This window comes from Phallusia mammillata, chromosome 7 (assembly GCF_965637545.1).
Source record: "Phallusia mammillata chromosome 7, kaPhaMamm4.hap1.1, whole genome shotgun sequence".
NCBI classification, from domain to species: domain Eukaryota; kingdom Metazoa; phylum Chordata; class Ascidiacea; order Phlebobranchia; family Ascidiidae; genus Phallusia; species Phallusia mammillata.
Window position 1 is genome coordinate 19,408,208 of NC_137258.1, and position 216,146 is coordinate 19,624,353.

The following is a 216,146-nucleotide window of genomic DNA, read 5'->3' on the forward strand; positions in this document are numbered from 1 at the left end:
CTGAGACAGCTTTCGCAGATTAGTCTCAATATTCTAAAATTCAATTGGGTAGAGTTTAAGAATACGGTTTTTATACGTACTAAAATTAGTGCTATAATTGCAAGATGACAATCAATTTACGTGGGTAGGTATATTGTATCTGCTTAAAAAACAACAACCTATAGACTCAAATGAGAGAATAACTTTAGTTGGTTCAATAAATAAACAAGCTCACCATGGCTACAATCTTGTAGCGAAGAAGCGAACCAGGGTATAAATCCGAAGTGAAATAGGCCTTGCTGAAGATGGAATAAATCAGTACAGTGGTGTTGTAAAGCACTGACCCATTTACACCGTTTATGACAAGAAACTGAAAGAAAATAAAGACACGAATTCAGTCCAATTCTGACACCCACAAAAAAAACACCGGGTGTGACAATTTTTTTTTACCTGGGTTTCGTCCAAGTATGATGCACCAATTAGCAAATAGTGTGTGTAATCCGTCGCCTCGAATTTATGAGGCCAGCCTCTGATAACGTTTATGGTTTTGTTGTATCTGACGCAGTTGAAAGGGCTACCTGTGGGGCAAACAAAACTAATTACACTGCATACATAAACACGGTTCAGTTAGTGATAAAAACAGTGACATATATATGTATACATATATTTTGCCAAAAATTGTCATTGTCCTTATTCATATCGAAAAAAAGCGGTCGTCAATTAGCACTCCATTAACTACAAATATGTATTACAAATCAATGTACAAAGTGCCAAAGCCGACACGGAAATTTTTTTATCCAATGATGCAGATATCCGACATCTTAAATGACAAAATGCGAAAATGCTGTACAACTTTTGCAAAAAAACTCCCCAGCAAAGGTTAAATAATATCATCGTTGATCCTTTCAACAGTTACATGTTCGTTTAAATGTAATTTATTGCTGATACGTGTCTGACCCAATGTATTGGTTAAAATGAAAACCGGATTTTACTTACCTTTAGTGACGGTTTCAGTTGACTGACCAAGTCCACCTTGCACAATCATCAACGATAAACCCAAAAAGCAAACCAGTGACATTACGTTATATTGCATTATAAATAATCTGAAATACAAAAGGTTCTCGTTTTAGCACTTGTTGTTGCCACCTAAAGTGAGAAATGAAGCGAGATGAGCGCGACACCATCAGATAAGGGTCTATTTCTTACCCTTGTGGTTAGAAATTATCTGTTTCTTTTACTGGTAATGTCAAAGATAACATAACGTTTTAACCTCTTTTCAAGATTCTGAGAAAACTCAAAAACTGACTTAGCTAAATATTTAAAATTTTTGATAATACTTATTGTTTTGAATTTTGAAATATTGACCACCAAACAATGTAATAAACCTATTTTTTCGCATGTCTGTGCCGTTTGACATGACTGAGATTGTCATAGGAACTATACGTATATATGCGAGTCAAGGTCAAAGCATATCATACGTGATTACACAACTGGTGCGCATGGCCTTTCTCAAACCACAAAATTCCATGGGAAGTCATATCAGATGCTCTTACATACTGAGACTACAAGTACAAGCTTCAACATGTCTACATACGAAACGGATTGAAATTGAAATTCACGAAGGTCTTCCAGAGGCAGAAACAGCGCGCAACTGCCCGAAATTTCGCCAGGACTATTTTCGCTGGCGGCATTTCTCAGTACATCACCTTGACCGCGTTTTATAAGTACCAAGGTCATATCAGAAGAACGTTGTCGAAAGAGGAAAATAAATTCTAACATACCGGATACATGCTCTTTTACATTTTGTCTTGATACCGTATATGTATAGTTACCACTATCACGAAGCATTGTTTAAAACGTGACGTTGCGTTAGCACGAATTTGACAAATATTTACGAAATCACACTCTGAATGGGCAAGAATATAACATTCGTGTTGTTTACTGGCAAGCGAACGGTCACGCCTCACTGACTTTTCTAAACCACGCATCCTGTGACGTAAAAGTGACGTCTAAACCGGGCGAACTTTCAACAAAGCAACTAAGGAGAAAGTCACTAATGGTCTGCGGCTGGATTCGACAAACACGGTCTGCAGGAGTAATCACATTTATACATAGCTTTTCGCTTAGCTCATTTGAACCTACTGTAACAATTTGTCTTCGAATAAGATTTTTTCTCAACAATCATTTGTTTGCTCTGAAATAGATTGTTTTCGTGTTTTGTCAACTTTCATACCCTTTGTATACTTTTCCTTTACTTATAGTTTGATTTTATAAATCAATCATTCTGATGCTGCGATTTATTGAGTAAGTAGAGTCTAAATACAACTCTTTAACCCAGTCCCTGTCTCAATTGTACAAGGTTTAAACCTAAATTTTTGGTCTAAACATAAACAAATTCAAAGGTGTTTGTCAAAACATTGTTCGTAACCCTTGGTGCTTTGTTACATGTAGACATCTTTGAGTAGAACACCTAAAAAGACAAAATATACAACCTTTATCGAACTATTTTGACTTTACCAATTCGTAACTTTCAGCAAATTTAACCAATTCGCTAAAATCTGGCCTCACACTTTACCAATAAGGTAATCATAGCACGCTGAGTCTCAAAATTTCTGATTTTTTTCTCCCTTCTGTCATATGCTATGGCCCAACATGCATACCCACATGTACAAGCAAATCTTTAATTGACTGTTGGCGAAACGCTTAGCATCACAAAAGCTCCAGTATGGCCCCAGGCAGAAGAATACATCAGACACTTCACCTGTTTAAAGCATGTGACTAACACAGCCATGATATGGCACACTTTAAATCGCCACACAAAACACGCCACCATTTTATCCACTACAGCCGTGACCGATTTCACAGAATTATAGCGATTACGGGTTATTTTGGTTCAACTCAAAAGCAACGCTTCAAGATGCTTGGCGACGGTTTAACCGCCCCGTAAAAATGGAATCATGAGGGTTGAAAAGGCTAAATCGGGTTTTAACGAGTCCATTGTCAATATTTTGTACCTTTAACTTCCACATTCCTGACCATTTGTTGACTTAGTGTTGAGGTTGGCTGCTATAAATCCTCAAACTGGTCAATATTTATTAACCTATACCTGCGGAAACGGTCTTGCGCAAAAAATCATTTAGGACCCATTATTGATTTCAAATTACAGTATAAAGTGATGAGAAAGGCCAAAAAATGAAGAAAAGATTCATTACACATGTTGCTGAAATACAATCAAAACAACATTCCCTGCAAATAAGCGGTTCTATTCGAATAAGAGAACTATGCCGAACAAGCGAAAAAGATGTTGTATTAGTCAGTCTCCCTAACGTTTGTTTTACCAAAGGTTTTAACGACCAAGATTCAATGGTTTACGAAAGACAAAACACATACGGATTCGTTAATGTGACCGCGGCCTTAAACATAAAAAGAATATATTTTCTACAAAAAAGACCATAAAAACAGCAGCGGCTTATGGTTAAACACGACAAGATACTGAACTTGGTTCATTGCTGACCTACCTTTTTAACATGCACCATTAGTGATTTGCATTGTATAAATTAAGTTGCCCTGCATGCAATTTTACCTTTAAAATGTGCTTATATGCAATGTGGGGTTTCAAGCGGTTTCTTAGCGGCAAATGAAGGCAACGCACAATAACATAATGTAGCGTTTATGCTAATACTTGCTGACGCAGCCTAACAATAACCATAAACACCTGAGTAATGCAGCAAATTATGGTAATTTTGGTTATCTGTTCCTTAAATCAACTAGGAATGAAGTTTGGTCTTTTTGGCAAAGCCCTAATTTCCAACGTCACACTTTACAAATGATCGTTAAATGCTCTCTCAGATTTAAATTTCGATATTATTTAATGTAAATGTCCAGTCTTTCTTACAAAACCAAATGGAACTAAAATTAGGTATTCGACAAGACGATAATATGGCAGTTCACGACAATAAGTTAAAAATCTGCTGTTTCTTTAGAAAGGTTGGGTTCTTTCTACGTTTTGTCGTTCAAATCAGAGTTAATTATGCATTTCAAAGTTGTCTGAAACGCACAAATCAAATTAATAGGATTATAGCCTGCCCTGACCGGTTTAAAATTTTGCCTGCCACATCTGCACTGTCTTTAGAAGATCTAATCGGCTTTATGTAACGCTTTGAGGAAAAATAAATTGACGGAATTACCCATTTCGTTCTGAAAAAAAAATCGCTTAACCGAATCACTTTTAAATCTTTCGTCAAATTGAAATCTGCCGGCTGTTTTGGCTCTCGCGGCAACAGTGTGGGCCCACCACCGCCTGTCACCAGCGCTAGCACAAAAGAAAACATACTGTAAACAAAAGTGATGTACACTTTAAAAATAGTTCTTCACAAACAGAAAATTATTGTGAAAGTACTTTCCGTCGGACTTATTTTTACCAATTTAGTTTAGATGTTAAAAACTGTTTTACCTGTTTTAATTTAGTTTGTATTAAATCTAGAAAGCAATTTTGTAAAAACTGTGTGTTGTTATATCCCCGAAGAAAACAAACATTAAAAAAGCAAAGACCTATTCATAAAGATTTTTTCCAAAAAAATCCCCATTTAAGTACTACAGTTTAATCTCACGTTAACGAACTCAGACTTTTATGAATGATTCAAGCAGCAGTATACGTCAAACACTATTACACGGAGCATGACTTAGCACATTTGGCACCCAAAATCAATTATGTTGCGTTAAGTCGTTAGGCAGTGTGTTTTCCCAAAACGTATAAAACTAAACAAAATTGTCTTTTTGCTGATTGGCACCGAATGCAAAATTGCTTCCGATTGACTGGGTGTGATCATTTACGGACTCCTTGCGGGATGTGAAAATAACTTATGAGGTAACGGAAAAGTTACAACAACCCCTAATATGATTATTATCTCTCTGTTGTGTTTAGGGATAAATTCCATGTATAGAAAAAACGCTAATTAACATATATTGTTATTTAATATGTCTTACAGTTTTGTGCAAAAGCTCATCACACGACATAGGCTATGGTTTCAAAATTACTTTTTGGCTAACATAAAAGTCCACCAAATTTTGCAAGAAGTCCTAAACTTTAAAAAGGTTCCTTTGTGGTTGATGTGTAGGCATGGCGTCAATCAGTTTTGGTGAGACTTGACTTTTCAGCCTGTTACACGCAACAAACTGGAGTGCCTGTAAGTGGCAACACTATAGCCAGTTATACGGCTAACGTCTTGCCACCAGCTACACTGATAGACCTTTTCGAAAAAATGTGCAATATCTGCAGCGTCTTTGTTGTTCGAAATACTATGCAAAGAAGCTAAACTTATAAAATTATCATTCCTTTTAAACAGCTAAAACACAGCAATAGTAGATTTTCTGCAAGTCCGACATTGATCTTGAATTATAATTGACCTGACTTGCCAAGCAAAAAGATACAATACCTACTTGACCCGTTGGTTGAATAAAGGTTCTAAATCGTTCTTTACTTAACGACAGGAAGTTGGATAACCCCATCATGAGGGAAATTCAATGAACACTCTTTCCGCATTGCAAGTAAGCTATGAGCAACATGAACTCATTTGACCGTGGATTATTCCATTCTCACTTTAACCCTAACTTTCGCGTTTGAAACTGTTTCTTCTCGATATCTTATTGCTTCTGTGCCTTTTAGATTTAAGCACCTTCTTCGACTGGCATTCGTTCATTCTATTGTCGTGTAAACGGTTTTAGGAGGTTTCAATGTGGCGAACAAAAATCTGCCGGGGCTCGCATACAAAATTAAATTTATCCGGTGTTCTGCTTATTCAGTCCAATTCATTTTCACATGAGCTATAAAGTACTGTACCTTCTAGTTGTTAAAATGACATCTTTAACCAAGAAAATGTGATATACTGTACATGTAAAGTTTTGAAAAAAAAGCGTCTTTAACTGTTGTGCTTTACTAACAATATAAATATCGATGTTTAAACATTAATATTTTACTCAGTCAAAATTTCGTAATTGGACTCTTAACGAAACTTAAAAGAATGGTAAAATCTGCCTAATTAAAACAACACGACTTCATAGCAGCCCCTACATTAACCCTACATTAACCCGGCACGCTTTTGTGAATGAACGTGTTCAAGACAAAAAGCAAACATTCCGAGCTACGTCATGTTCAGCCCTTGGTAGGTTCACGCTGTGTGATCACGTGACTTTTGGGTTGGCGACAGAGAAACTAGCGTCAGTTCCTTAAACATCAACCATAGAGCTGATCGTACCCGGTTTAGATTGACAACTGCCGGCTTTGTAAACTGATTCTTTCCTGTGTGCTATAAACAGCTTACGTGAACACAGTTACCCTATGGATGTGTGTTGCCCAAACTACAGTCAACATGTCAGCTTTGTTTCTAGTCTAACAAAACGCTTGTAACCGTCTTTCACAGATACAAACAGTAGTATATAGACGTGATGACTCAGCAAACTGGGCAAATTGTGTGAATCGACTTGTATTTTGACAACAAGGGGCACAAAACGCGAGTGAAATGGTGAACAATGCTTATTAGATATTTTTGTGACCTTATTATTGATGCACCCCGAACTAACCCTTCACGTATTGACGTCACTATCTACCAACGTCACCAAACGTCCGACGCGCCCTTACAAGTATTCAATGAGCAGAATACAGGATGTGACGCAAAACTACTGTTTCCTGCCTGAGTGAAATATGTTGCAAGTAAAACTTTTCAACAATCAGCAAAAGTAAACATGACATAGGATCATTTTGCTTGCACGTAAAGCCCGGAACTGGTCGTTTATTAGTTGACAGCTAAAGCCAAAGTCTGTTTGGGCTAAAAATAAAGCCAGCCTGGCAATACACCGAACCATAGGTCACATGATAGTACAGTTTATCGAGCACACGTGATAAACCTTTCCTTCTTAAAATAAACGTAACTTGGTGTACTGATTTAACGATACCAACTTTTTACAAAACAACAATGTAACAACTCAAGGTAATACCAAAATCAATTTGTTTTGACCATAACCAAAAGCTGCAGAACTGTCCTTACTGAAATAGTACAAACTCAATAGTAAACATGGCTATAACAACACGCACAAACTTGTTGAAACATCACACAGATTTGCTAACGAATCTCACTGTCTTGTAAACATCTGATACTGCGATGTGTGCTGACCTCAACAGAACCACTTAATAAGCAAGTTTCGATACTTCTCAGCAAAACACCGTTTCACCGAAATCACTTCAAATTGCCATTACCATTTCACAGAGCTCGTGCATTGGACGCGATTCAAAACTCGTGCACACTTTCGGCCTCAAGCACAGGGATTTCAAATGTTCAATAAATCTGCTCGATGACGTAGGTCAGGCCCTGGGCGTGCGTGACCACCATCAGCTGCTTATAGTGTTTGCTGGAAAGTCCACTCACAACACGATGCGAAGTTTGTCTCGTAGCATCAAATTGCTTGCTTGGCGGCATTAAAAGTAATTGCTATGGGCGTCAATATCAGGCTTGTGATTATGGTTCAAGCCACACTTTTTGCAACGTATTGTCTTGAAGTGTTTGAGTCAAAGCATGATGATGAATCATCAGTTTGTGGTTTTGGATCACGCCCAAAGTGTGCTTCAGTATTTAACTTGACTTTTACGATTTAAAACTTATGGTTTCTATGTTTATATACAGCTTCGGGCCAAAAAAGTTTTTGTTTTTGTCCTTTTGACACTGAACGACAGAAACAGATTTTCAGAGTTTATTGCGCAGTGTTTCCCAAATTTTTGGCCCATGACCCACCTAAGCCCCCCAAACATTCAAATGCATCCCACGTGGAGGTATATAAGTCTTGTAAATTCTTAAAAACTTTCAGCTTATCAAGCTTAAAACTCTACCTAAACGGGATATAAACGAATCAACAAAAAAACATGACACCAATACAAAAGTTAAAGATTTGATCAAGTTCTCAAACAAGACCCCTTAAAAATAATATTGAAACACTGGCGATATAAAGCAAACCGGCTACAAACAGTTTATCTCGCAATGCTTCAAAAGCAAACCTACCCGTTGAACAGAAGTCTCAAGCAATTCAACAAACTTGCAGGCCATGATCGGGTGTATAAAAGAAAAGCTGTCACTTGGATCAAATAGGCCTGGAGTCAGTTGGGTTGAAGATTGTAATGATTAAGCATCGCATTACAATCAAACTTTTGATGTTTCCTGTATGAGCTTATAGACTGCTAAGAACGAATTGTTGATCTCAAAGAAATGCAACTTGCAATGGTTTGTTTGTTTGTAGAATTTGAGCAGCCATGCAGGTCAACAGCAAAGGATTTTATTTATCTGCAAATTATTGCGACATAATTTGACTTAAACTATTTTTCGTGTATCAATTGAAACCTAGATTTCCTCGCGAACGATGTCAAAGCAAATTTATATTGCATTTGAGTTAAGGTTTAATTTCATTTGGCTTGGTGCAAACAAGATACAATTGCATTAAAACAATCACAAACCCGAATAGCTGCACTAGGTTTATTATAACAATTGATTTCCGCCATGCGAAAACAGAACTAATATTAGCTTTTTTTCGATGGTCAAGACCAAGCTAGTGATTTTACCAAGACTGTTTTCTGAAAGTCTTTATATATCATTTATCTTTGCTCAAAATCGGAAACAATACGTTCACTAATGATGCAAATGATTCATCGCATAAATTTAATGATCGTTCCAACATTCCATTTGTTTTGAAACGTGACAAAGGAGGCAACTGCTTTGGTTGCTACCCATACTGGAACGACCGGAACACATTAACGTATTTTTATTGATTTGTATTGATTTTTAACAACCATGTCTGGTGCGTTGGCCGTTTAAGGCCCAAATCGACCAGTAGGTTATGAGCCAATTTCGCAGTTTGATAGCAAACCATTTGTCGCACATAATATGCCCTAATTCCATTTTTACGCATCACTCTAAAACTATATTACTTTTCTTTGCAAACAATCTATAGATTCCACTAGAGCAGGGGTGGGCAACCTTTGTTACTGCAGGGCCAATTATCAATGTCAAAATTGGATCGCGGGCCGCACATGTGCATGACACAAAGTGATTTTGCTTTGTTTCTTACCAAATATGCTCAACTGCAAGTATAATTCGTGTTTGATTCTAGCCACGTTTTGCCAGATCGCAGAAAACTAGCATCAGGCGCATTAATCAGCTCAAAAATATGTAATAATTGGGCTCGTTCGTCAATACCTTTGAAATCCAAGTGTCTCTGCGGGCCGCACAACCTTTAATGAAGGGCCGCCTGCGGTTGCCCACCCCTGCACTAGAGGTTACTTACGTTTTCAAGTCTTCCAAAATCTGTGCAACCCTCAGCACTGTAAGCACATCCGACTCCGTTAGGTGGACCACAGTTCAAAAATGAAAAGTCCTTGACCAGTTTCTCTCCTTAAGTAAGCCCTACGACGTTTATCAAAACAGGACAAATGCCAAAAAAGGCGAAGTTATGCAAAACAGACTTTAAAAACCCGGCATCATTTGTGACGTTGACATACGCCCCCTTTCCTGAATCAGATTTTTCGATTACTTCTAGCTATGACTATAAAATTTTCCACAAATGTTCATAGGAACGGTTCTACTTTGCAACAAGCACAATTTTAGAATCGTTCAGTCTGTTCTTCATAGAATACAGGGTGTATTCAAACAGGCTTCTAGCTGATACTGCATGCAATGGCGATATGCTTGTGGTAAGCACGAAAGAGTGTAATTGTGCCCAAGTGGTCCTGTGATATTCAAGCCCTCGCGTACCAATTTCCTGGCCATAAAGTACCTTCGAATGCTTCGAGCAGCAAAACAATGCCTCGCTGTCCCAGTGGGTTTCGCTTCAGGTCTAAGAGTATGTATTAAGCTCATATTTCTTATTTTCACTATCGCACAAGGTTTTAGGTCGTTGTAGTTTCGGAATGGCTTCACTGTTACATTGCTAATCAATTTTCCGTGGATCATTTAGAACTTTAATTCGAAAGACATTTAGGGCTTTAACTCTTAAGAATTCTTAAGAAATTTAAGACTTTACACGATTAATGTATTGCAAGTAATGTGTAACGTTAATCTTCCGATACACAACGATATTCTCGAACTAAAAGCCGAAGTTAAATTCAAATAAAGGCAATGGAAATGTTTAGCTATTTGATTAGCTATTTGCTTAGTTCATTTACAAATAAATAAATAAATTACTTTTATGAAAAAAGGTGTAAAGTGTATGTATTTTAACGCAATTTAACCTCTTTAGTGCAAATTGTTCCAAAAGTAAACGTAAAAGATTTGCATTTGAATTTTCGATAAAAAAATGTAATGACGTCAGGAACCCTGTTACGTGACCCAGTTTGCGTGACGTAACATCGGTGGTTCCCGCGTGGCTTGACGCTGCAGAATTATTCCCAATGGTTGTCGAAACGGAAATTTCCATTTGCAGGGATTTTTGAATGGCATATATGTTTTTTTTTAATATTAATCAACCGGCTTTGCAGACCAGACGAACAATTAACAAACCATATGCAGTCGTATTGTTTTTCCCGGCAAGAAATAAAAATTCCGCAATTGAATTAGGGACCATCAGTTACCGAACAACTCCTAATTGGTGGAATTCCTTCTGTGAATTAAGGAAACAGCCAGTCATGTATCTTGCATTGTGTATGTAAATTTGCATTTATTCGTGGTGTTTTCCTGTGACATTTCCCAGTCGCACGCAGAGTTGGAAATTTAGCATTTTTTTCTGCAATGAAGTAAGCAAAATTGTTCCACAATGCAAAACTCCAAAAACGAATGTGTACAGTCACGTATGACTCATCATTTTTTCATATCCAAATTTTTATTTCATAAACCCAAAGTGAAAATTTCAGCTCTTTGTTTCTAACAAATAAAACACAAAATTCTTGAAAACAAGGAAAGAGGTACAAAATGGAAATTATTTACGTCATTGAAGAACAACAAAGCATAAACTAAAAATTGTAAGTTGAACTTTTTGCGGCGTAACACAAATATTTGCACTTTCCAGATGTTGCAAACTTTAACACAACCGATTATAGATGGTACAATACAGCAAACACACGCAAGATATTTTACTGCATTGGCAGATCTGAAGCAAAAGTATCGAGCCCAAAGCGAAGCCCGCAGACTAATTGCGTAAGATGATTTTAGTTTTGGCAGTGGCAGAGTTAATATTTTAACTAAGTTACAAAAACAAAACTGCATTGAAGAAACATGAACTGTAATGATAACGAGATGGTTGGTTGTTGTCCGCACAACTGTTTCATTCGTATGCAGAAAGATATTTTGCAGAATTGTTTAAACATGTTCATTATTGTGGTCGACATCAATTTCATATATTACCCTTAAACTGTTGATGATTGTGTCATAGGTCTAACAAAATGTGCGAAGTAAGTTTCCATTTCAGATCTTGGCAATAAAAAAGGCCAGCCGGTTGAAAACCACGTTAAAAACAATGATTTCAAACAAGTAAGTGCAAAAAAGAAACAAAAAACAGTTTATTATTATCTTGGTGAAGAATAAGGCGTTACAAACTAAAGCCGCAGAAACGTGGCCATTAAATTGGTTGCACCATGCAACTGTTAAACATCTACATTAAACACAAGTGTAAAGTTTAACTTTGCTTGGTGCATTACTTGTCTCTTTACACTATCAGCTTATTTACAACGCCAGAAAGGTTTATAAGCCAAGATGAACGTCCATCATAAGCCAAGATGAAAGTCAACAAGAACTAAAATTGCCACTTAAAGTTCGCCAATGCAGTGTAGGCAAGTTGCTTGACTTTACGACAGGTCAATCCACATCTCAATTCATAGGTTTAAGAAATCATTTAAAAACCGACATTTGTATGAATTGGTTTGTTTGGCATTTGGAAGAGTTGTAATGATTTCATACACTTGATGGTTCTGGACCTACAGAAAAAAATAATTAATAAACGATTTTTTTGCAACAGGGTTCACAGAAGAACGGCCTGCTGACGTCTCTAATCCGACCGAAAAAAACTAAACTTTAAAATCGTAAACAACTGGCGATTAAAAAATTAAATATTTATAAAATGTTGTATAACCAGTTAAGATGAACATTACTTTACAACTGGGATCAGCCCTGAAGCGTCCAGAAGACCAACGGTAACGGCACATTCATATATAAATCACAGTACACCAGTGATTTAACGCCGTTAACGTTTAACGCCGTTAGTTGGCCCGGTGCATGTACTGTGTTGTATAACCATCAACTTTTTTTGCCTTTTGTATTTCACACTTTTTTATATCAAGCTGTATTATGAACTTTCGTGAAGACCGAGGTATTGATCGTAACACAGCTGTTCCTAATAAAGTTATATTGCCTCACCATTGCTAATGTCAGTGAAAGCAGTGGTGTTGCTCAGAACGCGATCAACACCGTTCGGATGATTTCCGTTGCCCACTCTGGACTCTCCTCGCCGTAGTTTTGGCATTGCTCGTTGCATTTCGAGCTTAAAACGATCTCCACAGCAACTCTTGCATGGCCACGTGATGGCGTAGTTGATCTGTAAAATATTTAATTCAAACGAGGCCACAACCAAAATATCCAAATATTGGCGTTTAAGGTTTTACAAAAAAGTTCTGTTTACAAAAAACTAATATTTTTGGAATTAAATAGCAAAAACTACAATTTACGCAATTATACAAAATTACTCATGTAAAGAAAAATGATTCATCTCATAATATCCCATCTGCTGGTGCCTAAAAGTTAGACCAATTTCTCACTTTATCCATAAATGATTAGGCAAACGTTCTTGATCTATATTGTTATGTTGTGTGTTGCTTTTCAGCCACATAAAGTTTATTCAGAACAGTGTTTTAAGTAAAACGTCTGGCCAAAAAATTTTGATCATTTTGTGGCCGTCAGTACATATGTTTTAATACACATGTTAACGGCCTCAGCTTGTGCAGCCTTTGGTGTGGGCAATACCAAACAGAATCTTTTTGCCTTGTTTTAAAAACACATTAAACTGATATTTTTTCGACGCACATGGACCTATCTGTAATACTGTTTTACCTTGGTAGCTCTCTTTATCATACGGTAGGTATCGTCAGTGTCAGCATGCTGGTTGATATACTCCTTCATGCCAGGAACCAGCACAAAAACCATCTTTGAACCAGATTCAATCATGGTTATAAAACCCTAAAATAGAACAATGTTAGAAAACGAAGGCCTGCGAAAATTCAGAAACAGTAAAAAAATCCTACTTGTTGTAATTGGAAAACACTCCAGTTGTCTCGGACGTATTCATTGGACAGAATTATGACAACACGGTGACACTTTTTCATCACGTTTATCGCATTGGCAGCACGGACTGAAATATATTTGATTTATTTAATAAAAAAAATGTGCGTAGGATGCCTCAGTTACCAAGAAAAAAATTACTAAGATGAATCCATTTATACAGGGATCAGAAAAAAACAACATTTTAAATTAATGTACAGCCAACAATAGGCTAGAGGTAAATTGGGTATTTTTTATTCCCTTGCACTTACATCCATCACTGCCGTCCCTGTGTTCATCGTAAGTACTGAATCCGAGATTCTGAAGCTGGTCACGCGCTGCCGCACACGTATCACGTGCCTGTTGCTGAGCAAATACGTCAATCTCCTTGGAGAAGTGGTAAGATAGGAAAGCACCGTAATGCTTGTCGTCTGCATCAAAAAAGACTGATTTTACCCCAACAACCTTGCTCTGATGCTTTGAGTTGAGTTGTATTAGATTTATAGGTAGATGAAGTGCACGATGGTGAAGGGCTCGATTGGATCTAGGTTACACATACAGTAGTTTGTACTGCTTAAAATTCCACGCTTAAAACTGGTAAAAATGCACTTTTGCTTTTGCAGTTCCCAAATTTACAGAAAAAAGAACACGGATTCAAAGATCGTATACTTGTTATCACCTAAAAACAAAGGGAGCTGTTGGCAAAATAGTAGGAGCTTACCTATGTCATAGCTTCCAAACAAGATCTTCCAATAGACAGCAACATAAAACCGAAAAATGAGAAGTAGGAGGAGAATGAAGAGGAGGAAAAGAGCGATTCCCACTCCTAATCCGATACCCCATGCCTGCGCTCGGAACCCGTCGCTGGAGGTGTCGAAAACAATTGTGACACTTTCTGTTGAATTAAGGCCCGTAGGATTTCGTACGATTAAGGTGTACGTCCCCAGATCGTCAGGGTAAATATTTCTGCAAAAAACGGGTATTTTAAGGAAATCTACCAACAGTATAAAACAATTTACAAAAACCAACAACATAAACTAATTTTTGTAGAGTAAGTATGTAAAAAAGCTGACGGTTTAAGTTACATAAGTGGCGTTGATACGTAAAGTATAAAACTGCTTCGTTTGGGTCACTGTTTGAGAGATCATTTACCAAACTACGAAAAAAATGGCAAATGGACCTGATATTACAAGTTAAATGTAAATATAAAATATGTAGCAAATACATGTATAGGCAGAATAGGAAAATGTAATTACAAGTTTGAATTTGGACAATAAATGCTGTTTTACCTTTATGTCAGTATGGGGGTTGGTCGTTGGATTACCGTTCCGACAACTGCTTGCGTATGGTTTATTATTTAAAACAACTTAAGTTTTTTTTATATCTCTTCCATTGAAACACGATTGATTAACCACAACTTACACTAGATGAAGTCTAAGCACCAGGTGATTGCCCTGTACAAGAATGTCTTCTGAAACCGGCTGTCCGTAGCAAGTGGTTGCATCCAGGCCTCTTAAAGCTCTGATTAAAAAAAAAACTGTACTCACGGGCGCAAATCCTTGTGGGGTCTGGGTGGACATGCCTCCCACCCCGCGAAACAAAAATGGTTGCTGGCATTAAAAAAAAGATAAAAATGATTTGAAAGGTAACGAATGTGTTGTTGCATCTGCTATGTTGTTGCATTACTTTTTAGGTCTTACTTTAAATAGTATTTTACGCGCTTTGTGAACTTGGTAGTGACAATTTATATCTGGCAGCATACCTGGTACAGGAATGTCTTGAACCGTTTTCCGCATTGCGAAATCCGTTCTTGAAAAGGAAGCATTCAAAGTTTGAGTCCACCTGACAATGGAAGGAAATGATGACCTGTTAGTTGTTAAACTAAAACGGTCTACTAAACCTATAGTCTACTGAACGTACTAATGAGAATAATTCTAAAGTTCCATTATGAAGTAAATGCAAAAAAAGAAACACAATTCTACGACTTAATTTGTGCAATCACGCTAAAATGAAACTAAATAAGGAGTAGAATGGCTCCCTCAAAAGATGTAAAAATAACTGATGGTGGTGTAAGCATGTGCATAAACGTTTAAGAATGAAGCTTATGGCTTGTTACATTTATTTGGGGCATTACATTTCCCCTGGGAGTTACAAACAGATCTGTGTACAGTGTTGTACCATTTGTGATAATCATAGCCGACTTTATTAGATCACCTTTGGGGGCATGTGGGTTACTAGAGCAAATAATGTAAAAGTCACCATCACGTAAACAAATTCAAATACAATCCCAAAGACTAGTTCGTAGCTAAAGTGGGATTTACCAGCAGTTTAACTGTAACAATTATGCAAAATTTAAAAATGAGTGTAGATACATGTCCATATTAAACACTTGCAGTATCTTCATCAACTTAAGTGTGACAAAACGTTTTCATTAAGAATATATTTTCGTTAAGAATACAAGAACAAAACTACATTTTCTGACGTTGGTTACCTTATACCAGCTGGCACGGGTTAGGGTTGATATTGTACCCGCTCCAAAAGTGCTGTTACATTCCAAGGTAACGTTTCCAAACAACTTGTTCACTGTTACAGCAGTTCTTCTGCACTTAATGCTCGGTATATCAGATGCTCTTTTTCCTGCAAGCACCAGAATTTAATTGTATAGGCGTCTCAGGAAAATTTTGGACCTTTGGAAAATAAACTTTTCACCGTTATTCCACATGAAATGTTATATGATAGGCTATATGCATTTTGAATTCGTTGTAACGATTATCTTCATGTACAAAACATGTTTAGTATTCTATGGTACAACATTATCGAAAACCATTTGTTAAAAATGACTTTTAAGCCGGTCACAACAAATTGGTCAGAATATCCGGTCTATGTCTTTTCACCAGCTGCAGCGATGAGACCTTGTAGGTTGAAACAGTGTGGACTGTCTGCAGCTTACTTGCCATTTAATAGGATTTTGACTAAAGTTATATCAGACACATTGCATTGACCTGTTTTGTGTTTTGGTCCTTACCTTGAACGCAAACCTCATGATGTACGATATATTGAGTTCTCCCCTTGTATGTTACAGCACATGTGTATATCCCAGGATGTCGATAAGTCACAGATGAAAAACTGATCTTGAAAAAGGTAAAAATGGTTTTAAAAAGTTTCTTTTCTCAGTGCTGACATTGGATTTCGAAAACTATGGTCATTGCAACTTGCAAACATACTGTTATGTGCTAAACATGTCATTAATGCATGGGGACATTACATGTGCAAACTTTGGAAAATTAAAACACTGGCATTACAAGAGAGGAACTAAATGTCAACAAGGACATTTCACGTTGATTTTGGTTGTTTGTTTAGCAATGTACAAGTTAGCACTTGTTGTTGACAACACAAGTAGGGATTCCCAACATTTTTCTTACAGGTTTAAAAGTCCACATTTATCCCAAAGTTTGTTTAACGCTGGAATCCTACATATCTGTTTTAAGGTTACCCCTATAAACCTATTACTTAAATCACAAAAAGATTTGTTTCTGTCGCTTCATTAGTGAGTTGTACGATCAAACAAAAACAAACTAATGTAAAACCTGATCAAAGTCTGTGCTGCTTTGAGCAGGTCGAATTGTGGTGTCGTTTGGTGTAGTCGAACAGTTGTAAAACCATTGCACTGTGTAGTTGTGCATCTGATTGTTCAAACGAATTTGTACCTCGGAATCACGGGGTGCTGAAAAGGATTTTTTTAAAGACTGTTAAACCAATAGTGGATAAATTTCATGGTTAAAACATAATCAGTCAGATTCAGATTAAGGAATAAGTTACACATTCCGCTTAAATATAATCATCAGTTCCTTATTCAAATATAATTATCTTATAAAAGAATGTATTTTTATGCCAAAGAGCACAACGTTTAATTTTGCCAATCACACAACATGACAAGGCCGCACAATGTTTTTTGACGCAGCATCTCTGGTAGTTCGGGAATCGGACCATAAAATTTTTTTATCGAGTCATGAAACATTCACCAATCGTGCGACATCATGAACATTAATACGGATGTGCTGCTCTCTGCTCGCTACAGGCAGTTGCTAAAGACCTAAACAGTTCTTGACTTGTTTATTCTTTCCGTTTATCCTGTCGGTATTTGCGTTTTTCGCCCGTATGTCGTTATAATGCTGATCAACGAAACGTCGGTAAAACAATACTTTTGCCAGAAGACCATTATTGTGGCATCGAACAGAATAGGTGAGACATGGTTTTATAGCAGGAGTGTGCAGCACTTTTCGTCGATGTGCCATATAACCAGTTTCGGACATCAAGCGAGGGCCATACAATTTTTTTCATGTACACAATAATTTTTTTTTCCAAAGAATCAATACATTTGTTTACATTTTTAGAGTTTCGCCGCAACACTGGCATTCACAACAAAATAATTGTTTGCTAGACAGAGAGGATTATTACGTCACATTCGGTCATAAAGTACTGACAAACTGTTGTATGGCCCACCGGTCGGAAAACACTGATTTAGCTCATACTTGTTACGTATAGTAGAGCAACTTAAGAGATTTACCAAAAACTAGTGAAAACTTATGCTGAATTCCAGAAGAAGTGCATTTTTCCTCTGAATCAGTGTGTTGGTGAGGGCCACACTAAATAGCTTGGTGGGCGAGATTGTGGCCCCCGGGCCGCCTGTTGCACACCCCTGTTTTATAGCCTGCTACTCCCAACATACTGCGGAGCGCCGTAGCCGAAACACTACATGGGTCGAAACAGTGTGTACCGTCTGCAGCTTATCATTTACTGACTTTTAACATTATTTAGTTGATTACTTAATTTTGTTTAGACTTACAGTTGCAAACTCCGATGTACGGTAGATCAGCAAATCTTTTGACACTGGTATGTCTCATCCCTTGTACTGCGTCGTCACAGGTGGGGTATGGGCTGTCGGTGACGTTGAAAGTTAAACGATGTGATCTACAGTCGTTGTGGTCTGGAGTCTTTCATCACAAAAATATTCATTGTGAGTTATATGCACATGAATAAGTACACAGAAAGTAGGATGAAAAATAGTAAACTGACAAATGTAAACACAATTTTTGTCTGCACAGGTTAAAATGATTAAGTACATCAGATAAACCAAAAGATGTGTAGCACATAACGTAAGCAACGGTGCCTGGGACTCGAATTTCGACGGGTACACCACTCAGCCTGTGTAACTCAGTTGGAAGAGCGCGAGTCCAGGAAAGGCTCATGTCGTGGGCTCGAATCCCACATGCTAGATTTTTCTACCCTACGCCATGCTACGCGGGCATGCTTAGAGACCGGCTGATAAGGTATGACGTATTTAATGGGCCTGGCGTACTATGAAGCATACTAAGGTTCTTTTTAGCAAACGTAAGTTTCTTTTAGTTTTTTATTTCTACTTCTTATACAAGTTACCTATACTTCTAACAGTTGCATTTTCAATATGACTGAATAGATTTGGAAAGTGCAAAAATGCCCAACAATTTTGCAATGCAGTTAACCACAAAACTGGGAATATTTTTTATCCTACAAAATTTACAGATCTCATTGAGTAACTTACCACAATATCGACGAAGTAAACATCGTCTGCGAAGAGATCAGGTGTGAATGTATACAGAGGTAAATCATCATAAAGCTCAGTAACGTTTAATAGAACTTGTCCTGTGGCGATTTCCGTCACTAAACACTACAAGTAAAGAGAAAATTGTAAGTAAAATATTTGCCATTCGCGCCGTTTCTCTTTTTTAACTGCTTTTATTAGTTTCAAATGCTTGGTTTTAAACTTCATTCAATGGTAAAAGTGAGGTTAAAACGTTTTGATTTACTAAACTATGTTGACTCTGTTTCTTGTACATGTTTTCCAGACTTTGCATTATGCGATTAAATTTAGAGATGTACCGAATATTCGTTTTGCCGACTTTATTCGACCGAATCGGCCATTTTTACAAATATTTGATTTCGGCCGAATATTTTGTTGCGATTCGGCCGAAACCGAATCTTTTACGAGCACAAATTTAAAGCGTAAAACGTGTCACTTCAGCGTATGAGGTATCACACAATCTTTCAAACTACGCCTGAACTAAAATCGCGTCAAGTATTATATATTTTAATGTATTATTGTTGTCATTAACTCATTACAAGTCACGACAACAAGTCATTAACTCATTGGCAGGCTGGCAAGCATGCCTGAGGAAATGTTTAACTCCAAAGAACTAAAAGTACGACAAAACACAATTATTCTGAACTGTTTGCCTGGTAGAAAAACTTATGTTTTCGTGTCAAACGCGTAGCACACGAGTTCGGGTGACGTCATAAATTTGGGTTGATTCGGTCAAATTTATTCGGCAAAACCGCCGAATGTTCGGTTTCGGCCGAATTAAAATAAAGTCTCTTGTGTCATTTTCGTTCGAATTAATAGTCGTTTTTAACACCTTTTCTGGGCCAGCGGATGACTAGCTGGGTCAACTTTATTTATCAAAAAAAAATATCACGTGTGTAAATTTGACCAGTTTAAAGCACTTTTTTCATGACCAAATAGGTGGAACAAGCCAGCGTCAAAGAGAAAAAAAGACTAGCAAAAACCATATGTTCCTAACGCGTTGTTCTTAGTTCAATAACATCAAGTATGTTCCATCAAAATGTCTTTGTTAAAAGAGCCAAACCACAGCAATTATAAAATGTATCGCTTTTTTATAGATACCTGAACTCGGATTGAACTTATGTCTTCGTAGTCGTGATCATACACGTCATAAGCAACTGAAGCGAAATCGTGACATGTGATCACTCCTGGCCAGCCAGTGTAAGCGAATAATGTCTCATTTGTCAGGGTGCAGTTGAGTCCTGCAACTTCTGCAGATTAAATTAGAAAATTTAGAGGTACCGCCCTTGAGTGGCCGGTTCAAAGTATACCTCCTTTTTGGCAGCTTTTGTAAACAAGAGTTTACAGACATTTTTTCAACCAACGGTTTACGTGCCAAATATCCTAGACTGAAGAGACGATAATTTAAAAAATCAAATAATAACATTCCACTTACCTCTAACATTTTGCGTTGCCACTAAATCGGAACACCCAATCACAATGAAAACGGTTGCAAAAACAGACCTATATCCTATATTCATGTTTAACTCGACAAGTAACTCTAAAATAGGAAAAACGACGTTAATTGCTGCACCCGGTTGTAAGTCGTATCATGTTGCACGGTAGTCAGAAACAGTCGAAATGCGACTACTTATTTAAAGTAGGCAGGAAGACTACTCAATACTTGCAAACAGCTGACAAATGGTGTCAGTAACGGTGAAGACTATACTGCATGCGACCTTAACAGCTGATGTACAAAAAGTTTTTTTGAACTGTATTGCAAGGAATGTTCTAGTTCAGTGGTCGGCAACCGCCGGTCCGCGGCCCGGTACCGGTCCCGGTCCGCGAGGAGTTCGTTACCGGGCCGTATAGTTTTTCAGGTTAAATGCTATAAAACATTTTGCCCATGTATCCCGGGCATGATAAACTAATTTAAGCATTTTTATAGCTATATATTTGTAGTTTTTTGAAGACCGGTCCGCGATAAAATTTTAGTTTCAAAACCGGTCCGCAGTGCCAAAAAGGTTGCCGACTGATCAAATGCTAAACATTTAACGCCACAATTTTAAGTTCAAAACACGGCAAAGCATAACTTACACTGTCAAACTTCAAGGAACAGTCTTGGGAATGTAGTCAAGATTAGAGCAATAATTCTGTTAGAAACAGGTGTATTGTACATTTAAACGATTTCACAACCAAGCAAAATTCTATATTTTATAATCTAAAGCCTCACCTTTAACAACACCTAACAAACCATGCTGACTCTTGCATGTTTACAACGAAGTGGAGCGCACTGGAAAGGTCGGTATGTAAAGCAGATTGGTCCGAGTGTGGACGTACGCGCTCCTCGGGGAAATGAATTAATTCCCCCCGGAGTAATCTTAAGTTGGTACGACGTTATCGATTACTTCACCAGTCGGTGGTGGAAATTCCAGTGACAAACATCACACTCTTCGCATCCCAATTAAATTAAATTTATCCACTTAAAATGAATTGTTATGATGATTCATAACTTTAAAAGGAATTTGGTTTATGCCCTTCGTATGCCCTATAGCGAGAGTGAAACTGCCCAAAGCGCATTGTTCAATTTATTTTTTAACTCGTTCTGTGTAGGTTGCGGGTGTACAGTATACCAACTAAGCAAATCCCGAACATTTTACGTTGCTATTGTTGACGTCACACTTTGCAAGGTAAAACACACAAAAAACAGATTAACTAGAAATTGAGCTTGATCGGCTAGAGCTAGACAATTTTGCGGTAACATAAAGAAAAAAGAGATCTAATATACACTCGCGTTTTTTACCCCATTATCTAAGCATACAATGAAAGTTTTTACCGGCACACTTAAAAAGTCTCACAGGACAGTGACTAACCAAAAAACGTACAAACATACCAAAGTTGTACAACTTGACAATAGCTCCCGCCAAGTACTACCGGACGTTTAACGCGGTTTAACGTTTAACGAGTAACTAATAGCATATACAACTTTGGTTAATTGAGATAAAAATTTAAATGCATTGACTTACTTATTGCTGGGCTTAGACCTTCCGAACTAAATAGACCTTTTCCTCGCAATGGTTTCAAAATAATCCAAATCCTGGTAACTTTAAACTACATTTGCCTTCACCTGCTTTCAGTGGTAACTAATTTTCGATGGTTGCAACCAGGCGACTTGGACTTCCGGTAAAGAACCAAGTGACAAACCCGGGGAGGGGTCGTCGTCTGCCTAAATTGAATATTGATTGTCTTCAGGCAACTGGGAGTTTGTCTGACGCTGACATCAATAATTGAAACTCCATCTTGCACTTGGATCGCATCTCGATACCATGTCACGCCTCTATATTATATCGACTCACGCACGTTCGTGCAGCGTCAAACTGAAAAGAGCGGTCCGCTAAAATTTAAAATGTTTTCAACCTAAAATCCTAAAGTAATGTTTGAAAATAGTTTGAAATGCATTGATTATAATGCTTTACAAACTGGACTAAGGACACCAACCAAAAAGATTTGCGTTTACGGAGCTGACCTTTTCGGCTATCACAGCATTAGAACGACGTTGTTAAGTGACGGCTTCTATCCACAAAACTCTTCCAAGATGTGAATTCTGCAGTTCAACTGTAGGTCTCTGTTCATACCTTTTCTTTTATATTTTGACGTGCAAGTCGGTAATCTTCCTCTCCGTCATTAAAGAAAGGGGTGTAAATATTTCATGACTTGATTAGGAGCGACTCGAAGAAAGACACGACACCCATGGGTTAACACAAGGTCGAATTGTCGCAGCCAAGCAAATAAATGCAAATATTTTTTTGAAATTTAATGTGAAAAACCAGCCACGGGTTATAAAAAAAACCTTGATACTTGGGTCGTCTTAAGCAAATGAAATCGTTTCAAGGCAATACCCAAAGATTCCTAAGCTAAGTTTTTCAAGGTGTCCTAAGTTCATTTCTAAACGCAAAATTAAATAGCTAAATTGAACGTGTTGCATTTAACTACAGATGAAACTACTTTACAGAGCACGTTCTTAAACAAACTTACAAACAAAACAACAGGCAAACAGTCGATTACTCGCGGGTAAAAATGTAACAAGCTCTTTCATTCATTGTTGTTTCTGTTAAATGGAATACAGAGCACGGTATTAATGTCGATACCCTTAACCGACTCTACAGATGCAGACCAACCTTCAACTGAAGTAGGCAACAAAAAGCAGAGCCAGTTAAAGGAAGCTAAAGTCATTTTTTCACTGTTGTCGCCAGCAACTGCTTTTTCAAACGATGCGCGTTAGAGGGGAATATCGTAACTTAATCAATTTTGTTGGAGAGTTTCCTTTAGGACCAAATCCTTTATCCCTTCGTATTAATTCCGGAACCACGTGCCTCCCACACAATAACCTATTAAACTTTCCAGTGCTTTTGTGATTAATCGATGCCGCATAGTTAGTCAGAAAATTGCGTGCAAAAGGCATTGTCCGAAAAAATGCAAAGAATAACAAAGCAGAAGGCAGCCAAACTTGAAACCAGGGCCAAAAGCTAAGCCAAATTGTGGTACCGATCTGTTTGGTGCAAAATAGTATAACTATACCCCGAACCCGAAAGTACAAGCCTAAAACACAAACCCATCTTTTTCAACAAAGCCCGAAATTTGGTAAAATTTATGCCGATCGAGACTGGCCCGAATTATAAGCCATTTTTTTCAAACATAAGACTGAACCTGGACCCACCAACGAGTCCGGTCAAATTACTACTCTGGTTTGCTATTGTGGGCGCTTTAGTTCAAAGGAACTTGATGCAACCTTTCGCATTAGTAAGTCTCGGAAACCCTGTGGCTCATGTGCGTAAGTAACGCCTCGCAACTAACGACACCGAAACACGTACAAGTCTACGCAACTTACTTATGACTAAAGTGAAATACCCGTTTCTGAAGCAATTTAATTTGAAACAGGTAAAAGCGCCCTTGGTCAAATGCCCTAATGAATGTTTGTTGAGTAATTTTCTGATTAAGATAGTTCGAAATGCCCTGAAAGCGTTTTCTTGAATTGTGACATTCTTTCAATTGTGGGTAAACATACACATTTGATGCACCTATTTAAGGAAAGGTGGATCCTATTACTCCACAAACAGGAATGCGTGGGCAGAAGCTATTGTTAGGTCTGCCTAGTTTTCAATTTCGTTTATTTTTACAAAATTAAGCAATGAACACAACCAAGGCTGGGAACACCTAACAAAAAGCAACTGCCCACTCATTTCTGTTTAAACTGGCTGCTGGGAAAGGAGAAGTTTAAAATAAATGTTCAAAAGTTATTCCAAGAACCCGTGTGACCTTTCTCACTCCAAAACATTTTTGACATACAATAGGTTATTCTAAGAATCGTGAAATCGTTCACAAAACCAGAGTTTTGTTTCTAAAAAGGGAAGATACCAAGATCTCATTTCATGTTATGACTATCACTTCAGATGTCGATGGTTGGCAAGTCAAATACTTCTTTTTGGCATGGAAACTCCTTATTTTTAATCAGCCTAACTTATAATTTTCAATCGCTAACTAACAACGAATAACCTAAAAAAGATTATGACCTATTTTGGCACACACGACTGTGTAGGTAACATCACCTTAGTAATTAATAACTCGGTAATTAATCCACACCAATCTTGTTGACAAGTTCCGTACAAGATACGCAACTACGTTCAAACCACCACGTATACCGAGTTATAAATTACAATTACGTCCAAAAGGTTCTCTATGAACCATAAAAGCGGGGTTTAAAAGCGCATTGCGTCAATGAGGCGCCCTTACAACCTTAATAGACATACATTGCCTAAATCACGATTGATGGCTTCTTCAATTTCATCTACATTTGTTCGAGTGGCTAATTGTTTTTAGTGAATCTAAACAACAAATAAACTCACAGTATTATAATCACCGACTGAAGCGTAAAATTTCTAAGACATGACTTCAAAATAGCAGCCCGCGACTTGAAAAACAATTTGTGGCACAATATTACGACATACAAGAACGTCACTATCAATTGACGAGAAGGGAATATAAAAATCTCCTAAAACGTTGGTAAATAATTTCGACAAATGTGCTTGTAACATCATACACTCATGTTAATCACATAACTACTCAGACTGGCTAAAACCACACGCCATACACATAGCCTAATTGCAAATTCAACAAATTCAAATATTGTTTCAAGTGGATTCCAAGAACCTTATAAAATGACATTTCCTATACACGTAAAAACGTTGATCTAAAACCAATTGATACAAATCCTACATCAGTCTTTTTGCTGCATGTCATGTTGCTCTAAGCTCTTCACAAATGGTCTTTGTACCCACCCTCTGTGAAACTCGGTGGGAAAGCTGCTGACGCCCAGCACGCCAAATTAACTTTACTGTATTTTTGGCCCTAATTTTGGTACACAGCCAAAAATTTACATGGAAACTCCACTCCAACGTTGAAACACGTGCTTTTTGAAACCGTAAGCAGTAAACATATATATCAACAGTATATATGGTTGCTCATTGCGGCTTGCCTGAAGGACTAGCTTGCTGTGCGGCCAAGGCGACGTACAACGATGGGCCCTAACTTGTGTCTGAAAAACAATTAACCGTTTTTTCCGTGTAAGCCTTTACTCGTATATGGTAGAGTCCAGGTCGGCATGGTAGAATCGAGGTACGATGGAAAGAACCGTTTTATCCCTTGTGAGATAATTGCTCACCTACGAACAAGATATTTTATTGTTTGCCTAGACACCTCTTTATCTTTAAATGGCATTTTTCACACAACAAATCTTTTTCAGAAAAACGTAACTATGTAACTTTCAACGCAACATAGACATATTGCATTAAAGCAGATCTTTTCTGAAGACGTTCCCATCAACTGCCCGTAGCTGGAAGCTTATGGAATGAAGCACTGTCCTACACAGATTTGCAATAAACTTGCTTAAATCCCCGACACACAAACTAAATTATCTGACAGCTGGCCTTTGAAACGTTAGCTGGCATTTGCCGCACATTAACACCACATTATGAAATGTCACAAAAACTCGTGATAACATGATGAATATGATGAAAAAACTTGAAAGATCTGAATTATTGTAAGCTTTCAGGGCAATCCCCTTCGCGCGACTTAACGAAGGTCACGTGTACCGCTGGGAGAACTATTTTAGTCACGCGCGTATTCCGTGACGACTTTTCAATACGTGACGTACCCGAAATGACCGAAAATAGCACTTTGACACCCACGTAAAAAACGCATGATGAGACATTAGGCACCAGCAACTTGTTTTTTTTAGAAGATTGGAAACCACAAAAGCGTCAGATTGCCTGGTTAATTTTGACATTTTTAACCAGTAAATCCCATCAAAAAAATTTCACGCTAACTGGCAAAGTCATCTGTATGTCACACGCACTTTTGAGTTGAAGGAAGTTAGACATTTATGTACACATCTCTTAAACCAGTGTTTCTTAACCTTTTTAGCGCTCGTACCCTTTAAGCTTTCATGAAATTTTCTCGTACCCCCTGTCTACAATGGCCAACGCATTCTTAACAAATATGCCAAATTATATAATTTCACCCTGCATTTCATACCCACTGCTTTGGTGCTCTGTACCCCCAAGGGATACACATGCCCCTGGTTAAGAACCCCTGTCTTAAACCTATTATGATTATACCTACTGTTTCGAGGAAGTTATACCTTCTTATCAGAACTCACAAGCTATTGTGTTGGTTCCGCTTTATAAATTGCTCACGATTCTCGTTACTAAATTTAAGGACATGGGGACACGTTTTTTCCACAAGGAAGAAGATGTCCACCTACTGAGATTAAATCCTTAGCCAAACCAGTTCCTACTGGTTGAGTTTCATCGACTATAAAGAAAACTACCTGCTATATGTAGCTTCAGAAATAAGCAACCAAACCAAAGTAGAAATGGAAAATAACAAAACAACCGGAGCTAAGCTCCAGATAAAACAACCCCATTAGTGGTTTGAAATGTGTCTGCCGATTTCACATCTTTCCATACCGAGAACGCTGTTGAATAGCAATAGCCATTAGAATGCTAAGGAAACTAAGCGTGTCATTTAATTTGCTTGATAAACGTCAAATCAGCTATTTTGAATGTAAGAATTCTTAAAACAAAGGGCCTAGACCAGGGGTTCTTAAACTTTTTGGGTCGCGCCCCCCTTGAAACTTTTTATTAAATCTCACGCCCCCTCTGAATAAATTCAAGTCAAAAAGGTATCATTTTTGTTTATTATTAACATCGGTTACTTAAAATTATTAATGAGAAGATGAGGTTGTTTTTTTGAAACCAGTTGTTTAATTCTTGGTTTCGTTGAACTCAAAGCACATCGTAGGTCAGCTTCACAGTCAAGTTTGTTTCGAGCCTTTGTCTTCACACTAACAAGTGTAGAAAAACCAGTTTCACACAAATACGTTGCTGAAAACGGAAGGAGGGTGCGCAGAGCTACGTTACCAACATTGTTATAAACGCACGCATATTTTGCCCAAAAATCAGTGAGAGGCATTGCTTCAAAGTCATCCTTTGCTGTGGAATTGTATTTTAAATCCAAAAATTCTTCTTGCAAACTTTCACAAACAAGGTCTTCACTGAGGCGAAAGGGATTTCGAGTCAGTTTCCAATCCGACAATTCCATGATGGTAAGTTCCGGAAAGTACCGTTCAAATTCCTCTTTTAAAATCTGAAGATGCGCTTCAATCTCCTTTTTAAGCTCGCCCTCCAGGGTAACACTATTTTGTTCAAGGGCTGCATATAGGTTTGCGAATGATGCAGCATTTCCCTGCTGAACTCGACAATGCCACAGCCCTAGCTTCGCTATAAAAGCACGTATGGCATCAAAACTTTCTATTCTCGTTGTGTTTTTGCCTTGCAGGGTCCGGTTGAGGACATTAAGCGCTTCAAAAACATCAACCAGATATGCCAATGACAATTGAAACCCCTCTGTAAATAAAACCAAGAGATCCTGTTTCCCCTGATCTTCGAGAAATAGCTTTACTTCTCCTCTCATTTCATACACAGGAGTTAGCATATTCCCTTTCGATAACCAACGAACGGCAGTATGAAACAGCAGAGCCGTTGTGATCGGATTCCAAATCATTGCACAGCTTAGCAAACAATCTCGAGTTTACAGCACTTGCTTTGACGAAGTTAACAATCATTATGACAGTTGCCAACTTGTTGTTTAATGCAGCAGGTAGAGTCTTCGATGCTAAAGCTTCTCGGTGGATCACGCAGTGAGTGCCAACAATGTTTGGGTTGTTTCGCTTCATTCTTGTAATAAACCCATTTCGCGAACCAAGCATTGCAGGCACACCATCAGTGCAAACACCTACCAGTTTGTCCCATTTCAGGGAATTGTGACCAAAGTAAAAGGCAACTTTTTCATACACATCTTCTGCTTTAGCAGTTGTTCCCAGCGGTTTACACAGCAACATTTCCTCCTCAATCGTGGTAGTTCCGACATAGTGAACGTAAACCATTAGCTGAGACAATTGGGCAACATCGGTGGTCTCGTCACATTGAATAGCAAAGTATGGTGACGCGTGAATCTTCTCAAGAACTTGAACTTCAATATCCTCTGCAATTTCATCGATACGAGCTTTAATTGTAGAATCTGATAAAGAAATTTTTGCCAGCTTCTTGCGGTTTGTGTCCCCTAACACAAGACCGGCTGCCTTTAGAATACATGGTTTAATTAAAGTTTCCCCAATATTGTGGGGTTTCTTTGCCAGGGCAATCATGTAAGCAATTTCAAACGACGCTTCTACTACTTCACCAGATGACGATTGGCGAAAGTTCTCCTCTCCTGCAATTCTCATTTTCTCAAAAGAGTCCCTTTTGGCTTGAAAATACGCTAATGGTTTGTCTTTCAGTCCAAAGTGCTTTGTTTCAAGATGGCGTTTCAAACGACTTGGCCGCAGTGCATCATTGCTCAAATTTTCAAAACATATTACACACTGTGGCACAGCTTGACCATTTACTGCAGCTGAGTAAAACCATACTGCAAATACTCCTCCATGTACTTTCTCTTTTTAATGCACATCTTGTCTTTAAGCTTAAACAATTGCCAATGTGACTCAATTAATAACCGAACGACTTGGCATTTTGATGGTTAGCTAACTGACAGATGATCATTTGCTTTTTATTGATGTATTGACTAATGACTAGTATTTATTTTTCAACCAATTAGACAAATAGCGGCGGCAAGGTTAAAACACCGTGTTTGAGGATTGAATGTCGTCGATTAAAGCATTGCAATAAAATAATGTCGCGCCCCCCAGTTTAAGAACCCCTGGCCTAGACCATTTCCGAAATTTACAACACATGTTTATTAAACATTTCGAAGTATTTATATCACACCGCAGTATAAGCATATTAGGTTTCGTGTCCATGTCAAGGATACTGAGAAATTTTACCACAACCATTTAAAACCTGCCACAAACGTCCGCAATTTCCTACGATGCAAAATCACGCATCCCAATAAACACATGACGTAATCCACAATGGCGGCAAGTGCATTAGAAAGCAGCAACGTTGTTTCAAATAAAACTTTTTTAGCATTGACCCGTGATGACGCAAATGATATCGATTTGCTTGGAGTAAAGGTCATCATTGAGACGTGAGTTGATCACGTGATCACGCTTAAAAGCAAATGAGCCATCAATCAGAGAGTTGGGCTGGGTGCAAAAAATCCGCTATAATGGATTCATTTACTTTAAACCATGTTAATTTTTCGTTTGCTGGCGCAGTAATTTCCCAACTTTACCATAACACGTACAAAATGGAAAAGATGAAAAATTTGTTTAGTCCGTTTATCTTACTTTGTCTAACTATAGTGAGCCTATGTGCAACAATAAAAAGTTACATAAAAATAAGACAACTATTTACGTGGCCTGACTCTGTCAAATGATTATGGTACAAGATACAAAAAGACTATATGTCCGTCTGCACAGTATATTTTGCTCTCTGTGAAAACAGAGCACTGCAATTCCACACGTTGGACTACAATACTTCGCATGAACTTTGTCTCATTTTAAGTCTACTTGAATCTCTTTGTCACAAGGGCAAGTAAAAACCGTTAAAAGTCACAGGAGTTCATTTCTAACCACTTGAACTTCAAATGTGTTTGACTTGCACAAAACCTATAACTAACGTCTACTTCAGGGCACCAACAACGAATTTCGAAAGCAAGTTTAAAACGCAGTGGTTACAAGCATAAATACAATGTTGACTTAGGCTCGATTTATTTACTCAAGCGTATCTTACAGCGTTCCTAGAATCGACTAAGAATCAATCCCCTTAGGTAAGGGTAAGAGATATTACGCCAGTGCCATTTAGTGAGACTGCTAATTAAAAAAAACTCCCATTAACCGTGTATTTACCGTTTTTATACCACCTTTCACGTGTGTTGCCGCTTTTGGGTTCGTTTGGCCTCAAAACACAACTGATATTTGACTAAAAAGTCAGTCCGTGCGCAATTTGGACACACTAAAATTAGAAACCTTTCTCAAGCAACTAAAACACACTGATTCCTTCATTATGCAACAAACACACGTCCTTAGCTGGCTATATTAAACTTCCGAGCCTTTAAAAAAACTGCTGTAACACAAAACTCTTTTTCTGAAATTCAAGTCAAGCACAAAAAATCGATTTTTACTCAAACCAAACGCGTTGCATAATTATGTAATAAACATCAACTGACACTGTATGCTCATGGAATGCGTAGTTAAGATTGTCTTGCAGTGTAACTAACGTTAACAGCATCCGGACATAGTACCCGGCTTTTACTTGTAGTATAATGATCTATGACGGGTTGTAAGCTTTAGAAAATGTACAGAAGTGACAGGAGTCACGAATTTAATATCGCCACTTTGGGAAGTCCCTATTACTAAGCATTTAACGAAACCAATCTGCTATATACAGTAAGTGAAATTTGATCCCTGAAAATCATACATACCACAACACATACACACTGCATGTATTCTACCGAAATAGTTAATACGTGTGCAAAAGTTTAACATGACAGAGAAATGTTAATGTGGATATTTTTACATTCGAAAAGCAGGGTTGTACAAGATGCTCAAAACAAAATGTGAAAGTAGCACCTTTCCCAAGGGCTTAAAGGCAAAACATATTTAAATAATATTTGATCACTAATTTGTTTCAGTTTTTACCAGACGCTGTTTTGACTTTAACCGTACCAAGTTTGAACAATAACACGTGAAAGTCATCTTGATAATATATTGTGAACCGATGAGTATTTCAAGTCAATATGTATGATATTGTTGCTTGGTGTCTATATACTGCCAACGAAAACTTGCGGAAGTCGCGTGGTACAGAATGTAGATTTAACCAAGGGGAATTGTCCAGATTTGCTTGGAAATTATACCAACACAGATTTAATGGTTTCGGGGTGTCATAAACCACCATATAAGCTTGTTGGATGTTTAATGCATGCAAATGAGTTAGGAAATGCTTTTGAATAGTCGCATCACTCACAAAAGAAAAAAGGGTTGCCCGACTTCAGAGAACGATTGCTACGATTACTATGAATTCCTGCAATAAATTACAGTTGACAAAAACAAGCAAATGTGCCCACATTTTAAGCTTGCCACAAGTGAGCCACGACTGCGATTTCACAAATAGTCCGCCAATCAAAATAGTTTGGGAAAAACGAAGAAATATTTTCCCAAGGCAGGTTAAGATATTCTAAAGGTTCGTCCTTATCCTTATTTCCCATAAACTTGTTTTGCGTTCATTTTTGCTGCCCCCTATAGGGCTTTATAAAGCGTTGGGTCCGCAGTCCCACAAATAGACGAGCTTCTGTTTTCGCTAAACGAGATTCTCAGGCTGCTGACGTCACAGCGTTAAAAGGAAGTGTTTGCTAATGAAATGACTCGCGTAACCCTTAGTCCTTCTCGCCTAAGCAAACACGCGAGGCACAGATACCGGTTTCTCCATATTGCCGTGCATTGGAAACGTGAGAAATTGAACCAATCACGTTGTCGCCTACCCGAATGTTGGATGTTTACAAAACACGACGTGAATTCCAGGTTTAGACAGGCTCTGACGCGGTTTCAGCCACCGTGACGCACTGAAATAACTCTTCCCGAGCAACAACAAAATGCTTTATCATCAAAGAAGCATGGACAACAAAACAATTGTTGTTGAAACTAAAGTTCCTATTTTAGCACAGTTTATTAGTTTAGCGCTTTTTTTATTTACAACACGCCAATGCTGGTTTCGGGATCAACGAAGAGTTTAATTCTTCAGCAAGATTTTTATACGCCAGGTGTGTTTTTCGTGTTACAATAGTAATACTGAATGCGCGCTTTCTGTTTGTCTGTATCACCAACGCAAAAAATCAGAGATTTAAACAGTTGTGAAATAACGAGTAACAGTAGTGCACCGAGAATGTTCACCTACGGCAATACACGAACATTGCAGGACATCGAATGTTGATACACAAAACATGGTTATAAGAGCTTGTAGCTGTGTACAGTGTTTTTTTAAGGTGTTACCGAAACGGTCCCACAAATTTCTCCAGCGGTCTGCCAGTAGCCTAATAAATAATTCGTTTAAGCAAATATGGCTATTTTTTGGTATTTAAATTAAACACTTGCGGTCTCTTAAAACTACTTAGCGGTCACCCAAACCAAACCTTAAAAAAACCCTGGCTGTGTATACATTTACATAGATATGTTTAAAAATGTGCAAAAGTCATTTTTAAATCGGTTAATAATAACGTTCCAATAACAAACAGGCCTAAACCTTTTGTTGTCACTTGTTGCTTTTTAGACATTTTGGCCAAAATATGGACAATTTTTAAAACCAATTTCAAGCGATGCAGTTTTAACATCACAACCCAGATTTGCATTTGCTATACTGGAATAATTAGCAAACCATTTAATTTGCAGCGCAAACCGTAGGAGAATTGCAGCGAGTAACCAAAACCATCTATTCAACCCAATTCAATTTAAACAGTGGGGCAGTTGTGGCATGGATGAACTTCAATGAACAAGTTCCCAGGCCCACGCAACCTAAATCCACTAAAACCGTGGGCGGACGACTGGGGTAAGAAACTTTAAACGTTATGGACGTTGTAAAAATCCCCAAAGGCATTGTTCGGACAGAGTGCCCACGGGTTGGTTTAGCTAGAAAAGTCCCAAACCTGAAACATCCGTATTTCCCTAAGGCTTTTCAAGTGACACGAATGACTTCGGTAAGGTTTACTTAAGAACTTGTGACGCAGTCCGCACCAAGCCAATCAGGACGGTCGCCGTGGGCGTTCTTAAGGCGTGGCTTTAACCCCAGCCTTGGCACAAACTTCGTCTGTGATAAAAATTCTATTTCAGGTATTTGAGCTCAGACACGAAAAGAGCGATTATTTAGGCGCCACCGCCTTTGGGGAGTAGTTGGTTAACGACTTTTAAATCTTTTCCACTAAAATTTTTGAGTAAGGCATCCACAGCCTACACGGGACATACATTAAATGTAACATGAATGTGCCGACCGACCAACTACGATTAAACAAATATCCAAAGACTGGGCTTTAATTAAAGTTAGACAAATTTTGCTACAAATGCACTAACGACGTTTCGTTGCAATAGCCCGTTTTGCTACATATACGTACGAGCTGTCGAAATAAGTTGCAGTGGTTACCAAACTTCATCGACGAATTCCTCCCTTAACAATTCGAAACATTTTAATTCCTCCCAAGGGACTATATAGTAGATACTAAAACTAAACCATACAAAAATCATTTAAAATTGTTTTTTTTTAGTTCGCAGGTTATATTCGCAGAGCTGATTGTCTAACAAACTACATGTACAAATTGAAGCAAATTCCTCCCCTAAAGTTTTAAATTGATCGGAAACCACTGGGTTATAGTTTAAAGTAAACATGTTTCATTCACTTGACATGCTGTTTATAATCAAACAATGAAAAAATATTAACTTTTCATGCAATTTAACAACAACAAAAAGTTGCTTACTCACAAGCTTTTTTGGAAATACTGCTACAATACTAATTGGTGTGTTATCCTTGACGAAAAGCTTCATTCTAAACATTGTGCTGCTCTAGTTCCAACTATTTCAAGACATCACTAGTTTTGTTTTACAACTTGCCGAAAGCATCAAATCCCTCGCGCCATTTGGACACGTGGTTCCGCATCGCTGCGCACGACTGAGCATTAACAATTGAAACAAGGTCACTTGAGAGAAACATGCCACAATGATTGTTATTACCACCTTAGTGCGAAAATGCGTGACAACTTGCGCCTAACTGTCTTTATTGTACTCTTTTATACAAGTTCAAGTGTTATACTTACGCGAGATATTCGTTTTCTACTTCAGTTTACACTATAACATAAGTTTTCTTCATAAAATACTTTTATTTCTGATGAATGTTTTTTTATATTATTCCGACGCCATACTTACTTACAGGCCGTGGTGGGATTCAGCCGATTTGCACCGGTTCGATAGAACCGTCTCACAAAATTTTATGAGATCAGCGAACCGGTTAGCAATGGAAATATGACATTTTGTAACAGAACCTGCTGAAAAATATGACTTTTGTGATAGAACCGGATGACAAAAAATTTGAATCCCGACACTGCTTACAGGATGACCAACTACATAATATCAAAACATGGATTCTTCACTTCATTTGTTTCTGCACCACCAGCCATGTGGTGCCAATACGCAAGGATTTGGAAGAACAATGGCTTTTGTGGGTATTCTTGCCGATCTCTAAAGACCTTTGTAAAGGCGTTTTACTCACTCTTTGTGGTTAGTTGTGCAAACATTTCGAACAGAATTCCTAAACCGCTGAAGGAAAAAACGTTTTTAATGTTTCAGCCACTAAGTGCAAGTACAGAATTCTAAGGAACTTAAAGTTGTTTGTTGGAAGACAATAGGTTATCAATAACTGTAAGTTTAATTCATTTTGCCTTTAGTGTGTGATATTGTCGTCTGAATAATACAAACATGTACATAAAAATTCGTTATCGTTACGTTTTTTTCGACCTTTAGTATGGAACCAGGTGGAATAACTTGCATTGATGTAACATGCAAGTTATACAACGTAACTGCAAGTGATGTAAACGGAAATACGCTAAACTAGTAAACTGTGGTAAATTAGCAATTTTTTAAGTTTTACCGGGTGTACTCTTGCTAGTGATGAATTTTAAGTTTCAGTTAGTTGCCCTAAGCAATTTGATCGAATGTGTTGTTTAGGCGATGTTTCGGTTCCGGCCCAAACTTTTGGTAGTGAGGTCGGCGTGAGAAATTATGCCAAACAGAATGAAATCCGAAAATACAAGCCTGAAACCAAATCAGATTTATTTCGAAATACAGTCCGAATTAGGTGACAATGCGGTATCAGTGAGGCCTTGTGTGAAGTCAGGTCTTTTTTAAATCGGTTTTATTTAAACTGAATCCCGAAGCCAGACCGAAATGCCCTGTCTGACTTATAAAACTGCAGTGCAGCACTAGTTGTAGCCATTGCCAAAAATACAACACACAGAAAGGTTAGTTGCGTTACGTATTTTCTAGCGCTACATGCGGACTATTTCAAATAAATTACAAACACGTACAGCGCTGTTGCAATTTATTTATAGGGTTGTCAATGTAACACACTACATACGGGGGCAGGAACTTAGCCGAACGATCTGGCGCGCCTGACCCATATACAGACATAAAAAAACCTGATCGGGATTCGTCCCCGGGAGAGTCCTGGGTTCGAACCCCGTGAAAAAAAAAAAAAAAAAAAAAACACACTACATACGGGCAGGAACTTGGCCGAATGGTCTGGCGCGCCTGACCCACATACAGACATAAAAAAAAACTTGATCGGGATTCGTCCCCGGGAGTGTCCTGGGTTCGAACCCCGTGAAAAAAAAACTACATACATTTAGCCAAATGGACTAAACTAAAATAACACCCAAATTACTATCTAAACTCGTACATAGGTGGCACTTGCCCAAACGCTTATTCAGGTAAATAACATTTCAAAATTACGGTTAGTGGTCAAAATATGGTCAAATAATGCGTAACTGTCCAATTTCGTGCTTCATACTTGCCACATTTGGATGTAATATTGCCAACGGAAATACCATTCCATAAATTTTGCACAAATGAAACCGGCTAAGACAACGTCGTTATTTTAAATATATTTCATCACATGATTTTAAACAACGGTTAAAGTCAAAAAATTTTCACCAAAACAAAATTTAAACAAAAAAACATGGAACGAAAACTCTTTTTGCACAAACTTCACCAAATGTTAGATCAAAGAAAATACAATCTTAATTTTACAGCTTTTCATGCAATGAATTTGACGGCGAATCCGTTCTTTAAAAGTTTACCCGAACTTCACAACATTGCTTACAATTAAGGTCTCATAACATTTTAATTATATACTGTGTTACGCAAAATTTGTCCTCGTTGGAAAGATGGAATATACGCAGTCGGGAATTTTGTGTTGATTTATAACACGTACTTCCCTTATTCGGAGACGGCTGATCGAAAAGAAACATGACCACAGCAACCTTCAACGTGTGAAAAGGAAGTCTGAGTGAGACAACGGGGTAAGTTGAAAGGACAACGTTGATGGACATAAAATAGATACCAGGAAGGTCTAATGACAGCTATGCTCTTTCTTAACATTTCACCCTTTGATAATGATGCCATGTTGAGATGCCATGTTGAGATGCCATGTTGAGATGCCATGTTGAGATGCCATGCTAATTTTACTTGCGTGTCTTATTTCGGAATTTTCGAAGTGCCGATTTTCAATTAAATGCAATCGTTACATTGCTCCTTGCCTTTTGGCATAGGAAGTGTAGGAATGTGATCGAAATGCTAATAGATCTAGCAAGGAATTCCTACTCGGGATAAATCCGTGATCTAATTACCACAGCATCAGCGAATATATTGCGGCAATTCTTCATCAGGGGGAAATCAATGTAAGTGCTCTTTTGCTATAGTTAAATGATGGATGTGCAACACTTTGGTTTAGCACAAGCTAAATTACAGGTGTGTTTTGTTATGGGAAACCGCAATCGAATCGATTGGAAGTTTTAACTCTGATCAGGTGTTGGACATGCCTACATTTCTGTGACATTTTGCTGCTCTTAAGTCGCATTAAAGTTTCATGATTTTTGGCTGAGTAGTGGCCCCGCTTAAAGATATGGTCTGCAAAGCGAGAAGCCGGATATACAGTTTTATTCAAACCTATTTGAAAATATATTTTGCAATTGGTATGAATTTCACGAAACCAACAGCCGACCAACAAGCAACCGCATGATATTTATAACGTATATGTTTTCTATTCTTGTGTTTTTCGAGAAAGTTATACGAGCATATTAATTCGCCCCTACTATTATGTTTGCAATGTTGAGACATAAATGCATTGTGCATAGACGCCATGGCCTTTTAGCATGACAACACACACCGCGTATAAGGCTTTATATGTTTTTTTTACCGGGCTATAGGTCACCTCTCAATCATTCAGGAATTATTCCTATAAGCTTTCATGCAAATCATATGGGTATGCTTAAATGTCGTGGGAAACCAGCATCTTAAGATTGCTTTGTCTTGGGCGCAGATACGGTTTTACTGTAGGTCTTCTGCGGTTGGCAGGACGACACAAACGGAAAAAGGCGTTAAAGCATTTAAGCCGCATGCAAGAGCCCACAAGCAGAAGAAGTGGATATCATTGAACCCATGCGTTCGATGTTAAATACAGGTTTGTATTGGGTTTGGTTTAGTCTATTTCGCTTGGTGAAAGAACACACCGCGACACAATTGCACTGAACAATCATCAAGTCGGAAATAGCTGCATAAGTTTGAAACGTTATGGGGGCGCGAAATAGTGGATAGCACAATTGGCGGGCCATGACTAAACGCACTGCTGCTATACCGTATTATGAAGCGTTATGTGACGGAAGCTTATACCAGAGAGTGGAGCTTGGCCCACTGTGGGTATAACACGACTGGGAGGAAGCATTGGTGGACAAAGGGGCCCTAAAATCTAAACACCGGTGTTACGAAAATGGGTAGGGTTCGATTTGGTTGGAGAGAGGTTTTAACCGAGCTTCTGTGTGTTAATATTTCATTGATATTTTATTATTTTATTTTATGCGAAGTGCTTCTGTTGAACACGTTTAATTTGAAAATATAGGAATGCATCCTACATTCATCTGCAAAATTGTAATGCTCATTCTTTCTGTTTGATTTACAGCTTCACTAATTTATTAGTTTAAAGGCCCTGCTGTTGCCCGTTTCGCTCCAATCTATGGAACTGTTAATCATTTTCACTATTTTATTGCTGACTTTTGCTTCTCCAGTTAAAGGCAAGATTTTGAATGACACTGGTAAGTGATAGCTGAATTATATCTTTGTTATCTATTGTCGCACTGTTTTATTTTATACAATTTGGCAAAATGCAACTGTACCAACAACCTGGCGAATGCTAGTAAACGCATTGTTTTTGCCCTCATCAGCAAAAAGACCGAACAGTAATAAAATAAATACAGCGACATTTCACAAAAAGCAGATATGGCTGTTTAGCGCAATAAAAATACCCTGACCTTTTCATAGACTTTTTTGATTTTTCCCTTGTTTCCTAATACTCTTTAACTCGCAGCTATACTTGAGGTGTACTGTTAGGAAATCAGGACGGACCAGAGTTTAACACAGCACTTCCCTGACACATCGCTTGTTTGAACGTTTCATGTTGTTTACTCGGTGGTGGCCTGTAGGCAAAACCCGCGTAATTTTAGTTGAGTAATCGGAAAGCTACGAAAGTATTTCTACCCTCAGATTAGATGGTGACTTTATTGGTGGCCTACTTTGTCATTCATTAAAGTTGTGATTAGTTTATTAAAATGTTCATTTTAAAACATTGTAACAACCTACTTGAAATAATGTTTTGATTTTTTAACATAAAGTTTTGAAATTAACATCTTAATAGTGTAAGTGTAGGCTTAAGTTACGTAAAATTACCTACTTAAAATGGGGCCAAACGCTTTTTTTTACAAAAACAAAAACTTGGCGGAAAGATAGGATTTTAATAACGTAAAATTGGTATACAAATGTGGCCGAGTATATTTACCGTTTGTACTTTTTGCTGGTGTGTTTGGGTCTACGGGTTTCAAAGGGGTAATTGAAGGAGACCATAAACTATAGAAGATTAAGAACCATTGATCTAACCTACGTTGTGTTATCTTTGCAGAATGGAACCAGAATACAAACTGCAGCAGTGAGAACCAAACCCTAGTGGTTTACGAAGGTTGGCCGCAAATCATTGAATGTCCTGTCGAAAAGGAATACTATGACGAATATGACGCCACATATTACTATGAAGACTACGGTGGAAAATGGGTAAAGCTATACAAAACTATGTAGTTTATGAGTTGAATACACATTTGACTTTACTTGGTAAAAGTTCCTTGATATACGTCTAGCGGAAAAATTATAGCACCAAGCAGTTTTCATAAAACATCAGTACGAAAGGCAAAATTTAAGTTGTGTAGCTTTTCCAAGACCTGCACAAAGTTCTTAATTTGTTAACAGACTTTATTTTATCTAGTCTAAACAAAACTGTATGTAATACTTTGTACTCTGTCCCATTATTTAAGTTGTAACAAATATTTTTAGCGGATTTAGTCGTAACATGTCTGAAGAATATTTATATCAATCATCTATACAAGTCTCTGACGATTTCTCTACCTTTTTCACATCACTGCTCATTTGTACGTTATTTTTCCCAATAGGAACTTTCTCCCTCAAATCTAAACCAATATGTTGTATAATTAAGTATGTACTGTTTATCAAATTCAGCTCTATGTGTTTTTCAGGTGACTTGTGAAATTTCTTTTTCAAGCAACGGTTCTGTGGTCGGAAGCCACAGGTTCAATTCCAGTCTTGAGAAACCATTTTACAAAACTTCCGATCTCCACGCTAATTCATCAACGAGTTATACCGCCCACACGCAGGTATTGCTTGACACCTTAGCTACATTGTATAAATTAAATTGATTTTTTAAAGCAATGCTAGTTTAGTTTTCCCATTTGTTAGCATTGTTTCCCAACCAAAGGTTCTGAAATAAGGCAATACGCCGCAAAAGAGCAAATAGTTTTTATCGAAACAGACTGAACTTAAAATATCCTTTCTAATGGTGGTTTTGCACTGAATCCCATGATATCAAAACGACATTAAAAGTAAAAAGCGTTTACCCAAGCATAAAGCACAGCGTTTCCATATGCTACGCCACGGCGAAACAAGCATGCTTTAATTATTAGAGCAAGCAACATTCCATGTTGTCGTTTAATCTTGTGCATAGGTAATTACGCACAATTAAAAAAGGTTAATGAGGCAAATAGGTTCAACTAAAAACCTCACTGATTTATTGTGTTTGGACAAATGTTTCGTCCACCATGGGACTTTTGGATATTTTGTTGTTGTTTGTAAACTGTTTTTATTTTTAGAGCGACGACGGTTCTTACTGCACTTCCATAGTCGTAACTTTCAAAGTGAAGCCAATGCCCACTGCAAGTTGCACAGAAAGTGCAAAAGGCGGCACAGTTAAAGTTTCCAAATACGCAGGGGAACCTGTCAACTTAGACTGCAAGCGTACGTTTGTATTTTTATCTACTTTTTAGTTGTGAGGTTCGATAACTTTTAATTACATTATTTGACGAAAAAAGTAAAATAATGTAGTTGGACTTGTATGCTTTTAAAGCAAAGGTTTTACTTTAATGCAGCTACGAATGAATTTGAATACAAGCTGCAACCGGGCATGTTGGACAAAGTTTCAGTGGATTGGTTTTACAACTGTGGGCCGCTACCACCAGATGTCGCTGTCAGAAATGCAAAAGATAATGAGGTGCATTTTTTTCTCAAATTGGGACAGGAACTTGGCCTAATGGTCCGGCGCGCCTGACCCATATACAGACATAAAAAACCCTGTTCGGGATTCGTCCCCGGGAGGTTCCTAGGTGCAAACCCCGTGAAAAAAAAAAGTTTTTTTCTCAAATTATATTTCATTTCATCGTTCATATTCGGCTGAAACCTAACTTAAGATTCATGTACGACTGCGCGGTGAGTCTTGTGTGAATTGACGCTGCAGAGATGGTTTAAGTATTGAATGTTTGTTTATTTTACCATTTCCGAATACTTTAAAACCGCTAGCCAACACCAAACAGGCCCAATGCCAGGAAATAGAACTAAACTCGTTTCATATCAATGTAAAAGCATCGAGCCAATAAATGATAAGCTGCAGACAGTGAGACCTTATAGGTGGAAACAGTGTGCACTGTCTGCAGCTTATCGTTTCACATCGTCACAGCATAATGAAATCTAATGCATAAGTAAAACATCTTGTTAGTTTTGACTGGAACTGATCAGCCGAATTCTAATTTTGGAAGAATATGGTAAAACCCTTTTGCTTATTTTAGATGGTATTTAATCGCGCCTCTATTGATTCCGTCACATTCAAACATCCAGGACTCTACTCCTGTGCGGTGACGTACAAAGGAATGCGGTTGTACATAATTCACTATAGCGTCTGTGTTAGAGGTAAGAACTTGTTCATTGGGACAAATGGGGATAGTTAGACGTTTTGGGCATTTTTTATATTTTTAATAATTTTTATCTTTAATAAAAAGTATATGTATCTCTTTTACAGAGCAAAATAAACGCAGCAAACTCAAAATGTATTTTGTAAACGACTTATATAGGCTAAACCGTGTTACAATTTTGACCATATATGCGATCACATATGAAGGAGGTTCTTAACGACCTTTGTCAAAATAAAATTTATAAACTGTAACTAAATTTCTCAATGGTTAGCGAACTTTATAGCTATAGAAGAGTCATTTGTTTAAAGAATATTAGTGACATTGTATACGGTCGAAGCCTCCTGTCACATATGGGGAACTTTGAACATAAAATCGAAATTTTTAGTACTTTAAATATGAAACAATCAATCGTTTGTTTAAATGTTTTATTTAATTGTTTGTAGTCGCACAATTGCCGCAAGTTGGCAACGGCTGCCCTAACTAAAAGCATTCGTTTTTCAATGTATTTGCAGCCGAAAAATATATCCAAATTGTATTTCAGAAAAGTTAACAGCACCGAAACCGGCTATTAAATGTCCACAGCAGACTTATAGGATCAAAAAACTCGGTGAAAAGGTTACGATTAATTGCACTGTTGACCTTGGTTTTGGTGCCAGTAATCAAGAAATCTCATCCCGCTGGGAGAAACTTCAAGTCAAAGATAAGGTAGTTTATAACCGTGTAAATATAGGAATTGATGCTATCTATAAGGGCCGGTTAGGTTCAATTTGACAAATCTCCATTAGATGATTTTACATTTGAATTTCAGCGTTTTTTAAAGAAATAATGTTGACTGAGTAACCGTTAAAGAAGAGATCATTTCAACCAATACTTCAGTCTTATGGCACACTTTTAGATCGCAACCAATAAGCACTGATCCGTCAATATTCTATCTGTTATTGCAGATTTTTTTCATGGAATCCAATCCAATTTTTAAACAATTTTTTTCATCCATTTATAGAGGCTGCGGATCCATATGTGAAATAACTCAAACATTTTAATGATAATCTAGGTGGGAATTTTATAGAATAACAATTCGTGCAGCATAAGAGATAAGAATAGAAAAACATTTCTTTAAGCACCCGGACCTAAGTGAGGACCAAAGTTATAACTGCTTTTTCGCAGGACAACGAAAAAAATAGACCAAGAATCAATTTTGTGTGTGTCACGGATGCAATGGGTAACATTAAGGGGCCGAGTAAACCACGATCGTCCAAGCACAGATGTTGTCGGTAAGAAGTAATGGAGTCGGAAATAAGAAATTTCAATGTAATGTGGACTTTTCTGACATTTAACACAAATAGATAAATGCATAAAACACTAAGCTGTGGAATTTTAAAAGTTATAGATGTCAAAGTGCATGTTGTATGCGCAAATGTGACTCAGATGTTTCCTAGTGATAATTCTTAACGCGTATAACAACCATGAGGCAGCTTGAACTAAATACTTTAGGTTTAAAAAAGTTGGTCTTTCAGTCGGGCCTAAAATTCGAGCTAAAAGCCGCCTCGAACCCGATTCGTCTTTAAAAACCAGTTTACGCCTGAAAGTTTGATTAACTTGGTTAATTGAACGCCTACAAAAAGTACAAGATATAAAAAAGAAGACTTAGTTTTACCATTTTTTTGCAATATTTTACAGAAGTGCTACAGAAATGGATAAGACGTGCTACACCTCTCCGACTAACAACAGTCAGCGGACACCTATGATATTTGAACTACGATTATACCTCGTGTAAGTTAACACTGATACTAATCGGAATTTTTTAGTTTCGATAAGATTCGTCAAAAACAGACACCTTTTCAAAGATTTACGTTAGTGTGCTGTGTAAAAACCGGAAACCAGACAAAATCAAGTGTGTGTCAAAAATGTAGTTACTTTGGCCTATAACAAAAGACAGAAAGAAGGTTTTGTATCATATGTGTCACTAACCAGAGTAACAAACCCCAAACCCGACGTAAATCATTGTTTTAATAGAATCACAATTAAGCCAGAAAATTCAATTACAAACATGAAAATGAACACAAATGAACAAAGTTAGTCGGTTTCATTTAACGAAAGCCCGAATTTGGCCCGAACTAGCCGGACCAGAGTCAAAGCCCAAACAGAAAGCTATACAAGTTCTTAACATTTGATGGTAATTAGTTGTTACCGAAAGCAATAGGTAAACCATATTGTGTGATAAAGTTATCTATCAATCTGTAGTACTAGCACCGTATAGTAAAACTGTATGTTGCATTGTACACATAACTTATAAAGTTTATGGTAGTACATGTTTCGTTATTGATGAAATTACATGTGTTGCGATTCATCGTCTTGAATTCATGACTGCAGCAAATATTAGAGTCAAAACACTAAATCATTCAACCTATTTTAATATTTTACAAATTATATCATAAATTACATTATTCTATTTGAATAAGAAGGAAACTGACGATGCCTTCTAAATAGGCGAAACTTGTTGTTTGTTTTTTTTTTTTGTTTAAAATTTATATTTCGGTTTAAATATCAGATTTCATTGATGCTGATCGTCTGCGACTCTTTTTAATTATTTTGTATTACAACCACTGATTTAATGTTTTTGCAATCTGAAATTTATCTACACTAATATATTTTACTCATTTTTTAAAAATATTATATTTTTGTCTCAGCGACATCCAGAAAGAAGACCTAGGAGTGTACCGGGTTCGCTTTCGTACAAATCCAAAGAATGCTGCTTATTACAATGTCACTATTGAGATGGACGAGACCCCTGAAGTTCAATTTCAAATCTTGACAATCGCTCTTGGAGTGGGAGTGGGACTCCTCTTTCTGCTCATTCTCCTCCTCCTCCTAGTTTTTCGATTTTACGTGGCAGTCTATTGCATGATTTGGTTCGGAAAATACCACGACGGTAAACCGCTTTATCGTTTATGCTTATACGTTCATTTAAATAAATAACAAATTATACACACAATAAATCGGATTGAAGCGCTCCTGTCTAATTTAGTGATATTGCTCTGTTATTTTCAAAATGTTTGTTTTCAAGCCAACTTCGGCCAATTAAATACCGTTAAGTACCCTACAATTGTAGAAAAAACTAAAATAATAATGAAACTATTTGAGATAAATCACAGTACTTATTGAAGGCGTTGTCAAGCATGTTTTCCAAGCATTTCCATAAGCATCGGCTAGAAAAATTTAGCCAGCGGTGGGACTCCAACCCACGACAAGAGCCTATTCGACTTGATTCGATATGATCCCTTTAATAGGCCTGGTGAACGATGATTTATGTTTGAATGTGCCGTGATCGCTGGTCGGCGTGAACGCTTCAGGGCTGATCCCAGTATTGAAAGTTTCTATAACTTGGCTATTTCATACTAAATTTTGTTTTGACTTGTCCAAGTTCTAGCAATAACACAGAGTTTTGTTTCAGATGATAAACAGTATGGAGCATTCATCTCCTATTACTTTTCGACGTCACTGGATGCTTTTGCACAGCAGCAATCACGTGATCTTCGTGCAGCGGTGTGTGACCAGCTGGAATCGCTTCACTTCACAATTTACGATGAACACAAAAATGGTGCCGTCGAATGTAAGTGGCAATAAAAACTATTATCAAATATTTTCATCGGTTTGACTTTCCCATGGATAGCTGTTTTTCAGAAATAAGAACAAATAAATGTTCTTAAATGGGTTCAAATTTGGCATGTATAAATGGAAAATAAAAGTAATATACGTTGAATTAGTGTGTTAAAGAAAACTTTGAAATATGCTTCGTTGCAAACAAAAGAAAAATGTTGACAATCTCCGACATACAACATTAAAATTGATAAAATACGCAAAAAAAATTGATCAAAACTGTTGAGCCCATATGTTCACGTAATGTTTGAGAGTGGTGCTGCATAGTATATCAGTTTGATATTTTTTAACATCACTGTTTGTTGTGTTTTTAAAAATGTTTCTACTGTGTGATATCAAGATGCTGAACCAGCTAAAATACAATTGATTTTGCTGCAAGGTAAAGTAACACGTTTGTAAGGCATTTGGTAATTTCAGTACAACTATGAAATTTTATCCTTGTTTCGAAGGGAAGTTTACCAACCTAGTACATCTTGAATAGCCAATATCAAGCAATACGTTCTTTAACTTTTTTGAGATTAGACCGAGCTGAGAGGATGATTTCTATGATGGAACAGTGTCACCGAGTGGTGGTCCTACTGACCGCGGAATACGTCAAGGATCATTGGAATATATTTCAACTTCAACAAGTATCTATAACGCTTAACTGCTTTACAAGGCATTCGTTAACACACAAAAATGATAAAAGTGCAAAAAAAATATCAGAAAACAAAGCACATTATGCACCACAGTAGAAATGTATGCTTTTTGTCTTTAACATTTTTGCCTTGTTAATTGGTTTTCATTTCAATCAACTTCCAGCAGTTTGATGATGCTTGTAAGTACCGCGCATTAAGTTTTCTTATGTTTAGGGCTTCAAAGGCATGATAGAATCAGGCTCCAAGGTGATTTTTGTACTGGTTCCCGGCATAAAGGAATACATCAAACAACAAGCGGAGTCAGATGATACTTGTCGGATGATACTGAGAGCATTAGAGGTAAGTGTCATGAACGCACACACCTTTAAGCGGTTACCTGTATTGACTGCCACGTTTAAGACGCGGTACACGGTTATATACGAAACGTGACGTCATAACTCAGGGACGACATCTAGCGGTAAATACATACATCACAGTAAGTGCATGAAAAAACGAAAAGATTTTACGATCAATCTGACTTCTATGGAAATAAGGATGCCGTTATAGTGGCGAAATCAATTTTACTAAAAAAATTTTTTTAATAAAGTGAATACTAAAAGCTTTAGTTAAGTATGTTGGACTGGGACGGTTAACAAACTTTTAAGGCAGTTATTTCGGCTTATTGATATAAACCCATCAGACAATCTGTTTTAAATTTAGCTATCCATGGATAAATCCCCATCTATCGGTTCTAATTCTCTTCTTAAATACCAACAAACGTTGGGGGTATTTAATTGTTGTAATATAGTTGGTTACCGGTTTGCACATTTTAAAAGCATTTATTGTCAAAAGGGTCACTATTGAAAATCCTGTATTAAAAAATCCGAAAATTTACAGCTCAATACCGTCATCTCGTGGTCACCACAAAAGACACGAAATCGTCGCTTTGCTCTCGAACTTTGCTATGGAATGCCGAAACTAAAACCACGTATGTCAGAGAAAAAGAGGATTTCCTCGAACGATAACGATTTTTCCATTGCGTGCATTTCTGAAAAGTGTCCAATTGACGTATAAATGACTTCGGGTATTTTATACAACAAAAGGCTTTATAAATTACAACGCCCCTATTGATCTGCTTATTATGGGTCCCCTTCCCTGAAGGGGACACATATTGTTTTTGTCCGTATTTCTTTTTTCTTTTTTTCTTTTTTCTTTTTTTCTTTTTTTCTTTTTTTCTTTTTTTCTTTTTTTCTTTTTTTCTTTTTTTCTTTTTTTATTTTTTCTGTCTAACGCTGGTTTGTTAAACGCATTTGGTCAAGAAAGAGTGCTTCAAATTTATTCAAATTTGGACAGATGTTAGTTATTAATCTAAATTTGATCCTCCTGAAGTTTGACCCCGAATTACCCAGTGGTTCACCCACAGGCCCCCAAAATGCAAATTTTTTAAAACATGGTTTGTTATATGCGTTTGGTCAAGAAAAAGTGCTTCAAATTTGTTTAAATTTTGTCAGATGTTAGTTATTAACCAAAATTTGATCCTCCTGAAGTTTGACCCTGAATGACCCTGCGGTTCACCCACAGGCCCCGAAAACGTAAAATTTTTAACGCTGGTTTGTAACGCTGGTTTGGTAAAGAAAGAGTGCTTCAAATTTATTCAAATTTGGACATATGTTAGTTATTAATCCAAACTTGATCCTCCAGAAGTTTGACCCCGAATTACCCAGCGGTTTACCCACAGGCCCCCGAAACGTAAATGTGTCTAACGCTCGTTTGGTCAAGAAAGACACTGTAGGCAGAAGTCCCAAGAGAGTAACTCACTGGTTTACGATAGCAGGAGGGCTCAGCTTGACGTCGGACAGACGTTTTACGAGACGTCGTTTCGGTCATTAGAAATCAGCTGTTTTGCACAGCAATGCTATTTCGTTTTATTAAGTTGTCACTCACATTTTCAGTTTTGGCGAAGGTTTCACACCTATGACGTGATTTAAACCTAATAAGCGTGCTTCGGTTTCGTATATGTCAAGCAAAACTTGTTAATCAAAATAAAGTTGAAAAATCAAACTTGACATTTTTGCAAGATAAATGTGTTTTTTTAAATGCTCGTTGTCAGGTTGGCCGCCGCATGACCATGGGTTACTTAAGGTCAACTAGTAGGTATTACTAACACAGTTCAGAACTTTCTTTCATCATAATGTAGTGTTTTTTTGCTATCAATTTAGGAATCAACACTCAAGGCATGTATAAATTAGGTTAAACGGTTTTGTTGAACAGTAAGGACGGCGTCTATTGAAAACGGTGTCAATAGGTCAAACAGTCGTTTGGCGTGTGCACCCTGAGAGGTTACTGCAGGTCAATGGTACGACAATATCTGGGTCAAAGCAAGAGATTAAATTAAAGTATTTGTTTCGTTCTTTTTTAATGTTTTTGTAATTATATGACAATAATAGTGCAAAAAGAATACGAAAAATTTTTTTATTGTTGGGTTAATGCTTTCTAAAAATTTGTTTTTAAAAATCTAAAAGTCACCGCAACATTTGTTTACCGTAAATCCGCACAAACACGCGTGTGGGGACCCATTAGTTCTTGTTTACAAAAACAATCATATGTGTGGATCAAATGATGTGTATAGTAAATTGGTAAATATCGTATAGAATATATAAAATGGAAGTATATCAGAAAGCCACCCTTCTAGTTTTAAAAGACTTTGGTCGCAATGTTGTCACATAATTTCGTTCGGATATGACAAATTGCAAAATGTTTATAATTTATAGATCTAGATGAGCTATATAAATTTTGCCAGGAGAGCTCTATAAAATTGAAATTATGCCGTTGATGTGCGTTGCTAAACATTTTTTTTATTATTGTACAGTTTTTCATTGTAAATTGTATTTCACTAGCGCCTGTTTTTGGTTTCATTGAACGCAAATCATTTAAACGCTGTAGCATGTAAAAATATCCATACAACAGAAATTGTTATATGTTCGAAACAAAACGTTAATATACTTCTATTGACACAATTTGTCATTTTTTCTGGTTTTATGCACAGAAAAAATTTTACGATTTATTTTCAGAAGCGAAATGCTTCATTAAACAAAATTCCGTTTATTTTTCCGGCAAAAACGACACCCACAAACGGAGGAGTGCAGATGTAAGTGCAAGGCAGTAAACTTGGCAAAGGAAAAAAACACAATCACAAAATAGCTGAAATAGGAGTTAGTAAGAAATAGCAAAAACTTCAAGCAAAGAACAATAAAGATTGCATCAAACAGTGGGAACTTTAAAGTCTTTTCGGAGTGCTCCACGTGTTAATAAAGTTTGTTTCAAAACCAATCAATTACCCTTGTGTCTGGAATAACAGAGGAATGTACTGTAATATTTTAAACGCGGGAATGTCTTACACCTTAAACATGCGATGAACACAAACCGTGTGGATATGAAGGGGTGTTGGCTGGATTGTAACAATTTACAAAACATATTTTGAGAATTTAACGAGAGAAAAAGCACAAATTAAAATGTACAGCGACACGGTGTGCGTAAATAACTCGCCGGCCCATGTGATCCCGTTCGAATTTCGAAACATACATTTGGAGGGAGCTACGTCATTGTCATACACGTCATACTGGTGACATCACACAATGCTTGGAGGAACATCAGAGAGTGTTGAACTGACCGTGCGCAGTCGATCACGGCATACGTGGTCACTCAGTTCTGCAAAAGATACAATAAAAATGCAAAAATCGCTTTGAATTAAATACTGCTCTATTGGTAACATTAACGCTGCAAATTGTGCTTGGGCTGCAAACATACATGAATTTAATTTTTGTGAAAAATAAATCCCGAATTAGCCCTGGCACCTGGCGGAATCGCGGTACGTATGGTGCCAAGCATGAATTAGGATTTTAGACTTGTTTTTTAGGCCGATTTAGTAATTACCGTTTTCTGAAGCACACGACGAGTTGTTAATCACATAGGCCGGTGTCCGAAGTTTGGGCATTGCCACTTCCAGCTTTTTGAAGAACCTCGATTTGCGACTCTGTCCTTTCCAGAAGATCACATCATTGCCCTACAACAGACATATCAAACATTTTAAATGCTAGTTAATCAGTAAACTTTTGTCCCTTAGCAGTTAAAAGGTTGGTTTAAACCATACCGAAACTATACCTTTTCACCATCAGGCCAAAACAGTCTTTATTTTTGTTTTAAAAGAGTTTTTTTTGTTTTCATTTCTCATCCACTGCTTTGGTTACTTGTATCCCCTATAGGGGAGCAGATACCCCCGATCAAGAACCATTAATTTAGACAATGTTGACGAACAAACTAACTCAGTTGACAAAGAACCTTAATTTGTATATACTTATGTAAGGAAACTCAACAATGCTCAGAAATCGATATACAATTATATGGCGCAGCTACTAACACCCTATCTCAGGACAGACCCACATTTAGCTAAATTTTGGTAGGTGGGGCATATAGCTGATTTATGATGTTAGCAGCCAAAGATGGGTAGGATTAGGAACTAAGTTTTTGAAAATCTTACATTGGAAACTAAGTGTTAAAGTTAGTCACATTGAATTTTTAATAATAATACCTTACCTGCCGTGAGATGCTGTGGTGTATTCGCTATTTTAACCAATTGTTTGAAAAATGGCTGATCGTAAAAAGTTCAAATTTAAATTCACCTTAGCGTTCATTGCCGCAATGAGAGAACGATAAGTGGAACCTTTCTCAGATTTAATCTTCTCATTGAGGATCCTGCGTGCTTCCGGCAAGAGGATAAAGATCAAGCTTGTCCTTCCGGAGATTGATTCGATGATTCCCTAAAAAAAGGACTTCAAGTAAAATCACACTAAAATTTGTTCAGTAAGATTAAAATGATTTGTCTTTTAGCTGTGTAAAATATGTAATTTCACGTTAAAATCAATCCAAAAAGTACCTGTACAAATGCTGGTGACTTATGAAACAGGTCATATGAAAAACACTCCTTGAGCAATAATTTTTGTAAACATTGCATGCATATAAGCGAAACTGTATTTTACATAGATGTTAAAGGGTTCACGTTTTAGACAAAAACCAATTATTTTGTAAAACCTGAATCGGACCCGAAAACCGAGTACACCAATTTGCAGATGGGCCTTCTTTAAAACACATGAAATGTAGCAAAGCTAGAACTCATCTGGTCAATTTTTTCCAAAAAATCAAGCCTGAACACGAATCCCAACCATTAGGCCGGGAGAGTCTTACAATTCCTAACAGCTATTTTTCGTGGTTTACCAACCATACAAAACAGTGTATTCAACACAGCTGTAACTTACTCTATGTACATCGAAAAGTGTGTCGTCGGACTGGAAGAAGGTTGTGGTGAGAACAACGACCATACGATGGCAGGTCGGCGCAACATTTGTAACACTTTCAAAGCGCAGATCTACAAAGACAAGGAATTGACTATTTAAATTCGACAAACATTTTCCCTTCAAACATTCGCTTTTCAGTTGAGATTTTTTGCGAGGACTCAAACTTGTTTTGTGACGTTACGACCAGTGACGTCACGCATGACGTCATACATACCTGATGTGTTTTCCTTTTGTTCGTCGTAAACGTCGTAGCAGTTGTCCTCGAACCATTGGTGGAGAGAACGAAGGAACAAAAGGGTTGCATCGTCGTCATCTCCCTTAGTGAAGGAATAAGCCAGGTACGCCGCATAAGAACGATCTAAAAGTAGAACAGAACTGCATTAAAGAGTCGGTTTCGAAGTTGAAAGAATAGAATCAGTCAACTACTTTTCGATTCTTGTCTACTATTTGGAATTTGGATCACTTGTAGTTGTTTTACCCATTTTAGTTTACAAAGTTTTCACATAGACAATCATACGCATATTTAGTGTGTCAAACTGACAATTAAAATGACGTAATATTAGCTTTTATTGACCACAAAAAGTAACTGAATTTTACTAAATTGCAAGTTTACCGTGATCGTATGCTGCACAGCACTTTTTCCAAACCAACTGAATCTCAGTTTTGAACAGCCATGCCACCATTGAACCAAGTATTATGCAAAGAAGGAAGGCTAAAAACACAAGGTAATTTTATGATATGTTAGTTGTTTATAAGGACTAATTAGTGCAGCTGATGGAAAGACCTTGACCATATATAGGCTATAGTCTAATCGCATCACGAGACAACAGTTTGTTGGGGCTAGAAGCTCGTCACGAAATCTGCTCAATGTCACAACTAGACATAAACCACAAATTAACGGACACAAGTGTATTGGGGTCAATGTCTTGTCACCAGCTGCACTAATGTGACCTTAATTATAGGTCGAAACAGTGTACATTGGCTGTGGCATGCTTTTCATATGGTGGTGCCACGTTTTAAATAAAATTCGTTTTTAGAAAGCAAAAAGAAATTGCGCTTATTTTTCTTAAATTTAATACATTTGCTAAGCTGTGAAAGTATTAAATCCGTCCTGAGCATCAACTGTGCATTTAATTTTCTGTTGTCACCTGCAACCACTCCAAGAATAATTGATAGATATTCGACTGGGGGTGTTTCGGGGGCGAGTAGAAGAGACAAATCTGCCGTGTCGTTTGCCTGCAAAGTCCGCACGGAACAATGATAACGCCCGAGGTCTGTTGCGTCCAGATTTCTAAGAATCGCAAACAAAAATGTTGTGTGGGAGTGAAACCAAATAATAAGCACCTGTATAGGCAACATCACAACACCGCTAGGCGTTATTATACAAATGGCAAAGGTAAATTATTTTTCGTAGGACAACGATATATTTTGCATGTGACGTAACGATGATGTCACTATAACCTGTTTCGTCTTGTACACGTCAAGAAAACGGTAGATTCGCATTTGCACAATGGTTTGTGTCACTTATGCCGAGATTTGACGCCATACTTGGGAAACGTATATTTGTCAGTGTGTATATTATTCACCTTATGAGAAGAGTGGTCTTGAATGTTTCAGTCAGGTTTTTGAATTCCTTGCATATCGGAGAACTTTCACAAAATAACTGAGGCGGTTTGGCGTCCGATAACCTGTAATTTGTAATTAAGTTAATAAATAAATTTGATGCAAACATTAATTTACAAGCAGGCTTACTCAGTACAATGATATTTTTCTCCCAAAGTTACGTTGCTTCCGCCGATTTTTTGCTCCATTCTGCAAATTTCCTCACTGCAATATAAGATAAGCTCAGGAATTTTTGTACACAGCTAAAATTCAACATTTTGCATTGAGAACACGAATCCATCATGATTGTTTTGATATAACGCACCTAAAGTTGAAATATAACGCAACTAAAGTTGAAAACCGAAATATGATTTTTTTTAAAAGCTATGAAATCTAATCGCGTCAAATACACATTTAACAGGTTCAAGTTATACCTTTCTCCGTTCTCCATCAACTTGTACCATCTGAAAAGACGATCCACTTTGTATCTTTCGTCGGTGATTACGCCTGATCCAGAGCACTGCAGTAGCACGTCGTCGCCGATGTTTGCCTCCTTTTTCAAACTTTGTGGTTCGATCAATTCATCGTGGCGAACCGGTCGAGGCTCTATGAAGAGAATATGGATTAACATGCGAAGATGCTAAACAGATGTTTCGATTACCCCGCAGGCACCACATGGCCTTCGTTGTGTATATCAATTAAAATACACCTAGCATGGACCATATATGGACCCTAGGTAAATGTTGGTTTAATCTAAACCTAGGAACGAAGATCAAAATTTTGCAAATAAGTAAACATGTTAATCACAAAACATGTATTTTTCTTTATATTTTTACCGTGTTTTTATTCATCCTAAGTAGTCTATATGATATATCTTAAGCGTTACAAAAAATGACACGAACAGGTTTAGTGTTTTAATGCTTTGAAGGAATTCATAAAGGAAGATACAATCCTGCCAAACAAAGTAAAAGAATAATGAAAAATGAACCGTTGCCCTGTTTAACGTTAATCTGCTGTGAATGCGCGCAAGAATGATGGTAAACAAAACAAAAACCGCATAGGAAGAATTTTATGCCGTCCACAGAGAGTGAGGACATACGCCATGCCCCAAAACCCCTACACTTGCGTCACAAATCTGGCAACCGGCCGATTCATGAATTTATCAAGGACGAGATTTGATCCAAGCACGTAACACGGACCTTTAGTAACTTGTATTCTGTTTTGTGTCTGTTAACAGTTGGCTGAAGTTAGGAAGGTTACAGACTGCTGCTAACAGCCGTGTAACATCTTCAGTTGGCCTAATGCTTTCATGCTTGAAAAACGGCTGCTTAGCGCTAACGGTAGTGGCAATGATAGGGTAAAAACAAAAGTTAGGAAAGCGAAAAAACACTCGTTTGGTTATAGAGAAGTTCATTTAGGCAAACACAGTTTTTAAATCTAAAGATGCTTAAACTTATAGCAAATATGCATTTTGAAATGCTAAAAGGTTGACTTATATATTTTTTGAAATGCTAAAGGGTTGATTTATATACATTTTGTGTTTTGAAACGTTGTTTTCCCAAATCTTATATGACCACCCAAGCAGCAGCATAGCGAAAATGTCGAATTTTTGTGGTTAGTTGATATTATCCTTCTTGGCTTATGAAAGTAGAAATACGAACCGCTGTTCTATTTACTGCGCCTTGATTCATCGCCCGGGTTTCGATTTGAGAGTGATATATCCTGATAAGCGCATCGAATTACAGGTAGCGAACTTTAAATCACCCACGTTCATAAATCAAGCTTTTCGTTTTTGGTATTTGAAATTGACAAATGAAACATGTTGTGGTCCAACTAAACCTGCAATACGACCGAAACAGGTAAGTAGTTTGATGAAAGGAATGCAAGCCTGAGGTAATAAAAAGAAAAAAACACATATCGTTAAACTGTTGTGGTCGAAACTCCTAAAATAGGTTTTCGCATAATAAAGGTTTATGATTGTTTACTCCAGTACCATATACAATAAACCTCGGTAAATCCGGACCCGTTTCGACCAAAAAAAAATTCCGTATAAGACGAAGAACCGGATTAATCGATGTCGATTAGATCAAGCCTTGCCATATTACAAATCATTTGTACCTCGAGTTTTGTTCGAATTAGGCGAAGATCCGGATTAACCGAATCGGATTTAACCGAGGTTTACTGTATTTTCATGAGGGTTATCGTTTCATCAATTACCTTTCACATTTAACACGCTTTAAATTCTTACACATGGGCAAAAATATGACAAGCTAAAGTACACTGAAATGAGAACATTTATTGGCAGAACAACGTTTACGCGAAAAGTTTTTTTTGTGATTTGTGCAAAATATTTAGTGCAGGTTGTACAGCGTGTTCATGCGCTCGGCTTAATGAGCCAAACCTTAACAAAAATTTTGGTATTTTTGATCGCTAAACAGCCAACAAAAACCTACGCTGGTTTGCTGTAGTGAAATTATAGTTTATGTTGATATAATTTTTCTGCGTTGAAAAATGTTGGCCTGAGAGTTAATGTTTGGCCGTTTGCAACAAAGATGGGGACAAAAGAAAGTGACTAAATAGTTTTTATTGGTATAGCAAGCCTCTTTACTATCAAGTGACTTTCTTTTCTAATTGCCAAGTGTACCTAATTTTATCGATAGTTTTGTGCAAGTGTCACAGGCATTTGAATGTGCGTTTTTCAAGTGTAAAAATTAACGTGGGCTTTAGGTCGGATTGGAACCGGAACCCTCCGATTCTGCGTAGAAACACGCATCCGAATCCGAATCCGAACACGGCGACCATTTGTTTCCTGTCCAAAAAGTGAAAATAAATAGACTTTTTCTGGCAGAGCACGTTGCTATATGCCTGTGTGTTGTAATATTTAAAAGTTACTACAAAGAATGTTTACTTACGGCTCACGCAAGTTTTGTGTTGCGATATAAACCGAGACATCCCATTGTACGAGAGCTGGCAGGTGTAGGTGCCGGAAAAGTTTGCAAAATCGCCAAGTACCTGTAAGGTAAAAAAAAATCAATAACACTTGGTGTTTTAATACAACTTAAAATATTGCAATTTTTCCTATGTGTTTGTTTTTTCCTATTTTTCCTAAATCAAAAATGTGTGTTTTAGATTCTTACAAACAAACTTATAAAACTTGCATGGTTTAATCAATGGATGGTTTGCTCAGATACAAATAAGCAACAACATGTGTTCGTGTACATCTTGTTACATGATCCAACAAATAAAAAACGATTTTGATTCAACGTTTTTTGCAAAAGAATGCACAGGTAGAATTCCAAACCTCAATTTTCGAAAACAATCGGCTTGAAACATCAGACAATTCCCGGTATTCGCCGCTGGCCAATGGCACGCAGTCCCTGTACCACGTGATCTCATACGAATCCGGGTTTGTCAAATGAATGGGGATCTCGTCGTCGCTGATACCAACTGTGTAAAATTGCATGATGAGCACATCGTATAAGATTGAATCGCGGTACAGTAAATCAGAGTAAGTCAAGCTTATTGCAGGCGTTGTACCGAATCAAGCCAGTCATTTTATAAATAATTGTCGTGTTGTGTTTGCTGCTTAAACTTACGAAACACAATGGCTTGTTTATTACTTTCAACACATCATGGCATTTAGCAAGTAAAAGCACTTTTTCAAATTTCAAGTTTTGGGTTCTTGTGGGTAAAATACTGGGTTATCCGGGGTCAAACTTTGAAAAATTTTAAAAAATTAACAAAAATAATATGTGTCGCCTTCAAGGAAAGAGACCCTTAATTAATACCTACCAAACATTCGCTCTAGTCGGAAAATGTTGTCTTTCAAAAATGAAAATTAATTTAAACTCATGTTATAAGATTTAGGGACACTTACATCCACAGTCTACCAAAAGACGATCGTTGCATTCAATAGTACTTTCGGAAAATGAGTTATCAGCTTGAGCAGTTTCAGTGTAGAGAAGGCAGTTATCCTGATAGCGGAAATCTTCATCAATTGCTATCAGATCGTGAGTAATAGCAGCACAATAGCTCGTCGACGTCTGAAAAATCAAAGTCACATTGTCAGCAGAATGCCCAGTTAAGAAAATCCTTACGCAAAGGTCGTCTTTTCAAATGTTTATCCCAAGATCAGAGCTAGGACTATGGACCATGGCCCAGCAGCGAGTCTTAAAATCACTGTTAACGGACCGTAGAATCAATGTGTGCGACTGGTGTTGGTTTAATTCATACTTGTTTTTCACTTAATGTACTTCGTGTAATAGTAAAAAAAAACATGCCAATCAATGGTGATAATAGTCAGAAACTTACTAAAGTTTGAAGCACGACCTTTGTGGTTAAATTTATCAAAAGCTTGTAGTCTGTAAAATTAGTTGGGTCAATAAATATATGTGATAAAAATCACAGTACGCCAGGCCCATTGAAGGCACCATACCGAATCAGCCGGTCACCAAGCATTCACCACCATATGACAAGGCGTTAGGCTAGAAGGGCTGATCCCAGTTATGAATTTATTTTCATCTTATATAATAAAAATAAGAGAGTTTTGGTCAGGGAATTGCCAGTTTTTATTTACGATCCTCACCAGGTTCATAAAAAGTGTCATGTTTTCCATCAGTGCATCCAACTGAAATGGTGTCGAAGTGTACACGTCCTCTTCGAGATCATACAATCCATTGTAACTTCCCACTTTTTCGTCACCCATGTAGATTTCGCACTTAAAAACAAACGCTTTATTATAGCCTAACAAACCCACGTTTTAAATCACACGACATTTTAACAAAAAAATGCGAATAAACGGTTTTTATATTCAACATGAGCATAGCTCTTAGTCAGTTAGAAACAAAAAAATATTTTGTTGTTGTCAGTGTTTAAATTGTTAATTTAATATCTAAGTCGTTTTCTAAGTTCTGAAGCAATTTCTAAGGCGCTTTTAGCTCTTGCTTTCTTAATGTCATTCCCTATTCGGTTTCGCATGCAACTCACAACAAATTCAAGAACCACTTCGTCCCCTGGATCAAAATAGTCGTCGTTCACATAGTTGTAGAAGTACTCGTCGCAGGATGCAGCAACTGGCCACCCGACTGTCGTGATGCTATTTCCAGTGAAAGATGGACATAAACTATTCACTGCAAAAGCAAAAAAAGGTTCACAAACAAATACAGAAGAGTTTGTTTTAATAAGCCAAAAGTGTAATGCCACCCAAACCAAGGTTTTAATCGAAAAGAAAAAAAAATGTATGAATTTTCCCTACTGCTGTATACCGCGACTAAAACTTCACAATCACTATTTGCGTTAATTTGATTACTCGTTTAAAATTACACTTTTCTTGCTATTTTTTCGTCGGATCATTACGGTTAAGGTAAAAAAATCGCTTTCAACAAAACAGGCCGTTTGTAGACAGGACGGCGTACTCACTATAAATATAACGCTTTTAGGAGTTGTACGCCCACTGAAAAAAAAACAGCAAACAAACACCGTGGTTTCGACATTCCCAACGTCGCTAGAAAGTCGAAAAATGGTTACAGGTTTTATATTTTCAAAGTAAATGTCGTAAAAATGTTTTAAAAACTGACGTTGACAGTGTACGTTGTTATCTCAGGAAAACTACGTGAAAAATAACGTTAGTAAGGTAATTTTTGCACGTCAATATTAACGTAAAAATGACGTAAATGTTAAACGTTTTATAAAACTCAAATTAGACCATTTTAACACGTCAATATTAACGTAAAAATTACGTTAATTTAAAAACCTTTTTCAAAACTCAAATTAGACCACGTTTGCACGTTAATATTAACGTAAACATGACGTTGTAATAAAGCGTTGTTTGACACTTGCATTAAACCAATTTTGCACGTTAATATTGACGCAAAAATGACGTAGATTTTAAACGTTTTTTGACACTTGCATTAAACCAATTTTTTACGTTAACATTAACGTAAAAACGGCGTTGTTTTTAAACGTTTTATAAAACTCGAATTAGACCATTTTTGTACGTTAATATTAACGTAAAAATGACCTACATGTTTTGCGATTTTAGAAAATTTCACTTGACTTTATTCAAACCTAATATTACCGTTAGAACGTCGTTTCCAACACAGGTTTTTAGGAACAGCAAAAACGACCTAATTTTCGTAAAGAACAAAACGTAACGTTATACGAAAACTTACGTTCAAAACAATTTCTTCCCGAACAATCTGTTTAAAACAAATCGCAAATAATTTTTATTTAAAAACATTTTTGCACAAAACCAAGTTTGACCGTTAAAGGTCAATTAAACGGTCGTGTCCTTGCGGTTATTGACGATGTACGTCATCGTTTTCTTATTATTTGTCCAATCATCACCAAATTTTGTATTTATAAACTGTATGCAACACGGAGACGACTGGTCCAAATCGCTTTCAACAAATTGCCAAAGATTTTTATTTGAAAATGTTTTTGCACCAAACCCAGTTTGACCTTTAAAGGTTAATTAAGCGGTCGTGCCCTTGCGTTTCTTAACGATGCAAGTCCGTCATTCTCACCCAATTGTTACCAAATTTTGCACTCACAAACTGAATGCGCTTTTGCGCAACTTATTCACAAAAGACTCAAGCATTAAAAAATATTCTGTGACGTTACAATTACGCATAATATTTTCTAAAGTTGCATGGCGGCTAGTGTTAATTGCATTTTTTTATAGTTGTTACTTCTCACTGCACCCTCATTCGTGGTCAGTCAGTTGGTATAAGCATTTCGAGCAATAAGCAAATTTGTTAGTCACTACCATTTAGGTACATACAAACAAAGAAATTATACATTACACTCATTTAAACTTTTCAGCAATACTGTTACCCTATCAAAAGATAGGTCTAGCGCCATCGCCGGCAACTTTAGCAAAAAATATTACGGTCTAGTCTTTTAGATCTAGAAGGTACATTTTTATCTTTTTTTTCATTTTTATCAAATTTTGCTTTACTTTCTGAAATAGAATAAGTAACGATTACTTATTCAGTACCGAAACCCAACGACCAAGACACCAATAAACAAAGGATATAGTTACGAATTCCAATAATGACGTCACAGAAATCAAGACGTCATAGCAACTAGTCGTTTGGAATGCAAACAAAACTGGATTGAACTTGCAGCTGAATTAAACAGACGTTATTTCCCTCGCTTTAGCATGAGTTGCAGTTTAGAGAATAGCGTTCAACAAAGCCCATTATACGCACTCGATTTGTTATGAAACAAACACTTGAACTCCCCGAACAAAGCTTACGAACACTAGCTCTCCAAATGCCACAATCCGGTCCCAGCGACTTTATTTTCAGTAGACAAAAGAAGGGTTTTTTCGTGCTCAATGATAAATGAAAAAAATTTTTGCTGAGCACCCATCATGGGACAAAACCTTGTTTGGATGTGATGAGTTTGGAAAATTTGGGGTAGCCAAAGAGAATTAATTAATTGTACATGTAAGGTGCCAAAAGTGCTTTTTTTTAAAAGGACATAAATTATATCCACTTTAAAACGAATGTTATCCCATTTCCCTGAAAAAATGCGTTCCACACCACTAGCTCGTAGATGTGATGTCTTATTGCATTCGTATATCATTAACAACAAATAATTTTGTATCATTCACAAACAAGTAGCACAAAACGGTAGTCATCTGTTGTTTGGCGTTGAAAAGTGAGGAGAATTGACCAGACATTTCCACAACAGGATGGGCTTCATTGCCATTCGCCAGAAAACCGACATATGAAACTAGTTGCGTTCATTTGAGCGTTTGCGCCACGTCACTTTACGTATTTTCCTTTAGTGACAAAGCAAATTCGACCTTTAATGAGTTGGTTATTTAACGTCATACACTTAAACTTTAAAGAAAAATAGTTCGCGGGCCATAGATTTGTAACGGGTCTGAAATGGGGACCCAAAAAAAGTTTTGTATTTCGCTCCAAACTTTGCGACCAGAAAATTCGATGTATTATGACCAAGTGTAAAGTGAGACCTGAATTAAGTCTGTTTTATCTGACGTTTAAACCCGAACCCGACCAGAAAAGCCTAGCCCAACTTTCATGTCCTACTGGGTGATTTGAAAATCGTTTTCGAGCAATTTCGTATGGCAAACCTTACAAATTTAAAAATAACCCATGTTTTCCATTACATTATGTGTATTTAAAAATCTGTTAGCAATAAGGTATTTTGCGTCGGTAAAACGCGCTTGATAAAAACACATTTCTTTTAACGACAACATGACAGCTTTATGATAATTTCATTTCATGAGGTATTTTACTTGAGGATTGTTGTACACTGTAATGTCTGCATGTGAAGCAGTAATATGTTTTGCAGACATAACAGATTAACAGAACTGCCACGCACGACTGCACTCGCATTCCGCAACGATGAAACACCACATTTTTCTTTCGCAATTTTTAAATGCCGAAACTTCACTCCCAAATGTCCAAACTTCCAAAAAGCAACTTATGTTGAAATTTCAAAATTACCATTGAGCGATTTGGCAGCTTTCATGAATACTAGAATAACCATATATTTTTAGTCAATTTGTGTACAAACTGTATTCGACAGTTGTAAATGGTTTTATTAACTCTTTAGTACTGAGCAGTAACTCTTTAGAGACTGAGCAGCGGTATTTTTAGGTAAATATAAGTTCAAGGTACAGAAATTTTTTTTCACGGAGTTATACCCGACCAGAGTTTCACAAACCTTACAAATATAGGCAGTCGTTCTACGTGGGCTATTAAATTGAAAGGGGAGTTAAGATAGGAGCGCTACGAGCCTTGGTTTCATACGAATTTGCAATAAGATATGGCGCGCCACGATTTAGGATGTTGTGTCGGCTCTATTGTTCTGAAGCGCTGAAAACTTCCTTAAGTTGAATAAATTTCCCGACCGCGTTTTGGAAAGTGCCATGTTAGCCTTTCATCTTAATTTCAACTTAGTTCAATGTGGTTTTGAGTAATTGGCCACAAAGATGTCAAAGGTATTCAGTTTTGATTTGGAATTGTAGCGCTAGCTGTTGTGTAAGCGAGGAATTTTGTTGTCAGATGTTTCCACGCGTTGTGGTTGTCGGGGCTGAACGTGGCGATATTTGATGTTGTCCAGGCGATATTTACGTCAATCTGATGATCTCATGCTTACAAGCGCATATCAGCTGTCAACGGGCATTTGTGAAGTAAACAATTGACTTATGTTTAAGATAATGTAATTTATCATTTTGACACAAGATTAGCGAAGCCTAATCGTTATTTGCGATTTGTGGTTCTAGTTTATAATGGGCTGAATTCTTTTGCTTTTTGAAAGGTGATAAACAAGAAAGAAACATTTAACGATAGTAGTTATCTTGTCAGCCTAAACTTTAATACAACGCGACGAAAATGTTTTTTTTGCCAAAAAGCTACGCATTAGTGCTTTATGCTTAGCGTGGTAGTTTAACTTATTTGGAACAACCCTGAACCCCCTTAACTAAAGAAAACGAACACATGCCAAACCCAGCTTCTACAAAAATTAGTTTACTCTAAGATATCGTTAGAAATTACCACCTAAGATAAACACATACAATGTATTTCAAGTTATAATTTATAGCATGCAAGTATCCTTACAAGCAATACGGTTTGGATACAACGTACCTTGTACAGGTTGTGCGATGCAAATCGGCAGAAGGAATACCAAAGCAATGCCCCACATCGTTTTTGAAGGAGTAGCAAGCTTCTGTCCTGAAGGAGTCTTCGCTATCCAGAAGAATTGGCAACTGTTACTGTACCAAAGTGCGTGCGAAGTTTTAAAGCCCACTCGCTCAAAGTTTTTTTTACGGCGAGGAAAAAAGTATCTCACTCCTGCTCTGCACTGAAGCGTTTCAACTGCACAGCAAGTGCCTTGCGCCAACACCAAAGCAACTGCGCGCTGATTGCAGGTTACAATCTGACATTAGTTACCTAACACCCATTGGAATTGTTGATGACATACATTACCACAAGTTAGGTTGCTGACATCCAAACGGCAGTTTAATTAATTAACGCGCCACCATACATTGATGCAAAACACGTGTAAAATAAAAAGTGCAGTACATTTTAATAACATTCCTATTACCCCCGAAGAAGGTGGTTTTCGAAACTCGTTACAGCAAGAATTATAAGAATGGCCGGACTTTTCGGGTTGAGTTCGGGCTTGGATTTGAAAAAGGGGGCTTGTTTTAGGCCTGACTAATTTGGGCTATGTTCAAAAAATTAGGGCTCGGGCATGGTTTACTTTGTGTTCGGGACCAGATTCAGTCGCCAGTTTTAGCCCTGTTTACAACTCTGGTACAAACTACTGGTTTCATTTCCTAAATCGAACATTTAATTTGAAACACGACCCGGCTTGTGGTAAGTTACAAAGTGCGCGTTTGTATTGCAACCCCTATGACACAAAACCAAGGTTTTTGCGATAAACATTGATTCTAATTATCAAATTTGTGTAGTCCATGTGCTTATATGGCTTCAGTCCATGTAAAATCTAATACATTTAGGCATTTTACCCTCGTAGCAGAATTAAGGTTTTTAGGCATACACATTTACAACAGTTGCAACAGACCATGTGCTGAACTGAATACGCATTGGTTACAGTCCTTGCAAAAACTGATTACTTAAAGCATTTCATGGTTTGAAATTTATGCTTGACAGCAATCACAAGGTCACGTAATGTCCCAAATTGCGAGCGTGTAGCAAAACGTTCAGCGACCAAATCATCAACAAGATACACGTGGGAAAATTGCTTAGCGGGGACCAAATGTGCCCCAGGCTTAAAAAGACTACGTCGTGAAAAGCCGAACCGCCAAGAACTCTGCAAATGCAAAAATGAACCCGAAGCGGCCTGAGTCATTGCTTTGGTTCAATTTTTATGTAATTTTGTGTAAATGAAGGAATTTAAATGATGGGTTTTCTGTGGACTTGAAAAGCGGGATTTTTGTAAGAATGCTGCTAAACAACAAAAAGTGTTTGCCTGGCGCACCGTTTTAATACTAGGCGTTTTGCATTGCTGGAAAGTCAACTGATAGTGTTGGAAAACGGTAAGAAATACCTATAACTTTTGCGCAAACTTTTTAATTTTTAACCAAGTATGTTGATTATCAAATCGATGGTTGCTAGAACCCCTTTTGCTTAGCGTTCAACGTCTGTATCAATAGTGTTTGAAGAAAAAAAGTTAAAATTCCTCTACCGTTGTTCCGTATTTCAATCTCGCATTGTTTTCGGCGACAAACATTTGATTCGTCACCCGAGCGTGGAATTTAAACGCTTTTACCCCATAACATGCTTTTAATAGACTCAAATAATTGTATTTTACAAAAATAAATCAGATGGTCTTTATATTGGTCAATTTGTCTAGAGAGCCAAGTGCATGACATTATCTTATGTCCGTTTGTGAAACAGAATTACTTCCACCTAATGAAACTAATAAAACTGCGGCAAAAACCAGAAATGTCTACGTGGTTTACTGTTTTTCTTTAGGTTTCCACTACCTAAAGACCACAAATGGAACAATCAAATTTGTTTACACTTAAATATAATCTTCGGCATTGAAACTGACACCGCCTTGACAGTAAAATTGTACCAAAATACCTGTAAATCCGATTAGTAACAGTTCATCACCACGATTTGAGATCACGATCAAATTACAGGGTCGGCAAGGTATATTGTTTGCATTCAATAACGATGCGTTCCACCGACAAGGTAGATTCAATTCAAAAAGGTCGAACGTGCAAACGACCCGCCCTCGAGGACAACGTTAAGGAAAATATCGTGACCGACAAACCTTTTTTGACTCACCCTATATGCATGTTTTCTGCAGTATAGATATCGCTGTGGCATTTGTTCCTTCCGCGGTGCGTAAAAAGCAAATTTAGGCCCCTGCCCTCTTGAAATAAATAGTTACGTAATTGATATAAAGGGAAACATTGGGCGGAGTTTTAACGCTATTGGAAACAAACGTTACAATGCCAGTTTTGTAAGTGTTGAACAGGTATATCAACAGTTCAAACACTTTTTTATTTTGTTTTTTAACTTGAAAAAAACAATGGGATGCAAGTGGTGAAAAATCATATATTCAAAATAAATATATTTCAAGTTGCTAAGCACAAATTACAGTTACAAAGATTTAGTGAGCGAACATAGATTTTATATTTTGGGGAGTTTGTGGAACAAAAATTTCATGCGATAAAAAGAATAAGTTAGTGCACCATATGCGGAATTTATCATGGTCATTAATGCAAACAGACTTCTGCCCTTTTTTGAAACTATTTCGAACGAAAACGAGACGGAACTTATGTAAATAACGACCCTTTGAGTCAGGCCTTATGTGTCCGGTAACCTCAGTTTCATTTCAGAGTATGTAAAACCAGCAACTTACGAACCGCATACCCAAGTTGGTCCGTTCCGGGGTCTAGGCGGGCTAAAGCAAAACAGAGGGAGCACATTTGCATGACAATGGCCGGTGTCTTCCATTGGCATCGGGTCGACTCGTTTGCAGGAAGATCCATAGAATCCAGCCTTTTTGCTGCATCTTTTCACCTCGCTACTGTTTGCAGCATTTTGCACTGCGGCTTGCAAGGTGAGTGAAAGTTAAAGGCAAATGAAAAAAATTAAATAATTAGACAGGAATTCTAACAAATAAACCGGAATACATTTTATCGTAGCACAAAATTGAAAGATCGACTAGTGATTTATACATTTTGTGCAATTATTATTAAACAGTATAAAATTTTTAACTTGAGTGTAATTCTCCTTTAATGTTTACCATTCAGGACTGCAATGTGCAACGTTGCAGGATCTTGGTTCAACCGATGACCTCCTGTGGAACAATTATCAATGCCTAACCTTACGCAGCAAAAATTACTCCATTGTATGGAGTCTGTGGTCATAAAAGCACAAGGTTCATATTGCAGCATACCTTTCACCGTTTGGTTCAAAAGCCATCGCGCTTTATGAATAAAGAACCCATTACTGTACCAAAATAATGCAAAGAGTAATTTATACCAGAGTTGTGTAAACCAATACCGCATCTGTTTATCACTGTTATTTGCGTAAAAAATACCCATCGAAAAATAAGTTTCGTATACCATATATAGCAACTAGATCAGATTTATATGTAGAAACGTTTTATCACTCCAAATCCCAGTTTCGAAGCGACCACTGTACTTCGTGACACCTCTCATTCTTGGCCTTGGTTTACGTAGGTGTCTTAGATGTCCTTGACCGCAGTTGGGCGATAAAATCTCTCGATAAAAGTTCCCACGCTATGCAAAACGTGTTTGTGGGTTTTTCTGGGCTGTTTTGACCGGCGGATGTTTTAAAGCAAACCTCGTTAAAGAATTTTGTTTTGCACGTGTTAAATTCCCCCGCCATGTGAAAAGTGAAATATACTAAGCGCAGCCCCCGAGGCGCTATGCTGCAGCGTGTCGCCTGTCGCGTGACAGCGAATTCGCCAATGGTTGGTTGCAAATAGCTTTTCACGGTTGGTCAAATGAATATCAAGCAAAAGTTAATGCATTTTTGAAAGTCAAATGTAATTTGTTGGAATAAAGTCAGTGTACAAAAGTAGGACAAAAATGTCATGCCGTATAAGTTTATTGAAGAGTCAAATCCAGCATATAGCTCCCTATATCTATATGTTTGGGAATTCAATCTTTGTACGCAATATACCAAGAACATACAGCACAGATTGCTTGATATAGAACAGATAGTTACTTGAAGCAAACATATTTCATTTGTAGTTTATTTACAGCAAGAAGCAGAACACAACCGGTTTGCTTGCAGCTTAAAATGCGAACACACAAAACAACGTCATTTGCATTAACCAACATTTGGCCCAACATACAATACAGTCATTAACCATCGCTGTTGCTCTTAAGTAGAAATCCAGCGACATCAAGGGCTTTGTCTATAGTACCTTATGCCATTTTCTTTGCGAAAACAACTCGTACAAGCACCTTAAAACATCGAACAAATTGTGTAGACCTTCTACAAATACACCACAAGTAAAACAACAAGTAACGCGACCGCAGCCCTTAAACTTCAAGCACCTCGTATATCAATCAAGCGAGCAAAGTTATTTTAGTGCAGAGCTAGGAAACTTATTTTAGTGTGGAGTCGATAGCTAAGGTTTCTATTGCAGAGCAGGCATAAATTTTGCAACGCGCCTGCAGGCAAAACAGCACCGCCCGTGACGGCAAAGATCTGTTCAAATACACCTTGTCGGGTATTTTAGTTGCACCGAGTGTCTTGTGTTGCATGTGTAGGCGTTGGTGGGACAAAACATGTCGGAAATTCCATGATCTTTGCCGTATAACTTTCCAAATAGCGAAATATTATAACAAACGCGTCATTTCTAAAACTGAACTGACCCATGCCCAACCACGCAAACGCATAATACGGTTAACTTAACCTGCTGAGGTTTTTTTCAAAGCGTTTTGCATGGTGGAGAAAGCGAAGCCCTGGACAATAGACGGAAACTGGTGCCACTTAAGCCGTAGCAGCCAAGCATTGTATAATGCAACACAATACTGGGGCAAATCACAAAGCTAGGATTTACTCGTCTCGGCCCTTCACGATTTTGTTTCCCGCCGAGGTGGTGGTAAACAGGCACATAACTTGAACGCAATGTGGATTAAAACTTGGTTATTGACTCTCCAGTTTCGATTTGTATGTTATCTATAGGTAATGTAACGTATAGTAACGCTCCCCAATAACAAAAACTTTTCCCGCCGTTGCAACCATTGCGCCATACATCCATTGTTACGACATAACTGCCAACCTCGTATGTGTCCCAATTTCACGGTTTCCTTTGTTTCCAGTTAGTACTACACTGGTTTTGAGTTAGTTGTGAGTGTTTTAAGTTGTGTTATGGTGGATAATGTTATATGCTGTAAGTAGATTCTTTGGACTGTTTTGTGGTTAGGACTTTCTTTATTCTTTTTGGTTTAGAGATGGTTGGAAATCGGTTTAAATCACTCTTCATTTTAATAAAGTACATGTGAAACCGATCAGTATTATTCTGCGAGTCAAGAGACTTAAAGGTAGAATTAGCGCAATCTTTGAATTCTACAGGTAATGTGCCATACAGAGTAACGCGTTCTTAGATACGGTTTGTGCAACTGTATCGAAGGCAGGTTATGGACAATAACAGATGTAAACTGCAGTTTTCCCGCTATGTCGTTTTACATACACCCCATTATGTTTTAAAATTCACAGCAGTGACAAATAGGCCTACTTGAAGGCACATACACATTGTAAACTAATATTTCGGCATCACAGACGTGGATATTAAGTTTTGCAATATGTAATGTTACTAATTCTCATTTACAAGGAATATTTCGACTTTACGGGTGTGTCCAAAGTTTTCGTCGAAAGTTTACCTGAATATAACTTCAGTAAATTAGAACTTACTTCATTTTGTCTTGTGACCTTAAAATCTCCATTTGCCAAAAAGGTTTCCCAGGCAGGTAAAAAAACATTCGCTACAAAAGCAGCTCAGACAAAAAGCACAAAAGTAAAAAAAAATCCCCGATTTTTTTTTTGTCTACATACGTCACGTCATGCACCAATGAGTCCGCACGGTGGTTTTGTCGTCATGTTATGCTTGCTTAAGTTTGCCAATGAACGTCACCACCCAAAATAGGTAAAAAATATTTTGTGCAAGTTTTACTGCTGCTGCATGTGTTGGTTTAGGTCAGTAAAAACACACCGCAAGGAAAGTCGAAAAATTTCCGAGTTGGCGTGATGGGCGTGTTTGGATCCAAATTAGTCAACATAAATATGATAAATTTGAAAATGTATTGAAGCAAATGTACGGTTTAAAAATATATGGCTGTATAATCATACCACAGGTTCCATTGGTGCTTGCGTTCTGCTAAGTAATAACTTACAATAGAGAATAAATTCACCAAATTTGCAACAGTTTGGTAAGTGCAAAGTTTGCATTCGACTTTTTAAGTAGGACTATACCCTAGCCTAGCCAATAAGTTTTTCACGTTTTATGTGATAAAAAAGCTTAAGTTTTCTTCTGCGAATGCTAAAATAATTTCTTTAAAAACCGCCATGCATAAAAATCTACAAATGTTACGCCTTTTTCGGTTCTGCTGCAATAACGGGCTGTCAGTACCCAAATCAACTTGTATTAAAATATTAAAAGAGTAAAACGATAAAAAGGCAAGCAGCGCAGATATACAGTCTCGACACAACCACCGCTCAACACCAGCTTCAACTCCAACTGCCACTGCCGGCTTCTCAGCCGCGTGGGGCCACGTCCCTTCGACAATTCGTTACAGCGAACACGACATAGAAATATGTTATGACGTCATAAAAGGGTGACAAAATAAAAACGTAACACACTTCCCCCGCTACATGTTGTTGTGCCCCCTGGTACAACGCTAAGTTCCAAACAGCATAATGCATAAAGGCCCATGACACTAATAACAAGAAATTTTGTGTCCGATTGAACTGACATAAACGTTTGATACAGGTGTAGACATAAAGTGGAAAATAGTGAAAGCAACTTAAGTGCATAGTAAACAAACAGAAAAGAGTGATAAACAATGAACAATATGTATAAATTTCGAATTACATAACGACATGAAACAAAACAAGCGTGGAAGAAACAAAACAAATGTGCAACAAAATAAAACAACTTATTTTTTTTGTGAACTTTAAATGTTTGGCGACATAAAGACATTGATTTAGCTAAAGTGATAGTGTAAAGTCAAACACATCAATGGAAACACATCAGAATGTAATCTGTAACAAACATCACACTGGACAGAACAAGTGAAAATATAGCGTTCCAGTTAAAACTACGTGATAACACGACGGTTTTGTGAAGCACACAACAAAACATTTACCATGTAACATTACGTATGTGTCAAGCATAGCCGCACGCATGTATGGCGCTCAATTACTACACTAAATGAATATCTATTCGGGGGCTGGGTAAAATCGTGGCTGTCGTGTCTGACGACGTGGTCGTTCGTTAACGGTCGATTGTGGTCTATTCCGCCTACAGTGAGGTAAAACAAAATATGCGCCAGGCAACAAAGTTGGGACGTCTTCAGGGTCAGTTCTAGTGGCTCCAGCAATATCTCCTTCCTCATCAGTCGCTGCAGTGGGAATAGGTGCGTTCGCGTGACTCTTCTTAAGTCGGTTAAAGTGTACCACCTGTTGTTTAGATTCTCCTTCTCTGCCAATCAGGTAATTTACGGGGGGCAATACCTTCAGGACCTGATAAGGCCCCTTATATGGCATATGAAACTTCTTCTTTTCATCTGACCCCAATACAGTGTCTCTAAGCATAACATAATCACCTACACTGTAGGTGGCAGTTGTCGAGTTGCGATCGTAACGCTTTTTCATTCGTTCACGAACGTTGCGGAGACGTTCTCCTGCTACCTCCCGCACCAGCCGTAATCGATCCTGAAGCTCTGCTACGTTGGCTGTGGTTGGAGAGCTTGCTGGCCTATCAAGAAGTAAATCGACGGGTAGTCTGAGTTCTCGACCATACAGCAGCAAGTGTGGAGTCATTCCTGTGGATTCATGAACACTTGCATTATACGTGGCTGCGATTGAAGATAGGGCCTTGTCCCAACGTCGCGGGTCTCGTTGTGTATAGTTTTTAAGCATACTAATAATAGTGCTGTTATTTCGCTCCACCCCGCCATTGCTGCGGGGACAATACGGGGATGTTCGCGATTTGGTACATCCCAACAGTTGCACAAGTTCTGCGAAAATCTTACTTTCGAAATTTCCACCTTGGTCAGAATGGATACGTTCGGGTACTCCATGTACCGTAAACCAACGGTGGTATAAAACTGCCGCGGTTTCCTCGGCTGACTGGGAGCGCAATGGCCAAGCTTGCATGTATTTGCTAAATACATCGCATGCCACTAAAACATACCTATATCCAGTAACTGAAGTTGGCAATCCACCAAGAATGTCAATTTCTATTCGCTGCATTGGTCCATCTTCAGTTGACGGAACCAACGGAGCTGTTGCTTTCGGGTTTGATAGTTTCCGAACGTTGCAAAGTGGACAACGAAGGCAGTAGTCCTCTACATCCGACTTCCAGCCTGCCCAGTAAAACCGTTGTTTAATGCGCTCGCTCGTTTTCTTTAAACCAAGGTGCCCACCACCGAGTTTTTCGTCGTGCATTTGATGTAAAACCCGCGTTCGCAACATTTTAGGTACAACCAGCAGCAATTTATGACGGGAAAACATGTCATCAACCTTGCGATATACGGCGTTATTCTGGCAAACTAGATCCCCATATATCGACCAGTAATGCCTCATATTCCGGGACAGACGTTTTACTTTCTTAAATGGTGGTCGTACCCCTTTGTTTATCCAATCAGCAATTACATTTAGTTCATGATCATTTTGCATAGCATTGGTCAACTCTTTATCCGACAATCCTAGTTCCTCTTTTAATTCGATGGCACATAACAATTCTGATCCCTGGTTCGACACGTAATTTGTGACAACAAAAGGAAAATCACCTGGAACGGGCTCTTCATCCTGCCTTGTTGATGGAATTCTGCTCATTGCGTCAGCGTTTCCATGCTTCTTACCAGGTCGGTGAACAAGTTTGAAGTTGAAAGAAGCAAGTAGTTCAAACCATCTAGCGCACTGTCCGTACGTTTCTTTCGACTTCCACAGCCACCTTAAAGAGGCGTGATCTGTGCGTAGAAGGAACTGATTGCCTGTGAGGTAACATCGGAAATGTTTTAATGCAAATACGACAGCCAATAGTTCCTTTCGTGTAGTAGAATAATTACGTTCACACTTAGTCAACGTACGACTAGCATAAGCTATTGGATGTTCCTCTCCATCCACACACTGCGATAAAACACAACCCACTGCCGTATTTGATCCATTTGTATCTAAAACAAATGGTAACGACATATCAGGGTACCGTAGTACTGGGGGTTCTGACAGGGCTGTTTTTAAGGTCGTGAAGGCCACTTCGCACTCTTCAGACCATAAAAAGGGGCTTTTATCTTTTTGCGTAAGAGCGTATAGCGGAGATGCAATTACTGAATAGTTCCTGACAAACCTTCGATAGTACGAGGCCAATCCAAGAAACTGCCGCACTTCCCGGACACAAGACGGTCTTGGCCACTCCTGAACTGTTTTAATCTTTGCCGGATCACACGCCACTCCTGCACCTGACACGACGTGACCAAGAAACTGCACTTCTTTCCGCATTATGTGACACTTGGATGGTTTAAGTTTAAGACCGGCTGTTTCTAAGCGGCATAGGACGTTGTCCAAACGCTCCAAATGTTCCTGGAATGTACGAGAATAAATGATTATGTCATCAAGGTAAGCAAGTGCCCCGTTCCACTCGATGCCGTTTAAAACAATGCGCATTAAATGCTGGAACGTGGCTGGAGCGTTAGTCAAGCCAAAGGGCATCACATTTAATTCAAACAAACCCCGGTGACAAGTAAACGCCGTTTTCTCTCTCGCACCGTCACTCATTGGAATCTGCCAATATCCTGTTTTTAGGTCAAGAGTTGTAAAATATTGGCAACCAGAAAGTTGGTCTAAACTTTCGTCAATACGTGGAAGTGGGTAACTATGTTTCTTAGTTATATCGTTAAGGCCCCTGTAGTCCACACAAAATCGGGTACTCCCATCTTTTTTCTTTACCAAGACTATCGGACTTGCCCACGGGGAATTTGATTCTGATATTATTCCCTGCTCGTGCATATCGTTCACAAGCTTGTCAATCGTCTGTTTTTGGGACTCAGAAACGCGCCTAGGATGTTGACGGATAGGAGTCGAATCTCCAGTATCTATATTATGGGAAGTTAGTTTGGTCTTACCAAGAGAATCCGACCCAACTGCAAATGCGGCACGACGTTTTGCAATTACTCGTTCGAGCGCATCCTTTTCTTGTTTTTGCAATGGCATCTGAGAAACACGAAGTTCATTTAGCAGATCTCGATGTCCTTTATTCCCCAAAAACTGATTGCTTTCAGCTGTGACAGAACACAAAGTGTAAGCGTTTTTGTAAACACAGTTATTCAAACCAGAAACAGGAACAACATCCGCCACATGTACGCCAGCGGGAAGATGCTTATCGACGTCTTGCGAATTAACCATACGCACTTGGACAATGTTACCTCTTGTGTTGGTCACGTACTCAGCGACTGCCACATCATACTTTAAACACGCTTCAAGGTTTCTCTCGATCACCACTGTCGAATCGGGAAGCGTCACGTCAGAATGAAAGGAGCACGGAACTGATACTTCGGTTTTTGGGCGAATAACAATTGGTTCTAAAAGTTTTACACTGTGACTATGTAAAATCCCTGGTTTAGGTAACAAGGGTACTGTCCCACCATTTCCGGACAGCGTCATCAACTCGTAGTTTACTACACAATTTTGGTTTTGTAGAAAATCTATGCCCAAAATACACTCCTCGGCGATATCCGACGACACATAAACAGAAGCAGTTGTTCTAATACCAGCGACTCTGAAACAAACATCTATGAGTCCTGCCATTTGTATTTGACTACCATTGGCACCAACAAAGCGTAAATTACTTTGACACGACTTTATCTTTACGTTTGTAAGTCTCTTACAAACAGCACTTGAAACCACACTGACAGTGGCCCCGGTATCAACTAATGCAAACACAGATACGCCATTGATGTTTACGTTAGCATACTTGTACAGCACACTCTCGTTGGTGTTAATTCTATGTGTTATTTTCTATGTGGTATCCTGGTTTACCTCGGACTCCTGATAGGGGAACGACATCGGTTGTTGGGTACTTGTTTGCCATTTCCAGTCCTGTGTACGTGATCTTCTTTGCCTGCAGTTTCTCGCAAAATGACCCTCTCCATTACAGTTATAGCACCGACGTGAGGAATATCTCTTGTTCTCATTTCGCACCTCGTTTAGTTCAAGTCGCAGTTGTTTGATTTCCTCAGCCAAGCGTTCTAACTGATCGGTGACTGGGTCAACTTTAGGCTTTAACAGGGCAACATCGATGTCCCGCAACTTATCGCTTTTACCAGTAAAACCGTCCGCGTTGATTGCTCGACGCGACGCTTCTCTGAAGCTTGGTTCTTCCTTCGAGCAATTCTCGCGCAGTAAAGTATCTACGAGCCGTTTGTCCCTGAGGCCGGTTAGCAATGAATTCAGTGTACAGCATTGCATTCCTTAGTTTGTTGTCCTCTGGAAATGCTTGGTTTCCAAGCGCCACAAGAGCTGACACGAAATCTCTGTTAGTTTCATTCACAGTTTGAGTCCGTCTCGCCAATGTTAGTCTGGCGTTACTTTGTGTAAAATTACACAAGGCTACAGCGGTGGCTCTTTTCTTCAACTCATCATAAGAGACATCATATAAGTTTTCGTTTTCAGTCTCTAAAATATCAAACTTGAGAGCAGGTGGCAATGCCAACAAAAATGCATGCCTTTTTGCAGCTTCGCTTGCCTCAACGCTTTTACAAAATGATTCAAAGTTATTGATAAAAGTTCTAATATCGCTTCCGGCCTCAAACTTCGGAGGATGTGAAAAGAAATTCATCTTTCTGACAACAGCAGTCCTGGCGTGCTCGCCAAATTTTCTGTTACGCCTTTTTCGGTTCTGCTGCAATAACGGGCTGTCAGTACCCAAATCAACTTGTATTAAAATATTAAAAGAGTAAAACGATAAAAAGGCAAGCAGCGCAGATATACAGTCTCGACACAACCACCGCTCAACACCAGCTTCAACTCCAACTGCCACTGCCGGCTTCTCAGCCGCGTGGGGCCACGTCCCTTCGATAATTCGTTACAGCGAACACGACATAGAAATATGTTATGACGTCATAAAAGGGTGACAAAATAAAAACGTAACACAAACACTTCTTTGTTTCCAAACAACTACAAAACCAACATAAGCAATCCAATCACAGGACAGCGCTAGATCACGTGACGAAATGTAATTAGAATCAAATCAGATTAGCCAATAAGGTTTGTCCACGTCCCGCATTCATTAGTATGACACTCTGCAGTTTTTCATCAGCGGCTGTTTTTCGAAGAAACAGCTTATATTCTTCCATGGCAACCATGTCGTACAACTTCGGTGTCACGTGCTTTGTCCTCCTATCAACCCCGTCGCATAGAAATCCACTGTCGCTGTCTTCTATTAAGTTTCGACATGTCAAATAACTTGTTTGTGGGTTATGGTTTAAGTGTTTATTTCCAATTGGCGTTAGTATATACAGTAAGCCTTGGTTGATCTGGAACCGTCTGGACCAACAAAATTGTCCGGATTAACCGATGCTGATTAAGACTTGCCATATTACAAATAATTTGTACCTCGAGTTTTGTCCGGATAAGGCGAAGATCCGGATTAACCGAGGTTTACTGCATATCCGAAATTATTTTCCAAGGTGTATCACATGGACTGTATGATTGTGAGACCATACTTACCCTTTGCAGTGATTTTTAAACCACCCTTTATCAGTTTATTCCGTGTCGCAAAATCTTTTACTTCAATAAGCCACCTGCAAAAATCCAAACAATCTCATTGTATTACAGTTTAAAAGTCATTGTACAACAACACTTGCAACACCTGTTGGGTAATCCCCCAGTTCCCAGCTTTACATTCACATTTTCAAATTGCACTGATAAAACGCGGTCAGAGTCAAAAGCGTCCGGCATTGTACGTACTATGGCATTCTTCACATCCACGTGTGTGAGGTGGATACCCTGTTGTAAGACAACATCAGATTGGTGAGCGAGATAAGAATGTACTGAGGTATGGAGCATAAGGTTACCGGGTAATCAAAGCAAATGGTCTTGGGTCTGCTTTTCGGCATTTCACGAAATTTCCTGAAAACTGTGACCTTGCTGTCGGCATCTTTTGAATTTATAACGTCTTCCTTTATGGAGCCGTCCTTAAGGAGGGGAAATAGCGTGTTAGTTTGGTACAGAGCTGTAAGTCGGGCCGGGTTTTTTGGTCGAATTTTGGTTCGTTCTGGCTTTAAGTTGAATAAAATAGCCCAGATTGGAGCAAAGTTCCGGGGCCTAATTCGCGCTTTGTTTAACAAAAAAAAAAAACAGGTTCGGGCTGGATTTTGGGCTCGTATTATATTTAAGCCTTTCTGCTGGTTATTTGTCCCCGAACTTAAAGTTAAAAAAACTCGATGCTTAAAATACAATTTGCTGATCAACGTTGGAAAATTTACCGATCGTTACATGAAGTGATTCATCGAACGTTTACGTCACAAACTTAGAAAAATTGTGGGACAATTTTACTTCCCGAAAATGTCAGAGGCGAAAACGTGCTAACTAATCTACTGTTTTGTCGTACACACACAGCATAAAGTGATAAAAAGTGTCCTTGAAAGGCTGAGTGCCCGGCAATACATAGATAATACAAAAGCCGTAGAAAAAAAGTTTAAAAGATGCTTAAAATTTCATAGTAAAAGCCCACAGTGTCAACCAGCAAGCAAGGTGTTCATAAGTATGAAAAGGAAAAAGAAATACAAAAGGCCACTTTAAGTTGGAAAGGTCGGGTTGTTGAAAAATATTTTCGATTTTCTATGGAAAAAGTCTATTAATCCATAAAGGCTGTAAGTAATACAATGGAACAGATGAACCCATGGACTCTCCTATTGTTGCCAGTATAACCTCCAGGTATTTCAAGTGACCCCTGATAGGTACTTAAAAGGTAAGAGAGATTGGAGTAAACAAATTTAGTCATAGGAGCCAATAAACAATATTTCTATTGTCTGTGTTAAAAGTATACGAAGAAGCTCCGTTCGGCCTCGGGTGGCCCGCCTTGTTTTCTCGCAATCAGGATGCGCGAGACTTAACCAGGAAGCCTGGAACAATTACTCGTCAGCGCTCGTAATTAGGGGGATCTTTCCAGAGGTTTGACTAAAGAAGACAGGTCGTCTTCGCTTTGTTGTTTTCCACGGGAATTTCACACCCCCATACATACACGTTTGGCCTGTAAAACCGAATCACTGAGCTAACGACGCTGTTCGATAGGTTGCACGACCTGGTAAGTTCTGTGTAATTGGATACCAGTTGTTTGTTTTGCGCTGCGGCTTAGGGATTTTTAAGTTAAGCTGAGTAATTTGGCCTGGCTCTTTGTATGTTTTGTGGCATTAACACACACCTACGTTAACCCATGGCACAGACCGACAAGTTTTTCCAAAAAAAACATTAGTACAGCGAGATAGGACTTTGACTCACTCCCTGCTGTCGCTTAGTGTGAAAATTCATGTTGAACCCTATTGAAACAATTCGTGTAAAGAAGCATGAAAGACCCATACGATACGACAAGGTCGCAGACTTTGTAAACCGTTATTATACCGTTATAAATCATAAGGATGAATGACTAATAACTTCATAAAAGTGAATCATAAGCATCAGGTTCATTATAACTTAGTCTTCATCCACCAAGCAACGAGCTGGGTGATTCTGGTTTAAGGTTCCAGTATTGTCGTTGTGACTACGTATATTTTTTAAATCGGATGGGACTAGAATCATATTTTTAATACGTTAAAAATACAAGTAATGGGCCCTAATATCTTCAGGTACCTTAGTTATCAGTGTTTTGAACTTGAATTGGGCAATCTCAAAGTCAACAAGCACCTAGCCCCACAAAAACAAGCAAATTCTGATTTTTTGATGATAATGTATGAAGTATACCATGTTTAGGATGGTTAACGATTTTTATTCAGTACCTACCAGGGGTTTAGAGGGTCTTCGTTTGCCCAGGGTTCCAGATTTCGCTTTGCCTCCATTGCTCGCTCGCCTGCCCAACTGTGGACGACTTGTCACGGAGACTTTTCCGAAAGAAGCACGTCGTCCTACAGCTGTCCTCGATGTTTGGGGAGAGGTTTTCTGAGCCGTGCTATTCAGACGCGTTGAGGAGCTTCAAAAATACAAAAAAATATTGTTATAGATGTGAAACAAAATAGCGTCCAGAAAAACAATAATAATGGTAGCGATAGTATCAATTTGATTTATTTTTAAATTGGTTGTTTTAATTGCAACTGCGAATCACGAATGTTTAGAATTTTAGAGAAGTGAATAAATCTTTTGCAGAGTTGGTTTGCTTAGCGAACATTTGCGTTAAAACGCTACATATGGCGCACACAAGACGGTTTCCCTAGGTCACTGGTTCTTAACCGGGGTTCGATAGAACTGAGGTCTTTTGGAGTACAACTACTCATTTCAGTCAAACTTTAGGGTTCTATGGTCGCTAAAAAAAGTTATTTGCTAAATATCAAAACACTGGAAGGTTACACTAAGGTTTTGTTTTCTTTTTTGTGACGTAACAAAGAACATTGTACGCGTTGTTCCTAAGCAGCAAAAAAACGAAATTTTGTTGGCAGCAAGAACTTATAACTTCATCTTTTTCCTGTTTGTGCACAGTTGCTGAAAATGCTTCTTTTTTATAAAAATTGCCGGAATTAAAGCAATCCTGAACAAGCTGATTGTATTAATATGTAGGGATTCGGCCATAATAAAAAGGTTAAGAACCACTGCCCTAGGTTGACCGCTGAAGTTTCTAGCTCAGGGAAACACAAGTGGACGAGATAGGATTAGAACTCACAACCTTGTGAATACTAGGCGGTAAAATATAACAAAAAATTAGCAGTTATAAAACCCAACCCACGCCGTCTACTTGCGTAAACATAGCTTTTCACACTCAAGCGATACGATTCATGTGCAAATAATCGTACCTGGGTTCTTTTGGTTTCATATAAGGCTCTGTAACGCCACCTTGCGATGGACAAGAGTAACTCGTAACGGTCGCTGGATGGCCGTGTAAATTCGATAGCACATTGTTCTTGACAGACTGCCCACTAACAGACGATCTTTAAATAAATCGCGAAAACTGCATTAACACATTGGTCAACAAATACGACAATATTTTTTGAAGCAAAGCCTTTTTTACCCTGATTCGTTGCTCGTTTTCCTTCTTGAATGAGATTTAGTGGGAGACCGCCCCTCCACGTGATCCTGGTTAGACGCATGCACTCTAGTGGTGGCGTTTGTTTTCCCACTTAGCACCGAACTGGATTTCGAATCGCCATCAAAATCGCCGCGAGACACAGAAGACTTGACAGTAACGCCTGTGAAAATATTTGCCGACATCGTATGTTAAATTATGATTTTTTTTTGCAATATCGTTTTTATGCATTAGACCAGCGGTTCTTAAACTGGGGCCTGCGGTCCTTTAGGGGTCCGCAAAACAATTTTGGGGGAACCGCGAAAAGGTGAAAGTAATTCTATATTCTTATTTGGCGTCAGTTTGTGCAACTGAATAAGTTTAAATCAAAGTGAAAGTGAAAATCGACCATCTCCATTGCTAAACGATAAGCTTTATTGCATGATTGACAACTAACAAAAATACAGTTGTTTGCGCACAATTGTAATGTTTTTGTCTTGTCTGTGATGTCAGATGCTGTGTTTGGATCATTGTTATGCGCAATTTTGCATAACTAACTAAAATCCTGCAATCAACTTTCGTTTTTTCTGAAGTACATATTCATGCTAAGGACCGCCGGCGCTCGAAATAATGGCAAAGGGACCGTTAAGAAACAATAATGACAATTTTGAGAACCACAGTATTAGACTAACTACGGCAATACTACAAACTTTAAACTAAAATTTCCCAGCTCGTTGCTAAAATCTCCCAAACATATTTAAATATCAAAGAACCCTATATCAAAGTTATATACAGTATATGACAGTCATTTGAAATTATTTTGGTTAGAACAAACCTTCTTTTAGCAAAGAACCCACTGGTGGCTCCTTCCCCTCGTACTTTGTGCTAAACGCGATTGGCTCATATTTCCCACAAGTTATTTTCACATCATGTGGTGTTGTAGGTGGGACACTGGGGGCTGGCAGGACGGGACTGAGACCGAACGATCCTGTCGGTATCTTGGGCAGCACAGAAGGAGACGATATGGAAGTATTGGCAACTGTACTTGGAAAAACATTTTTGGGGGATAAATTCTCGAAAGGCATCGTACTGCTATCAAAATGTAATATTAATCAGTGCTTCTATATCAAAATCCGTCAATTGTATGCCTCGTTTTTGCAGACAAGTTGCCTTGACTGATTTGGTATACAAGCACCGCTGCTTAGGCATTATTATTGCTTACAAAAACATTTGAAGAAAAAGATTCAGAAAAATTACTAAATGTCACTTATTAAATTTATAGTTTCTTCAGTCGGTAAAAAAACGTATAAAGCACAGAAAGTGTTCCTTAACTATATGCTAAGTCAGGGGTTCTTAACCAGGGGTGCACGCATCCCCAAGGGGTACGAGAAGTGTTCCTAAGGGGTGCGGGGATGCTGAATCATTAAGGTTGGTTAGGTCTTTTCTATATAAATACAAAAACCTGGGGGGGGGGTGCAAAAATTGGTTGGTGATTTGTAAAGAGTGCAGCAAGAAAAAGGGTTAAGAACCACTGTGCTAAGTCATAGCGAAATTAACAGACTAGGCCTAGGGGGTGCCGTGCAGACCTTTATTGATCAAACAACTTAATTTACGCTTTACCTACAGCGCCAAATAAAGGAAGAATAATTTATGCGTAAGTTTCATCGCGCACAATATATCAACATACAGTGATATTGGAACTAACGTTTTATTCGAGATAGTTATGTTTTGTAAATGTATCAGACAGCTAAAAGTAATTTAACATAACGTTGTGGGTAGACTGGGTTTTTTGAGTCGGGCTTTGGCCTAATTTGAAATAAACCAAACTGACAATTCTTGTTCAACAAACGTTTTTTTTTTGACAATATTTTGCTACAGCACCTGTACTTGGCATCTGTGCCGGTTTCTCTTCAGGTGCTAGTTGAAAGAGTGGTCTGTTCAGTAAATCCGTAAGCTGAGGTGCAGATGCGGACTTGGAACTTTGGGTCTGCAAAAAAGAGAAATGGATTTTTAATGTAAGACGAGGTAGAATGGCAAACACCTTTCAAAAATTGTTTTGGAATATGAAGAATCCCACAAAAAAAAAATTTTTCAAACATGAGATAACGATAAACGGCAACGAGTAAATAACGTTTAAAAGATATTCAAGTGGTAAATGCGTTCTGTCCCCAAAAACCACGTTAAAAAATTATACATTAAAAAAATGTAATACACATAGAAAAATGCCATGAAAAAATATTTTTGTGTCCGTAGATTTAAAACAAGTGTTAGGATCCATGAAACCATAAAAGTCACATGTTCCCAATAACAAAACACTTGAAAACAACGTTTCGCGGTGAACAATTTGTCACAACAAGAAAATACGCCTTAAGAAAACAAAACAAACAAAAACTCTGACGTACCACAGACTGTCCGATAACCAAAAGGGATCCTTGCGGTTCCGGGCGTACCTTGTGACCCTGTTGGCCGTAACGTACCCGCAAAACCAGGTTACGACGTTCCTCAGCACTTAAATCAAGGCTAATGGGTGGCATAATACCAGACGACATATTAACAACTCTACACGCTAGCAAGGTAAAGAAATAACATGGCACACAAACGGAGCGACAACCTACTTGAAACTACATTGTACGATCCTGGCTTGAATGCTGTACATGCAAGTTACCAAGCAATTATGACGTAATAAACGATTTTGTTGTGTCATATCAATGTTAACTTAAGGTTTTGCAAGTCAAATTTTGCTTAGAAAACTACCATTTTCAGCTACAATTACCTTGCACACAGTGGTGTTAAACGTACCCTAATTGCAGCACAACTCAAAGAAGCCCTATCAATATTATTAGGTTGTCAACAACACCATATGCAAAAAAACAATTTTTTTTGTAGTTTCAAAAACGCTGCCAATTCTATCAAATACATCTGACAAAACCTATTATCAGCGCAAACAATGTAAACTCTTGTACATTCCGCTCAAACGAAGTTACTATTCATTATCATGTCACATGTATGCAGTCAATAAAGTCCTTCGAATGTAAGCGCAGAGCACAATGGGAGGACGAGTATGTGGGCTGTTTGCTTTGCAAGTATGACGGTGTAAATGCGGTCGTATGAGGAGTTTGTTGTCAGAAGGGAATGCTGTGGAAATTTCCAAGCGTAATAAAGGCCGTGACAGGTGTTTACACGACTTAACAGCCCAACGCGAAGAGGGCAGCGGCAAACAATGGAAGGATGTTATGATTATCAAACGTAGTAATGATTTATCTAAGTTTCAGATGACAGCTGCGTGCTTGTGGAATTTAAGCGTGTTAGTGCGGTATGCGTTTGATGAAATTGAAGCTAAAATTGTATTGTAAAATACTGCTTTAGTTATAGGCGCGATCTTTGCATATTCGCCTGGAGATCAATTTTACCCGAGGATGATTTAAACATTGTAATAATATCAATATGACTTATACCATTCGCGTGTCTGTAAATACCACTTGGTCGTTTGTAACTTGTAACCACTGTGACCGCTGTGACCGATATATCGTTATCCTTACTTCAACAGTAAAAGCCCTAACCGTCAACACTTATACAAAAATTTTCAATTATAATTTAAGAACAAGTGAATTACCGGTTGGTCACAGCGGTCAATAAGCAGCATGAACAACTTGGCCACGGCAGTCAGAAAGTATGTACAGGTTGGCCACAGCGTCTAATTCGTGTTTACATACATCCCTTGTCAGTGATTTTAACGATACCGTGGTAAGCGTGTTTGCCTGCATTGTAAAATAATACAAACCAATTCTGGTAGGACAAAATTAGTTTTCATCGCCCAGAAATACCAAATTTACCACTGATTGGCCAAACGAAATTACCAAAATAAATTATTCACATGACAAAAGTTTAATTAACTGTGTAATGTGCCAAACAAGCAAAATATAAATCTACCAACTGTATCAAAAGGTCGGAAGCATTGATCTGCACAACAACAACAAAATCCGTACTGAAATAGTTAACGAGCCACACTATACATTTAAAATCGTTTCTACGGACCGCACAACATTTATTTGATGGGCCCCTTTTGCCCCGCGGGGTCAAATAACTTAAAAACACAGAGCTTAAACAATACCTTAAAAAAATGCTGCTTAAGTGTGGTCGGTATATACTGACCTTTTGTCCTTTGAGAAAAACTGGTTTAAATAGCTAATGACATCGTCTCAGTTGGTTAAGCTAACAAGTTTGAACACCCATAAACTTTATACGCCGCTTGAAATTAGCTCGGAAAAGAGCATGATCACCCGAGTGGTTAAATTCTCCGCACATTATATTGTGGCTGCGTTGTGTTTGCCCTGTGGGAAAATTTTATGGTTGAGATCTTGTGTGCTATGATTAACTGCCCACATTTAAAACGTTGTTTGATTGTCCCACCATACGAAACTCGCTGTAGCGATAAACGTGAATTCGACTTTCAGCAACAAAAACTTACTTGCAAATGAAGTAGTCAACTAAATTAGACTTATCTCAACGTGGTAAATTTGATTTAGCATGCAAATTGATATTCCGAGGTGACAATTATGTGTGTTGCCATAATTTTTTGAACAATTTTGACACCTTCTTTTGCTACAGGTCAACATGTTATTCTCCGCATGAACTTATACAAGGGCTTCTAAACCTCGGCGCCACCTTTTGCCATTTTGTACAACTAGGTGAACGGTATAACTTAGGTACAAACTACCAATACATCAAATTGCGTTTGTGGGTAGGAACAAACAAAAAATGAAACACACCGGAAAGTTTATGCCTCTGGCTATGGTACACATACAATTAAAATCAAAGTGCAAAAAGCGCAGGTTTTTTTTGATGAAATCCAAATTACTTGCTTTCACAAGTATCTCAACGATTTTACAATCAGTAAACATAACGTAAAGTCACATATGATATCAGCACTTCCAGCTGCAATTAGCCACAAGCATAACGCGTTCTACCGCAGGGTACTACTTTGCCTCCATACTCAGAGTTGGACTGGACAGATAGGAATAACAGGACAAATAACAAAGAAACTTTTTGTTGTACAAATGGGCTAACTTTGAAACTCTTGCCTAACCTCTTGAAACTGTTGTAACCCTTCCAATGACACAGTAGTGGTTTTGAACTTAAAACTTCGCAGTGTAAATAAATAAGTAAGTCAGATCAGTTTCTACATCGTCGCCATGTCAAACCATGTAAAACACAAAACATGTTAAAGTTTAGCTAAGCGATTTGCTTTTTTGCATACAAAAACCACAAAATGATCAGACTTGCTGGTTGACACACGTTTCGCATTCCTAGCTACTCAAGTTTTTAGTGTACTGTTGTATCAGAAGATGCTACATTTGACCTAAGTACAAGTTTGCTAAACAATAAACAAATCCTTCTGGCTTCTACATATTTTGAACTGTTGTGTGTGTGGTTTTTGTTGTTACGTCACAATTCTAAACAAACCATAGAAATGTAACTATAATATTTTTTAACCAGTTTAGTTTAATCAGAGCCGATAATACAGTGGCTCTCGTTAAATTGGCGTGCAAGATGTTTTCGCTTGAAACCAGAGCTGTTTAAACTTAACAACATGGATTTGATTTGGTGGTTTATGTTACAATCAAGTTGTTACTGTGTCGTTTGACCTACAAAGCTAGTTAAACTAAACTAGTCTCTACTGATTTGCATACACGAATGATTTGCATAAAGCCTACAAATTGTTTGCATAACATTTTTCGTAATTTTCTTCACAACAGCGGGTTTCTTGTTAAACTTTTCAGTGGTTTGTTACTGCACCGAGAGTTTGAGAAATTGTGTCGACAAAAGCAAAAACGTTTTTCAGTTTTCCATAACTTCGACTTGGGGATTGATTAACGTATTCACCACGAAAGAAGAAACACAGTGCGTCTGTCAGATATAACCGTTATTCGTGTTTGTTCAGTGGCAAATCTTGCTTTTGTAGGAATCCAAACCAGACGGCTATGCACGTACCACGGGTAGAAAAATTCACATGTTGCAATACAGTTCAGTGCTGAAATAACAAAATCATCGTTTGAAAACCAATGTTCTAGAACAGTGTTCCTTGTTTTGCCCTATCCATGAGTGAAACGAAATTTTCGGGACGTACAATTGATAAGCATGTGAAGTGGTCAATTATGAAATTGTTAAGAAAATTAAGATCATATCATATTTTTAGATATCTTCCTTTTAGGACTCACCGTTAAAAGTGATTTAGACACATATATGTCCTTGCTTAAAACACTGACTCTCAAATTGGACGCCAGTATCACCTGGAGACGTTTGCATTGTCAACAGGGCGCTGAAAAAAATCGTTAACGTACCAAACTTGTTAAGGGGGGACTTCTGTTTAGAATTTTTTTTTTACTTAGGTTCGCTTATGTGTTCATAACTTCTAAGACATAAGTACAAAACCTCATAAACCATATATTGCTGGAAAGGTCAGGAAATTTTATTCATGAATATGGCATCAAATTTGGGCTATTGGCACACAGATTAGAAAAATACACACTCAAACACAAAAAATAATATTTGTTACATTTCAACAGAAATCCCTAAAAGTCAAAAGGCTTTAAAGCTGTTAAGTTAAAAAAGGGTGAAGTGAAAGTATGGACCTTTGTCAACAAAATAATGGAGGGATTTTAAACACAAGGCATCCCACCAGAAAAAAATATAATTTTTACAAGCGAACCTACAGAATTAGCTTTTTCTGTGAACTTGTGGGCATAACATTAATTACAAACAAAGTTATTACAAAAAGCTCCATTAATCAATAGAAGACACCCCAAATATCAATTGTGCCAAATTTTAGCAAAATCCAATAAACAGGTGTGGAGCAGTTACAAATTAACCATCAAAAAGTTGATTTTGAGAAAAACGCATTTGAAAAACTACATTTGAAAAGCAAGGTAATTGTAGCATCCATCTCCACATTTCTTGTGTGATATCACATTGTGAATGGTTTTTAACTACCTGTGCATTAGCAGCTCCCAGGTAGAAAGACACATGTCCCTGGAGACTGTTGAAACTTTTTCCCTTCATGCTTTTTAACAAAAGCAGAGTGATTAGATAAACTCATTTTTGTTTCAGCCTTGAAAAGTAATGTTGTATTGCCAATAATTGAAGACAGTTTAAGCTTGTCAAACACACTTTAGAAACCCAATCTTCTGAAAGACACTGAAGGACAATTATTTGGTATCCAGTACTCTGTTAACTTGTACAGCAGTACTTAGGTTGAGTTGTACAATCCATGCTATCTGCACTGTGCGCTTCGGAAAGTAACCGTTATGAAGCTTTCTTTCAGAAGCATTTGTAACATGTTTACTTTTGTTGTCAGTTTTTACCATCACAGCAGGTTCAGCTGATAAGACTGTCTGCTGCTGAGTGTGTAAAAGCTGTTACCTGAATGTGTCAAACTAATACACTTAACCTTTCAACATTTCTGGACACTACAGTAGTTTCAAAACAGGCAGCCAAAATTATTCTGTCAAAAATGAAAGCATTAAAGATAGTTGACAACCCACAATAAAACCTAGCAAACAAAATGTTTGTCATCAGTTAAAGAAACAAAAACAAGTGAAAACTACTTAAAAAAACAAACTAAGAACACTCTTTTCAAACGAAACTGCCTCAACTTTACCTGTTTACATACCACACAGCCAATAATCTCATTAATCTGGAAATCTGCAACTAAAACCCTTAATTCAAGCTGTTTGTTGTTACAACACAACAGGTGGCGCTATTTCTAACTGTTTTTTTACCGTTTGTGCAAAGAAAAGGGCAACCGCCATTGAAAAAACTGCAAGAAATATTGCAAATTTGTGAGGTGTCCCCCAAAAACATCAAATTCAAGTAAAAAGGCGTTAGAATGTTAAAAAACTAATTACATATTTGGAATCAGCAGTAAATTTTGATTCTGAATCAACTAAAATTAAAAAAACACCAAAAAAATATTTTTAACCAGAAGTGCCCCCTTAAAAAATAATTGCCGCGGCATTGGTACTTTGCGCCATTGGTGCACTCTTCTAATAAAACTCTTCTAAAAAAAAGAAAAAAGCGTTTGCAAAAACTAGCTGTTGCAAAGTTGACAAAAACGTTGTCGCTACCGTCAACTGGGTTAAATTAAGTAGTGTTTTCAGAAAACTAAGGAAATGGTTTCAGCAAGTGACTTCCTCGCGTATTTTGACATTCTCAACCAATGTTCAACAACAAAAATGCTTGCAGGGTTATTTAAGAAAAGAATCATACTGAGCCAAAGACACATGGCCACATGGGTTGGCCAGTAAAAGTTGTTTTTTTTTGCATGTTGTAAGAAACATATAACAAGTGTGTGTATTATTTGTAGAAATAATCTCCAACGTGGACAAAGTGGTGTCGTTAGGATTGGTTGCTTTCTTGGTGCTTATATGCACCGATGCTGCAGTTTTTGGACGTAGCTTAGCGGATAAGGGTAAGTGTGAGATGTTGTAAAAATAGTAAACAAAGCGTGTACAGTATTTTTTACATTTTCGAGGCCTTTTAAATATAAAGGCCTGGGCGTCATTGCCAACTTCTCAGCGTTTTGCACAACTACAATAATAGTGCGCATTATTTTCATACGATACACGTTTATGGGTAAAAATCTTGTTGTCTGATTGAAATTGGCGATGGGGCGAAGAAACTTAAGAATTCTCTATCTAAAAAGATCATTCAATTCCAGCGGCCTTTGGGGATGAAGGCTACTCGAACGAGTTAAAACGCCTTCTGGATGCGATGTTGGTTTCAAAACAGGATGAAGGTGATTCGCTGATGGGCCTTAAATGGGCCTGGCGTACTGCGATTCAGGATCAAGGTGATGACAGCTACGGTCTGCAATCCAACGGTTACAAAAAGCATGCCCCAGACTCGAACCAGTATAAAAGGTTTGAAGATAAAGGCTACTCCAATGGGTTCAAAAAAGACAATGAAGGCTACTCTAATGGGTACAAAAAGGATGCCCTAGACTCGAACCAGGATAGAAGTTTTGAAGATGAAGGCTACTCCAATGGGTTCACAAAAGACAATAAAGGCTACTCTAATGGGTTCAAAAAAGACAATGAAGGCTACTCCAATGGGTACAAAAAGGATGCCCTTGACTCGAACCAGGATAGAAAATTTGAAGATGATGGTTACTCCAATGGGTAAAAAAGGATGACAATGAAGGCTACTCCAATGGGTTCAAAAAAGACAATGAAGGCTACTGCAATGGGTACAAAAAGGATGACGTAGACTCGAACCAGGATAGAAGTTTTGAAGATGAAGGCTACTCCAATGGGTTCAAAAAAGACAATGAAGGCTACTCCAATGGGTACAAAAAGGATGACGTAGACTCGAACCAGGATAGAAGTTCTAAAGATGAAGGCTACTTCAATGGGTACAAAAAGGATGAAGGCTGCTCTAATGGGTACAAATACGATATTGTTCACGGGTTTGATTATGGAAAGAAGAAATAATTCATCTATTAGGGTATGTTAAAACATATTAAACCAAAGTTAATTTCAAATACATTTTATTTTTGGCTGTTGCTAGCAATTTATCAAAAATAAGCTTTTCAGCAAACAAAAGCTCGAGGTGTGCAGTCAGAAAACTAACAAAATTAAGATTTTAAATATCTTAATTTGTTTTCTTGTTTTTCAGACAAGTAAAGAAGAATTTGCAGGAATTTTTGTCAACGTATGTACTGATTAAACGACTTCTTTAATTTGTTCAAATAAACGGAAATGTTTCCCTGTTGTTTGTGGTAGCAGAGAGTTTTGTTCGCAGTTTGAATGCGTGTAAAGTCAATGTTTCTATAAAATAATACTACAGGAAAAGGAAACAATTAATTTCAAGTGTTTGTATCGTTTAAGTGAGGTTCTATAATTAAAGTCCGATGTTACGGAAGTGATACTAATGTAAGAACTCACATCAGACAACATTTGCTAAACACCGGTAGGTAGCGTAAAGAGCATTTGAGATTATTTCAAGGCCAATTGTGTCAAAATGCTGGAGGTTAGGGCAAATAGGTCGGGGTGAAGTTTAATAATAACCATAACAACAAAATTAACTAACAAACTTAGATTCTAACGTTCAATTTAGTTCCTAATTTTATCCCAGTATCACTGTTAATTCATTTTACTGTGCTCTTTTCTGCTATCGAGTTGGTAAACACAGATTCAACGCTGCTATAGACAAATTGTTTAGATATATACTGTAGTTGTAGTGTATATGGTTCAGTGTTCGGACAAGCACAAGTTTAAAATAATTTGATAAACAGTTGTCACGAGTTTTGAAAGGATTTTACTTCACGTAACAACCCTTAATATAATTAACGACATAAATCTAACTTACGGGAATTTAAAATCTAAAACAGATTGCATTTGTACAATAATACACTTCAGGGCTGATCCCAGTTATACATGTATGTTCTTCTTAGCTAAAAAATACCTTTGTTAGAATAACAATGAGGAAAAATCTTTTAAGAAAAATGTATTTTCAGAAAAAAATTGCTGATCATAAACAAGGCAAAAGGATTGAAAAAGAAAAAAAATGTTTAAACACAAATCATGCATCAACCCGATAACCTATTATTCATTAGTCTGACATGGTTTTCCAATTTCCCTTTTAAGTCACTCGTCGTTTGAAACGAATCGGACACTCGTTAGTGGGCGGTAAAGTACCAAATGCCACTCGGTTATAATTTGCACCAGTTGCCTGTTGTGGATCTTTCAGTTCAATGTCGTAATAACGTAGCATCAAGACAAGAAATTGCTTGAGTTCACCAATGGCAAAATATCGACCCGGACATTTGCTAAAAACGAAAAAAATTGTGAAATTATCAAACAAATTGTATTGTGTATTTTCTTGCTTGAAATAGTAATTAGATTGTTGTTTACCTTAGACCAGTGCTCTTCAACCGGTGTGCACGGTGCACCCTAGTGTGCACCAAAATATGCATGGGGTGCACCAGTGCGAAGGGGTATACAAGGGTGCATCACTTTTAATGAACCATTAATATTTGACTGTCAGGATATTAGAAAAAGGATGTAGGTTTCAAATGATGTGAACCAAGGTAAACATTTTTTAATGTTTTATCCCAGTGTCAAGTTTGATAGTGTCTGCGTTACAGTCGGGTTATATTAGGACATCGAGTTTTTGCTTTTTCTCCGGTGTTTCACAGAAAATTCGCGAACATATGCTTGGAGTGTGTTTCGTATGGGACATCGAAACGTTGGCATATTACAATAAAAAACTGCCGGAAGAGCTAAAAATTCTGTTAATATGCTTGGAGTATTGGTAGCAATACAAGCAATTTTTGCGAGCTCCGCTCGGTTTGATTGACATGATGATATGCATAATGATTTTTCATGTTGCTTTTATCTCAGTTAACCTTTTTAAGTAAACAGGGTGTATGAGTTCATCACAAACAACTTTAAGGGTTCACCAAGCCCAAAAAGGTTGAAGAGCACTGCCTTAGACCACAGTACGCCAGGCCCATCGTAGGCGCCATACCGAATCAGCCGGTCACCAAGCATTCACCACCACATGACAAAGCGTTCGAATCCCACCGCAGGCTAGATTTTCTTGCCTACGCCTTGCCATATGGTGGTGAATGCTTGGTGACCGGCCGATTCGGTATGGCGCCTTCAAAGAGCCTGGCGCACAATGATTTACGTATGAGTGTTCCTTGATCGCTGGTCTGCATCCATGGACGCTTCAGGGCTGACCCCAGTTATGAATTTATGTTTATCTTACCTTAAACCGCTGCCAAATGGCTGTAAATGAAACTTCACTGGTTTGCCATCTTTGTAAAAATCCGTTTTCATCTGACTATCCTTAGTTAAGAACCGATCATACTTAAATTCTTCTGGGTTGGAATATATTTCTGGGTCCATGTGGGTAAGTTGGAACATCACCATAACACTGTCACCTTCACGAATTCTGGACAAAGAAAAGAGGTACAATCTTATGTTTATAAAATCACTGATTGAAAAACAAATATAATTTCAAATGACAAGCACCGAAAAGTCTTGTCCAAACATTTCACATGGAGATCATAATCTTCGGTGGCAAGTCTCAGCATTGAAGGTGAATCTCCCAGACGAAGTGACTCGTTGACGATGCTCTCTAATTTTGATAATACAGAATGTACAATAAACATTAATACCTCTGATCATAGTTATATAGAGAGGACCGGATTAACCATTTGTTGGTTCAGGTTTGGGTTTGATTCGAGCGCAAGTTTTTGAAGAAAAGATAAAGAATTGGGCATTATTTCAACTTTGCCACATTTGCTTTTACTTTTCGGCAAGGATGTGTATGCGTTTGAGGTGTTAATATGTGTATAAATGATTCACTCAGGAAACTTATGCCCACACAAGCCTGATTAGGGCTAAAAAATCTGTTTTTTGTATAACTGTGGTGTGCCAGGGAATCGCGTTCTACCAACTGAGCTGCAGGCTTGGCGGTGAACCCGTCGAAAGTCGAATCACAAGCACCGCTGCCTGTCATGTATGCGGCACTTATCAGCTTGGTAGAAGGGGATCGCCAGATTGACCGTATCATATATGAGTGTTTCGTGATCGCTGGTCTGCATAGAGCAGTGTTTCTCAACCTGGGGGTCGCGACCCCCCAAGGGGTCGCCAAGCACTTTTGAGGGGGTCGCGGAGACGCAACCGAACACGGAATTATTTTATCTGTATCATAAAAACTTTCCCTGTGACTTTTGTTTAGCATAGTAACTCACACGACCGTTTGATTTAGAACGGGCGCAACAATATTTGCGATTGTATACTTCTATAATTGCGGGTTTTGGTTTTTCTTAACATAAAAAAAACACGAAATAGTGAAATAGTTAGTGAAAAATAGGGGTTTTCCGGAATACAGCAAAACGCCGAACTATTGCAGCCACGTTAGATTGCAAATGTGTGATGAACACAATCAACACATGCTGGTAGTTAAACTTCCTGTGTGTGTGCGTGTGTAAAGGGGTCGCGTGGTGTTAGAAAATCTCTAAAGGGGGTCGCATAGTAAAAAAGGTTGAGAACCACTGGCATAGACGCTTCAGGGTTGATCTCAGTTCTAATGTTCATCTTAACGTTTTGTATGACCCGTTTGAAATTCTGAAAAGTACTTATTTACCTAAAACAGTCATTTTTTCGAAATCCGCCCGAGTAAAATGAATCTCTTCATTCCCTTGCTGAGATGTCGCATCTATCATGTGATCAATTTCCTTCCTGGCAGCTACAATAGCTTCAGGATGTTTCAAAACGTAGTAGAGTGCCCAATAAGCGGCAAGTACAGTGTTAGACTGAAAATTAGAAAATTTCAGCAAGTTTACGTTACCATTTTTAGGTTTTTTAAACACCACAAGAACGTTAGTAAACCGAATATACATGTGTTTATGTTTATCTTTTATGTTTGACTTGGTACAAAAAATTAGAATGTTTACATTAACTTTTTTAATTATTTTAGTCGCAAGAAAATCGAATATACATGTGTTTATGTGTTATGTTTTATGTTTGGCTTTGTAAAACATACCGACACATCTAAAAAAAATTTATAATAGGTAAAGAATGTTACCCCACGGTCATGAAAACCTTTTGTTAGAAGGGTCATTGAAGACGTTTATTAACTATACTAATGATTATATGTTTTCCTTAAGTCCCTAGTAACGCAGAAGCCACATGTTTACTACGTTGTCGTTATTGCCTTAGCAAAATTCAAATAAAAATTGGTATATAGTTAAAGTTCAGATAAGAGAGGAAATTTTAAAATTGTTACCTCCGCTGCCCACAGGATGCTGAACAACATTTTTGGAATATCTTTAGGGCGGTCTTCGTAACTTCGTCTTATTGCATCAATAAACGCATAAACATCGGTCCGCTCATCCAGTTCGCCTGAATCAAGCATTTTCCAAAAACTGCCTCGCGCTGATTCGACGCCCTAAAACAGAAAACTGGCGTTTTTATGAATCAAGGAAAAGCGTAAATTTCAAGTAAGTATCAAGTTTATTTGCACACAAAATGTTTCACCAATAAACAAAAATTGAGAAAATGTAAGGGGTAGCGAAAAACTCTGCGTTCACCTAGTCAGCTACACCAGTGGTCGGCAACCGCCGGTCCGCGACACGGTACCGGTCCGCGAGGAGTTCGTCACCGGGCCGTATAGTTTTTCAGGTTAAATGTTATGAAACATTTTGCCCATGTATCCCGGGCATGATAAACTAATTTAAGCGTTTTTATAGCTATATATTTGTAGTTTTTTGAAGACCGGTCCGCGATAAAATTTTAGTTTCAAAACCAGTCCGCATTGCAAAAAAGGTCGCCGACCCCTGAGCTACACCATAGTTTGCATTAAAAAAGGTGGGATATTGAGTGATGAAAATCTCGATGAAAAACGCATTTTAAGAGAAGTACCTAAGGCATTAAATTTAATTCGATTGCGATGTTACATAAAAGGCAACTATATTAGGGTTACCAGACGTCCATATTATTATCGAATCCAGAGTGCCTGAGTAAAATCTGTGTCCGGTGTAATTTTCAAATACAAATACCTGGAATTTTAGCATCTAGTGGACTACAAGTTTTTTAAATGGCCGAAATTGCCTTTCTGAAGTGATCCAAGCAAGGGAGCAAATGCCTCATCACGTTAATACTGAAAATCGACTGCTACTGCCTGTGCGGTATTTGATACGCGGTGATGTAAAACGCAATAAAGCGCCAGTTTAGTTTGAAATTGTTAAGAATTTTGTTTAATCAGATATGGTAATCACAAACTGTAAACATGAGATGCAAAACAAAATTTTCGGTGACGTTCAGGCGAACGACCATTATCATAATTATTGTTTCTCCTATTCTAATTGGCTAGTAGAAAATCTTTAAATCTGCAAACCATGCATATATTAGTAAAGCGGATGGACTGTTATTTTACCTTTAGTGATGAAGCTGGGTAACCCTGGACAAGTTTGGGAAACGCATCGTCAAACAATATGAAATCGTCGATAATGTCTTGAAAGTTTTCTTGCTTTCCGCTTGCCTTTGAATAGGATCCAAATCTTTGGAAATAAACAATTCATTCATGTGTTTTTAACTCACAAATACCGCAAAAAGATTATGTAGAAAGTAGGGTTGGCCCAATACCAATATTTTGAACCGATACCGATACCCGATATTTTACCCCAAAAGTACTGCGATCCGATACCGATACCCGATACTTTGCAAACAAGCAAAAACATTTTCAAACTGATGTATTTGTAATGTGTTTTCCCATCACAGTTAATATAACAACAAACTGAGTCTAACACATTAACTGCTTTTTTACCATCACAGTTAATTTAACAACACACTCATAAATCACTTAAACAAAACACTTCACCATTTTAGTCTTAGCACCAAGAAACAACACTAAACTACTGCCACTAAACATTTTTTTTTACAGTCATCAGAAATTGAAATGAGTAATCAGTTATCATTTCACACATTGTGCTTGATGACAATAAGTTTGTTTACATTTTCTGGTGACAAACGGTTTTTCTAAAGGAGACACAATATTACCAGCAACAGAAAAAAATCGCTCACAAGCAACACTACTGGAGGGCAGGCCTAAAAAACATTTTGCTAAATGAAATAATGCAGGAAAATTTGCTTTGTTAATCTTCCAATTAAGTCGGCATTAAGTCGCTGTAGCGAATTAGGTCATATTATTTCCTTAAATCCAAAACGAGCGCGTTTTTTTAATGTAGTCCCATGAATATTTTATCACAGCTGATGATTATTATTTTTTTGCCTCCTTTCATTTTCAATTTTACACATGATAAAGTCTCAAAAAAAGTATCGGTACTTGTACCGATACCGCTAAAGTATCGGACGAGTACCGATACTGCTCGAAGCATCGGGTATCGGCGCCGATACAGTACTATTGGGCCATCCCTAGTAGAAAATACAAGTATGTATAGTTTGGGTATTTGAAAAAGAAAGCGTATAATAGGAACCAATCCGCGATTGCACGATAAGGGATGCAGTGTGGTGAATTTAAATTCTCAAACCGCAACTGTGCTTGTCGAAACTTGCCTAAAAACCGCAACTGCGAAGAAAACTAAAAACACCACAAAATCGCGTACAATTTTACCGTCATTTAACTGCTTGTCATACTGAAGACACATGCATGTCAAACTCTATGTCAGAAACCAACTCAATTGTGCAGAAAAAGCGCCCGGCTGTCACCACAAAAAACGATGCTACATGCACTTTTTGGGATTCTTTTGAAATTTTCTCTAATTACGCCCCTTGCACACGTAGTGTCCATTGGACGGCGGCGCAAATGAAAAAAAGAGGCTAAGCACTTCCTTACATCACCACGGTCTCTATACAGTTTCCTAACACGTTCAAAAACAAGATTAAAAACGATTTGTCTTCGACGGGTAACCCGGGCTTTACTATCGCAATGCACGGATTTTATCAGCGAATGGAGTCGCCAGCGTTTTGATCGAGCAATTTATTGCTGCGACTCTTGTTAGTTCCGGGAAACATCCTATTTACAAGAATACTGCCGTTTTTACGAGAAGAATTTACACAAGAATAAGTTCGAGAAACTGGTAAGACCTTATTTGCGTGTTCAAAAGCAACCCACGGCGGCACTATAAGTAAACACGCTTGCACAAATTAAGAGCTGACGATTGTCACGCCACATTAATACAAAGGTTAATGTGGGTACAGTTGTAACCATATGGCAAACACGGGGCGGCAAACCCTATACGTGCGTCTATGTGTATACCGTGTGTACACAAGATCAAATGCACGTAAATGTTAACGCGAGAATGTAAATAAAAGCTGTAAGTCGGTCTGCGGGATTTTAGGGTCGGGTTCGGGTTTAATTTATTTTTGATGTAAATGCAATAAGCATGAGGCGCAATTTCCGTCGTTTTTTCTGAGCAAAACTTTTGGCTCTAATTTACACTTATACAACAATATTCGGGTAATAGGGTTTCAGACTTGTATTGTACTTTCGAGCTCGAACCAGAACCAACAACTTAAAGCATATTTGAGAAAAACGTAATCTATTAGGCAAGGGATATTTGTTACCGGTCGGTACCAATATGTGTGTCGAAAACGAATACTTTGGCAACCGTTTACACTTTCAAGTAACGGTTTTAAACTTACATTGATTTGTAACCGGCGGTAAACATGATGTCGTAAGATAGTCGGAGTAAATCAATTTCTGTCCAGTCGGCACAGTTCAGTCGGTCCTGCTTTCTTATGCTGTGCAGGTTTCTCATCATGATTTTCATCAAGTCTTCAAGGTTTTCACCCTATTTGGTAAAACAGTGGGAAAACCCAATAACGAAACAATGGCAACAAAATCCACAAGACCCTATACACCAGTGGTTCCCAAACTTTTTCATATTTTTTGCAAAACGGTCCCTTCGCCATTATTTCGAGGGCTCGCGGTCCTTAAGCCGAAATGTGTATTTCACACAAACGAAAGTTAATTGCAGGATTTTAGCTAGTTATGCAAAATTGCGCATAACAATCATCCAAAGACAGCATGTGACATCACAAACAGGACAAAAACATTACGATTGTGCGCGAACAATATTGCATTTTTTAATAGTTGTCATTCAATAAAGGCAATTGTTTAGTAATGGAGACAGTCGATTCTCAATTCTATTTTGATTTAAACTTATTTAGTGGCACAAACTGATGCCAAATACGATTGTAGAATTACTTCAACCGCTTCGCAGTCCCCCTAAAATTGTCTCACGGACCCCTAAAGGACCGCGGACCCCAGTTTGGGAACCGCTGCTATACACCTTTGTGTGTTTTACTTTGTCGCGCTTTACAAGGTCTTTCGTACTTAATTAACTTAACTCAATCTTTACGAGGATATGCCTGATAAGTTACATTACCGAAACAACTTTCAAAGTTTTGCCCCAACTGCTGAACTTTTTTTTGGCGTATTCAATTGTTTGGCAAAACACAAAATTGGGTTCGCTAGTAACATTAATTGTTTTTAAATCAGGTCACAATTGCTAACGAGGTTAAGTTCAATAGATTGACGGAAAAGAATGTTTACATCTACAGTACACCAACGATTTTATACCTGCATGTATTTTGGGAAATGTCCACCGGCTGTAGGAGCGTCCACCGAACCTCGCTTGTATCCGAAAACATTCTTCGTAAGAGACATGGTTTGAAGGCGAAAATTTAATTTTCGACTTTCTTTCGCAATCGTCGGATGAGTGAAAGGATCGGTAACGAATGTAAAATATCTACCACCTAAAAAAGTTGCCATTTGGCTTAGCCATATGCTTATAATGCGGATACTTGCAAATTCTTAAACAGCTGTTTGAGGCGCAAAACTATAAGATAGCCAGTTCATATATTTTGCCTCACTGCGTCTAATTTGCTCTTCACAAAACAATTAAAACAACGATTACGCACATAATCATTATCCAATTAATCATTGTTCAAAACACGTCCAAATTCATAAAAGGAAGCATGGTTTCAGTCTCTTACCCATGAATACAGAAAATATTGGTCCATACTTCTTCGCACAGGCCTGAACAAAAGTAAACGGATTTTTCTGGTAATTAAGTCCTTGTCCTATAAAGCAAAAAATTATACATTAAGTTGTAGTCAAAATTTCAATCCAAAAATGACCACCAGAAATCAAAACTTTAAATTAAAGAGGTTATTTGTGCAAAGTGGCTGCTACATTTTTACTGCCTCGATTACACGGTCGCTTGATAAACGGTTTGATAAGATCATTCTACTAGAACGGTCAATCCAGATAGCATTGCATTTAGTAGAAATAAGAAATTGGAGTATGACATTAACACTTCCAGTTGGAAAATTAACATCTCAAAATGGTAACTTAGTTATATTACGTTTACGGCTTAGACAACGCATATGAAGTTAAACATACTTATACCTTTTTGAAGATAAAAAGTCCTTTAATTCTTACCTAGCCATGGGATCCAATATGGTACTATAGGTGGCTCGGAAGATTTGTTACGTCTTTTTGTGACAAACCATAAAAAATAACCGCCAAATATTAGCATGAAAATTGTTGTGAGGACAGACAACATTTTGATTTAATACCAAAAACTCAAATACTAATTTGCTGTATACTAAAGACAACTGTAAGTGAAAATAAGCGACAGTTTCCCATGTTTTTGCTATCTTTTGACTTCTACCAATCTACCAATTAGCTCTTTAACGTGGTTATTGACAAACGACACCTAATCTGCTGCCTGTTGCATGGTAGGGAAGGTTATTACCAACTGCATCCACTATCTACCAAGACAAAGCAACAACTGACATCCCACTGCACACAACTGTTTTATCAAATGACAAACGCTATCCCAGCAATGTTACATATGCCGACCAGCAAATTTCAAGTTAATACCGCAGGCAAACAAACAGAACATATTGCCGACTGTGTGTTCAAGGCAAACATTGCTGGGAAATTGTCAATGCTTCCCGTAAACATACAACTTAACTAACAAGTTATCAGAACTAACATGACCTTCACGTTGCATTTGTGCCTTTTTTAATGCAGTTCTTGAACTTGAGTACACATTATTTCTAGTTAACCGTCCCTTGTTTGTGAATGCATTTTTAGAACAAAGTGACTGCGTCAACAATGGCTTTTGAAGCCAGCGTAAGGTCAGAGGCCTAAACTCTTTCCTGGCAATTGGCTGAAGTTATCAGAACTAACAATATTACTTTCAGATTACACTTGAGCTTTGGCCTTCACACCGGAGCTGCAAGCTGCAGACTTATTCTATTTTAACATGCTGCTCATTCTTTAGCTTAACACTTGGTTTTGTTCCAAAACGACCTGCTGATTTTTCTCCATACAAATGCATTTGCAACAAAGACCTACGGCAACCGGCAATTTTGCCCTGCTCCAACGAGCAAACTCACTGATCGCCTACTATTTCGCAGCAACCAATTAGCAAGAAAAATGCGAGGTGGAGGTGTGCAATGATTGCTTCCCTGCTGCGAAGAGTCTAATCGAATAACGTGGGTGTTGTTGGCATTGATTGGCTTACATCGTGACCTGTGCAAATGTAGTCTCCGAAATTTAATATTTGCAAGGCAATGAACGCTTACTAATCCGAGGAGCACAGTTATAAATTGTTATCGATGTGTTTTGTTGGGCCTATATCTACACATAACATCCAATGTTGATATTACAACTGATATGTATCAGGTGATATTAAGGTTTATATGTTATAAGTAAAAAAAATAATAATAACATTTTACCCTGTGTGTTTTAAAACAAACAGCATTTATATGTTCCTATGCAGCTATGCAATACAGCAATCAGTTTCCAAATGATGTTCAGCCTTTGCTTATGATATTTACCCTTGAATGCTTTAATAATTAATTCAAGCGTGACCGGCAATTGATTATGGTGTGCTAAATACAAGTTTTGTAAACTGCTAAATGCAGTGATAGTTTTTAGATCTGCACTGAAGATAATTGTGGATGTCTGCTATATGGTCCTGTCATCTTCATACATTATACTGTAAGGAAAAACGAAATTCGTTATTTTATTGCTGGCCCCACAATAAAGAACAGTCTTTTGTTGCAATATTCAAATCACAGAATACGGGCTACAGCACGTAATATCGTACCCACGTTATGCTTATTATGGAAAGCTCCGAGTACAGCACCAAATGACATTTCAAGTAAACTTCAATAAAACGAAACCTCAAAGTATTGCAACACACTTTAAGTGGAAATGTCCGCAACAACTGACTGTTACTGAAAAGAATACAAGCAGAAAAAAATATGCAACGAAACACCAGAAACTTAAAGAACGCAGTTTAAACAAAAAAATGCAATCGTAAACTATTATTAGAAATCTCAAGCTGCTTTAAAGTGTCACAACTAGAAGTACACGAAACGTGCTGTTGCATGTTTGTGGGACACTTCAACTTTGTGTAATGAATTCAACATCAAAACGAGTAATATGGATAAATTGATCTATAGGTTGCATTGAATTGTTTACTTGAATTTCCCAGCTTCAAGTTTGGGTTTAATGCGACGTTTCAAAGACAAATGATTTATCGAAACGCAAGCCTTAGAGACTGTTGTCTTTAAACTTGATCAGAATATGTTATATTTGCGTAACAAAGGTGTTAAGGATTTATTTAGGGTCAGTATTCGGTTTTTGCCAAAACTTTTTGCGGCTTACGTACATCTGAACCAAAAAATACAAATACAGTAGCTTAACGACAGGAAAAACGTTCAATAAATACACCGCATTTCCTAAAAAAAGTTTCGCTACTCAGGTATAATAAATTTTCACTGCAAACAATCTAAAATAGCCAGAGCGATCAGTGTCAATTTATTGGTGACAATAATAACAGCTACCAAACTGTTTAATCAACACCAATCGCTATAGCTTTAACAGTTGCATAAGGGTATTACACATAAAAGAAACAACAAACCAAGTATTCCACTGACTATATCAAACAGTGAAGATATTTGTCACAATTGACGAGGAAATGCATTGATTAAGCCTCTTCACTCTGTGAATTGTGTATTAAGTAAGCAGCCCAACAATGGAATGAATGGTTATACGGCTTTTCTCTTTGTGGAATAGCAAAAACTCAGTGGAAAAGTAAAACAGGTAGCGAAGTCATATCATTTACTACTCAAATACAGCAACAGGGGTAAACAAAAATGGAATTAATAAAGGCTACAAAATTTTTGCAAAAGTGATGTTTGTTTATAAACGCTTACATAAATACTACCAAATTTTCTATGCATTGAATCAATTTTAGGCTGTTTTCGTAAGTGTGGTACTAACTATAAGTGAATGTAGTGAAATATCATAAAATAGCACTTGTTCAACTCTGAACAATCTCTTCAAACAAGAGTTTGCAATGAATAAATGCTTCAAAATGTTTGCTAAAAAAATGGATGTTTGGTTTAAAAACGCCTAAACTGTTTTAACCTGTTTACTGCAATTTGAACCAATTTCAGGCCGTTACGTAATTGAGGAACTAACCATAAATAGTTACATATTGTGAAACAGGCTCGTTTAAATCTAAACAAAAATATCTTAAATGGCGTAACGATTGCTTATGTGCCAGTAACCTACGAATTGCCACGTAACCAGTACAAACGTCAGTGTATACAGTCGCATATACAGGGACTCAGCGATTTACAGTGGCAAAATTTTCTTTAAAGTATTGCGCAATATTTTCGTCACCGGTCACAATGACGTCAGACCTGGCAGTTGCCTTTAAAGTCTTGGCTGTATGCCAGAACCCCGTGTGCGTCGCCGTTTCCCAGGTAACGGTCATCATGTTAAAAACAATCTTCCACACGCGAACAAAAACATCACGTGACAAGCCGAGGTGCCATGAGAACGGACCAAGCTGATATTTGAAAACACTCTTGGTCCCAACGTGGTTTATGGGCTTAATGTTTTTCTGGCCGCGGCCAAGCTTAGTCCTCAAAATAGCAGATATGTAGACGTCCTCCAAATGAAAACCGGATCGATTTGTCATCTCCGCCATCCGGTAAAGGTCGCTAAGGAGCGGTTTGGCGAGCACACTCATGCCGCCGTGACAGAAGGGAGGATAGAATTTATTCGGAAATAAGTTGTTGGCGATGCTGTACTTGGATGCGCCCCTGCGAGTGTGTAAAGATCTTGTCAGACAATGTACAATACGAAATAAATGCAAACTTCGGTATTCAAGCCTAAGGCAAACACAATTTATGGCACACAATTTTATTTGCACAAAATCACATGAACCAAATTTATAAATTCACTTGTTCAATTTATCTTTACTATTTGACAACTTAAATTGCTTTGCGGTCAAGACCTTTTAAAAAAACATCAGAGGAACAATATGAGTTTACTTTTAATAATTTACTTGTTCAATTTATCAGTTTACTACTTTGCCGTTCGACAACCTAAATTGCTTTGTGGCCAAGGCCTTTTCAAAAACAGCAAGGAAACGAAGTATTTAAGAATCACCAACGTAACGTACCACAGTCGTTCTTTCAACCCAAGGGCCATTTAAATACACCGATGCGAACCCATTCAAGGTAGCAAATATTTACACGACCAAAAGAATTAACCTAATTTCTAAGTTTGCGTTGGTGAAGGTATACAGTAAGTGGGCTGTGGTCATCTTTTATGGCAGAATGTTTGCAAAAAAACTTTAAGGTCGGTAATGGTACCTTACCACGTTTATGCCTTTTTATGTCGTTTATACACAGAGCGCAATCTTGTAAATTTAAACGCAAAAGGCCAAATAAAAATACATTATCTAATACTGTATATGTACAGGTTGCGTTGCATTGTGGGCTAATTGCTTTCGTACTGCGTATAAAAGCTTAAACCCCAAACATGGCAACCTTGTTGTTGGAATTATATACAGTACATAGGCATGTCTAAAACAGTCCAAAATTATAGAACTAAAATTTTTACCAGTACATTCAGTAAATCTAACATGTTGTTATCATACATATGTACTTGGGCCGGTTAGAAGAAGTGGTGAGATTCAGCCGGTTCGCACCAGTTCTATAGAACCGTCTCACAAAATTTTATGAGAACAGCGAACCGTTAGCATTACTGGTTACTGTCAATGGACTTTTTGTAACAGAACTGAAAAATATGCATTTTGTGATAGAACCATTTTGTGATACAAAACTCACACTTTTTAACAAACCTACTATATATATTTTGAACGCGGTTGACAACATTCAATTAATTGTGATACTTTGTAATCATTATCCAAATCCAAATGCGCTCTACCAATTTATATGTAGGAGTTCAGTGAGCTTCCTGTATCCTTAAACGCCAGATGTCAGACTTTTGTTATTACAGCTGCAGGTTGCGTTTTGCAGAATTCACCCTACAACGATCGTGTAGAAATAGATTTGGCAAACCAGTTTCGGAAAAACAGCGTCACATGTATCGTTCTATTGTGATATAGTTTGATCACTGTGCAATGCAAACACTTGGACGGGTCAACCTAATGGTTCTCTTGTTTGCCCTGTTGTTATCACGTAATGTAAATTGAGCAGTTAGTCCAACGCAATACCGGCATGTGGAACGGCTAACAGGTCAGTCAACACACATGCGAACGTACCGTGTGTTACCGGACAAACAAAGTGATGGCCTGGCCTTGTAATATTATGCAACGTAAAACCACACTTTACAGTTTACAGTTAACATAGTTCGTTGTACAATCAGAAACAACCTTTCAAATGGGTCTGGTAAAGTTATTTTGATAATATTGTTGTTTTTTCTAATTACACTTAGAATGATAATATCAGTATAAACCTCGATCAAACCGGTTTCGGTTAATCCGTATCTTTACATGATTCGGACAAAACTTGAGGTACAAAGGATTTGGAATCTGGCAAGGCTTTAGCTAATAGACATCGGTCAATTCGGAACTTCGCCTATTCCGGACAATTTTGTGGCCCAAACGGGTAAGAGTTAACCGGATTTACCGTATCTTAGTTCTCCAATTCTAAAATTGTATTTTAAAATCGTTAATATTTTCTTACAGGTCAATAAAACGAAACAAGCAACTTACGCAGGTGCCTGCTTAGCAGTTTGCCGAATCCCACCGGGCTACTACTTAAAGTTCGTCTCCTATTCCAGTTTTTGGTTTGCTAATTAGCACCCAAAATTCTGTACGCGGCGTTCACAAAAAAGTCCGTGAAATGTTTTCGTGAGTCTGTGATCACGTCACGACATGCAAAATCATTTTTAACCAAGTACTGTCTTCATTATTTTAATGGGTAAATACTTGGACAAAGCACAGGCTTAAAATGGTTGACTACGATAATATTAACTTGGGTGCCGCTTAACGCTGTTCCGCTTTCAAAGTCCACCAAGGATGCCCTTCATTGCTTACTTTTAAAAATTCACTGGTATTTATTTCGCGCTTGACGGCTTTAGCATGCACAGACGAGCTTAAGGCTTTCTGAAGTTGCTGACTTGTGTTGTGTCCAACAGCTAGCCAGCACGTAATTTGCCCTACTATCTTGTGTTTGGTTTCAGTTATGTATGAAATTAGGCCACAGTGTCATTACATAACTTTTTAGTTGGTAGGGTACTGCGAAAATATCCCATCACAAAAAAGTGCCGCTCAAAAACGTTGAAAGACACTAGACAACGGCATTGCTTTAAATTAACGTTTGTTAGACGTTGAAGTTTATACTGAAGACACGTGTTTTAAGTAAACAAAACGACCATATTGCGAGAACAAACTGCTGATGCAGTAGGCGGTTAAACGTGTTGTCGAAAAACAATGATCAGATCCGCGCACTAAGTGTGTGTATACTTGACAAATTTGCAACACGAGACCAAGGTTGGGAGATTCAAAATGCCTCTCCTAGTGTTTCGCGATTATATCGACCCCATACCTTAACCCAGAAGCGGATTAAGATGGTTAAAGTTCACCCTGACTGATACTGGGAAATCATATCATACAGATCTGTACATTTAAAACTGTCGTAAGGGAAACAGAAATAGGGTGTGGTCCAGTTATTATCTGCTACTGCCATTGTCACAACCATAGGCGCCGAGTGGGCGATGGCGGGGTGGCGCCGCCACCTTGGGATTGTAAAGCACGGTGGCGGCCACCGTGGATATTTTGATTTGTCTGTAGCGGTATAATACGAAACATCGTAAAATCTGAGGAAATTTAGCAATAATTTTGCTTTCACACAAGCATGCTGACATAAAAGCAACAAAACGTGTCGAAACTGCAACCTGTTTTGGCCAGTTTGTTTATGACGTCAAACACACAATTGTTGGCAGTGAATGCATGGCCATTATATTTTTACTGTAATAAAAGGTTATTTAGGTGATACAAGAGCAACAACTTGACGAAACATTTTATGAGCGTTGCTAAACCAATCAAAACGTTAAAGCAAAGTGTTTCAAATGAACATTAGTATATTTTTTAGACTTTGACGAACGTTGCATTCTTTAAAAAAAAAATTTCTGCTTTGAGTTGGAGCTCGTGTGGTTGCACGCTTTAGTTACGTCACAAAAAGTGACGTCATAATTTACGTCCGCCACCTTGCATTTTTGTAAAACTCGGCGCCTATGGTCACAACAACACAACGGAGTTGTAAGTCGGGCAGGGTCCGGTTTGGGCTTGTTTTTTTTTAACAAACGGGCTTGAATTTGGCCTGCCTGTCTTCACATCATGCGTGGTGTTTTTTAATTTGAATTCTAGCTAAGTATAGATAGTTGCTGGTTATAACCTAATGCCCAACAGCGCGAGAACGTCGTGTTTCGAGCCTTTGTCTAATATTGTCCACTGTGTTTTTTTCTGTTTCTGGAATGCCAATCAAACTTTCGGGCCTAAACGGGTTTCACAAAAACGATTTGGGTTCTGGTTTGAAGTTAAGTCAAAATTTTATTTGCTTTGTCACTTCATTATCACAGTTCCATTGTTGAACGCTTAAGTAAACAGCAAGGACACCGAAAAAAACATGGGTTATTGTGTCCTGTTGAAGGCCCGCTTTCAATTCTTACAATTTTACCATACCCATTTATTAGCATTATTGCTTGTTGCGCAAAATTAGAAAATTATTAACTGGAATATGGAATATGAATAAACTCTAATCCGCCGTAAATAATTCATCCCCTTAACAATACCTAAAAATACGCCTTCAAGAAAGCTGGCATTGAAATCATAGTTAGTACAACAATGAAAATGTCAAGCCTTGTCCAAAAAAACAAAGGGTAGGTTTTGGGTCTATTGTGAAAAGGTAGTTGAGATAGCGAGGTAGTTCCGTATTATTTACCAATCTATGAGGTGAGACTATACGGGGCCGGGCTTTTTCCCATCTTTGTGTGCCGTGTTTAACGCACCATTATCACCAAACCAATCATTCAATATGTAAAGTCAAGTCCGCAAGGGTATTATGCACATCGTCTAAGCTTAAATAACAGACATGCAGACTATTCTGGTATGTTCCTCGATTTACCGAACAACACAATATCCTTAAGAGGAATTTTATTGTTACGCCTAATAACAAGCCCTTGGAGACAGAAAGGGCCTGTTTTGTTGCGCAAAGCACGGTGGTTGAACCTGTTTGGTACCGTTGTGGATAGACATCTTTGTTTTAGACATTGAAAAGAAAACGCCCTCTTTTTCAATATGTGGGAAAAACGCTTCAATACAAAGGGTTTCGTCTCTAATTTTAACCATTATGCGAGTTTGCACTGTGGTTTAGTTCAATGCATGCGTAACAAGTTTTGGGCTTCAAAATATAGAAACTAACTGGCAAAATCCATGTGACGCAACTAGCTATCCCATTGTGCTATTTTTCAAGAAGGGTAGAACAAAAGGGTCTGTCCACAGCCCGAACTCAACCCAAAAATAGAAAGCCGAACCCGAATCGTTTTTCAAAAGACCGAAAGTTTGATTGACAGGCCTATAATAAAGAAGACATACACAATGAACAATAATAGGCAATGGCTTAAACAAGACGTTTAAGGGCTGTTGGGCATTAGGTTAACTCCAGCAACTAACTTCTTAGCTAGGTAATGTATATATTTAAAACAATTACGGACACACAATGTGAAGTCAGGCCCGAATCCAACCCGTTTAATAAAAAAGCCGAATCCCGCCCCGAGTTACAATTGTGAATAGGTCTTCGATGTGTTTCTAAAGACACAGTTCCTAACTTGGGTTAGGTCGAAGTCCTTGGTTCAAACGGTCCTAACAAATTTAACAACAAAAGATCGGCTAAAGAAGTTAATTTAAGGGGAAACTTTAATAACAACAAAAGAGGTGTGGTGTATTTATATGCCTTGTTTAAGGTGAAGCGAGGCATATATTGGCAAAAAGGCAGAACCGCCTCACCATACTTGGTTTAACATCAACACGAATTAATAAATAGTACTCACCGTATAGGCCCCGCGCGAGGGTTGTATATGAAGCCACAGTAAATAGTTCCACTTGTAAGGAAAGCCTTGCGGTTGGACATGAAATAATCGAACGTTCGTGGCAAGTTTATCATGCAGTCGTCATCAGTAAAGCCATAAAAGTCACTGATATTTGGTTTTCCGTAATGGACCCATTGATATCCCGATAAAACTTTGTCCGGGAGTTCACGGTAGCCATCACCAACATCACTCTGCAGAATGTCCCCGTATTTTTCGTTTTCCGCCGTTAAAGCCTTTTGTTGCTCTTCGTTTACGCTTTTGCCAACCAAGAACACTACCCCAAACCTACATAGTAAAAGCATGTTACAACCCCTAAAATATATAAACTAAGTAAATGTGCTTTTCATTTTACAGGAACAGGCATAACTTAATATGTACCACACAACTTAAATGATTCAATGTACGTTGAGTTTCTTAAGGCGCTAGTAACAACTTAAAAGGGTCAAAAATGTTTTATTTTTCTTGGTATGATTACAACAGCTGTGGTTCTAAAGCACAACGCTCTGATAATTGTAAAATATCTCACCAATAGAATATGAACCAAAGTTTGCAGTACTTATCTTTCATAAATTTGGCATAGATGACACGAATAAGGGGTCATGTTAGTCTAGTTAAAAGTTGTTGTACAATCTTACCTATTTCCGTTGATGGAGGTGATTGCTCCCCAGGTTTTTCGGACATTTTCTCTTCGGTCTTGTCTTGCACAAGTCGACTTCACCATAAAAATCATGAAGTAAAATTCCTTCGAATCTTCTATGGTGCGCGGCCTACAAAATCCATCCATAAGTTACATACAGACCAGCGCTTCTTAACCGGAGGGAGTTTCATGCAAATGGAAATAGATTAGTCAATGGTACCTAAGTTGTTGTTACAGGTTTTACTCGAATATCGAATAGGCTCCAAAGTTAAGTATTTTCAATCAAATAAAGGCCATTATTGTTAATATATGGTACAAAACAATGCTATAAAAACAACAGATTGGGAAATTCGAAAGAGTGATTGACTTTAGCGGGAAATCCAAAAAGGTTAAGAACCACTGTTATACACCCAAGAGGGGAATCTAGTGTTATGTTTAAGCAACACTGGAATGCTGTTTTCCGGCAGGGGGGAAATGGTGAAAAATATTAAAGTTGGGTTTTTTCGGTTGTCCCGGTTTTAAACTTTGTCCGATGCGTTACCTTGTCTTACTTGTTGTACATCAGCAGGTAACAAGAAATCAATAGACAAAACAGAATAATGTCAGGCGGAAAAGACTATACGTGCTTGAGGTCAGATTACGGTTTTATTATGTCTTATTTGCGCACAAAGTAAAATGAACTGGTGCGTGTTAAGTATAATTCACGCTCGCACGTTCAGGACATCGGTAAAGCTCAGTTCCGAAAAAAACGGTGGAAACTCATGATGTTGTTTTGGTTTGTAGGTTTTTGATAATGACGTTTACGCAGAAATGTGGACACTAAAATAACAACATCTGAACAGAGTTAAAAACACCTGTCCACGCATGTTTATTTATATCCTGCAGGCGACAACGGTTTTGTTACGAATTAAGTTGTGACAATCATTATAACGCCGTAATGCAGCAAAAAAAGCTGTGAACACTTGTTTTCATCAGTGCGCTATTCTGAGCATACACAGCAGTAGTTTTTCATTTATTGTGTCAAAACTCATGTATCGTAAAAAAAAACTAAAGGCCAGTGACCAAAAAGATATTTGGAGATAATACCAGTCCAGTCTATGTTGTAGTTCGCTCTTACCGTAAAGTATAGTTTTTGATAATTTTCTCGGGCGTAAGAATTTTTCGGAAATGCGGTGGAAGTTCCCCATAATCTGGCCGTATGTCACCCCCGTTTAGGTTGGCCTCAAATTTTCTGCAAAAAATGTGTGTGTTAATGGCTATCAAATACAAACCAACCAACAAACCATAAACAACAGTGAAATATTGCTTTTAAACACCTTTAAAGGCATGTAGAGGCACTGTGTTATTTTGTAAGGTTTTAAAAAAACATTTCCGATAGACTTTTTTGGGTAATTTTTTTTTTTTAGCTGACTACATACTATTTCAACAATTTAATTAAATTGCAAGAAACAAAATATAGGGACTCTACTGAGTTAAATCTGGTATAACCAACACATTCGGGGAGTAATTTAAAATAACTGTGTTTAGGCCTTTATGCTTTTCGCTAATCAAATATTGCATCAGTAGCATGTGGAAAAAAACTGCCATAGTTACCGTGTGAAATCAAAACAATATGCACCTTATGCGACCGTAAAAACAGCCTGTTAAGGTTGATGCATCCGTCTTTCACATATTGTGCAAAAAATTCGTGTAAAATATTTTTTTCGGATGGCGCCTAAACGTAGACAACAAAAACAACTGATGATGTCATGAACAATGTCGCGTGAATATAAAGTTAAACGTGTAACAGGAAGCGTCACACGCAAACGATTTGGGTCTGATTCAGCATGCAACATACGCAGTTTACCACATATAGACCAACATAAAAACACAGAATCATGGATGCATAACCACATAGCAGTAAACCGCAGCCGTTCAAAACTGTTTACAAGAAAATAGATCCTGGTCGAAAATAGACAGTCATACTAAACTTTTTTTACGAAATCTAACAGTTTTGTTGGAACAATATCCTAAGATTTAATTGAGGATAGATCACTTTCACTGTGTTACCTATACTACACATACATTATAGTATATTTTAGGAAAAATATTTCGTACAATGTTTAAGGAAATATACGCACGGGTTACCGTAAGTTAAAATACGTGGTTTTATTCTTTTTGTTCAATTACCCTTCGAACGAGCTGTCATGAATTTTACCTCTTTTCTAATGATTGACAGAAGTAAATATAATTGTATTAATTGACATGAAACTCCGAAGTGAAAATAGCAGTATTTTATGCGTTCACTGGCATAGTTGTTAAATTGTTGTTTAAGTTTTATTTAAAATACTGCACTTCGAACACACGCGCTTTATCTGGGGGGTAAAAAGTCATCTTTGTTTCTGATGTGTGTTTTTTTCCTTTATGCAACAGTTTTAATGTTAGAGAGTATAAACCTTAGATTAGGAACATTGAAGAAGCTGTACTTGTAGGTCATTTATATGTCGGTCTACAGATTTTCTGTATTTGTACAAAAAAAACAGGTTACTGAGGTTGGTAACCACTGCACTACCAAACGTACGCATCGAATACCAAAACCTTCATATTCTATAATCTATTGGATCCTAACAAATCTGACTCAATGCAAAGGAAATGAATGAAAATTTAGAATTTGCACAATTCTCGTTGTTTACACACTAAAATAAAATATGTACATAAAGTGAAATATTGGGTTTGCACAGTATAGTACCCGATGAGTGATAGTAATGTCTACCCAACACTTTAAACGTCAAGGTAAAATAGTGGTGAGTCCCAAGCTTATGACAGGTAGGACTCTGTGCTACAGCAATAGCCTAACATTTTTCGTTTTCGACACGTCTGGGACGCGACGTCTATCCACACAGAAAGCTTTTGTTAAATGACGCGGCGGTTTATCCAACAAAAGGCACATATCAAGTTTGTAGAGCTCTTCTGGCAAATGTAATTTTATTCCCAAGTTTCGACGTCCTATACAGGTCGTCTCAGGGTAAATAACACTGAATGCGACTAGTACAGTGCACGATAAACAAAGGAAAAAAAGAATGGAACGCAAGCACGTTACAACGCAACGAAAACACCGCGCGATAACGAATGATTGGGCCTCTAATCTTTAAGCAGGTGCCTGCAGCACGCTGAAAGCATCACGTCTGTTTTGATGTTCATTGTGTTGCCCCGTTGGTGAATATTCCATGACTCAAGAAATAGTCTTTTCCTGTAGTCAGGCTCCCGGGCCACAACAGACGCCGCATTGAAATCAATACGGTGGCCTTGTGATTGGAGAGGGCCGACTTCTTCGCGTCGCTGTTGGCAACATCCCGTTGATGTTCTTTTCGGCGGGTGTTAAGTGACCTTCCAGTCTCCCCGATATATATTAACGGACAATCTTTTAGGGAACGAACCGATCGGGCACGACGCTTGTGCACACATCGCGACGACTGCGAGGCGGAACTGGCAAACGTTCGCAAATCCTTGAAATATAATGGCTACCCCAATTGGATTCTCCGTGATCGACGGGCAACTTGTCCCAAACAGGTGACTCATCCAAAAACAGAGGGTTTTGTGACACTTCCGTACATACCGAAACTGACGGATATTCTGCGGCGTATGTTGCGTGACTTCGGCGTAGCGGTTGGCGTCCAACCTGCCAATACTCTCCGCAAGCTACTGAGTCACCCGAAAGATCCAATCAACACCTTTGAGCAACGTGGTGTTCATTTCATTCGTTATCGCGCGGTGTTTTCGTTGCGTTGTAACGTGCTTGCGTTCTATTCTTTTTTTCCTTTATTTATCGTGCACTGTACTAGTCGTATTCAGTGTTATTTACCCTGATGAAGACGACCTGTTTTGGACGTCGAAACTTGGGAATAAAATTACATTTGCCAAAAGAGCTCTACAAACTTGATATTATGCCTGGCAGCAATAGCTTATATAAAAGGCACATATTTAAGGAGAAAAATATCTGCAAAATGCGAAAGCGATGGGCCCCAATTATCAATTTTACCATCTTATTTAGAGACTTTAGAAAATAGAATGGCCAAAATGAGCCTATCGCTGGTTTTAATTACCTATTTTAGGAAGGTAAATTAGCTGATTAAAGCAATACACTTGTCCGTATTATTGGGATTTTTTCCTTAAATATGTGCGTATTGTTGGATTAAACCACGCTTTCATATGAACAGTCTATCTGGAACAAAAATGCGGTCACTAATTTTATCTCTCTGTTTACCAGCTTATGTCCTGGTCAAACAAAGGCGTGGCGTAAGGGTTACTTGACCAATAGTAAAAGTCGAAAACTGACTTCCTCGTCGGCAGGAGCCGAAAACGGTCTTTATTGTTAAGGTACATTCCAATAAAGCGCTCTTTTTACCATTTTGCATGTTTTATACAACAAACAATGCAGAACTTTATGCACAATCAAATTGAAAAACGAAGATTTAAAGTGAGTTTTCAAATCCTTTATATATTTACAGGCAAACAATATTTTTTCCACTAGAACAGAACCAACCGAACTGAAAGACACTTTAACAATACCATGGGAAAAAAACTGCTGGCAGTTGCAAATTAATTTCACTTTATTTCTACGCCTATATGCTTCAATGGAAAACGAACATATACATTAATCATAGTTCATAAAAGTACTGTGAATATTGGTTACCTTATACCCGAGTTTTTCGGGGCCTGTATTATTTGAATAGGCTTTGTGGTACTTGTGGCAGTAGCTGGAACGACTGTAGTATTGGTGTTTGTAGTATCAGCCTCCGTGTTGTTTGATTGTAATCTGAACACAACGGAAAAATGAACAAAATTGCGCAGGAAAAACAAAACTTAGTGTATCTGCGTCCCTGGTGCTATTTTTACCATTTATTTTTGTTGCATTGTGGTCCTGGTACAAAAATCATCACTGTAAATGTAATTTAAGTAGCAAATGTTACGGACTTACATTTTTGCTTTCGCTGTGACGTTCACGCAATTGTCTGGAATTGATGAACTTCCGTTGGAAGAGGTTCTAAATAAATACCTGTGTTAGTTTCTAATGCCCAAAGTGTGATAAAATATGGAAAGTATAGGAATAAAAACATATAGGTGGTTTTCGTGCAAATATGAAATAGTTTTCGTGCAAATACGCCTTCCGTATACATAATAGTGAAGGAATAAGGATATAACAGCTTAGGCCGCAAATAGGAGTGCCTGTTTTGTTTGGTGTGGTAACGTCTCTCCACACAATAATAGCCAGCAATACAAAGATCAGTTTTTGTATTTAATGCTAAACATGCCGTATAGTGGGTTCATGGGAAGGCATCGTGTTTTTTTAGGAGAAACGCGACGGAAAGAAAGCCGTAATGCATCCATGCAGGAAGCGTTCTGTCTTGCTGCTACGTTAGCAGGATTGGTAACTGAGGAGCCATATCATTTTTATTTTTACAGTGCGTATAGTTTTTACAGACCACTTTATCTTTAACCGTTGCACTTAGTTCTATTTTACCATCAACATATCGTTTGTACATTTCATAATGTAAACACAACCATTCAAATATATGCGAAAAATGGTGAAATTTTAGTATTTGGAATGATTGATATGTTTATTCGATACCTAAGTCCGTTTTACCAAATCCGTTTTGTGCAGCTGCATAAAAATGTAACAAACTGCCCCCACAAGGTTCGTTAAAAATCAAAAATGTTACTCTTTGGCGAGAACATATTCCGTTTTGTGTATGTTTTTTTGAAAAAACTAATGTTAAGATCAGGGGTCTCCAACACGCGGCCCGCGGGCCACATCTGGCCCGCGGGTCAATTTTCCGTGGCCCGCGGCGCGTTATTAACAATTTGAAAAATTTTATTATTTCGTTAAATATGACCAACTTTTTTTGTTTTACTCACCCGTCAAGTGTTCAAGAAAGGAAAAGTAATGAAACTTGAACTGGACACACCAATATATCACTATGCGTTAAAAAGAATGAACCTATGTGTTACATAATTATGATGAAATAATGCGAACTTTTGTGCTGGTCATCAAGTGTAAAAAGAAAACCGTTTAGTTCTTGTTTACTGTATAATTTTATTTTATGGATGAGGAACGTTTATGCTTTTGAAGACCAATCAATATTTTATTAACATTTGAGTAGGCCGCATAGACTCTTTTAGGTGCTTAGGACGATTTTCATAAGAAACAAATTGAACTCGCGGTCAAAGATAAATCCAATGCTAAAGCCAAGTAAACGTTTAGCCAAACTAAATTTTAACCTGCTGAAAGTAATTTTCAGTTTTACCACTGCAGCGTTTAGGATTCATTTCACCTAAATATTATTTGCTTGGTAACGCATATGATATAAGAACGGTTTGTGACATCACAGACAAAACTATAAGATATGAATTATGCGCAAACAATTGCTTTCATTGTTAATTGTGGTGAAATAAAAAGCCTTGAACACGCAAAAAAGATTCTAAAGACATAACCTCTTGAAGGTCAACGAAAAAAGCGCCTTCAACCATTAAAGAACCCAAGACTTTGGTTTGGAAAGAGCCGGCCTAGAGTTTTAATAGAGTGGTGTATAGCTTGCAGTTTCAAGGTCTTTTAAAGCATTTTGACATCCAAGGGCGCATGTGGCCCGCGGCTTCAAGGCAGTTCAAAAATTGGCCCGGGACAAACTTTGAGTTGAAGACCCCTGGTTAAGATCATGCATTAACATAGAGCAGTGGTTCCCAACCGGGGTTCCGTACAGCCCTTTCAGGGGTTCCGCGAACTTTAAGGGTCGCACAGGGGTTCGCAGAGCTTATGTGTAGCAATTCAAACATAAATGATTCATAATATCATTGTTGCGAACAGCAATGCAATCTAGTTAACCTTGGTTACACCATTGATTAATTGTGAGGTAATAATCAAAGTCTTGATAATCTCTCTTTGAATTCTGAGATAAATGTACAAACGACCAATCTAAATAACATGACAATGCGTTTCAGTAAATCGTTTAATTTAATTGAAGTCAACATTTGTTATGTGCTTGGGGTGTGTTACGTAAAAATGTATGTTGCTTTGATTCAGCCTAATTGAGTTACATTCATTCAAAATGATTCTATAGGGGGTTCCGCAAAGTTTGACAAAACACCTTGGGGGTTCCGTGTCACTAAAAAGGTTGAAGAGCACTGACATAGAGAATCAAAGTTCAAGAGGATTGTGCAAAAGTCGTAGAATATGAACATGTCAATGCCACGACCGTCTTAACCAAACAACGTTCTTTTTAGCTCCACCCATCTCAGGGCACTCACCCATTTCTGTCAGCAGCCTCAACGCTTCGTGTTGAACATGCCACAGCTGAAATTTCGTCCCGCACAATAGGTTTTGAAAGAACCAAATGAAATCTGTAAAAAACGTTTAAGAAAAGAATTGAATCCACTTCAAATACAACTCATGGCAAATTACGTTACTAAACTTTTGTTAGTATTCAATAGGTTGCTAGTTCTTTGCTGACTTATACGCCATAAACTTACCGAGGTGATTCCGCTATTGCAATAAACACGATCGTTGCTACCACAGAACCGATGAAAAATATCATATAAGGCCTTAACGGTCGCTTTCTGTGTCTATGGACTATTCCACTTGCTTGCATTATTTTGTTGTTTCCAGTCATGATGTTGACCACTAACGACTCAAATAAACTCCATGTACTCCAAAATGCAGTGAAAACTAGATGTATGTTTTCTTGTTCTCAGCAGTGCACAGTACCCACCCATACTGTAACCCTATTCTTAACCATCAGTCCTTCAAAACACAATGGTGTCGGTAATTTTTACCAGTTGTACAACATGATTTTGAAACGGAAACGGTTCTTGCTTGAACACGGTGTTTCATCACAATAGGTGTTGAGAAAAAACAGTGTTGACAGTCAAATATCCGTTGAAAACAAACAGTAGCGTCAATACTCGTAGTTTTTTGTTCAAATTAGCAACTACAGTCCGTCCGTTTGGTCTGTACATAACACTTATACTCCAACCGACTGTCCACTACCTGTACGTTGGCATGTAAAAAGGAACTACTATAAGCAAACTCATTTAGCAAGGCAGCGCAACGAAATGAGCGCATAAAACTGGCTGACACACGATTTCGACAGCGGACTATCTTGCCAACGGTCATATGTACAGTTGCCCCGTTAGTTATACAACAATGACAAGCCCGACCGAAAAGTGAAAACGTTCATTTCAACTCAAAGATAACAAAGGCACAACACACTCGCAAACACCACGCACTCTCTTCGTACGTCCGGTTATAAAAAACTGACCATAACTACCTCACTTTTATGTTTGATATTGTGTCAAATGTCGGTCACAAAAACAGGCAATGATGTAGAAAATTAATAGCCATTAATTTATTCATAAACATCACTCCCAAAGAACTGGTGTATATAGAATACATTATGCAGACGTTTTAACGGTCTCTGGTGTCATCATCAGTGCAGGTTGTCAATCGAGCTGTGGAACACGGTATATAAAGCACTTAAGGAAAAAGGGTGAATGCAAACTGGCATCCTGCACAGATGATGACAACAGACATTGTTGAAACGTCTGCAGGATGTATTCTATATACACCAGTTCTTTGGCAGTCATGTTTATGATTAAATTAATGGCTATTAGTTTTCTATATCATTGCCTACCCTGTTTTTGTGACCGACATTTACCACAAGTCCATGTATAGTGTTTCTAAATGGTCATTAAATCTGTCAAAATGCAAATCACTTTTTTAAACTTACGTAATGTTCTGGTACAAATGTTTTATTACTAAACAGGCGATACAAATGTAGAATATGGACTAACATTTTGATCCAGCCAAACAAATAGTTTCAATATTCCATTTTGACGGTCTAAATCGCTGCCGGCGCAGCCGAATTTCTTGCCTGAAGAAACTGTCTGCCTGTGTCAGTAATTTGACAACAAAATAGCAGAGGTACACTTCGGCTAATTAGTTGTTTTTCAAGATTTCAAACGAAGACAGTCTTAGTAAGCCTTAAATTGATTATAGAAGGTTAAAATAACATTACAAATTTCAAAAGAAGAACTTGCTCAATAGCTGCTTTCAGCAGTTACAGGCCTGGTAAATGTAATACCTGTCTAACATATTTCCTGCGAATAAAACTTAAAGATCGCCAGTCAATTAGAACCTGGATTAATAATATCTTTCAACCTTCAACCTTGGCCACACAATTCTGACTTTTTTCTTTCGAAATCTTGTACTGTTTTCACAAAGATAAGTGCTATTGTCAAATACAAAGCACATTGTTCTCGAATCAAACTGTTGAGATTTTCAGTTCGTTTTGGAAGAACTTAATATTTACATGTGTTTAAATGTCTTAGCTCTGAAACCAGGCTTGTGAAGGTTTGTTTTCCAGCAAATGCACTGAAACAATTAACCAAGCATTTGCGTTGCCAACCAACGATAGTACTTGAGGCAAGCTAATGCCAGTGGCCACAGCAATTTTTGCCCTGTCTTTCTGCTGTTTGCGCCATCTAACTACAAGATCATAGATTGGGGGCGTTTAGAAATGTATTACCTTTTTTTTTGCTTTCAAGGGACAAGAATGTAATTAAAAGTTACAAGAAGTTTAAAAGTTTACTGCTAGGCAGCAATACATTTCTATTCTTAGTTTATCAATTCAAAAACGAAAATTTATCGCGTATTTTAGCCAATTCATTATAAAACCGCGGTATGCCCTGAAACATAACTTTTCAAAACATAGATGGCAAAAAAGTCATTTAATCGCTGGATATTTTATATCCTTTTGTCTGTGAAATGTTCTCGTCAAACAAGCAACAAAGCCTTACTGACCACCGACTGTTTAAACATGGTCTGTGGACTGTGGTAGCCTACGTGCGCTGCTGATTCCGTCGCAAGTTTTGCAAGATTATACAATACCAACCTACGACGGGACCTTGATGATCAAAAAGGGCTGACCAGAGACTTTAAGGTCCCCTAATGTGCACCAGTAATATTTAGATGGGTCCTCATTTTGTCTCAAATTAATCCCCACACACTGTTAATACATTGTAAACCGAATTTTTGACTATTTCCAAGTAATAGACCAGGTGTGCACAACCTGCGGCCGTACGGCCGCATGCGGCCGAGTAGACGATTTTGTGCGGCCGTGAACATGTTTATTAAAATATATGCACTGGCGGCCGTGACGTAAAAACCTCTTTTGCTAAATATTTTGACTTTCAAACTGCATTAATTAGATTTTGTAAGACTAAAGAATATTACCAGCCTACTGACCCCTGTGCATCACACTTTATATACGCCTATTGTGTGCAAACAATGCAAATAAACAGTCACCTCTTGCGTCACAATATAGATTATGGCGACATAAATAGCTCAGACTGGTCGTCAGACTGTTTAGCTCAATCTGTGGATCAAGTTTTAAATTATCCGGGCTTTTTGAACGCCATTAAATGGTTTATGTATGTGGGACAAGCCCTATTTTCACATAATGAATTTGAAAACAAAAACAAGCAGGTAATTGGCGGCCGTTGGTGAAATAAGAATCTGCGATGCGGCCGTCTTAGCAAAAAGGTTGTGCACCCCTGTAATAGACAATGCAAACTAAGACTCTGAAAAAAAAATCCAATCACTGTCGTGGCAGATTCAGGCATCAACTACGTTGACCGCCTTCTGCTTAAATGTTTTGTCTTCGTTGCGCCACCTCGCGGCTAGATTAAGCTTGAGAAATTAGAACATTCAATCAAATTAAGATTCACATTTAGCCTACTGCTTCATTTGTCTAGGATTAAAAATGTTATCATAACTTCAAACTTGATTTTGTCCTTTTATTTTTGTTTCTGTGCCAAAATTTCAAATGCAAACTTGCCAGCAAGGCAGCGCAACTAAATGAGCACACTCAAAATGTCATTAATTTTCAGATCAAACAGTCACGAACTGTAGCCAATTGAAGTTGAGGAGACAAAAAATGTACACGCAGACAAAAAATGTAAGTGGTCAAATATCAGAAATGCACTATAATAACTCCCGGCAAACAGTATTGCTAGCAAAACATCTTTGCCTTTCTATTCTCTCCACGCTATGTATAGACTTGCAGTCCAAGGCGTTGAATAAAACTATTATTTTCGATGCTGAAGTCAGTTTCACTGAATGTTAGAGCCTGATATATACCATCAAATCGGTCTACAAAGTAAGAAACCGAGATTTAACTGGATTATGACAAGCGATTTTAGTTTTCTTCGCAACACAAGATTTCCAGTTCTCGTACCAATATATTTTGCCTTCCGACACGATATTGAGATAGCGAAGCTTATGAGGGTCCTTCGCCGTTTTTTTAATGCTAGAACAGCTTTGAGCAAAGTTACATGTGCTGTACGGTGCTCAAGGGCCTGAGAGCCAATTTCAAGTGCGCGGTCAAGGCTTACTTAATTGATAAAACCCTGAATACCTGTGTCGTGATGCGCTTTGTATAGATAACATTTGGTTCATTGGCACAATTTTCGAACTATTTGACCATAACCACCAATTTAACTTGGCCGAATTATACTTGGTCTTGCTTTATCCTACGCGTTTAAAGTATTTTCGCATTGAAATAGGCTCCAAAATCTTTGAAGTGTCTTAAAATCTTTAGTCATGTATTCAGATTTTCCCAAAATTGCCTTTTTTAATTAGGTTTGTAAAACAATATCCTATTTGTTTATTTGAAAGACCAAACCAAAAGTTTTTCAAATTAGTCAATCAACAACGCCTATATGGGCGTCATGTTATACCTAAAGTTTGACTTACAGGTTACAGGATGCCAACTCATAATGGGGGGAAAGACATGGAAACCCAGGGCTAGTTTCGAAGTATATTTGTAGACTTGTCCTAATATACTACCGTGTGTTGCGTAAATCAAGTGCAGACAATACGAACATTAGGATTGTTTTAGCATTGTATGGTAATTAAGCAGATGTGAAAAAAGGTTGGCAATTTGTCATCATTGTGGCGGCAATTGTTTTGAGCATAATATACAATGCATATACAGCATATGTATAAGCTAACGTGTTGCCATAGAATGTAAACGTAGTTGGTTGCTGGAACAGTAGTGGGTATAGCTTCGTATTACCTTTAAGCAAATAGGTTCTTTATGGTCGTTTTTGATCCAACTTGTTAATGCGCAGACTTGTAGGCTGAGTCAAGCCGGGCTTTTGGGTCGGGTTCGAATTTGGGTTCTGGCTTAAATTTATTTAAAACGGGCCTGGTTTGGAACTAGTGGCATTAATGGTGTCGCAATTTTACCAAACTTTTCAGCCAAATTCCGTTGTGTTTTAAAAACGTCGGATTCGGGTTCAGGCCTGCTTTTAACTCTGCGAAAGTATGCTATTCTGTTGTATGGAAAAATGGAGTTGAGTTAAGTTAAGTTTATTTCACTCGGTGAAAAATTCGTAATAGAAGAAAAGATAGACTTTGTGCGTCGTCGAGTTTTGGTGTTAAATCGAAATGAACACTCATACTTAAGCGATGTATTATGTTCTCTAATAAGTGTGTTCGGTTACTAAAGATTTTTGCAGTTTAGTTGAGTGTTTCATGAAACATGAAACTGTCTCATATTTTCATTATCTTTTCTGTTCTTCTTTATTCTTATGGAGCACTCGGTCAACAGCGTAAGTATTACAAATGTTATGTTATACGCTGTTAAAAAGCCACCAGTCTAAAGATACGATTTTATAACTTAAACACAACAAAACAACACTTTGGTTTTATGTTATGTTATAGCGTGTCCGCCTGGAGTTCCTATCGTGCAATGCTTTGAGGACCCTTGCAACGGAAAAACATGCGACTTATTTCCTGAGGCAGAGTGCAGACCAAACTACTGTGGAGGATGCAACGCCGAATTTTTCCTCAACGACATGGTTTTGACTTACGAGCAATGCAAAGGTCAGGGAGCTTGTAACTTTCCTGTTTAAACCGTAAGTTTTAAAATAGTGTTACAATTTGCACAAGTAGCATGAATAAATACCTTTTTGAAGACCTGTATATGTAGTACGATTGTTTTTATTTTCATAAACCTACTTTCGATTGTGCTGTGACATACTTTTAACTTGTTGCAAACGCAAACAACTGGTTGCAAACGTAAATTTTTCTGTGATGACAGTGTCAAGTTATAAGTTCTTGACTGTTTAACTTTCCCAACTTAATTTGTTAAGGAAAGATAAAGCACACATATTGATCCGTTTGCATATGATCATAAATGTCAATTGATAAAACGTGGTGATGTTGGGTTTTTAATTTTTTTTCGGCCATAGAGTATTCTACGAAGATTCGGTTTCCGCTAAATAATTTGTTGCGATATTCGCCTAAAACCAAATCTTTTTCGCACAAACTTTGAATCTCAAAACATGACTTAAATTTGTGCCTAAATGCGTTTTGGAACTGCAAAAATAACGCACACCGCTCGAGCTAGTAATGTTACTTGTCGCTTTGTCCACTCCTGGCCAAAGATTAGAGGCAACACTAATAGTTAAGATACAACTAACATTATAAATGTTAATGGACCAATATTGTTGCAGTATTACTACTGTTTCCCCTGCCAACCAAACCTTTGTAAAAAGCGGAGCATAAGACACGTGACGTCACAAACTTTTTTGAAACGCTGAATATTCGGATTCGGTCTGCACCTATTTAGGTCGATTCGGAGCATTATTGATAAAAACACGGAAAACAAAGATAATAGACAACATGCTTTCACAAAAGAGAAACAGACAGAAACATAATGTTATTCCACAACGAAACTGTACTGTAAATTTTGGGTTTATAAGGCCAGTTAAGGACACGTTAAAAAAAATTAAGACTTTATTTGCATATTTATGTTCACGGATATAAACCATGACGTCATACCATCAATGTTTCACAAAATATTCTTTGAAACACAAACTTCTAATATTATTGGTACTTACACGATTTTGTATCAAGTAGGAGTTATATTTTGTCTTTAGTGATGAAGGAAGATAATTTTCTGCCCAAACAATCCAATACTTCACTATTATGTCTAAATTCCGACCACAATTTTCTTAAAGCAAGCAGGAAAACGGCAACCAAAAACAAATACCTACTGCGTCACATAAAAAAAAACAAATACCTACTGCGTCAAGTAAAAACAAAGACTGCAGTCTACGCAACAATAAAAACAACTGTATCACAAAGATTGTCTAGAGATGTAGATAAACATTGTGTTCTATTTATAGTATGGCTCTAAAAAGGAAAACAAATTGTGTTCTATTTATAGTATGGCTCTAAAATCTTAATGATAGGCCTCGCCGACAATAGCCTAACGGCTAAATTTTATTACTGACGATATGTATAACCGATAGGTAACATTTAATCCAAAATATTAGATGTGCTCTGGAACTTAAGTATCAACTGCGTTCATAGATAACTTATATCTTTTTTAACTAGCTGATGCAAAAGTTTTTGCAACTGGCAGATGTTAGAAAAACTGTTCCATGGAAAAAACATAAATAACTTACTGTCAAAAACTCGATGTGCTCGGAAACTTGTTAGCCTTAACTCAGTGTTGGGATTGAAATTTTTTGTCAGCCGGTTCTAAACACAAAAGTCATATTTGTCAGCCGGTTCTGTTACAAAAAGTCATATTTCCATTGACAGTAACCAGTAATGCTAACCGGTTCGCTGATCTCATAAAATTTCGTGAGACGGTTCAAAAGAACCCGTGCGAACCGGCTTTATCCCACCACTGCCTAAACTATATGTTTGTTCTCCAGTCAAATGTCCATGTTGCTTGCTTCTCTGGTTCCTGATAATGCCCACATCTTCATTGGCATCTCCTCTTCGACGCCGCTTTTATTTCTCCGCCCCGCTCTTTTCCACCAAACTTTATTATTACATGCAACATTGAAAGGCTTTGTCCCCTACTAAGAGATGCCACCATAATAAGTCTCTATGATGTCACTTTAAGTTGCTCGAAGGACAAGTAATGATCATTTAAAGAATGAGTGTGTGTGTGTGTGTGTGTTTTGAAGTGTTGCAAACAAAACGGTAATTTTTTTCTGGAGTCGTTGCTATACCGGGGCTGGACACCGATCGACAAACCGTCATCTTTAAGTTGTTCTAATAATAACGAAACCGTCATGAGAGGAGGTAGGCTCCATCCGGATGGTAACAGCCCACTTGCTGCACTAGCCTACGCCTCGCTATGGGGGTTGTTCATCCACTAGGTGCCGCCACGTTCCTCCTATACCCAGTCAGAAAATATCTCGGAGTTATTCCCGGGCCAAACTAGGGATTTGGGTCACTGTTCGAATTAGCAGTGGTTTATCTTAGATTAACTCAGATGAGTGTTCTTACACATTTTTCTTATTTGAGGTTGTGAAGACGATGTTTTAACAAGTAAACAACATTTTAATTCATGTTATTGCAAACTATGTTAATCTTGTGGAAAACTGTTTCTATTATTAAATGTGATAACTCATGGGTAAATCGTGGAAGTGCCGATGATATTTTCGGAATCTTGTGTTATTGCCAAATCAATGACTTTACATCAAATTTACTGTTTAAATAAGTTTAAATTTGTATCTAGCCTACATAACTAATACCCTATACATAAAACGCGTGGGCATATAAATTATCAATAGAGCGGTTTTTACACTCGCTGTACATATTTTTTTCGTTGTTGAAACATACAATGCAAAAACTATGCGAAATATTTTAAAATTGTTGGCTGGTTTCGTCACTGTGAGTTCAGTTTTTGAAAGAGTTTGGCAACACAATTTAGGTTTTGGCGGGTGGCGCGTGTTTAGGTGGATTTAAGTTGTTTGAAGTCCGTTAGTGCATAAAATGAAACGAGCCATAAGGAAGCAGGTTTGTGGAATGTATAATGACATATGTAAAAGTCTTCTAGATGTAGGCCACGTTAACTGCTGGCAAGACTATATTTGCATTTTCCAACTTACTCTGTATATGTTACATCTTATTTGCCAGTAACTGCCGATTTCTATTGATTCCCGCATTTCCTCAGTACAACTTGTGTTGTAATCTATTGCGTTGTGTGACGTAATAATCGACTACCAGTTTTGTGTGATAACGCAGCGTGATTTAGTCCTTTTCGTTGCTGACTTCCGTGGAGCAAGATGCTGCGTCGGTTGTATTAGAAAAGTCGTTTATTGTCGTGTTGGTTTGTTGGTGAGTCACTTTGTATATATATGTGTTTAATGACTCCAAAATGTGAATTACTACAATAAATGCGAACTTAACTGCAATGACTTAAAGTGTCATTTCGCTTTGTAGTATTTGTACTGTACGTGTAGTTGGGTTCATTCATCCGACCATATATTTTTTCTTAGGATAACAAGAATATAGTCCATTGATTCGTAACATACATTTAGACCAGGGCTTCTCAAACTTTCTTCCTCTGCGACCCCATTTTTGAAAAGAAATTTCTACGCGACCCCTTGATAGGTATAGCTAGTATACGTAAATGATGTACAATAAACGACCATTAAAAATAAACGTCGCATTGCAAATCTAAAGTGGCTTTTTTGTGAACAACGAATGTATTCAGTAAAACGAATAACCAATTACAAAAAAATTGGTTTATAAAATTTATGAAGCGCGTTTAATGGGATGGATGCGCTTGATGATTTTTACATAAGTCATCCATTCGTGGCTTGATACAAGACAAAGCAGGACGAAGAACATCCTCAACATTATTTAAAGAGGATCGGTATTTGGCCTTAATAATCACCAATCTTGAGAATCCCGCTTCACACAAATATAGCAAAAACCTACTGGAACGTAAAATGTTAGGTAAAAATAATTCGTTGTGATGTCATAACTACTTTAACAATATCAATGGCATAGTGCAGATAGCCAAGCTATTAAGGACAAAGGCATAACAACAACTTAACGATGACAAAAACCGGTCCAGAAAACAATTTTGCACGCACGTATACCATTTATTGTGACAACGACATAATAACGCATAATCTTTCGCGACCCTAAAATTATATTCCGCGACCCCAATTGGGGTCGCGACCCACAGTTTGAGAAGCCCTGATTTAGACCACAAAAATGCACCCCAAACACCTGCGAAGCTTGCCGATATATGTTTTTTGCTATTGTCTCCAGCACAAACAACGCATCGTATGACCGGAAGGTGCTGCCACCTAGCGGAATGTTTGATTTTTTTTAAAAAAATTATTTTTTTTCCGGCTGAACCAAAGTATATATAAAACACAAGTAGTCCAACCCATTGTTACGCGATAGAGCTCCATGGACGCCATTTTGTGTCCAAATTAATACAGCAGGTATAGGGAAAAACACATAAATTGTCTGATTTTTACAAACTGGTGGGCTTTAACACGAAATTGATAGGCAAAATCAAATAAAACTTTTAGGTTCTAACATTTGAGCGTGATAACGCACGCTGAATGCAAATATTTTAAGTTTACATGAAAAATAAGTGGCAAAATTTACATGAAAAAGCCAATTTAGCTTTTAATATTACGGTGAAATGTTAGAACCCGAAATTTACATGCAATTTGGCGAATCAAATTCGCGTAGAAGATCTCCAGTTTAATATCAGACAAATTGTGTGTTATTTTTCTCTACCCACAGTATCATTTTGGACACGAAATGGCTACATAGGCTTTATTGCGTAACAATAGGTTGGACAAATTGTGTTTTATATAGACTTTGGGCTGAACAACCCCATTTCCGCATGTTCATATTATGCTCCGTTATGTCATGCTGCCCCCTGCAATGGCTATTTTTTTGGACATAACACATGTAAAGGCTGTGTACAAAATCTGGCCTGCCAAGATCTTTAATCCGATTTGCTAAGCTTTTATCATTAAAAGATTTCACAAGATTACTATTGACACAATAGCATTTTTAATGTTATGCACATCTGTACGCTTTTCAGTTAAAAAAATACAAATAGGGAAAAAACCCTAAACGGAAAAGTTTAATAATGTACTTTTTATATGGCCGCTTTCCGTATGTTTTCGATTTGGAACAACATAGTTATCAGAGTTTTTTATTCAAAGCTTGTATTTTAAAGGACATTCTCAAAACAAGACTGAAACGCTTCAAAATCCTGAAATATAATGTGTCCAAAACAGAAATATTTCGTTTTTTTTAAACCAGCATTATCTTTTGATAGGTGAAGATCCAATTGTTCATTTTCCTTGTCCTGAAGATGACCTTTGTATCAATGGAAAATGGACGAATTTCTTTAACAGAGACCATCCCCAATATGGCGAGGGTGATTTTGAAACAAGGGCATTGCTGGATGTAGAACACCCAGGAAAAATTTGCGAGCGACCTAGCAATATTGATGTTCGACTGGCCAATGGTGACCACTATAGTAAAGCAGGGCAAATTGTGCATCGAAGTTTGGTTGGTGGATTCAAGTGCATCAATGAGGATCAGACTGATAATGCTTGCATGGATTACAAAATTCGCTTTTGTTGTCCAACTGGTACTTTATTATTATTGTTTCGTAACTAAAGTTAGAATAATAATGGATTTTGACAACTGTTGTGATTTATCAAGTGCAGTTGAGCATATTTAACTAAAGCCTACACTTTGTGTGCACATCATCACAATTTTCCTTTCCAAAAGCTGTATATCTTGTCAGGATATTTGCTATCACTAAATGTTCCATAAACTTCTGTTTTTAAATTTGTTTCTATTTACTCATGTTTCTATTTACAAAACAAGATAACTTAATAACATTAATAAATTATTGCAGATCAAATACCTTTAGGACCGGAGTTGTTTTGTACTGCTTGGGGTAACCGGCATTACCAAACATTAGATGGTTTCCCTTATGACTTTTTAGGAAGCTGTACATATAATTATCTGTCAACTACTGGGTCAGCCTCTCAAACCAATCTGCATTCATTTGGTGTGTGGGTAAGCAGAATCCCACCTAAAAATGTATCCCATATTAAACAATCTTCATCACATTACGAATATTTTTCTGTACAGATTCAAAATGACCATCCATTCGCAAATATTGGTGTATTTTCTATGAGAAAAGTACATCTTAGATTTTCGGGCCAACTAATCACGCTAGACCATGGTCGACATGTTAAGGTGAATAGTGCTTTTGTGCTGTTTTGCTTGACATGTGGAAATTATATGCATTGTAGAAACATTTTTCCAACTCAAACTGGCAACAGTTGCAAGACCCAGCTCTTAAAAAGATATTACATACAATGTAGAAGTTTTTTTTAAGGTAAATGGAAAAATAATTGACCTAGGCACTGACTACGAGGACCCCTTTTATGGCTACCAAGTTCACGACAATGGAATGTTTTTGGAGTTTACTTCTGTGTTTGGGTTAAAAGTAATGTTTGATGGCAATCTGTACCTCCGAGTGGGAATTTCTGTTGATTATCAGGAGAATGTTAAAGGTAATTACAGCTGTACATAAACACCAAGTGCTTCCTAATTGAGGTGAGCCACCTAGAAGTAATAAAGTAGTTATGGGCCAATTCACCATTAATATGAGCTAATTTTAGTGATTTAGCCTGTTTTCTCTTTTTTAACACTGTTTTCTCAGATACACCATAAAATAGAAAAACCCTGAAAATGTATGAATGAAATCAATTTGAACAGTTTGTACTCCATAGAGGATATTTATTTATGCACAGTACCAATAACTTTGTTTGATGTCACAATACCAAACATTCTTATAGTTATCTCTTGAAATGTATTACAGTATTTACAACTTTGCATGTGTGAGGGACCCATGCGTTTCTGCTTGCAGAAACAACCAAGGTTATAAAAGGCTGTTCATGATATGAGACCCAATGTAAAATAAGTGTAGGAAATATATTAATGTTTTTAAATAGGTAATAGTGTATATGCAAGGGCAATATGTGCAAAGCCACCCTTCTATTTTATGCAGGATTCAATACTGTAAAGTTACATGCTGATGTTTTAAATTATATTATTTTTTGGACCGGATAAAAAGTCTCCTAAACCTAGATTTTTCTCTAATACTCCTTCTAAAACCATTTCCCTATGACTCCACAGTCCACATCCATAATCTAAACTTACTCCATTCTTGCTCGTCTGTTATCTAACTAATAGGACATGTGCATGCAATTGGAGTAAATGTTGGAAATGTACTACTTTGTTTTTTAAGGTCTCTGTGGAAACTTTAATTCCGATGTATTTGATGATTTTCGTCCATTTACAAACGACATAGAATTTGCTCATAGCCATGGTGTTTATGCTAAGTAAGTACTAAACGACTTTTCTTGTACTGTACATGAAAAATTATGCCTTTTGACCAAATGCAACTTAACCTATTTGGTTTTGTCTGTACTATAAACCCATTTAAACTTTAAAGAGTAAATTTAATCAGTTCATTTATACAGTTTTACTTGTACACTGCTTTTTATTTTTTGTAAATACCAAAGAAAAATGCTCTTTACTATTCATATATGTGTCATTAGTTGTAGACTGTCTTAAACCTCTTTAAACAACAACTCTGGTCAGAAGTAATCTAGGTGGAGACAGGTGGCTAGATTCTAGGGCCCCCAAGACTGGTCCCACCATCATTTCCCCCCAAGTCGTGTTATACTCAATGTGCACCACACTAACTTCCTTGTGAGCACCCGCTACGTAACGCCATATAATACGGTGTAGCTGCAGCGTGTTGTACCACTATCCACCAATTATGCCCGGCACTTTTTTGCGCTCCATAACGTTTTAACGTTGCGCAGCTGTTTCCGACTTGGTGATTGTTTTAGTGCAATTGAGTTACTATGTTGTCTTTCACCAAGCGAAATAAACTCAACTTAACTCTGTACTATAAACCTTTTTGTGATTCAGATGTGAGAAACCTGAACCTGCCCCAGTTTGTGATGGACTCATTTCAACATACTCTGTCCAAATGTGCTTTAATATGATCGGAGCTTCATGCTTTATTGGTTGTTTTGATTCTGGTTTTTCAACTCCCTTTGTAGCAGTAAGCCAGTTTTGATTTTATATTATTTATTTAAATTTTCTCACATATAAGTTTATGTGTGGAGTATCACCTAAATACACACGGTAAATTGCAAAACAATAAAAATATAGATAAATTGTGTATACAATTGCAAGTACTGCATACACTACGAGTACAACATGATTGTTGCTGTAGACATGCCAAAAGGACTACTGTGCTTTGAAAGGGAGTCAGTTTGCTCTTGACGCAACCTTAAAGGACATGCACATGCACTGTTCTGTAATTGGTGCAAATCCTTGTGATGACCCTTCAAGTGCTTGGGATGGTAAACAATTATTACCAATAGATATTGGATGCTTCTTTGCTAAAATAAATTAATTAAAAAAACTGTTCAAATCATTGTTGTCAAATGCTTTATTTGGTCATGGAATAATAATATCTAGCCTATAGTTTAAGAATCAGAATGAAAAAAGAAATCTATAAATAAACAAAATTAAAACTTTTTCTTACTTTTTCTTGACCACTAGACCAAGACCCTATAGTTTTGTCTATGTTTGCAGAGGTACTTTGTCAGCCAGACAAAGTTCTTAATCGATGTGGACCAGCTTGCCCAGCAACATGTGAAAACCCAGAACCTGAGGAGTGTGGGCCTTGTATTGCAGGTAAATATTACTTTTTACTCATACAAGGTTAAACTTACATCCCTGCTAAGTCCGCTCCCCTATAAGTTTGCATTCCAATTTTATATTCAACTTTCATATTTAAGTTCATTCAACATTTTTAGAATTTTATTGATTTAATAACATTTACAATGGTTCAATCTTGTCAATGAAAGTTCCCTATAAAACCATCAAGCCAGTAAATGTAAGCTGCAGACAGTGCACACTCTTTCGACCTATATGGATCAGTGCAGCTGGTGACAAGACAACTTTCCCTATCTTATGCAACAGTTTAAACACAAACACAAATTTTTGCTATTTGTGTCAGTGTTTTACAGAAAGTTTGTTTGGAACATCCATATTATTTATGTTCATGCCTGGTACTAGGCATGTAATATATGAGAAAGAAATCATATTATGATAGCAAATTGCAATACTTCGGCTATGATGACTTAAAATATAGTTTTATTTTTTAAAACTATTTTTGGTTTACCCTGTTTAAAATCAACAGCTTGCCAATGTACTGAAGGTTTGGTTTTGAACACCGACTCGAATACATGTATACCAAAGGAAGCATGTAAATGCACACCAGTAAGAACGTTTTATTTTTTTCTGTTTTGATTACAGCAACTATACATTTTGCAATCTACTACTGTTCCATTTGCAACAGTTTGTATCTGACAACAAGTACAGCAGTTAAAGTTGAGATTCAAATGTTAACAACAATAACTTTAATCGTCTAAAATACTAAAATGTCAAGCATATAGCTCTTAACCACTTTATTGGCCTGTATACCTAACCAATATATGGTGTCAAAGCAATAATGTGTATAAACTGATTATGCAGGATACAACTTTTCGGACAGAAGGTTGTGACTACATTTGCCTCTGTTCTTCAGTTGGAGTTGCTTCATGTGTTCCCTTTCCATGTTTCATAAATGAAGAGTGTATCAATCGGACTTGTCAACCCAGTATGACCATGAAGCCAGTATCATTTATAACAGCTATCATTATGGTTTAAGTTGATGAAAAAACATTAAGTCATTCATCTTCAAGATCAAATAAATTCTATTTGAATAAGATACCGATGAAATCAAGGATAAATGACTTAATGTTTTTCATAAACTTGAATCAATAAGCATATGGTTCATTATAGTCTTCATTCACCAAGCACTGAGCTAGGAGATTATAGATTTAAGTATATACAGTAATGGGTTTCAAATTTTGCTGAACTTTTAGGAGAGACCTGTCCCATTCCCAGTGGATCATTTATGACTGATTGCGCCTCCCCATGTCCAGCCACATGTCTTGACCCATATCCAGATCCTTGCCTTGAAGAATGCCAACCAGGTAAACAAAGTGGGACAATATGATTTAAACACATCATAGCCCTGTGCATATTGGTATTATATTTGCTTCAACATGATCATATGTGTTGGATATTTACTTTAGACGTGTTAAACAAATAAACTACTTTGGCAACTGTAAACTGAAAAGCATAAGTAAGCCTGCTAAGCAAAATTCATTATAGAAACCACTGCAACATCTTATTTTACTCAAAGTTCTATAAAACCGGCAAATTTATACCATTTTGATAGTGTTGAAAGTATTATGTGTTAAGGCTGTTGCGTTTGCCCTATAGCCTCAAATGTTGGCTTGTTACTTTGCCGAAATTGCATTAGGTATTAAATAAAACCTTTAATGTGCAAAATATGGACATATGTAAAACAAACCCCCATAGTGCATCCATTGCATAGGCCCAGTCTTTAACAAGAATACCTATTTAGCAACTTTACACCTTTGCATTGCTGTGGAAACATTGTGTAAAACTATGTGGTATTAAAGCATTGTATTTTTAATAGTTATGCAGTTGTTTTGTATTTGTAACAAATAGATTGTGAAGTTGTAACAAGTAAATCATTTGTAATATAGGTTTTAGGTGAGGTGCAATGGTCACATGGCATTTGTGTTTTAATGACAATCTTGGTTGTCTGTCTTGTGCATTAATTAACAACATGGATTGGTTGTGGTATTGTAATAGATAGCAAAGTTGCATATTAAACTCTTTAGGTTGGAGACAGTTAGGAAATTCTTTAAACCTAACGTATATAAGGTACAGTAAACTTCGGTTAAACCGACCCGGTTAATCCCAGTTTTCGCTGATTCTTAATGTTTTTCTAAACAACACGCTTCGGTTTATCCGGACCTAATCTGGGGGGAAAATGCACTTTCTTCATCTCCTAATACGGATTTTTTATGTTTAATTGCAAATTTGCACTTCAAACCATGTTCCAGTTACGTGGTGATTTATAACAAGTGCTTACTGACGCCATTTATACCGCGCGAAATACACTTAATGTAAACATGGGTTATAATCAGGGTTGCCAACGACACAGAGTCGAAAATAAGGACAACCGAAAAATTAAGTTTTCATAGGAAACGAAACAAACTTTTTCGAATAAATCTTTGCCTTTATACGAGCCATGACATATCACATGCCATATTTTTTGCCAGAAACAATTTGTTCCAGCGACTCTCCTTGTTCGTAGAAATTACTTGCTGCGTCTCACGACAGCTTACGTCTAGGTTCACTTCTACTTGTAGCAGGGATTTGACTTGTAAATGTTGAAAATAAGACAAAATAAGGACGTAAGTCAAAAGAAAGGTCATTTCTTAGAAATAAGGACCATATATTTTTCGAAGACATTGCCCTTTAAATTCAGGACAAATTTTAGAAATAAGGACGGTATGGCAACCCTGGTTATAATGTATCACTAAATTTAGACGTTGTTCATTGTATTAGGTCGTTACTGATCCCATTTAGGGTAATTTGAAAACAAACGACATCGGTTTATCCGGATTTTCGCCTAATACGGACAAATTTTGTGGCCCAATCCAATCGGATCCAGGTTAACCGAACTTTACTGTGTTTATAGAAAGTTTGGACCAAAAGCAATATTAAAAATTTATGCAACTTCAATAATTAATAAATTGTTGCTAGGGTGTGAGTGCCAAGACAGTGAAGTCGTAGAGAGTGATTTCTTTTGTACTTCAATGGAGTTTTGCTTTCGGTGCTCAGATCGTAAATACCAGGTTTGAATCCAGTGGCTAAATAAGCAGAGTTTTATAAAACCACTCCTTTTTCCTTTTTTCAAACTAATCCTAAAACAGAAATTACACTCATTTTACCAATCTTTTTGTCAGATGTCGAAAAAACGCAATATTAATTGAACTGACACGTTGTCATCAACTAAAATTGATTGATGTTGGTTTCATAAAATTAAAACCTTTTCGGTCGTACCTTTCGAAGACTTGAATTAGCGGTTAAAGAAATGAATAAGGCTCGAAATACACTGACTTGGCAAAGCGATTTTTTTATGGCTTGTGGTTCAAACCACTTTTGTTACAGGATGGTGTGATGTACTACAACTATGACTGCACTTCTGTTTGTTGGTGCAACAATGGCGTGCAAAACTGCCAAAGCACGTTTTGCGACACAACCACCGCCATCTGCTCCAACGGTCAATGTATACCGGGTATGTACGAGTAGTAAGGGCGAAAAATATGCTGGCATTGCCAAAAATATGCCACTTTTGCCAAGTTAATTCTTAAAAAGCGCACCCACTGTTAAAACTAGCCCAAAACGCACAAGCAAAATCTTCAAGTCCAAAATCAGTCCAGTTTACCTTTAATGAAAAAAACCCAGTGGTTATGAACCTTATACTGTTCGCGTACCACCTGGCGACACTTCATAAAGAATATCAAAGACATGGGTTTTGCCAAAAAACAGGGCTATCAGTTGGATCAGTTCAATTTTTAAATCAGGCAAATTAACAAAAAATGGTAGCCCCTACATCAATAAGGAATAAACACAACCCAAAACTTGATATCATAAAGGAGCTCAACCGGGCCACAAGAGCGCCACCCTGGCGATGGTAACTAATATTAGTTGGCCTACCAATGATTTTTTTAAATGACAATTTACATGCATTGTGTTTGTAGAGAATGGGTATTGTGGAGAAATTATTGGATCATTTTACTCTGACTGCGCTAATCCATGTCCGCCAACTTGCTCGAATTTAAACCCAACGGGCCCGGAATGCACCCAGCCCTGCATCGAAGGTTTGTTGTTTATTCCTCAACAAAAACTAAAAGATAATGTTTTCACGCTCTCAAAATGCTGCTTTAAGTAGATCTCCTATATGACTTCTTTTGGAAGACATTTCCTATTTTTTATTGAAATTTGACTTGTCGTTTTAAATCGTTACGTTCCTCAAAAAGCAATATTTCGTTGTTTACAGTCTCTGTCACTTTAGGGTGCCAATGCTTTCCTGGTTTTGTGTTGCAAGAGGACATTAACCAGTGTGTTGTACCAGAGGCATGTGGATGTTACGACGAAGTCAACGACTTTTATCTTCAGGTGCTATGGTATAATGTTGAACAACGGTAAATCCACAAAAACACCGCCCTTATGGTCCTAAACGGTTTAAGGATGTATTTGTCAATCAGGCAATACTTTATTGTATTAATGCGTTTGAGGATGTATTTGTCAATCAGTTTATACCCTGATCATTGGCAACAACATACAATACATTGTTTTAAACAAGAACAGTGGGGTTTTAAATGCAGGATGGAAGCCCCTTTTCCGTCGATCGTTTAAACAATAAACACAAAGGTGACTCAACAACTTCAAACACCATGTATTTTCGCAGTCACATTACAAACCAAACTAATTTATACAACCTAACCGAGGCGCCGTTTGTTTAAACAGCACGAAGAGCAGAACATTTTGAGCATTAAATATCAATCCATCTTTACTTTTGCAGTTTGGCCAGTATTTGCGCACATGCACTCGAGTGTGTGTTTGTCTCCCTGGTGGAATTCAGTGTTTTGATGGTTTAACTTGCGAGCCGTTCTTTGGTACATGTGATGGAAACGAATGCATTCCATGTGAGTGTATTGCTCATGAAAGTATAGTCTGGTTATTTGCAAGATCATGTCACAAACGTGCAAGCAAAAGTGTCGTGAGCGACCTAAAATCCCGAGTTTATCTCTTCACGAACAGGGCTATAGAGTCAGTGGATAACTTTTCAAGGTTGTGAGATTCAAGTCATAACTAAATGTGCAAAACAGCACAAAAGCTCAAAAAAGCTTTAAAGGGTGGCTTTTTTTAATGGGAGTGAAAGTAACCGGCTTTACAACCTTATACACCCTTAACAATTATTCGACTATTCATGCTAAAATGCTTTGCGGTTTATATGTGTTTTCAAGTACTCTGAACACCGTGCAGTTGTACTCCAATGATATACTCTTTATTTTCCATATAGACCCTCCGGAATGTGCACACATACCTAACTCGATTTACTTGGAATGTGGTCCGTCTTGCCCAGAAACGTGCATTCCAACCAATGAGACAATTTGCTCCGATGTGTGTGTGGAAGGTGTGTGAGTACTTTTGACTGAACCACAGGCTTGCGAATATTACTTGTGAAAGTCGAAAAATAAAATTATGAACACTGCCAATCAGTTCGGTTGGTGTTTTGGCAACTGTATTGTAAATTAAACAACGTTCCGATTTCATATTGGATTTTTTATTGCGAAAATACTATTAAAACAAAGGATTCTTTCTGCAAAATTTTAGCCCTCACGACTGGTCCCACCAACGTTCTTACCCCAGTCGTGTAATGGTCGCAGATCGCCAAACTCACTCTCCGGTGAGCTCCCGTCACATAACACTTCATGATACGGTATAGGTACAGGACGTTTAGTCATGATGAACAACCAAGTGTGCATCCACTAGTTTGCGCTCAAAACGTTTCAACGTTGCGCAGATATTTTCGGCTTGGTAATTGTTCAGTGCCATTGTGACGTTATAGGCTACGTCCCTTTACCAAGCGAAATAAATTTTGCTTAACCCAACAACGTTTATAAAGACTTTGTAGAAATACGTATTGTAGAAATACGTTTTGATTTAATCATAAACATAACTGCAAAGGAACTGGTGTATATAGAATACATCATGCAGCCTACACTGATGATGATAACAGAGATTGTTGAAACGTGTGTCTACATGATGTATATACCAGTTCCTTGGCAGTTATGTTTATGATTAAATTACTCGTCCGTGTATAGTGTACGTTTTGATTTCATTTATTTGCTAAGTAACGTGGTTGTACGTTTGTGTTTACAACAATACTGTAAAAACAAATTATTGACTATAAGACTACCTTGTTTTCACTGCAGGATGTCATTGTCCCCCGAATCTGATATTGAATGAAGCCATAAACGCGTGTGTTGTTCGTGACGGTGGATGCGAAGGCTGTCAAAATGAAGCCGGCGAACCAATCATGGTAAGCTATACAACCAAGATTGTTTATAAACTGTACAGTAACCCTCATTAATTTTGAAACCAGGCCCTTTTGGACCAACCAAAATATCCGAATTAGGCGAAGATCCGGATAAACCGAATCCTGTTTGACCGGGGTTTACTATTTTTCCTAATACTTCCTGTTTAAGCCATTGTCCATTACTGTCTAATGTGTATGTTTTCTTTATTGTAGGCTTATAATTAAATTTTGAAGGATTTTTTTCCTTCAAACAAGCAAATATATTTCAAAAACCCAAGTTAAGAAACGGCTTTACGGAAAACTTATGTTATAAACTTTGGAAAATAAGAGCTCTTAGCTTAGTTTCCCAAACCTTTGTTTAATTGTAGTTGCCTAAAACTTCAATTAAAATTTGGGAACCATTGCTTGAAATCGACTGCAAAAAAATCTTTTTTATATTTTTGTAAAGAAATCATTTCGTTCCCTGATCTTTCCTTTTTTAATGTAACAATCACTTACAAAGTATGTTATTCAGTGTAATAAAAGGGTTTCAGATATGTTTCTCACCGAGATCCGCAGACTTAATTAGTTTATGTCAAGGACCCGTTACCACAAAAGCGACTAAATCCTAAATAAAATGAGTTACTTATTGTCCAACTGTTCATAAACGGGTTGATTTGTAACTTAAAAAGACATATTTTTTTGAAAAACAACGTAGAAACCAATGGTCAAGTCGTGTTTTTCTTTTGCAGGAGAGTTTCGGATTTTTTCAGGAAAATTGTACAGAATTATGTTTTTGCCGCGCAGGAACGATAGTCTGCTTTGACTTTACCTGCGATTCCACTTGCGTGGACGAAGTTTGCAGTGAGTTTTGTGTAGCATAAGACAGTGCTCTTCAACCTTTTTTGGCTTGGTGAACCCTTAAAGTTGTTGTGACGAACTCATGTACCCTGTTTACTTAAAAAGGTTAACTGAGATAAAAGCGACATTAAAAATCATTATGCATATCATCATGTCAATCAAACCGAGCGGAGCTCGCAAAAATTGCTTGAATTGCTACCAATACTCCAAGCATATGTTCGCGAATTTTCTGTAAAACACAGGAGAAAAAGCTTAAACTCGATGTCCTATTATAACCCGACTGTAACGCAGACACTATCAAACTTGGACACGGGGATAAAACATTAAAAAGTTTACCTTGGCTCACATCATTTGAAACCTACATCTTTTTTCTAATATCCTAACAGTCAAATATTTAATGGTTCATTAAAAGTTTGTGATGCACCCTTGTATACCCCTTCGTACTGGTGCACCCCATGCATATTTTGGTGCACCGTGCACACCGGTTGAAGAGCACTGGCATAAGAGACCAGTGTTTTACGAAAGCAAGTTTTACAGCCCAATCATGAAGGAATATCTACAGACTGTTATGTTACTAAATTGGGCGTAGCCAGTGACGTGACTTGAGCTAAAAATTCGGAAACATGCATTTTAATTGTTTTGTGGATTTTGTTTCCATGAGTTTTTAGGAGTAAACTTACGGGAAAAAATCTTATATATCGTTTCCGGGTGTTACCATTTTTCGCTCTACATGCATTTTTTTGCAAAGAAACCATACCGCCGATAATAAAAAAATGTTTGCAGTACTTCCACCATCACCTGCGTCTGGTTCCGCCGGTATCCCAGTTGCTGACCCGATTCAACTTATCGCAGATAGAAAAGAAATTGGGTCCGCTGACTTCCAACGTCTTATTGCAAAGTTGTTGGGTGGTTAATTAACTCTATCCCGACCCAGTGGTAGTGTAGCGGCCATCATATTATAGTGTACAATGTTTACATTGACGTTTTCGTGTACAAACGCATTTCATAGAACGACGGGAAATGGATTTTAGCTCGTCACAATAAGTTTTCAAAGATATAACATTTTCCGTTCACTAGCTAAAATATATAGAGCAGTGGTTCCCAAACTTTTCTAAAAAAATTGTCTGGTGGACCCTTTGTAATTATTTTGATATTTCGCGGCCCTATATAAAAATCAAAGAATGCTATAGGAAAAATGCAAAACCATTGTTATAGTACACTAGTGCAGTCACGATTCTTTTTAATGTAACAACTTTCAAACTCAGTGGTTTTCAAACTTTTTGATTGTTTTTTCAGAACGGTCACCTTGCCATTATAGCGAGGACTCGCGGACCTTAAGCCTGAAGGTGTATTTTAGCAATACGAAAGTTGATTAGCAGAATTTTAGCTTATTAGGTATGGAAAATTACACATAACAACGTTCTAAAGACGGTTTGTGACATCACAGACAAGACAGAAAACATTACGATAGTGCGCAAATATTGCATTCTTGATAGTTGTTATGCAATAAAGGCTATAGTAATGGAGGCAGTGAATCTCTAATTGTACTTTGATTTAAACTAGAGATGTACCGAATATTCGGTTTGCCGAATTTATTCGGTCGAATCGGTCAATTTTGCAAAGATTCGGTTTCGGCCGAATAATTTTTTGCGATTCGACCGAAACCGAATCTTTTACGAACACAAATTTAAAGCGTTAAACGTGCCTTTTTTGCCTAGCAAGGTGCCACGCAATCTTTGAAAAGCCCAAACATAACGAAAATTAAGTCAATTTTTATCTTTTTCAACATATCGTTTTTCCACTGCAGTGAAAAAAATTAGTAGTTTATTGGCAGGTTGCCAATCATGCTTAAGGCAATTTTAAACCCCACAGGACTGAAATGAGAACAAAACACAACTATTCTGCACTATATGCCTGGTAGATAAACGTTGTTTCGTGTCAAACGCGCAGTGTACGACTTCGCGTGACGTCATAAATGATTCGGTTGATTCGGCCGAATTTATTCGGCAAAACCGCCGAATAATCGGTTTGGGCCGAACCGAAATTTAGCCGATTCGGTACATCACTAATTTAAACCTATTCAGTGACACAAATTGACGCCAAATAAGACCATAGAGGCACGTCAACCTTTTCGCGGACCCCGCAAAATTGCTTCACGGACCCCAGTTTGGGAACCGCTGATATAGAGCCATTTCGTTCTTCTATAATGTTCTGCATAAACATTAGGCGTTTGTTCATCATTGCACATACTTCCTCCTGTTTATACTGTGGTTTTCGGTTCAAGTTAAGTAGAACACACCCGCTCGTACCTGAAAAACATAGCAGCTCGGTATGAGGCGCTGTGGCTTTATGAAATTGCACATTTGCCATAAAATAAATTCTATTACTAAAAGGGTTTACTGCTAGACTAAGATTTTGCATTACTATAAATAAGCTATTTTCCATTCTATTTGAATTAGAGAGGGGTTGCTCTGGCGATTTTTTTTATGTAAAATTGTTGAAATTTGCTGCTGTTAATTCGCCTACTCAAGAATACAAAGAAAGAAGAGACACTCTTTGTAACTGTTAATCAGTCAGCTTTTATTGAGATGCAAAGATTAGACTTGCCAAACATTTTGTAATGAACATTATAGTTTACACTGTAGCCGCCCTTTACAAGTCGTCATCGACGCAGACTCGGCTACAGCAGCCTATAATCAGTTTTGATACTAAAATTTCAGTTCTGGTTTTTGTAAGTGTTTGCATTAAATCGCAAATTCGTTAATATTTTTGACGTAATATTTTACCACCACCAACAGAATTAAGCACGTGTATTTTGTCTAGGACACAGGAGTTAGGACTATAGCATGTTACAGTTGTTTGCGCATTGTTTTCACAGTATATTTTTAATAAACAAGGTCGTTTGTGTAAATATTTTCAGCACCATTAAGCTGTAAGTTCGGGGGAACCTTTTTTCTTTTGAGGCCCATTTTCATGAAACAAAAATTCTGTGGCCCAGTAAATTTATATGAAAGAAAAACACAACTATAAAATAGGTTCAGAACAAAAAAGTGCAGATCATATTTTAAACATATGTTAAGTTTAAAATAACTTAAAGCAAAAAAAATCATAAAACAGCACTTTCCCTTCTTTTAATCACTTTTAGTTATGACCAGAGTAATTGGACAATGGATATGCTGCTACTATCTGGCTTTATTGCAATCACAAAGTAGTTTATTACATCATAAACAAAAGGTGTTGCGGAAACGCAAAGTAAATTTATACTGTAAATAGAATAACAAATCAATTTACATTCCTTCTCAATTCCTCCCCAAGACATTATTCTTGTAAAATTGAGTGTATTGACACAAATGAAAGTATTTTTTTTTAAAGTTTTTCATTTGATTGGTCTGTGGCCCAATGAAAATGCTTCTATGGCCCACTGGTGGGCCATGGCCCACTGATTGAGAACCGCTGGCCTAGTCAGTCCACACAAGGTTTCTAGAAACTGTTTTGTTTTAAAAAGTTCGCGTTAATCTACTCCGTCTTTAAAATTTTGTTTTCCGAATTTCCATTGTTCCGTTGCGTGTTTCAGTACAAGTCCGTAAATACTAAGCACGTATGATTGCGATTTACGCCTAAACTTAAAAAACTGTATTTTGTGGTTTTATTTGGCATTTACCTGTGAATGCATCATGGAGAAACAAAGAATGAGCAAAGCAGAAATAGAAGCACACGAGAGGGCAATTAAGCAGGTTTCAACAATGTTGCAAAGACCAGACCAACTTGACAAAGTTGAACAGTTTCGAAGACGAATTGCTAGAAAAAAGGTACCGGTACATACTTTTTAAATTTGCAAAATCTGCTTTGTAAAACTTTGTAAAAATGTATTACGCTTGTAAAAGACCAAGTATATATGCTGGTATATCATATTTATCTTTAATTCAATTTCTTGCAAATAAAAATATGAAATGTTAACTTAACATGCACACAAGGTAAACTATTTGAAATCGTTAGAAAATGCTTTCAGGAATTAACTATTATTATGTGCAAAATATACCACAACGCAATGGTCTGTACATTTTTCCGGTTATTATAGTTTTTGTTTAAGTTACTTTTTTGTCCCAATGCCTAAAACTGCAATTCAAACCACATTTAACAAATTTAAAACAACAAGTATAGATATATATTTATATTTAAAAACAGACATAAAAACAGTATTTTGTCCAGCACCACAACAAATTTGTTAAATATGCAACCTGGTGGAAGAAACATTTGTTCAGTATATTAAAAACACATTTGCTAGTAGTTGATCTATATTTCAGTTTGTGTGTGTGAAAAAGTTGTTGGTAAACTTTGCTAATTTATTGGTGTGCACTGCACAATAAATGTTTTTAACTATTAAACTGAAAAACCTTAGGCATCTGTTGAAGCAAGATTGAAGGCTGCTGTCCAGTCCCAACTTGATGGTGTAAAGACTGGAATTCACCAAATGACGGATGCACTGAAAGAAGTGAAAGAGATCAAAGAACATATGAGTGATGTTGATGAGATGTACTTGAGTTGTGGAACACTCAGTGACAAAATGAGGCAAGGAAAACTTTTTTTGTTGTGATGTGCCTGAAAATTTGTTTTATGTATATGCATAAGGAAGTGTAACATTTAGACACCATTGGTGATAAATTTTATTATTTTGTTTAACTTATTTATGAGGCAAAATTTTCAACATATAAAAACACCGTTTTATAAAAAGAGAATAAATAATCATGTTTACTGGTGAATTGTGTGTCCCATATTATAACCAATCATTGTGCTTTTGCCTGGTATAGGTGCTTATACATGTATATTACTTCTTTTGGTCTTTTTTTAATGTTTTTGAGCAAATGTGGCTTCAATTATTACTAAATAGTTTAAATGCAAGTAGATTAAAATAACTACGAAAAAATCTTTCTGCGATTGTACTAGAAATGCTTTTTGCACAAAATTCCTGTTAAGTGTTCCTTTTTTTACACTTGTTCCAACCATTTGTGCAAACAAACTTACTTTCTTTCATTTACACTTTTACAGGGATATCAAGGACATCAGTTCACAGCATCGTCAACTTGTAGCTGCAATGGAAAATCTAAAGCACATATTCAGTGTCCCAGAAGAGGTAGCCAAAGCGAGGCAGATGTTGGCCGATGGTCAATTACTTGAGGTGGGCCAAGTGCTGTTTTCCCAATGATGTCCATGTGTAGTTAATTAAAAAACTTAATGAAAGGATATAAATACTTATTATATGCTTTTAAATTGTTCAAAATGTCTTTAAATGCTTCTGGTTAGTTTTTGTGTTTGGTTTATGCTAGTTGTGTAAACTTGTCCAGTTGATTGTCATATAAATGAGTTTTACTGTTAAAGTTTTGTTTTCTGCCCTACACTGATGCACTGTTTGAATGGGTATTTCAGGCACACAAGGTTTTAACAGACTTGGAAACGTCCAGAGATGATCTTTTATATGAACAATACAAGTTGGAAAATCACAGTGACCAGGACATTAAACAACTTCAGTCATTCTTTGCAGAAGCAGAAAAACTTTCTGTAAGTTTCTGGTTATGGTTTTTACCTAATAGAATTTGTGTTATCAAAAACAGTCACATTTTTTAAACTGTGCATCATTTTTACTCACAACCCAACCATATTGTATAATATTAATCGATTTGGATAATGTTGATTTTAGCACATAGCTAGTAAAGCGCATGTGTAGTATTTAATAAATATTATTCTGCTGCTATTATTCTTAGGATGAACTTGGAGAAGCTTTGTTCAAAGTTATTGCAAAGACAATGTATCTTGTGAAAAAGGATTCATCAAAAATTGTGACAGTGCTAAGAATTGTGGAAAGAGAACACAGGTTTGTATGAATTTGTTACCTTGTTTATGAAAGGATTTTTCAAACTGAACACATGTAACTTTTTATTTTCCCACAATACTAATCCCCTCGTGTGTACTGATTTAAATGCATAAATTTTTTACAAAAGAACAGTGTTTTGTGCCAAGCTATTGCACAGCTTAAAATTGCTGTAAATCAGGGGTGGGCAACCTGCGGCCCTTCTTTAAAGGTTGTGCGGCCCGCAGAGACGCTTGGATTTCAAAAGTACTGGCAAACGAGTCCAATTATTACATATTTTCGAGCTGATTAATGCGCCTGATGCAAGTTTTCTGCGATCTGGCAAAAAGTGGTTAGAATCAAATACGAATTATACTTGTAGTTAAGCATATTTGGTAAGAAACAATGTGCGGCCCGCGATCCAATTTTGACATTTATAATTGGCCCTACAGTAAAAAAGGTTGCCCACCCCTGCTGTAAATTGACAGTGAGAGGATTTTTGCTACAATTGGTAATTGCAAAATGTTTCTAAACTATATTTCATCCAAGTACAAGTTATGTGCCTGAATAAGTATGTTAGTAGTGCTCAACACATGGTTTACCTATTCTGACTACCCTACCTCAAATTTTTATTCATATTCAATTTTTTATGCACAAATTCATGTGTCTTAGATAAAAACAGGTGGTTTTTATCACAGAGCTGACACAAAAATGCAAGAACAAGAAAGAGCATCAGGATTTCTGCCACCAGGAAGACCCAAGCGCTGGAGGGAAAAAGCAATGGAGACCATTCGACAAGCAGTAGACAATAGGTAAGCATAGAACACTGTTTTGTCAGTGGTTCGAAACTTTTTATTCTTGCATCACACTAAATTATGCTGAACACTTAGGGCATAAAAAGTTTTTAAGGACATAATTTTATACATAACACTAGAACGATCTGGTATGTCAATAAAATACCCAATCAAAAGCGCAGATGGTACAAACTGTTTTAACAAAAAAGTTCTTTCACATTGACTGAAAAGACTTTAAAGCCAGATTAGTTATGAGTAGGGCAAGTAAAGTCATTAAAATCAAGTTTTTTTTGAAGTTATTGCGGTCTGGTTTTAAGTAAAACTTCTGGACACAAGAAGTATAAGTTTTAAAATCCTAGTTTCATAGGTTAATAAAAAGTCTTTTAATTTTTAAGTTCTTCAAAACTGCTTTAGTTATGACGTACAATACCAAAAGAAACGACTAAGCGTAACCACATTTTTTTAACAATTGCAGAATCGATAGTGATGTTTATGATGACCGTGAAGCAGACAAAATGTGGTTGGTAAAACATCTTGAGATCTTAAGAAGAAACATTCTTGAGGATTTAAGATTGGCAAGATTCCTCTGTATTCCATGCTTTCCTCCTGCTTACAACATTTTTGAGCAATTTTTGCATTGGTATCATCTATCGTTGGCCAACCATGTAAGTACCATCGTGTGGTTATGCTATGTCAAACAAGTACATAATACAGACGAATTTGTTTAATTTCATATGGATGATAAATTTATACCCTGAGCCACTTTTAAAGAAAATTCTCTGGTTGATCATATAATCTGCTTAATTGCACAAACAAAAACTATTGTAAAATTATAGTTCTTGCTTAGTTGCTTGTTAAAAAAGCCCTCTACTAAGGAAAAATGCCATATTTTTACATAATTATAATCTAAACAAGTATTTTATAAAAATCTATGCAGAGATTAGATTGTGGTCAAAGGGTTAAGACTTGTTTGGATTATTAGCAAAATCGATCAAAGCTTTCACACAAACTGGTGTTGAAACCCACTGCCACTGTCTTCACAAAACAACAATATTTTAAAATATATTATTTTTGACGATGTTTTTTTCTGGTTTATTCCTTTCAGTGGGTAATGCAAAGTTTAGAGACAAAAAACAGCTGGTTTTTATGCATGCTAAAGTGTTGATTTTAAAACATTGACCAGAGTTTTGCATTGTAGCTTCACCAAATCATACAGGAGGGATTAATTGGAAATGAAATTATATCCTTGCTAACATGGCTTAATCACTATACAGGTAACCAAAATGATAAGGTGGTATTGTTTCATATTTATGAAAGTTAAATCCAGTTATCCTTTACTTTAGTACAGCTATTTAGCATGACTAGTACCTACCACTACAGATCACACACGTTTATTTTGTTGATTGGTTTTTGTTTTGTAATTTATCAATTAACTAGTAGAGGCTATTAAAGCAATGTATTTTTTTTGTATTTAGTGTAAAGTGTTGTGTATTTAGTGTATTTTTCTCTTTCAGGCAGCGAACTTATGGGCCATGCAGAGCTGTCTTCACACATTGACACAAACAAACTTCCAGCTTTGCTTGATGATTCAGTCAGCGAGGATCTGATCAGAAGGTAGAACTTCTTATTTAATCGCAATTTATCATCTCATAGGATAGACAAGCCCGGATAATAATAGATTGCATTTGTAGTATGCTTCAGTAATGGTGGTTCATTTCATAGTGCATTGATTCACTTTTTAACAGTTTTTACTCAAAGTATTGACTCCCATACTTTTTGTACTTGCATAACAATTCGAGGTTTCCTACAGTGTTTCTGTACCACCTGTTTAGACAATTTGTGTGCATACCATTAGTATTTGAATAAACTGTTGTCAACTAATGTAGGTTTGCAAATTGAAAATCATTGAGAAGGCCTTTGGCGTACCGCAGTTTGAAAATCAGTGACTTAAAGCAAGTTGTTGCCAAGTTACATGCACAATAAATGCTTTTTGAAACATTTTGCATGTTTTTTAACCTAAGAGTTTTCTGAACAGTATCGGACCCATAACCAAACATGTATTTCTTTTAGTTATTTCGTCACAACTCAGGATAACATGTTGACGTGGACACAAAAATCCCTGCAGCAAGATTCTGCGGACTGGAGGAGAGAAGAAGAGCCGGAGACGGATGCCGATGGATATTATCGCACATCACTACCAGTTATATTGTTCCAAATGATCCAACAGACAATACAGGTTTGTATATGTATGAGACATATTTGAGTATTGACTTTTTTGTATTGTTTTTGAGATGCTTTTAATAGTGGGTACTTATAAAGCTGTTTCTTTTTTGCAGTAAATTTGGATTGTTTGCATCTTTTTATTACATATACGATAAAATATAAAGGGTTGGTTCTAGTTATGAAAATTTGTGCTGTGAACATAAGATAGCTTCATTCTTATTATGGCTATTAAAAAATAGGCCTCTATAACATCAATGCATTTATAAAGTATATCTTTGTTTGAAGTTTAAGAAAATGTTCAGCACTTTTTAATGCAATGGCCCATGAGTTACAGCTTTAAAATCCTGTGTGACACAAAAAACTTCTTAAAGCTAGATTTTGATATAATGCGGAATACATACATATATTTACTTGAAATATAGAAAATTATGAGAAAATGCAATTATGAGGTTATGGCGCTTTTGGAAAAGGCGGCATGGAGAAGGCCAATCTTCTTGTAGACTTCATTGTTTAAAAGCGATAAATTTCGTGCTTTTTAGGTGGCGCAGACTATCTCTGATGACTTGAAACGCAGGGTGTTCGACGTGTGTATAAACGAGATGAACAAGTTTGTTCGTTTGTATGCAGGTACGTAAGATCTGTTTTCATGATATATGTGGCTTTTAAACCATGCATAACCTGAAATGTTTGACATACATTTGTGACACTCAGGGTTGGTTAAAAATTATCCAACAAATTTTCCGACTCCTTACAAAAACAAAGCCTGATGCTTTTCAACGAATTGGCCAAAAGTTAATACTCCCCCTAAATCCCTAAATCACGACTCTGACTTCACAATATAAAAAGAAATGATTCTGACTTTACAGCCCTATATAGTGCCAGTGTAACAGTTTCATATTTTATCACAGAGGCGATTGTGTCGTACAAGGAAGAACATTTTCAAGATAGGGAACTACCCATCTTCTATCCACTTTACATGGTGGCTGTCACCAATAACTGTGAAGCGTTTACTGAGTTTGCTGTCAAACTGCAGGTAAAGCTATATTTTGGAAACTGTGTGTTGCGTTTGTTAACCTTGGGACCGTCGTTTTTTAGCGTGAAATGAACGGGGAAAAGGTACAAACTGAAAATCTTAGTTCAGAACTGGAGTTACTTCAGATGGACCGAGAATTTAATGAAATTGAAAACGACAACCCGTTTGTCAATGATGAAAAAGATGATCCACTAGCTCAGTAAGCAAATAAACACGTTAAAATTAATACCAATGAGGGCAAGACCATACACAAAGTTTTTTATCAATCCACTTCCTTTCTCTTTTTCAATGCTCTAAGAACGATTTGAAAGTTTTTACAACGAAGTATTGGCTTGTGTATTTCTTATTAGAATCTTTGAAACCGTAACTTTCGTACCTAAAATCACTTTCTTTCTATTCTGTCAAAAGCTATCTGTATAAAAGTTAAAGAAAAAAAAGAAAAAAGCTTTTTTAACTAACGTTCCCTAGCCTAACAAACACGTGAATTTTACTTTATGATGTAGATTCCGTCGTGAAATGGACCAAGTAGCGCAAGCTTCGTGTGGTTACTTGCTAGATGAAGTATTTCTTGATTTAAAGGTAGCTCTGGGTTTCATTTTGTATCATCTTATGTAGTCTCGTACTGGAGTCCTTAAACAACGCCCGATTAACGCAGTTTATCGTGCCCTTACAGTATTGCTTGAATTTGCTTTAATAAAACGTAAAATAAAGCAAAAATTGCTTCGCGGGGTCCAGCATTTTTTTGTAAAGTTATCCTGCCTGCTGTGAAAAGAAATTTGACTACCCCTATTCTGCATTCGGCCACATTATTAGGACCAAGGTTGGTTTAAAGCTGTTACTTAATACCTTTTCAATATTATTAGTTTGTCTGTTGGTCTTGAGCTTTAATTCAAGCTTAAAATCTGTTTTTAGACTCATTGTACATCCCTATTTACACGCTCGTGGCTGACGGACAGATCTGCTGTCGACACGATTTGCGTCACAATCGAGGATTATTACACCGACTACGTCCATTTAAGGCCCCGGTATTTCGCTTGGATCATGCGAGAAGCTGAACGCCGAGTGGTTGTGGAATATTTGAGGGCTGTGCTTGGAAGGTTTGTGTATTACACGAAATTATGCCAGTTGTGGTGTATTCATTTTATGCCGCATTGTGCTACAAGCAAAAATGACCGCCGAATATATAACTACTAATAACACCATAACTCTCGTCACCACAGTATTTAACTGAATTTCGATAGGTGGCGCAAAAAACTAAAATATTTATCTAAAGTGGATTTGGATTAGGAAGCAAGTTTTCAAAAATATTAGATTAGGTAGTAAGTTTCAAGTTTGTTGTATCAAATTTGTAATGATAGGTCCCAAATATCCCTAACATTTAGCATTTTAGAGATATGCCGTTTTAAATGGTTATTCGTGCTTTTTGCGCCATCTGTTGAAGTTCAATTAAAACTGACATGAGATATGGCGGCAGTAAATTTGCCCATTATTTTACCCAAATGCATATGATGTATTATTTCACTCAATTATCACCCATAGATATTATTTTAGGTTAGGCTATGCTGTTTCCAACGTTTTGTCAAGCAAATTGTTTTCAAATTGTCACACATAGATAGGTATCCAGAGTTAGAGCTTGCAAATTTAAATTTTTATTCTCACGGACCCCTGCAGGTTTATAATGTATAAAAAGCCCATACTATCTAAACATCAATAGTGCGTGAAACACAGCACACCGCATAAAAACCAGGCCTCAAGTTCTGGTTTGTGCTTGAAAAAGAAAAAAAAAGAATTTTATAGTCAAATTCAATTAAATGTGAATGTCATGTAGCAAATAACAAGAATTAGAAAAACAACGCGTTTTTGTACCTCACAGACGGATTAAGATGAACAACCAATCAGAACGGGCAAAGGCCGGTGAAAAGCTACTGCAAGAGCAACAACTTTTGTCCTCCCTGTTCAAAAAACTTCACCAGCCTGTGGTAAGTTAAACTCTGTTGTGAAAATGTCATAAAAATTCATGCCCTAAGTCACTGCATACGCCCCACAGAGGGGGTGGAATTTGGTTTTAGGACCTAATCAAGATATTTTCCAAAACTGTTTTGTTTATTTTTTTTCTCTTTTATTGATGTTACGTATTTGGCAGCTGGTTTAAACAAAAATACTTGATTTTTGAAAAGGTTCAACCATATTTTCCCGCATAGGGGCATTAGGATTTTTGGTCAAATATGTGTGGCGTGGACAAAACAAGGTTTAATAGCACTGCCCTAAATTAATCAAGGAGTAGAAAGAAATAGATTTTAGCTTTTCAAATAGAGATTCGCTAATATTATTGCTGGGTCATTTTCCTGTTGAAAAGCATTTTGTCTAATATTCTGTACTTATTACAAATAGAAGTTTATGCTGCAGTACACCTGAAAAAGGCTTGTTTTGTTTTTCACTCTATCATCCATTTTTTTTCTACTTCACGATTCGAGTTTGTGAGATTGAAAGTACCATAGTATATGATTCCTACTTACAACATCAGGACATGTATTTCAGGGCCCATCGCCTTGTGAAGCACTGATTCCGATTGCTGAAGTAATAAAACTCCAAGATAAAAGCATGATGTCTTTAGAATTGTCGGTAAGTCGAAGCAATTTGTTCAATAGTTAGACCTAACACACAGGTATTTAACCAGGGGTAAAGTTGCTCAGCGATGCGACGAATTTGAATCTTTTAAACCTTCCAAAGGCGTTTAAACGAAAAAAATATGTTTAAAAGGTTTGATCATAAATTAGAGTGTTCAAGAAAAAGGCCTTTTGCCAATGCCACCATCGCTTTTTAAGTCTATTTCGGCCGTTTTTCCTCATTAAACATATGAGCAGATCCGTGTTTAAAGTTCTGTGGAATTGAAAAAAAATCCTTCCAGGGCCTTGTCAACAAATACAATGATGCCACTGTAGAGCAGCTTACAGCTCTTCTAGCAATCAGAGGGGACTTTTCGGCTTCCGATGCAAAAGAGGTATGGGCCATAGTGACGTATCAACTGCGCTTGTTACGTCACACAGTGCATGTGATTGTGACGTGTGAGTTTGGCATGTGGGAATTTCCCCGGACATTTTTCGTTTCAAGGGTTTACGTTTTTACTTTTTTTGTTTCGATTGCCTGCGTTTGCACGTCAACCAATCGCGTCGCCTGCTTGCCTGCCACGCCCCCTATCTCGACCAATAGCTGGCCGAGGAACTTAAGATGGACAGCCGCGATTCGTTGACTGATGATAGCGAACCTGAAGTGAGGTTGTTTATCGACGTTGATTCGGCACCTGCCACCGGATTCTTCAGCAAATAAGTCATAACGATTCGCGTAAGGCATTTTTTAATGATTTCTATGTTTTAAATACTTTTAGTTTAAGCAATTCTTGTGCATATTTGAACAGATTTTTTTCTTTAGATTTATTTAACCAGGTACTATTTATTAAGGTGTAACATTTCACATAGATTTTCTCAGATTAGAATATTGTAATTTACCTTTTTTCTTCTATGAAGTTGTTCGGTTTAGGTTTCAAACCTATTTTTTTAGTCTTGGGGTTTGCTTGTGAATGTGCTTCCTCATCATTTTGCCTGTGACTTCGATGATTGGCATGAATCAGATTAGTTGAAACAAATTTCTGATCCATTGGTTTTGCTTTAGTTTGATCCTATTATACAAAACTATACTTTTTTTAAAGCAGTATATACCAGTTTTTGAAGGAACGAAAATGTTATGGCTCTAGGTCAGTGCTCTTCAACCTTTTTAGTGGCACGGAACCCTCATGGTGTTTTGTCAAACTTTGCGGAACTCCCATAAAATAATTTTAATGTAATACAAGTATCATAGAAAAAACATGCACAAGACTGTGTTTAATACGTCACAATTGATCAATGGTGTAACCAAGGTTAACTAGATCAGTGTTTTTCAACCTTTTTGAGCCACGGAACACTTTATAACTTACATTAAAATATGTTTGCGGAACACCAAACGAAATTTTGATGCAATGAAAAAACTATAGGCTCAGGGTGACACTAAAACGCTAAAACGCACATCACGTAATCACTAAAACGGATGAAAATGCTCATATAGCGCTATTAAAGTTGGGGGAAGTTTTACTAAATCGTATCATTGAAACTAACATTGTACCTACTAAATACAATATTCGCCTAGTACTGACTGTTCCGTGATTCATCGTTTTCCTCGCAAGCAATTATGCTGAACGTCAGAAAATTTGTTGAATCTCGTGTCGACTGAGACAGCGTTTAAATATTATATTATTTTTAAACAACACTCAAAGCTAAATTGCACCAACCGTCAGCAATTTACCCGCGATTCAGCTATTTCATTATGAGTCTTAATATTACACAACAGTAAATGAAGCCAATCACTACAGAACATTCCAATCGGGGATGGCGGATAATTATTTTCATAAAGGAAAACCTATTTCCGCCTATTGTATTAAACCAGTGATTTTCGACCGGTGTTTAACAACACAATTCAAACCATAGAAGTCTAAAACATTAGAATCCTATATTCAAACCAGCAAATTTCTCGCGGAACACCTGACGATCTTTCACGGAACACCAGTGTTCCGCGGAACACCGGTTGAAAATCACTGAACTAGATCGTACGGGCGAGCATTGCTGTTCACAACAATGACATTATGAATCATTCATGTTTGAATTGCGAATTGCTACTCCGCGGAACCCCGGTTGAAGAGCACTGCTCTAGGTTCAAATTTTAAAACATGATAATTTTCTGGCCGGCAAAGTCTATGATAGCGGCTATTGTTTTAGGATGTCTAGAAAAGTGCCAGTTTGTACAGGTATTTTTGCATCATTCAACTTTTGTACAGTTTTAAATTGCTTGTAATATTCAAGATGAAACCATAGTGACATGGTTTGAACCACAAGAGCTTTGCAATCCATACATATCTCACTTAACGTTTTGTCCACGTTTCCAGCTTTGCACTGAAGTTTGTGAGGGCGAATGGAGTAGTAAGACACCAACCAGAAAATCAAGTGGACTTTACAAAGCCGCAGCGAAGTCTACTATCAGCAGTGTTCCAAGCTCAAATATATCAACTTCTATTTTCAGTCGGTTTAACCGATTTATTGAATAAAAGCTTTATCTGTTTTCCTTAGCTGAAAAATGGCTGGTGCAGGATTCTATTACAAAGCAAAGAATCCTGATTGTGTGTGTTTCCCATGCTCTGATTCTCGCTACGCGCCTAATGATTAGTTGTTGTTTCGTGTCATGCGATGCTATTCTATATATCGTGCAATACATACTTTACACATGGAAATTTCCTATGATTCAGAAATTAGCGGAGTCGATTCCGTACTCGATCGGTTCTTGGCAACGTTGTGTTTTGGTTCTATTTACAGCAAATTAAGTCCTCGGTGCTGCACCAATTTCGACTGAACATTGTGTAGTAATATACTGGAGTTGACTACTTTATAAACAAAACTATTGGACGCTGAAAAGGAATTTGGCCTGGTATACTTTTGTATTGTCTGAATCTAGGTGCATTTCGGCCAAATACATTTTAACAATTTTTCTTGAACAGCTTTACGTTTTAAGAACGTTTGACTCATTGTTTAGCATAGCCTAAAATAAACTAAAGCTGCAAACTAGGTAAGGCATTGTAAAAGCATATAGAGCCAATAAATGATAAGCTGCAGACAGTGCACACTGTTTCGACCTATAAGGTCTCATCAGTGCAGCTGGTGACGAGAGATCGGCCGCATTGGCTAGTGTAGCCATTCAACGGCACTCCAGTTTGTTGGGAGCACAGGGTACAACCCCATGCATCACCTAGTCTGTGCGATGCCACAACTGGACATACAGCACAGATGAAACTGGCTCACAATGGCCAAACAACTGCTTGGGAACCACAGTGAAGTCGGCTCAGTGTCACAGTATCAATGTAAAAGCATATAGAGCCAATAAATGATAAGCTGCAGTTGGCCATTGTGAGCCAGTTTCATCTGTGCTGTATGTCCAGTTGTGGCATCGCACAGACTAGGTGATGCATGGGGTTGTACCCTGTGCTCCCAACAAACTGGAGTGCCGTTGAATGGCTACACTAGCCAATGCGGCCGATCTCTCGTCACCAGCTGCACTGATGAGACCTTATAGGTCGAAACAGTGTGCACTGTCTGCAGGTAAGGCATTCTACTACGAAAACCACTGCGCCTAAGGTGCAAAGTTTTTTGCAAAGATATTGTATTTTTACCAACAATAAGACTATAGCGGGGATGCCTGAAGTGCTGATGCTACAGTTTTGAATTGTTCGGGGTGTAAGCATTTGTATCTTGGTTTTGGCACCCGTAAACGAATAAAAATGAATGAATTTGATCTCTTGTCAACGCTGTTACACTTACAAAATTCAGTCCACTTATTTACCATGTTGGTTTTTGCTTAAGTTTCATTCCAAACTGGACTGCTTTTGGAGCGGTATGTTGTCTGTAGTCCTCAAGTAGTACAAATCCTTCAATGCGGTTTCAAAAAGTATGACGTCATAAAAGAAACTTCCAGAATGTCAAGCATCGTTTGTTTGCTTCAAAGTGTACAGTTGCAAAGGCTGAATGTTGTAATTTTTTTAGTTGTTTTCGAACTACAAAATCAGCAATTTAGGCAAAGTTTTCAGCATTGTAGGACAAGTAATTCAATGTGTAATATTGCTTTCCTTACGAGTGGCCTGGAAGAAACAACTCCACTTCAAAAGAAATTCAAAGGTAAAAATGGTTAACTTGAAGTTGCAGTATATTATATAAGGGTCTGTACGGTGTTGAATGTATCGCTGTCGCCTATATGTCCTTCAGCGATAGTATTGGCATTTTGTTCTGTATATTTAGAAACTTGTTTGATCATGTTAATCGTGATTTGTCTGTGGTGGTCACGTTTGATAATGTCTTGCCAAACTATTTCCAGTTGCGTGCAAGTTCTTAATGGACCAGCATTTGGCGAACTTTGGATTCAAAACTGTGCGATTCGTTTCTAAACGAGTATTTCCAGTCGAAAGTTGGAAAATCATTTTAATTATGTTTGTGATCAGGCAATGTATCTCTGACATGTCAGTATTAACTGAAACTTCCATTTTTATGCCCAGCGAGTCGGTTTGTCGGGAAAATAAACACAGTACTGTACAGCAAAAACATAAAAATAACACTTTGCTATGGGGAACACATCGCGTCTCTAGTCGTTCTTCAACGGCAGTAAACACTGCTGACTCATAGGTTGCATCGGTTAATACAGATTTGTTCGCTAATTCTAGCCGAAAGCATATCGTTTAGTCCTTCGAATCCCTCGTTTGCAATGAAATAATTGCTGCGATCCCCAACGATTTCTCTCAGCCCGTCGTCCAATTCGTCAACTCCAAGTTTACCGCTTGGCGGCATTACTCCAATGCCAAACATCTGCACACATACACAATTACACCGTACTGGTCACCTAATGGCTGTAAAAATGCATTGCCACACACTTAAACATGTGTGTGTGTGTGGTGAAACCTCGATTTCATGGCCAAGAGTCAAATTTTGAATCGCCCCGTTTAAATGAGCTCAATGTTTAGAAACAGTCAATAGTTTTTGTCAAGACGCTATAACGGAGAACAAAGATATAAGATTTTTTGTTCCATATGTGCTAAGGTTTTCGTGGTTGATATGAATTTGAAACTTTCACGTATTGTGGAAATAGTTTTTTTTTCCAAAAAATTTATTTGCTTTTATTCTCATTATTTTTATGGAACAAAAATTTTAATTTTGTTGTTGAAAACTTTGAATTTAAATTTTGATTCAACAAAGTGATCTCGTTGCTTACCAAGACTCCACGCTTCCTTAGGTCCACAGAATCGAACTCTACGGGGTCTTTCTCTGATGTTTGTCCATCAGTAATAATAATAATCACGTTTTTCGCATGAAGTCTGTCGCCCGTCGTTTCGTTAAATACCACATCTCGGGCATGACGTAACGCCCGTCCCGTATAGGTGGCTGCAAATACACGGTTTCCAACAGTTAAATCCCCTCGTGATGCTTGCAAATTGTGCTTACCAGGAACCTATAGAGCTATTACGTATTTTTTGTCGTTTTCGGAACTTACATGAAGGCCTGTAATTCATTTTTCCGACCGCTTCCAAAAGGCCTTCGCCGTCTTCCGAGTAATCGTTGAGAAGGATTTGGGATCTCTTGTTTGGCCGCAGACCGAAACTAAACACTGCAAATTGTGTCGCATCGGGTGATACTTCGAATGTCCTGCAATATTTTGTTTGGTGAAAGAACATATAACTCGAACACTAAAATGTTGTTGTTGGAACTTGTAAGTGGGGTAGCTCTAACGTCTAGATGTCAGCGAAGGGGTGTGTTTTTTCATGATTTTTATGGAAATAATTTCAAGGAAGCGAAGTTATTTGCAATCCTGTACAGTTTGAACCTTTTTGCCTGTTGTTGTTTTTGTATATATATATGGTCATTTAAAAAGGTACATTTCGGGGGACACGCATAAGCGCAAAGTTTTCAGTTGCCTTATAAGTTATAAGTATGATGTGAGCTAAGGTACAGTGTGAACATTTGCTTACTTGATGATGCTTTGGGCAAAATTGATCATAATTGGCCAGTTAGATCTTCTTACTGACAATGATGAATCCAATATAATGCAAGCATCCATAAGCGCATGCGGTGGACACGACCCTGCGTAAGCAAGATCACGGTCTGAAATTTGCTTTAAATGCGTTCAAAACGTCCTGCTAGTTACAAAAATCAATATAGTACATGCGGCATACAGAAGGACTTACTCGCGCAGCACGGTTTTGGCTTATCCCACTTCGGTAGGGGATCTTGTTGTCTTTCGCACGTAAGGGTGTCGCTTTGACGCGGATAAATCTCGTATTCCTCTTGTAGACAGTGGAAATTGCATTTCGACCCAAGGTAGAACTCATCGGTGCATTCAAATTCTCCAAGATTAATGCTTGGCACGGCGTCACAAAGCTTAGCTACCAGAAAAAAGTAAAATGGTTTGATTTACAGTAGAATTCGTGTTATTAAGTGTGCTTTGTACTAACGTAAACATCTTGGAATGTCACCGTTCCAGTCAGCCAAGTTCCCTCTTTTCTGACACGTAACCATCTCGGGACCAGCCATATCGTATCCTTAATGTTTGACAAGAAAATGAATATGTAAGCTGTTGCTGCCAGGCATGATATCTACTTTATAGAGCCTATTTGGTAATTGTATTTTTGTACCAACATTTTGACGTCCTTTACAGGTCGCCTTCATCAGGGTAAATAACACTGAATGTTCGTTTAGTTGTAATGTACCTCTTATTTGCCATGCAATTTGGGTAGGAATAGGGTGCGTTTTTATATGTCTTGATACAAAAGAAATTCTTTCCATTGTGGGACATGGACATTAACATAATTCTTCTAAACATTTGTCATTGAACACTACTTGGGCTTATGTTTTCTTACCTTCATCGCATTGGTAGTAACATTGCGCTCCAACTTCGGTGGTCGTTCTTCTAAAGTCACACGTTCGTTCGCCGTTCTTGGGTTGATGAAGGTAGGGACATTGCAGCACAACCGGCCCTGCAAACCATCAAGAAATTGTAACATTTTGCAGGTTTCATGTTGTGGTTTGTACCCTGTCCATCAATTGATACTATGAGATGAAATCAAAATGCCTGCCAACGCCATCGGCAATGTATGAAGACCTATGGACATACGATATAGGTTTTGTGTGCTTAACAGTAGGTACCTCGACATGACACCGCTGGTCCGTTACAGAAGCTTGTCAAACAGCAACATCTACAAACTGAACTTGGGGCTCGTGTGTTGCATTGGGATGGAAACCACGCCGGTCTTGGATTCTATGTTGAAAAAAGGCGTAACTTGTAATAAATCTCTCGATTGTAGTTTGAGATGTATGATTAGTATGAAATCTTAAAAACGTTGCATGCCAACGGTATTATTCATACCACAGGTGATGCCCAGGGCTAGAAATTCCAATTTACAACGAACCCACTTGGTTCTGCACTAATTAAACGCCAATGTTTAGTGTTTATATGAATGAAAAACATGAAGCGCACATTTCAAACATTACATTGGCATAAAATCGCTTTGTTGTTTTGATGCTAAGCCTGCATTGTCAGTGTGTAAAGTTTGAGGTTGTGTAACACTCAAACTGACATTTTAACATTCGATTTAATTCTGCTCGGCAGAAAATAATTTCTAGCGATTCTGGTGAACGTGCAGCCCGTCAACCTATCAACCGCAAACTAAGTGTTTTTGTTAAACTAAAACTTTCAATCGGTTTGTTGGATTGGTACAGGTCATAAGGTTATTTTTTTTCTGATTTTTGAAAAAAATCCGCTGAAACTAATAAAGAGGGCTTAGACCTTTCGCCCAAGGAAACTGTAACAAATTAACAAAACAGATGCTCATGGGCGTTTATTGTCTTTCGAGGTAAATTAAATAAGCTGATATTTGCTTTTATTATGGCATGTACTTGAAAAAAGTTGTTTCCGCATGCGTTTGCTTGCTTGCACGTTTTGGTGATAAATCGTCGATAACCGCTTCTTCTCACTTCGTTTTGGCAAGCTTCCTGCAAAAGTCAAAACTAGTTAATGACGCACAGTTTTAATTGTCATTTAACGGCATGGAAAATAGGTATGTTCCAGCGCACGTTTTTGCAATTAATTTTTCAGATTTCTTTGTTAGAATGATAGTAGATTTTTTGATGAAAATAACGGCCCAAATAGACGTAAAAACGACATGCTTTATTGTTCAAACGTTTCACTTTTTGCTGTTATTTTCATCATTAAACTTATAATTGGATGCGTACATAGCGTTCCAATAATAGATTTGTATTCCCAAATTCGCTACGCAGTTTCGGGAATTGTAAATATTCACCTAACTTCGTAATGCGTCTTCTATACTTCTTGGGCTATGATGTGACTTGCTTGACATAATTAAATCGTGTTGCCACCAAGCAAGTGTATGTTGTGGATGTCTTGCACGAGTAGGCGGTTTCGCGTTAGTCATTACAATACTACACCAATTCGTGGCGTACATGTGCCAGGTATAAATTTGGGTAACAAACATTGCCAGAATGTTTTAATAACAGTTGCTGTCTGCCTAAAGATGGTTTATCGTTAAAGTTTGTTCCGACGTGGTTAAAAAAACATATAAATTTATCATAGATTTTCTTCCCTTTATTATATTATGTGGTTTTTAATAAAATGAACACAGTTATGTTACAAACACGGCACATACCTCGTTTTGAGCGCATTTCTTTATCCTTCCAAAAATAATACAGTGTCTGTTGGTTGGCTGATTTTCGCAAACGAAGCAATTGATACCTGCAAATAACTTGAATAAGACTTGTACGTATTCAAGTACGTATAAACTTAAATAAGATTAGTAAGTATATACATGTAGTTAAAACAGTTTGTTTTTGGTTCAAACTTTAACAGACGTAGTAAATAAGTTTCGTAGAAAAAGAATATGCTCAAAATTAGATAACTGCAATGTGATTGTATTTTTCCAATACTCTTTAAAGTTACAATTCGGTGTGTAATGTCGATCAAAAAAAGATCGGAAAGAAAGAACATAACACACTTATTGTTTTTTCGTCAAACTTTACGGTTTAGCGTCAATTTTAACATTGCACTAAAATAATCACTTTACCGCGCAGCAATACACACGAACGCAATTAGCGAAGCTTACCTGCAGTACAATGTGTCAACCATGCTAAACTCAGTAAAAGAATCAGAAACCTCATGATGGCTTTTTATTATCAATGTCACTGCTCAGTGCTTCTCTAGGCTGTAATCCGCCCTTCTGAGGGTTTGACTTGAATCCATGTAGACCAAGAGATGGTGCAGCACGTATTTAAAGCCATGCGCACGCTTGCTTGGCGGCGCATGATTGCCGAAATGACGCCAAAAGTTTTTTTGATATCGTTTTCAATTTCGTAACTGCTAAGCTTCCTTATCCACTTTAACGATAAAACGTTAAAGCTAGTATTCTTCAATCTTTTTTCTTAGTTTTGTGTTTACTTGTATAGGCCTAATGGAAAAGGCTGCTCTTCGTAGGCATTGTGCCAAATATACAGTGCTTTTGGTAGACATTACTAAAAGTTTATTGGCTTTTTTGGATGGAATGTGAAGTTTGGACCGTGTGGTTGGATAATTTTTGTTTTTGCGTCATTAGGCTCTCCCACTAATAGCAACACGATGATGTTGGCAAACCAATACAATGTTGGAAATTACTTTAACAATACACTGTTCTAAATGCAAATTTACACAAACAGCGTGTTGCATGCAGGCGTATAAAGTATGTGCACGAATTGGCAATGTTCTTTGGTCGCTTTGCATTTGCGTGATGGTTGTAATTATGCAGTTTGACATAAAAAATCAGTCAATTAGTCAGATCAATTAAACAGTAAAGTATGTCGTTTGATCCCGAAGCAGTCACCTTGCTTATTTGCAAGCGAGCGACGATATTTATGATACGTTTGATCTTATTACAGTGTATTTTTACTTAAAAGATTTTGTGTAAATAGTTATCTTCCTAAAACCAATTTGGTTAGCTTTTTTAGGTTTTCTTTGCAACGATCATGCGCTGTTGGTCAATGTGGCACTACTTTAGCCCCCGCGACTCAAAGACGCCTCTGAGTGTACATGAAACCTAGAACAGCCATAAAGCATATGTTTTTCAAATCCAAGTTTTACGTGCGACACCTTACATTACTAAATATTTCGTCGTTAAAAACAGTAGCCTGTCAAGAAAGTTTGATATTTTTTTAGCTCTCTGCGGCATGTAAATTAAAAGCCAAAAAAATAAAATGTGCCGCAAAACTATTAAATCCCAGCTCCTGTTTAAAGCGTCGTGGAAAATTTTGTGATATAAATCATTATTCAGTGAGCGGTGCCGATCGTTGACATATGGTTCGTTAGTTTTGACAGTTTTTTTAAGTTAAAATGCGCTCTTAATCTATATGAAGTTGTTGTTTTGTTGTTTTATACTATGGATTGCAAGCGTATACTGTGAATTTCTACTTTTAAATATGGTTAGCTAAATCTTTTTAAGTTTAACGCCTTAGGCTGCTGCAATTTTGTTGAAACAAAGCATAGGATAGATCTTCAATACATAGATTTTATTTGTTTGAAAAACACCGACATCAAATAATGGCTAATATGTTTTGGCAAGAGGCGATTTCTTTGTCTAATATAGATACATGTACGCAAAAAGAGGAAGGCAGCTCAGCTTGAGCATTCTCAACACCGCTTTAAAGAAAACACCGCGAAAAATGCACATAACTTAGAATAGGCTCTATGCTTTGGCGGCGAAAAAAGATGTACACCTCAAATATATTAGTGCGTTATGGTTGTAAATTGATTCCCTTGGTAAACGCTTTAACCGGCAAGTTCAGCCTCATCGTGCTCATGAGCGTCGAAGCAAGGGTCACCACAAATCTGTGTGGCAAGCTGGGACGAAAGCGATTCACCAAGATCGGCGAAACTTCCCTCAGCGATGAGAAGCCTGCTTGGGTCTCCGGCGATTTCGTTCAACTGGTCTAAATCAAGGGCGCCTACTGGGGGTTCGATTCCAAGTGCGTATGTCTGCAAGAAAAATGCCCGTTAGTTCTGTGATATAATTGCTTATACTCTGTTTGAGAGGTATCTTACCAATGCACCATCGGCACGAAGTTGGTTTGAAATTGCTCCGACATCATCCTGAGAGCGACCGTCAGTGATAACCAGTACAACGTTCTTGACGCCGGGCCTGTCTCCATTTGCCTCTGTGAAGATTACGTCACGGGTGTAGTTGAGCGCCTGTCCAGTACGAGTACCTGTGTACAAAAATTGATGTTGTATTAACAATATAATGTATTTTTTAAATTTGAATTGTTTTTTCTGTGCTTACCGGATCCATCGTAAGGGATTTCACCAAATTTAGCAATGAAGTCTTCAATGTTGTCGAAATCGTTTAGTAGAATCTGAGAGGCAGTGTCTACAGCCCTGTTGTATCTGTACACGGAAAGTCTAGCCGAATCCGGAGCAAGGATATATTTTCTGTGAAATAAAGCTATTTGTTAGATTGGTGTTGTAAACTGTTCCGATACTAAAAGGAATCAAATGATTGAGAAAAATAATTGTAAAAATCTTTTTTTTCAATTGGTTACTTTTCATGTAGACGTATTAGGTAACTTTTTATACTTTGTCTTTGCACTTACTCGAGGACGGTCCTGACGAAGTCTTGCATGATTGGCCAGTTATCAATTCCGATAGATGACGATGAATCCAGAATAAAGACGGCGTCCATCAAAGCATATGGAGGACAGTCTCCTGCAAACGAACAAATAAGGTTAACTCGGTTTGGTAATTTTTTGGAGCACAAACTGTGTCGCTTTATGCAACTATTACTTCAACGGAAGCGACATGTGCTTCAGGGATGATTGCAAGATAACTATAACTTACTTGCGCAGCATGGTTTGGGCACAGTCCATGCGGTATCGTTAAGGCAAATGTTCTGATCCCGGCCTGGTGGGTAGATTTCATATCCCTCTCCAGTGCACTCGAAAGTACATGTCGATGTGGCGAAATTGTCATTGCTGCATGAATAGTTTCCATGAAGGAGAGTTCCTTGGTCAGGGCATTCGTTGGCTGTTGCAATACAAGAAAAAATTTGCTGCAAATCATCCGACCAAACAACACCTTTTTTACTAACAACTTAAGTTTCGCGAATTTTATGTGGAAGGGAAAAAAACTTGGCAGCATCGAAAATCATGCATTCACTGTAATGTTTTTTATTTGTTCCAGTTTTATGGTTGTAATGTGTAAAAATAATATTTGGGTATTTATTTTATTACATTTACATGCCCTAATTGCTTACGTTGGCAAATTGGAGCTTCGTTGTCCCAGATGAGGTTTCCTTCATTTGGCTCAACACAATTGGTGTAAAGGGGTCCAACACGTGTGTGGAATGGATCGCAACCGAACTCGCACTCAGAACCAAGGAAGTTGCCGTCGGTACAAACACGGAAGCCATTTTCTGGTGCTGCTGGTGGAGTGCCACATGTTTTACCTGAAATTAGTGTAACATATGTTGTTTAGTTGAAATCCTTGCTCCTGTGTGAACCTAGGAAGACATGCACATGCTTAAGAGTTGCAAGAAATAGGATGTTCAAGTCGACAAACACTTGCTTGTCGACTCGCCAAGCGGTAGGAATATAGAAACAACGAGAAGGGAAAAGTACGTGGCTGCTATATCAAATATGATATAGAAACCTGTAAATAATAAATGTCAACAAGATTTGTTGCGTGCAGAAGTTCAGTATGATGAAACGCTAAAGATCCGACGCAAACGTTTGCGTCGGTTATGTTTGCAAGATTCCGGCGTTTCGCCTGGGGAAAGAAAGCAAAGGAAAAGCCATGCGCTTTTCCCAAAGTCCTGTAATAAAAAATAAGCAAAGAAACATGCTTAAGTTGGAAAAGTTCATCCAACTTGCAAAGGTATTTGAAGAAAAATGTTATGCGTTTCATAACCAAAGCATATGGATAATAGGCAAAGCTTAAAAAAGTCATTCCAAGAGGCAAGTGATTTGTTTTGGAGAAGAGCCCATCGTCTTACGTTCACAAGTAGCTGGCGGTTGGCTCCAAACTCCAAAAGTGTCGCCATTTCCGTCATCTAGGCAGATGGTAGAGGGGCTACCGCCGAGGGTATAGCCTTCATCGCAGGTAAACGTACACTGACTGTTTATGCTATTGCCTGCATCGCAGGAAACCAAACCGTTGAGGGGATTGGTCTGCTCCGGCAAACAGACGATCGCTGCAGGAGAGCAATAATACTAAGTTTACTGGCCTGGTCGTTTGGTGAATGCACGAGCAGTGCAAACTTACGTTCACAGGTTGGCGAAGGATCGCTCCATACACCCAAGGCATCGCCGTTTCCGTCGTCTAAGCAAGTAACTACAGGTGCACCGACCCTCGCAAAGCCAGCGTCACAAGTGAATGTACAATCGGCATCAACAATGTTACCGTTGGGACAGTCAACCAAGCCGTTTGTGGGGTTGCTCAGTGGCGGGAGACACACAATCGCTATGTTAAACAATTGGGATTTAATATGACTATGAAAGTACCGGGGAATTGACTGGTCAAGATAACCTACGTTCACAAACGGGGGCAGGGTCAGTCCAAACACCATTGGTGTCATCGTTGATATCATCTAAGCAAGTAATAGAGTCTGCACCAATCAAGGCGTAGCCAGGTTCACACTGGAATGTGCAAACGCTGGTAGCTAAGACTCCGAGACTACAATCCACTGTGCCGAATGTCGGGTCTTGTTGGATGGTGCATACAACGGCTAAAAGAAGGAAACGATTTTTGAAACACGTTTCGACGAAATCGAACTGTGTAATTCAAAAAGAATTAGAGAAAACCTACGGGAGCAAGTGGGGGGAACGTCAGACCATGTTCCCACAGCATCACCATTGCCATCATCGTTACAGATAAGTTGCGGTGCGCCTTCGAGGAAGTAGTTGGCATCGCAAACGTAATTGCACGAACTGCCAACGGTGTTGTCCCCGCAAGTAACCGTGCCGAAGGGAATGTCCGATTGTGCAGGACAAAGGATAACTGTGCACAGATGTTGGCGATAAACAAGGTGTCCAATCGTTTCGAAACATTATCGTTCTTCTTTGTGTTTTTATAGTAGAACGAGTAGGGCAATTTACTTACGCCTTCTTGCTTGTGTTCTCGATAGATAGACCCACGGACAAGGACACCTAGTAAACTACTCTTTACAAAGCATGCAACACTACTCAAGAGATCTAATTGAACGTCGACATATTTGCCTCCATAACTAAAATTGGCTACGGTACAGAGAGATCACATATGATGGTGTCGTCATGCCATGAAATACTTACGTTCGCAGGTTGGTGCTGGGGAGCTCCAGACACCCAAAGCATCACCGTTGCCATCGTCCAAGCAGGTAGAGCGGGGGACTCCTGACATACTGTAACCCTCGTCACATGTGAAGTCACAGTCGCTGGTCTCTCGGTCATCGTTGCTGCAGCTAACAGCGCCGTTGAGTGGGTCGGTGTGAGGAGGTTCGCAGACAATCGCTATAGTTTAAACCAAAAATGTAATTTGCTTGGGATCTCGTAGGAAAAAGAAAATTATGACGAGAAATGCATCTATTAAGCGGGGACCTAAAAAAGACCTAAAGCAAGCGGAGACATCTTACGTTGGCAGATAGGGGCTGGTGCGGACCAAACACCCGCTGTATCACCATTTCCATCATCGAGACAGGTTGGTTCGGGTTCGCCAAGAAGAGCATAGGTTGGGTCACAAGTGAAAGTACATACACTGGTTGCGAAGTTGTCGTTCGAGCAGGACAAGATACCGTTTGCTGGAGCGGCCATTGGTGGCTCACAAGTGATTGCTGTGCGCGAAAGTTAACAGTTAGGAGGTCCAATGTTTTTAAGGTACTAGAAGATTTTTAACACTAACGTTCGCATGTTGGTGCGGGTGTGGTCCATACGCCGAAAATGTCACCATTTGCATCATCAACGCAAGTAGATACTGGTGCGCCGATAAGAGCATAGTTGACATCGCAAGTAAATGTGCAATCGCTTCCTTCGTTCATACCGTCACTGCAATCGACTTGGCCGTTGGCGGGATTAGTGTGTGGTGGTGGGCAGGTAATACCTGTATAATCGGTTAAGTTTTACTTTTGATCTATTGGGACTTAATTCACGTTGGTTTGATGATTTGTCCTCTTGTTTAGAAGAATTTACAAAGTTCTAGTTGTCCCGAACTTTTTAAGATCTTTAAGTTTGTGGACATCCTTGTCATAAAATATAAGCATGTTGTTCCTCGGTGCTGTTCGGTGAAAAATGATTACATTATATGGTTATTTCGAAAAATGATCACTTTTAAGTGACACTGTATGACCAGTGTTTGTTTAAACATAGGTTAGTGTTGTTAGGTGTGAAATATACATGGCATAGTTTTGGTCTTATGCTTAATAAAGACTTTGAGGCCAGTTAATTTGTCACTTACGTTGGCAAGTGGGTGCGGGTGAAGACCAGATTCCGATTCCGTCGATGTTCAAGCACTCAGAAGTTGGGGTTCCGACGAGCGCGTAACCAGCATCACACACAAACTCGCATTCACTTCCCTGGTTGTTTTCATCGGAGCAGGTCACTCCACCATTGGTTGGGTCGGTGTGTGGTGGGTCGCAAACGTTACCTGTGGGGTATTGCATTCGTTTGAAAGGCATTCTATGCAGTTGAAATTGGTAACAGCACTTTTTGTTGTTTAAATGCAACTACAGTCTAACTAAGGTGCTTGAGTTTAGTTTATTTCGCTTGGTAAAATATGACATAGCTGTGCAACGTTATGGAGCGCAAAACAATGGTTGCACAACTGGTGGATCAATCATAGCTAAACGCGATGCTAAATAATACCGTACTTCACAGCTTAGTATCGTAGGTCTTTTCGACTATGAGTTTCAATCCGGAAACTAAACCATCATAGTTAACATTCAAAGAATTTGCGTTTACCTTTTAAATTAAAAGCGAAGCAACCTTAAAAAAATGATGTTACCCATTTGGATTAAGCTCGCAAATTGTTTGTGCTGCTTAAAAAACTAACAAACGTTTACAATCGTCAAGATAAGCCTACACAAATCTTACGTCGGCAACTGGGTACATTGTTGGTCCAAACTCCTTGAGCATCATTGTCGTTGTCATCCACGCATACACGGTTTGTGTCTCCGATAAGGGTGTATCCGGCATTACAGGTGAATCTGTTCAGAAAATACCAGTTTCATCCAATACATGCCCACCACAACAGATAAAAATCCACCAGGATAAGTCGTTGAAACAAGTTATGTAGTCATTCTGTGACTACTGTTGCTGGGTCGAGGAATTACAGTTGTTTATTTGTATTTTGGGGCAAAGCATTCTGCACAGTAATAAACTTAAAAGTATGTATTTGAAAAAATTAAAGGTGCTGTTTTTCCTGGTCTAATGATCTCACTCATTAGTTACATAGAGTGACAAAGTTTAACATGTTAAATGAAGAGTAAGTAGTTACAAAACTTACGCGCAGTCGCTTCCCAAACGGTTTCCATTCGAGCAGCCGACGGCACCGTTTGTTGGTGGGGTCTGGGGTGGTGGGCAAGTGATTGGAGGACAGATTGGTGCACGGTTGTTCCATCTGTTGTCCTCTCCTAAAAAAATTCAAAGTTTGATGAATTCACAAATCATTTGCCCATTTCAACACACAAAGAAGCTTCGTTTAAACTTTTACAAGAGTTCAAAGTTTTCACTTAGCCTACTCAGTAATCTACTTACCGCAAGTGGTTGAGCTGCTTCCTTGCAAGAAGTATCCTGCATCACATGTGAATTCGCACACGCTTCCAACAGTGTTTCCGTTTGTACACGACACGCCTCCGTTGAATGGGGCAGCTTGTGGTGGTATACATCTGGTTGCTAAACGGAAAGTTCTTGTTATATCAACTAGCTTGTATTTAGGATACAGTCCATCTTTTTATCGCTCGGTCTATTAGACTATCTGAGATGCTCTTTAACAGGCAAAGTGGGAAAAAGTTTACGTCTGATCTCGATTTAAACTGATGTCATGTTACTTGTATTTCAAAACCACATTTTGTTTTTCAATCTATCCTTTGATTGCTCGAAGCTTAAAAATGTCTTTTGACGACGAATGTGTCGTTAAGCCTTATAAAATTGTGTGCATTGCCATATTGCGGAATCTATATCAAAATCTTACGTCTGCAAGTGGGCGCTGGTGAGCTCCAGGTTCCGACTTCATCGACAACACCGCAAGTGGAGACGACTTCTCCGACCAATTCGTAGCCGGCGTTACATCTGAAAGTGCAGTCGCTTCCGTCGTTGTTGGAGTCGGTGCAGTCAACACGTCCGTTTGCGGGGTTGGTGTGGGCTGGGGTGCATCCTGCAGGACAAACAAATGGTTAAATTGTGGCAGAATTGTGATCTGTAAAGTGCTACAGAAAGGCTGAGCTGGTTAGACAGGATTTTGCACCGCCCATGTTACCAATGCTAATTGCTGTTCAAATTATATCGATCATTTGTATCAAACCCATTGTTGAGAAGCAGCTTGCCCTTGGGCAAAGCAGTTTTGTTCCCACACGTACCACGCCAAGTGTAATTACAGAGAGTCTGCTGAGCCCGGTGGTTGAAGAATTACCGAGCAGTAACCGGTGTGTTTCGTGATTATTGCTAATTTGACGTTTGCTGATTCATGAACCGCTCCTAGTCATTGCTTCTTGTACCGACTGAGCCCGTGAAGAGGCACCAATCAACTTTAACCGGCAATAACGAAACCCATGATATGTCTTAATTGACAGGCTGTGCCCCCGCGGCCCACAAGGCGTATTTCACACCTTTCCTGGCTATTAGCGAACTAGAGAAGGCACCAATGTTCGCTTCCTAATCGTAATGCCTAATAATAAAATCTTACTGGCTCCAAGGCATCCGAGCAGGGGCTTGTTGCACTCGTCGGTATTACAGCAACATCTGCATACGGAGTGGGGAATGTCCAAGTTGCATTGGCTTGGGAACCACGCAGGTCTGGGGTTCTGTAACAAAACTTCAATTGAAAAACACCTCCGTTTGATACAATGTAAAGTAAAAATTTGTCCGATGTTGCTTAAAAGAAGCAGAATGCCTTTACGTTGCACTCTTTAAATTTTGCTGTCTACGTTTGTATGTTGATGCTGGAATATTGAGTTTCAGTCTTCATTTACCTGGATAAAGTTGTTGTCGCATGCGTGTGCTTGTTTGCAACGTTTGGTGATTCTCAATCCTTGGTTGTCTGTTCGCACTTCGTTCTGACAAGCTTGCTGTTGATTTTAAAGTTTCATGATTAGTTTCTGAACACGATTTGCCTTATACCGTTCAACGTTATAGGTTCATGAAATTTCATGCTCATTTAGCGAAGATTAGCATGCAGCTAACTTTGCCACGCAGAGTAATAATAAGTATCGTCAAATGGCTGCAACTGGCAGCCACAATAACAATGACGCTTTATTGACTTTATGCACGTTCAGCCTATAATTTAAGGCTATGCTGCTGATAAAAAAATGCCTAGCCTGAGGCCAGAGAAGCAAAAAGTCTTCTTTGTGTAATCTCTAACAATTAAGCGCATTTTGATGGCGACAAAATTATATTTTTGTAGTTACCTGATTGACTTGACATTGCTTTAGTCGACCATTCTGCATACAAGCTTCGTTGCTTCTCTGATTTTCGCAAATCCAGCATTGAAGAGCTAAACAAAATATTCGTGTGATTATTTAGTTGTAAATGCCAAGCATTTAGAGTGACGTTATGTTTTGTAAGCCCAAAATGCGTTCAGTATGATTTTCTTTGCCCACAGAATCAACGTTATTCCTAAGATTTCCGCTTATCCTAAAAATAGGATCATTTTTGCGTTTGCTTTGCCTATATGACGTATCGCAGACCTTCCCGATTACACCATCACAAAAATAAAACGCGATGCGCCGTGACCATATTAATCCAATAACATCGCGCACTTCATCCTAGGGCTATTTGTTGTGTCTGCGTCATGTTTGTACGTAGAATCGTTCGCAGAAGCTAAGATGTTTGTGGAAGTAACGCAAGGGCTCGATTATGCTGCCGGCACAGTGTTGATTGGAAAGAAATGTCTATTTGAGTTTGTTTTAGAACAATTCTTCTTACCCATATCAGACAGCTCATTTTACTTAAGGTAAGTCAACGCTTTCTTATACTACACAGCCTGTACATGTAACAAACATTTATCTAATCCTATAATCAAGTTACAAAAATTAAAAAAGGGCCTTTGTATTACATGCGAGATACGTGATGTTCATATTTTTTGTTGAATAGCTTTCGTTTTCGGTTTGTAATGCGCTTAGGCGTATAATTTAAATTGCTCCAGGTGCTTTTCATGCCTGGTTGTCTGTACGTCGCGTTTGGTTTCAATTACGTTGAAGTCGACGTTTTCGAGTGACAAAAAAAATTATAAGACAGACATTCGTATTCCCTGGTTAAATATTTCGACTATTTATGATTCTGCGCTTTGCGATTCCCACGTTTAAAATACCGGACATGTTACGTTAACCTCCGTCTTCGGCTGTATTTATCGTAACATTTTTACGCTTTATAATTAAAATTGTTTTGCCAAAAATTTAAAGATCAAAGACGAAAAAATGGTTTAGGCTTAACATCGATATATATAATAAACATTTTACCAAATCTAAAACAAAACTTTAAAAAATGGGCAAAAAATCTACTCAAATCTTTAAAAAAAAATAAAAAAAAACGTAAACTGCATACCTGATGTTGAAAGAACAAGTGAGGTAAAGACGGCGACAACACTGTAGAACTTCATCTTGAAGCTGAATATCCCAAGTCTGTTCAGCAAGTGATGATTACCCCTACTTTGCTGCTCGCTTATATACTATAAGACGGAGGCGTATCATCCAATAGGGGATCACCATACTCCCGCCAGACCGGTCGCCTTTTTTCCGTCTTCTCTGACCTGGTCAACCAGTTTTTGCCTGCGCCCGGCAATGTCACGTGATTCGCTCTTGTCAGACGTTTAATTAAGTTTGTCGGCGAATGAGATCGATCGAATGCGGATTAATAATCACGTGATCGCTTTGGCCTTTTTGCTGTCACCTGGAGGGCGACCAGGATAAACACTGGCTTCGACTAACGCAACATGCTCAAGCTACCAGAACTTGACAAGGCTTTATGAGCTAATATAATTTATTTAGAAACATTGTTTAAACAAAGTTTACAAACATATGTTGAGTAATCTTTTGCAAATTCTGCACTAAATTTTGGTTGAAAAAATAATTGTAACTTATATCGAAAATCGCGTCTTAGATTTCCCGCGTGGCCTGTGTTAAATCTTGGCACTGGTTTTGTGGCTTTTTGGATTATCTGAAAGTGGCTCCTTCGCAATGGAGTCTCTTTTTCAGGACAAGTGGCGAAAATTTTACGTCTAATCCCGATTTAACCTGATGTCATGTTACTTGTATTTCGAAACCACAGAACTAGTTGATGTTCTTGTTTTTCGGCCTGTTACTGGAAAACGGATTAATTTGCATTTTGTTTTGTTTTTTCGTTTCACTGACCTGAAATCTTGAGGTCGTTCTAGTTGTAGCGATTAGCGGGAGACCGATGGCACATTTGCATTTCGTGTTGTGTTACAGGATACATCGTCGGGATTACCCAATTTTTTTATTACGGATGATAAAATACTTGCGTTTATCAAAATATTTCAAAATCTTGCCTAACCCTTGTCTACACATAATTATGTATATAATATATAAAATTATAATATGTTAAACTTTAGTTAAGTATATTTTCAGTAATACACAATCAGTCTGTGTTTTTCGTTGTGCGATGTAACATATAAAGATCGATTTCGACGATGATTGGCATCCTTAATTATTATTCGAATAGAATAATATAACATTTTCTTGTTGTTTGCAACCTAGTTACTCAGAATATTATCGTTGAATGCTTTTAGAATAGATGTCTCCGTGATGATGGCATGAGCATTGGTCGAAACGTCTGAACAATAAAGCATGTCGCTTTTTTGCGTCTATTTTGGCCGTTGTGTTTCTCTATGAACTTAAGAATAGATACACTTTCAGACATTTTCTATCTGTGTTGTTTTGGCGCGACTCATCGATGGTCGTTTATCATATTTGGATCATAACTGTTGTAAATATGTTCTACCATTGTCGCTAAGCGTTTTATTGCTGCCATGATTTTAGAGTGTGTTCGTTCGCTTGTCTCTCTGGATAGAGTTTTTATGTGCAATGTTTGTGGATTTGGATGGGTTTTGTAATGGAAATTCTGCACAAGGCATCAGCAAAACAAAACTTTAATAATATTGTTTGTACTATATTTCCATGTACGTAAAGCTGTTGTGTTAAAAAAATCCCATCGGTATTTGTTTAAATTGGCGTGCTTTATGGTAACGTTATTATGAGCCAAAAATGCCTGTTGCAGAAATATTGCGTTTCAAAATTTACATTTAGAAGTCGACAACCCGTGTTTTTGTATGTTTTTATGCTTGACATGCAGAACATCGTAAATTAGCGACAGGTCCAAACAGCAGAGCAGCGTCTCATTCGTTTTTGAGTAAGAGCAAACATATTTAAAAAACAAACGCATCCGACCGACCTTCCCACAAAGTCGCGGCGATCTTTGCCGTGTCGATGTTTGTTTACAAGTATCAACACGCCAAGTGGCAATCCCGCCTTGCCCATGAGACGTGGAAAGCGAACAAATTTTGTTGTAAATGTTTACGAATCGCCGCCTTCAACGCTACAAGATTGACCTCATGATGTTAGGTGACCAAAGTCGAACCGGGTCAAATACAAGCGTCTTTTAATCGTTGCTCTGACGCGATTTTGTTCGTGGACACTTTTAATCTGCTGTTGCGATTGGTTAGAGGCTTGATTCGGACAAACGTGCTTAATTACTGATCTGACCAGACAGGTTACGCTTGCTTACCGCATTATAACACAGTGGTCAATACTGTTGCAAATGCGTGGCATTGTCATCCATATGGGCAAAGCTTTTAAAATGAGTCAGTTTGCGAGTACGTATGAATTTTAGTTTTTGAATAAATGTCGATGCATGTTTCATAAAACATTTATGGCTTAAAAATTTAAAGAACAAATGGACGTGGGTTTAAGTCTTCCAACTATGAGTGCTGTTCGAGTAATTTAGTTGTATTAAAATGTGACGTTCTTCAATTGTGTAAACAGTATTAAAACTGTCAGTCCCCCTCCCCCACGCAAAATAAGCGGCTGCGGGAATCAAAATGGGTAACGTTGTTCAGATCTTTGGGTGCACGACAGAGTTATAGCCACGCAACTGTTAAAGGCCTTCTCGGAAAATGTAATTTGGCTTAGGCATTGTCTGCCGGTGTCTGAACCGACTCGAATTCAGGTTTTGGCTTCTAATTTAGCGCATGCACGTCCGGTCCATGACTTCTGCCCTAATTTAAATCAATTTTTCGCAAAATCTTAAATCCTGTCTTAATCACCCGGATGTCCAGATTTTATTCATCAGGACAATTCATTTTGCCAGGGAAGCGACCGTTAGCAATCAAGCACACTCGCCTTTTTTAGCTAATGAGTTTTTAGCATGATTTCATGCACCCACCTGATCTCGTAATTATTCACAATGTGCTGAGGTGTTGCCGAAATTCGTCACCATCTCTTCGGTGAAATTACGTGGCCGTCAAGTTTACCGTCCTCGTGTTTTAATATATTTTCGCGCTTTTGTTTGCAAATAAATCACCACACGTCGTGGACTGGACGGAGCTTGCGTAATTAATACCGCCCAAGATTGTAAAGCCAGAAAAATCGTTTATATTTATTTTTAAACCGCGCCCAGATTTGACCTGATTTGGCTTGACTAACTGACCGGTTTGTGGTGTTTGTTTTAGTTTTGACACAAACTACAAACCATTAAGCTTATATTAGCACGCACTATTCCAGCTTTATTACAAAAAAATCGTAGTATAACTTAGTAGCCAAAGTTGTAAGCTGGGCTGGATTCGGGCTTAAGTTTGAATAAAATGATTCAGGCCTGACTTCACATTCGGCTTATTTGTTCACACTCGACCTTATGTGGGCTTTGTTTCAAAAAGCTGGTTGCCAGGTTCCGACCAGGTTTTTGGACCCCAAGTTCGGTGTTAATCGTATTTTTTGTTACGACCAACATTTTTATATTCCTTTTTACAACTTTTTTTAAACACTGTTTTTGACAAAGTTTGTTTGGTCTTGTTGTGCAGCCATTACCTCACAACTTTTTTCAAACACTGTTTTTGACAAAGTTTGTTTTGTCTTGTTGTGCAGCCATTACCTTACAACTTTTTTCAAACACTGTTTTTGACAAAGTTTGTTTGGTCTTGTTGTGCAGCCATTACCTTACAACTTTTTTCAAACACTGTTTTTGACAAAGTTTGTTTGGTCTTGTTGTGCAGCCATTACCTTACAACTTTTTTTAAACACTGTTTTTGACAAAGTTTGTTTGGTCTTGTTGTGTAGCCATTACCTTACAACTTTTTTTAAACACTGTTTTTGACAAAGTTTGTTTGGTCTTGTTGTGCAGCCATTACCTTACAACTTTTTTTAAACACTGTTTTTGACAAAGTTTGTTTGGTCTTGTTGTGTAGCCATTACCTCACAACTTTTTTTAAACACTGTTTTTGACAAAGTTTGTTTGGTCTTGTTGTGCAGCCATTACCTTACAACTTTTTTTAAACACTGTTTTTGACAAAGTTTGTTTGGTCTTGTTGTGCAGCCATTACCTTACAACTTTTTTTAAACACTGTTTTTGACAAAGTTTGTTTGGTCTTGTTGTGCAGCCATTACCTTACAACTTTTTTTAAACACTGTTTTTGACAAAGTTTGTTTGGTCTTGTTGTGCAGCCATTACCTTACAACTTTTTTTAAACACTGTTTTTGACAAAGTTTGTTTGGTCTTGTTGTGTAGCCATTACCTTACAACTTTTTTTAAACACTGTTTTTGACAAAGTTTGTTTGGTCTTGTTGTGCAGCCATTACCTTACAACTTTTTTTAAACACTGTTTTTGACAAAGTTTGTTTGGTCTTGTTGTGCAGCCATTACCTTAACTCTTAGATAAATCGTGCCGATGTGGAAATAAGGTATTGATGTGCATAACTCTGAGAAGCAGTTTCGATTTTCGACGCACTTATTTGCATTCACCTTAAATGCAGTTATTTCGTGTTGAACAAGCGAGTATCTGTTTAAAGGAATTCTGTCTGGACCGGACTAAGCCCATCAGTCAGATTACCAATCAAGTTTATTTTCAGAAATTACTTTATTATGGTAAAATTTTTGTACAAAATTGCAGTTGTTTTACTGCGCATCAAAATTTAATACCAGCAACGGAGATTTAAAATTGCATTAAAAAAACACATAATACACCAGCTTCAAGCAGAATAAAATTAAGTTGAATACCACTGCAACCCCAAATATTGTAATGACTACGTTGACATAAAATAATGACAGATGATAGGGACCTTTGCGCATGCGTAATTTGCCTGCGTCCATGCTGACTGTACATGCAAAATTGGCATTCGGCGGAATCTTAATTGCTTGCATTGCATATTTAACGTCAGTGTTAATGGCTATTAGCCCCGAAGTGCCATGTGCAGCCATATTCGCTCTTCGAAAATGCCCTCGTTGCCAGTTACGTCAATTTACATGTCTCCGAAAACGCATTTCGTTTTATCATTATCCATTCAAATTTGATGGATGTGTTCATTTGAAATGGATATGTGCATTCTCACAAAACGAGACCTTTAAATAAACATCGCGCTTGGAAGTCTGCATTCGTGTCTTTACTGGTAAATGCTATGCCATTTATTTATTTTAGTGTCGTTTTAACTAGCTTTATTTTTTTTGATAAAAAAAAACTTTGTAATTTGCGCACGTTGCAACGATTTGTTTTGCAAATTCCATGGCACTTTTTACATGAAAACACACCTAAAGCAAAGCTCCTTGCTATTCTGAAACCACAAAAGCAGACCGAAAAGTTGTTTTGCGAAACAGCAATTTAAAAAACGCCGAATGCGTACGACAGTTTGGAAATTACAACGTTATGTAACCACATAAATATCGTAATGACCATCAAAAGCGTGCCAATCGTGCATGCACGTTGACGTTATTCGTCTGGCGCATGTGTTGATCATTACACATTTTTGCCTTTGTTTGGAGCGAACGCGTGGGTTGCGTTGAACGTCGCGACTTAGTCCGCAACGGAAAACAAGAACAGCCTAAAGCAGTAGCTCTTCCCGTTGATTAAAGCCATGAATTATGTTACCAGGCGCATAGTTTCTTGTTATACTTCCTATTATTCATCCTCGTTGGTCGCTTTATTCATTTTCGAAAAAAACAACTAGTGTGAATCAGGATTCGTCGACAGCGTGGGCTATGAATTGTTCCTTATTCGTCCTTCGCCACTTTATTTTTAGCCCCGAAACACTACTACGGACTACATACACGTCTGGTGCCTTTGTGTGCTAAGGTACTAGCGAGAATTTTTAGAAACAGAATTTCAAGTGTCTAAAAACGATTTTTCAGGACCACATTTTTTGCTGACGTATTACTAAGTCTTACTGTTACGTCAATGCCGAATGAGCAAAACCAAAAGACTACAAAATGATATATTTGTCGCCCACAATCTTTATACCGTGGTAGTAATGCAATTTCGCATTAGGCATTTGCTTGTATAAAGTGTCCACAGCTTTGCAGTATGTTTGGGAAATGTTTAATTGTTGCACAGTTTCGTACGTCACTCTTGACCTTTTGTAAGTTACAATTAATTTGTCTAAGTTGCGTTTGAAATTCGGGAACTTCCGCTAAGTTTATCTGCGGTCAATTTTTAACCAATATTAGATGCTTTGCACGAAATGACATTTGCTTCAAGAACCGATTCAATAAAAAATGGTTCGAAGTTTCCCTGACCTGTTATATAGGCTAATTGTGTTCCTAAATTTTATTAGATGCCTAATATAGCGATTTATCACTGAAAAACATTTTTCAGTTTTTTTAGCTAAACTTTAAACATGATCACTTTTATCGACAAATCTAAGCCAGTTATTTTAAAACCGCTGTGGTTTGATAAAACAAAATTGCTGCGAAAAAATAACTACGTAATAGGTAAAGTGGGGTTTAGTTTTTTACGGAGAATCTTATTGCACTGGTGTGTAAAGCAAAAAGCACTTTTTATCAGCGGTCAGTGCGTAGGAGTGGTGGATTCAATTCTTTGAAGGATTACAACCGCAGGGATTAGAACTCCTATTGTATTACCATTACAATCGTGACACACTAACCCAAGCACGTCAGATTGTGTGTCCAAAACTCAGGTGATTTGTGAAGAAATTGAATCATGGTCTTACCTCAGAATATGCAGAGGTTGAATCGCAAGGACCTGCATTCTTTAAGTAACGTCTGGCTTTCTGAGTCTTTCCGATTTCTCGATAAAGAAGCGACGTTACGTCAGAGTATTACGCACACGCATGAGTCTTGCAGACAGACGCACACTTGCTTTTCCGTTTGTGGTGAATCTATTCATGGCTGTATGTCTATTCTCCTGTTTCTTCGGTTTTGCACTGGGTTGTTGTTTGTGTTTTCGGAAGTCTTACTCTGGAATAGGTTAACTTTTGCGGATTTTTGAAATTTTGTTGTTTAGGTGTACATGCTTTTCAGTTGATGTGGGATGGCGCAAAATATCCAACATACGTACAATGTTTAATGAGTCATTCTCCTTATGTTTGTAGCGCTTTTATTCTTTGAAAGATGATTTACTATTACCATATTGGTTAAATAAGTTTATGTTGGTCATAACTTTTTCTACGCTTTTTCAAACAAAAGCCTTACATTTTAGGAAGTTTTTCAAAGCATTTCTATGTGGTGCGGTGAGGTGTCATAATAAATTGTGCGACCACTTCTGTTGGATTAGTAAGAGCTTTTTAAAGGACCAAATAACACATTTTGTATTCAACAAACCATTGGTGTAATGTGAGTTGTTGCATTTGCTTTATTTGGTTTCTTCACAATCTCAACCTCTTGATAAATTTTTTGTTCAAAACAATAACGAGACGATTCGGTTTCATTTTCAGGACCTGAGAAAAATGTTTGGGAACTATAATTGGTATAATTGTGTGGGTTTCCTCAAGTTTAAATTGTAATTATTAGTTTCGCGCCCTGAGCATGACTTTGTCCTGGGTTGATCCGTCACGTATCCAAGATATGACTTGCAATGTATCAAAAATATGACATTCATTTAAAACATCTTAAAGTTTTCTGTAACAAGCCACAACGAATCTTGAATGTAGTGATTTTGGATTTTTGGTTTCATGTTGTGGAGCGCTCTCTAATACCTTCCATCTCGCGTGGATTAAATTTATTTTATTGCACCTCTGGGCTTTTTCGAATACAGCAATATTGAAGCGCCGAAACTACTTCAAATTTCAGGTTTAGTGGTGTATTTCAAAAAAAGTTTTAATGAGACTTGCAGCCATCTTATCCAGCTGCAATGAGTTTTTCGCTTAGTGATTTATTTCTTGGAAACGCAAACGAAGTGTTTTCCCACTTGATCAGAAAACGTTGGTCGCAACCTAAAGTTCACCAAACCGTCTTCTACTTCTAAACAAGAGGTGATAAAAAGTTTGTTAGATGCCCGCAAATAATTTTTACGTAGCAATTATCCCTCTACAAACGTCGTGTCAACGAAACTGCAGCGGTTTTTCTTCGCACGCATCCTAACGTTAGGCCAAAAAGCATTCAGATTATTCGACCACGCATTGACATGCCAACAAAAATACAACCGACTTCAATAAAACCTGGCCGTTTGATGTGCGAGAAGTTCCATGTAATGATGGTCCCATGTACGAAAAAGCGCCAATCGAATATCGTGAAAAAGGTTAGTCATTGGAAGGTGTGGAGACACTGTTGTTCTTGGCACTGAACTGCAAAATTATTTTTTGCATTGTACCAGACTTTCCGTGGTTTACTTTGGTGCTTGAGCACATTCTGGGCATGGGTACAATTTTAATTATATGCAAATTTTAATCCACCTTAAATGGAAAAACTTTTGTAGCGGTATATTTGCACCGCCAATCCAGCAAAAATGCTTAAATCAACAACTTTTTTTGCCAATGAAATGGAAATATCGTTTGTCGCTGCCATCTTGCCCTGGGCAAAAGCTGGTAATTTTGGCAAAGTAGTGTGTAACTATTGGAGAAACTTTCAACTAAAGTCTTAACTAAGGTCTTAATTAGAAAAGAAGGAAGATAATCGGATATTGACGTTGATTATGATACATATTATCGAAACATAATAGCAAGCCTGAGTGTTCACGGTTTCGAATCTGTACGTGACATGAAGTATCGCCATGAATTACCACGAAACTTGCACTCATTGCACTATGTGGAACGTTAGAAAGCGCTATATGCACTTCACGTTCTCATTTCACGCTTATATGCCATTTGAATGTTGCCCTATGTGGAGTACCGCCCTGTTCGAATGTGTATTACAATTAGGTCTTGATTGTGCAAATTACAACCTGCATAAATTCTGTGGCCGCCTTATTGCTAAAATTTTTGTGTTAATTAGTCATGCACGTTTCATCCAGGAACAACTTAAAGTTAGTATGCTCCTTGCAAGCAATCAAACATTGGCTTGGTTACAATGTGGGGTTATGCGTACCAACCTTTACGCACGTAAATAATAGTTACAGGGACTAATTGTCAATTGTCGCATAATTTTTGAAAAAGTTTTAATTTAACAGTATACTTTGTCCTACAGGTGATATTGTCATTTCTTGCCAAAAGCAAATCACGTATGAAATGTGAGCCGGTAAAATTATGGTCACGTTTGCCAAATATCCGCACGCAATCGCTGCCAGGGACAGATCCAATCGTGATTATTGTCCAAGAGTTTTTTTTGCAGACAGACAGTATTAGCCACAGTCGGACACGTTGATCATTCAACACGCATATATCGTCCCACGAATCAATAGTCATGCAAATGTTAATTGACTTCTCTGGAAATAGTTTGACGCTTGCCTCTAAACGTGAGCCTTAATTGGCACCCACCGCAATACTTTATATAGTGGACATCTTCGCTTTCTTCGTAGTCTTTGTGTATGGATGGTGGCGGTCATGAGGTTAACCCTATGGCTATGTTTATATATGGCCACCAACACGATGTTTCTCCATGTATTTACCTATTGTTCCGAAAAATTCAGACTTTAAAGTCTCGATGACGTGTTTACACCATGTCCCATTGCGTAACAAACTTTGATAGATTGTTTTCTTTGCTCCGACGATCATTGGTCTGTTATTTTTTCAACCGCAAATTTTCGTTATGATTTAAAACAGGAAAGTCCAGATCGACGACCAAAAGCATAATAAAGGATGCAAACTGATTTTGTGCTACGCAAGAAGACCCGTTCGCAAAATTAGTCTATCCCTAACTTATAAACTAATTAAATTTCGTCACATTTGCAAATTTTAGAACGAAGCGTTGAAGTGGACTGAATTTTAGATGAAAATTATTACGGCTCCACGAAACCTTGGTGGTTTTGCCTTTGGCCCTATTTGGAAAGGTTGCCGACCCCTGCCCTGAATTGTGACCAAATGAGGATACAAATCCAAAGCAAAACTGTCTGTGTGTTTTGAATGTTATTCTTTTCTGTTTTATGGCACCACCAAACAATAAAGTCAATCGTCCACAGTTCGTCATGATGGTCGAGTTGGGCCGCTTTTATGCGTTTAGAAGATTACTTTATTCGGGCACACTTTGTTATTTACTTTAAATCGTTTAAATCTTAAAAAAAGGAAAATACATTTTAAACATATGTTTTGAATTTGGTTATTCCATCTTAAGTTTCTGAAATATTTAGAGTATAGTTGTCCAGGTGTTTACAAATATATATTGCCACCGTTTAAAAGCAAAGTGTAGAGTAGCAAGTTTTTTTTTAGTTTACAGGCCAAACTACCAACTATTGGACGGCATTATTTGCAGAGCACCGATTGCTGCAAATCGCCTCATTTCTTGATCCATTGTACGTGATCAATTTGAATGTTCAGTTTCCTCATCTCGTGGAATAAGACTTAAAATGCAAATACACGACTTCAGTGACATTTGTGTTCGCCTAATTGTGCCAATTATCACCATTTGCATTTGGCTAATATACTTTGCATTACAACATGGCCTGATCCACTTTGGCATATTACTTGCAAAACTTAAAGAGTAAGCAAAGCACAAATGTCCCAGTATTTTGATAATTGATAAGCACACGAAAACAAACTCACAACATATTCAAACATAATAGTGATTTCGGCAAAATCTATGTTTTATGCGGTCGGAGAAAAATCGCTTTTACGATGGTGAGAGTTTTCCAGCTGCCAAAACGCATCAAATTGCTTGCCGGTCAAAATTTAATCGGATTGTGGTGTAGATGGTGCAACAAACACAGGTCATCGCGCTTGAAAAGCCACACAAATAACCGAGCTTCGGCCAATCACGTTTTAGGTAAATTTGCAAGCGGACGAAACGACAATTAATTAAAACTAACCGTGGATAGTCGGCATCCATCAACCTAGTAATTATGGACATAATTATTTGACATACAACAGTATGAAAAACCTGTTTTTTCGCTTTGCTTGCGATTTTTAAAGGTGCGGCGGTTCCATTTTAAGCGCGCAAACCCATATTTAGACATTTTGATCTTTTTTTGGTCTTGCTTTGTAATTGAGGCTTTCGTTTTTGTGCTAGTAGCCTTTATATTTGTGATATAGTAGCCTAAATAATTGTGATATATCGGCAATAGATAACACTTATTGTATTTGCCATGTTACTTTTCTAATAGGTAAAGTAGTGTCATGACCCCAACCATTAAAAGCGAAACAAAACAGCACCATTTTGCGACTTTTTTAATTCACAAAAAAATGGCAAAATGTTTAATTAAATTTTAAAAGCGATGAGGTTGTTGCAAAAAAAGCAATGCATTTTTCTTGGTGGTTTCGTTGCAATTTTCCTCGTACAAGTCTCCACGACATACCTTGGGTAATTTCCTCCCTGCAGGTGTGCATATGCACCACCGGAACATGTCAGTTTTCCAGAGGTGACATGCGGTCGTCGGGATTACAGACCAACACGCCGAAACTTGTCGAAAATGCCAAATCAGTTCAAGCAGACCAAAATTTTCACTCACTATTTGACGCACGCCACCATCCCGTCAGCAGAGGCCCGCGTACAAGATCCAGGCGAGTTAGTAATTAAAATTCCATTGGGTGCACTTGCGCCTACGCCTGCTCAACCTGTAGTCCGATGGGCTTGCTTTCCAGGGATTGGCCGGTCCAAAACACAGTTGTTTGTCGTTGAAATAAAGTATTAACGGCTACTGCAGCTAATGTTTAAATTGCCGTTTATTATTATCCGTGTATTTCTGGACCCCCGTCGTTTGACCTCATGGCACTACGTTTTCACAAGTATATAGAAAAGTTTGTTAAATTCTGTTGAGTTGTTATATAACACTAAGATCATTTTTAGGTATATTTTTTACGATTGTCGTTTCGTTTGATGGATAATTTGATTTTGCGACGCGAAACGAGTCAAACCAGCAAGACATGAAGACCTTTAGATTTAAATTGCAAGTTGAGATGTTTAAATACCAACATGAAGGAAACTTCCGAAAAACGCCGAATTATGCACCAAACAAGGTGGGGGTTGAAATGATCACTTTCCCAGGATGTGGTAATAATAGATTTACATCCTCAAGAAAATTATCTTCGCCTTTTGCATGACCTACACTCAGTGGGAAACGCGTGGGTTGGCAATTTTCTGGTCTTATACCCCGCCTGTCCAGTTTCTCATACTCGTGCTTCAGGATTACCCGCCTTGCTTCCGCTTACATACAGATCCACTTTGCAATACGATTTTCCCAGCTCCGAGTTCGATAACAATTTCGATTGCCGCTGTTTGACCTCTGCTCATCCGACTTCGCTATGAAACAGAAGGCGAGAATCAGACAGGATTAACTCAGCATAACTTCAACTCGCGTCTTTCGTACAAGAGGTTGACTACTTAATATCGCTGATGATTACATACCGGTGTCCATGTAGGTCACGACTGCAAGCTGTTATTTTGGCGAGCCTGTACTTATCCCGGCTTCCGTGCTGCACAAAGTCTTTTTGGGACACAAAACCAAAAGTAGGCTATTGTTACCAGTTTGTTGGTTTCATTGATTAATTCAGTATTTTTTTAATTCTATGTGTCGCCGTTAGGGGGCGTGAGTCGTACTGACTGGAACTAAAAAAGTTATTCCGGTTAAAGAGGGCAGGAACTTAGCCGAATGGTCTGGTGTGCCTGACCCATATACAGGCATAAAAACCCTGATCGGGATTCGTCCCCGGGGGTGTCCTGGGGTCGAACCCCGTGAAAAAATACCGGTTAAAGAGAATGATATCGGTCTAATGTCCTGACCCTTATGCAGACATAGAAACCTTATCGTACTAAGGTGCATACTGGCTTATGTGCCCTGAAAAACAAATGGTATTGGTGGATTTTTGCATAATCAGCAGAAAAAAGAAGTTATTTTGCAAATATGCTTTCACAGATTTGAAACAAGGCTGTTTGTATTTTTCAAAAGACAGTGTTTGAAGTCAAAATGGTATTATCTTAAAATAAACTTGCATGCCACCATAACCTTTTCTTGTCTTGCTCCTGAGAGCTTAATCGCATATTAAACGTCATTACATCGGTAAAACAAGAATTTTCAGCGTTTTTACTCAAACAGATTATAAATTCTTTGATCCTCTTTAACCTGCATTATTTGTGATGTATTCCTATTATTATTATTTTTATAGTCTATTGTTTAAAGCTGCTGTGATCACGCATTACACGTAACACTCCCAACGGCAACACGTTTGGAAATTCAGAATTGCTTGCAGATATCCATTGATGGTATTACAATGGATTTTAAACTAAGTGACAATGAATGCACGTAGGTTATAGCAGATCGTGGCATGCAGCCAGGAAAATACAACTACTGGAAGCATTTAAGTTTTGTTGGATCAACAAACGAATGGATGCACATGTTTACAACATAAATACTCAACGCAATTAAGACTACTTTCAATGCATAGTCGTGCTTGGAATAAGGCGATTAGCAGTAAACACCTTCGATGACTTTCGACTTTATCATGGACGTGTTGTCACCCCGGTTTACAGGTTAAGTATATATCATCGCATCTTAGGCCTAAGCTTAATTCGAAAAACAATTGTTAAATATACATTTACCCGCAAGCTTGGTTTGTTAGTCAAATTTACCAGCACACGTGAACTTTCGTAGAAATCTGGCAAGGTGTGTAACGTATTTTTTTAACTTGTCAACGATAAAGGTTCTACGATACCCTCTAGCGTTTCTTTATGCCAAAATTATAAAACCACCGCAAGTGGGCGACAACGAGTTGTTTTCAAAATGCAAATTAGAAGTTAATCAAATTAGAAGTTAATAATTCTATGTGTCGCCGTTAGGGGGCGTGAGTCGTACTGACTGGAACTAAAAAAGTTATTCCGGTTAAAGAGGGCAGGAACTTGGCCGAATGGCCTGGCGCGCCTGACCCATATACAGACATAAAAAACCTGATCGGGATTCGTCCCCGGGAGGTTCCTGGGTTCGAACCCCGTGAAGAAAAAAAAAAAAAAAAAAAAAATCAAAGCTATAGTTATAGCCTACAGCAGGGGTCAACCTTTTTGGCGACGCGTGCCAATTTACTTGTTATTTCCATATGTTAATGACCTCGCGTGCCAACGTTTTTCTAAATAATTGTGGTTCGTGCCAGCAGATACCAATAATAAAGAGAAAGCAGAGTGTTTTGTGCATGTAATGCTGAATTTTAAGACAATGGCATGATGAAAAGCATAAACAAGCAGTGTAACAGGGTAAATTGTTACTTCATATTAACACGCAAATCGGTTGGCGTGCCATGGAAAACCACCTCGCGTGCCAGGTGTTGCCGACCCCTGGCCTACAGAATGTCATAGCTGTTGGTTTTGGCTTGTTAATTTTTATTGAACAGTATAGACTACCATTACGTAACTATGAACAATATTATCAGCACCAAAATACCTGTCACACTAGAGTTGTAGGCAGGCCTGGTATTTGAGCCCGACAGTTTGATTGTCATGCCCATACATAAAAGCCTGAAAAACGAACGGCTGTAGAGAATATAAAATTAGACATACACAAGGGACTAGATAAGACGTTGTTAGGACTGTTGCGTTATAGGTTAAGGTTAGTAGGCTACTGTATATCCAAACGGTTTTGACACTACCAAATTCCTTTTACGATGTATCGGATGCATCAACCCGATTGTGCAGCAAAAACATTTCGAAGATGGTGTTGTTTGTACAACGCTGGGTTGGATTTCACACACAATAAAGTTACCGAAACATTACCAAAACCGTAAACATCACCAAACGAACATATCCGACCAAAATGTTTCGGACAACTGAAACTTCGTTGAATCACCAAGTATTAACCATGAAGCAGAACGCATTTACGCTAACATTTTGTTGATGAATCTTTTTTTAATCATTACTATCGCTTCCTAAAAGAGAAGCAACAATCTTAAACAGGCTTTCACCAATGTCATGTTTCACGCAAAATCAAAATTGTCACTAAAGCGTGGGTATTGATGAGCATATACCCGAGTGAACACTCAATCACCTATACAATTTGCTGAACAAATCATTCAAAACGTACCCACGTAACCCGGAGATTTAGGAAATAACATTCCCGAACAACTCATTGCTTTGCTATTGTTCCAACATTGTTATTATCCTGTTAAATTCAGAAACACATGGTTTGCCGCACGTAGCGTCTACATGCACGAGGTTATAGAGGTCTATGTGAGATTGTCCTAAAAACTGGATTAAAAAAAATTGCTCCAATGTCGACAAAATTGCTTTACATGAGCACTTTCGAAAAATACAAAACAGGCTTATAGCTGCGTTTATTCGAACATTATACGAATACCACGAAACCGGTTCACCAAAAGTATCTTCTGGCTTGATGTTCGGTTTGTTTGATCTGTCGTCGCTCTATTGCAGCAACTTTATGCATTAACACACACACAAGGCAATGTTTCCTGTTTCTTGTGGTGTATACCACGGGAATATAATAGTCGGCGCCAAAACAAGCGTGCTTTACATCAATGTTTTTTGTTAATACCTACCATGTCAAAATCGATCCACCCCTCACTACTAAGATCACATAAAACGTGTAAACCCTATACACTTTTCTAAACGTATGTCAAAATGTAGAAAAATCAAGCAAGATCAGTGGGAACTGTCTGTTTCTAACGGGTGTCCAAATTAAAACACGTCAGGAACTCGCGATATAAAACGGGATTTAAATTAACTTTAAAGACCGTGACCCTCCTGATACTTTAACACCATGCATTCACCAAAGTTCGTTCTTATGCGAGCGCAAAAATCGCGGCAGTACATCATCTTTATGGACAGTAATTGGCACGTGCAAGACGCGAAGCGACTCCCTTAATACAGTCGTGTGTGTGGGGAAAACACCACGCCTCAGGGAAAAATGAAAACAACCACACCAGATAAGTATTTGGGCGTGGATATTCATCTGGCAGCTGCCAATCATCAAAAGGAAAGACAGCAAGTCAGTTTAATGATCAATTCAACATGTTTGCTAAAATGAATTTCTGGTTATTTGCTGCTTGTGTGTTTATTTTAAATTTGACCTGTAGCCAAGCTTTGAATTCAGGTAAGTAGCATAGTTTTGATATAAATTTATTTGAATATAATACATGTTCATGACAAAAGTATGCCAAGTTTATTAGAGCCAGGTAGTTTTTCAACAGTTTGCTAACGTACGTTTTTTGTCCAGATTGTCGATGTTGGGAAAATCCAATCTTTCGTGTTTCTTGTCCCTCTGGTGATTCGCTGGACGAAACCTCCTGTCGGCAGGCGGGCTGTTGCTATGACGACCAGACTCTAACTTATCACTGGCCGAGGCCAAAATGTTACATGAAAAAAGGTTTGACTCCCTTAAACCATGTAGGCTAAATAGTGAAACGTGACAAAGGTGTTGCAATTAAGAGAGAAATGCTATTTTGTACTGCAGGCTGTCTAAGTACTCTTCATCACGTAAACTGTAGTCTAATATAACAGTCTGGTGATACTTTTTGCAGGAACTTGCCCGAAAGATGAAAAGTGTATTGTGTATAGCGGACGGGAGGTTTGTGGACACAGAGCAATGGGAAGGACTTTGTGTGAGATGAAGAGATGTTGTTTTGATAACAGCCAATATCCATTTTGCTACAAACCGAAAGGTAGGTTTAATCAATATAGTCTACTCTAGGCTACTATTTTTTGCAAGCTCGCACGAAGTTTGGCAAATCGAAACGCACATACGCAAAAAGGATTCAAAAATTTGTACAATTGTTAACCTGAAACTCATTAAGACAAAACTGGTGGATATATGCCCAAGTGCCCAGATAAACTATATCAATAGGCCATTCTTGATGATAAATAACACAGGTTATCATTTTAAACGACAACACTGGAGAGCAGTCTGTTGCCCAAAGTCTAAAATACTACTTTGTGAGATCATGGATATTAAAACTGCGTTGTAGCTACAAGACATAATAATTACTCTGATTTATTTCAATGATTTTCGCAAAATCAAAAAGACCCACGATTTTCGTCCACTAATTTGAATTTCTCAGCTGAAACATTGTTGTATTTTTGTTGTGCTGTGTCAAAATAACTAGCAAAGGAATTTAACATTGTTGCAAGTTGGCGACACGCGACATGTTTAAACAACTCTGCGCTGCGATAATCCCACTTGACTCCAGTCCACCCTACAAACACAAATTTACACAAAACATTGTTTCTAATGCAAAATCTAGCGATGAACCGACAAGACCCTTCAGAACCTTGGCGCGTGCCATCCCTATTCTAAACAATACGAGTTAATCCCGCCTAGAACAAAGCAAGTGCCCCGAGACGCGGAGACGCAATAGCCCCGCGACACTTGTTTTTTGCGTAAACTACTTTGAATAATGCACGCCACGAAAATTTTATGTGGTTTCAACAATCTATCACAGCGGTACCAACTACATCATTCACCACACGTACGAGCACGTTTACAATCCCAACAACAGCAGCAACTACAACTTCAATCCTGACGTCACCAACAACAGTTTTCTCAACATCGTATCGTCCTGCACCTTCGACGACAAGGCCAACAGCAAGCACCATCACCGCGACACTTACGTCACGATTTTCCACAATGACCTCTCAGTTTTCCACTTTGACGTCATCGCCAACCACTATGACGTCATCTTCAGCGTTGCCTACGTCACGACCACCATTTACGTATCTCGGCGGTCCGTTTGGATTCTATCAGATTGGGAATATGCTGATGTATTCTGAATGTCCGAGGGTAGGCAACGAGTCATGTTTGGACGGTTCCGTCACGGATGAGTAAGTTTGTTACTGGACTTGAGCAAAGATTAGTTTATGTGTCGATTAAGTAGAGCAGGGGTCGGCGACCTTTTTTGTACTGCGGACCGTTTTTAAAACTGAAATTTGTATTCCATACCTACACTCAAATTTTAAACAAACTTTTCATTAAAAAAACAAACTTTTAAAAACGAGTTCAGCACCTGATTTCTCAGGCGGAGAATGCACTTATAGTATAACTTTTATCGCTGTTTGGCCGTAATCCGTGTGTGAGACATGTTACCGATTTAATTATGTGTCTTCGTCAGGTCTAATTGCACACGGAACTACTGCTGCTGGAACAAGGAGCTTGTCGGCAGCACTTACGACCCCTGCTACAGACCTTCTATTCGCGTTATTAACTGGCCTGACCCTGGTGCGTATATTAGCGCTAAAAGTAACCACAAGTACTGATCGCTACATAACTAATAATTTAGTGATTTTGCTCACTCGTACTAATGTAACTGCGATGGATAAAGTGCTTTTGCTTGCTTGTAAAATCTGAGGTTATTTTTTAGGAATTAAGTAAAAATAATATGCTGCGAATAGCAATGTTTGTTGAACACTTTGTACCAGAACAACGCGGTTTTATCTAGCTTTTAATGTTAAAACTGCAACACAACACAATACCAGTTTATTAGACAACTGCGTCCACAGTTTCATGTCGATTATATAGAACATAGCATTATAAAACTGCTTTTCGAGGCTATGCAAAGATATTCATTACCGAAAAAAGCATGACTTCATGATCTTATTAAACTGACGAATACTTCAATTTCCATATTTCATTGCTTTTCCAGGAAAGAACCAAACTGAGCTGCCAAAATGGACGCCATGGACCCCGTGGTCGAGTTGCATGGGTCAGCCTTGTCGCGTTGGAATACGAACGCGGGAACGGACTTGTGAGAATAAAACACCAGCATTAGCTTGTACAGGATTCGGAGCTGACTTCGAACAGTGTGAAGCTCCATGTCCGAAAAAGTGGGGTCCATGGACAGCATGGTCGGGTTGTGATGTAAAATGCGGACCTGGTATCACAACAAGGCGACGTTCGTGTGTAGATGACGGTAAGATTGGACCTAATGCAAAAAACATTTTGTTGATAATATGATATTACATACATGGGATCAGCACTGAAGCGTTCATACAGACCAGCGATTACGGCACACTCGTATATAAATCATAGCTAAATACGGGGCAGGCAATTCGACTTTCGACGGTATCACCACAAAGCATGTGTAGCTCAGTTTGGAGAGGGCTAGTCCCTAAAAGGCCCCTGTCGTTGGTTTGAATCCCACCACGTGTTAAGTTTTACTGGCCTACGCCTTGCTAAGTGGGAATGCTTGGCAACCGACTGATTCGTTATGAGGCTTTCAATATAGGCCTGGCGCACTATGACATAAATATATTTTAAAATCTTTGTGTCAAGCGTTTTACTATGTCTTTGACTTTAAGCTAAGGAGTACTTTCAAGGTCGTTGGTTTTTGTTTTGTTTAAAATATTTATTTGTTGACAAAGTCTTATTTTGACTTTGTTTTGCTTTTTCAGGAGGAAGTATTGTTTCCAACACCGGTTGTCCACAGGGTAGCCTTGCTGCAAGGGAATCCCTTCCATGCCAGACCGACTTTTGCACGAATTGGTCTCCGTGGATTACAGGCCCATGCTCAAGTTCATGCGGCAGAGGCATCAGAAATAACACGCGGTTCGTTGACAGACTTGGTTGTAGGATTTGTGTTGTATTATCAGAATGTCTCCCCAAAAAACGTGTAATTAAAACAGGGGTATCCAAACTTTATTTAATGGGGGCAATTTTTATCAAGTGAAGATGCCCGCTAGCCATCTTTTTTGTGCGAAGTTTTTAACCGTAGAATTAGAACACAAATATACGGAATTTAAGGAAATTGTTGGAATTTATTGCGTCAGCACCATGTATACATCCTTTTTACCGGAAAATAAAGTTCCATGGATAGCTTTTGCGTGAAGTTGCAAGTCGCCAATATTCAAAAACTTAATCTAAACTACGACGGGCCATACGCAACACAATTTGAAATACACGTGCGGGCCACGTGAAATGCCGCCGCGGGCCGTACTTTGGACGCCCCTGGTTTTTTCTTTTCACAACGGTAATACATTTCTCGTTATGGTAAAATCATTTTCACGGTGATATTGGCAACACTTATCACCATGTGATAACTTTAACACTTAGGTTTTCAAAAAACTTAAACAAAACTTACACACAGAATATGTTTTGGTGAATCGTCGCGAAAATCTCCCACAAGCTGTAATTACGTCACTGCTTTGTGCGATGACGTGCCATGTCCTCTATCCACTCCCTCAAATCCCGAGTGGGGTCCGTGGACACCGTGGAGTCGGTGTTCTGAACCTTGTGGAACCGGTACCCGATCTAGAATCAGAATGTGTTATGATAGCGTCAATGGGGAACCGGTTTCAACTGGTTCGAAGCCATATTGTGACAATGGGCCCGGGTTCCAAGTAGATGGATGTAACACAGGTAAAAAAGCTTTTTATAACTCGTTTTTCGTGTAAAAAAGCTTGTGTAAAAAAATCTCTTGTGTGTAAAAATAAAAATAAAAAATTACCCAAGAGCGTGCATGCATGTACTTTATTTGATTGTTAATATTAAATACTATTTATCGCGTACTTTTCAACAATACCTTCTGTCATTGTAAGTACAGATCAGACCTTAAAAATTGCGCAATAGAATATATTCCACACATATACACAAGCTCTCTGGCAACTTAGTTTGGAACCAAGCTACTTTTTAAGTCTGTTCCTAATGTTTTTAAACACAATGTTCTGTTTCGCAGGCTTTTGCTCGGCTTGGTCGAGTTGGTCTTCAGGTTCATCGCTCTGCAGCGCCTCATGCGGAATCACAGAATCGCGTTCGTGCGTAGGAAGTGAGGCCGTGATGTCACCGTTTGTTTGTTTCAAGCGAACTGTGAGATGTGCGACGGAAGCTTGTGCCTGATTTTGTTTAATTTATTTGCGCCTTTGTTTTTGTATTACTGCAATAAAACTTCCCAATGTCTTTGTGTTTCTTGAGGTTGTCTTTTGTGCACTACTTTCTTTAAAAAAGTATGTGCCACATTTGAAGAGTAGCACTTCACGCCAAACTCGTGTGCCGCGAAAGTGTACGTTATAAAAAAAAAACTTAAGAAAACAAGATATTGTTTCATCACAGATTTAAACTTTGCCTCAGGCTGGCAATAAAGTGACTTTGCTCAATCAAAAACGAAAAAAACACACATACGTTTTTCTAATGCTGTCACTTGCATTTTAAGCTGCGCTTTAAGTGTGACTTGAGTGAAAAAAGGTTTCAGAACTGATTCATGCTTAATTAATTTACTCTTTGGGGGTTACATTTGCCTTTTCATAAAACAGGTAACAATTCATTTGTTTCAATATACCAATGCACACAATAGACCTGTATTGTCTGTCGATCAAACCGCTATTTCGTGCTAAGGGTCGGATGAAAAACAATCGATGTTATACGCGGGCGTTGCAGAAAAACAGGCAAACAAACAGCCTGGAAGAGGAAGCTGTCTTCCTGTACAACTCATCCAAAGGGTTATTGTTTTATCTGTATTATCCTGTTTTGTACTCTTTGGTTCCACTGAAAACCTGTGAATAATTCACCTGTAGGCTTACGTGGCCTGTTGTGTATCCTGTTGTTTTAATGTTGCGAACGTTTAGTTTGATTAGACACGCCCGCTGTTAGGACAGACACGGACCCGAAGATAAACTTCATTGGTGACTTGCGTTTGAAGTAAGTTCTTGTAATGTAGGCTACGAGTTGTAATTTTTTGTCATTACAGTGAGGTAAGTAGGCTAATTGTATCTAATATTCTGATCGTGTGTTTGCGACATTTGCTTAATTGTTCTACTTCACCAAACCCAGTAAAATTTTGTTATTTTTGCATTAAAAAATACATTAAGTGTTTCTTACAAAACATATCAAGTGACATATCGAGTGTTTCAAACTCTGACAACAGTTTAATTTTATGTTTTTGTTTTCCAGTCAACAAAATGAGAAAGTGGATGAGTGCAGTGCTGGTGTTGGCTTCGCTTTTCGGTGCTGATGCACAGAGATTTGACCCCACCACGCTACCCCGTAAAAGAGTGTTTGTATTTGTAGCTAAATTATGTGTAGCTAAAATCAACTAAAAATCTGTGTTTTGTGCTTAAAACTAGTGACGCTGAAAAGGTTCGGGCCGAAACCGAATATTCGGCCACGAGGCGGAATAATTTCGGCCGAATCAGGCCGAACCTAAAATCCCCTTTCTTATGGATGTTTCAAATGAACCTTGTGTTATTGATACAAGTAGCCTGAACTCAATTTTGACAAACTAATATCACTTTCACAATGTGTAGGCCTAAGCTTTACTAAACATCTAATACTTTTGCAGACAACGTGGCTCGTATTTTATAGATACAACAAATAGTTAATTTATGACGTTTCGTATGGGCGAAAATGAAACCTAAGGCCTTAAATCCATGCAATAAAAAAGTTCGGTGTCCGCCGTATTTTAAAAAAATTTGGGCCGAAACCGAAATAACTGGAAAACAATGGATTCGGCTGAAATGTTTCGGCCAACCGAAACTTCGGGGCATCACTACTTAAAACGTTCCACATCAACGGAACAATACAAGGGGTTCTTTATATTTTGCGAGTTAGTTTTAATAAAACATTTGCATTGAGACTAAACACCCTTTATCAGATAAAGTTGATGATCAGATGTTATTAATGTTTATTGTTTTATTGCGCAAAGTCTGTCCGACCGCCACCGCCGCATCGTGTGTGGACAGATTCTGCACCGATGAATGTCCGGCTTATCCTGATGCATTCTGTTACAAAAGGGGTTGTGATGGAAATTGCGACTTGGCGGAATTTTTTATCAATGGAGTCAAGCTTGACCCTAAAATGTGCGAAGGTAAAATCATAGTCTTTACATACATACATAGAATCTATGGGCGAATTTAACAAAGAAATACCTTTAAAGTCATTTCCATCAGCCAATTTGATCCTTAGTTCCATGATATTGCTGCAAATAGTTTTTAATGCTCTTTAATTCTTATTGCTTTGCAGTCGCAATAGAAATTAAACCCACAAACAAGCAACAAATACGAGATTAGCCATGCGTCACGATTTGCAATGGCGCGTAAAACGATTTGTTAGTTGTTTAACGAGCAGTCCACAGGAAAGTTCTCACGTATATATTGCGCTGTACTCATAATTTGCTTAGAAACGCATGAGAATCGCTGCAATAACACGTTTTTGAAAAACCCACACGTCTCTGCGGACCAATTAATTTTGTTTAAAGACATTTATGTATATGTTCTTTCACCAAGCAAAAATAACTGAACATGCATTTTGGTCCTAAATCGGTCACCGGTTGCACACTTTTGGCTTGGAATATTTCGTTTTGACATCAGTTAAACTTTCATAAATCAAAACCATTTAAGGTAAATAGTTTAGAGCCCAAAAACAATCAAAGAAATCATTTAGGAGCTCTTTCGGTTCAAACACAAACCAAAAATCAATTTTTTAAAGAAACCTGCGCTGGAAAGTGGACGCCATGGTTAGACCGTGACAACCCTGGTGGTGTTGGGGATTTTGAAACCTTAGTGGAACTTCGTAAAGAGAGACCTGAGGTTATTTGTGATCGACCTTCTCTGATCCAAGCACAAACTCTTACCGGAGTTCCGGCAGGCCTTACTGGCCAAGTAACCTACAAATCTCTGACAGACGGATTTAAGTGCATAAATAATGACAACAAAGGACAATGCTTGGACTACAGGGTTCGCTTTTGCTGTGAAGACAGTAAGTAAAATAATAATGTGACATAATCAGAAATAAAATGATCACAACTATAAATCCTTCAAACACTTTTATCATGTAACCATCTCTTGAAGCTTTTTTAATGTAGTTTTTGTGCCTAAAAGTTGTAAATATTCTTAACTAGTTAAATTAAATGTAAAAAAAAACTAGTGGGCCAAAAATCCCTAAAACCCAAAAGATTCATAACATTGACCATTTCTTTTCCCAACAGTTCCCCAATGCCCAGACAAAGCATGGACACAATTTTTCAATCGTGATCGCCCATCATTAACATGTGATTGTGAAACCCTAAGCGATTTAAGAAGAGAATACCCTGACAAAATATGTGACAAACCAACAGCAATTGATGTAAGGGTATCAGCAACGAATGAGCCCTATACCACAGCGGGCCAAGTGATAGCCCATGCTGATCCACAGAATGGTTTTCGTTGTAACAACGTCGGCCAGACATGCTTGGATTATAAAGTCCGATTTTGCTGCCCAGAAGGTAAGTTTTTAATGGGTAATATGGACCAAAACATCAATAGCAAAGTAAAGCTCATATCAGAACAAAATATTCTGGATAGATTTAAAATTGGTAGTGTTTGTGGTATTCAGTATTGTTAAAGATGGTTAAGTGTAAAGGGTTAGATAAATAACTATATCTTGCAGGTGTTTAACACAGATATATATTGACCCAATTAATAAGCATGTGCAATTGATTAACTTGTAGCCAAAACACATTAATCAATGTGAGTAATATTAGCTTTTTATGGTGTTTAACAATGTGGGCTTTTTCATTATGCCCAGTTTTAAACCATTTTTTTTTCCTTTAGTACCACCACCAACATGTGAAAAGGATGGATGGACACCTTGGCTCAATGTTGATGACCCCACTGGAGATTGCGATTGTGAAAGTACAAATGCTATTCGAGAGTAAGCAAATGTTTCATATAAATTTCTGATTTTTATCAACTAGTTTTTGACATAAAAATGTACTTTTTAACAGATCGGAATAAAATCTTTACAGTCTGATATTGTTATATAGTTCCTTTTTTTGAACTCCTTAGCTTTAACAGTGGTTAGCTCATTAGCATTATAAGAAACTAATGCTTTTTTTGTTTCATTGCAGCGCATATGGTGACCTACTGTGCAAAAACCCAACAGCTATCGATGCTAGAGTGAGTACTACAAAGGAAAGTTATTTGACTGTAAACCAGGATCTCACTATTAATGTGAAAAATGGTCTCAAATGTACCAACATTAATCAGGACTGCCATGATTATGAAGTTCGCTATTGTTGCCCCAACCGTAAGTGCCGGAAATGTGCTGTTTTTTGTTGAAAAGCAGTAATAAAATGTTTGTGATTTAAGTTGCAACAGTTCCAATAACCACAAACAAATAAAAAAATACTAATCCCAAATGAAGCCCTTTGAATTTGAGTTTAATTTAAGGTATTAGAGTATTTTAATTTTAAATGTGATTAGCATTGGTTATGTACTAGAATACGTCGGAAAAATCTTAGCTGGATTACATACTTTTATCATTACCAAAATAGTTTTAAATACAGAAATATAGATAGATACAAAAATTGCCATAAAATTTTTAAATCATATTCTTTTAGATACCATTCCGGAACCTGAATGTAAAAATGGAAAATGGACTCAATTTTACAATCGAGATCGTCCTAGTGGTGAAGGAGATTATGAGATTCTATCTGAACTTTTGGAGTTGGCACCAGAGGACATTTGCAATAATCCCACTAACGTAGATGTCCAAGTGGTCGCCACAGGGGCCAGTTACTTGACCGCTGGGCAAAATGTGGTCATCGACCCACACACAGGCTTCTATTGTGTAAATGACCATCAGAATGGCGAATTTTGCCAAGATTATCAAATCCGATTTTGCTGTCCAGATGGTAAGAATATCCAAAAACTTTTTTTGTAATTGTCTGTTATAAGAGCTAGGCTTTTTACCATGTGATTACAGCTTTAAAACTGACCTTAAAATCAAACCACGAAACAAAAAATTTGTTTCTCCTGAAAATATCTCTTAAAGTTAGTTCCTTACTTTACACTTTGTTTCTAACCCTATCCCAGTCACATTGTTTTATATATTTTTTTAAATAACTGTGTTTGTGATGCTCTAGGACAGTGGTTCACAACTAGGGCTCATTGGGTCACGGGTGTAGGTACACCAGAAACACCCACTAAAAGTCATTTTTCTTTTTTGAAGCACATAAGTAAGTGTGTCGAATAAATTTGTTCCATAATTAAATTGACTATTTCACACACTATTTGTCTATATTGAGGTTTGTCACGATTACGGGTTTTTGTTTACTCTATTCGACCTGTTTAAACCTAAAATTAGTACCAAATTCCAACACCAGTTTGCCATTTACATTTTTAAGGGGGCCACAAGTCTTACAGGGTTACCTGAAAGGGGCCTCGAAACCCAAATGTTACTTTTATAGGGCCACGGTCCACGAAAGGTTGAGAACCACTGCTCTAGGAGTTTAGCAAACTTTGTGAATTGTGAGTTTTTATATTAGCACCGCTAAACGGAAAAAACTAAAATCAGTAACTTGTGTTTGCAGAATGTGACGAGCCCAAGTGCACTGACGGTGATTGGACGCAGTTCTACGACATTGATGATGCAGACGGGGATTGTGACTGTGAACTTATTGATCACATTAACGCCGTTTCAAAGAAAAAAGTCTGTCTCAACCCAACGGCTATAGACGCTCGCTTGTTAAACGGTGATGATTACACCACGGCAAACCAGGACGTTCATATTAGCTTGGATGATGGCTTCGCTTGCTACAACAGCGAAGACCAGAAATGCTGCGACTATAAAGTCAGATTTTGCTGCCCGAAACGTAAGTTTGTGTGCTTAGTGTGACCAAATATTTTGGTCATGCACGATTATGTTGTTTTGTACACTTGGTTTTCCTGATTTGGCACCGTCACGCGCATTTCTTATCTCTTGTGCTATTTGGTTTGTGGCACGTTGTTAGCATTCCCTTCCTTTGCCTGTAGGGCTACACGAGTTGCGCTGATTGGCCTGGAATGCGCTGCTTTACCAATCAGGCACTTACAAAAGCAACTTCTGCTATGTAAACAGGCTTTTTCTCTGACGCGTGTAACGCGAGGTGTTGGTTAGTTAAAGTTCGCCACGTGTTGTTGCATTTTATCATGTAGCTACTTTTATCGCTGTTGATTTTATGGTTTTTAATAAAGTTGCGCTGTCCAAAATTAAACCAGTGCGCGGCATCTTTGGCTTTGGTGGTGAGCCGTCATTGCAGGGTTCGGGCCTAGAATAATTCCGTAACATTAGTGTCTATTTTTCAAGTAAGCGCAAGAAGGCTTTAGTAGTAGGTAAACTGTAGAATAATTTTAGTAAAGTATAAATCCACTACCTGGGTCACAATAATTTTCACGATAGGGTAGGTAGAACATAATCCAACAAGCTGTCTAAACAGACGCTTAAAACAAAACAAAAAGATGAAAAAATATTTGTCCTGGCAATTCCTTGCCATGGCAGATAACTGTTTTCTCTATAACGCAGTAGTAATTTTCCACTAACCCTTTTTACCACTTTTCCAACGAACAGGTGAGGTGCAGTGCATTGATGGTAAATGGACGCAGTTCTATGATTCGGACGATCCGGCTGGTACCAATATGGGAGACGTCGAATTGATCAGCAATACGAATGTAACATGTCGTCCGACTAACATGGACGTCACGTTGCTCAATGGCGCCCCTTACGAGACGACAGGCGAGACGGTGCACATAGCTTTTCCAATCAACTTCAAATGTGTGGATGCCGAACAGGACGATAAATCGTGTGAGGACTATAAAGTCCGTTATTGCTGCCCAGAAAAAGGTATATGGTGTGTAGTATTACTTTTCTTGTACTACTTAACGTATACTCTAAATATGGTTTAGTAGTGAAATACATTTGTCCATGATAAGAAAACTAACAGACTTTAATCTGGAAATAATGTTTTCAACACCGCCAATTGCAGTTTCTTTTGTTTGCAAGCAATATATTTAGTTTTTTAATAAAAAAAGGTTTTTTGTTGGTTTGTGTTACAAGAAATAGTATAGTACTTGGCTGATAGAAATGGTGGTATTTGTATTTTAATCATAAATACATGCACTATGGCCATAACTACATGCACTTTTGACCAGAAATACATGCACCATGCCTCTAAATACATGCACTATGATTTTATTTGTATTTTTGCAGAGCCAGAACCGGGACCAGTGCATTGGTGCACGGCTTGGGGAGATCCTCACTACACTACATTTGATGGACGGGCTTACGACTTCCAAGGGAACTGTCTGTACAATTTCGCTTCTACTATTACACCACAATGGAAAATGGGACAGCCCAGGTTCTCAGTATGGGTAAGCTAAGTGTAAATGTTTATTTTTTCGATTTCTCGATTTGAAAATTTGTTTAAAGAAACTGAAAGTCCATTTCACAGAAACTTTCGACAAATAGCAACTTCTACTTGTAGCTAAGAATTAGGGTATAGGAATAAATGAAGATTTAGTTAAGACAGTCAATTACTAAAATGCTCCGTTAACTACTGTAAATAACGAGCTAGGACAGTGAATATCAACATTGCATAGGCCGTGACACCTTTTAAGTGTAAACCAAACTCGAAAGCCTTAAAATGGCTTTTGGGCGAAGTAAGCCTACATCCGTGGCCCACCAGAATATAGCTCGTACCGTTAATGGAGTTATTTTCTACTTGATGAAATAAAGAGTTTTCCAGGGTTAATAGGGTCTCTAATGTGGCTGGTTTTCGTCACGTGGCCTTGTTCGTTTTTTTTTTTTGGACAAGTCAAATCAGAGAGGTTCGGCAAGATTTCCCTATTCTTTCTGTGTACTTGAAGCACTAAACGTGTCGTTTTTTTATTTCAGACTGAAAACAGACCGTGTGGTACCGCGGTGACGTGTATACGAACTGTCCATATTGGCTACTTCGGTAGGGAAATTATATTCCGTCCCAGCGGTGTGGTTGAGGTAAACATGTTTTGTAACGGCTACATTATAGTTCATACGGTCGATTTCTCGGCGTCAGTTGCACTAACAAGACCTTATAGGTCGTGTGCACTGTCATAAAAAGTTTTTCTAATTTACCAATTGTTGTGTTAACGGGTTCCAAAGTAGTAAACATTTTTCATATTAATGAAATCTCCTTTCAAGTAAAGCAACTGCGACGATTCGGGGTCATTAAAATCAGATCAAGAAAATTCAGCGTGAAAACTACTAAATCTGTCGCTGTGTATTAAGTAGTATTGATATTTGAAAAACGCAATATTAAATTTTAATAATTTTCCGATTGATAAACGTACAGTACAAAACCATTAACATCTTGTGTCACTTTTGTAAACCTTGCTTTTGCGGATTTTAAACGCTTTTCTGGTTGCTGCAGTTGAATGGACACGGGTTATCATTGCCCTACACCGACGCGTTCTATCCATTCGAGATTCAGAATCTTCCAAGTGGCGATGTGGCACTTTTAGCCGATAATTTTGTAGTTTTGTTTGACGGAAGGCACACACTGAAAGTCGGCATTCGTGAAGTCTACATGAACCATGTCACCGGTAAGTGTAAAATTTGTTTACACTTTCAGTTGGTAGAAATTAACAAACTGTTAAAATACCTGGTTGCCTTAAAAACGCTGCTTCGATAAGCACAACATACAGTGAGTGTGTAATACTCCCAATATTAGCGAGATTAAAAGTTTATAAATATTCAATTTTCAGGTTAGAAGTAGCTAATCCAACCAAAACAGTTGACAAAAATGCTTTTACGGCAGTGGTCTTGTAAAGCTTTGTGTTGCCAAACTTATCTTGTCGCTCTATTTCATTATAAATACACTACTTTTTATCAGCCACTCCGAACAAATTGCAAACGCTTCTACTTAGAGGACTGTTACTGTAATATAAATTGTGCAGTTGACCGTCCCTATTTCTGACATATTTGCTAGCAAAGATGTAAAACGCATGTTACAATACTGTTGGATAAAATTTCGTCAAAGTGTATTTGTATTAAACTACATATTAATTTGCGTGAATTTTTTTTAAAGTGACGGGATATTTTCGCCAAATGATTAACAACAGGATAATAGAGTCAAATTTACAAATGTTTTTATGGTCTTGTTAGTGATATGCTAATTTTTAGGTCTTTGCGCCAACTTTAACGGCGACAATACTGATGAATTTACTGTGGAGGGCGCCATTACCAGCATCAACGAATTTGGTGAAAGCCACGCCTTAGAATCAGGGTAAGTATAAAACGTACACTAAAACAGCGGTTGTACATTAACATGATTGTAAACACGTTATGTAATGTGCTGTCTAATGCGCTCAGTATCCCTTAAAATGTGATTTGCATGTAACAGCCAATTTGTGTTGTTGTTGTTTTTTGGCGAATTCAGCTGTTTTTACAGACCATATTTTAAGTTGTAAAGCGTTTCAAGACTAACTAATGGGCATTTTAAACAAGCGTGCGTTTAAAGTTAACCTAATCAGTAGTTTAGGGCTTATGGTAATAAAGCTACAAATGGCATTTATTTCATTAGGAGTTTTAAGCTGTCTCAAACCCGACTTTTTAGGTCCTAAATAAAGCCCTGAAGATATATTGAGGTAAATAATGAAAAAAAAATGTTGCCGAGATTTTCTAAGCTTGAACTTAACCTTACAATCCTGGCCCAACTTATATTTAGCATGGGTTAAGAGGCTAATATGCCTTGACAAATGTAGCTTTAGTGGTTGTTCACACAGCGCTTTTTACCATACTTTTAAACCAGAGTTGTAAACGGGCCCAAAGCTGAAACGTATTTGCACAAGCCTGTTTAGACAGTTTAATTGGCAGGACTATACACGAATGATAACAAACAAGACTAAACAGACAAAGGCAACATACGCGATGAACAATTGTAGACAATGGTTTAAAAAAGACGTTTTACGTTTGTTGGGCAAATCACAGTACGCCAGGCCCTTTGAAGGCGCCATACCGAATCAGCCGGTCACCAAGCATTCACCACCATATATATATATATTTGGCAAGGCGTAGGCTAGAAAAATCTAGCCTGCGGTGGGATTCGAACCCACGACAGGACTCGCGCTTTACGAACTGAGTTACGCAGGCTCAGTGGATAATCCGCCGAAAGTTGAATCACAAGCACCGCTGCCTGCCTCGTATGCTGCACATGTCAGCTTCGCAGTAGTGGATCGCCAGGTTGACCAGTATCAGTTAAGATGAACCTAAATTCATAACTGGGATCAGCCCTGAAGCGTCTATGCAGACCAGCGAACGTTTTTTGGGCGTTATGTTTGGTCCAGAAACTAGTTACTTAACTAGGTTAATTACGGATACAGAAGGAAAGGCATGAAATAGGCCGTTTTCTAATAAAAAAAATATCCAAGCCCAAATCCGGTCCGTCTTACAACTCTGATCCTTTAGCGCTTTCAGAATGTCTTCAACATTTTTTCAGTTTAACTGTTACAGCAGAAACTTATCTAATCGCTTATTTCATTAACAGCTGTCCGACCCTGGGCCCACAACCTCAATGTCCTCGCGACCGACTTCCTGCTGCTCATCAGGCTTGCGGAACTCTGATGCAACATCCATGTTTCGCGAGATGTCTGGCCCAGTTACAAAACCCCGGCGTAGACGCTCTAATGAAAGTATGATCTTAGATTTTTTTGTTCAAAACCATAGTGACGTTTTTTTTCTCATTTGAAGTTTGTCCATGCACTTTTGGCATGAAATGTTTGATGGATTTGGATGCAACTTTTACAGGTGGTTGATATAGTTAGGTAGATGTGCCATTTGTTTTGTTTGACTCGTTAACCCCACCCCGCTAGCCCCCTAAAATGGGTGTTTAAATTTGTTCATTTTAACAACGTTCAAATTGGAGGAAGTTTGGACAGTTTGTTTATTTTGCTGTCGATTGTTATGTTTCACCCTGTAACTTCTGTAGCCTTAAGACTTACCTTGTTAGCCCCCAAAATGGGTGAATTTTTTAAACAATGTCCAAATTAGCTAAAATTTGAATAGTTTGTTGATTTTGCCATTTATAGGTGTTGATTATTGTGTATCAGCCTGTAGCTCCAATATGCAGACTTTTAACAATGTCTAAATTGCATAGCAATAAAGCCTGAAATGCATTATGTACAACATTGCGTGTCTGGGGACCCATGAGTTTCTGCCTGCAGAAATAAACCAATATTATAAAAAAATGTTGGCAAATATGGGGCCCAATTTGAAGTAAGTATAGAGAATACATTAACGTTTTGAACTATGGTATAGTGTATGTGCAAGGGCAAAATGTGCTAGACGAATTTTAATTGCTGTTATTCGATTGCAGGCATGTATATTTGACCACTGCCTTATGGATGACGCCCAGGAAGCATTGATTGCAACACAGGCTGCGATATCATTGTCTTGTTTTGCGGAAAATTTACCGGTTTGCCACAACGATACAGGCGAGTGCCAATGCATTAAATTAACCAGTTACATTTTTTTCGATTTATAGTAACTATACGATTGTAAACTTTAGAAAAATTATATGCTTGTTCGTGCTATATAACGTTAAAAACGCTAAGGCTCTAAGTCAGTGGTTCTCAAACTTTTTTATTGTCGGGGCCAAATGGTATTTTTTTAAGTGTGTAGGGAGCCGCAAAAAATCGAAACCTTGAGAAAATCACTAAAGATTATTACTTTGAAAGCTAAAATAGCAATGTTTGGTGGTTTTCTGAGGTCTGGTGCGAGCCGCAAAATAAGTAGTTGGGAGCCGCATGCGGCCCCGAAAACCGAGTTTGAGAACCACTGCTCTAAGTGGTTCTTTACCTTTTTGGTGTACTCCTCAAAATTCAACTACCACTGGCAAATTTTCCCAGTTGTTGCTTTTTATGGTGATGTTTTGTGCTGCACATTATAAATAATTGTCTTTAATTGCTTAAAAATAGTTTGCTTCAGGGCTGATCCCAATGTAAACATATCAAGGGTGGTTTGTGTTTTGATTTGTATAGTGGCTTGTGCTGAACTTCCGGGATCACATTTTGAGCGATGCCTTCCGCCAAAACATTGCATTCCAACCTGCCAAAACCCAGAGGCCGTGTTAGGTGACGATTGTGACACTGGAGATTGTGAAGAAGGTTAGCCAGCCAATTTTCTTACTGCAAATGTTAACATCTATCTTAAAGTCGGTCAGGATTTGTTTACTATTTATTGGTCCCCTTTCCTAAAAAGGAATCACCTTGAGTTTATTCAATCTTTTTTTTCTTTCCTGAATGAAATGTTTAATGGATTTGGATGAAATTTCACAGATGAGAGCCATGTAGATGTGTCATTTGTTTTGTTTGACTCAATAGCCCAAAATTTTACCCCACCCTTACACCCCCTCTAGTCCTATCGGGTGGATTTTTAAACAATTTCCTAATGGATTTAAATTTAAATAGCTTTCAGGCATTTTCCATTTGGAGATATCCACTGTTGTGCCCTGTAGCCCTATTATTTACCCTAGTAGCCTCCTAAAATGTGTGAATTTTTAACCCATGTCTGATTTGAATGGAACACTTGCAGTTTTAATTGGACTTGTAGCCAACTCGTCCCGGAAACTTGCTTTTGTTTGTGGTACAACTGGGTATACGTTGCAACATGATGTTTTTACCAAAAAAATAACTCTCAATCTTACTACTCACTCACTCATTCACTCACTCACTCACTCACTCACTCGAGTTAATTATGAAATGTTTTGGTAGGTTGCGTTTGTCCGGAAGGTACTCTGATTGACACTCAATCGAACCAATGTGTCAATGAAACCGAATGTATCTGCCACTTACCACCATACTCATCTGGGGTGAGTACGTCGTTCCCAATCACTTTGATAAGCAGTTACACTGAAAATGTTTACCACTTACTATTGTCGAGACTCAATATCACCTTTAGTCGTTCATTTACAATCAGTAACCATGTATTGTATACATATTTGTGGCTTGCCTGGGATACAAAGGCTCGCCTACTTTGTATATTATTTTCTGGAGCAAATCCATGCGATTTAAAATGTAATGTTGGTTAATGCAAAAAGTATGCCGAAATATAACTTAGCTCTGCTACAATGCTATCTAAAAACCCAGCAACTCAATAACACCAAGAATGCGTTCCTTGCAGTAGGGAGCTCATTTGCCATTTAAGTTAAACATTTATAACACAGCGAATTTTGCACGCAGGAGCCTTTTATCCTGGATGATTGCACCAGAGCGTGTGTATGCCAAGGTGGTAGATTGATCTGCGAACCGTTCAATTGTGAGGGCGAATGTGTGCGCAATATGTGCCTGATAGGTGAGCATTTTCTATTTTTCCACTTTCCTACACAAAGCAGGAGAATGTCTATTTGATCCAACTTTTGGCCTATCAACGTAAAAGTATGAAGTGTTTTTTTATCTATTTAACAGGATATATTATTAATTTGGAATAATTTTCCCATATTGCTTCATTTAAACGTAAAAAACGTGTATCCAAATTTTGCACGAAGTTTAAAAAGAAATAAAAACCAGCATTTTGTGCTTAACTCAATCTTATTTTTGTTAAGATACCTTTTAAACTCGTGGATCAGTTCAATAAATGGAGGTGCTCATACCTTCACCAACCATGTGGGAATTTTTTGTTCGTCTCTTTTGTCTCGTGACCGTCGAAGGAGTTCAACCGCGACCGTTATTTTCTGCGATTTTGTCAAACTCCACAAAGATAAGCCAAAGCACATCATTGAATCGCATTTGTCTTATGACGTGTACCAACTGTATTGGTGACGTCACTTTTGTTTCACGTATTGTGTTTGTGTAAATCATGTGATTTTATGAATCTCATTACTAAGTTGAAGTTTCATGATGTCAAACAACCTTTTTTCGCCTTTCTAATTTTATGTGATGAAATGCTATTAAAAGATATATAGTCGGTTTTTACAAAAGCGTTGTTATGACCAATACTGCAGAAAGACTCAGGCCAGGGTTGTAAGCCGGCTCAAACTCGAACTCTCAAAAATAAAGTTTAGACAAGTTGGTTAATTTTCGAAATAAACGAAAAAAGTATTAACTTAGGCCCGAACCCGGCCCGACTTACAGCTCTGACGCAGAGAGTAACAATAAACGCTTCTTAAAACAGTTGAGAAATTGAAAAATAAATAGTTGTACAAATTAAACAGCGGAATGCTAAACACTGACAGTATTGCAAAAGTTAGCTTGGCTAATTTGGCTCAGTATCTTTTCGCGGCATGTTTAGCCATATGCAAAGCAAAGCCACCTAATCCGAAATGCAGTGAACTTGATGATTAGAAAAACACAAATTTGTAATATTTTTTCTCAATTTTGGTGCTTTAAAGTATATCAATACTAATATTTCGAAAAAAAAATTGAAAACCATTGAGCTCCTGTAATTGTCAAATCACAGTTTAAAAGCGTCTGTCATAAAATATAAGTTAATGTGCCAATGTGCGCAAAATTTGTACCTCCAGACTACTGTTTCTTTCACGGGGTTCGAACCCAGGACGCTCCCGGGGACGAATCCCGATCAAGGTTGTGGCTCTAAACTACGGTTTTTATCGACGTTTTGTCACTTTGTTTTTGCTAATTTCCCTCGGTTGAACACCCTGTTTTGTGTTATACGAACGATTGTGTTAGCAAGTGTGCCATTACCCTGAAGAACACGCCCCGAATAAGACGTCAAAACGTCGGATTAATCACACATACGATTGCGGGTTGAGCAGAAAAAAGGTGATGAAATTTGCCTGGCAACAACACTGTATTTATACAAAAACGAGAAGTACACTGAATCGAACATCATTTTTCCCATGAGCAAGATTTATTTTAAATAATTATTATGGTTTTTAATGAATTTATATTTAGGTTGTTAATCATTTCATGAATTTGGTTTTAAATGCTATATCCAAGGTAAGATTTCCACATACATGAGATGGCACAAGAGAGCAAGATTTAATAAATGATTCCTCACTACAACTACAGAGTTAAATGCAAATATGTCTTCCATTTTACACAGCACTACTTTCAGTAAAGTCAAAATATGTCAAACCAAATCGGTTTAAGACAAAAATCATCCACGCCTCACACTGAAAAAAATGCGTTTTTTTCCCGTTGGCGTGGTACGCTCCGACAAAAAATGCGCAAAGCGTGTGTGTAATCAACGCCTTTTCTGTGTGGCAATTTGTGGTGCTTCCAGTGGACTTTTGATGCTAGTTGTGTTAAGTCTTGTAAATTCTAAGGTGTGGACTATTTTATACTTATTATCACAGGCCAGAATTTTCAGGTAGTCTAATCCGTTTTCGTGAAGATGTCATGAATTGGAATGCGTTTAAGTCAAATGATGTACAATCTTGGACAACAAAACTGAAAGAAATATGAGTTTTGTGGACTGATAGTACAAAGCGGACCAAAGTAAAATTGGATTCTATATACAAACATTATGGAAGATTAACATGTCGTTGTAAGTGTTTTGCTCGCCATTTTATAGTATGGTCATAAATATATTATTACTGGCTATATATTACTGTACGTATCAGTTTTTGCTGTTTTACATTGCAGTAAGTGTATAATATTACACTACTTAAAAAAATTCGTTCGCGATTTAACGTCACTTTCCCGGTTTTTTAGTGTTTTTACGCATTTAGGGTATTATACCACTACAAATAAATGAGAAAGTGTTTTTGTTTGTAGCCTGTTTACTTTTTATTTCATTTTAAATATGTTCTCTGTGTTCCAGTTGTCATCCAAAATGCGAAAACGGTTGACCGCGGTGTTCATGGTGACTTTATTGTTTGAAGTTGACCCCGCTACGTTGCCCCAACCTGTTGAGCCTTTTGAACCTGTTTTAACCTTTGAACCTTTTGATCCATCCAAGCAACCCCGTAACAGAGTTTTTGGCAACAAAGTTTTATGGTAAGTTGTGTAAATATACTTTTATGTCTTGTGCAGGTCAACTTCAGTTTGGCCTTTTGTGAAAATTCTGTTAAAGTTTTATTTCCATAGCTGCTCCTGTCGATTTGTTGCTATGGAGATTGCGATTTAACCGAATTTTTTATTGGTGAAGTCAAACTTGAACCCGACATGTGTGAAGGTAAATTTCAAACAATTTTTTTTTACTTTATTAACCTGTTTTGGATCGTGGACGCCGTGGTCTGAACTTGATGAGCCTAGCTGCTATGGTGATTTTGAAACCTCCCTGAACAGATCTGTGACAACCCCATCGGAATTGACGTATACGTCTCAATTCGACCGAAATACCAGTGAGGGTAATTCACCAGATTCTAACTGATGAATTTTGGTGTGAACACGAACGGTGGTCAGTGTTTAGACTACAAGGTCCGCTATTGCTTCTAAAATTTTGTTCTCATCGGCGTATTGATAACGGTTTAAGTCCGAACATATGTTTAGACTTGTAATTTTGGTAAACAGATTTGTAACCACCCTAAACCACCCTTTCAGATATTTTGTTCATGCTGAAATGTATGAGTTTTTGTTTTCATTTCAATAGGTAGATTTATGCTTGTTGTAATGCGGTATATTGCTAAAAAATCGTTCCTGGTTTTCTACATAACATCTAACACTTTTTTTCACTATGTCCAATAAGCACACTGTTTGTAGCGGTTTATATTGACAACAAAAAACATAGGTAAAAACCGTTGGCCATAGGAAGCAGAAAATGAAAAAATAATCAGTTGTATAATATAGACAACGCAATGCAAAAACAATGCCATCATCATAAAAGTTATGCCAATGTTTTACCAAATGCAATACTGTAAAAAGGCGAATTCTATAGCAGCGAAAAGAAAGCCAAAACAGAACGAACTTTACAATAAATAAAAAATGCGCATTGAAAAACACTGTACATCAAGGAAACGGCAGCAACGTGAATTTCGAATAATTTCTTCAGGGCGAAATAATTGTGCCCATATTTTCATCATTTTTTTTAATTTTTAAGCTTAAATGAGTGACTCTAGTAAAACTGGATGACACCAAATCAGATTTCGTTAAACCACATGAGCGAGAATAAGGTTTACGGGCTTTGACGCATCTGCATCTAAACTGTCATTTGTTCCGACCTGCAACAAAATAAAAAATAAAATTTACGAATCTCTGAAACAAGAATTTAACTAGTCCCAAGTGGGCACAAGAGAGCAATGTTTATTGATGTGAATTTCAATTGGTGCGACTTACCTCTTTTGATGTCAACATGCTTTCTCTTTTACACAGCACTGCTCCCATAATGGTCAGGACTATTTCAGTCAGAGCAAACATGCAGAGGACGATGTGAAGACAGATTGCCGACTATAACAAATATAGAAATGTTAGGAAGGTCAACCACGGAACACATAATGTGGAAAAAAGCAAATATGGATGTGCCATCTCTCTGTAAATCTGTGAACCGTTGGCGCGAATATCTAAAAGTCTGAGACGAAACGCAATGTACCCAAGAAGCCGTAAAAAGCTTGCCCTGATGATGGCATGAGCATTTATCGAAACGTTTAAATAATAAAGCATGTCACTTTTTACGTCTATTTGGACCGTTATTTTCCTCGTTAAACTGTTGAACAGATCCATGCAGATAGTGTATTAAGCTGTTGTTCATAAAGCGCCCATTACCTTTATTCAAGGATTTGATCCCAGATCGCTTCCCAGTACATGGCCCTTTGGGTCAAGCACTTTGCCCCGAGCCTGAAGTTAAGGCCCAAACCCCACCCGAAACCGAAACCCATTATTTTTTTCATAAAAATCCCGAATTAGTCCAGAAGAAATCCAGAAAGTCGGTGAAATGATGGCACAAATGAGGCCGAGTGTGGTGTCTGGCCCAAATTTAGCCCGTTTTGTTCAAGCCCATGCTGACTTACAGTTTTAGTTCGGGTAATTGCGACCATATATATGTTTAAACTCATATGAACGTGCCAAACTGAAGGCAGCACCGTGGTGCGATAATCATGTCCTGGAATACCAAAGATTCGGCCCGAAGCGGAGGTGTGACGGGAATGTGCTTGGATTAAAGCGGATGTGCTGCAGGCAATTGTCGCATTAGAAGCATTCTATAGTAAATCTCTGTTTGACGTCACGTAAAATGCGAAAAGTGCAATTGTACGTGTGAACAATTTTGCAAGCGCGTCAAGACTTTCAAAATATTTGGTTGAAGGATAAAACATATTTTTGCTAGTTGAGGACTTTGGTGCTTAAATCTGATTGAAACTCTGTGGATTAGCTTTTCTGTATTGATCTACCATACCTCCACTTTTTGAATATGTTCTGCTTTGAAATTTCTTTGTCCTCTGAGGGCATTTAAATGAATCCCTTTTGCACTTTTTACTTTGTTTAATTAGGCATAACAAACATTTCAATACACCACCAGTTATTGTAATAGCAGCTCTTATGACGGCGTAGAGTCGTAGACATACATTATGAGCTGTATGTATTACAAAGTGGATTATATTTGGTAATTGGGTTAGTCAAGTATTTGTTGAGAAGTTGCAGACTATTCTCATATCTTTACACAAAAAGTCCTGTTTACGTCTATGGTGGGCCTTCCTACGTAAATGACACAAATAGTTCAAATTTGCATGGAGTATTCACTGAATCGATGTTATAATCACATTTGTAGGCAAAAATTATAATTCATGAAACAAATCGTGACATTCAACACGAGGCCTGGGGCAACAGACGCTTCGCGAAATCTTGTGTCAAGCAAGTTCGATGTTAATTAGGCGGTCGAATACCGTAAATATCACGAGAACGCTTGAATCACCCGGGGCGTTTATTTAATTGCCGCTACATATTGAAGATCGCTACATCAAAAAACGCTATGCTGGGAATTGGCACTGCTTAAACTGGTATACCGCATGAGCTTAAACCGAATATTTTAGTTCACTATCTTATGCCTTAATCCAGTGTTTTTTAAACTTTATTGCAAGAACAACATTTGAATTCTTGTTTTTTCATAAAAAGCCACACAAACATTTTTATTTTTTGAAAAGGCTACAAAATTCTGCATAAACACAGCAAATGTCGTTTTACAGTTTGTTACTCGCATCCTAATGGTTTCTTGCAATATTCGTTCGTTCTATTGGTAAAAACAATTTGGCTTTTTCAAAGAAATTCTTTTTGCTTGTTTGGAACAACGCCCAGATGAACAAAAGTTTTAAAACTGTTTTCAACTAAAAGACGTTTTAAAACAAAAAACTGTTGTTGGTTTAACTGTGGTTCTCGGGGAGCCATTATTCGCAACCCTGCGCTTAAAATCTGTTTCCTCTTGATTTTAGTTGTTGCGGAAAAATGCAACTCCAGGTTAATCAAGTGTAAAGTGCCCAGACACTTGCAACACCTTCAAATGTTGTCACCACAAACTTCGTTCCCGTTTACAAAACAACGCCCAAAAAGGTTAAGTGTGTTTTCTGGCATCGTCTACTCGGCTTGGTTATGCTGCCGACTGAATGTAGAAACTGCCATATTCTAATTGTTGCGGTTTTTCTTACCGGATTGTCTGCTTCGTCGCTGATAAGCATTGCAAGTTCAACAGATTCCACGGCAAGCATGAGAACACCAAAGTAAACGCTTGTTGCTGCAAAAGCCACCATGACCTGGGCAAAAACAAAAGTAGAAATATTATTGTCATTAGAAATAATTTTGAAAAAAGGGCAAGTGTCCGACTTTATACAGTGCATATTTATTTCTGTTAGATTTTAGGTTTTCTTACCCGAAACGGCCGCGTCATGTTGGAAGATGTAAAGTTTAGTCCAGACATCAAAATAAACTGCAACAATAATCGAAACACAATTAAAAAACAAATTTAAAAATGTTGTGTAAAACACTTTGACATTTATGCACTATTTATGTTTTAAAATGAAACATAATGGCTGTCTGTCGAATTGTGATTATTATAACGCCAGGCAGTTAAATTTGTCTAACATGGCATTTCAAGTCCGTTTCTAGAATATTTCACTTTCTTTGTCTGAATATGGATGCATACAAGTTGCCAAAAATGTTCTTGGCCTGACTGTTAAATTGTTCATTCTAAATTTTAACTTTGGGGCCTAATTGGCACTTTAAAGTTCGAGACCAGTTCAGGCATCAAATCTAGGATTCGCATGCAACAGCTTTAGTTGTAACTTACGAAGGCTGAACACCAAATTCCGCTGCCCGCCGAGCTTCTGTGTATTTCAACGGTGAGAGGAATTGATATAACGATGCACAGCAAGGCAATCACCAACTGAGTGATCTAGAATAAGGCGGGAAATCATAAAGGTAAGGGAATCATACAAATCAATATTTGAGGCCCTAATGTTCTAAATGCGCTGCTAAAAGTTAACGTTTGAAGTAAAAACGCTTGGTGGGTTATCTGCCTTTTACAGTGTAAACTGTAAACCAACAACAAATGTAAGTTATCTTTATCATGTATCTTCAAATAGTTTTCAAATTGACGAAGACAAATTAGTTTGAAATCAACCGTAACAACCCATTCATAAAAAATCCCCAAGTCATGTTGCCTGACAGGAAACAAAAACACACAATGACGTCACACGGCACAACCGCGTGCGCAATCATGCGTGGCTTATTAGCGAAGCGACTCAACTCAAGTAGCAATAGTTATTGGGTGTCAGTCCAGGTATTTCAAGCTAGGAGTCTGTCACGCGGTAAACTACAACCTGTCAGAGGGTTTTCCGTTTTCCCCAAATTATATGCTATGAATTTTTGTACTTGGTCGTGCATAAAGTGAAATTTAAAGCCGTTTCAAAATTATGATCCTAGTGTCAAACTTTTACAACCAAAAATCGATTTGCCACAGAGAAAATTATCTATTTAGATCAAAGATTTAGGTTATGCTAGGAAAAATATAAACAATCTGCCTTTCAACAAAAATTAGCCTACTTCAATAGCAATAAAGGCAGACACATAATCATCTTTATCGATTACATACGCATAAAAAGCAAAACTCTTTTTGTGTTGAAAGTAATGTTTAACTTGACTGGACAAGCAAAAACTTACTCCAATTTTACGCATTTTGTAAAAATACGGTCCACGGACAGTTTCTCTGCTCTCATCGCCTTCAAACGACAGCTCATCCATGTTTTGGTCCAACAACACTTGGTCAGCACTGTCATCTTTACGAGGAATTTCAGTAAGTTTGTCAGAGGGAAGAGATGAACCACCGCTTGTCCCCGAAGAGCTGGATGTTTGGCTGGTACTTGGCGAAGAACTGGACATTACTGCTATATCAGCTACTATACGTGTTACAGCAAATTGTCTAATACCCTGTAAAATAATTGGTGACAACCGAGAATGTAAGTAGTGTTTGAGAGATTTGTTTTAGTCAATTATTCTCAAAGGCTGGCTTACAATATCATTACACGTAATCTCCAATCAAATTGATGGAAATAACAAGTCAATGATGCATAAACATTAATGCCTGTGATAAGAGGAAATAGAGTACTTGGACAAGCCACAATTTCAAGGGACAGATAAAATACACATTTAAAAATTATTAAAACACTATACACGGTTTAATTGGGAATATAACAGCCCAAATAAAAAGCGACATACTGTGTTATTCAAACGTTTCGGTAAAAGCTAACGCCATTATCAGTGATACGTGAAATTTCTCGTCACTGCTGCGCACCGTTTTATCAATCTTTATGTGAATCAAGTAAATTGTTAAAAACGAGTGTAACTGATGTGACCCCTCATATTACTGAAATGACATGAACATTTGCCGTTTTGAGTAATACTGCACTGCGCTTTTTACGTATATTTGGGCCATCATATGTCCCTTGCTAAACTTAAATAACAAAAATTTAAATCATAAACTGCTAAAACAATATATTCTAGCGATACTGTTACACTTTTTTATCTTGCTTGTTTTATGGGGCTTAAGTTTACCTTTCAAACACGCTAACAAAAGACTCAAAGTTTGCCGAAACCATGCACCACAGCCAAGTGTTATGGTCGAACTGTTTTCCTACATATTAAGATATAACACACTTTCAATGTACTCTGTCTTCACGTATTTGTTACGTAACAACAATCAGGCATTCTTTAAAACAGGGCAAAAATCGGAAAGTTTACCTTTAAGCGAGGTATGATTACCTTAAATATCGTTTTCCTACCTGTTTTGACCAATTAAAACCAAAATTGTTTTGGTAACACTGCGGCATCCCTAACCAGAAACTTTGTAGAAAGCAAACGTACCACAAAAGCCTTGGAAAGAAACTCTACACCTTTGTGACGTAACAACTCCGCCTCAATGACGTCATTGCCGCGTTCCATGGCACTTAGTAAATTGACTGATAGACTTAAGATTCATAAACATTATCGCCGATGCCTTGTTACCGAGAGAAAGCGTAAGGTTACAGAGCAGTGTTTGCAAAACGTTTTGAACCAATTCTTACATCGGCTAACGTCTGAAAATCCAACAATAATCCAACAATAAGGTATATAAATAACCGAACTCTCAGGAAAGGGTTTCGGTATAAAGCCAGACTAACCACGCAATAAACGTCAACGTATCGAGACAAAGGCTTTGCGAACGTGACCTGTTAACCGTATTGTGGACAACCAATAGATTTTATTTTAGCACTAGAACAACAAAAATACCCAATAATCGCATCAAGGTACAATCGAACGACAATTACAAATATGCCGCAACATTACTATCACGTTTGTATTTAGACAGGGTTTTTTCCGTGCACGTACAAATCAATTTCTCCCCAGCTCTGTTTAGGCTCCCAGACCGCGGCGATTTAACAAAAGCTGTCAGGTTAGACGCAGCTAAGCGGTAAACGGAGCCATTAGCACCGCGCCTCGTACAGCCTTCATGTGACGTTATCTCGTTAACGATGGTATCTTTTGACCTTAACACGACCTTCGGATGTGATACCGAACGGCAAGAAAATGTAATGAGATTACAGAAAAATGCAGACGCATTCTGGGTGCACCGATTTAACCTAGTTAATATATGCATAATAAATCTGTGTACACTAAAACTTTCATTTCTAAAAGTACCTCACTTTTGCTTTTGGTACAGCCTCAAACATGTTAAGCAGTTATTTTTTCTAATCCCTTCATAAGCTTGTTTGTGTATTACGCGGTTTTCTGGCCTCAAATACTTTCTCTCAAGGAAAAGTACATGTAGCCTTTCGCCAAAGCAATCACAGATTTGACACTAGAGATACAATTTAACCACAATACACACAGCACCATGTAACAGTTCCTTTTGAACTAGCCATAAATTCAAAGTTCAACTTGAAGTGATTTGCGACTGACAAAAAAATTCAAACCATCTTTTCTTAAAAACGATCAACAAAGTATGCGAGAACGCGTATTATAACCAACCTTTTTGCACTCCACACACCAGCTTTAAATCGACAACATTCCAAAATTGTCTTAGCCGGTAACACTTTTCCAACTCCAAAGACAACGGGCAAAACAATTCCAAGTACCAATACAGCTTAACAGTTGAGAACACAAAAATACCGCAAACGCTTACATGGTGCATACCACTAACTTGATCACATCCCGCAAAAATCTGAGTGATTTGCTTTAACGTTTACCCTACAAAAGCCCAATTACGGGAAATGGGCTGAATTTAGAAGGGTGTTTTGAACGCTTCGTACACAGTCGTTCCATTTATCACACCAATCTGCTAACAGCCTACTCTTAGTGTTGGGGAACCGCAATGCAATGTAAATATACTTTACAGGCCAAAGGTTTTCGAACGACCTGACAATGGAAATTTGCGCAGGCACGCTTATTTGTTTTACGTCGGATGATTGGAATGAAAATCACCGTACTTGGTTCCTTACCGCTACGATTCCAATTGCTTTGGACCTAACAGTTGAATTTCTGTGCTAAGGTGTTCGCAAGTAGTATTTCTTACTGGAAAAAAATAACTTCGGCTTATCCAAAACGAACAAGTTAAGCTCCGTTAAGTAACAACCCAGGGCGAACAACAGAACAACAAAAACTCTAGCAAAGCCGCCCTTTTCATCACAAATAATGCTTTCGCAGCTGGTGGTGGCAAACCGCTGACGCCTAAAAGGCCTGTAAGCTTAGTTACCTTGCCTTCCGTGCAAGCAATTACTCCTTACAAAACCGAAAATAACAGCAGGCTACCATTTAAAACCGCGTTGTTCTGTTTTTAACCGAGCGTAAGCGGCTGGGTTCTTCGAAAAACATATCTTTGTGAGCCGATTTGATTTACTTGTGGTTAAGCCTGTCAAGAAACGTTCGTAGGGTCGTTGAGTTTGCGCACTTGGCAATGATATACGGCGTAAGATTGAAGGTCGTGTATACTGAGGTCCTATGCAAATACACAATGATGCCAATGACGACAGGCTCTTGCAACCCATCTGTGACCTCAGCTACTATTTCATCAGCGAAACGGCGTAGGTTGTCAAGTTTAAGTGCAAAGCTGGCCGTAACTCATTTGCGGTGATACGTCGAAACATTTCTCTACCGCACACCCCTTTGCGTTTCCAGCAGCAAAAATTTTTGTTGATTATAACCGGAAAGGAGTAAAACTGGCCGATTTCCTTCTCGAAATTGTTGGTGCACAGTACACACCTTAAACCTGCATCTCTTTACAAACTAGATTTGCAAGAGGATTGCACGATATGCCATTATCCTGATGTAGGCGTCTTGTACAAAAAGGTCAATTATTTACAATAAAAACTGCTGGAATAGCAATACCCGTTTACAAAGTATGCCTGGCAGCAATAGCTTAATTGCTGTATCTCTTTAGTTGCTTGTCGTTTTTACAAAGATACTACTTTGCCAGCAACAATATAACTAAATTTTTAACAAAGTGGCCAAATTCACAACATCAATCAACAAATTGAAAACCAATTTAACTAGCCGCGTTCATTCAGGCTCGCTTCACGACCTTTCCTTAATTCGACTGAAACTAGCGCCTCAATCAATGATCTTAAAATTTTCTCTCGCGAGCCCTGGGCAAGAAAAGCCCCAATTTCGTCACTAAATCGTCAACAGCTTACTCAGCGCATGCCACAATAGTTTTAAGTCTCGCTGTTTCAACAGCACTAACAGAAACTCAAGCAACAATAGTTTAAGGTGTCAGGTGCCCAACGACCCAAAGCCCGGATTTCTGCTTCGGTTCAACTCTTACCTGCTCACCGTATCGACCGAATGCAATGATTTGCACGTGTTCGGTCAAAAATTGTATTTTTTTGCGTCAACGCGCTGGAGATGATTTGCCATTTCCGTTCTAGCGGAAAAAGTTCATAAGTGGACTGCTGCAAGTCTAAGAGTGCTGTCAACATTAACAAAAAATTACATTAAAAGACTGCGCATTTTCTTTACAAAAACCTTTTGAATTTATTATGTGAGAATTTGCATTTCTATGCTGGTGAAGATTTGACATTTCCTTTCCAGTGATGAAGTGGAAAAATGTCAAATTTTGGGGTCCGACTTGTGCAGTGGCTGAGGAGTGCTTTTACATGTGACAAAAATACACAGCACAATAACGCCCTACCGCGCATTGCCCTTTTAAAATATTACATACAGAGACAGGTGGCCACTCAACCATATACTTTTCAGTAAGCCCAAACATACCTATGAGCTATGACATGAATTGTCAGATTTTCCGGGTCTTAACTTTCTAGTGTAGCTAGTTTCTGTGATTTTGTGAGTGATGGGAGGCAATTTTTACTACTGCATTGTAAACCGTTCGCGCCTTGAGCAAATATTGTGATAAACTGGAAAATTGTCAAAAGCGAAAACATTTCGGGGAAATCAACTTTGTATAAGTTTGCGGATAAACTCTAGACTTAAATTTGAATAAGGTGTCAATTACCTATATCAAAATTATATACATATCTTAAAAAAATAGGTTAAGGTCCACTCTACAGTATATTTCGCACTAAGGTTGATCAAAACAATGGTGCACAAAAGCTTCTAAGGCTAGCCTGTATTTTATATTGACTAAAAGGAATACACCGCCATTAAACTAACTTTGTCTCTCAACGAAACCAACTTGTACCGAAACTCCGTTGTGGTTTTGTCTTTCAAAACTGCTTGCCCTAATTTTATCTTATCGTGTATCTCAAATAAGCGTAACACACTATCAGTGGTTCCCCAACTTTTTTAAAGAGAGTCCTCTGCAATTTATTTAAGGAATCGCGGACTAAGCTGAACATAATGTCTAAGTTTAGCTATACATATACCCAAATATAGTCTTTTCTATAGTTTGGAAACCGCTGAACTATAAAAAGGGATTTGTAACTAAACCCTACAACTGGCAACAAACGTTTTTTTACGAAAACAGTAAAACACTTTCCCATGCTGGCCAAATTGCAAGACATAAACCTAATGAAACAAGCAGCTATGTAATATCTTTCTTGCAATTTTCATCTACAAGACTCTCCATACAATTAACAGTTTAAAGAGTATGCCACACTTGGCTATCAACAAGCACCTTTTCTACAACAGCCCAAACCAAACTTTTAACCAACTTAGACATACTTTCGCCTATGTATGTGGTCCCTAAAGCTTCAAGTACATAGAGTCGGCTTTACTCTGCAGCTTAGAACATCGTAGCGGACAAGCTTTCAAACTTGATTAGGTCTCTACAACTTAACCCGCTCGTTCGTGCTTGAGCTCAACACTTGACGCCTGGTTGACGCTTTCAAAAGCCGGCTGTAATCTGGCCTTTACCGTCGAGTCCCAAGGCTTGTTTTGGAGTGACAAATGGAGATCGACTTGAGGCAAAGGAATGTGGGCAATTACAAGCCGCGGAGTGATAAGGCTCTGATAAGACGTCGTGGAAATGGAGGTGGCAAACACGGAAACGCCCTTAGCGCGTTTAACCAACAGCTGAACGGAGATTAAAGATGTGGTGATGATAGCGGAAAAAAATCAAACGGTTTTGTATCAGTCCGTTGTTAGTTAGGTATGTCCTTCACTGTAAATTATGCTGCAACAATCATCACTTAGTTAAAAGTTTAAGGACACAATAAATATATATTGCTTGCGCTGTTCAATATGTGTGAACAAACACAAATGCGCCAAAAAGACCAATATTAACGGATACGGATCAATTATCTGAACTTAAAAATAAACTTAACCATGCACAATTTGGTAAAATATTACTAACGAAAGTTAGCGATAACAACCTTATCTTTACTCTAATTACTGCTAAATCAGCCCATAT

At 37.9% G+C, this 216,146-nt stretch overlaps 15 protein-coding genes and 1 long non-coding RNA gene across 26 annotated transcripts in view; 6 read left to right on the forward strand and 10 right to left on the reverse strand.

Annotated features, from left to right (window-relative positions):
- The window catches only part of LOC145238961 (uncharacterized), a 10,544-nt gene extending 9,466 nt beyond the window's left edge, over nucleotides 1-1,078 (reverse strand). Inside the window, exons 1-3 of the mRNA XM_080102252.1 lie at nucleotides 976-1,078; nucleotides 430-557; nucleotides 215-349 (exon numbers count right to left, since the gene is read on the reverse strand). Of these exons, the coding sequence (XP_079958378.1) occupies nucleotides 215-349; nucleotides 430-557; nucleotides 976-1,072 (360 nt within the window). The 5' untranslated portion in view covers nucleotides 1,073-1,078. The remainder of the gene's footprint in view (nucleotides 1-214; nucleotides 350-429; nucleotides 558-975) is intronic.
- Nucleotides 1,079-10,845: 9,767 nt separating this feature from the next.
- LOC145237962 (uncharacterized) lies at nucleotides 10,846-20,501 on the reverse strand. The gene is made up of 15 exons (XM_080100971.1): nucleotides 20,315-20,501; nucleotides 19,981-20,129; nucleotides 18,841-18,966; nucleotides 18,106-18,253; nucleotides 16,847-16,983; nucleotides 16,285-16,390; nucleotides 15,751-15,896; nucleotides 15,022-15,101; nucleotides 14,682-14,780; nucleotides 13,981-14,225; nucleotides 13,532-13,690; nucleotides 13,244-13,350; nucleotides 13,053-13,178; nucleotides 12,363-12,540; nucleotides 10,846-11,923 (listed from the first exon to the last, which is right to left on the reverse strand). Exons 1-15 carry the CDS (start codon nucleotides 20,397-20,399, stop codon nucleotides 11,901-11,903), a joined length of 1,914 nt encoding a protein of 637 aa, XP_079957097.1. The 5' UTR covers nucleotides 20,400-20,501; the 3' UTR covers nucleotides 10,846-11,900.
- A 6,625-nt stretch (nucleotides 20,502-27,126) lies between these two features.
- LOC145239068 (zinc finger BED domain-containing protein 5-like) lies at nucleotides 27,127-27,888 on the reverse strand. The gene has a single exon (XM_080102354.1). The coding sequence runs from the start codon at nucleotides 27,886-27,888 to the stop codon at nucleotides 27,127-27,129; it is 762 nt and encodes a 253-aa protein (XP_079958480.1).
- Nucleotides 27,888-34,003, reverse strand: LOC145237963 (protein FAM200C-like). Of its 5 annotated transcripts, none has more exons than XM_080100975.1 (3): nucleotides 33,878-34,003; nucleotides 33,514-33,566; nucleotides 27,888-32,442 (listed from the first exon to the last, which is right to left on the reverse strand). In XM_080100975.1, exon 3 carries the CDS (start codon nucleotides 28,697-28,699, stop codon nucleotides 27,890-27,892), a length of 810 nt encoding a protein of 269 aa, XP_079957101.1. In that variant the 5' UTR covers nucleotides 28,700-32,442; nucleotides 33,514-33,566; nucleotides 33,878-34,003; the 3' UTR covers nucleotides 27,888-27,889. The 5 variants fall into 5 exon arrangements, with proteins under 5 accessions (XP_079957101.1, XP_079957099.1, XP_079957100.1 ...); XM_080100973.1 differs by having other exon boundaries at nucleotides 27,888-33,212; XM_080100974.1 differs by having other exon boundaries at nucleotides 33,052-33,566.
- Nucleotides 34,004-48,847: 14,844 nt separating this feature from the next.
- Nucleotides 48,848-62,653, reverse strand: LOC145238522 (uncharacterized). The gene is made up of 16 exons (XM_080101716.1): nucleotides 62,314-62,653; nucleotides 57,677-57,819; nucleotides 57,276-57,407; nucleotides 56,568-56,733; nucleotides 55,992-56,137; nucleotides 55,603-55,702; nucleotides 53,125-53,296; nucleotides 52,841-52,915; nucleotides 52,675-52,776; nucleotides 52,237-52,379; nucleotides 51,702-51,800; nucleotides 51,303-51,446; nucleotides 51,050-51,159; nucleotides 50,417-50,554; nucleotides 49,671-49,800; nucleotides 48,848-49,445 (listed from the first exon to the last, which is right to left on the reverse strand). The coding sequence occupies exons 1-16, from the start codon at nucleotides 62,369-62,371 to the stop codon at nucleotides 49,366-49,368; spliced, it is 1,938 nt and encodes a 645-aa protein (XP_079957842.1). The 5' UTR covers nucleotides 62,372-62,653; the 3' UTR covers nucleotides 48,848-49,365.
- Nucleotides 62,654-74,268: 11,615 nt separating this feature from the next.
- On the reverse strand, nucleotides 74,269-83,801 carry LOC145238384 (uncharacterized). 2 transcript variants are annotated; one of them, XM_080101528.1, is made up of 10 exons: nucleotides 83,703-83,801; nucleotides 80,498-80,603; nucleotides 79,452-79,655; nucleotides 78,623-78,800; nucleotides 78,408-78,542; nucleotides 77,407-77,593; nucleotides 75,483-75,602; nucleotides 75,278-75,414; nucleotides 75,136-75,209; nucleotides 74,269-74,845 (listed from the first exon to the last, which is right to left on the reverse strand). In XM_080101528.1, the coding sequence occupies exons 2-10, from the start codon at nucleotides 80,508-80,510 to the stop codon at nucleotides 74,652-74,654; spliced, it is 1,242 nt and encodes a 413-aa protein (XP_079957654.1). In that variant the 5' UTR covers nucleotides 80,511-80,603; nucleotides 83,703-83,801; the 3' UTR covers nucleotides 74,269-74,651. The 2 variants fall into 2 exon arrangements, with proteins under 2 accessions (XP_079957654.1, XP_079957653.1); XM_080101527.1 differs by lacking the exon at nucleotides 83,703-83,801 and adding an exon at nucleotides 81,019-81,251.
- A 2,980-nt stretch (nucleotides 83,802-86,781) lies between these two features.
- On the forward strand, nucleotides 86,782-88,384 carry LOC145238258 (uncharacterized). 3 transcript variants are annotated; one of them, XM_080101373.1, is made up of 3 exons: nucleotides 86,782-87,083; nucleotides 87,318-88,117; nucleotides 88,289-88,384. In XM_080101373.1, the coding sequence occupies exon 2, from the start codon at nucleotides 87,386-87,388 to the stop codon at nucleotides 87,794-87,796; it is 411 nt and encodes a 136-aa protein (XP_079957499.1). In that variant the 5' UTR covers nucleotides 86,782-87,083; nucleotides 87,318-87,385; the 3' UTR covers nucleotides 87,797-88,117; nucleotides 88,289-88,384. The 3 variants fall into 3 exon arrangements, with proteins under 3 accessions (XP_079957499.1, XP_079957498.1, XP_079957500.1); XM_080101372.1 differs by having other exon boundaries at nucleotides 86,783-87,083; nucleotides 87,333-88,117; XM_080101374.1 differs by having other exon boundaries at nucleotides 86,783-87,083; nucleotides 87,333-88,055.
- Nucleotides 88,385-89,103: 719 nt separating this feature from the next.
- LOC145238257 (cytochrome P450 7B1-like) lies at nucleotides 89,104-98,810 on the reverse strand. Its single transcript, XM_080101371.1, has 10 exons — nucleotides 97,595-98,810; nucleotides 97,147-97,233; nucleotides 96,731-96,906; nucleotides 95,791-95,939; nucleotides 93,563-93,686; nucleotides 92,414-92,575; nucleotides 91,772-91,940; nucleotides 90,652-90,757; nucleotides 90,386-90,571; nucleotides 89,104-89,441 (listed from the first exon to the last, which is right to left on the reverse strand). The coding sequence occupies exons 1-10, from the start codon at nucleotides 97,716-97,718 to the stop codon at nucleotides 89,255-89,257; spliced, it is 1,470 nt and encodes a 489-aa protein (XP_079957497.1). The 5' UTR covers nucleotides 97,719-98,810; the 3' UTR covers nucleotides 89,104-89,254.
- A 355-nt stretch (nucleotides 98,811-99,165) lies between these two features.
- LOC145238768 (N-acetyllactosaminide beta-1,3-N-acetylglucosaminyltransferase 3-like) lies at nucleotides 99,166-115,024 on the reverse strand. The gene is made up of 8 exons (XM_080102031.1): nucleotides 114,726-115,024; nucleotides 114,504-114,596; nucleotides 112,180-112,245; nucleotides 111,895-112,017; nucleotides 108,340-108,453; nucleotides 107,221-107,352; nucleotides 106,547-106,870; nucleotides 99,166-101,286 (listed from the first exon to the last, which is right to left on the reverse strand). Exons 1-8 carry the CDS (start codon nucleotides 114,863-114,865, stop codon nucleotides 100,806-100,808), a joined length of 1,473 nt encoding a protein of 490 aa, XP_079958157.1. The 5' UTR covers nucleotides 114,866-115,024; the 3' UTR covers nucleotides 99,166-100,805.
- Nucleotides 115,025-124,793: 9,769 nt separating this feature from the next.
- On the forward strand, nucleotides 124,794-137,362 carry LOC145238895 (zonadhesin-like). The gene is made up of 21 exons (XM_080102174.1): nucleotides 124,794-124,886; nucleotides 125,384-125,701; nucleotides 125,975-126,138; nucleotides 126,214-126,321; nucleotides 126,464-126,641; nucleotides 127,379-127,472; nucleotides 128,071-128,206; nucleotides 128,381-128,510; nucleotides 128,746-128,847; nucleotides 129,356-129,435; nucleotides 129,691-129,814; nucleotides 130,083-130,193; nucleotides 131,845-131,936; nucleotides 132,253-132,379; nucleotides 132,846-132,965; nucleotides 133,160-133,263; nucleotides 133,670-133,793; nucleotides 134,171-134,284; nucleotides 135,087-135,193; nucleotides 135,922-136,033; nucleotides 136,814-137,362. Exons 2-21 carry the CDS (start codon nucleotides 125,668-125,670, stop codon nucleotides 136,942-136,944), a joined length of 2,292 nt encoding a protein of 763 aa, XP_079958300.1. The 5' UTR covers nucleotides 124,794-124,886; nucleotides 125,384-125,667; the 3' UTR covers nucleotides 136,945-137,362.
- A 2,227-nt stretch (nucleotides 137,363-139,589) lies between these two features.
- On the forward strand, nucleotides 139,590-151,239 carry LOC145238558 (exocyst complex component 3-like). Of its 2 annotated transcripts, XM_080101763.1 has the most exons (20): nucleotides 139,590-139,839; nucleotides 140,430-140,599; nucleotides 141,077-141,206; nucleotides 141,455-141,586; nucleotides 141,790-141,899; nucleotides 142,574-142,687; nucleotides 143,145-143,334; nucleotides 143,868-143,943; nucleotides 144,184-144,283; nucleotides 144,740-144,905; nucleotides 145,432-145,519; nucleotides 145,801-145,925; nucleotides 145,988-146,124; nucleotides 146,429-146,504; nucleotides 146,838-147,022; nucleotides 147,799-147,904; nucleotides 148,464-148,547; nucleotides 148,834-148,926; nucleotides 149,136-149,267; nucleotides 150,898-151,239. In XM_080101763.1, exons 1-19 carry the CDS (start codon nucleotides 139,705-139,707, stop codon nucleotides 149,250-149,252), a joined length of 2,334 nt encoding a protein of 777 aa, XP_079957889.1. In that variant the 5' UTR covers nucleotides 139,590-139,704; the 3' UTR covers nucleotides 149,253-149,267; nucleotides 150,898-151,239. The 2 variants fall into 2 exon arrangements, with proteins under 2 accessions (XP_079957889.1, XP_079957888.1); XM_080101762.1 differs by lacking the exon at nucleotides 149,136-149,267.
- Nucleotides 151,240-159,073: 7,834 nt separating this feature from the next.
- Nucleotides 159,074-168,405, reverse strand: LOC145238012 (complement component receptor 1-like protein). 2 transcript variants are annotated; one of them, XM_080101035.1, is made up of 22 exons: nucleotides 168,299-168,405; nucleotides 167,164-167,249; nucleotides 166,729-166,824; nucleotides 166,443-166,560; nucleotides 165,732-165,914; nucleotides 165,296-165,433; nucleotides 165,045-165,171; nucleotides 164,633-164,745; nucleotides 163,998-164,186; nucleotides 163,446-163,643; nucleotides 163,180-163,377; nucleotides 162,860-163,057; nucleotides 162,378-162,569; nucleotides 162,103-162,297; nucleotides 161,835-162,032; nucleotides 161,566-161,763; nucleotides 160,828-161,019; nucleotides 160,413-160,598; nucleotides 160,169-160,280; nucleotides 159,859-160,007; nucleotides 159,621-159,784; nucleotides 159,074-159,554 (listed from the first exon to the last, which is right to left on the reverse strand). In XM_080101035.1, exons 1-22 carry the CDS (start codon nucleotides 168,351-168,353, stop codon nucleotides 159,348-159,350), a joined length of 3,492 nt encoding a protein of 1,163 aa, XP_079957161.1. In that variant the 5' UTR covers nucleotides 168,354-168,405; the 3' UTR covers nucleotides 159,074-159,347. The 2 variants fall into 2 exon arrangements, with proteins under 2 accessions (XP_079957161.1, XP_079957162.1); XM_080101036.1 differs by lacking the exons at nucleotides 161,566-161,763; nucleotides 161,835-162,032; nucleotides 162,103-162,297; nucleotides 162,378-162,569 and having other exon boundaries at nucleotides 168,299-168,404.
- Nucleotides 168,406-184,161: 15,756 nt separating this feature from the next.
- LOC145239453 (semaphorin-5B-like) lies at nucleotides 184,162-189,119 on the forward strand. Its single transcript, XM_080102774.1, has 9 exons — nucleotides 184,162-184,328; nucleotides 184,452-184,601; nucleotides 184,756-184,896; nucleotides 185,674-186,052; nucleotides 186,340-186,446; nucleotides 186,871-187,137; nucleotides 187,619-187,772; nucleotides 188,311-188,582; nucleotides 188,899-189,119. Exons 1-9 carry the CDS (start codon nucleotides 184,247-184,249, stop codon nucleotides 189,057-189,059), a joined length of 1,713 nt encoding a protein of 570 aa, XP_079958900.1. The 5' UTR covers nucleotides 184,162-184,246; the 3' UTR covers nucleotides 189,060-189,119.
- Nucleotides 189,120-189,703: 584 nt separating this feature from the next.
- Nucleotides 189,704-202,902, forward strand: LOC145238725 (uncharacterized). 2 transcript variants are annotated; one of them, XM_080101969.1, is made up of 20 exons: nucleotides 189,704-189,857; nucleotides 190,110-190,202; nucleotides 190,861-191,022; nucleotides 191,643-191,912; nucleotides 192,142-192,417; nucleotides 192,746-192,845; nucleotides 193,042-193,220; nucleotides 193,534-193,827; nucleotides 194,506-194,787; nucleotides 195,522-195,794; nucleotides 196,161-196,321; nucleotides 196,845-196,946; nucleotides 197,359-197,530; nucleotides 198,111-198,213; nucleotides 199,474-199,618; nucleotides 200,302-200,419; nucleotides 200,966-201,091; nucleotides 201,698-201,795; nucleotides 202,166-202,277; nucleotides 202,528-202,902. In XM_080101969.1, exons 2-20 carry the CDS (start codon nucleotides 190,118-190,120, stop codon nucleotides 202,536-202,538), a joined length of 3,069 nt encoding a protein of 1,022 aa, XP_079958095.1. In that variant the 5' UTR covers nucleotides 189,704-189,857; nucleotides 190,110-190,117; the 3' UTR covers nucleotides 202,539-202,902. The 2 variants fall into 2 exon arrangements, with proteins under 2 accessions (XP_079958095.1, XP_079958097.1); XM_080101971.1 differs by lacking the exon at nucleotides 190,861-191,022 and having other exon boundaries at nucleotides 189,779-189,857.
- A 1,286-nt stretch (nucleotides 202,903-204,188) lies between these two features.
- LOC145239418 (uncharacterized) lies at nucleotides 204,189-205,326 on the forward strand. Its single transcript, XR_013862307.1, has 4 exons — nucleotides 204,189-204,431; nucleotides 204,708-204,883; nucleotides 204,974-205,061; nucleotides 205,175-205,326. It is a non-coding gene; the product is annotated as an uncharacterized LOC145239418 (long non-coding RNA).
- Nucleotides 205,327-205,578: 252 nt separating this feature from the next.
- LOC145238782 (uncharacterized) lies at nucleotides 205,579-210,255 on the reverse strand. Its single transcript, XM_080102046.1, has 6 exons — nucleotides 209,969-210,255; nucleotides 209,097-209,201; nucleotides 208,680-208,736; nucleotides 208,459-208,563; nucleotides 206,162-206,272; nucleotides 205,579-206,046 (listed from the first exon to the last, which is right to left on the reverse strand). The coding sequence occupies exons 1-6, from the start codon at nucleotides 210,185-210,187 to the stop codon at nucleotides 205,975-205,977; spliced, it is 669 nt and encodes a 222-aa protein (XP_079958172.1). The 5' UTR covers nucleotides 210,188-210,255; the 3' UTR covers nucleotides 205,579-205,974.
- Nucleotides 210,256-216,146: the final 5,891 nt, after the last annotated feature.

Excerpts from the sequence above, each read along its gene's own strand:
- LOC145237962 (XM_080100971.1), bottom strand. The coding sequence starts at position 20,399 with ATGAATATAGGATATAGGTCTGTTTTTGCAACCGTTTTCATTGTGATT. Across the intron at positions 18,254-18,840 it reads TTTACTTCGTCGATATTGTG|ACTCCAGACCACAACGACTG; the intron begins GTAAGTTACTCA and ends TTGTGATGAAAG. Across the intron at positions 13,179-13,243 it reads GTGTTTTCCAATTACAACAA|GGTTTTATAACCATGATTGA; the intron begins GTAGGATTTTTT and ends GTTCTATTTTAG.
- LOC145239068 (XM_080102354.1), bottom strand. The coding sequence starts at position 27,888 with ATGAGAGGAGAAGTAAAGCTATTTCTCGAAGATCAGGGGAAACAGGAT.
- LOC145237963 (XM_080100976.1), bottom strand. The coding sequence starts at position 28,699 with ATGAGAATTGCAGGAGAGGAGAACTTTCGCCAATCGTCATCTGGTGAA.
- LOC145238522 (XM_080101716.1), bottom strand. The coding sequence starts at position 62,371 with ATGTGGGGCATTGCTTTGGTATTCCTTCTGCCGATTTGCATCGCACAA. Across the intron at positions 51,447-51,701 it reads CTGTGCAGCATACGATCACG|ATCGTTCTTATGCGGCGTAC; the intron begins GTAAACTTGCAA and ends TTCTACTTTTAG. Across the intron at positions 49,801-50,416 it reads TTGCGGCAATGAACGCTAAG|GGCAATGATGTGATCTTCTG; the intron begins GTGAATTTAAAT and ends TGTCTGTTGTAG.
- LOC145238384 (XM_080101527.1), bottom strand. The coding sequence starts at position 81,165 with ATGTCGTCTGGTATTATGCCACCCATTAGCCTTGATTTAAGTGCTGAG. Across the intron at positions 80,604-81,018 it reads TGGTTATCGGACAGTCTGTG|ACCCAAAGTTCCAAGTCCGC; the intron begins GTACGTCAGAGT and ends TCTTTTTTGCAG. Across the intron at positions 79,656-80,497 it reads GGCACAGATGCCAAGTACAG|TTGCCAATACTTCCATATCG; the intron begins GTGCTGTAGCAA and ends TTCCAAGTACAG.
- LOC145238258 (XM_080101373.1), top strand. The coding sequence starts at position 87,386 with ATGTTGGTTTCAAAACAGGATGAAGGTGATTCGCTGATGGGCCTTAAA.
- LOC145238257 (XM_080101371.1), bottom strand. The coding sequence starts at position 97,718 with ATGTTGTCTGTCCTCACAACAATTTTCATGCTAATATTTGGCGGTTAT. Across the intron at positions 93,687-95,790 it reads ACCGCCGGTTACAAATCAAT|ATTTGGATCCTATTCAAAGG; the intron begins GTAAGTTTAAAA and ends TTATTTCCAAAG. Across the intron at positions 90,572-90,651 it reads TGTTTGGACAAGACTTTTCG|AATTCGTGAAGGTGACAGTG; the intron begins GTGCTTGTCATT and ends TTCTTTGTCCAG.
- LOC145238768 (XM_080102031.1), bottom strand. The coding sequence starts at position 114,865 with ATGACTGGAAACAACAAAATAATGCAAGCAAGTGGAATAGTCCATAGA. Across the intron at positions 112,246-114,503 it reads GAGGCTGCTGACAGAAATGG|AACCTCTTCCAACGGAAGTT; the intron begins GTGAGTGCCCTG and ends GTATTTATTTAG. Across the intron at positions 112,018-112,179 it reads GTCACAGCGAAAGCAAAAAT|ATTACAATCAAACAACACGG; the intron begins GTAAGTCCGTAA and ends CGTTGTGTTCAG.
- LOC145238895 (XM_080102174.1), top strand. The coding sequence starts at position 125,668 with ATGGATTACAAAATTCGCTTTTGTTGTCCAACTG. Across the intron at positions 126,322-126,463 it reads ACCATGGTCGACATGTTAAG|GTAAATGGAAAAATAATTGA; the intron begins GTGAATAGTGCT and ends GTTTTTTTTAAG. Across the intron at positions 133,264-133,669 it reads TCAACGACTTTTATCTTCAG|TTTGGCCAGTATTTGCGCAC; the intron begins GTGCTATGGTAT and ends TTACTTTTGCAG.
- LOC145238558 (XM_080101762.1), top strand. The coding sequence starts at position 139,705 with ATGGAGAAACAAAGAATGAGCAAAGCAGAAATAGAAGCACACGAGAGG. Across the intron at positions 145,520-145,800 it reads GTTTGTTCGTTTGTATGCAG|AGGCGATTGTGTCGTACAAG; the intron begins GTACGTAAGATC and ends ATTTTATCACAG. Across the intron at positions 148,548-148,833 it reads TGATGTCTTTAGAATTGTCG|GGCCTTGTCAACAAATACAA; the intron begins GTAAGTCGAAGC and ends AAATCCTTCCAG.
- LOC145238012 (XM_080101035.1), bottom strand. The coding sequence starts at position 168,353 with ATGAAGTTCTACAGTGTTGTCGCCGTCTTTACCTCACTTGTTCTTTCA. Across the intron at positions 163,058-163,179 it reads ACCAGCCCCTATCTGCCAAC|CGATTGTCTGCGAACCTCCT; the intron begins GTAAGATGTCTC and ends TTTAAACTATAG. Across the intron at positions 160,281-160,412 it reads GCCCAAACCATGCTGCGCAA|GAGACTGTCCTCCATATGCT; the intron begins GTAAGTTATAGT and ends GTTCGTTTGCAG.
- LOC145239453 (XM_080102774.1), top strand. The coding sequence starts at position 184,247 with ATGTTTGCTAAAATGAATTTCTGGTTATTTGCTGCTTGTGTGTTTATT. Across the intron at positions 186,053-186,339 it reads GACGGTTCCGTCACGGATGA|GTCTAATTGCACACGGAACT; the intron begins GTAAGTTTGTTA and ends TGTCTTCGTCAG. Across the intron at positions 187,138-187,618 it reads ACGTTCGTGTGTAGATGACG|GAGGAAGTATTGTTTCCAAC; the intron begins GTAAGATTGGAC and ends TTGCTTTTTCAG.
- LOC145238725 (XM_080101969.1), top strand. The coding sequence starts at position 190,118 with ATGAGAAAGTGGATGAGTGCAGTGCTGGTGTTGGCTTCGCTTTTCGGT. Across the intron at positions 190,203-190,860 it reads TGACCCCACCACGCTACCCC|TCTGTCCGACCGCCACCGCC; the intron begins GTAAAAGAGTGT and ends TATTGCGCAAAG. Across the intron at positions 197,531-198,110 it reads CTACATGAACCATGTCACCG|GTCTTTGCGCCAACTTTAAC; the intron begins GTAAGTGTAAAA and ends GCTAATTTTTAG.
- LOC145238782 (XM_080102046.1), bottom strand. The coding sequence starts at position 210,187 with ATGTCCAGTTCTTCGCCAAGTACCAGCCAAACATCCAGCTCTTCGGGG. Across the intron at positions 209,202-209,968 it reads ACAAAATGCGTAAAATTGGA|ATCACTCAGTTGGTGATTGC; the intron begins GTAAGTTTTTGC and ends GCCTTATTCTAG. Across the intron at positions 208,564-208,679 it reads ACATGACGCGGCCGTTTCGG|GTCATGGTGGCTTTTGCAGC; the intron begins GTAAGAAAACCT and ends GTTTTTGCCCAG.